Genomic DNA, 261,349 nt, shown 5'->3' with positions numbered 1-261,349 from the left:
TGAGAAAACTGATCAAAAGCACTGACTTTTCCTACGACACGTGCCAGAATGAACCAAGTTTTAACGTGTCAGTTAAGATTTATTCTAAATAAACAGGCTTACATCTAATTGTTTACAAAAGGAAAAGTACGGGTGTAGAGGCCTGCTGCATCAGCATCAAAATGCGCGCCACCCTCATTAATGTCGTTAATTACACCGGCGGGCTAAATGTCTGCTGTCACGGAGGTCAGTGAAGAGTCTTCACGCCTGCGTGGAGGGTTGAGATGGCAGCAGCAGATTCACCAGCAGCTACCGTCAGTTAATTCATGTCAGAGGATGTCATCCAACGAAATGACCCAGTAAATGATGTGCTGCGTTATTCGCTGTTGCAGGTTATTAGTAGTACGAGCAAATGTTGTTTAAAATGATGTCGAACAGAAAAGGCTTGGAGTTTATTTAACATTGGTAATGTAGATTGACTCACATAACACGAAGAAACCTGTCTGTCAAGTATGTGTGATCTAAGTGTTGTTTAGCGCCTCCCAAACCAGACAGTCAGAGAAGTACACTTTGACTGACTTTCTTACTTAACAGATAAGTCAATAGAGCTTTGATCTTAACTGTAAATCATATAAGGACGACTTAAGTCTTAGATGTAGATTTAGTTGGGAACAACTGATTTCACAGCTATAAGAACAACTGTCTAACAAATCTAAATAACAAACAACTGCTTATTTTTTTTAAGTCGAAAAAGATTTGTGGTTCTATTTGCTGCTATCATTTCTCAAAACTGTAAACCACAAACAAAGTCCTGGAGTTTTATAGAAAAGACTTCAACTTCAACTTAGATTGTGATACTGACCAGAGCATTTTAAATACTTTATTTTCCACGTATCATTCGACCCAAAACAGAGCCACTGCATATAGAAGACAGACATGCAGCTAATAACCTGATGATGGACCACACAGCAAACAATACTACAGCAAAGGTTGTAATTGTGAAAATATAAGATAAATGGATTAAATGTGAACCCTCTTTAAACGTGGCCTCTCATAGGCCGGCAGGAAGTTTTCAACATGTTTAAAAACACATGTAGGTTCAAACTTCTTCTCTGCAGACCTGACCGCAAACAGTGACGCTAAGCATTGCCGACTGGATGTAAATGATTGGTCATCATTGTTCTGATCAAATCTTCACTCACGCTGGTGACCAAATATTAGCTCAGTGTCGACATGGTGAACATTATAAGCACATCAGCCGTCGAGGACACTCTGGTCCCAGGAGACCTCTGATTCTTGCAAAGTCAGCCTAAAAGCCTTCGCTGTTGTTTCCCTTCGGGTTCAACATGCTGCAATTTACAGCTCTTTACGTAATCAGGTTGTTTTTGAACTTTGTCCTCGGTGTCGGTCTGTTCTTTACCCACTTTGTGACTGTGTCATTGACTTCAGGTGACTTACAAAGTCTAAATACTTCTGAGAAACTGAGGAAGCTTCCACAATCCCTTAGTTTAAGTTTGAATTGTGCTTTTATCCTTAAAAAAAAAAAAAAAAGCGCTCAGACTTTTACCACGAGGAAGGAGTCTGTCCCAGTCGATGTTGTTGCCGTCATTCAGCAGAGCAACAGTCTCCTCTGCTGCTCCACATATCTGTCCGATATGAACGTTTTCCAAACATCTGCTCTGTCTATTTTAAGGTTTGGTTTCAATCACCGAGTTTATTTAGAAAAAAACAAAAACTGGGAGACACTAGAAGAGGTTTTTTTTTTTTTTTTTTACATTTCTGGTGACTTTTAATGCGACAGTAACTTTAATGTTCATATTTGGTTCAAACCTTTGGCATGTTGCGGACGCTTCACGTTGCACGCTTTCACCTCACGGACTGTATGACAAGAGACGTTGCATGTTTTTACGGTCGTCCAGAACCGAGAGGAAGAACATCGACTCCCTCGAACAAACACTGACGCACAAAACGTATTTAAAGTATCGACCCGTGCTGCAGAAGAACAGCTCCGGTGACAGGAAACATCACACTATTTAGTGATTATTATTATTATTATTACTGAACATGTAAGCAGCATTTTACTTTTGAGCTGAACTGCTCAGTAGTTTAGCCCAGTGGTTTCCAACGTTGGGGTCCGGGCCCTCTCACAGGACTCCAAGATAAATCTTGAGCGGTCATGAGTTGATTCGTGGTGCAGAAAAGAAGAAAATATCACGAAAGTTTGTATTCATTTCATTGACTTTATATACTTAATATTTACTTGTTTAGTTTTGTGAAATATAAAATAATTGTGTGTCTTCAGGCCCAATTTAGTTAGTCCGTTGTCTTTCGTGGAACTTGTAGACATCTGAAACATTATAAGCTTTAGACACAGCTTTTGTCTAAATGTGTGCGTGTTTAAAATATAAGATTTTTTATTTTATTTTTTAAAGCAAAATTTCCCACTGGAGTTGGAATCATAGATTTTTGGCATTTAGGGCATGAAAAAAAGGACAATTAATCAATTACATTTCTGACAATTTACTTCACTGATGCTTACATGATTTTTCATCCGATGTTCCCAAAAATAATCCTCAATTTAATATTAAACTGAAGGAGACAGGACTGTATTTCTGACATTAGACATGACTAAGTAGCATCTCTGCAATATTCTCCTTTTCTAGAGTAGTCTTCATGTGAGGAACAGCAGGTTTTGCTGGCGAAACTCTGCTCTTATGACAAATCAAATTTTCCTTTTCAGTTTGTAATAACATTTATTAAAACTATTTCAAGGAATACATAGAAAGTCATTTATAATCTTTCCACAGCATACCTTATTAACTTGATATAAAACATTTTAAAATATAAAAAAGACAACAAAAAAAAACCACATTGAAATCCAAACTCATACTGATCACCGAGGGGGACGACCAGACTTTACCTGGAAGAAGAACGACGACTTTCCACCTGAAAATAATTCTCACAGATGCAAAAGAAACACTCAAAGAGGTCTTTAACTAAACACTTTATTCGAGGCCGTTTATTTCGAGCGACGGTGAGCCGACTTTAAAATCTGAGCGCTCTAAGTACTCTGAGGGTGTTTTTACTTTGGCTTTATGCTTCAGTTTGGGATGAGAATAAGATCACGGTTATCAAAATATAAGGTTTTCAGACAGGTAGGTTTACTCCAAACTAGCAGGCGAGTCAATGCAACGCTGTTGCTGTTGAAGTGAGTGTTGTTCCTGATGGGACGGGTCATAACAGAGTGGGTTCTTCTCGAGTGCGACACGAGAAGGTCAATACTTCTGGGATCAAATCTCATCTAACTCACCCCAAGAAAGCAGATAAGTGTATTTCCAAAATATCAGACTATCTCCTTAACAATAACACTAAATACAAACACACTGCCAGCAACTACGAAGGCAACGGTTCTACATCATGTAAACGTCATACACTGCATTAAAGGCACTATTTGACAGGCTCACTGAAATAAATCAGTTCCCAGCTCGTGTCCTCGCGTCGGCCCTTCCTTCGTCATTTCTGTTGGTAGAACGGGCTGTCAAAGCCGCTGTCCTGTTGGCGCTGTCTCAGCTCAGAGAACAGAGGCCTGGAACAAACTCCCTGCCGCTCCTCACATTCAGAGCCGGGCGTGGGCTCCCTGCGCGTGTTCGTGTGAGGGGTCTTCTTGGTAATCTCATTGTAGATCGTCAGGTCGGAAACGGCCGGGGTGAGGCTGCAAAACTCTCCTACGTAGCTTCCTGACGCACCAGACACAGAAAAAGGCTTCACCGGTTCTACTTTCCGGCCTAAGTAGGAGAGCCTGGGGGCTCGGAAACCCGTGTCCGAGTCACCGCTGGTCATGCTCCAGTCGCTCGGTCTCTCTTCTCGGACAGGAGCCTCCTGGATGAGGAAAGGTTTGCCCTGTCGCTCTGACTCCAGGCGGGCGTCTGCTTTGCCGACGTAACCTCCCTGCAGGTACAGCTCCCTGCTTTGACTCCTCACGGACGCACTGAGGAAATCCACATGGGTCGGAGGAGCCATCTGATGAGAGGATTCGTAAGAGGGGAGGTTTGTGTGAGCGGCGTGGGGCTTCGTCCCCGCGGCCACTGAGGCCTCCTCATCCCCGGATGCAGGGATGTCCCGGTGGCTCAAAAGTTTAGTCCTCACTGCAGCGGCTGCTTTCTGCTCCGAGTCAGCAGAAGCCTTTTCCCTGTGGGATCTCTCTTCTGGCCTGACGTCAGGGAGCTCGGTTAAGGTTGACAGGTTCTCACTGAAACCTGCGTTTCTGCCTGGAGGGCAGCCAGCGGAGGACACAGCCGTCGAACAACCTGCCAATGCAAAAAAAACACAGATGCAAACCACTTTGATATTGAGGAAACCTCGGCGGGAAAGCAGTTCCGTACAACAGGACTCACCCGGCAAACTGGAGTTCTTTCCAGATTTACTTTTGATCGGCGTCTCCAGCACTTTAGCCATGGCCGCCAGCTTGCTTGCAGCATTCATTATTTTCTTTTCTGCACTGCAGAGGACAAGAAGATCAATACAATTAGCCCGAGGAGCAATGATGAAGCAAGCAAACAAGTTGAGGACAATTATGGCCTCTTGCCCTGTAGGCTTTCCTCCGTCCTGCAGTAACTCCTGCAGACAGGTCAGATAATAGTGCCGCATCGTTCTGGCAGTGTTCTGCCTCTCCCTCTGCACCTCCACGCAGATCATCTGTGCTGCTCGCTCCCGGCTGTCCTGGAGGTAACGCAACATGTCGCCTGACATCAAGAAAGAAAAAAAAAACACACACAAGCCGTTTTATTTACCAGGAACACGGGAGGAAGAAGCAACATGGTGAGGTTTGATTCTCAGAATTAAAATAAATCCGATTCAGATTCATAAGAGGACAAACACAGTTTGGCATAGGACATCACACACAGTGCTATACGGCGTGGACTCTTTCAACAATCCCTCTAGCACCAACCTCTGATCTTTTCTACAGTCATCAGGTACTGCTGCTTCATCTCCTCCAGGCCTTGCTGAAGACTTTGATGATCAGAACTTCTGTAACCGAGAACAATTAATTAGTTGTGGTTGAGATGAATTAATACAAATACTGTTTTTCAGTATGAAAACTACAATCACTTAAGTCAGGTTTTGGAAAAACCAAATGTTTGTCAAACTAAGATCTGACCGGATCATTACATTTTTTTTTTTTTGTACCAACAATAAGAGTATCAATAAGTATTGGTACAGACGAGCTGCATTGGTATTGATCGCCCCCCCCCCCCACCACCTACTGAAATCTATTTTTTTGGTATTTTTGCAAGCAAGTTTAAAATTGTTCCAATAGAAACCACTAATGAATATAAACAAGAACATTTGAATGCAGACATAGGTTGCAGGGACGACTAGTCATTATACCGGTGTGATTTTATTACATTAAAGGGTTAAATTAAGCATTTCTGAAGTGCTTTAGAGGATATTTCTAAATATCGAGATATACCGACAAATATCGCAATATTATCAGCCAGACCTAACGGGAACGTCTCCCCATATAAAAGGTGGTTCAGTTCATTTATTAGTTAAGTTTCTCAATTACACAATTCATATTTTACATGCAGCAATGCAACAGAGTAACAATGACGTCGTTTCATTTTATTGGACTAAAAACTAAACGATAAGAAACAACAAACAAACAAACAAAAACAAAAAACCACAAACCCTGAGGATTCTTTGGCTTTCTTCACTTCCTGTAACTGCTGCAGATGTTCCTCCTTTGCCTTCTGTAAGCTGCTTTCATGCTCATCTACAACAAACGGTGGCGATTCCCATCAACACAGATAAAAGTGTCAAGCTGAGTAAATCTATGATATTTAGGGAAACGTGTTCAAAATCAATAAATAAATCCACCTCTGAGACGCTGCGTGGCAGTTTTGTGCTCTCGAATGTTGTGCTGGAGTTGACGGCAGGCTTTCTCTAAATGTCTCTGGAGCTCCTGGTTCTTCTTCTGCAGCTTACCGAACGTCTCGGTGCACTCCTTCCTGCAATGAGGCCGCTCCTTCCTCTGGGACAAAGAGCCTGCAGATAGTGGAATAATCATTTCACCTCCATAAAATGTGCCATACTGATTTAAATAAAGAGTATTCGCAACGCATTGCTCAGTGAAGAGACGTTTCATACTTTGCATGTTGTTGATTTCTCTCTCGTGGTGTTCTTGTGTTTCTTCCAGCACGCGGCTCAGCCTCTCTTCACTAATCTGTAAGAGCATAAATGAAACCTTTTAGGAACAAAAAAAAAGCAATTCAACGTAGCTCCACATAAAATACGCAATCTAAGAAAAACGCACATTGAAGCATTTAATGATGGCGGTACTTGTGATAACAGAAACGAGAGGCTGTCCGCACACTGGAATTTGCAAGCTCCTTAGTTCTTAATAATGAATAATTGTTGGCTTCTTTTCCTTTTGTTTATGTTGCTGTTTGTCCTGCCCCTGGAAGTGGTTTATACAGCTTTTGTCTCTCTTGCCACTCTAGCACTCAATAAATGAATCGTTGAGCAGTTCTCCTAAATTTCACAGATAAAATTGCTGATTTCATCTTCAGACAAGAGATAATCTAACAACAACTCACTTTCTTCCACTCCTTCTTAGTCTGGGTTACTGCTCTGTTGACTATGTCTCTGCATGAAGTTTGGATGATGTGTGTTATCGTGGCCTCTGATGTGTCCCCGCTGGTCCTCCCGGTGTCTCCTGTCCCCTGCTGATCCGTTCTGGGATCCTTCATAAATTGTGCCTGGACCTCGGCCAGTCCAGCCTGAAGCTCTGCGAGGAACTCGCGTCTCATCTGCTGTCTCTGGGTCAGCTTCTTCTCCGCATGCTGGCATCGCCACTCCTCCTCTCGGGCCTTCACAGTCTGCTGAAGCTTTGCCTCCATGTGCAGCAGCAGCTTCTTGTTCTGGACGTCCGCGTCCTCTCTGACTTGCTGCACGGTCTGCTCCAGCTTTTTGCACTGCTCGTGCAGTTTGGTCTGGTACAGTTGTTCGTCGCGGACCTGGATGATGGAGATCTCCTGCTGTTTGTCTCTGTTCCACGCTGCTCTGGCTCCGGCCAGCTCGGCCTTCAACAGGGCGGACTGCTCTCTGTTCACCTGCTCCAGCTGGCTGTGGAGAGCTGCCAGCTCCTCTTGAAGCTCCTCCAGCCGCTGTGCTCCAGAGCTGCGCTCCTCCAGGTGGGTCTTGTGCTCCTCGTGCCGTAGCTCCTCTGCCTCCGTCAGAGCCTGAGACACCTGAAACATAAAAAAAAAAAAAAAGATACATAATCAGAAAAGAAAATCCACTTGACAGCAGTGACGCTTCTTAAATCGTAAAGATAAAGCATGTCTCTAACCCGTTGCTCTATACGTGTTTGTTGTTGTTCTTCCCATCTCTCCCTCTCTGTTCGGAGAGAGGCTTGGTACTCTGGTAATGAGGTCAGATCATCAATCCAGCGGTTATATGCCCTGGTTACCGCCCCTTCCACCTGAAACACCGACATATTAATGTTCCATTTCAAATAATGGTGCGATGATGTCGAAGGATCATCATTGAGCTGTGAAAGGGTGCGGGGAGAAAACAAATCTAAACAATGTAAATAAATAGCATTCCAAGTGGTGCAGTCATAAACAAGAATCAACCAAACCTAATATATATGGAACCATGTCGGAAATGATCGAGGACTTTTAATTAGAAACCTCAGTGACGCAGCATTTGGCTGACCAGTGGCGTAGCTTCATCACTCAGTCAGCGACAGACATTCGGGTTTCTGGGTCTGGCCCCGTCGCTCCAGTAAAGCTCATTTGCTGACTGGTATGAGTATTGTAAAAAACCCACTGACCTGCTTGGCCATGTCCTCCAGGTGTTTGTTTTGTAATTCTCTTTGAGCTTGTTTCCTGGCGTCCTCCACAGCCTTGCGTCGGAGTCTGTCAGCTTCCAGTTGAAGCTGCTGTTTCTGGGCACCAAGCCTGGAGTCCAGCTCCTCAGCAGTAATCGTTGGACTGCTGGCCTCAGTCTCATCTGTCTGACAGGTCACCTCAGCAGTCTCTCTGTGTTTCTCTCTTCTGGCCTCCTCCAGCTTCTGGACCCAAGTCTTCTCCATCTGCAAAGAAGTAGAAAAAAAAAACCATTCAATTCTGGCATGAAAACTCCATGAGCCACATGAGGGAGCTGGAAAGTTATTTTGAGAGCTCACACCTTTTGCAGTTCCTCCTTCCCTGTGGCTTTGGCTGAGGCTACATGTGAATTCACCTGCTGCTGGATCTCAGTCTCCTTCTCTTTGGACCAGAGAGATTTGAGCTGCATAACGGAGGCCTCATGCTGAGCCTCAAGCTCAGTTCTCAGCTTGTCCAGAGCTGTGCCACTCTCCTCCCCCTTCTCTCTGTTGTGTGTTCTTACTTCAAGCAAGTCCTTCTCCTTGCAGACAGATATGTAACATTCTTGCACGGCCAGCATCTTGTCATTGGCTTCAGACAGCTGGGTTCTATGAAGGAAGTCAAAAGAAGTGTAAATGAGCTGAAAAGGTTTCCAGATGACTGAAACTGTCAGCGTCAGGTGCAGAAGACTTACTGTAGCTGCTGAACCTGCTGCTGATGCTGTGCTGTCAGCTGTTCAACCTGAGTATCGTGTTCTACCATGAGCTCTGTTCTGACCCGTGTCACTACGTCGTCCCTGTACTGCTGATGAATCCGTTCAGATCTGAAAAAAACAAAACAAATAAAACCACATGTATAAGTACACCCAACTCAAAATGAGGTAGAGAAACGCTGAATGCAGTCTATATCCATATCTATATGATATATCTATATCACTGTGTCTTACCTCTGAGCAGATTCCTGCTTTTCTTGGTCCAGCTCCTGGATCATCTCCCTCATTTTGGTGCACAGCTCAGAGTTGGCCAACTTCACCTTTTCCTCGCTCTGTTTCAGCTCCAAATTCTTCTTTTCTAACCGCTAAAATTTTGAGAGAATAACAGTTTGATAACAATTTAGTCTACAAAACAAAGGCCATGACTAATTCCACGATAAACTACAACCAACCTCCACTTGTTCCTGCAGCTGATGTTTGTCTTCCTGTAGTCTCATCAACTCTTTCTGAGAGTGTTCAGTTGTGTCCAGAAGTTTCATCTGGCTGGTCTCTCTGGCCTGTGGACATGCAGGAGAGATGCAGTTTTCTAGTATCACTGTCTGTATCAGAACCATTTAATCTCTTATGTTCTACTTCTTTATTCGTTATTTAAACAACACATCTGAATAATACGTTGAAAAAACTCGTAAAAATATTATATTTTATTCCTTTCAGATCCTTCTGACAGATGTGTTATCTCAGCTGAACCGTTTGCATTCCCCCCCCCCCTTATTGTGTTTCTATCAACAAGAAATTAAATGAAAAAAATCTGCTTAATAGCCATCAGGGGGAGTCCTCACCGAAGAGCTGAGCTGGGCTTCGTTCAACTCGGTCTGCAGCTCGTTCACTCGAGCCTGACAGTGGTGGAGCTCCTCCTGCAGCTGACCGATCTTCTGCCGCTTCCCCTTCAAACTGCCCAGACAGCGTTGCATCTCCACTCGCAGCAGCTTTAAAGCTTCATCTTTGGGCAGCTTGGAGTCTGACAGGTGAGTCAGAGCAATACTGACAGAGCAACAGGAAAATGTAACTCTGGTGGTTATTACAGTGGTGATATTAAAATTCTAAATATTGCCAGTTGACAAAGTTTCACAGTTTATACCAACACTTCATGCCACAAAGGGAAAAGGATGCAGACTCAGAATCCCTGTTACCTATGAAGCGTGCCATTTTTCCTGTTTGTTTTCTTTAATCCTAGTTCGACACAGGATTCAGACAGCTGCTGCTCCCAGTCGGTGTTTTGGTCGAAGGCAACAACACCGTGTTTCACAGCAGATTCATACAGAGTGATCTGCTCCTTCAGATCAGCCATGTCCTCCTTTAGGATCAAAATAAAAAGATGAAAAGTTTGAGCAGTTTTTTCTTCAGTAATAACATTTTCAGAGCGGTCTTATAGTGGAGCAGAAAACAAATCATAGAACAAACCTGTAACGCTTTGTTCATGCTTTCACTCAGTGTCTTAGCTGATTGAGCCTGCAGTAGTTTGATTTGCAGTTGACTCATCTCTTGCACGGAATCTGAAAAAGATGACAGATAAAAGTCATTTGGATGTGAGCAAAGTAAGAATAAGTGCTAACACGTGCATAAAGGCTGCTTAATACCGTGCTGTGATTTCAAAATAAAAGACAAGAGTGTGGTGTCCTTCACTCACTTGTCTGCAGCAGCTTGGCACATTGTTGTTGACTCTCCTCCAGACGCTGAGTGAGGCCGTTGACAACTCGGGCTCTCTCCAGTTGCTCTTCTTCTCTCTGGCGCTCCAACAGCTTCGCATGTTCTCGTAACCTCTGATCAACATCAGTCTGGAAGCAGCAGAGCAACACAGGAGCTGACTAAGTCTGCGGGGGACTTGGACTGTCGTGAATAGCTTGTTGATAACTTAAATAAGTACAACTACCCACCTGCTCATCCAAAGCCTGCGAGGTGGAGTCTATCTTCTGCTGCAAGGCTAACAGTGCAGCCTCATGCTGCTCCTTTATGACACGGAGGTCTCTGTCATGCTGCCCCCGTGCTCTGGACAGGGTGTCCGAGCGACAAAGCTCCAACATCTGCTGCTTCATGCAGTCCACCGCAGCATCTGCCACCTGCTGCTTCTTCGTGTTCTGCAAACAAATATAAAACTACTGACTACACTAAAAAAAACAAAAAGTAAGCATACATATCAAAGGTTTTCAATGAGGCCATAAAGCATGTTTCAATGAGTGACAGAAGCAGAATTGCTTAATTCATTATTTCATATCAGATTCTGTAAAGCTGACACTGCTTTTGAATGCATTTAATGCATGTTGGCACAGTGTAACTGTTTACTGAGATTATTTCTCTAAAAAATAATTGTTCATTGATTAAAAATCTCTGATGCATTGCAGACCGTCTTGTATTTAGCTTGAAATAATGAACAGGATACAAGGAAAACAGCGGTGCGTGTCAGAAGAGAAATTACCTCTTGGTCTCTCTCATTGAGGATCTGCACTTGCTGCTCCATTGCCTTCAGCTTGTTTTGCATTTGGACCTCTCTCTCCTTGACCTCTTCAATCAATCGGCTTGATTCTTTTAAACTTACTGCGAGGCCATCCTTTTCATCTATTGACAATTTTGAAAAGTGGCATTATTTATCCATGAGCAGCACATCCAGCAAGAAAACAGGAGCACACAATGCCAGCACTCTTAACAGCCACAAGAGGGCAGATATATAACTGAGAGAAGATTCATTCCATTTCATTTCCTTCTCTAGTAATATTTCAAAATAGACTGACAGACAACCATCCCTTGGGCTCTTAACGGTGCACTGGCCAAAACATGCAATATATAATATCAAGTGTCAAAGGTGAAACACTACTCTTAAAGAGACTCCTACTCTGATTTGCCTAATTTCTACAATTTCCATTCTGGTTTTGAAATGCATTCAATTTTAACACTTAAAACGGAGACAAAATTATTATAACCACATAACTTTGCATAGTACTGCAAGAAAGTGAGACACCCCTCATTTTGTAGGTAAAAAATGGGTGAAACTTACCTTTAACAATAGCAAACTGATGCTCAAGGTATCTCATATTACGCCGCGAGTCCTCCAGTTTTCGCTCCAAGTCTTCAATTTGCCTCTGTTGAGCTTTGTTCAAAATCTGCAGCTGAGCAAGCTGCTCCTTGTCAGCATTTTCTGAAACAGATACATATTTTTTTTTTATTCAACACACGAGTCACTTACCCTTCATTTAATATTTTAACATCCTGGATGGACAGTAAAATCTCCCAAAGGTCAGTTATTAAAGCTTCTTACCAATAGCAAGTCAAATTTCTTTAGCATGGCTGATTAGATCTCTTTATGGCACAGACACATAATAGGGATAATCTTCCACAAATGTAAAGCTAATTATTAGAAAAAAATGTAATCAACAATGCATTTTAGAAACAAAATACTCAGTCCAGTGTTTACCAGCACAATACTGTGCAGGAGCTCAGGTGATTAACCTCAAATGACAAACTAATACTTTCATGATCTGAAGAAACTATATTACTGTATTACTCAATGACCCTTTTGCGGGAACTGTTGTAAACAATAACATAGATCAAATTTAGATCATTCACTTGCACAGATTTAAAGATTTTCTAAAATGTAATAACACCACTTTTAAGACATCGTAGCGTTGTGATTCACATCTCATGGTTGTTCTGCACTAATACTGTAAGACTCACGTTGTGTTGAGTCCAGGAACTCTCTTTGCAGATTGTCAAATTGACCTTCTTGCTGAACGGCCTGAGAGTTGAACATCTTTGGCTGATGGGCAGGATGGTGAGGATTGTAGCTGGCCTTGTACTGATTTACACCTCTGTCTCCCGCTGCAGACTTTAAATTGTGAAGATCAAAAACACAAAAACAATATATCTGAAGTAAAATGTTATTGTGTTCAACACCACAACAATAAACCTGCTTAAAATCTAAACATCTTTTCTTTCTCCTGCTAGTTTGGAGTAAACCTACCTGTCGGTCTTTCTGACACACACTATAAAACTGCATAAAATATGGCCTGCCAGATAGCAAGATGTAAATGGCCTGCGCATATATATATATATATATATATATAGCTATCACCTTAGTGGTCTCAACACACACACACACACACACACACACACACACACACACACACACACACACACACACACACACACACACACTCACACACTAATGGAGCTGAGCTGCAATGTTAGGTGCTCGCCATCAGAATTACATAACATTTTTAAAAAAGGCCAGTATTGTATGAATTGCGTACACAGGGAAGGTAAGAGTGTTTCATGTCAAATGTTCAAATATAAAAGGTAAAACTTTAGATTTTTAAGGGTAATAAAGCAATGTTATAATTTTGTATTCAAATTATTATGGGGCATAATAGTTTACAGCAGCTGGACGAGAGATTGTGTCAGGACAGCAATGACTTCAACTCACCATCAAATGATCTGAAATCTCTATTCCTGAAAAAGCTCCTCAGACCAGAAACAGAAACCTCTATTTTGGTGCTTTGTGCCGATGAAACAGTCAACTCACCTGAAAATGGCTTCTGGTGTTATGGTCCCCATTGCTTTGCATGTCCCTGTATCCTCCCTCTCCATTATATTCCACATGGTTATTGGTGCCTTGTGGGAACGAGTTCGCCTCAAACTCAGTGGACAAATCACTGGTCTCTGTAGACTTTTCTGTGCCCATGCTCGTGCATGTATACTCTCCCTGTGTGAACGGATGATCCTGGTTCCATGTGTGAGGCTGAGGTTGACTTTGAGGGTGACTCCGATGTCCATTAGTATGAACAGCTCCATCCTCATAAGCGTACTCATCTTGAGAGCCTTGATCATAGTCAACTTCATAGTTCTTAAGAGAGACATTAACAGAAAGAGTGTTTTTTTGTTGTTGTTTTTTTTTTACCTTCAGAAGTTCAGAGAGCAAAAACCTATTAGGAACACAAACTAACACTCTACCTGTGCATGAGAGGTTGGCTTTGGATGATCAGACCACTTCTGAGTCCACTTGGACTGTGGGCTGAGTAGAAAGGGCAAAAACACATGATTATACTACAGTGCCGTCGTGGTGTATCTGCTTGTCTCAAACCACACCCAGAGCTCTCTAAATCTGAAATTGCTCATGTCAACAGAAACATGCGTTACCTGCTGCCAGATTTTTTATTGCTGCAGGTAGAGCACTCCAGCTCTGGGGAGGAGTCTCTGCTGTCCTCCAGCATGTCATCAGGCAGGTCTGTGAGCAGTTTGTGCAGCTGAAGAAAAATAGCACATGGAAATGAGTCACCAAGGTTGCTCCGCAACCGAGTTATAAAGTAACACAGATAGAAAAAACACACAACACAGAAAAGCAATCACTGCCAGCCCGGGAGGCAGCAAAAGCATCAGAGGGTGCATTTGTAGAGTTTAGAGCAAAAGTAATCTAAAACATCGGTTTTGAGAAACAGCCAATACATTGAAATTCATCCCAAAACATTTTTTTTTAAAAAAGGTTGAACAATAATTCTCATGTTTTGAGAGGAATATGGATCAATATTTCTGATAAAAGAAAGTTCATAATCCTTTTTTATTTGACATTTTTAAGCTTAAATTTAAAAAATGGCTGATTTATTCCTTTAACTAACAACAATTCCAAACATTGTCTGGTTCAGGCTTCTCAAAAGTAAAGATTCTACCTTTACATTAATCATTGATGAAGGTAATAATTCTTGTTTAAATTAAGTTCTATTTGACAATGACAAACAATAACTTCTTGATAAAAAAACAACAACATGTTAACTATTAACGACACAACATGGCAAATTCTCCTCCGTGTCAATAACAGACTGACCAGAGGTGCTTTACAACCAGCCCTGTGAGATGGAACAAGCAGAGCCAGCTGGACTTACTTCCCACAAGGACCGCTGAATATTCCTCAAATCCTCCACCGTGTCCCCAACCGAAGGACCCATATTATCCCAATTACACATTTAACAAAGAGTCAAGAGGCACTTCTGCTTCAGCCGTGAAGCCGCATGATAACCTCCTAGCTCAATCTGTCTGCAGAGAAGAGACCTTCTGTGTGAGGCATCCAAAACGTGCCCGGCATGCTGTCGGCTCCCTGTGGTATTTCCGTGTTTTGTTCCCAAAGACCTCTATTGTTTCAACAAAACATATAGCAAGGTTAACTGGAGCAGAAACATTCCAATTACTGGTGACAAACATTTTCCACTTGACCAGCTTGTCCATGATAAATAGGCTACACCAAAGAAAAAAAAATCAACTTGAGGATAAATATCCCGAGTCCCATTCTGCTAAGAATACAAGCAGCAGCCCGCTGGGAAGATGTTCAGCAACTCCTCATTCTTAGTAGACTAAATTGGGGTCCAGTGCAGAAGCAAAGTAACCTAAATAGAGAGAAAGTAGGGAAACCACAGGGCAGAGCCAGTTTCAGTGACGCACCTGGAAGGAGGCCTCTTCCTTGAGCCAATAATAGCTCAGGCTCAAGGCACAACTGATTGTAGGCGTGAGTAATAACACAACATGCATGTGTGGCTGTGAAGCTGGTGGTGGTTGTGAAATTCAAACAATGCACACCTCACAGCTTCCCCAGACAAGACTCGGGACTCAATCAAGAACCTGACCGGATTTAAGGTCCTCTAAAGGAGTCAATGCAATTTGGTAGATATCAAACCTCACATACATAATCAGTCAGTAATGGTGACAGTACGTAATACAGGTCGAGACAAGTAATGCCTTGAGAAGTGAACATAGCACAGGTTATCTTTTTGTAATTTTGATGTGCTTTTATCATCTGACGTGTTCGTTAATGGATGTTTGACAATATTCACGATTAAGAACAAAACCTCAGGCCACCAGAATACCTTTAACAAAGTCACAAGGGCACACAACACATCCCAAGAACTGAAGACAAACGGTGAAACAAATGTTATCCCGACAATGTTACAATGCAGTAGCTGCATGTGCTGCACCTCTTGCTCTCTTGCGTAGTCCTCTTGGTCGTATTCCTCTTCATCGTGCTGCGTTTCAAGAGCAGCGCTGTCAAAATCAATCGACATGATGCACAGCCTACCGGTGCGGGGAGCCCTAGGAAATAGGTGCAACAAACATAATGAGGGACGTTTTACAAACACCCAGGAGTAGTATTTGTTACGTTTGACGTTGACGGTGGTGGAATGTAACCAAGTACATTTACTCAAGTATTGTATTTAAATATGTTGAGGTATTTGTACTTTACTTGAGTATTTACACTCATATCAAATTGTTATACTTTTCACTCCACTACATTTGTCTGATCGCCTTAGTTACTAGTTACTTTTAATAACAGCTTTTCGTACCCTTTATGTTCTGTGAAAACCACGTCTCTCCAAATTTGGTGATTTTGAATTTAGCTTTTTCTGATAAACTGAATGATTCAAAGTTCCTTAATGGTTTGAGAAAATTCTCCAGCTTTTTTTTTTTTTAAGCTCAATTAAGTATTTCAAAACCCACTTTGATCGGCTGGAAAAGTGCATTGTTTTTCTGAGCTTGTTGACTTTTTTTTTTTTTTTTTTTTTTTTAGAAATATGTGTTTTTTTTTACAGAACAGAAATGACAAACTTATAATGATCTTACAGAATATGATGCATTGCTACAGACTAAACGAACAAACAGGGCATGAAGTAGTTAAAACAGGCACAACTTTAAATAACTAATCCAAAAAACATCATATATAAAAGTAAAAACCCTTACAGGACGTATTTACTTGCACATTTAAGTACATTTCCCCCCGATGATACTTACATACTTTTACTTAATCAAAGTTTTGAATGTAGGACTTGTACTTGCAGTGAAGTACTTCCACAGTGTGGTATTAGTACTTTTACTCAGTACCTGACTACTTCTCCCATCACTGGACGTAGCGAACAGTAAGTTGTGTAAACTTTCTCCGCCTCCCTCCTGATAACGAGCTGTCACACATGCGTGTCTCTTACCTGCTGGTGGAAACAGGACAGAAGATTCCCGTGTTGAGTCGCTTTGTTTTTATTTATTTATTTGTTTTTATTGGAGTAACGTCGACGCACATTAGCTCCAGCTGCTAACTACGTTGTTGTTGTTGTTGTTGTTTACGTTACAAAGCAGCAGGAAACGAGCTAATTCGCGATAACCACACCAAGTAGGACGGCCATGCTTTAAAAAAAAAAAAAAAGACGTCCAAATACGTTTGATCAGACAATAAAAGGACAATAAAAGAGTTTTAACGCCAGTTGACGTCCATTTAACGGAGCTAGCCACCTTTGAAAACTCGCGCGCATTAGCAGCGCCAAATCGCTGCGGATCTAAGTGGCAAAATACCTTCAAACCCTGCCTGTAGCCCGGTGTCGTACACCGCCGTGACGGATGTTATTTACCCGACATGTATATATATCCGTTTAGAAATCCGCTCCCCTGTAACATAACCAGCATGAGGAAAGCTATTTCAAAAACATTGCTCTCGTTGCCAGCCCCGGAAGTCAGAAGCGAGCTACATTTGTATCCATAGCAACAGCGCGCGCTGAATTTTGGGTAATGTCGTCATCATGTTTTCTTGATCCAAACCTGAGATGGCGCAGAGACGATCAAGCGTCAAAGAACATGTCCAGAGGTGTAAATTATAGTTTTAATCGAACATTAAAAAAAACTAAGACTACTTCTTTAAAGATCAGATAAGAGAAGTGCATAAACATTACCAAAAAAAAGTCGTGTCTGGTATAAGGGACCATAGATATAGGCTTATATATGGTCTTTGAGAGGGACATCTATGACATTGTTTTTTGGTTTTCCTCTCAAACACAGGGTACGCAGCCGTTTTCTCCATTTGTCTTGGAAAAAACTAATGAACACCAGGAAAACCTAAGATTTCTGGAAAAAATAAATTCTGGTACAGTGGGTACGGAAAGTATTCAGACCCCTTTAAATGTTTCACTCTTTGTTTCATTGCAGCCATTTGCTAAAATCAAAAAAGTTCATTTTATTTCTCATTAATGTACACTAAGCACCCCATCTTGACAGAAAAAAAAACAAATGTAGAAATTTGTGCAAATTTATTAAAAAAGAAAAACTGAAATATCACATGGTCATAAGTATTCAGACCCTTTGCTCAGTATTGAGTAGAAGCACCCTTTTGAGCTAGTACAGCCATGAGTCTTCTTGGGAATGATGCAACAAGCTTTTCACACCTGGATTTGGGGATCCTCTGCCATTCTTCCTTGCAGATCCTCTCCAGTTCCGTCAGGTTGGATGGTGAACGTTGGTGGACAGCCATTTTCAGGTCTCTCCAGAGATGCTCAATTGGGTTTAGGTCAGGGCTCTGGCTGGGCCAGTCAAGAATGGTCACAGAGTTGTTCCGAAGCCACTCCTTTGTTATTTTAGCTGTGTGCTTAGGGTCATTGTCTTGTTGGAAGGTGAACCTTCGGCCCAGTCTGAGGTCCAGAGCACTCTGGAAGAGGTTTTCTTCCAGGATATCGCTGTACTTGGCCGCATTCATCTTTCCTTCAATTGCAACCAGTCGTCCTGTCCCTGCAGCTGAAAAACACCCCCATAGCATGATGCTGCCACCACCATGTTTCACTGTTGGGATTGTATTGGGCAGGTGATGAGCAGTGCCTGGTTTTCTCCACACATACCGCTTAGAATTAACGCCAAAAAGTTCAATCTTGGTCTCATCAGACCAGAGAATCTTATTTCTCATAGTCTGGGAGTCCTTCATGTGTTTTTTGGCAAACTCTATGCAGGCTTTCATATGTCTTGCACTGAGGAGAGGCTTCCGTCGGGCCACTCTGCCATAAAGCCCCGACTGGTGGAGGGCTGCAGTGATAGTTGACTTTGTGGAACTTTCTCCCATCTCCCTACTGCATCTCTGGAGCTCAGCCACAGTGATCTTTGGGTTCTTCTTTACCTCTCTCACCAAGGCTCTTCTCCCACGATTGCTCAGTTTGGCTGGACGGCCAGGTCTAGGAAGAGTTCTGGTTGTCCCAAACTTCTTCCATTTAAGGATTATGGAGGCCACTGTGCTCTTAGGAACCTTGAGTGCTGCAGAAATTATTTTGTAACCTTGGTCAGATCTGTGCCTTGCCACAATTCTGTCTCTGAGCTCCTTGGACAGTTCCTTCGACCTCATGATTCTCATTTGCTCCGACATGCACTGTGAGCTGTAAGGTCTTATATAGACAGGTGTGTGCCTTTCCTAATCAAGTCCAATCAGTTTAATTAAACACAGCTGGACTCCAATGAAGGAGTAGAACCATCTCAAGGAGGATCAGAAGAAATGGACAGCATGTGATTTAAATATGAGTGTCACAGCAAAGGGTCTGAATACTTATGACCATGTGATATTTCAGTTTTTCTTTTTTAATAAATTTGCACAAATTTCTACATTTCGGTTTTTTTCTGTCAAGATGGGGTGCTGAGTGTACATTAATGAGAAATAAAATGAACTTTTTTGATTTTAGCAAATGGCTGCAATGAAACAAAGAGTGAAAAATGTAAAGGGGTCTGAATACTTTCCGTACCCACTGTATGTGCCCACAATGTCCTTCAGTGAAGCACTATGTACTGTACTTAAGTACAATCAAGAGATACTTGTACTTACTTGAATATTTCCATTTTGTGCTACTCTATACTTCCACTCCACTACATCTCAGAGAAAAATCATACTTTCACTCTTTTACTCCACTTACACAGTTGTAGTTATTATTATACTTCTGAGGCTAATATTTTGCACATAAAATGGATAATTAGTTTGTTTATATGTGCAGTTATACATACATAGATTCGAATATTCAACAGTATCATAATAATGGATACGCGACAACATTAAATGCTGCACAGATGCAGATGTCAATGAAGAATTCCTTATGAGAAATAGAACAGCCTGGATCGGCCAATTCTGCATAATGAATAGGTTTTTGACAATTGAAGTACATTGAGCTGACTTTTACTAAAGTAAGATTTGAAGATTTCATTATTTTTTTTTAATTATTGTTTGAGGGGAGTGGTCAGTCAATTCAGATCAAAAACGGTATATATACGCATACGGCAGCCCGTGCAGACTTATGCTGACTCCGCTCCCTGTTCGACGGTTACTTCCGCATTTTGCCTCGGTCGCTGTTTCAGAGTCAGCTCCTCCTGTGTTCACTCACTTAACTCAGCCGAGCTCCTATTTTAGGGCTGACCGGAGTGCAGCGGTTTGGCATCCGGCTCCTTCTTGTGACTGTCAGCTGACCGTGACCAGGATATTTGGAAACTTTGAGCTCTCCTGTCTGACAACGCGGAATAATTCTCACAATTATTATCAAAACGGGTAGAAATGGCAAATCCACCCAAGCTGAAGACCGCGGTGACCGCGAGTGAAAGGTGAGAAGCAACGAGATGTTTCTGCTTGTAGCGGAGGCAAAGCCAACGTGTCATCTGTCCTACTTCATGATTTGTTGTTTTTGTGGATCATTTTCAGGCTAAAAAACTTGAGAAACACTTTTGGAACGAGATTTGGAGAAGCTCCTGTCTTCTACGCATGTGCACCTGGAAGAGTAAATCTAATAGGTATTTTAATTTGATATGCTTCGGTTTAAGTAGGTTTAGACTGTCGACAGCATTGTTTGTTTCTTTATTTTTATAACACGTTGTGCGTCCTGGTGGTGTTTAGTGTGTCTGAGCTTTTAAAAATACAATAGCAGTGGAAATATTGTCGTCAAATCAAATTGACTGCCTCTCACGTGTCTCTTCTTCCCATTTCTCACATGTTACAGGCGAGCACATTGATTACTGTGGCTACGCTGTGCTCCCAATGGCCATCGAACAGAATATCCTCACAGCTGTGTCAATGAACAATACAAACACAATCCGTCTGGCCAACACGAATCCTAATTACAAGTGAGACGTGAACACTCCTTGTGATCATTGCTGCACTTCGATTCATGCTCGCTTTGAAAAATTCAGTAGTTTAAGATGCCAACATATCAAAATGTTTTCTGAAAACTTGTCGTTCGTCATTTTGCAGGGATTTCGCATTGTCTTGTTCTGGGGATATTGCCATAGACAGAGACAATCCACAGTGGCATAATTATTTTCTCTGTGGGCTTAAAGGCATTAAGGTAAGGTGTGTAACACATGCCGTGGCTAAAATACGTAGTCTGGCATGTACAACTGTGTGTGTGTGTGTGTATATATATATATATATATATAGTGGTTAAAAAACCCTGCTATATTTATATTTTCAGGAGACGTTTGGGATCACTCGTTTAACAGGGATGACGTGTATAGTAGATGGAACCATTCCTCCAAACGCTGGTCTGTCCAGCTCCAGTGCCTTAGTTTGTTGTGCTGGCCTTTTGGCAATGGAGGCAAATAAAAAGTCCCTCTCCAAGGTAAAAATCTTCTATAAATTAACCATTTAATTGATCTCTGTTTATTAACTTTTGGGTAAAAATAATGTAAATTTCTTCAGGCAGTATTTGAAAAAAAAAAAAAATGATCGAGTCAGCAGAATGTAAAGCATTCATGACTCTCGACGTTAAAACAAACTTGTATTGTTTTTCACTTTAAAGAGAGAAAGTCTTCATTTGGAGTAAAAGTCTTAAATGCTCTGTTTTTCTGTTCAACCCTTTTCTGAGAAGACTTTGTGATCCTGCAGGTGGAACTTGCTGAGATATGTGCCAAGAGTGAGCGCTACATTGGTACAGAGGGAGGAGGCATGGACCACTCCATATCCTTCCTGGCAGAGAGAGGAACTGTATGTACTTGTGGATCACTTTGTTTGTCAAAAGGGATCCATGTAACTCTTTAATTCACAAAATAGAGGTCTAAGCATGCAAGAATAAATGCATGTTTGATGATTGCCTGATTAAAATTAAAATGTTGTTTTGATGAAACCTTTTGAATTGTCTGCCAGGCGAAGCTGATAGAGTTCCAGCCTCTGCAGACCACTAGCGTCAAGCTCCCTGACGCGGCCGCGTTTGTCATTTCCAACTGCTGCGTGGAGATGAACAAAGCTACTTCCTCTCACTTCAACATCCGGGTGGTGGAGTGTCTGATCGCCGCAAAGGTGCCATGATCCCGACTAGCGGTTCTCAAACTGTTGTTTGTTGCAACATTGCACTTAAATAAGTAAATGATCTGCAACTGTATTAAGAAATGAAGTTGTGGACTGCCTATAAAACAACCTTTTTACTATGTGTTTCATAGGCATCAAAACAGGTTTTAACCAAATAACATCACATGACGTAATCACAAACGCCACATAGTTCAAGTTCAAAGAAAGTTAAAAGGCCTCTTGTGTTGTGAATGTTGCATTGCATTAAAGTTAATAGATATCTTGGTGGATGTGAAATCAGATGCTGGCCAGGGCAGTTAATCTGGACTTGAGCAGGGCGCTGACGCTGGCGCAGGTTCAGACGGAGCTGAATGCCTCCCTGGACGAGATGCTGGCTCTGGTGGAAGAGGTGTTGCATTATGAGCCGTACAGCCGGGAGGAGATCTGCAAGGTGCTCGGCATCACCGCAGAGCAGCTTTCAACTGACCTGCTGAGCGCGAACACTCAGCACGGTAAGTGACAGCACACGGTGACATCTGTGTGTTCGTGTTTCAGGACTTAATTAGGGTCGAATGCTGGAACATCTAGTTGAGTCGTCTCTTACTGGATTGTGAAGGACGTTAATCAGTGACAATTCTGATAATTGATTGGAAGTTTATTGGTTATCAGGTAAAATTTCATAACTCATCCTCCCAAATCTTAAATGTGAAGGAAGTTTTGGGCTGTGGGTCAGACTAAATGAGGCCTATCGGCTCTGGTAACTTGTTATAGGCATTTGTCAGTACTTATTTCATTTGATGAACTAAACAAATTTGATTGTTCACAAATAACTGATAATTAAAACAATTGATAGCTGCAGCCCTACTTGCTATTTATCAACATTGAAATGGGTCATGTATATTTATCTTAATATTGTGACACGAGATTATCTTTTAAATGGGATTTTATTTATATTAATGTGAAGTCTGTGTTTTAAGATTTAATGGCTTTACATTTATGGGTCTTGTGTGTCTCAAATTTCCAATCATATTCATCAAGCTGAGTGAAATGAACAGTGACCAGCCATTAACACGTGTTTTCTTTCTCAGATATTTACTTATTAGAAAACATCCTCTAAAAAGTAACCCTCAATAGATCATTTTATTCTATTGATATTGAGAAATTTTGTCAAAGTATGCCATCATATTTTAATTTTTAGTCATGTCCAGTGCATGTCAACATCATCACAACCTGTACTCGTGTTTTCAAACAGATGAATGACACAGTGCTTCTGCCTTTTCCCCTCAGTCACGCACTTCAAGCTCTACCACCGAGCCAAGCATGTGTACAGTGAAGCTGCGCGGGTGCTGCAGTTTAAGAGCGTGTGTGATTCTGATTTTCCAGAATCCATACAGCTACTCGGGGAGCTGATGAACCAGAGCCATGAGAGCTGCAGAGACCTCTATGAGTGCAGCTGCCCTGAGCTGGAGCAACTGGTGGAGATCTGTCTGTGAGTAAAATAGAGTCTCTCCTCACTCACAGCGATCACAGGTCTCCACTCTGGACAGGCCGGGATAAAATGAGATATTAGCTCATGCAGTTTTAGAGATTTGTAACCGATAAAAATGCTTTCTCTAAAGCAACCATTGAGTTAATTTGTAAGTTGTGTGGCGGAATTCCATTTAGCTGCTTCAGTCTCAGAGTCCAGGTGTTGGACATGCAGTAAAGACTCGCATGTTCCATAGACAAGACAAGTTTATTTGTATAGCACATTTCAACAAGACAATTCAAAGTGCTTCACATAAAACAATTAAAAACATAAGGCAAAAGAAAAGGACATTTAAAAACAATTAAACAGTGATTAAAACATTACGCAAGCTAAAAGTAGCATAAAAGTTAAGTGCAGTTTAAGACTGGAATTGAACCTATTCATATTTTAATCCGCTCTGATGTGTAATTAGCGACAGACACAAAGTATTCTCGGTCTTCGAAGCAGGATGCAAACCAGTTTAGTGCTGTGCCAGAGAGTCCCACCCAGTTTTCTAGTCTGTCTAGTAGTATGTCATGGTTGACCGTGTGGAATGCAGCACTGAGATCCAGTAATACTGAGACTGAAATTCTGCCACTGTCTGTGTTTAAGTGGATGTTGTTGAAAACCTTAACAAGAGCAGTTTCAGTACTGTGGTGCGGTTGAAAGCCTGACTGGAAGACATCAAAACAGTTGTTTACAGTCACGAAGTTGTTCAGTTGTTGAAAAACAGCTTTTTTGATTATTTTACTTAAAAATGTGAGGTTTGATAATGGCCTATAATTTGTCATGTATTGCGGCGTCTAAGTTGGCCTTCTTTAGGAGTGGTTTAATAACTGCAGTTTTTAGGGTCTGTGGGAAGACGCCTCAGAAGGGATGTGTTTGCACTCTGTAAAAGATCAGTGGTCATGCAGTTAGAAATATTTTTGAAAAAGTGTGGTAGAATATCCAAGCAGCAGCAGCAGGAGGACTTCAGATGTTGTATAATGGCTTCCATGGTTGATTGAATGAAATCGTGGCATGATATTTGATATTATTGGATATTATTTAGAGATAGGGACAACATACGGTATATCCTGTGGTTGGTGTGGTGACACTGACTGTTCGTCTAATTTTCTGAATCTTGTCAGTGGAAAAAATTAGGCAAATTGATCGCAGGTGCAGGTTGATTGGAGCTCAGCGGTAGCAAATAAGGCATCGTTATTGTTTTTGGTAATGATGTCAGAAGAAGAAGTACTGCCTTGCATTTCTCAGTTCCAAATTGCAAAGTCTTTCTTTATAGATGTCACAGTGAACCCGGAGATTCGTTTTTCGCCACCTGCGTTCAGCTTTTGGACCGCTCCACACTAAATACTAAATGTGCAGTTTATGTACTCTAGACACAATTTTAGATTTTGATCTCTTTATTAGCAGTTGGTGAGCATGTGGAACTTATTTGAATTATAGTGGTAATTGTCAAGTGTTCGCAGGCTGTCACACTAAGCTAAGATGGTCAATGAGGTAAAGAATTATGCCTGCTAAACTGTGTCAGTAGGTCAGAATTGTTATTGTGAACATGCCAGTTGGCTAATGTTAGCATGTAGGTCTATTGTAAACACTTACAGTAAGTACAGTCTCACAGAACCACGAGCATCGCTGTGCACTGTTAAGTCTTTTTTTTTTTTAATTAAACACGTTGGACTGAATAAAGAAGAAACTTGGATTTAACAGACCTTTAATTCTTTGTATATGTAGTCGAACGCCTAATTGGTCCGTATCAGGTGTTTTCTGCTGATTCAGCAACCTTTCCCCAGTAACCTCTATACTTCCGTATTCTCACCTTTTAACACACTTTCACATTCTTCCCAAATTTAAGATCAGGATTAGCCATCGCAAAGGATGGTGTTGAAAAACAGTACTGAAATATTGGCTTTTTGTTGTTTCTCCAGGAGGTCGGGGGCTATGGGTTCCCGGCTGACAGGAGCAGGTTGGGGAGGTTGCGCCGTCTCCCTGATTCCCAGTGACTCGGTGGATTATTTCTTGCAAGCTGTGAGAGGCGCCTACTACCTTCCTGATCCACACAGAGCAGCAATGGAAAAGCAAAGTTTGTTCGTATCAAAGCCGAGTGGCGGAGCTGCTATTTTCCTCGAGGAGTGAAATATGTCATCCACATCTGTTTAAACAATCGTTCAGTTTCAATTTCACGGAGGCAGGGAAATCAATTTAATTTTTCTACATTTTCTTACACGTCACCTTACAAATGAATTATTTTTGTGTTTCATTTGATCTCTTTACTTTTTACAGATTATGCTGGAATATAAGGACCAAAAATCTTACTTTACTGGGGCATTAAAAAATGTTTTTTTTTTTTTATATTGATTTGTTTTTGTTTGACTAACTAGGTATTTCTGTTCACCTCTCACCATGTACTTGTAAATCAAAAAGATGAAAAATAAAATACCCGATATGTATTGTATAAAAATCCATCCATCCTTTATTGACATTTTAGAAACTAACACAAACAGGCAAAAAAAAAAAAAAAAGACTTGGATATGTTGAATATTTTCAGGCTTTTCGCATGTGTCACTGGAAAAGAATTGAAAAAGTTTCAAGTCCTGATAGGATCACACGATGGGCTTCTGCACAGGATCAGTTTTTTTTTTGGTTTTCACTTCTTTAGAGAGCAGTGATAGTGGAGGCTCAGTGGTCTAAGGCACATGGTACGCTACTGTACTGAACGTAAACGCAGCTTATCAATTTGTTCAGGTATATTTATCACATCTTTTCTCAAAAAAAGAAAATGTAATTGTTGTTGATTTGAATCTTTTTAAAATTTAATTTATACAGTCGTTTTTAATTGAAATCATGTTTTGAGTTTGAGCAAAGAGTAAATCATTTTTCCGATATCAGATTCAGGCCACACATTTCATTTTTATATATCTTTGAATAAATTCAGGCCAAACAATCATCAAAGATCATATAAAAAGGAACCATTCAAGGCACAGCACAGGGAAAATAGATGAGTTATTGTTTGTATCAAGAGTTCCATAGTTCCAGTTTGAATGATGGCATATTTACTGGCAAAATGTAGAGAAAGTAAATGGGAAAAAAAAGTTGAAAATCATTGAGTTTACCGTCACATTCAGCAGCTTGACTTCAATATTTACAGCACTTGTATTTTAGCACTTTGAATGTAGGTTGTGAAAAAAGTTTCAGTGCATAGTTTTTACAGATGGATCTTCAGGCGCTTTTTGTCCTGGTGATCCGGGCTACATTTATGTTTTGTAAGTTCTGTAGGATACAAAAGGTTGTTTTGTGACAGCTGAAGGTTACAAAATGTCTCAACCTTTTCATTTGAAAAAGGCCATGCCATTAAAATGATACAAAATTAATGCTTAAAGATGAAACTGCATTATTTGCCTGACAATGATAAATATTTCTTGAACTTTGGCAACTCATGCATAATGTCTTAAAATATACCTGCTACTGTCAAAGTGAGAGTTTGCAAATTTAACAAATGTCTTGCATGGTAAAGATGAAAAAGTTGACCTTTTATTTATTTGAGGACAGCTGTAATTCTTGGAAATGGTTCCTTCAGATAATCATGTTTTGATTGGACTTTTAATATTTAGAGCCCGCATGATTCACACTAATAACAAAAATGATGTACGTCTGTGCTGCTTATTTGAGCATAAATTCACCAAAATGAAGACACTCAGCTTGTGCTTGGTTTGTGGGATCCATGCATATGGTATCCTATACTGTAAACATGATCTAAACTGTCAGTCTGTGTGCTGTTGCGTTAGAGTCTGTGCTGCGCTGGCGTTGCTTTCTGGTGCCCCCGTGCTTTCGTGGGAGATACAGGACACTTCGTTCTTTCTCTTTAGCATACTTTCTATCCAGTTGGAGCTCTGTGGTGTCCTTTCAGGGGAGCGAGCAGAAGAGACTGCGCTCATCCTCATGTTTTTGCCTGAGGTGATCAGCTCCCCGTAGCCCTGCTGGTGGGAGAAGGCATAGGCAGAGCGACGGGAGCTGGTCCTGCGTACTCGCCTTAGGTTCTGTTCCTGAGGTCCTAGCTTCCTTCTGGACTGCTGGAGGTGACGAACCTGTGAAAATATAACAGTGATGGAAGAAATACCCAGATCCTGAGCTCAGGTAATTATACAATACGAGTACGAGCAAAAGTATCCAACTTAAGTATAAGGCGATAAGTATTATCATCCACCCATCCATCCATTATCTATACCGCTTTATCCTGAACAGGGTCACGGGGAGGGGAGGAGAAGAGAGGAGGGAGTGGGGGAGAAGAGAGGAGGGAGTGGGGGGGAGGAGGGGGGAGCATCACGAGGGGACCACTCAAATACAGCCATGGGAGAAGTTCTCATTGTTTCTTTAAATGCTATACTGCATATGCATCAAAGTTGCAGTACCTTGTCTGTTAGAGTTGGGAAGAGGTCTACTCTCAGGAAGCTGACAACTATCCCTGGCATAACACACACCACGGTGGTGAGCAGAATGACCAACCACACACTCTTCTCTGACAGACAGGTACGGGCCGTGCCTGCGGGGACACAAATTGAAATTTCTTTATACTCCATGTATCGATATGATTTTCTCGCGTGTGTCACATTGATCCAAACTCACCAATAAAAGGGAAATCACTCGGAAAAATGCCAAATATGCCATTACTTTGCATTGCAAATAAAATGGCAAAGTACACTGTCAGACTCCCCCATATGAAAAGATGATTGACGGCTGTCCAGTAGTGTGTGTCAAGTCCAATCTAGGAACAGACGCATGACAAACATAATTACAGTGTTAACGTTTTCAATTAACAGGGCTGCTTCAATCTGGTTTGTTCTGTTTATAGTCTCACCTGAACACTTACGACAATGACTAAGGATGTTGCTATGGTGACAGCAAATGCTTGCTGGTCAGAAAAGTGGGAGCCGCCGTCTTTCACCATGTGAGAGAAGGCTCCGTAGGGAATAAAGAAAAGCAGGAATGATGTGGCCACCCCCTGCAGTGTGCACAGGAAAAACTGACGTTTGTTGAAGAGAAGGTTTTGCTGGCCGGGTTTGTACAGGCTCGGGTAGCGAAGGCTGTTCTGCTCATTCATATCCTTTAGGAAACAGAGACAACATAAGTATGATGTGGTACACTGTTATTAAATTAGAAATATATCATATGATAGTAGGGACAGGGCATTAAGAGAAATACTCTGCGGCAGTTGTACGATAGATGGAAAGTTGAAGATAAGAGATGATGTGTACAGTATAGTTGTATTTATATGGTATTAGTAGTTTTAGTCACATACAAGTTAAATTTAGTGTAGTACCTACCGTGGGGTTTTATTTTTTAGCTACATTCGGGAGGTTTATCATCACACAGTAAAAAGGGGGCTACAGTGATAAAATATTCACCTGTATGACGGCAGTATCTTGAAAAGAAAGAAAAAAATAGAAGTATTTATAGCTTAAGAGGTTGCTGTTGGAAACTACTGATATAAATAAATAGAGTTTTTGTGCAAATTAAACATGAAGACATTGCTTGAAATAGGATTTAGGTCATTTTAACCAACTGTATTTCACGCTGAAGTCAGTGGTTTATTATCACATATTTAACATTACCTGATCAAAAAGTCCCATTGCCAGCACTGGTAAAGATGTGTAGACTATATTGAAGAGGGTGATGAACCACTGGTCATACACCGTCTGTGGAAAGAGGACAGTTATACGCACAAGAGAGAAACTTTCAAAAAGCATACAGGCTTCAAATACGATTATAGTTTTCTTACCTGTGCTGAGAAACCGCAGAAGAAACCGTACCAGAAGTGCACCAGGGTGAAGGCAAAGTTTTTGTAGAAGAAGTAGGCCAGGAAATTACACATGCGGAAGTAAGACCAGCGTCCGTGGACCAGCAAGAGTCTCTGCAGGTACCGAAACTGAGCAAAGGAGTAATCCGACGCCAGAACAGCCTGCATCCCCTCCTGCCCGCTGATGCCAACACCGATGTGAGCAGCTGAGAAATACATAACGTGGATCACTGTCAGCAGTTTCACATTTATCATTCAGAGTGAAACATCTTGACAATGATGAATTAACATGAATCTGAATTTAGCAGAGGTATCCAAGGTCCCCAGAGGATGACTTGTAAAAACTTTGTATCACCTGATCTTTCAGTCTTTGGTTCATGACCCAAAACCTGTAAAGCTAAAGAGATTCTCATCAGACTCAACTGTACTTGGTGTTCACTTACTGACAAATATAAGCCTGCTAACATGCTAAACTATGATGTTAAATCTATAACTGCTAAACATCCACATAGCCTACCAGCATTGTCACTGCTAATGCTTAAAAGCTCATAGTAGTGCTGTGATTTAGATGCTAGGAAAGAGTCCTTCATTCCACAATCTCCTAAACATCTGCATGAGAAAAAATGTCATCAGCTACGAAACAGAAGTTGTTTTTTACGTCAGAACTCAGAAATGAAATGATGACACTTTTTTGTAAAACACCCACAATATTCATTTGCTATTTTTATTATATGAAACATAAAATATTGGAAGAAGTCATCAGTATATATCAATAACATTTTATGTTGTGAAAACAAGGATTTCTGACTACAATCGTTAAAGGTGCATCTTTGGAAATAGGTTATGTATTATTGTGCTGTGCTGTGTTTTTAATGACTGAATGAAGACACATAAAATGATGGAGATGGTTGGAAAAGTCTTTGAAAATCCTGGAAATATATTCAGAACGTTGAAGTGATGTTGATAAAAAAAAAAAAAACCTGGGTTTTCAAACATCTTCAGATATTTACAGGGATGCTTACAGTCATGCTTCATGCTGCTGTTCCTGAGACTTACTCTTGATCATGCTGACATCATTGGCTCCGTCTCCGATGGCCAGGGTGACTGCTCTCTTGTGCCTCTTCACCAGATCCACCACCTGAGCTTTCTGCATTGGAGTGACCCTGCAGCAAATGACTGTTTTACACAAGCAGGCCAAATCCAGCAAGATGTGCTCCAGCTGTGGCTCCAGAGCATGAGCCTGCAGAGTAAACACATACATCCCACCTGTTAAGCCTGTCATTACCATCCTATAATGCCAACCCCCTGCAGAGGCAACACCAATGTTACCAATGTAACATTCCCACCAAGCGGTGTACATCATGACCCCTCCCCCCACCCTCCCGCCTCCGCGCGGCACAGCGAGAGAGCAGCTCCTCTGTGAGGAAATGGATGTGAATATAAGCCTGTAATAGAGCTGAGGGCCCTCAGCAGTGCAGCAGCTCTCTGCTCATTACAGACTTTGTTCAGTCAGCAGCAGGCAGAGAGATGCCAGACTCAGCAGACAACAGCACAACCACCATTTAACAAACAGTATAAAACCTGCAGGCATCAGTACCAAAATAAAACAAGCATGTAAAAAAACAAGCACAATAGGGGAGAGAATTAACATTTCATTAAAGACATGATAACACATCTTACCAGACTGTGTCCATTGATGACTAAAGCATACTCTGCAATAATAGTTTCTTCAAACATAGAATCATCTGCAAACATGTCGGTCTTCTCAACATCTCCTGCACTGCCAACTCGACTCAGGCCGAGGATGTGCTCTTTAGCGCTCCTGAGTAGAGAGGGAAGCCGGTACACATGTATTTTCAGGGTATTAGCCAAATTCATTATTATTGAATGACAGAATTCTCTTCAGGTAGACTAAATCTGACTTTAAGTGAATACATTTTGTGACTACTGACTAGCAGTTCTGAGAGTATCAATCTGTTGTGTGAGTGGAGATAAAAAAAAATGAATTGTTTGTCACCTGAGCTGCTGCTGCACCTCCAGCAGTGTGTGTCCAGAGATGACAAATACCTCGTTCATGTCATCTCGCAGCATGTTGCAGGAGTAGCCAATGTTCATTGCTGTCTCTACAATATCACACACAGTTTACAACTGTGGAGCTTTGCAGTGACAGGTAAGCACTTATTAAAGCAGTAGTTTTTCTGATCAAGTTTCTAGTTACCTAGTTTGTCTCCTGTGAGGACCCAGATCTTGATGTCAGCCAGATTCAGACTGGCGATGGTCTCTGGAACTCCTTCCTGAAGTTTGTCTTCAATTGCTGTGGCTCCTAGAAGCTTCAACCAAGTCAGCAGTCAGACTGTGGTCCATTAATGGGATTGATCGCTTCAAGGGTGTTAAAAAAAAAAGGATGTAAATTTTACCTTCATGCCCTGCTCGATCTCCTCGTAGAGAACAGCCAACTGATCTTCGCGGTTCACGATTACTGTGCTCACAAAGACAAGCTTCTTCATCCAAACTTCAAAATAATCTTCATCAAGGTCTTTGTAGGCCAGAGCTAATGTTCGGAGCCCTTTTCCTGCAAATTCCTGCAAGAAAATAAACACCTTAAACAGTATTACAACAAAGAAAATTGTGATGAATCACTCAACCAATTTGACAGTTTTCAGGAGCACAGATAGAAATATAAACGGTTTATTAAATGGCATTCATAGCTGTGACAAAGGACACCACCCTCATTACTTAAACAGTATATTTTTCAGTAGCGATGATGACACAATCTGAATTCATCTGTTTTTAATCTGTATAGTTAACACTGCACTTTTTGTGACTTGGATCTCCCTGTCCTGGATCAACTCTGGATCATTTGAATTTAGGAAACTATATATACAAATGCATAGTTCCCAGTGCACTCAGTTAAAAATTAGTCCTGTTATCCAATCAGGTAACACTTACAGTGAGGTGTTCTGTGGTAGTGTGCATGAGGTTTTCACTGGACGGATCCAGACGGTCAAAGATAATTGTGTCAGCGCCTTTGGAGTATAGTTTAATCTGGCCCTGTGGATTTCTCACTATATCACAAAACAAAAGACAGCAAGAGAACAGCATATTATTATTTTTTTGATAAAATGATATCATCCAATACATAACAAACATATGGATTACAGACTGCAAACAGAGGCATGCATTGTTAGAGATTGTTAAAGGTATTACGAGCTGTCGCTGGCATTTCTAAGAAATAGAAGACAGAATTATCAGACAAAGTTTGTTATTGATCTTGATGCATGTAGTTGTTTTTGAAATTAATGTCTACATAGTGTCATGCTTACTACTTGTGAATTAGTTATTGCATTGCTGTTATAAGTGAAGACCTAACCAATGACACTCATTCTCTTGCGCACGTTGTTGAAGTCCAGTATGGCCAACAGCTGGTAGGTGACAGCTCGTCCCATCTCACACAGTGTGATGGTTTCTGAGGTTCGGGTCCGGAAGACAAAACCAAAGTTTCGTGCTGCGGTGACCAGCGCTTCCTCGTCAGGTGACTGGGCCTGGTACACCAGATTCCCTTCATTGGCACAGAAACATCAATCAGAAAACACTTCAGTAAACTGAATTGTTTCAGTTATTAATGCTACAATTATCGAATCGTGCATCGAGTTTACCTTCACTCTTCTCCTCTGGCATAACAGTGTGACACAAAGCCAGCAGTCTGAAAAACTCCTGCACTGCAGGATCCTCCAGTTTAATGGCTTCAACCAGGCTGCCATCGTAAAACTTAAACCTTCTGTCGCACAGAGGGTTGAAGGAAAAGTCCACACAGGCTGTTTTCTGAGAGAACATGGACCACCAACACAGCGACTGTGTTATAATTGTCTTGCTATAAAGTGAAAGATTTCTGTGTGTTTAGATCTACTTACTTCTGTAATTTCCACCTTTTGGTTAAATTCATCATAGACATCACCTGCAGGAAGAAAAGGTAACATAAATAATCATCTCGTATGACTTTGCACCTTGATATGACCTCATTGATTATCAATATGGTTTAATATGGAAGATTTTCAAGTTCAACCTGACCCCTTTTTTTTTTTATTATTAATAGTAAATGTCTAAAATCCAGTCAATTGAATCTGACCGCTTTCATTCCAAACAATTATAGGACCCATACAGATCTATCATTAACCAACCAGCCAAAACCTGTCCACTAAAACTAAAGCAACACAAATGCAATATGTTTTGGTTGGGTTTGCAGTCATGCAAAACAGCTATTTTCTGGTGGAGCTGGAGATGTATTTATGGATATCACCCCCTCCATGTGGGGCTCCAGTGGTTCACTGAAAGTTCCTGCTGTGTCAAAACCACTGAGGACAATTTTACAAAATGCACAATTGCTTATTTTGTAAATTAATTTGTTTTCTTGTCCATTTTCTTTAACTATCCAATACTGTTTGTCCTAAATTAAACGAGTGGCTGATTAGCCCAGTGCAGAGTTTTCAAAAATCTCCCCACCATATGTGTGTCCATTGATGGAGCACTTGATGAAGACCATGATGTTCTGGGTAAGGGTGCCTGTCTTGTCAGAGAAGATGAACTCCACTTGACCCAGCTCCTCATTCAGGGTGGTGGTGCGAGCTTCAGCTGCAGTGTCCATCTGACTGTAGTACATCTTCCGGTCCCAGTTAATGAAGAAACTGTGACAAAGTCGCAGAACCTCCACACTGAAGGAAGGTTTAACCATTCAGTTTATTGTACAATACATATATAGAGGAACTTGTGAGTAAACTTAAATGCTTTTGATGCTCTTTGTCTTTACCTGACATACAGCGAGATGGGCACAACAGTGTTGAGGATGATGATGTAGGACCAAAAGGTGAGGAAGCCAGAGAAAACAGCGTTGCTCTGAAACTCATCCCACGGCAAAAACACTTCAAAGTTTCTACCAATCCAAATCTCCCAAATAGTGTTTCCAATAGCCAAAACAACTCCCATACATACGAGGAAGGCAAAGATCTGAAATATGAACAAAAAAGTATTTATTAAAGAAGTGTCAATTACAGGGATGGAGTATATCATTTTATGGTTTATCGTTTTCAAGCATCTTTCATTTAAGGATCCTTCACACTCATAATAGACTCTGCACACACTATATCTGATTAGATTTAAGGACCATGTGGAAACATTTGAGTAGCAACACAATGTATTTTCTTAATGTGTAAAGAAAATGTAAAATCGTTTCTGTATTTCCTGTATTGTTAGGTACTGTGAAAATGCAAAACCATCTTACCCACAAAACCAGAGTGTTCATGAGCTTATCAATACTTGTCCTTTTAAATTTAGTCCTTCCACAGTTCTGCATCAGTTTGGTTTGTAATCCTGTTGGATGGAGGCGAAAACAACCATCAGTGTTGAAAGATGATTAACAACAACATGGTTCATAAACTGTTCATAGAAGAGAAGAAGAAAACAAATAAACTGATCTAATAGATGTGGAGAATGAAAGCATTAAGAATGAAAAAACAACTAATACCAGCAAAGATGACAATTCCAAAGCACCACTCAGTGTTTCTGAGTACACAACCTCGTAGAAGCATCTTTTCATTATCCAAAGGGTATTTATTGTCTCTCCAGTAAAGTGTTCCTGTAAATTTATCCAGTTTGTTGTTTGGTGGTTCACAAATGACTTCTCCTGAAAAACAGGAAAAAAAAGGAAAAGATTCACACATCAATCATCACTGTAGCAACAGTGAGAAAAAAAAATGGTTATACAAATGTCACACTGAAAAGTGTCACAAGTCTTCAAATCCACATAACTCAATGTAATGATTTGATACAGAGATGTGAAAATAAACAAGTGCTTGGCATCATCTCACCATCAAAGTCCATCAGTTTTGAAATATCTCCCAAATCTGAGGTGACAGTCAATGCCTGACGAACTTTCAAATTTGTCTCTCTGTTTGGGGGGAAAGAGAAAAGACAAACAATTATAGTTTTGGCAAAAAAGTAAAAAAAATTTTTTTACACTTGCAAAGATTATCAATCAGTTATACAAATCCTCTCCCAATTTCTGTGCTCAAATGTCTTGTTCAACTACAGTTAAAGTTTTCCCCAGTTTTACTTTATAACTACTGCAGCACTTACCCATCCAGCTCTGCAGTCTCAATATAGCACAGTCCATAAGGCTCACTGCTACAGAGAAGGAGGATGTCCGCCTGTGTGTAAATCCAATGTGAATCACTCAGTGGTGAAAAAGACAATAAATAACTCTCTGCATCACAAAACCTGGAACAACACTCAGAATCCCGTGAGTCTCCCAAAAGAAGCTTTTACTTTTAACCCTCATTACCTATATTCTTTATCAAATTTTAATATGAGACAGAAAAAATTAAAAAGAGTACTTCACAATATATTCTGTAGTAGCACAGTTTACTCACAGCAACAAACTGATTATTCTCCAGTTTGATGATATCCCCCACACGAACGTTCATCCATGTCTCACTCTGCAAACTTGGAAACAAGAAACACAACAGCTTATAATTAAACCAGATAAATGCCTGTGAACATAATGTGCCTGTGATTGGGCTTTTCAGTAGTTGTGCACAACATCCCGATGAGAAAGACAAAGGAGAGTGATAAGGTACCTTCCCTTGATGAGAACTTGAGACAGGCGGTTGTTGACTTGTTGGTCGCTCCTATGTCGAAACTGAAATTTTAAAAAAGGGGGAAACATCTCCATTAAATGAGGCAAAAGAGGAAATTTTAGAAGAGTTGATACAAAGTAAATAGTGGAACTAACAAAGTCATCTGTAGCATCCTTGACGGCCGTGATCGTCAGCACCAAAACCAAAGGCACGATGGTTGTGAACCAGGGCAGGGAGGATATTTCTGGAATTAACTGTGGGAAAGAAATCAGCATTAACTTTCTTTGTTTGACTTAAACTTCTTCTGTCTTTCATTAACTAAAGCAGCTTTTACCCACAAACAGCAGCAGTATCTCCTACCTGCAGTATCAGCAGCACTATGAAGTAAGCATTTGCCACCCTCTGGAACTGTTCAAACAAGTTGATGGGCAGGAAGGTGAAGATGTTGTACTTTGAGGTTTTGATGTGATTGTCCTGAAGAACCACACGTTTAGAACAAGGATGGAACATCACTGGTAAATCAAACTTAATGCAATTTTGAGGTCCACTTACAGCATAAGAGAACTTGTCATTATAGTCTCGTGCGTTGGCTTTCACACGCCGTTCCTTTTCTACAATCAGAGAACATTTGATCATAATTAATGGTCAAGATAATAAAATAAACATAATTCTTCAAAACAAGGTTTTTCCAAACTGCATAGCATTTACCTTAAAAGTAGTATCACATGATTTACATAATATTTAAAAAGATTTATACATCCCCAGGTATTAGAACATTTAAACGTCTTTTCATTTGGTTTTGTTGGATCTCACTAACAAATTTTTAAATCTTGTCCCTGCTTTACCTCAAGTGAATACAACTGCAACTTTAAACTCATTTGACTCATTAAACCTTTTAACTCCAATTAAAATCAGACTGATCTCTTTCAAGAAAAAAACACCTTAGAAAATGGCAGAGATCTCTTAGCTAAAGAAACTGTGCAGGTGTGCGGTACAAAAGTAGAGAAAATCTAAACTGGTAGTTAATCTGGCAGTTTAGTCAGCAAATATGACAAGTGATCTATAACAAATGCTGCTCTCCCTGTCCGACAGGAGCCCTCAGTATGTTCCCACCCACCTGCTAATTTCCCCTCATCAGCTCCCACCTACCTGCTGTCATGACTGCAGTAGCCGTCCAACCTTTTGTTGTCTTGTTATAACCCACTGCCTCTCTTTTTGGACTTCTGGCCTGCTTGGTTTGCCCTTTTGGTTTTTTGTCACCTGATCCGGCTCGCTGTCTGTTGCCAAACCTTCTTTGAAAAGCCTTACATGCATTTAGGTCCATTACCATTACACATACACTACTGTTACGATTTGAAACTGATGCTCCTGTTAACCTGCAACGAGACAAGGTTGTTCTCGACTGAAGCCGTATTTTTGCCCATTCCTCTATTCAATTTAAGAGACTCTCTATCAGATGCTTCAGGCTGAGGTAATTAACTCACACTTTCATAAGGGGAAGGGACTCACAAGAGACAGTATCTGTTAACTGGAGCAGTATGAAGCAGATATTCAGACTTTTAGTCACTGGTATGAGCCAAGCTCCAGAAACACTGCATCTTACATCAGTAATACACAACCAGTGTTCACAGGCTGACTCATACTCTACAGTAAACTGACCCTCATATGAAAAACAGTGGAGTGCCCTTTCAAATTGCTGAGAGGAGGGTGAGAGGATTGATGTCACCCTCATATCTGTACAGTAAATATGAAGCCTGGTTAAAGACTGCAAACAGCAGGAAGCAGCTAGTCTGGCTCTGACGTAACAAAATCCACCTACCAGCACCTCTTAACAGTAATTAGCATGTTGGAAGTTGTTTCTTTTATTTGTAAATACCAAAATGTAAACCCAGTTTCCAGAGGCTCTAAATTAACTCAATTTATTGGTAACTGGTAAAATATCATAATTAGTCACCACAAGAACTTTTATTCCACTTCTCCATGCATGTTAAAAGCTGAAATAGCTCTTAAGTTGTAAACATCTTGTTTATTATTGTAGCAGCTGGCATGCTACTGTCACGTTGTTTCTCATTATTGAATTTCCTGTGCTGTGCTTATGGTGGGTGAGTCTTTGTCTAAGTGATATCTGAACATGAATTAACCATAACATCTTCAGCTTGGGAAGTAAGGCTTCAAATGACGCCTCTTTGGGGGAGTTTGATGAAACACAGCTGTGAGGGTGCAGAGAACAAAAGGTAACCAGAGCACACAGATAAATTCACAGCCTTTGACTGTGCAAATGTAACTTCAAGAGTGGTCTCTGTTCTTTTGTTTTCTTTTTGTTTTCAGTGACTTTGGCAACTCATTATCCATATGCTTTAAACCTTGTTCAAACAATTATCCAATGATATTTGTGCATGTGGTCTAAGTTGACGATACATGTTGTTTGCCTCCCCTTTGACTCTGGTGAAGACAGAAGTGTTGAAACATTAGTCTGTTTGCACAACTAAAGACTATAAATTCATCCTCAAAGACAGAGGACAGGGACGTGTTCACTGTCTCATCCTGCCCTTCTTACCCAACAACTGAAAACTTCATCTGCAATTCATCTCATGGCTCACACTTCATGGTGAGGCACTAGAGGGTCATTATCATGATTAATATGATAATCAGTCTAAACATTAAATACATTAATTCACAAACAACACAATACTAGTGATGATGAAACCACTTATCAAAGCGCTTTAACTTTTCACACACAGCGGTGTCTGAGGGAACACAGAGATACTGTAGATCTGTTGTTTCCAAAAGAGGTTAAATCATTGTTGAATTATGCATAACACACCTGCACAGAGCTGCAACAGGATAGATGGGGTCACAACAACTGAAATAATCCTACTATCAGTTACTATGACAATTAATTATTAAGACAGACTACTGTTGTTTAAAGGCTTTGATCTGCTTAAGCATTTCTTTAGAAAAATGGTTAAATGCAATTTTGTTTTTCTAATAAGCACAAAGTGATCTCTTTGATTCAGTCTTTCTTTTTCTGGAGAACATCTGCAGACTCTTGAGTGCGCTGTTTAGGCAGTTTACAGTGAAATCATACAGTGTAATGATTCACAAATGCTTCAGGAAATATCTCAGACAGTATCCCACTGAGTCTTATTTTGATATAGGAAGAATTTACATAATCAAGGATGACAACATACACTGTTGAGGAACTGATATCCCATTCAAAGCACATGGAAACATATTAGTCTGTCCCTGCAAAGCAAAAGGTCACCTCTCGCTGTGTGTGATACTGATTACAGGATGCTACCCATGACAAACACATGCACACATGCACACACACACAACATGTGAAAAACAAACGGGCACACACTCTCAGAGAAAGAGAGACTGTGGTATAAAGATTCATTTCATCGCTCTAAAACAATGCACTGCACCAGGAGGATGAGGAGTGTATCTGCCTCAGAAAGGAAGACAGATAATTGAAAGACAAAATAAGAGACAAATAAGAGCCTGCAGACTTGTACAATTTACATTAAGATTTATGTTTCTTATAGTTTTTAGAAACTTTTGAAAAATCACTTTTAAATGCATTAACAGGATTTTATCTGATCATTCTTACTGTTACTTATTAGTAGTTATTGCTGTAAAAATGCTTTCCAGCTGCTCTCTTTTGAAGAAAGGATTTTATTCTGAGATGCTTGGTTAAATAAAAGAAAACGACTTCAGAATAGATGAAAAATTTGTCTTACCAACATGTGGCTTTCTCCTCCAGAGGGCCATCTTCTCTTGGGACCTCCACAGGGTTTCCCTAACAGATGCAGGAGAATAAATTGCAGAGGTGGACGCCCCAGTGTGGTGGACTGTGTCAGGATGAGCAATACAAAGAGGCAGCACACAAAGCAAAGGGGTGTCATTCCTGTTCAGACCAGCAACTTTACAGCTATTGGTGCAGCAGCAGCAGAAGGAACATCCCCAGTGACTTGTGTCTCCTTAGCAAAAGATCCCAAGTGAGCAGCACAAAGGAAGAGAGTATAACCCCTAATCAAGGTGTATAGTCCCTTGTTTTTCTTTTTTTTTTTAAATACGGCAGCCTACATTAGTTGCCTTCATGTTTGTGTGTAGAATAAGTTATGGTTTCAACAGCCTACAAAATGGGTGCCAATAAACCTGAAGTATGCCTACATCTCCCTTGTTCTGTTCTCACCTTGCACAAGTTTGTCACAGACGCAGTCCTGTGTCGTCTCCATGTATCCCGTCATTCAGTGGCAACCATTTACCTCAAGCGCCGCAATCCGCAGATCATTTCTTCGCAGGAAACGCGGTCCCTTCCGCTGAATGAACATCACCTCTTTCTTTATCTCTGATATATAAAAAGAAAAAAAAAACACATGCGGTGGAAATGGTGCAGGTAGGAAACAACCATCAGTCCCGCTATTACGAGAAAAACCGTGGAGGAACTGAGAGGGAGCAGAAATCAAACAAATGATCACTCACCGAGAGGGACGACAGGCAGCTGAGGCTGCTGGAGCCTTCACCGGGAAGAGAGGTGGGAGTGTGTCTGGAAGGAGGATCGATCTTCCTCCCTCTTCCAAGTGCAAATAAAAAAAAACCGAATATAATCGGACACTTGACTATGTTCTTCCCAGGATCAATTTATTGATTAAAATACTGAACAGGATAAAATATTGAGTACAATTACACAACTCTGAATTATACTTCGGAATAACAAAAACAAAAACTTAGAGCACCATTTATTGGTTTAAAATGATGCCATATCGCCCTCATAAGGACTTCGAGTGTATTTTCATAATCCAAAATACAGTGTCGTCCCTCTTTGATATATTAAAAAAACACTAACAGATGAAAAAAAAATTGATAAACACTTAAACTATTTCATTAAAGCTTACTTTGTTTCAAAACTTTGATCAGTTTTATTCGAATTTTTGATGGCTTTAGCGACTAGGCCTATTCTATGTTAATAATGATGAACATATTTACACTGTTATTAAAGCTTTAAAGAGGCATTGAAGTCATCTTCATATTATTTTCAAAAAATATAAATTTCTTTATCAGTTCTCCCTATTTCACACAATCATTATCATTACAGCGCCCCCGGCTGGTCTATTTGTAAAAGCCAGGGTGCACTGCCGACATGAACTCCTGCATCTCCACTGATCCTTACTCTTTGAGTCAATCTGATATCCAGTATTACATGACAGTGTGTGATTAACAGATTTAAAATTACATAATACTGTGCCAGAAAATGTTGATAAACCACAGAGACATTTGTCATGGCCACTATCAATATGGACATGAAATGCCAACCATTTAATTTAATTAAAAAATTCAAACCGGGGACATCATACTCATTGGTTGATTTGATAAAGTTTCCATGGTACCACAGAAGATCATATTGCTAAGAATAAGACTCAGAAATGCACTACTACAATACAGTACAATAAATATATGTGCGTACGGTTGCAGTGTCAAAGGGGAAAGGAAATGAGATGTTCAATTATTTGTTTGTTTGTTTTTTAGGTACAAATGACCCAATATAATTATGTAAATTGAATTGTTTTCTAAAAAGACGTCAACAAAATAGGAGTAAAATATTAACCAGAAGCTGATAATGCCATTATGTCACCTTAATTTGTTAACACATTGTCATATTAACAGTGATTTGATTTGGTGCCTATTTTTCTGAGTTTTAAAATTTTATCAAGATTCTTCAGAACCAGTGATTTTGTTTCAAGAAAACATGAACAAAAATAATATCAATGTAATTTAACAGACAGGGTTTGGCTCTCTAAAAGTCCTGAAGACACACTTTTGTCAATACAATAGAAATTCCTCAATAAAACATGCATGAGGACCCAAACACCACTCATGTTTACATCAGGTAATAATTCCAAAAGCTGTAAAGTGAATTGTCATTGGGTTCCTTGCCCAACTTTGTTTTTACAGCTGCCCAGTCTCCAAGATAACAGCATCAGCATATGATGGCCACACATCCAGTTTGGTGTTGATAAGCACTGCCATTCAACTTCCTGTAGCCACAGGATCAACCTTTGAAAAGAACAAATGAACTGTTAGGAAGCACGATCTCAACTAAGTCGTAAGTTACTGTTAAAATACTTAATTGTAAAGAAGATTGTTGACATGGACTTGTAAATGTTATACTTCTAATAGTAACCTTTTCCCCTGAAGGTTGAAGAGTGGGGAAGGCCCTACTGTAAATAAATATTATGCATCTTTATTTTTCAGTATAAGGTCATCCTCAGTATGTAATAAACAGGTGTACAGAAGGCGAGGGTGAGCCTGGAGATAATATATAACCACCTGCCGCTCTCATTACTAAAAAATTAAACTGCACCAAAGGACAGGACCGTTTATTCTTTATGGCACATTTTGTGTGGGAAAATAATGCAAGTTAACGCCTTTAAATTCTTTGAATTCTGTAGACTTACCTACTGTAGACCTATACAAAAAATGATCAGAACAATAAAAAACAAATGATATCTAATCCAAGAAAATCAGATGGATGAAGTCAAGCAGAGTGACGGTGATGAAAACATTTTGTTGTAGCTTATGTCGAGTTTTCTAAAAGTGCACCAAATAGCATAAGGACATACAAAACTCACCTTCAACATTTTATCTTATATAGTCTGTAAAATCTGATATAAATCTGTGGGTATGTATACAGGAAACTGACAAGTCATAAACACCACAACAGTGAGATATTATCTGTCAAGCTTTCTGCTTTTAGTTTAATCACAATTATTTATTACTATCATATTCTTCTTGGTTTACAGAAAATGCTTCATTTGCTCATTCACACATTGAAAATGGAAAGAGTTTGTGACAGTCTACAGCGAGTCAAAGGAAGCAGCTAAAGTCCAGGGTTATCCTGTAAACATGCTTTACAGTGGACTCCATAATGACATCATCCGAACACGCTTACCTGTAAGGGGATGTACATATTCGACTTACTTGTGAAGATGACCGACTTCAGCTGCGTTGTTGCACACAATTTAGCAAGGCTGTGAAGTTAAACCAACACCGCACCGGTTGCCAGTACTCGCTTGTGATTGGTCAAACGGCTGATGGGCGGGACGAACGCTCGCCGTCCGGCCTCCTGACGGAGGTAACTGCAAGTTCACGTTGGGTCAGGACAGTCTTATTTTGTTTACCGAGAGGAAAACAGCTCGGACGAAATCCTCCTCTTTAAATTGACGGTAAAACGGGAGCTTAAGAGTTCTGCTGGTGAAGGTGAGTGTTAAGCAAGTCTGTATTTTAGGTGTAACTGTATCTGAACATCACCAGTCTGTCCAGGGAGGTTGTAATGGAGGTAGTTCTCTACGCAGTATGCAGCAGTTCAAACTCGTCTCCACTGATTTCACCCTGATAAAAAGTTTTTATGCTACAGCTGTAAGGGTTTTGTTAAACTAGGCCAGGAACATTGCAGACTCAACATAAAGTAGTGCCTACTTTATGCTACATATTACAAAAAAAGTTGTTTAGAAATGTTACCTTTTTAAACCGGTTGAATGTAGTGAAAATGTATTTTGTGGTGTCTTGATCAGGCCTGGTGCAGTTTCATGTTACATAAGCTGTGGTTGGCAAAGTCCATGACCCTATTCTCAGGAGACTAAACGTGATCTGATGAAAAACTACAGAGAAGTGGTCCAAATGAATGAAATACAGTACTCATTCCTATAAATAGGTTAAACTTGGTACATTCTCCCTCCTGAAAAGCAAAATGAGGGAGTGACTGTTGACAGATTTTGTGGGTTTGTGCCTCAGACAGTGGAGCTGAGATGTTGCAAACCAAACATGTCTTGTCCCCATGTTTCAGACCCAGAATGGCTGCTCTGCGTGGTCTGAGGCCGTGCCGCTCCATAGGCATCGCTGTTTCTCGTCTTCACACCAGCAGCCGTTCCTCTGCTAAACAGCATTACAAAATGCTGGTTCTTGGAGGAGGAAGTGGGGGCATTGCAATGAGTGCACGAATGAAGAGGATGATGGGAGCTGAGAATGTGGCCGTTGTGGAGCCCAGTGAGGCAAGGACCTATACGTTTATGATCATACACTGCTCAAAAAACATAAAGGGAACACTTAAACAACACAATGTAACTCCAAGTCAATCACACTTCTGGGAAATCAACCTGTCCAGTTAGGAAGCTACACTGATTGTGAATCAATTTCACCTGCTGTTGTGCAAACGGAACAGACAACAGGTGGAAATGAGGCAATTATCAAGACAACCCCTATAAAGGAACGGTTCTGCAGGTGGTGACCACAGACCATTTCTCTGTCCTCGTCCTTTCTGGATGATTTTTGGTCACTTTTGCATTTTGCCAGTGCCCTCACAGGTAGCATGAGGCGGTGTCTACAACCCACAGAAGCTGCTCAGGTAGTGCAGCTCATCCAGGATGGCACATCAATGCACGCTGTGGCAAGAGGGTTTGCTGTGTCTGTCCGCACGGTGTCAAGAGCACGGAGGACAGACCAGGAGACAGGCCGGGACACCAGGAGACGTGGAGGGGGCCGTAGGAGGACAACAACCCAGCAGCAGGACCGCTATCTGCTCCTTTGTGCAAGGAGGAACAGGAGGAGCACTGCCAGAGCCCTACAAAATGACCTCCAGCAGGCCACTGATGTGCATGTTTCTGCTCAAAGTGTCAGAAACGGACTCCGTGAGGGTGGTACGAGGGCCCGACGTCCACTAGTGGGGCCTTTGCTTACAGCCCAACACCGTGCAGGGCGATCGGCATTTGCCAGAGAACACCAAGATTGGCAGCTTCTCCATCGGCGCCCTGCGCTCTTCACGGATGAGAGCAGGTTCACACTGAGCACATGTGACAGAGTCCGGAGATGCCGTGGAGAACGTCCTGCTGCCTAAAACATCCTCCAGCGTGACCGGTTTGGTGGTGGGTCAGCGATGGTCTGGGGAGGCATTTCTTTGGAGGGCCGCACAGCCCTCCATGTGCTAGCCAAAGGTACCCTGACTACCATCAGGTCCCGGGATGAGATCCTCAGACCCATTGTAAGACCATATGCTGGTGCAGTGGGCCCTGGGTTCCTTCTGATGCGTGACGATGCTCGGCCTCATGTGGCTGGAGTGTGTCAGCAGTTCCTGCATGATGAAGGCATCGACGCTATGGACCGGCCTGCACGTTCCCCAGACCTGAATCTAGTCGCACCACAGACTGTCCAGGAGTTGACTGATGCTTTGATCCAGGTCTGGGAGGAGATCCCTCAGGAGAACATCTGTGGTCTCATCAGGAGCATGCCCAGGCGTTGTAGGGAGTTTATGCAGGCACGTGGAGGCCACACACACTACTGAGCCTCATTTTGACTCGTCTTGAGGAATTTCCACAGAAGTTGGATCAACCTGTGATCTGATTTTTCCACTTTTATTTTGAGTATGATTCTGAATCCAGACCTCCATGGGATAATGATTTTGATTTCCATTGATCATTCTTATGTTATTTTGTTCTCAACACATTACACTGTGTAATGAATAAAGATTTTCAACTGGAATATTTCATTCATTGAGATCTAGGATGCATTGTTTAAGTGTTCCCTTTAAAAAATTGTGGCTTTCATTTATTTCACTTTTACTTCCTGTTTACATTTTTATAATTTAAATCCATCAGAAACAAGATAGTATTTTTACTGTCCTGCAAAACTCATCTGTAACATCTTTTAATCTTCTCCAGATGCATTACTATCAGCCAATATGGACCCTGGTTGGTGCTGGTGCAAAGACTGTCACCTCATCAGGTCGTCCCACTGTCAGTGTTATGCCGTCGGGAGTGAAGTGGGTGAAATCTAAAGTTCAGGAGATACACCCAGACTCGAATACTGTCCGCACAGACGATGGGACTGAAGTAAGTTTGCTTTGCGAAACTGTTATCTGATAGTGTGTAAACTGCAGTTATAAAGTTGCTTAATGGTGTGTCATCTACTGGCTTATCATTTAATGGCAGTGTGTACATAAAGTTGAATATTTTGAAATGAGATGATGATTGATGTGCATTTAGCCCAAGCTAAACTTTTCTTTCTCTCTACAGATCTCCTATGAATATCTGATTGTGGCTCTTGGTTTACAACTCCATTATGAGAAGGTGGAGTCATGCTTTTGCCTGTCTCCAGTAAAATGTAGTTATTGTCTGTATAATTTTATTACATCCCGAGAAACTTAGACTGTGTTTATATGTAGATCAAAGGACTGCCAGAGGGGTTTGAGCATCCCAAGATTGGTTCAAACTACTCAGTCCAAACTGTGGAGAAAACATGGAAAGCCCTGCAGAACTTCAAAGAGGGCAATGCTGTGTTCAGTTTCCCAAATACTCCTGTGAAATGTGCTGGAGCTCCACAGAAGATCATGTACCTATCGGATGCCTTTCTCAGAAAGGTACTTGAACTGTGGGTGTAATGATAATGGACTAGAGTTTGAAAGATCAACTGAGGTTGTATAAAATCTAATCCTGATATTTCGATGCTCATATTTAAGACAGGAAAAAGGGAAAAGGCCAACATAATATACAACACATCGCTACCTGTGCTCTTTGGGGTCAAGAAATATGCTGACTCACTGTGGGACATTGTGAAACAGCGTGACCTCCAAGTGAACCTTAGGCAGAACCTGATTGAAGTGCGGGCAGACAAGCAAGAAGCTGTGTTTGAAAATCTTGACAAACCAGGTGAAACCAAAGTGTTTGAGGTAACTAACTTTAGCTGTAACTTTCACTGGAATAGTAGTATAGACTTGCTTTGTCTAAGGACATCCTGTTGTGTCATGTGCTGTTTAAGTTCCCTCCACTTTAAAGATTAAAAAACTTTTAATGCAGCGTCATCAACAACATAACAGACTAAACATTTTCCCCTTTTCCACCTAAATATATAAAAGATTAGGAAAGACAATCTGGTTAATAACTCATGTTTGCTTATTTAGTATGAAATGCTTCATGTTACACCACCAATGGGACCCAATTTGACGATTAAAGGCAGTTCACTGGCCGATGAGGTTGGCTGGTTGGATGTCAACAAAGATACCCTGCAGCACAAGACGTATCCAAACGTGTTTGGGATCGGAGACTGTACCAACCTTCCAACAATCAGAACTGCTGCCGCGGTCGGTAAGTGACTGTTGTCACTTGAAAAAAGGGCATCAAGTAAGGGGGTCTGAATTCTTTCTGAAGTGACCATATACCAAGCTAAAAACCCTTTTTCTTTTTCAGTGTGTAGGATGTTGGTGGTTTTAGCCCCACTAGCAGCTCCAAGGTTGACATTGTCCATTTGTCTATTTGTCTGTCTACAGATCAGCTTTGATCCAGAGGCAATTATATAAACAATTGAGTGAATTGTTGTAAAATGTAGCACAGATTAAATGATATGTTAACATTTTATTGTAACCAAATTAATGTGCTAACAAAGAATTATGTGTTAGCGTTGAGCACGAAGCACAGAGGATGATGAAAATGTTGCCAGCGGTACATTCGCTTCAATATAAGCAAATCATCTTTCTTGCACTACGGAGTTTTACTAAAGCACACATCAGCTGCATGCTTGGACTCGGGTGGATGTATTCAGGAAATAGGCAGAGCCGCCCTAATGATGCTTATTAGGTCATTTAGCAGTTTAAAACCAGCAGTGGATATTGTTTTCAATAGCATATTTGTAAAAGAAGAACAACCTGTTCGGCATGTGTCCTTTTTGCTCAGTGCATGCTGGGAAAGGCTGCAGCTTCCAGCAAACAAAAACAGGATTGATCTGTCTGAATGCTTTAACCCAGTGTCTGTGTTGGGTTAATCGCAATAACATCATGTAAGTACTTTGCAAAAAATGTTAACTTAAGTTTTCTCTTTTAGCTGCACAGACTGCGATCCTGAACAATACTATCAGCAAAGTACTGAAAAATGAGAAGCCAGATAAGAAGGTAAGTGACACATGAACGTTGAATATGAGTCATGTTATAACTTCCCCGTTAGAATCACCTGTTGAAAAATATGCAGATGCATAATCAGTCATTTTCTTGTTTATAGTATGATGGCTACACGTCATGTCCGTTGGTCACAAGCTACAACACAGTAATTCTGGCAGAGTTTGACTACAATGCACAACCACTGGAAACATTCCCCATCAACCAAGCCATAGAGAGAAGACTATGGTATTACATGAAAGCTGATTTTATGCCTCCCCTCTATTGGCATGGACTTCTTCGGTACGTATATAGTTAATTAACAAGGTGTTGACAATCGCTCCACAGCAGCTGCTACATGTCTTTATTTCTCTTTCATCAGGGGTCTGTGGGGCGGACCGGGACCTTACAGGAAACTCCTTCATCTTGGGATGAAATGAAATCTCACTATCAGTTTGCTTATTAAAAAAGTTATTTCCTGAAGCTTTCAGGAAAAAATTAGCACATTAATTATTATTAATTAATTATTCATAAATGGTGGACACATGGCTGGAGTGCTCATATTTATGTCTTGAACATAACTCATCATAGTTATGATACAATTAAAGTAAATGGCTCATATAAACCTGCATATACAGAAAGTACTACTTTAATGTTAGCATACATTTAAATTAATCTTATCAGAGAGCTGCTCTCAGCTGCTTATAGGTCAATCTTTCGTTGTTTTGACGACACATTGAATGTCAGATCCTGCTGCTTTTATCAACCTCTCATGCAACCAATTGGATTTTTATTGGTGCAGAGAACAAACTTTTGGAGAGTACTCTTATTCCATATTGATTTACACCCTTCAGTGTTTCAGTGTTATTTTAGAAGCTTATGATATTTCAGATTATATCAGTATTTTTTTGCTTTTCTTCTTAAGTTTTTGGATTTAATCACTATTTAAAGCATGTTGGTAATAATTAAGATGCATAATTTGCTGTCTTTTTATTTAAATTACTAGTAATGCTTTAAAGGGACAAGGAAGTCATATTTATATAATTTCTTTTAAATTATTTTTTATTTTTTTATCAGTTTGTCCTTCTTCAGACAATGTACCCTCTAATATTTATATTACAGCGCCCCCACTTGGTGTATTTGTAAAAGCCAGGATACACTGCAGATACAAACTCATGCATCTGTACTGATCTAACAAACCCATGGTAAATAAAAAGACAAGGACTGATTTCATTTTTGCACTATATTACTGTACCTGTTTCACTATTAATATGAAACATCTAATATAGTGATGCTGGGTCTTTGGTTGGTAATAATAATAATAATAATAATAATAATAATGACCATATTAATGGTTATCTTTTCTGCGAGGAGTTGAGTTTGTTTTCTTTCATCTGACAATAATACACTTACATATCAATTGCCATCATATCTGTAAAATGATTGGAAGATGAAGAAAAACATAAATGCTGGCTCAAATTTAAAAATACAACTTCTACATTAAGACAAATGGGTTGGCCAAAATATTAGGAACGCAGCAGTTTCAACAGAAATGAATCGTAGCTGAAGAATGAGACTATATTAGTTTTACTACTACTTATACTTTTTGGTGTACTGAATGGCTATAAACTGGTAACTAGGCTCATCATGATAGCTTGTGATCCATGGTTTTAAAATGAAAAAATTATACACCAACAAACTTTGATAAGCCACACAGACATGTGTCATGGCCACCGAATATACAGTGCATCCAGAAAGTATTCACAGCGCTTCACTTTTTCCACATTTTGTTATGTTACAGCCTTATTCCAAAATGGATTAAATTCATTTTTTTCCCCTTAAAATTCTACACACAATATCTCATAATGATAATGTGAAAAAAGTTTGTTTAACATTTTTGCAAATCGATTAAAAATAAAGAACAAAAATATAACACGTACATAAGTATTCACAGCCTTTGCTCAATACTTTGTTGAAGCAGCTTTGGCAGAAATTACAGCCTCAAGTCTTTTTGAGTATGATGCTGCAAGCTTGGCACACCTATTTTTGGGCAGTTTCTCCCATTCTCCTTTGCAAGACCTCTCAAGCTCCATCAGGTTGGATGGGGAGCGTCGGTGCACAGCCATTTTCATATCTCTCCAGAGATGTTCAATCAGGTTCAAGTCTGGGCTCTGGCTGGGCCTCTCAAAGACATTCACAGAGTTGTCCTGAAGCCATTCCTTTGTTATCTTGGCTGTGTGCTTCGGGTCGTTGTCCTGTTGGAAGAAGATGAACCTTCGCCCCAGTCTGAGGTCCAGAGCGCTCTGGAACAGGTTTTCATCAAGGATGTCTCTGTACATTGCTGCATTCATCTTTCCCTCCATCCTGACGAGTCTCCCAGTTCCTGCCGCTGAAAAACATCCCCACAGCATGATGCTGCCACCACTGAGCGGTGCCTGGTTTCCTCCAGACATGACGCTTGGCATTCAGGCCAAAGAGTTCAATCTTTGTTTCATCAGACCAGAGAATTTAGTTTCTCATGGTCTGAGAGTCCTTCAAGTGCCTTTTGGTGAACTCCAGGCGGGCTTTTTTTCAGGTAAAAAGATTTTCTTTCAATAGTAGATTGTGGTGGAATTGCTCGGCTGTTTGGTGGCACTAAAGGGACTTTTTGACTTAACGAATATTCAGCTGTATTTAGAAATTATAGCAGTGTCGATGAGGGTGAGAAACAAAATCTTCAGTTATCTGCAGGGTTTTTTTTTCGGCACAAATGGTCCAATATCAATATTGAACTGTTTACGAAAAAGAAAATCTTAAACCCTTTATGTCACCTCAATTATAGTTAACACACTGTCATATTAACATTAGTGTATCATTTGGTTACTAATTTCCAGATTATTTTTTTTTTAAATTTACGCTATTTCTGATTTAAAATAATAATAAAACATAATTAAGATTCGTGATAACCAAGTGATTTTGTTTCTATAAAACTTGAAACACAAATAATATCAACGTAAGACAGGGTTTGGGTTTGACCCTTTAAGGGTCCTGCTGCCACGTGTTTATCAGAAAGTGATCAATAAAACAAGACACGAGGAAACAAACAACACTCGTGTTTAGATCGGGTGACATTTCTAAAAGCTGCAAACTAAATTGTCATCGGCCTCTTTTGCCCAAGGATCTGTGGACATGTCATTAACGTCACAAAAGTGACATAACACCTGTCAGTTTTCTGCCTGTACTGTAATCACAATGATTTATATGTCATTCTTCATTGTTTATAGAAAAAGGCTGCATCCGCTATTTTCAAGCACTTACACGTCCAGAGTTATCCTGTAAACATGCTGTCCAGTGGACTCCAAACACGCCAACCTTTCAAGTGCCTTCGTGCCAACTTATTCGTGATGAGCAGAGCTGTGAACTTTTCGACAACACACAGTAACATAACGAAAACACTACGGAGACATACTTGTGACGAGGACCGGGGTTTGCTCCGTTGTTGTGTGAAGTTCAGCTGACACCGCAGCGGTTGTCAGTTACTGTCAGTCAGAGGAGAACGCTTGTGATTGGTCAAACGGCTGATGGGCGGGACGAACGCTCGAGGCTTCAATTTGATACGCGCTCCATCCGGTCTCCTGACGGAGGTAACCGCAAGTTCACTTTGGGTCAGGACAGTCTTATTTTGTTTACCGAGAGGAAAACAGCTCGGACGAAATCCTCCTCTTTAAATTGACGGTAAAACGGGAGCTTAAGAGTTCTGCTGGTGAAGGTGAGTGTTAAGCAAGTCTGTATTTTAGGTGTAACTGTATCTGAACATTACCAGTCTGTCCAGGGAGGTTGTAATGGAGGTAGTTCTCTACGCAGTATGCAGCAGTTCAAACTCGTCTCCACTGATTTCACCCTGATAAAAAGTTTTTATGCTACAGCTGTAAGGGTTTTGTTAAACTAGGCCAGGAACATTGCAGACTCAACATATTACAAAAAAAGTTGTTTAGAAATGTTACCTTTTTAAACCGGTTGAATGTAGTGAAAATGTATTTTGTGCTGTTTTTGTCAGACCTGGTGCAGTTTCATGTTACAATATTTGTATTATGTCAGCAGACTAAAAATGTGATCTGATGAAAAACTACAGAAAAATGGTCCAAATGAGTGAAATACAGTACTCATTCCTATAAATAGGTTAAACTTGGTACATTCTCCCTCCTGAAAAGCAAAATGAGGGAGTGACTGTTGACAGATTTTGTGGGTTTGTGCCTCAGACAGTGGAGCTGAGATGTTGCAAACCAAACATGTCTTGTCCCCATGTTTCAGACCCAGAATGGCTGCTCTGCGTGGTCTGAGGCCGTGCCGCTCCATAGGCATCGCTGTTTCTCGTCTTCACACCAGCAGCCGTTCCTCTGCTAAACAGCATTACAAAATGCTGGTTCTTGGAGGAGGAAGTGGGGGCATTGCAATGAGTGCACGAATGAAGAGGATGATGGGAGCTGAGAATGTGGCCGTTGTGGAGCCCAGTGAGGCAAGGACCTATACGTTAATGATCATATATTTGCGATACTGTATCGCTGTAACAAACTACATTTCAAATGATGAAAAATTGTGGCTTTCATTTATTTCACTTTTACTTCCTGTTTACATTTTTATACTTAAATCCATCAGAAACAAGATGCAAAACTCATCTGTAACATCTTTTAATCTCCAGATGCATTACTATCAGCCAATATGGACCCTGGTTGGTGCTGGTGCAAAGACTGTCACCTCATCAGGTCGTCCCACTGTCAGTGTTATGCCGTCGGGAGTGAAGTGGGTGAAATCTAAAGTTCAGGAGATACACCCAGACTCGAATACTGTCCGCACAGACGATGGGACTGAAGTAAGTTTGCTTTGCGAAACTGTTATCTGATAGTGTGTAAACTGCAGTTATAAAGTTGCTTAATGGTGTGTCATCTACTGGCTTATCATTTAATGGCAGTGTGTACATAAAGTTGAATATTTTGAAATGAGATGATGATTGATGTGCATTTAGCCCAAGCTAAACTTTTCTTTCTCTCTACAGATCTCCTATGAATATCTGATTGTGGCTCTTGGTTTACAACTCCATTATGAGAAGGTGGAGTCATGCTTTTGCCTTTCTCCAGTAAAATGTAGTTATTGTCTGTATAATTTTATTACATCCCGAGAAACTTAGACTGTGTTTATATGTAGATCAAAGGACTGCCAGAGGGGTTTGAGCATCCCAAGATTGGTTCAAACTACTCAGTCCAAACTGTGGAGAAAACATGGAAAGCCCTGCAGAACTTCAAAGAGGGCAATGCTGTGTTCAGTTTCCCAAATACTCCTGTGAAATGTGCTGGAGCTCCACAGAAGATCATGTACCTATCGGATGCCTTTCTCAGAAAGGTACTTGAACTGTGGGTGTAATGATAATGGACTAGAGTTTGAAAGATCAACTGAGGTTGTATAAAATCTAATCCTGATATTTTGATGCTCATATTTAAGACAGGAAAAAGGGAAAAGGCCAACATAATATACAACACATCGCTACCTGTGCTCTTTGGGATCAAGAAATATGCTGACTCACTGTGGGACATTGTGAAACAGCGTGACCTCCAAGTGAACCTTAGGCAGAACCTGATTGAAGTGCGGGCAGACAAGCAAGAAGCTGTGTTTGAAAATCTTGACAAACCAGGTGAAACCAAAGTTTTTGAGGTAACTAACTTTAACTGTAACTTTCACTGGAATAGTAGTATAGACTTGCTTTGTCTAAGGACATCCTGTTGTGTCATGTGCTGTTTAAGTTCCCTCCACTTTAAAGACAAAAACAAATTAATGCAGCGTAATCAACAACATAACAGACTAAACATTTTCCCCTTTTCCACCTAAATATATAAAAGATTAGGAAAGACAATCTGGTTAATAACTCATGTTTGCTTATTTAGTATGAAATGCTTCATGTTACACCACCAATGGGACCCAATTTGACGATTAAAGGCAGTTCACTGGCCGATGAGGTTGGCTGGTTGGATGTCAACAAAGATACCCTGCAGCACAAGACGTATCCAAACGTGTTTGGGATCGGAGACTGTACCAACCTTCCAACAGCCAAAACTGCTGCCGCTGTCGGTAAGTGACTGTTGTGTCATGAGTTTGAACATTGTTTCACCACAACGCTGTAAAGTACGCAGTTGGCACACAGCTCATAATTTGATATCGTGCTAACTGCTTGTTCTTTTTGTGATTTTAAAGCCACTGTCCTCAATAACTTTATTGCACAATCACCTTTTTACACAGTACCATAAAACATAGACCGCACCCTTTAAATTTGGTAATGTCAGGACACTTCTTAGAGTATCTGACAAGTTTTGTCATTACCTTAGTTAGGTTAGGTAGGTTAGGTTAGGTAGTTACTTTATTAATCCCCGAGGGGAATTTTTTTTCGCTACAGCAGCCTACAGAAGCAATAAGATAATAATAGAATAATAGAAAAGCAATAAAATAGCAGTAAAATAGCAGCAAAAAAATATTAAATGCACTGTATATACAGTATATACAGTACAGTATATATCTATATATATTATATACAAACAACCAAGAAACACAGTCAACAGTGTTATTGTTGTGTGATGGATTTTGCCAGAGGTGAGTTATTGTACAGTCTTATTGCGGTCGGCAGGAATGATCTCCTGTATCTGTCCTTGTGACAACAGAGCTGGAGGAATCTTTTGGAGAAAGTGCCCCGCTGTCCCTGCAGCAGGTGGTGGAGAGGGTGGTCAGGATTATCCAATATGGATAATAGTTTGTTCAGCGTCCTCCTCTCCACCACCTTTTCCAGACTATCCAGTTTGTAGCCGATGATGGAGCCGGCCTTCTTAACCAGTTTGTTAAGTCTGTTGGTGTCGCCGGCTCCAATGCTGCTCCCCCAGCAGACCACAGCAAAGTACAATGCACTGGCCACAACAGACTGGTAGAACATCTCCAACATCTTGCTGCACACATTGAAGGATCGAAGTTTCCTCAAGAAAAAGAGTCAACTCATCCCCTTCTTGTAGACAGCGTTGATGTTGGTCTTCCAGTTCAGTCTGTTGTCGATGGACACACCAGGTACTTGTACTCCTCCACTATGTCCACCTCCTCTCCCAGAACTCTCAGCGGTTGTGGAGCCGTTGTCTTCCTCCTGAAGTCGACCACCATCTCTCTGGTCTTGGCCACGTTCAGGAGCAGGTGATTTCTTCCCGCCCACTCCACAAAGTCCTTCACTACTGCCCTGTACTCGTCCTCCCGTCCATCCCTTATACACCCGACCACTGCAGAGTCATCAGAGAACTTCTGCAGATGGCAGGACTCTGAGTTGTACTGGAAGTCAGTTGTGTATAAGGTGAACAGGAAGGAGACAGAACAGTCCCCTGTGGAGCTCCAGTACCACTGACCACCGTATCAGACAGCACACTGCCCAGACGGACAAACTGTGGTCTGCCTGTCAGGTAGTCAGTGATCCAGGAGACGGTGGACGCGTCCACCCCCACCACCCGCAGCTTCTCACTCAGCAGCAGTGGTTGGATGGTGTTAAATGCACTGGAGAAATCAAAGAAAGTGATTCTCACAGAGTCACCGGTCCCATCCAGGTGAGACTGAGCTCGTTGCAGCAGGTAGATGATGGCATCGTCCACTCCCACATGAGGCTGGTCCGTAAATTGCAGCGGGTCCAGTGAAGATTTCACCAGCGGCCTGAGGTGGGCCAAGACCAGCCTCTCCAGCACCTTCATCACATGAGATGTGAGGGCAACCGGTCGGTAGTCGTTGAGGCCAGATGGAGTCGTCTTTTTAGGGACTGGAACCAGGCAGGACGTCTTCCACAGCACCGGGACTTCCTCCTGCTTCAGGCTCAGGTTGAAGAGGTGTTGTAGGACCTCAGCCAGCTGGACGGCGCAGGTCTTCAGGACCCCGGGGCTGATGCCGTCAGGCCCTGCAGCCTTGTGCTGGTGGAGTCTCTCCAGTTGTCTCCTAACCTGGCCAGTCGTCACAGAGAGGGGGGTGGGAGAGGGGGTCAAAGGTGTCGATGGAGGAAGAGCCCTTTGAGATTGAGGGCTCTATGCAGTTCACCAGAGGGGGAGGGGGGAGGCAGCAGAGGTGTTTGGGAGATGTAAGGTGTGGAGGAGACAGATGAGGGTGGTGAACTAAACCTGTTGAAGAAACAGTTTAGCTCATTGGACCTCTCCAGGGAGCCCCCTGGTTGTCTCTCTCTCCCCTTGAACCCAGTAATCTCCTTCATCCCGGTCCACACCTCCCTCACGTTGTTCTGCTGGAGTTTTGCCTCCAGCTTCCTCCTGTAGGAGTCCTTGCACTCCCTCATCTTCTCCTTCAGGTGGCGCTGCACTCTCCTGAGCTCGTCCCTGTCCCCAGACCTGAAGGCTGCTTTCTTCTTATTAAGAAGAACTTTCAGGTCACTGGTGATCCACGGCTTATTGTTGGGGAACACAATAAGTTATTATTATGTTTAATTTTAAATGTACCATTACATTTCACAAAGAATTTTTTTTGCATTTGACACAAACACATGGAGAAAAGTTGTATAACTACATTCCCAGCTAATGTGTAGTTCCTGTGTTTGTGCAATTTCCTCAGCAACCAATTTTGCAGCAGTCAAGCTTCGAGTCTTCTTCAGTAAATCTCTTAATGCTTTGGACACCTCTTTTTAGACAGTTTATCTCATTCTTCCTTGCAGACTGTCTCAAGCTTGCATCTTCAGGTCCCTCCACAGATGTTCTGGGTTTAAGTCTGGGCATTGGCTAGGCTACTCAAGGAAAGAGACTTTACTGGAGTGGCACTAGTCTCTTCAGCTTGGCTGTAGGCTTCAGGTCATTGTCATTGTAAACGATGAACCTTAAATAAGTCTCAGGCTGCTGCATTCAGGACCAGGTTTTCTTCAAGGACCTCTCTGTATTTGACTGCAGTCATTCTCCCCCAATTTTGACCAGTCTTCTTGTCCCTGCTGCTGAGAAACCGATAGCGTGACACTGCCACCACATGCTTTACCATAGGGGACGGTACAGTCCTGGGACACGCTGCCTTCATGGCATGCGTACCTCGCTGTCCTGCTGCGGCTCACTCGCTTTTGTGTATGCCGACCCTGGCAGGGTGTGTGCTGTGGCGCTGATAGTGCCAGCCCTGTCTCTGTACATTTGAGTTTTCCTTTTCTTGGCCGTCAGGGATTAAATGTTTGAGGTCCACAGAGTGAAGAGTTCTAACCAAAAACCATTCACTTGATTTTTGTTCACCCTCGTTCAGAGAAAGACACACAAACATGAGACAGAGACAGAGAGATAGCGAGAGGTAGAGCACACTGGAAAAACACTGGTCTTCACCTGTTAAATTAATTACATATTATAACAAGTCTATGTTGGCTTTCTGCTATGATTAAATAGTTCACATGTGATCACAGAACTTTTCCTTGTCTATTTTTGCTGGTAAACACGTGTCCTACGTGAAAAAGAGGTGTCTCGCCTGTTCTCTAGACGATGTGCATATCAGGCAGGCTGTGTGGTTGCTCTTCCCTGTAAACGTGGGTGCTGAAATAAAATGTCAGACTTTCCTTGACTACCACACACAGGCAGTGTGTCCCGGGACTTAACCAGGTGATGAGTAAAGCGATGATGATCATGAACTTTAGTAGAATACACAGACCATTAAACCCCTAGTTATGTCTCAAAGATTATTAAAGCAACATATTCAGGAAATAGGCAGAGCCGCCATAATGATGCTTATTGGGTCATTTAGCAGTTTAAAACCAGCAGTGGATATTGTTTTCAATAGTATATTTGTAAAAGAAGAACAACCTGTTCGGCATGTGTCCTTTTTGCTCAGTGAATGCTGGGAAAGGCTGCAGCTTCCAGCAAACAAAAACAGGATTGATCTGTCTGAATGCTTTAACCCAGTGTCTGTCAAACAGTACAATAGTGTCTGTGTTGGGTTAATCGCAATAACATCATGTAAGTACTTTGCAAAAAATGTTAACTTAAGTTTTCTCTTTTAGCTGCACAGACTGCGATCCTGAACAATACTATCAGCAAAGTACTGAAAAATGAGAAGCCAGATAAGAAGGTAAGTGACACAGGAACGTTGAATATGAGTCATGTTATAACTTCCCCGTTAGAATCACCTGTTGAAAAATATGCAGATGCATAATCAGTCATTTTCTTGTTTATAGTATGATGGCTACACGTCATGTCCGTTGGTCACAAGCTACAACACAGTAATTCTGGCAGAGTTTGACTACAATGCACAACCACTGGAAACATTCCCCATCAACCAAGCCATAGAGAGAAGACTATGGTATTACATGAAAGCTGATTTTATGCCTCACCTCTATTGGCATGGACTTCTTCGGTACGTATATAGTTGATTAACAAGGTGTTGACAATCGCTCCACAGCAGCTGCTACATCTGTCTTTATTTCTCTTTCATCAGGGGTCTGTGGGGCGGACCGGGACCTTACAGGAAACTCCTTCATCTTGGGATGAAATGAAATCTCACTATCAGTTTGCTTGTTAAACTTTCTTTTCTAAAGCTTTTGGAAAAAGTAGCACATAATAATTCATCATGAGGTAAAACATAGATGGCTAAAGTGGTAATAATAATGATATCTTGAACATAACTAAGTGTCGTAAGTTTGATCAAGTTATAGTAAATTTTAAATATTAAAATCTAATTTAAACCTGCATATACAGTCAGTGCTACTTTAATATTAGCATAAAGTTAAACGAATCTGATCAGTTGCTCTGTTATTTATAGGTAAATCTTTTTTTTGTTTTGACGACACATTGAATGTCAGATACTGCTGCTTTCATCAACCCCGCTCTCTCATACGAGCAATTCGATTATTATTGGAGCCGAGAACAAACTTTTGTTCAATATTTTTATTCCATATTGATTTAGCGAACTTTTAGAAGCCACTTCATTTGAAGAGGGACTCTCGCAAACTTTAGTCAGCTTCTCTGCTGAGTACAGGCTACAGCACATGTCCACATGGTCCAGATTCATGCAACAAATTGAGCCCATATTGTTTTCTTTAAACTCATAACTGCCATGTGTTTTATGTGCAAATTGCAGTGTAAATAAGCAAAGCAAAATCTTGATACACGCCTCTGTTTTGTTCGGTCGTCTCTGCAGAATGTTGTAGGAGCGCCTGACTCCACAGCTGTAAGCAGTTTACCGGTCATTAAGAATGTCATGTTGACAGTAGTCATTAATCAAAGTGTACAAATATACTCTGTTCAAGATCGCTACACTTGGACACTACAAATTGTGTGTATTGGTTTAAAAATGTCATTATATTAGAACAAAGATTCAGCTGTCTTTAGCTTAAAAGCTAAAGTGTCCACTCTGTGAAAGCGTCTTTTTACCAGCACCATCATTCATTCTACCAAACGTTCTGTGAGTTGTGTTTGGGGTTGCTTGACCTTTAACACAAACTACCAAAAGGGTTTTTTCATATATTTAAACATCAGAGTAAGAGATAGTTTTGTACATGGTGATTATTTTTCTTTGTGCTAAACTGAGTTTTAACCATCTTGGTGACTATACAGTCAATGTTATATTGAAAAAAAGTATCATCGTTATATTATAAAATGACTGTAAACGTATAAACTGAAAATACTGGTGAAAAATCAATGTTAATCTTGTTGGACTTTATTTTATTTTTCATCAAATGTCACAGCTACAATATTGAATATTATATGGAGCTTTTTATGCTTTGATTTGTATACAGTTGTATTTACTAATTAATATTACTGTATAGGATCTTAAGTCACATTCTGAAATTGGTAGATACTAGTCTGTCTGTGCTGGTGTCATTGTCCACATTCAAATGTCAAACATGTTGACTTTGATATAGTGTAAATGTAAAGTTCCACTGCATCACGATAATGTAGTAGAAAGGCTTATTTAGAAGTGTCCACGTGTTTTTCCATGTTAACTACACGATTGTCTTCCTTTCCAAGTTTTATCAAACTATTTTCAGGTTGAAGGTTGCATTTATGCTGCTATCTAAGCATCAAAATTCATCACCAGGACAGCACTTGTTAATGCGAACTGGCAGCCCTTGTTGTCAGTGTAAGAATATATAATTTGAGTGTTTGTCTTGTTGATGTCTCCCTTTTAGGGAGCCAGTTTATTCGATGTTAAAATGTGTTTAAATGAACCTCCTAAAGGATCAGAAACTGGCTTGACAGTTTGTTTAAATGACTGATTTTCACCATAATGAATTTGAAAGTCTATTTCCAGGACTATTAACACGGTGCAAAGTTTGGACAGCGGGGACTAGATCCCAGGCTTTTTTTTTTTTAAACAAGACAACCAAATTCCCTGTAAAATTGTCTGTCCCCCATCCATCCCACACCGTATTAATGGCGTCTGCTAAAACGTGTTTTTTTTTTTTTTTTTTTTTATGTTAAAAAAAACTTCTGAGACTCTAGTTAAAAAAAATGCTGTTAAAAGATGGCACATCTCAAATCTCAAATCTGACCATTCAACGTAACAAGAAATAAGATCAACGTGTTTGTGCCTTTTTTTTTTTTTTTTTTTTTTAAATGTTTTTTTTTTAATTTTTTTTTAGCTGCTTTCTTGTAGTCACACAACAGCACCAGCAGGGATTAAATGTGGTAGAGAGCTTCAGCCCCAGCTGCGCACCACCATAGCCATTTTCCTGTCGCCTCCGCTCTCCGCCACGTTGGTTCTCCCTGCGCGAGTGTCGCATTCTCCTGCGCACCGCCAGCGTTGCGTTCGTGCCGAGGCGGGAAATGGCGTCCGGCGGACACGGTTGATCCGTGACGAGCTACCGAGCGACGGACGCAGCTGTTGCAAAAAGGCAACAACCGCGACCCTCCACCTCCACCACCACTTCCACCTCCACTTCCACCACCACCCCCCCCACCCCCTCGACCTCCTATCGGTTGGCCGCCACGGTCGCGTCCGAGAGAGCTGACAACACTGCGGCAAGTTTTGAAGAGCTTCCTCGATCGTCGGTAAGTAGCGAACAACGTCAACATGTAAACAATAACAACAACAACAACAACAAAAATGGTTTGTCCCCCGTGAAACCGCTGCTTAGCTTAGCGGCTAATGTTAGTCGGCGGAGGGGGCGTAGTCTAATGGCTGAACACTATTCAGGCGACGGGAGCGGAGCGACCTGCTATTTGCTTTATTTATTTATTTTTTTACCGAGGGATTAATAAATGACAATCCACGTGTCGGAGCACTAAACATGTTGCCGCGCTGGGGGGGGATGGTGGGGGAGGGGGGGACGTGCGACGTGCCGGGGAGAAGCGGAGCGGGAAAACGTCCCGGTTTTGCTTTCGCTGCCTTTTGGCGTTTTTTTTTGTTGTTGTTGTTGTTTGTTTTGTGTGTGTGTGTGTGTGTGTGTGTGTGTGTGTTAGCCTGGGAGCTAACTGTTAGCTTGTTAGCCGCACAACACGCTTTAGACAGCATCTGGTTTAAATTGGGATTCATTGTATTGAACCAGCGGGTGCGAAGAGGTACGACGAGGGGGTCCGGCTGTGACCGCACACAAACCGCTAAAAACAAACAACAACAAAAACCCGGACGTGGGACGCCCCGCGTCGGACCGGTGCGGTGTCCGGGTGCTACGTACCCGCACTCGGCTAACGTTAGCGGGAGCTGACGTCGTCGGTGTTGAAGCAGCTCGACTGTCCGATGTTACGTAACGACACTCGGCGGTGATGATGACTGACTGCTGGTCGGATCCCGTTTAATAACACACTATTATTACAAACACGCGCCGAGCTCCGGATAGATCATTTGAAGGCTTCGTATGTCCCGATTATCGCCATTGTTTTCCACCTCCACCTACACCTCCACCTACACCGCCCACTCTGCTGCCATACATTTTGTTTGGGTAACAACTTTTGCTCCTAACTTTTTTGTTGTTGTTGTTGTTGTTGTTATAACTTCATTGAGTTGATCTGAACTGACTTGCTGAGCCTCACATTCAGACTGCAGTTATTATTCGCTTGTCTTTTTTGCTCACGTCGGACTGAGTTGATGTAAATAGTACAATACAGAGAGAGTTGTAGTCATTATAATGAATATTTACTTGAACTAGACTTGCCTGCTCAGGAGATAATGGTAATCCTCTTCGCAGACAAAGGTTTTAATGATTTCTTTTGCCGTGTGCTGTAAAAGAAGAGTCCTAAGATTTGAGATTACAAAACTTATAATTGTCCTTTGATCAAATAAAAACATGAATGTGATAGATTTAGATAGATTCAAATCTTTTTGATTGTTGATTTCTAATTTAGATGCCCAATTTTTTCGATCTACTTCTTAAATTGAGTTTCAAGACGGCAAAAGTTCTCCAAAACTGAAAGTTACATGATTTAAAAAGGCCAGTGCACTGACAATGTTATAGTGTAATGTAGAAAACTTGGTATTGAATCTCTGTGACTTTTGTTCTGCAGTTTGTTCAACACGGTCTCAAACCAAAACCTGCATTTAATGCTTTATTAGATTAAATCCAAATTTCTCCACTTCTATTTTCTCCTGTTAGATTTTTCTATGTGACGTCGGAGCATGATGAGGCTGAGAGTGCGTAAAGCTCCTCAGCAGTCGAACATAGGCCGTCGAACCCACCCGTCCCAGGCCAAACGGAGACACAGTGAGGTGGAGCCATCACCGGTGAGAGGGCGAGGCAAAATGCAGAAGAATGAAACAGGCCTGTTCTCCACTATCAAGAAATTCATCCGGGGAAATGCTGTCAAGGTGAGCACAGATCGAGAGTCTTAAAACAACAGTCTGATGCACAAATGAACACTTGTTTTCTGCTGGAGGTTGAGTTTCAGCGGAGGGAGAGTTACGCAAAAGTTGCAAGTCTGGACTAAAGCATCTGTTACATCAGAAGACACTTACTGGATGTGCGTCTTAAGACAACTGAAGCCTCCTGTTAACTTCACATCAACTTTTAGAAAAACACTTTGCAAGGAATGCAAATTTTGTTCACCAACACCTCCGCTGAAGGTGTGTAAGGAAGGAATCTCTTAAACCCAGTAAGAACATGAGGAATGATCGCAGCAGACAAAACGTGTGTCGGTGTTCATAAGGGCACCAGGCTGCTGTTTTAAGACTTCAACTGTGAACATATTTCAACACGCCACCGTTGTCGAACTTTCTCTGTTTTTTTCTTTCTTTCTGGCAGTTGCTGTGAATATTAATTCTAAATAATCAGTTAATGACCACATGTGAAACTACATGATGTGTATATTTTATGGATGACCAGCAAAAAGTTGTGCAGGTTATATGCAATCCTATAAAAATGTTTTCACAGCTTGATAATTTGCTGTTCTTTGTCCACAACCCCTTTCAAACATGCACCACAAGATGTTGATGTTGTGCTTATTTTACACGAGAGTCTCCTGTTGGAATAAGAACCACGTTATCTTTACGTAAAAGTCACATGGACAATTTAACCTTTTCAAAACATTTCACACGTTTGAAGGAACACCACCCCATGCAGGTAAAACATACACAATGAGAAATGAAACGTTCATCTTGTTTGAAGCATTTGTGACTCAATTATATACGTATTTAGTTTAGCATTATTTTGTCAATAGGACATTTTAAAGCTTTGGCGATTGAAAGAGTAAAAATGTATGAAGAAGCGATGTGAATAGTTTGCAACTGTGACTTTGTTTTTCTGTTTTTCAGGTGGAGCAGGATATCCCGGCCAAGAGGAGTCGTATTGATTGTAATTCTGACAGTGATCTAATTACTTCAACACCACAGACTAGAGGTCTTTCCAACAAATCGGTCTCCAGGGTGTGTCGAAAAACTCCAAATAAAGGTATTGTGATAAATAAATAAGCTTGTGTCGAGCCCTTTGACAGCCCTAAAGTCGCATATAGAAAACTGTACCGATATGTTGTTTGTCTGTTGATATTAAAGAGTTGCGTGTGGTTTTTTTATTTGTGTTTCTTTTTAGACACAATGACCTGCAACAGTAAACCCATGAAACCAAACGGTAAACTCGAGGTCCCTGTCGACTCACCGAGCAGCCCGCCGCGCACCACCCTGCTTGGAACTATCTTCTCCCCAGTCTTTAACTTTTTCTCACCAGCAACTAAGACTGGTAAAAAAAAAAATAAACATTTAAAGGCATTAAAAAACACGGATCATTTAGGATTCATACAATTCAAATGAGATCGGAGCCTCGTGAACTGGAGATGTCCTCGTTGACGTAGTTTGTGATGTGTGACTGAAGCTCTTCACTGATGTGTCTGTTCATGTGTGTTCCCTCTTTGAAGCCACTCCGGGCTCCGACTCTCCGGGCCAAGCGATGGAGGCAGAGGAAATCATGAAGCAGCTGGACATCGAGCAGGCGGAGGAAATGCCGAGCAGCACTCTCACCTCCACGGAGGGCATCACCGCGTGTCACATCGGCCCGATGTTACCGCCGAGGCTTCAGATGACCTCCGACACACCCGTAGAAGAAGGACAGATTGTGACTGAAACTGACATGCCCCCTTTAACAGGTGCGACTACTCTCACATCAAGCCTCAGCCCCACTCTGTAATTCAGGATGTCTTGTTGACGTCAGCATCGATAAACAAGGGCAGGTCTATGAGTTGTACCGTAACAAAAATGGCTCTTTGTTTGTCAAGAGCATTACATTCTGATTCTATCTTTGTGTCTCCAGCAGCTCCGGGGTGTATGCCAGACGGCAGCTACCCGCACACGTTACCCTCAGCTCCTGCAGAAACCTCCTACGATGAGGAATGGGAAGTTTTCGACCCGTGAGTTCATCAAAATTAGAGCTTTTTTTTAAAGCAACTTTTAAAGCTCAAAGCCATTTATTTATGAAAAGCTTTGAAAAGGAGTTCAGTAAAAAATTAGAAAACCTAAATGAAGCACTTTTATTGCTCCGATTTTTTAAAATTGAACTTCCAATTCTGCACTAGCGACAGCTCACTGTGATACAACGTGTGGTCCGATTCCACTTGATATCACATCCAAGGTGACATTGCATTTTGGTGTGAGCAGAGCTGGCTGTAGAGGGAAACTTTCAACCAGCAGATGGCAGCAAAAACAGCCTTTGAGCATGTGACGGATCACTCTGTGATGACATGTGACGACTTGTTTACACCACGACTGCACTTCATTGGACGATTTATTTCACTCTTCTGTTGATTCATTCATGGTTTTAACTGCTGGCACTCACATGAAGATAATCTTTGAGCTTTATGGATCCTTTCAGACACAGTAGTGTCTGAATTATTTTGTTTTATTAAGGGGTCAACTTGACATGCAACGTACTGTAGGTGTCCTCACTGACGCCAACACTACTTTTAATTAACTTCTTTTTTTTTTCTTCTTTTTTTCCCAGAATCGTTGCTTATTTTCAGAATAATCACTGTGATTTTTATTAAATCAAAGTTTTTGTTGTGGTTTCTCCGCTTGAAGGTACTTCTTCATCAAGCACGTGCCTCCGCTGACAGAAGAGCAGTTAACGCGCAAACCAGCGTTACCTTTGAAAACACGCAGCACGCCAGAGTTTTCTCTCGTCCTGGATCTGGTAAGCAGTGAAATGTCTCTCGTGCAATTATCTCATATTAAAAGTTAACTGACTTTCAGCAGTTTTTCATACAGATTTTTTTTTTTCTCTCTTTCTGCTGCCAGGATGAAACTCTGGTTCACTGTAGTTTGAATGAGTTAGAAGATGCAGCCCTGACGTTCCCTGTGCTCTTTCAGGATGTAATATACCAGGTACTAAATGTTAAAACGTCATTCTCTAAGCGAAGGGTCATACTATCGTTGCCGCTAAAATTCCTTGTGTTCATTTTTAATCTGAAGGTGTATGTTCGGTTGAGGCCCTTTTTCCGAGAGTTTCTCGAGCGCATGTCTCAGATGTATGAGGTGAGCGGCGTCTTCTTTTATAGAGAGAATCCAACCGTATTTATTTAATCTGACCTGCTCTCAGATTAAATGTTACTCATTTGTTGCTGTGCATTAAAATTTCAGATTATTCTCTTCACGGCTTCAAAGAAAGTCTACGCTGACAAGTTGCTCAACATCCTGGATCCGAAAAAGCAGTTAGTAAGGTCAGTGACATGACTTTAAGGCAGCTTTTTAAAAACCTATTTTGATTTATCTGCTTTGTGAAATGTGTGCCTGGAGTTTAGCTGCAGTGATGAGAATTTAAACGTTAAGGGTCAGTCTAGATTTAACAGGACGTGGAGCTGCAGTGAAGTTAGAGGAAATAATCTGTGATCCAACCAGGCAAACTGATGAGCTTTAATATTCACTCGGACGTGGAAAGGAAGCAAAGATAAACATGTGAAGCTGCTTTCTTACCTTTTTAAACTCCTTAATGAATGGTATTGTACCTGACTTTTTATATTACGTGTGGAGGAGCTTTATATTTGCATTATGGCAGTAACTTCCTCTTCCTTCTTGCTAATGAACAAATTTGAAGAAGAACCTGTTTTGCTCGCAAACATCCATCTGTGTAGTTGGGAAGTTTAAATTCTGGTGGCTAAATTTACAGCAGTCAACCAAATGTTGTTGTGCTCTGTAAAAGCAGAGCATCACTATTTTGGGGCATCGTTTGTTAAAACTATGTATTATTGCATGCCTTAAAATGAGGATAATTCTCTTATTGTTTTTTGTTTTTTTGTTATTTTTTTTTTAGACATAGACTATTTCGTGAGCACTGTGTGTGTGTTCAGGGAAATTACATTAAAGACCTAAACATTCTCGGACGGGATCTCTCCAAGACGATAATAATCGACAACTCACCCCAAGCCTTTGCTTATCAGGTAAAACTTTGACACCTGAAAGTTCAAAAAGTTGCATTATTACCCATGTTTCTGTGTCACCACGATACCAGCGCAGATTTTGTGTCTTTTTCAGCTTTCCAATGGAATCCCTATTGAGAGCTGGTTTGTGGATAGAAATGACAACGAGCTTCTGAAGCTTGTTCCTTTCCTTGAGAAACTTGTGGAGCTGGTATGTACTCGTGACTTTTACACATTTGTCTAATTAGACCAAAACAGTGTACGGCTGCTGCAGCAGCGTGTTATGAATATTCCTTCTGCTTTTCCCAGCGGACAATCTTGAGTTCAGTCTATGACAGGACCCGCGCTGCTCGATGATAAATTGTAGGTTCAATTTTCAATGTGTTTGCTAGTTGTGTGAAGTCAAGCCCCCTTGCTGGTGGAAACGCCACCAAAACACCAGAAAATTAAAACGATAATAAACTGGCAACAGAGTGTATTATTTGTTTGTGGAAGCTGATGGATCTGCTGAACTGCTGAGATTCATGATGCGATATGTAACGCAGCCTGTGAAGCTGACTCGCATTGGTAATGTTGGTGTTGACAGCATTGCTGTGCCGCTGCAGAAAGTCGTTTTTTTTTTTAACATCACTCCATCTGTACTCCCTTCTGTATCACAGAATGACGACGTCAGACCGCAGATCAGAGAACGGTTTCGTTTGCATGACCTCCTTCCTCCAGACTGAGGAGCTCTTGTTCCATCTTCCAGTTCAAAATCGAACCAACATTGAAAAAAGAAAAAAAAAATACTGAAAAAAAGAAGGATATATTTGGGGGATTTCTTCTTTGCATAAACAACATTTCCATTATTATTCATATTTTTAAAGTCATGCAAAAAAAAAAAAAATTGAAAGCTGTTTGAGTCTAAAAGTTGTGGATGTTTTCTACATACCCACTCAAAGCAGACTGAGAACAAACAGACCCCGCTCGCTGCAGCCGGTTGTCCCTCTTTGCTCACTTGTTTTTAGTGCGACCTTGAAGACTGCCTCCTGGAAGGTATTTTGTCTTTAACAACCATTTTGGATTGACAAAACTGAATGTGACGCAGTGTTGGATTATATGGACCTTGTTGGTTACAGCTTGACCACGAACGGCCAGTCAAACCTGTATAATATTCACTCTATTTACCTGTAAATATTTGTACATAATTGTTTTTTTTCTTCAAGGTTTTTAAGTCCTTTTATTTTCACTTTGGATTTTAGTATGTATCCTTTGATTCAGTTGCTTTTATAAACCAACAAAACGTCATTGTGTTTTGTTTAAAGTTGCTGACAAACAGCTGCTTTTCTGTTGTATGCCTGCATTATTCCTGTGATGCTTTACTCCATTACATGCAGTTGTCTGTAATAAGGTGCAGTTTTAAAAATGTATCTTTGGGAGGAAAATGTTTCTGAAATGATATTTTGAAGCTATGAAATGTAAGTTAGGATCGGGGTATCGAGTGAATACAAAGCCATAATGGCCGAATAATAACTTTGGAGATTTGTATTTGAGAGTCCATTTCTGATTTTGACACTTTGATCGTCCTCTTTGATGGGGGTGGGGAGGGTGGGTGAGGTCCAGGCATCTTGCACTTTGACATCCTGCCCTTTGTAAGTTGATGTAAAATCTTGTCACTTTTCTACACGGGTGTGTATCACCTCAATTTGTTATGTGGGGGGAGAAAAAAAAAGAAAGAAATTGTAGCACCAGCAAATTGCCAACATGTTTGCTTTGAAATCTTGTTTTCCAAGACGTCTTGTATGTGGGATCTTTGATGATGTAGGAGTCACGAGTTTTATTGACTATTGAATGATCACTCCTGGTGTATTCAGTGTTACTCAATGGTTTCCTTGAAAATAAAATACATTTTTATACGACTCGGAGCTTCCTACTCCTAATTACAACACAAGTCTTTTGTGTGCGTATCGTGCTACTACGGTAGTGTAATGTGACTGCTGTCCAATGGTGAACTGTGCACAAGCTGTTCTAAAAACGTCACGGATGGTCTCTACGGAGAATCGTATCAAATCAATCCGTCAATGAAAGCATGACTAAGTCTCAGAATCTCATCTGAATCTACAACAAATACAGAAATATATTTTTCTCTGCCACATTTGTGGCGCAATCCCCTTTTTCCTTACAATAATTTCCCAATTAAATTAATCAGGAAGGGCTGCCAGTAGCTGCCTTTTAAGCAGCCTCCATTATTTTAAAAGTCACCCGTGATGTGGGAAGAAACACATTGTCTCGGCATTCAAACATTTTTATGTGCAAATTTGACTTTTATTGCATCAGTTTAAATTATTGGAATGAATTATTTTGAAATGAAACGGTCGATCTCTGGTTTTAAGAGGTACATCTCCCTAATACTATAACAAAATAAGTGCAGTTATTTGCTGATTGTGGGCTTTCTTTCGTTAAATAACAAATAAATGTTGAGGTGCAGAGCAGGTCGTTTTAATATTTAGATTCAGTTTCAGCAGAAATTACAATAATAATGAAATGGTCCCCTTTATATTGTAATTGTGACTTAATAAAGCCCCTCAAAAAAGGAAAGTAAAGGGAAATGAAACGGCCTGACGGTGATGAACACTTCTACTCGATACCCAGTGACAGTGGCCATCTTTTATCGTTATGTAGAAAACCTGCCGGAGTATTTATTCAGAGATATGGAACTTACGAGATGCCCTGATCAGATAACCAGCTGGTGTCTTAATCCTTTTGTTCTTTGGAGAAATAGGTCGCTACCTGATTGCAGGTGTGCGCTGAATTACTCCACCCCCTCCCCCCTCTCCCCCCTCCACAGGTCATGTGACTCCAAATACAAAGGGGTCCAGTCTTTCCACCCCCATCACACTTATCTATCAGGGAGGACGAATTGTTTCAAAACAAAATCACAGTGTTGATAGTGTAAAGATAAGACGAGAGGATAATGAACTGTTTATTTACACAAAATCCACCGCGGTGTAAACTCATCGATTGGCTGCTGGTGGGGAGGTGGAGGATGCGGCTCATAAACTACGAAGCCGTGCTGGTGTGATATCCCGGGGGGGGTGGTGGGGGGGGGCCGCGTGTATAAAAGGCGCTGACAGGTGCTCTCACCTCAGGATAACGTCTGGCTGACGAAACATGTGGATGATCTTCTGTCTGGGTGTCTTGCTGGGGACGCTGGGGTCCGAGGAGGCGCCCACTGGAGGCGCTCAGCAGCTGCAGGCTCTCAACTGCCCGCCCTGCGAGCGGATCCACTGCTCCACCCGGCGGGCGCTGAAGCTCCAGTGCAAAGGCGGTGTCACGACGGGCGTCTGCGGCTGCTGCCCCGTGTGCGCCAGAACCGAGGAGGAGACCTGCGGAGGGACGTGGGACTACATGGGAAAGTGCGACGAGGGGCTGGTGTGTGTCAGTCAGGACTCAGATGCTGACAAAGCCGATGCAGAGCGCACAGGGATCTGTAAAGCAGGTGAAATAAACGATTCCATTACATCCTTAGATACTGATATATGAAGAAACAAGGACAATGTCTTGAAAAGAGGCAGCACTGTCTGAATTTTGCATCGCAAAAAAAATATATATATATTACACGGTACAAAAAGTATTATCGGAAATGTACTCAACTTTATAATTTTGTATCATCTTAGATTTATTAACATTTATGGCAATGCAATTATTGTTTTCATGTTATCTGCAAAGAAACTAATAACTTTAGTTGTGAAAAGAACATAGTGGAGTAAAATCATGCAGTATTTCTCTGAAATCTAGTGTGGACTACAGCGTGGCATAAAATGGAAATACTCACCTCAAAATCTTGAATCAGTCATTGAAGTGGGAATGGTGCCACTGCATTCTGTTTATGAGCCGTGAACACTGATAGCGTGGTCAAGGCTCCCTTTGATTCAAAGGTTCCTACTCACAGTTAAGCCATAATTACTCCTCTTATCTGTCCATGGTGAAAGGAAGTGTTACCGTTATTGATAAGGAATCAGACATCCTAAAAGTGTGCAGATTTTTTTTTTTCTTTATTTTTTTCACTGTTTCGGGGGAAAAATGTGAATATAAAATTTGAAATATTCAACGCTTCCATTTTTTTCATTGGGTGTTTGTTTAAACCGTGCAGTGATTGAACTGCTGGATCCGGAGAGCTGTCACCCGGAGTGCACCAAGGAGTACTGTCAGGCCAACCCCTCTGAAATCTGCTCTGCCAGGTGACTGAATTTTAATTCACTTAATAAACCCTCTTAATGCTTTGTATGTTGCCCATTTTCATCAGAGATCTGACCTTCCTGCTCTGTAGGTTTGTGTCTGTGGACAAGAAGACATGCCAGGGCTCCTGCCAGCACACCTCCTGCTCGAGCTGTTTGCTGCTGAAGCGCCCACCGTGCCCTCAGACGTGCACCCCGTCCGATTCTACCTGCCTGCGCCACTTTGGGAAGTGTGTGCACAATCACCTGACAGCGGCTCTCAGTCCTGTGTACCACAACAACTTCCAGGTACGACCAACATCAACAAATATTAAACCCTGTTTTCTTTACCACACTCTGACTCTAACACTGTACACTGTCTTTTTTCCCCCTCTGTAGAATAACAGCGAGGGACATTTTGTGTGTTTGGTCCCAGTCTGTCCAAACTCACGCAAGTAATTTCTTGTGCACGAAGGAGAAACTCAAGAGAAAATCGTCACCGGCTCATGTAGCAAAATGAGAAAAGGCAGCTATCTTTAAACTTTGTGAATAACTTGAACATACTTCATCCAACAATCACATTTTATATGCAATGTAAATCTGAATAACAAACCTGTGAAATGCCCTGTATATTAAATGATGAGAAATAAATTTCCATGTCATACATTGTCATACATGTCTATGGTTGTATTGATCTGGTGCAGATGATCAGGTTGGAGTAAGAGTATTCCAGGTTTTCTTTTATGCTGTCAGTTGATGTGCATCATTTTATGAGCTTACATGGTGAGTTTTGGTATTTGTTTACATATTTAGATTTGTAGAATATATATGTAGCTTCTTTGGGACAATGAAGATGAATTAGTCCTCAGTACCATATTATGAAATCTGCCTGAAATACACAGTAAATGTTGCTGAATTCTCTCCATCACATGTTACTAAATGATAAAAAATACATTCAAAAATATTCTACTTTATGTATTTGGACTCAATTATTCCCACAATGGCCATTAAAACCAGTAAATAGATGATGGTAACTCAAAAAGCATGAACTAACATGACATTAGATGCTGTTTTTGGCCACACTCGAGGCGAGGCGAGGCGAGGCTCTACAGCTGTTGGGTCTATTGATCAGTCTCCACTTTGGTCCACACTGAAGTATCCTGGCAACAACCGGCTGGATTTCTGTTTTAATGCTTTTGATAATTTGGATTATGACAAAATACCTTCAAAACGAGTGAAATTTACATCAAGTCGCAACAGTACTCCATGTTCAGAAGTTCGTTTTGAGAGTTTTGGATTAAATGTCTGCATGCTGCCAACACACTAAATGTTATGCCTGTGTGTAGACTTCAGTTTAGCCTTCAACAAACAACTTCCCTCATGGTGAGTGTTGAATCATGAATGACTGACCCTCGTTGGAAACCTGACATTAAAAGAAAGATGTTAAAAACAAAGTTTGAGGCAAGGAATGAAGTGGAATATTAAAGAGGTGTTAGAATACAGTGAATGTGTCAAATCAGTGTCCTACTGCGTTTCCTCTGATTTAATAGATCCCATTTTGGGAGGTTGTCTGGTTCACGAGTGAGTCCCCTCTACCATCGCTGCCCCCCTCACAGTTGATGGTTATTGAATAACAGACAGTTTATGAGGCAGCAATAATGAAGCTTGTACAGAAAGGGAATAAAGTGTGGACCAACAATGGGCAGTTTGTTCTGCGGCCTTCAAAAGTGAGCCGTTTCTGGAGGAGAGAAGCAGTTTATCTGAAGGATTTCGCAAGGTGGAATTGATTTTTAAAATAAAACAAAGGCCTGCGTTTTCTTTCATCTTCTTATAACTCGTCAGTCATCTGTGACATGCTCTGATAACTAAATAATATCCGGTGTTTAATCAGACTAAATAAACCAGCCTCTACATACAGAAAGACAGAAGAGGATTAGTCGTTACTCGTTGTGAATAAATGAAATCACTGTTTGATAAAAGGTTCAAAAATTGTTTTCTAATCTTTAAAATATGCACTTTGGTTATATGAACCAGAAAATTATACTTCACATTTTTTTCCTATTTGTGTGAAACTCTAAATCAAGCACCTCATCACTTTAGTTCATAATATGTCCTTTTGCATAACGATCCAAACTCTCCTGCTTTTGCAAAAATTTTTAAACGTCTAACTGAACACATCAGCATATCAAGTATTTCTATTAGGACGACGGGATTTGTCACCAAAGCAGGCCGCCTCTTATCAATCCCATATATCTGCCTCACTTTTATTTTTTACTGATAAAAACAGTGGATAACAGAGCACTGTCTGTGTGCCAGCTGTAATAAATGTGCCCCTGTAAGAGTAACCCATGTTAACGTTTGAATGCAACACAAAACCCGACAACAATACAAAAGAACAAGAGATTATCATGAAAGGGCGACCTCATTAAAACCCCTGAAACAGTCATTTTATTAGGTTCAAAATTTTAAGCCGTTTCCTTGAATTGGATCCGCATCTGACTTCCTCTACTGCTGCAAGGATATAAAAGCATATTTGAAATGATTACAAATAAGGTTGCGATTGGCCTTTGTATCATTAGAAATCGGCACTGACAATTATGGAGCACCCTGAAAGCCTTAGGGTGCATAATCTCAACAGCAACGGCCGCTTCCTGTCTGTCTCCAGTGCTGTCATCAAAAAAAAGGTTTAAACACAAAACATCATATTTAAACACCTTAAAGTTACACTTAAATCATGAGATCTTAAATGTCCTGACTTAAAGTAACACCATTAGAATGTAAGCATTTAAAGAAGCACTTTAGTTTGTAATTGATGAAGAGGTCAATTCGTAGTCACTGCAGTTATGTAACATAGTAGAAATTATTAGTTCCTAAATGTTCAGAGGATGTACGGTGAATCTTTTAGCAGAAATCGAATAGAATATTCACAATTATGATTCCATTAATGTATAATTCACCTTAAATTGAGAATTGTTGTGTTTTCTTGACCTGAAAATTAGCTTTTGATATCAACATAGGGAGCGGCCGTTTGCATTTGCACAGTGGATTTATCCTACACACTAGAAGGAGAGTGAGGTGAGGTGTTTAGTTGGTTGAAATACACAACCTCCCCCACTAGGTGCCACTAAATCCTACACACTGCTCCTCTAAAACCTTAAAGATAAAAAAAAAAAATAAACATTGACACTTTGATGCTCATTTCCTGGGGACTCTAAATTGTGCAATTATGTAAATAAGATATCTGTGAATGTGCAGCTTTTTTCTTTCATCCTCTTCAGTTAGTAAAACTGTCTACATAGGATTAAAAGCACACGGCAACAGAGATGAGCTACAAACAGATGTTTTACTGTACCATAAAAATTACAGGTGAAACATTGCATAACATTCGTAAAATGCACAAAGGCCCTATTAAACATTTCATCAAAAATGAATTCATACAAGTATCTGCTATTTGAAAAGATGTTACCTTGAAATAACAGTAATTATAATATATGTACAGAGAACTATAGTAGAGAAAAAAAAAACAGTATAAAGGTGCATAAAACATTTTCTTTGCTCAGGCCTCCAGTCAATCTGTGATCAGGAAGGCACTGCGGATTAAAAACATCCAGGCCGTCTGTCCTGCCATCTTGTCACCTGAACAGTCTGCTCCAAAAGGATATGAAGGTGGTGGAGTTCAAGGCACCGATGAATATAAGCAGCAGAAGGTAGAGACTCATCATGATGGCAAAATGGTGTCTGAGGAGCCACGGGCTGCCGCGGGAATGTCTGACCAAGAAAAACACAAAGAGCCATGTTTACCAGCACAGAAGGACCAAACAAAACTCACTTTATACGGAGACAGGCTCACATTTGAATCATGTTTTATGTATTTATTGGAGCAACATATTATTCAAAGGACAACTATATCAAGTGGGTTTTAATGTTATTTTTTCCAAGTTATTTAAATTCCATAGAAGTCATAGCTGCTTTATTCTCTTAAAGTAATAACCTCCAAGATTTTCATTATAATAAATCTCTGTTTAGTCACTATTTAGGGCCCGAGCACCGATGGTGCGAAAGCCCTATTGTTATTCAAGGAATTTATTATTTTTTTCTTATTCCTTATTATTATTACGTAAAGTGATTTGCCTTTTTGGAGGATTTATCATATTCAAAAACGCATCAAAGTGGATACACGTATGTCTCCCGGCGAAAAATTTCATATTCTAGTGGAGTCGCGAGTGGGCGTGGCCAAATGGCTCGAGAGTGCCCCCGAAAGAGATGCCCCGGCAGCCACGTTTACCTAAATTCACGACAGAGTGCGAGGGCCCGTATATTACTGCTTGCGGTTTTAATTTTATTTGCAATTGAGGTGACACAATGCTGATTGAGTCTGTTGCCCCCTCGTAAAAGCCCCTGCATTTGCTGTATTATAAATTGGATGTATACAATCTAAAATAAAAAATGTTTGTATTTGTGCCAAAAGATGAGCCTCAGTTTTGACAAGAGTATAGTTATGTGTTAGAAACAAAAGCTGCAATTAAAAATTCTAATAATATTCATGTCTACGTTTCACTGCTTGACATCAAGCTACGTGCACAAGTTCTATTAGATGAGTGACGTTGCGTTCACACAGGCGGACACAAATCTGAAGGTCGGGAGTGATTTTGACTTGAGCACATGATTCTTCTACTCTGCTGTTACCGGGAAGTTATTTTCTCGCATCAGCACTGCAGTTTACTGGCAGATGACAAAGTAGGTAATTTCCCGAGAGATGCATTTCCAGCCCCAGCAGCTTGTTACAGCTGTAAACAGCTGGGAAGCTGTTCAACACGACAATCAGCTTTGGCTCCATTTTATTTGTCATCAGGCTCCACCGTATGGATGTTCCCGTAAAGGTGAACTCTTCTCAACTCTCCCATATTTTGTAACTGTATTTCTGGTTTGCCGTCTCCTGTGTTAGTTTGTATAAAAAGTAAAACGATATTTCAACAGCACTTAAAAAAAGATTGATTTCTTTTTTTTTTAAAATCACAGATTGAAACTTAAGACATAACTTTTAACAGTTGATTGTATTTAATCATCATCATTTGCTGATGTTGCTCTGGTTTTCTATGTTTCTGTGGTTTTTCGTTGTTCTTTGTAGGCTTTGATTCTCTTATTGGTTTTCTTGTTGTTATTCCTTATGCTCTTACTTGTTGTGTTTAATTGTATTTCTGTGAAGGACCTTGTGCTGCTCGGTGCAGGATCATATACTATATAAATAAGTTTACCTTACCTAAAGTGGCTTATAAATACTTTGTGGGCTTTTACATCTTACCTGGACAGGTGCCTCCTCTGTGAGTAAACAAGCAGGTACTTGACTCGTAAGAGCTGATTGTTGGTGACTACAAAGTATTTCTGTGGTACATCTCCTCCTTCGCTGTTCTTTGCTCTTGAGCGCTGGCGGTCAATGATTTCAGAATCTAAAATAGAAAATAATTGAGAGGCTACAATCTGCAGTTATTTAAACATCTGTGTTACAGGATTCAAAGTTAAACTCACCTTTTTTCTTCACCTGGCACTTCACATCTGGATGATCAATGATTTCACACAAGGCGACACAGCTGAGTAGAGGGCCGAGGATACTCTCTCTCCAGCCGCTGCTGTGTGGACTGTAGAGGACAGCCATGCTGAGGTCACTGGTGAGGTAGGTCCCCTCTCCAAACACAGAGTTCTGCATATCAAAAATGAAATCAGATCAACGTCCTGTTATTTTCCATGTCACATGAACTCCAGTCTTCCGGCATACAGTAAAACCCATCCTCCGTTAGTAAGAGGAGATGTTAAAACTTCTATTACATAATACGGGGTCTATGAGGAACAATTTCAGTATTTCTCAATTTTGTGAGCTGACCTTGTTGAGGTGACAGTGCAGCCCATTGTGAATGATTGAGTGAAAGTTCTCCAGGCGGCTCCCGTGGAATGCATAGAACATATCTCGTCCTTCTCTTGTCCTCTCAAACCTGGCGTTCATCTGATCAGAGTACTCCAGCTCAAAGAGGAAGTCCGGCACGGGTGCGGAAATCCCTTCATTTTCCGTCAGGTTGCAAAGTTTGGGATACTGGTGGATATCCAAGAAACACAGGAAAGAAAAAGCATGTAGTAAAAGATGCTGTGTTTTATGTATTCATTATTGCAGCAACCTACCTCATCTTTCTGCAGTGTTTTCACAGCAAAGCTCTTTGAAGACAGAATCCAGTGAGTGAGAGCCAGGTGATGATCTCCCTCTCCAGGTCGGAGTCTCACCAACTCTCTCACACCAGGCAACGAGGTCACATCTGCCAACTAGAGAATAGAACCAACTTTTTTAGGATTATGTCAAAGCTCGTCAGAGTGTCTCGTGTTCCCTTTTATTCTTTAAACCGTGCGTCTCTCAAAGTGAGTTATCATTTCTGCGTCCGTCATCAAATTTAAGCGTCGAACATGTCACTGATTCTGTATTATGAATATGCCCAAAGATACAAATCTGTAATATGAAGCACACGTACAATACCAACCAAAAAGTTATCGTCACATTTAGTTTTGTCATTATGAATGCAATGTTGGCATTGGAAACCCACAGGAACCAACAATCAGGCCACTTGAAGTTAATGATGGGGTTTATTGATTGTCAATATAGCTCTTACCAACTCCTCAAAGTCCTTATTGTCACCGCCCATGTACCGAGGGGGGAAGGGTCGAAGCAGAGAGTCCCTCTTGTAGTTCTGCGCAGCAGCAACAAACAGGCTGCAGCGGAGGTCTGCTGCTACCGGGTCTCTGTGCAGACAGGAGCACACCAGCTCTCTGACTGCTTCAGGTGGCAGCGGTGGCTGCATTCCCAGCACTGCATACGGAAATGATAAGATAACGCCGACTGCGGGATTAGTAAAGTCAAATCTAATCTAATCCGAACACACGAGAGAGACCGCAGCCAAAAATGATGTTAACAGTACAATAGAGAAATCATGACATTTATGAGGACAAACAGATATGTGAGGCTACAGCTAACAATTATTTCTATAATTCATTTGTTTGTTTATTCCCAAATTTACATCCACAGGTGTCTCGTTTTGTCAAATTTGCAGCTCAAGATCTAAAGTTGTTCAGTACCATTTCATGTATGACGTCAACAAATTCAAATCCTCATATTTGACAAACTGTAAGCAGAAAATAATTGGCCTTTTTTTTTATTGTTTAAAACATATTACGATGTCAAAATTGTCTCAACCATCGTTCCGTCAGTCACTGAACAACTGATTGCTATAAGGTAGGTAGGTAGGTAGTTACTTTATTAATCCCAGAGGGGAAATTTTTTCGCTACAGCAGCATACAGAAGCAATAAGATAATAATAGAAATAATAGAATAAAATAATACAATAGAATAATAGAAAAGCAATAAAATAGCAGTAAATAGCAGTAAAAAATATAAAAATGCACAGTATATACAGTACATTATATATCTATATATATTATATACAAACAAACCAAGAAACACAGTCAACATATATATATATAAAACTTCACATAAATGGATGAAAAGCCACTTTATTGTGTCAAACTCTGCAATCTGTTTCCCCATGTGTGTGTGTGTGTGGGTTTTTTTCTGTCACTGATTAATTGTCTGTGGTCAAATGTTTTGGTCTTTCAGGCATACGAGAGTGGAAAAAAACTGTCCTTGGACCAAAAGTGTCCTTTTTAAATTGCTTGTCAGGTCCACCCGGTAATCCTAAACATTTAGTTTACAATAATTCATTTCAAACAAATAGATGAACCATTAAACACGAGCCTTTGTGACGCATGTCTGGCAGCATGTACTCCTTCCCCTGCTCCTCTTCTCCTTCATTTGAAGGGGAGACCTTTTCTGACACCTCCCTCCGTCTGTATTTATAAACCAGGTTACACGCTGCAGCTGCTGCAAAGTTAGTGCAAGTTAATTTGATAAAGTCGCCGTTGGCTGTAACTTTTAGTTTTGTGTTGAGATAAGTTGAGTCTCTTCTGTCATTGGATGGTGTGAGGGAGCTAAACTTAGCTAACGCTAGCTGAGCCACTACAAGTGGACATTTGAAACGTCACTAATGACAGATCCAGCTTTACCGCGCTGCTGTGGCTTCCTGTGGGTGTTAGGGACACGTCCCCCGGGACAGCTGGTCTATTCAACCAAACAGGCACTGGTTTATTTTGGAGTGTATTGTCCTTACCTTGAGTCTCGCTCAACTCATAGCACAGCAGGAAGCGCTAACGTCAACGGGTAGCTTCTGGCACTGCTGCGTTCAGGTGCCGCACACACACGTCGCTGTCGGACTTTATACAGTCTGAGGAAGAAGCGCTTTAAAGGGGCAGGCAGATTAGAAAATGGAAAGGCATCGTAGCTGTGTCGGCAGTTTAACGAAAAAAGGCAGAGCCAGAAGATCATTTTGGCAGAAGGTGTTTGGTTTGCTGTTTAAAAAAAAAAAAAAAAAAAAAAAAAATCCTCGTTAAAACAAGGTCCCGGAAGCAGCCGGAAGTTAAATCTTCCGAGGTTACGGGAAGGCAGCACCAGTCGCTTAATGTTTCAGAGCAGAAATAAAACATCACTCCTGCTTCAGCTGCTGCCCAGAGCCCAGGATGGACTTCAGGTATCACAGGTATCTTATCTGTTTGACCATATTGTAACCACGTGGTAGATACAGGCATTGTGTGAGTGAAGATGCATCAAAACACTTATAAATCATGCTTTTCATCAGCCCACTATTATTATAGTCACGTCGAAATTTAATTTGTCATTGTTATTGATCTTGTGGGGGATTTGTGGAAACCTGAAAACTCTTGATCTTGATTTTAGATCTCTTTTTTTTTTTTAGTAAGTAATTCTTCTGCAGCAAAATCAGATATTTTACAGTCAATCAAATCAATCGAAAGCTTTCCCAAGGTTGTTTGTCAGGGAAATACTATAAACCAAACAAATTTTCAGCTGCCATATACCCATTCACAAAAACAAAAACAAAATCGTTGAAATCTTAGTTAAGTAGTAAATAATTGAAGAATCACATTATTAATCCCCTTTCTCATAATGCACCCATTATTAGGGTGTCATATTGGTTGTAACTCACGGCTTCTTTAGTAGTTTAATAATACTTGTAGATCTGATGTAAACAATTGGGACGTATTTGTAGTCAGAATCAGAATCAGAATCACTTTATTGGCCATGTATGTTGACACATACAAGGAATTTGACTCCGGTTTTAGGTTCGCTTTCAGCGTCCAAAAAGCAGACAGACATAAATAGATATATAAAACATAAATAGACATATTTACAGGATAGAAATGAATGAATATATACATATATACACCTAAAACAATGGTGCAATTGCACCGAGTGCAAATTGTGCTGATGAGGTTGGGTGTAGTGCAAAAAGGTCCAGTGATTTAAAATATTTTAATTGTTTAGCAGAGTGTCGGCCTACGGATAAAAACTGTTCTTGCTTCTGGTGGTCTTGGCGCACATTATATAAAACAACTTATCCAGTAAGTCATTAATTCAGATGAGAGGTTTTTCACATCCTGGCATACAACTGATCCACAAAACATCTGTAAATAATCGTAATAAAATAATATTCTATTAATGATAATATTGGGTACTGTAGATCAGATCTGGTACCATTTTAGTTTTATATAGTCCATGGTCTGTTATAAATGAAATGGCATTGATATTAATAATAATAATCATATAATGCTATTTCTTATTTATCGTTTTTTTTATTTTTATAAATTGATATTAGATAATTGGTTTTGTTTATAAAATATCATGTAATTTATATTTGGTCAGAAACACTTCCTATATTGAACAGTATGCTCACAGGCAGCCAACCAGGTCAGGTTGTGTGACGTCTCCTTTGATTTTCAGCACTGTGGACAGCGTTGGCGAGGGGCGGGGCTTCGTGACTTATACCTGCTTTCTGATTGGTATGTTCAGGCCAGCAGCAAATCCCGTGTTTCCTCGGGTCCGCGGCCCTGCTCAGGCGGGTACAACCCACCCAGCGGCGGGGGTACGTGCGTAAAGAAAAGACCTACGTCACGTGACCGCATCTTACTCCCGAACCCATCATTTGAGGAATAACGCCATATATTTGTGTGAACAGCACCAGATCTGCGTGTTCCCAAACAAGCGTGTTTTAATGCAGAGTGAGTCATAGGATGCAATTGAAACGAACAGAGGGACTCTAGCGACATCCTCGGACTAAACGGGAGGTAAGGCGTTTTAATCTCTGCATTTTCATTCATCGCACTCCAGCTACGGGAGGAGGCAAATCAAAGTATTTATTATAAAGCCGATTCTGGCTTCAGTAAAACCTCAAAATCTGTGGCCTTCGATGTTAATTGTGAGGAGTGTGGGCTCGACCCTGCGCGGCGTCCGGATGAAGAAGAATCACCGATGCACCGTGTCGCACGGGCTGAAGGACGCCTCTCCATCGCCTGTGATCACGATGCACTGTGTCCCGCTGCAGCATCACTGCCATCCGCCGAAAGAAATACACATTTAAGACAGCTTGAGAATCATAATGCACAAATTCAACCAAGATCACCCAGGGTTTTTTTTTAGGAGGCAGATATTGCTTCATTTGCGTCCGAAAGATGTCCTTCATACACCACCATACCTCCTCCGTGATATCCACTGCTAATGTGGTTTTCAAACAGATACATAACGTGGAAGGTGGTCGATCATGGCCTTAAACTGCCAATGATAAGGAGTCAAGCAATCAGCAGTGCTATATAGAGTTAAATCTGTGAACTCGTAGGCCGGTAACACGCCTATTTTGCGACCATAGGATGTGCATTTGTTACGGCTCGCGACAAGGCCATACTGTTTCCTCCTGTGCGCATTACACAGCTGTAATATGAGGTCAAGAAAACACCTTCATCTCTCTTGATTTAACGAAGGATGCTCCGTGATGGGTGGATGCACTGAAGAAGCCAGGTACCACCACTTTTCATATCATAAAAGGATGGAAAGTAATTTATTGCAGTGAAGTGTGTGCTGATCCACACTACAGGAAGGCCTGTAGGAGGGTTGTGGCCTGTTGCTTATGAGGAGTGCAGTGTTACTGAGTGATGCTGCACTTAATGAGACTGCTCTTTTCTTTGCAGTTTGGTTTTCAAAGCTGCTGAGATTGAAGTCTGTGTGCCTGTTTGCAAGTGGAGGAAAAAAAAATATTAAGTGGTCATCATGGCAGGTGAGCTTTCCTTAGCATCCAACTGTGGCCTTTCATGCATTTGTAAATTAAAATCCTCCGTGCTGTTTTGACTTGATTTCTTTATGAATTTGTTGTGTGGCATTGAGTTTCGTCTTTGTATCCTAGAAAACAACTTTCCTCCCCTGCCTCGGTTCATCCCCCTTAAGCCGTGTTTTTACCAAGACTTCGAAGAGATCCCGGACCAACGCCGCACCATGTGCAAGAGGCTCTACTACCTCTGGATATGTGAGTGGACCTGCGTGAAAACCTCGTGTGTTTGCAGCACGGTCAATGCTCTTGATCTTCAGTTTTTGTGGGTTGTCAGCATTTGCTTGCACAGTGCTAGGAGCTGTTAAACTTTCCACTCCTCACTTTGTTTTACCCAAAATATGATGTGATCCAAGAACATCAGACACTGCAGTACAGACTGACCGGTTTCACAGCGTGGCACCGAGCCAGATGAATAATTACTCTTTTTTTTTTTTTTTTTTTTTTTTAATATTGTAGTTTGAAGTAAGTTTGGGTGACACATTTGCTGTTCCATTGACAAAATGTTCACAAATCTAAAGGAGGAGATCACATTGATTTTTATTAAGTTGATTGGCAGAAAATGACTGGTAATTATTTTGAATATTATTATTGAACTGTTTTAAGGTATTTTGGAGTAAAATGTTCAAATATTCTCTGACTCCATCTCATTGAGTTTCTGTGATTCTTTGTTTTATGTCACTTAAATCAAATTCAGGCCAGATGATTAAAGATGTCTTGGGTTCTGGGGAAACTGTGATGCCCTTTCTTTTGACATTTTTTACTCTTACTCACTATTTATTGACTCTACATGGACCTAACCGACAATCAATAACAATATAACAATCAAGAACATAATCAACAGATTAATCAGTTGTGGGAAAGAATCATTAGATGCATCCCAAGTTGTAAAAGTAGGTAATAGTAACAAACTGTTACGTTCACATGAGCATCACGGTATCTTTTTTGTTATCACGTAGGTTCTGCCATTTGAAAACAAGAACGTAAGTCTTGATGTTTAGTCGTGTTGAGTGTGTTAAATAAATTGTAGCTCCAGCTTAAGTATTATATTATTGTAGCGTTAACATTGAATTGAAAGTTTGATATTGAGTAGTTGCTGAGATTCATAGTGAATCAAAGTAAATTCTGCCGATGTGGGAGTCATGATATATTTGCCACGGAGGTTTTTGTTCAGTCTTTTGGTCATCCGTTCTCCTTCTTTGTGACGTTGACAGTGAATACTGCCACACTAGCTTTTAATCTGATTGGCTGTCTGGCATGGATGTGTGGAGGTGGTGGAGCAACCAACTTTGGCATGGCCATCCTCTGGCTCATCCTCTTCACTCCTTGTTCCTACGTGTGCTGGTTCAGGCCCATCTACAAGGCCTTCAAGTAAGCGTTTTCCCCTCTGAGCGTAAGCAACATTTCTTTGTGCTGAATCGGATCATTTCTGATGTGGATTACCCTCTCTGTGCAGGACTGACAGCTCTTTCAACTTCATGGCTTTCTTCTTCGTCTTCATGGCCCAGGTGGTGATCAGTATTATCCAGACTGTTGGCATTCCAGGTTGGGGAGTGTGGTAAGTCTAATAAAATAAGTACATATATTTGGTATATTAACTGAGATGCAATTGCAGATGGGGGGAAAATTAAAAGAGAAACAAAACAACCATAAGTGGCCAAGTAAGTTTGGATCTGTGCCTCTTGGCATCGATTGTCAAAGGCTCCACAGGAGCAATGAAGAGCATTCTCCCAAAACAAAATATTGTTTCATTTGGTGTTTTAATGACGGTGTAGAGCACTGTTTAATGTGTCAGTATGAAATCCTCCATCAGTGTTTCATTAGGTTAGAGATCTGGTGACTGCACACGTACAAGCATCTCTATTTTTTGTGTTTCTTCACTCACTTATTACATTTTCAACTTCACATCTGTATTTAAAACAAAACAAGTAGCTTAAAGTACAAATACTGAATATAATTTTTCCTCACCTCAGTGTACTGCAACATATTTAACCTTTATATAACTTCTATATACTCGAGAGACATATCATAATATATAAAAAAAACAGCTATCCAGAACAAGTTTTTTCATTCCAAAATCATTCATCACTATCTTTACATTATTATACTAACATATTATTAATATGCTATAAGAATAAATTATATATTAATAAAGGAATAAATATCTGTGTAATTTGAAAGCAGTTGCTCATAGTTTTTGTTCTGTGGCCTGCAACTTCACTGTTTTGGTTCACTTATCAAAAATGATAAGTAGATAAAATAAAAAATAAAAAAAAACCAATCAATGCTAATGATACTTAATTTGAGCTTTTTTTGTAAATAAGCTTAACTTTGCAAACAAAATTTTCCATATGAAATTAAAAGGTGACGGCACTGTATGTCAGTGTTGCGTTCACAGCTCGTCTATTCCCTAGTGTCCAAAAAACTCTGTCACAAGTTTAAACCAGTGATTAATTATACTGACAAAATAATGTGCGAAATAAGCGGCTGCTGGTAATTTAATGGATTAAACACTGTAAATATGCCTTGTTGTGTGTGATGACTCTTTTGTCTTTTCCCTCAGCGGCTGGCTGGCTACCGTCACTTTCTTCAGCACCAACGTCGGCTCAGCTGTGGTCATGCTGATTCCCACCATCATGTTCACTGCCGTAGCTGTACTCTCCTTCATCGCCCTCACAAAGGTGACTTTCAGACGTCTGCCTCTGTTAATGTTTCAGCTTCTCCTATCCTGAGTGATCTTTTCTAGCAGCAGCACTTCACTATTTCAGTGTATGTCGTATTCCTGTACCCTATATGCTCCGATATAAAACATTTTTCCTTCGTAAACAACAAGTCCATATAGCGTTGGTTACGGACCCATCGTGCTGGGAAGTTGTATCCTAATCAATACTAACTGGCACTGACTTCAAAAGTGGAACTTAGCTAGCTGATATTATATTTTACTATTTGGTTTTTTTGCTTCTTTTCAACGTGCCCTGAATCAATATGATAAAATGCTAGCATGGTCGCCATCGCCATCATTCGTCCCATATGACACATGAAAGTGATATAAAGTACGACGTCACTGGGTTAAGCATGAGGTGCTCATGTCACAGCGAGGCTGCAGTGGCTACAACGTAAGGTCGATTGCCTCTATGGCTGTTGGAGGTTATTTCATATAAGAGACTGTTAGTTGTGACCGCCTATGCAGATATTGCACAAATCAAATTACATTCAAAAGTGTCATTCCACCTGGAGAATATTAATGTTGTAGGTGTAGAAAAATAACAACTTTTATTTCTTCTTCTTATTATTTTTTTTATTTTTTTTACAACTACAACTTTGACTTATTACGCAAGTCAAAACAAACAGCATAGTTATAATTTACTACACTCGTGGCACAGATTTCTGTGCAAATAACTTAAATACTGTTTGTTCTTGAAAGACTCCCAACTCTTACTTTCTGCTTTTTGCAGGTTCATAACTTCTACCGCGGCAGTGGGGGCAGCCTGGGTAAAGCCCAGGAGGAGTGGACCACGGGGGCCTGGAAGAACCCACATGTCCAGGAGGCAGCTCAGCAGGTCGCCGTGGGGGCTGCGCAGGGAGCTATGCAACAGAACCAGTACTCAGCAGCTCCCACCTACAACTATGACGACCCAATGTAGGACAGACGAGGGGGCCAGGCTGCCAGGTGGGGGAGCATAAAAGGGATCAATTAAGAACACAATTCAGAATTAGGTGCCCTTCATTACAACACAAGCTGAATTCAAACAGAACAATGTAGAGAAAAGTCATGTTTTTGGTGAAAATGTATATTTATTGAATTTTGACACACTTTATTCAGTTCACATTTAAATCAACAGACAGTTACTTTAAAGAAAAACTGTTGTTGCCATTGTTTTATGCTGCTCAATTTTAGCTGGTCAATGTGTATGTTGCTTTCCAACGGAGACACATAATATAGCTAAAAACAATCCCCTGAGCTTCATCTGTTTATTCAGGTAGGATCATCTGTGGTGAACACAGAGTGACTTCTCTTTCTCTGCCTGTGTCACACTTTTCATTTTTTATTAACCTTTATTGTGTTCCTTAAGGTACTGTAACAGCTGCATTGTTAAGAGTGTTTACTTTTTTTTTTTTTTTTTGCCTTGAAGGTCACCAAATGCTAAAATGTTTGTTTCTCAGTTAATGTACTGTACTAGTTATTCAGCTTACAGGTCTTACATGAAACATGTAAAGAAAAGTTGAAAGTACTAATCTCTAAGATTTTTTTATTTGTAAAGCTGTCTGTTAAGTCACGATCCAGCAGCAAAAGTGGTACACAATGTTGATTGAGCCTGTTGTCTACTTGCTCTTACATTTGTAGTTTTTCGAATTGAACAAGTCGAGTGTCTGATGTCACACCGGCGACACCGTTTGGATCTGTGGGAAATGAAGTTCATAAACACAGCTTCAATTACTGCTTATCGCCATAGGTGTCGCCAAAGCGAACAAAAGGGACATATTCTAGATTGTATCTTTAAAGAATAGTTTTTGGGAAACATTTTGGGAAATACCCATATTTGCTTTCTTGCCAAGAGTTAGATGAGAATATAATATCATTCTTATGTCCCGACAATAAATGTAACTCTTCCGCTCGCAGCCTGTTTGCTTAGCTCAGCATATAGACTTGAAACATTGAAGTGGCTAGCCATCTCTGGCGAAAAATCCAATTAGCAGCAGCTTCTTTAATTAACATGTAACGTCTCGCTGTAGACGTTCATGGAGGCAGATTTATTTTGACCTTTGGAGAGCCACACTAGCCGTTTCCCCTTATTTTTAATCTCTATGCTAGACTAAGCTAACCAGCTGGAGGTGACAGCTTCATATTATCCAACTCTCAGCAGCAAAGCAAATCATGTCAAACTGCCTATTTCATCATGTTTTGGGTACATTTCATCCTTTATGCATTTATTTATTTATTATCCTTTTATGTTGTGTTTTTCCTTTGTTACTCTTTTGCTGAAAAATAAAAAGTTAGACAAAACTAGAGTCAGCAATGTTAAAATGTAAACTTAGCCTATATATAGTTTTTGGGTGACCTAATTAATTTTGTTTTTATTTTACTGATGATTTAGTCTAAATCAACATTTTTTTACATTCTCAGGAAAGGTGTGATAGCTGTTTTTAAATTCTACCTGTGAAGCCCGGAGAGCGCCAACATGTCGGGCTTTTGTCTCCTTTTACACCCATTTAACCATTTCAGGATGTTTGTTTCTGTTATTCTCTGTGTTGAGCAGGCTGATTTCAGTTAAATGAATTTGTTTCTTTTTTCTATACATGCTAAAGTGAAGCACACTCAGTATTTGAGGATTGCAGTTTATTGGGTAAACATTCCAAATCAATGTTGTACAGGTCAAAAGTGAAAGAAAAACAAAACACTTGCAGATTGGACATACAGTAAATCATAGTAATAATTGTTGTAGATGGTCATAGCATTGTATGAAGTGATGAATGTTTTCCCCCTCTGGCAAATTCTCCCACTTCCCCCTACATGTAAATTGCTTCAATGACTACTTGTTTCTGAAGTTCTGGATTTTGGGCCTTAGTGTGTCATTTTGTGGCTGTTGATGTTATTCCATGAGTCGGTGTAATATGGTATTCATATAAAAAAATAGAATATCAAATTCAAGCCAATTATTTCTTTACAAAGTGAAATTTGATGGGAGAATATTTGTGCGTAGCCCCGGTGAGGCAGTGAAAAAGCTTTTTTTTGCCTCATGTCACTTTTGAGTCTTCTTTGAAAACTTCTTCAACATTCAGTAGATGGTTATTACAGTAATACAGTATTAGATTTGAAACAGATGTGAAGATACATAACTGAATGCTCGTTATTTCAAAAACTGTGAGTCGTCTCGTCTGATTGTTATGACGTGGTAGTCAATAGGCTGTTTGTTGTGTTAAATTTGATTTGTTTTAACCTTCTTTTTTTTTTTTGGTGTATTTTGGATGATGTGTGGATGAAGCACATGTTCGTTGTGTCTTTCCATGGCTGTGGGTAAAGTTTTTTTTTTTTTTTAAATTATGATTTTATTTTGAAAATTTAAAGTAATGTTTGCACTGGGTTAACTGTTCACATCAGTGCAAACAAACTTCACAGTGAATTTACAGTGGAGCAATACTCACATAGATATATTAAAAAGTAGAGTTATTAAGAGAGGAGAAGGGTCCTGTTGTGCAGGCATCAAATATATTAACAGCCTCAACGTAAAGTGTTATGAAATAGAAAAATGGGCTGTTTTCAAGTTGGACACAATTAGTATGATTTTACAGTTGCATAACCTTTTCACCAGCAGATGCACACACAGTAGTGATGAAGTATAACCCTGTAAACGTTACCATACATCGGCTCGTCAAATGCACAGCTGATCATTTCTACGAATTGCGAGTGAAGTTTTGCACAAAGATAAACAAACAAGTTACTTTTCTTTCCCATGGCGATCCTTCTGCCATATGTACTGTACATACAGTGTGACAATGGAGATTACAGCTGTGTAGTTATTGTGTAGCAGGAACTGCAGTGCATTGGACAGCCAATACTTTACATTTCATGTCGCTGTATCAAAGCTTCTGAAAGCCATTTCCCATTGCCTTCCCCGTGTTCCCACACGTACTGTATGTTGTTTGAAATGTATTATTATGTACTATACGTAAGTAGATATGAATATATAAATACTTGAGGTGAGGTAAATATTCGCCATGGATAAACACGTTCAATCGGAACATGCTCAAATTAGGTGAATGAGGGGGCTGTGTCTCCATGAGTGACGTAAACGAGAAATACATTTTGTGTATTACTTTTGTATTATTTGGTCTTACCCTTATAGATATTAAATAGTTCTTGTTGCATCCTGTTTTGTTATTTGATGAGTTTGCACACATATGCCAGCCAGAATTTCTCCTGCATCGTTTTAGATGTAGAAGAACCATCAGTCAGGTGATTTCAAAGCTTTAGGATAACCAAAAGATTAGACTCTATTGAATGAAAAGAAATGTTTAAAAACAATGTTCAATTCTGCAAACAATAGATTGTCACAAAGACTTTGTTTTTCTTTCGTCATGAAATGTTGACTTATGGAGATGCAGTGAATACATGGGCAGCTAACACTCTCCTATCCAAAGAAAAGGTTTCTAAGCCTCATCTCCACTCCAACAAAATTTCAATTATTCATTCGTGCCCTTGGTTAAAACTCACTGAAAATCCAATTTAGTGTGAGCTGCTGAGTCTGAACAGAGAGGTTTCTATTCTTGATGAATACCTATGTGTTTTTTTTAACAAGATGAACCACTTCAAAAACACAAGTCCTTCTATGAATACTTTGAATTTCAAGACAGATTGATGTTCTGCATTTTGAAAATAAGCACTTTTCATGAACCATTTTCCCCCCCCGACATGAATCTGTAACATGTTGTAATTATAGTCTTCCTCTGACGCCTCAATCCAGCATAAGGATTAACTAATCCAGTTACTTCATTTATTTCAGGGATGGACATGGCAATAAACTGCAGGCAAATTTTCTAGGGTTGCAAATAAGAAAATGTTTCTGCTAACAATCAATGTGTGAATTATTTTCTCAATAAAACAAGCTGTTTTTGAAGTATGGAATTTAAAGTGCGGAAAATGTCACCCAGTGTTCCTCTAAAACCCAAATATATTCTATCCCAATCAGCAGTCCACAATCAAAAGATATTCAATTTACCATCGTGGACTGAAGGATCCAGAAAATTTTAAAAGGCTGTAATCAGAAAATGTTTGCATTTTTTCATTAAGAAAATTATCCAGAGCTATTTATTAGAAAAACAGTTTTTGATTAGTTTTCCGTCAGTCAACAAATTGATTAATCAATGCAACTGTGAAGTATTCTTGAACTATGCTTCAAGAGATATTTGCACAAGTGTAATAAATAAGTACAGTTGAGGTCCTTGTACTTGAGGTATTATGCAGATAATATTTACTATGGCTAGCTCTCTTAAGGAGTCATTTTAACCTGAAAGTGAGTTCCCAAAGTTATAGTTGAGTGACTGCGCTGTTGGACTTCACATAGTTTTGACAATATATTTCTGATAGCTTTGAAGCCATGTCAAACAAATACATCGTATACATCATGATGTATTACTTAGTGCTTCCCATAAAATTTGTATTTTGGCTGTTGAACATTTAAACAATGAGACACAAAATTGTGTTAAATTTTGTTTTACAATTTTCAAACTACTTTATCGATTCATCACGATCTATTCATAACGATAATTTACAATAATAAATTAATATTTGCTTTTGTTAAACTTAAGTATTTCGTTCAAGGAAGTTCTTAATGTCCATTGAATTGCTACCAAACATCATAGGTCTTTTCAGGAAAGTCTCTATACATTATTTTATATAAATTGTATACATTTTACTATATTGTAATGAAATTGCAAGTCTTATAGGTGAAACACTGCAATACATTACTCATTAAATGAAGAAGCGACAAATAAGACTGAACGTTGCGTCAGTAATAAATAAAGTGACTGGCTAATATTTGTTATTTTATCAAATTAAAATTAATAAAATCCAAAACTAATAAAATTGACACTAAAGACATTTAGTAGCATCAATGAAAAAAAAAAAAAAAAATCGCTTTTACAACCCAGCTACTCCAATTTACACAGGAAACCCAGCAAAACCGCAATAATCTTAAAATTCTTTATTCATAAACTTGATGCAAGTTTACAAATTTACTGTACATGGTCAAAATTTCTTCAAATGGAAAATGAAAAACAAAAGGAAACCAAAGCGAGCCAACAGAGTCTTACTGTGATCATCTGTTAGTTGGTGCCAGAAAATGAACTGACAACTGAGAAATTAATCTTATCAACACACGTGGAAGTCCAATCATCACAGCATGATTGTCAAACTTGAATCATCTCTCAGTGTGTCTTATGACCAGAGTTTTGGCGTGTTGGAGGGAGGCGTTCAAACAGGTGGAAAAAAGGCTCTGTAGCAGAGGTCGCAGTTAAAACTTTGCTTTTCTGCCTGTCTGAGGTGAGGACATTTCTAGATAATAACTCCTTTCCCCCTCAGATATATCAGACATGCAACAACAGGATATAGAGCAGTGTGCAGAACCCCCCCCCCCCCAAAAACAAAAACAACAGTTTTCCTGATTTGGAAATATTCAGCTCACAACACGTTTTTTGTTGTTGTAACATCTCTCCAGGCACATTGCTGCCAGTTGTGCAAACATTATTGATCAGGAAAATTTAAAGACTCCCTCGATACTACGGTGGGTTCTGTCGAGACATTACAGAGGGTGGTCATCGTGCTACTGCGATTCTGCACTCTTTCTGTAAATATCTCCTGCTTGCATTGCTTGAAATACAAAAACATTTGAGCCATATTGTAAAGCTCACCTCAGTTTCTGTTTTGGACATCAGTTTAGCGGGTGAGTAAGCCAAAACATCAGTGGTTCAGAGCACGAATGAATCCCAGAAAGTGACCCATAACTCAACATGTACAGATCCCCTTCCTAAGTATTGTTTGTTACCTGAGTTGCCATTCAAACATACTTTTGCAGACAGTGTTAACAAATAAACTGCAAAAGCGCCAACAGATTGATAAGATACAGTGTGTGTCCTGTAGTATGGGGAACAGCAGTACTTGTGGTGTACTACAGTATATTGCATGGTCAAAGATGAAATGTACAGTTTCATACAGGCATTCTGGGTTTCAGGTTCAGGTTTTAATCAAATGATCCTTCTCCAAAAGCAACATGGAAACCCATCTGTGGTATATTGTGGTGGCAAAGGAATCCTTAAATGATGGATGCAGAGACGGCATAGAGAGGGGGTGGGGGGCAGTGGGGGTGTCCAGCTGCAAGTTGTGCCAAGTAAGAGGGCATCAGTTTTAAATGAGAAGGGGGGAAAATAGGGAGGTCTGAGTAATTGGCTGTAAGACTGGGGCAGAGAGATAAAAGATGAAACATCCAGACAAACCTCCATTTATTTCCTCTAAAGCTCAGTGCTGGTTAACAAAGTGCCTGCAATCAAATCCAACTAGTTTTTACAACAGCGGTCAAAACGAGGCTCCTGTACAACATGCTGTTAATTCTGCACATAAAGGGCTTCACTGTTGCCATCAAACCTCTACAGCTATAATCAATAGAAAGACCAACAGCACTTGCAGGGCTATGAACAGAAATAAGGCAAAAAAGAGCCCTTCAGCGTCAACGTTAGGCCTGTCAGAACTTCAAAGTAACACTATGGGTCCTCTTCCCACCATTCTGACATGTTTCCTGTCCATTGGCTTTGTTTTCTCAATAGCCGCTGGTTAATTTGATCTTAGTTCAACAACACTAAAGCGCTTTGATTCTGCTTGGCCCAAAATTCTTCACACATTTTAAAAAGTAAGAGCTAAAAGATACCAAGTACAAGGTAATTTTAAAATAGCTTCCACGATACGAAATTGGCTCATTTATTGTCTAGGGTGCTTAAAAAAAAAAAACAATAGCCCAATAATATTTCTAAAACAACATTTGCATTTATGTACCAGTTTATTTCCAAAAGAAAAGAAAAAAAAGAGAAAGAAAATTTAAATAAAAGGTGTTGAAGTGCCACTTTAAGAGCTTCAGTATTGATCTTCTAAAATTCCCATTTGAAGAGGGGGAACTGACTGTGAAGCCCAGTTTGTCCAAGCAGCTAAAGAAAAAGCATTTCTCCTCATTTAAAGGGAGAAAAGTTTTTGTTTTTTTTCCAAAAGACAAATGAGCATACTTAGAAAACCGGACTAGTGATAAACTCACATCCTCCTCCTCACTAAAACACTGAGGGAAGAAGCAGAGTGAGACCAGAGTAAAGTCTTTCCTGGAGCAGGGGCGAAGGAATACTTGTCAGATGAGCCAACGAGATGGTTTCCGCGAGACAGATGATACTTTCCCAGTAAGTCAGAGAGGGGAAGTATTCCAAAGAAAACAAGATGACCCAAAGACATGTTCCTAGTGCATAGTGGTTGTCGCTCCTTATCCGTCCTCTTTAGGTGGTGTGTACCAGCCTGGAAGAACACGAAGAGAAACTCCTTTGCCAATGGATTCATGCCACTGTGTGTTTACAGAGCACTGATCATTCATAAATATTTACTTACCATTCTTTTCATGAATCTGCACCAGGGATTTGTACGACTGTTGTGCTCTGGCAAGATTGTACTGGTTCTGAAAGACAAAAGATATTCTGTGAATTCACAGAAATGTAATGCTCTACAGTGAGAACTACACTATGTACCTTTTTCTACCACTGGAACGAAACAACCTTGTTTTGACCATCGCGAGACAATAACAATAAGTTACCTTATTGGCTCCGAACTGCACCCTGGCTTTTCCTTTAACCAGAGTTGCATTTATCTGCATAATGACAGATTCTATGGAATAGGCACTGCTCCAGCCCTGAAAACACACACACAATGAATCCAGCTCCTCAGCTGTGTGAGAAAATCATGTCTGAAGGCCCATTTCAGACCAAAGTTCGCAACGAGACGAGACGCTGTAACATCTGAACAGCAGCGACTCTGTGCTTCTGTTTAAATTGTCAGCTTCTCAGGCTTTTTGGAGCTGTACTTAGTTTTTAATGTCTTAAGATGCAAAACACATTATAGTGATAGTGATGTCCTTGCAACAGTTACATTTTTACTGGTGATGAAATGGCGAAAGCAGGAGAAAAAAAAACCTCGAACCATGAACTTGAGAACAGGAGGTTTCCCCTGTTTTATAAGTTTTTTTTGGTCATTTGCCTCCTCTTATAATCAGAAAAAAACCCAGAGTATCTGGCCTTATGTTCTAAAACGTCCCACGTGTGTTTTGACAGGTTGATTCGCAGGTGACATCGTCAGTCGGCTTGACTCGAGCCGAGACGGGCCAGTTCACACTGCTGCCACTTTCCCCAAAAACAGTTTGGTCTGGTCGTGAATCTTTGGTCTGAACTGGGCTTAAGATTTACAGAATCAAACTTATTTACACACCTGCTTTGTGAGAAGTTCCATGCACAAGGCTCCTCCTCCGAGAACATAACTGAAGTAAAAAAGATTAACTGCATTAGGGATGAGCATGAAAGATGATGTACTAAAGATATTATAATCTAGAAAGTGTTCCCTTGATTTTTTTTTTTTGGCAAATCTGCTGTACTTCAAACTGAATATCTTTATTTGCCTTGTGAGAGAGAAAGCTTTTGATTTAGGCTAAGAGACAATACAAACTGCTGTGAACGCAAATTTCAAATGTACCCGTGTGTTTAAGCACTTTTTTTTCCCATCCACCTTTTCAAGAATCTGTGTGATTTTAAATGCATGATCGAATGGCATCACAAAATTATAAAGCTTTGAACTAACTGTCAACATCTTGTTCAGATTTATTTTTATAGCCTATTTTCACTTTTATTTTGCTTTTATTTGTTTACGCGTAGTGATGATAATTTGCAGCCAGTCAGAGGCAAACCGCACAGCCTGTCCAATACGAGCGTAACAACACACAAGGTTTGCCCTGCACTTAAAATGAATGCAAAGATTTGCAGGAGGATCTGACAAGCAGAGCGTTCATCCAGTCTGAAGTACCAGAGACAATACTTCAAATTTGTGTTATTTCATTTAACATGAGACAAACTAATATTGTGAGAAAATCTCTAAACCTAAAGTCCAAAGTCAATTTAAAAGTTGTGTGCACAACAACGGTGAACCAAGTCTCTGTGAGCGAAAACTTTCTTCAGAATAGTTCACATGAACTGAGCATGAGGAGACCTCGACACAACTCACCCTCCAGAGAGCACAGGCGAGACAACCCGTACAAAAGGTGGGTCAAAGGGGAAATTATCCTGTCATATAGAGAAGAAGAAAAAAAAAGTAAGTCTTGAGAAAACTCGATACCCCAAAAAACAATGGACAAATATTTGCAGAGGACTCACTTTATAAGAGAAATTGAGCAGAATGTAGTCCACTCCTTCCTTTTCTTTTAAGACCTGCAAGTCACTATGTAAGGGACTATCTGGGTCTACCCTAGAAAGAAGAACGACAAAGTCACGTCTGACTCAACACGCAAGATTTTCAAATTTGTAAAATTGAAAAACAACTCAACATAACAACTTACGTCCTTAACTTGACGTGCCAATCATAAAGGCTGTCATTGACTAGTTCAACTGAATAAATACCTGTGAGATGAGTCACACAAACACAAAGTTTTACTTCAATCTGCTGACGAGATGTTCAAACAAGAAAAAGCCATGACGACAAGAGAAATGTGTCCTTGTGGTCACCTGTCTTGTAACTCTGTGACCTGTAGATCTCCCTGAGTTCCTTCATTAGGCGGTCTGAGGCTTGCACGGAGCCGGAGACTGCACCCTGCAATAGAATTCACACGGCAGGTAAGACACCTGGACAAACAAGGGATGCAGCATACCAGAGGTCTGAAACAGAATTAGATTTCAAACGACAATCCCACACTGCCATAGAAGCAGCTCTGTCACCAAACTCCACAAAGACAACCATGAAATGAGGGAGAACTTACATTCAAGTGATCTTGTCTCTGGTTTTTACGTATTTTCTCCAAGATGGCCAGATTTTCTTTTTCTATCCCGTCATCTTCCGACTTTTTCCCATCTGCCGGCTCCTCTTCTTTCATGTCGTAATGGTCCAGGTCTTGGTCCAAGTCAATGTCCTGCTGCCAAAGGGTATCAATAATGTTTAGAGACAGGATGTAAAACAAACTGCATGAATAAAATACTGATCATCTCAATCTACTCGGCTGTCAGGAAAATGCATTGGCACCTCGCCCATTTCTTCCTCCTCTTCCTCTTCAGATGTCACCTCATCTGATGGCCCGTGCTGTAGAAGGGTGAAACACTGTGAGTGAGGTCGACAAAAAGACAGTTTTACTCTTGTTTACTCTGCTTACCTTTCGCTCTTGGGTGATCGGGCCAGCAGGTAGAGGCTGGTCCAACATTTCTACATCTGGATGTTGTGGCAGGTTGTAAAGCCGACAAAGATCACAAATGAGCCGCTTCAGCTGCTGAAGAAGCTATAAGCAACAGCAAGGAAATAAAATATCAATAGAGGGAAACAAACAAATACTAAATGATGCCACTGTTACAGCACTAAAGATTCTCTGTATGTATTTTATGAGGTGCATAGGTACAATCTAATAAAAACCCAATGCCACTGTTCTGCAGTAAGCTACTTTTGAGATTTTGTTGACACCATCATAGAGGTGGTAATTAAATTGTATGTTTTAGCGCTGAGGTACTGGGCTGCATTTTATTAATGCGTTTCTAATACTCTGCCTCCATCATGTATGTATACAGGAAGGACAACAAATTAACAACATGTTGAGGCAAGACTGTTGTATTGAACTGCAACAGATTGTACACATGTACATAATAAGCGCCCTCTGAGTCCATGTGACATGATATTGGGATCCATATCAGCTAACTCACCAATGTGCTGCCTTTTCTCACATCCTCCAAGCGTTCCAACACCTCAGCCAGACTCGGATCGTCAGAGTCAACAAACCATATTGGTGATGTTGAGGGATACGATTCCTGCAACAGAGACAGCAACAGGACATGGAAATGTAACCGGTCGTGTTTGTGTGTTTTACTGTCTGTATACTTCATTTGAATACGTAATAGAGAACACCACAACGCTTAAGAAACGAAAACGTTGCTCAGGGTTAAAAATCTCATGCATAAAATGTTAAAAGTTTCTTCGAGGGCGACAAATGATTTCAGACCAAATGCCCACACGCCCACTGAGCAAAATGATTTGTCCTCTGCCAGCTGTCGAGCAAGAGCACCTCGAGCGCAAGTGACAAGTGTCTAAGCGCCTTCAACGAGGTCTTCATACAGTTGTTAAATCGTGATTGAACTTCAGTTTACATAACTGAACATGCCAAAAAACGAATATCCATCATGAAGGTCAAAAATAGAAATAAACTAAAATCGAGCTGAATTACTGTGCAGAGCAGCAAGTATTTTCAAATAAAAAGAATCAGTCATTACTATGATGTAATGTGTTGGCAAAGGTATGGATACCATGTCAAATTTCTAAAGAGCAAAACATTGAACACGTTTATGCAGCAGCGATGATGCTGCGTTCATGTTAAACGGTCAGTCACCAGCTGTTAGAAATATTTTGCTGTATGCTGTACACAGCAATAAGATCACAGCTTTAAAAACAATGGACTTTACTAAGCATCATTGCAACTTGAATGTTGACACGGACGCTTGTAATTATGTTCGCTAATATCATCTAACCATAGTGTAGGCCACTGAAATTTGCAGGCCCCTTTCAACATAAAAGTTTTATCCATACTAGATGAGATCTGGTAAATATTTGAGTAACTTTCTTTGCAAAAATGCCACGAGTTCACCGGTTCGTGCTACTCCACAGTGAGTATTTTATTCATGCCTTCACTAACTGAATATCTGCTCTGTAGATGTCACATTGAAGTCCATTCTGCTCTGCTGATTTATTACTGATATTTTACAGACCAAACAGCAAATCAAATAATCAAGATAATATTTATCAGGTGAACTGAAAGCAGCCTCACTCCACATCTCTTTGGGATCCAGAACCGAACGACAAAATGGCAACTACCAAAGCTGGAGGCCGAAGCCAGTGCTGAAATACCTCAAATGGCAGCAGCACCCATAGCTGCTACATGCTGACTACAAGAAAAATCCTCACCTCCTACAGACTCGCATTCAAAAAGCATCAACTTCTCAGTGGAAATATGATGTCAATATTTTTTTCTTTTCGATGGCTCATTACATTTGGGCCCTCAATCAAGTGCAGTGGCGTTCATTTTTGATGATTTCTTTAGTCTATTATTAAGATCTAAAGCCTTATTGAAGACTCTGATATCCTACATGGTCATTTATTGAGAGTTTATTTTTCTGCAGGTTTTCCTGACACCTGAACTTGCAGCTTCGCTGACTTTTTGGAGGCTCCATTTCAGTCTATTTCTAGTTACAAGGAACCTCACCAGATGCTGCCATGGATTATCTTTGGTTTTGTCAGTACCTGATTATGACACCTGCCCCGTTAGCCCGATAAAGCTACTGTGGCAAACACTGTCCCATGCATGAACTGGTCTGGTTGGTGTTTTCTGCAAGCTTACTCTTGTTTGCTCTGGACCTGGCTCCATGTGAGATGGTGGCAACCATAAGCTGAGACTCTGGGCTTCACAACATGGAGGTGTTGGGAGAACTGGAGACAAATCCTTTCCAATGAACGTTGTTCACTGGCGCACAGGCCAAAAAGCGTGATTGGACTCTTTCCTTCTCCAGTGGAGATGACAAAAAGAGCCTCTGCCAGCCTCACTGACAGACTGCATGTTGGCTACCCACACATCCACACATAAGTGGTATAAAATTCCTGATATCAGGATTCGCTGTTTCATAGCTGCTCCTTTTCCAATGCTTGCGGATGTGAAATGTCTCTTCGGGCCGGTGTGCATCACGTGATGAACGCAGCCGTTGTAAAGTAACACGGCTGGATCATTACACTAAAAATCACTACACAACCCGGTGCTGTTCCTGGGGGGGGGGCTTGCTCCAAACCAGTTCATGCAAACCAATCACCACATCCACCTATGTACAGTCTACGGGTGGCACCACCTTCTACTCACTCACTTCTCCTTCTCTAGCAGGACGACGGTAAAAGCGCTCGAGTCCACTCTGGTTTCTTTGAACCGACTCAAAGCTCTCGACATGACACGGGGCAACCAGAATATTATAACAAGCCCGCCTGTGTCCTCCAACCGTGAGCACAAGCGCGGCAGCAGCACCGTCTGTGCATGTTTCTGCAGAGGGGAGGATGTGGTCAGGATGTCAGGAAAGTTGATCATCTGTGCAACCTCAAACCTGAGCCAGCCTCGGCTGGGGAACAACTGCCACCTACCACCGGTGATGGTTGAGATCATTTAAATCACTAATAAAAATGTATAATCACGTAATGATTCAGGCAGTTAGTGAGCTGCATACAAATACCATGTACTTCACCAAATATATATATATATATATATATATATATATATATACACACACATACAGTTCAGATCAGATTATTACTTGGTTAAAAAACAAAAACAACAACAGTAAGTCGAGGTTCTTCTTCATGTGTACATTATATGTGGTTTCGATGTCCTGATAAAGGGGCCATTAAACAGCACCGCTTTTTTTTTTAAATTTAATTTAATTTTTATAATAGGTGCCAGTAAGTTCGCCAGAGGGATCTGACTATTTACTGAAAAGGCAGAAAACAAGAGGGACTACATTTCATTAAACCGCCTCGACGTAACGTTACAGACGTGAACGCGACTTTACAAACGCAGTCACTGAAATGCGGTTTCAAAGCAGCCGTAACGCGACGATAAGCCCTCCTGCGTCTAAACTAACACATTATAAAGTTATCAGCTGCGAACAGTAACGCAGTTATTATTAATTATTATTATTATTATTATTTTTTGAGGGGGGGGGAGGCTACAAGCTGGCGTTGTCGTTACTTTCAGTTAAGAGGCTAGCAGCAGCAGCTACATCCGCAGCGACGTTTTTACTCATCGACCTTTTTTATCGAAACACTTTCTCAAAGTCACTTTAACGCCGGACGTGCGCGCGGTTGTCTTTTAATCCACGAGCGTCATATCAAATCGTCGCGGCTGAACACTAGATTAAAAATTAAAAAAATTAAATTAAATTAAAATTAAAAAAAGCCCAAGACTTTTTATGCGCAGTTGTTTTTTTTTTTTTTTTTTTTTTTTTTTTTTTTTTTGTAAACACGGCGCCGTCCGCGGACGGATTCGGTTTCAGTCGATAGTCGGAGGCTGCGTTAGCTTTGTGCGTAGAGCCGGCCCGGACCCACCGTGATGTTGCAGTGAATGATCAGCAGCTTCTCTCCCGTCACGTTGAATTGGCAGCTGAGTTCGTCGGGTTTCCAGTCTATTATTCTGAATCGTTCGTGGTTCGGGTCAAAAATGGACTCCAAAAACTTCAGTTCGGCCTTCAGCCCCGAAACCGACATCTTCTACTCATCTCAAACCACCGAGGCCGCCTGGCGAGGAGGGGAAGTCGGGGCGGAATGCGACCGCGCAGTCGAGTCGGGTCTACGGATCTCGCATGTTAGCGTGAGAACAACAACAAAGGGCTGCAGATTTAGATTTTTTTTTTTTTTTTTGATATTATTATTTTTTTATATATATATAAATCTGTATACGGTGTTCACTTGTCAGGGAGGCATCTGACAGCCACAGCACTACACTCACTTGATTTAATTTGTATTATTCCTGCGTTTGTTTCTCATTTTAATACAGGTGGAGTCATAGTCGTGACTTTTTTTTTTGCTTCCAGGAACTCTAAAAACAATATGAAAACATTTCATATATATAGATATTACCTTACGTAATATTACTCATAACGTATAAGAAAATAATATAAAATTAAAGTGTGATAAAAAAAAAAAGTAAGACATGGATAAGTAATCAGATCTTTAGGGGCCCCACATGTCAGTTTTGGAAATTTTATATATGGGTCAAAGCCTAATAGCCTATTTGCACCACAACAGTAGCCTCCTTATCAGTGGGTCCTGTGATATTATGTGATGTAAAGTTAAAAAAAACCCAGCAACACCTGAACACATTAATCCAGCTGTGTAAAAAAGTGTGCATAACCAAAATAATATGTTTTTTGTTATAAGAATAGATTAAGCCGTCAATTAAACTGTTTCATTAATAAGAATAAAAGCCCTGCATTAAGCATTCAGAAATTGGTATTTGTCAAGGCGACACAATGAGCCTGCAAGTTTAAGATATTTTTGAAGTTGTGAGAGAGGTGCTGATTCTACTCTATTTCAATGCCTATAATGTAATGTAGTACAAATATATTTTCTATGCAGATATTTATTCCAATGAATGAAATATCAACAATACTATTAACATGGGCAAAATAAAATAAAAAATAATGCCATACATGTTTTGTCAAATTTTCCACTCCAGGTTTTCTGGTGTTTTATTTCTTTGCACATGTTTTCAGTGTGTTAAGCTCTTAGGTCCATTGAACAAAGTCCTGGGTTTTTATATACAGTAGAAATCCAAGTAGACATACATTTACATGTTTACCAGCCAGAAGGAACAGTAAAGTATCATGTAAAAAAAACGTGCACTGAGATTTTATTGAGTTTGCAGTGAAAAAAGATGATAGCTACTGAGTAATCAATAACCTTTATAGTGCTGTATTTTTTTCTACCTATATTTGGCAAGCTATGCAGAGCAAACAGTCTCAAAATAATATTATTATTTGTTGTGTAATTTTATGTTAAAAGCCAAAGGTAGTTATTGGTCCCTGCCTTTTGGGAAATTACTTTACAACATGGTGTGAATGGAGTAAACAACACTGCTCTGTTCAGGTAAACTATCACAAGCCATTCAAAGTTATGCACCAACCTGACACTAAATGGCACAACAGATAAATCTGCTCAGTTTAAAACCAAACATGAACTCTTGTTGGAGCAGTTCAATGTCCAGAACACGTACTTTTAAGAGGATCCTTATCTGATATGCTGTGTAACTGTATGCCATATGCCAGTCATGACTTTGAAGGGCACTAAACAACAAGGGACAAAACCTTATTGAAGAACAGTGACTATCTGAAGTTGAAGAAGGCTTTCCTGGAGGAGTGCGTTCAGGTAAGAATTAATATGACTTAAAACATAAAAATAAAAGTTCTGTTACAGAGTTCAAGTAAAAGTAGCCATGAAATGTGGTGTTAAACATGGTTTAAACAGTCACAGTTTTCTGTGCAGTTCTCAATTTCAGTGTAAATGTAAAGTTTAACAGATTGTGTTAACAGTCAGAGCAATCAACATATGATTTTAAACATTATGTCGTTAATAGGTTTGTACAGTTAGTCCTGTATTGAATGCCCACTGAGTCCATTTGAATACGATAAAAAAAACATTCAGTCTGTTTTGAATTTTGATGTTTCTACTCTCTGTTTACATTTGAATCAATGATTTGTCCTGTACTGTTTACAGTCCACGGCCGTTTGGAAGAAGTATCCAGATATTTACTTTGGCAGAAGTACCAGTAAAACAAAGTAGAAATCTTATTTTAAAGTCCTTTGAATAAACATTTTATTGAAATAAAATAACAGAAGTGTAATCAGCAACATTTGGTGTCAAAAGTACTTATATAATACTTATAATAAAATGTCCCTTATCAGATTGTTGATACCAATGCATTGATGTGTCAGTAGCATTTTACTGTTGTAGCTGGTTAATGTGGAGCTACATTTAGCTAATTTAGATACAGTGAGGTATTTTAGTCCACAGGTTCCCAAACTAGTGCCCACGCCCCTTTAAAGAGTTACAAGATGAGTCTATTTTTTAGCCTCAGCCAATTATTTCTGTGAAATTATCTAAGAAGGTTAGAAGAGAAATCAGTTTATGGAGGAACCACTAACGATATCTGAAACATTTCAAAGGGCCACAATCACTGATACAACACATCAATGTTTTCAACATTTTAATCTGTAACTAACAAGTAACTATTGCATGTCAGGACTCTTGTGTAGTACTTGAATTTTGACAGGTTAGTGTTGTCTCAGATCGAACACTGCTGTTCTGCACCTACCAGAAATAAAGACGAAATAACCTGCCAACATATCATACATATAGCTTTTAGTATTTTACCCAGAAATGAACATGTTCTAGTTCCCTCTGTTTAACACACACAATAAACGCACTGATGGCATCTATCCAACATTATGGTGGTTCTTAGTGAAAAAAAAAACACTTTCGTCCGGTGTACTGCAAAAGCTGCAGCTTCCTCAGGTCCTTCCTTTTCCACAATGTAGCCAAGATGGCAAGCGTTGAGTGGGAAATGTCCAGCTTTTCACACTTGTTTTTTGGACTGTTTTCAGTGCATCATCTAGGTACTTATAGTACACTGCATGTTTCCATACTTGTCGGTCTGAACTCACTTATGCACTTAAAACAGTGAAGGTTTGTACGTAAGTATGCCATTTGGAACAAAGCAATAATGTTGCATTAAGTGGAAATATTGTATCAAAATTGTAATTAGGTAGAGCTTTAGAGTAAATGTACAGTGCTTAGTTAGTTTCCACCACAGCAATTTGCATTGCGTGATTGTACACAAACCATTAAGGCAGCATTCTCTTACCAACTTGTTTTTGTGTGTTTTTAAGGTATCTGAGGGTCAGCATGGCGATGCTTAGTTTGTCTTTGATCACCTTTACTCTTCTGTTGATTCAACTATCCGCTGCATCTGGCGGGAAGATTCTGGTGTTCCCATTAGATGGAAGCCACTGGGTAAACATGAAAGTGCTCATAGAGGAACTGCATGCCAAAGGCCATGAGATCACTGTGATTCGGGCGTCCGATAGCTGGTACATCAGTGAAAAGTCTCCTCTCTATACTTCTGTCACTCTTCCCGGCCTCGGTGGATTTGAGGAAAACTTTGGAAAGTTTTTGTCTCAACAGCTGGCGATCCGGCTTCAGAGTAAGCCTGCATCTTTTTGGTCTCGTATCTGGACTCATATTCAGATGGAGCGGGTGGTTTTAAACCAGTTCTCTCAGTTCCATAAGAAAGTGGCTGATATCATCATTCAGATGTTTGAAGATAAAAACCTAATGCAATCTTTCCATGCTGCCAAATATGACGTGGTTTTGACTGATCCTGGCATCGGTGGAGGGGCAATGCTGGCACGTTGGCTCCAGGTTCCTCTTGTGTTCAACGTCAGATGGACAATTCAGGGCGAAGCTCACTTTCTTATTGCTCCCTCACCTCTGGCATATGTTCCTTTTCCTTCAACCGAGTTAACAGATAAGATGACCTTCCCTCAAAGAGTGAAGAATGTTTTGAGTTATATTGCTGGGATGTACATACTATCATGTGTCACAGAACCTAATTACAAACCAATCGTCAGGCAGTACTTCGGCCCTGATGTAGATTACTCAACTTTTTCCCTGGATGCTGATATATGGTTAATGAGAAATGATTTTATTTTTGAGTTTCCACGTCCAACAATGCCAAATATAATCTACATGGGCGGATTTCAGTGCAAGCCCCCAAAGCCGCTCCCTGCCGACTTGGAGCAGTTTGTTCAGAGTTCTGGAGATCATGGAGTCATTATAATGACCCTGGGAACTTTAGTCAGCAAGCTTCCTCTGGATGTCGCTGAGGAAATTGCTGCAGCCTTTGCTCAGCTGCCTCAAAAGGTTATATGGCGGTATATGGGACAAAGGCCAACACACCTCGGCAACAACACATTACTGGTTGACTGGCTGCCACAAAAAGACCTCTTAGGACATCCCAAAACTAGAGTGTTCGTGGCCCATGGAGGCACCAATGGAGTTCAGGAAGCAATTTACCATGGGGTTCCTATTGTTGGACTTCCCTTATTCTTTGATCAACCCGATAATCTCTCCAGAGTCAGAGCAAAAGGAGCAGCTCTGATTGTGGATATCACCATGCTCGATAGGCATATCTTTGCAGAGGCACTGAGGTTGGTTCTTTACAAACCCACATACAGGGAAAATATGCAGAGGCTCTCGAGGCTGCACCGGGATCAGCCCATGAAACCTCTGGATCAGGCTATATTTTGGATAGAGTATGTTATGAGACATAAAGGTGCCCGTCATCTGCAGACACACTCCTACAAAATCTCCTGGTTTGTTTACAACTCTGTTGATGTCATCGCCACTTTGTTGACAGTCGTTTTGCTCATAACATTCATCTGCATTTCAGTTGTAAGATTCTTATGTAGAAGCATTTTTATTGGAAAAAAAGTGAAACATGAATGACATGATAAATAAAATGTTTGCTTTGTATATGAAATCCAAACATCACCAAATATTAACCTAACATGTCTTTGTGGGATGTTGCGACAGTTAACAACATTAAACATCAAAATACTGACAGAGTTTTTGTATAAACCCATTTTAAAGACTCCTTTCTCCCTGTGTTTCTTGTTTTATTTTGTAAGTCTTGTGCCTGTGACATTACTTCCTGCCCCTGTCCCCCTCCTGTGATTTGCGCCCCTGTCCTGATCGGTTCCACCTGTCACTTGTTTTGTTGCCTGTTTTAATTCTCCGACTGCAGCTTTTTGTGAGCACAATTATTGGCTGTTCATAACTCAGCTCCTGTTTTTGGATATTAAAAAATATTATTTGTTTAGGACCTCCTGCCTATTGTGTGGTGTGTCTGGCTCCTCACTCGTCCAATGACCACTTGTAAAAAACATCCCATAGCAGCAATAACAGTGATGTCTCTTACTACCTCTCCCTGGAAAAACTAAAGACAAGGCACAGTTTATTTCACTAGAATTTCTACCTATTTCAATCTGGTCCAGTTAACATATAAATTAAATGTTTTATTTTGCTGCCTTGTATTTTGCAAACCTGTGATGTCCACTTTTTTGCACTACCTTTTTTGACACTAGTTTATACTGTTAGTCTGACTCCAAACTCAGCTACTACAAACCTGGAGCTTTCTTTCAGTGGTCAGTGCTATAGATCTTAAACTTGTGTCTAAAGTTGATAGAATAAAATGTACGCTGTTGTCTAGAACCAAAGACATCTACAAAACTCTGAAAACTGGTCCTTCAAATGGTTCCTTTATTAAAAGAGTCCCACATCATAAATTATTAGGAATAGATTGATGATTGATGATAAATTCACCTTGAAACAACATATTAATGCAGTAATAAAAAAAAACTTTAAAAAAACACTTTTTTTAAGTGGCGAAAAACCTTTGCTTCCCCATGTCTTGTGGGACGATGGTTTTGGCAGCAATGTTTCTCTGTGCTAGATTATGTAATTTACAGATTTGGGGTACCATTACGCCCAAAATGTTGTCTACCATTTAATCCTGAGATTTATAACTGCAGACAACCTTAAAACGTATCACTGTATACCTAAACAAATGGGATGGACTTCTTTTTTCTTTAGAAGAAATCAGCGTTTGTTTTTATTAATAAATTTATAAAGGGGCTCTCCATAAATTGCCTATATTTCACATCACTTATTGTCTGGGGAGTTGGAACATTTAATCCTCCAAAGGCAGGACTGGCTGGTGCAGTTTTCTATGGATCAGTTACATTTTTTTTGTCAAAACCCTTTTAGGGACCAAATACATTAGTGGAATACCCAGAATTTGGTTTCTAGTCACTGTGTACATTGGGTGTCGCGGTACTAACGACGAAAGCTCAGGTATATGCCTATAGGTGAAGGTCCAGAGTTATATAGACAGAGATGTCATCTCCGTTCACTCCAATGGACCCATTTTTTTACAGCAATGGAGGATCGTGGAGTCTCTCAATGGTTCCTGGAAGTTAGCGTATATACCAGCAATGTAATGGAGTTAAAGCAGTACAGACTGTGAAGCACTTTTAAAGAATCTGATTGCATATTATCCATCTTAATCAAAACATTTTTTTTATGATTTTTACCCTTTAAATGAGTAGATTTAAGAATCTCTGACAGATAACATTAAGATAGACTAGCTACCGAATAAAGTTACTACAACGTTAACAACCAGCTATTAGTTACAGTAATTATAAATGCCATACTCTTGATGTCATTTCATCTAATGTTGTAGAATTTTAAGAATATAAATTCATTATTAGTTCATTATAAAGCTGTGATTGTAGAGTGGAGGATGGAGGTGGGGAAATGAGGATATTATTTTTGTAGTTAGTACAATCAAATTAATGTGACAGTGAGAAGGAAGAGAGCTATTTTTATGGCAGACATTGATACAGATTTACAGTACAAATTAGAGAATTTTAAACAGTAAGTAAAATTGTAGCTTCGAAGTTAAGTGTTTTAGGCTTAGTGATTCTGATTGTTGCAACTCAGCTGATTTTGAATTGGCTTGCTATCAATGCGACAAGCGAACAAAGATATAAAGTAAATACTAATGTTTGGTGTTGACATGTGCATTCTTTTTCTGTACTGATCTGCTAGAGTCTCTGTTTAGTCCATTGTCTGTATTTTTCATTGTATTGCATGCAAACAGGTTTGACACTCAAGCAACAGCAGTCAAATAAATTAAAGTCAATTTCTCTCCAGTCTCCACACAAAACTCGAGTTGAATAGGTTTCTGATTTCCCATCCACTGTACAGTACGTCCATGCTCCTTGTGTAACCCAGTGAGGGGAGTCCTTCTTGGTTCTCTCCGTGAGAACATTCATCACAATATCCCAAACTGAAACTGTGCAAAAAAAATCAAAAGCAGTCAATCTGCACACAAGCAGTTTTTGGATGAGCTCTTCCAACAGTGAGCCCATAATGTGAATATCCGGATCACCAAATATTTGTAATGAGAGGTGAAAGATCCCAAATTTATTTCAAGTTCTTCAGCAGCGCCAATGTTGTTTTGAAGGTGTGTACAGATCTCAAGAGCAGCAATTTTATTTGTATTTATACGACTCTTCCTGGCGTCTCTAAAACCTGTAAAACACCTGCAGGACACGTATCCAGAACATATGGAGATTATTCTGAGTATTACTTCCTTCCCTGCATTTGCATGAACAAAGACGATGAATCAAAGATGACCAGTTTCATTCCATGGAGTCGAAGGTACAGTTAGGGTACACTGCTCTAGAGCTGCTAAATGGACAGTGGCAGACGTTTATGGTTGATCTTGGCAGCTTGCAGGTATAATATGACGTTATAGATTATTGACATTTTCAGCAAACCCTCTTGCAAGCAATAAAAACACAAGAATAACTCTTTTTGACCTTGAGAGCTGACCAAAGCAGTCTAAAACATGTACAGTCAAACGCTTCTTCCACCATCAAAAGGAAAACAGCTAAACAGCTAACGTTTTTCTTTGGCTGTTGCATGTCTTGCCCTTTCCATGGGCTACTTGGTGGCAGATTCCCCATTGGGCCTCATGCTGAAGGGCTCCAGACGCTCGCTCTCGGGCAGCATGTTGTTGAGGCGCTCCATCAGCGGCACCGTCTGGTCAATGCCCATCTGGATGCGTCTCAGGATCATGGACATCTCGTTGACCTTCTGGATCTGCTCGGCGTACTTGGCGTAGCGTTTTTGGCGCTCCTGCATGATGCTGAACAAGGTTTCCACCGACAAGTCCATCTGGGTGGAAACAGACAGAAGGGAGACACAGAGATCGTTTATGACGTCTTTTAATCATCTCAAAACAAAACAGGAAAATTGCTTACAGGGGAAAAATGCACTGCACAAGCACTGTCATACCAACTGATCATCAGAAATACAAAAAAAGAGATTATCATGAAATAAAACTTCAGTTCCGATATATTAGGTGATGAAAGCTCTTGCACATTTGTCAAGGTTTTTGTCTTTTGAAAATAGCTGCAATAATAATTATTTTCATTAGTTATAGATTAAATAATTAGGATATCTTGATATTTGTTCAGTCATGGGATAGTCCAAATTCCAAAGATATTAAGTATACAATGAAGCAGCAGCAGGAGCAGCAAGTTGTCACAAGTGAGAAGCTGGAAGAAGTGAATATTTAGCATTTTTGATTAATCAACAACTTTGAATATTCACTGATAATCCAGACGGACAGTTTTCAGATAATCTATCATTTCTTGCAGCCGGGGTTAGTCCTCCCCTCCCCACTTGGCTGTGCTATGTTTTTGTTTTAGGAAGTCAGAGGGTGGAGCGGAGTCTTTCTGCACGTACCAGTACCCATACAATAGATTTAGTATGTCCCAATACATAGTATGTTAAATGTTATTTTGCAGTACGCTTGTTCCAAATTGCATCCTTTTCTTTTTTTATTTAAAATGCCGCTCTATGGATTGCGACAACTACGACCAAGAGGGTCAAAGTTCAAGGCGCATTTATATGATAAAGTAGTGTGTTCCAAATGTATGCATAGCGTATGCAGCAGTACACACTTTTTAAGGGTAGCTGCAGTACGTACCGAAAGTAAACTACAGCCTACGTGTTGGGACATTTTAAGGCTGCTCAGTTCACCTCAAACATGCCCAATCTACTCATCTGACCTCCCAACTGACCCTTTTCTTTTGTTAATGCTTTGCATTTTACATCCACTCATACACTCCATACCTCTTATTCAGGCAGTGCATAAGCATTTGACTTGCTTAAAGACATATCCCAGTTGTATCTTGTATATCTAATGGCAACATGTGGTCACCTTTGTCACCTACTTCTGAGCGTGATGTGCCAACAGATAACTTTAGGGGAAAAAAAAGTGTGCTACGATATTAGTTTATATATTTCTTAAATAAAACCTTTCACATCTAATGCATATAGTTTGTGTTGTTGTTTTAGGATTTAGTCATTAGACAGTGTTTGCAACCGTAAATGCCTCATTCTGTTGTTGGCAGCTTTTACCTCTTTGATCCTCTTGACGAGGGCGTTCTGGTCGAAAGCTACGGCCTCGGCACACTGGTGCAAGTGGTCCTGGTATCTGATGCAGAGCTGCAGAACCTGAGCAGCATCCAGCCTTTCCAAACACACGCTGCTGGGTGATGTCTGGCCACTCAGCACTCCTGTGGAGAGAAAAAACAACAAAGGACTTACACGAACATGTTGGAACAGAGTAACACAGTGTTAACGCTCTTATAGTGATCCACAGGATCTGATATAACTATCTTGCCATTTCAGTGTGCGCGTGCCAACACAGGAAATTTGGCTCATCCGCCTTCTTACACAGTGGTGATGGGGTGCAGCCACAATCAACTTCATGACACAAAATCTGAAAATGGGCTCGTGGGAACTGGTTGAAAATAAGATGAAACTCTCCACGTGTGAAAACCGAAATGCTGGAAATCAAACAAAAGAATTGCAATTCCATAATTGCTTGTCATTTTTTTTTTTTTAAGAACTCAACATCTGCCAGATAATGAAGAATTTTGACTGTAGGTGAGCACTTGTCGACACAGGTAAATAAACATTATTAAACTGCGTTCAGATTTAGAAAGGTGTACCGAATGAAATGTCTTTTACCTTGAAAAAAAAAAAAAAAAACAGTAAAATCTCGAGAGACAGCAAACCTCCTGCTGGAAACCTCCGACAGCAGCTGGGAGACTTGAACGTTACCTTTCAAAAGCGGCTGAAAGGTAGGTATCTCCTGGAGCTTGATGACATCGGGGTCGTTGTGGATATTTCGCATTGACTGAGTCCCCTGGGCCACAACCACAATATCATCCATCTTTGCTTTCTGCTTGGCTGGAGATGGCACAACTGCAATGACAACAATGCCATTAAAACCATCACGAGGACTCAGTTCACCTCATGTGGGCATCGAATCACAGGTCGTTTTATATTTTCGATACCAAATGCTCAGCACTTACAGGAAGTGATTGCAGGATCTTTGCATTAAACAAATATTATTATTATTATTTCTTTTACATTGTGGAGTATTGCTACTCTTTGTTTAAGTGGGTATTTATTCCTTTACCGCATTTGGGAAATGTGACGTTTTATGAAAATGATTAAAAGGCATGTCAGAGTAGCAACAAGAGAGGGTTTTGGAGGGTTTTGGAGGGTCTTACCCGATGAGCTGTAATCGGAGTGTTTGTGCTCCGCATCTCCACTCTGTTCCGCTCCCATGCTGCTGACGTTTGGTTAGCAAGCTAGCGGTGCGCTTTCGTGGACGTTTTCAGAGATTGCAGCAAAAAAAAATAATAATAATAATAATAACCCGGTTCTTTGAAAAATAACCAGTTTGCAAAGACTTCATACGGTTTTTAAACACGCTTGGACTGACCACGGGACAACCATGTTCGTAGGAGAGATGCTAAAAAAATAAATAAAAAAAAAAGGCTTGTTGGCTATGCGCTTTCCAGCTCGCTAGATATGTCAGCTGAGAGCACACGTGAGTCACTCCTGCAGAAGTTCAGCAGATTACCAGCTTAGAAAATGCTGTTTTTAGAGCTAAGAGAGTCCTTAGCAGACTATCAGAACAATGTTCAGACGACACGATACCACAGAGATGACTGACTGGTGTTCGCGATGAAGATCGACTTCCGTAAATAATGATCACGTGGTCGGAGTCTTGGTTGTTTCCGGACCGTGACGTCAGCGACCTCGCTGCTGCCGTGGACTTCACGAACAAGATATCTGTAGATTTCCTGCTGTGGTAGTTTTGGTAAATGACGAATAAGAACAATACCGATAGCAAATATCTAACGACGTGTTCACTCAGTGTATAAAAGTGGCTGATAATGGATGATTCATTAACTTTGAAACTTTAGAGTCTCACCTCTAAGATGGCCAAAAGGTACACAGCATCTTCAGCATGTGGTTAAAGATGCACATAAGGCTTGTCACACTTGAAATCACAACTTAAATCCAAAACACTTACAAGTTTTATATAGATGCAAACATTCATCAACTTGGAAGAAGACAGTTCTCTAAATGCAGCAATCTGTGTTGCAGTCTTGTTAATAAACAAATATACCAGAACTCTGGTTATAACTTCTCTCTCAATGTGCAAAAAACAAAACAAAAAACAGACATAAATAGGCATATATACAGCTAAGAAGCATAAATACATATAGACTCCTAATCAATGTGATAGTGGAGCGTTTGAAGCAGGACACACAGGAGGGAGACATCCTGGCCCTGGTGCTTTCCTGATCTTCTGTCGTTGAAAGAGCTGACGCACATCTTCTTCACAGATCTGAAGTGCAGGTGAAGAAACGGTGGGCATGATGTTGACTCCTTAATCAATTTACATTTTCGTGTTCAATAACCTTCTAACGAATAAACAGATGTTTATTAATTTAGGAAATACAATTGCAATTGCGGATGAAGATGTAAAAATATCAGTAAAAAAAGAAAAAAGAAAAAAGAAGCAGGGTCAGAGGCTGTAGTAGCTTCCCCCTGATCACGTGCATCTATGAAACAGCTGATCGTGACGACACCAAACAACATGGCGGACTGGAACAGAGGTAGAGTGTTTTTTTGTGACACGTATTCAAGTCTAAACTTTCCTCCGTTCTTTGTCTGTGGCGGTAAAGAGAAGGCGACGTGTGCGTGTGACGTTAACCCACACGACAGATCACATCAGCCACGTGTTTGGTGTTTGGATGTGCGGTTCCTTCACGTACAGTCCTAAAGCAAGCCTTAGAGCTCGGCTAGCAGGCTAACTTAGCTCTGGAGTTTTGTTGACTTGTTTACCCAAAACAATACAAACAATGTTGACAGGACACAGTTGCCTCTCTCGCTGATTTTAATACACTGTGAGGTAACTAATACTCAGTCAGTAACTGATGTTGTGTCGAGGGCTGTTTATCTTATCGATGTGTATTTCTCCTGCATTGTAACATGAGATATGGCGAATTATTATTATTATTATTTTAAATTTTTTTTTTTTTATCTTACAACTATTTTGATCTGTCACCATGACTATTGGCTTACTGGGGTCCGCACAGCAGTATGACATATTACCATCAGATCAGCTCAGTTTACTAGAGATAAGCTCAATATATATTGACAACACAGTATGTCACAAAAGTGGCTAAAAGTATTCAGCTTTGCTTTGTTTGTGTTTAATAGGACAGTTCTGTCTCTTATTTGATGCCATTCACGTTGAGATAGTTAGAAATTCCTATGAAAGAGACCATTATCACGAGTCCTTTTATATGAAGTTTATGGTTTGGTAATATGATTATACACATAGCCCCCACCATAAGCTTTTAGAAAAAAGTGATCACTTTATTTCATTTCCAGGTCATGGCACTGTGGACGACATGCTGGATTCTGAAAACAAAAGGCTGGCTGACAACCTGGCCACCAAAGTCTCCAGACTGAAATCTGTGCGTAACAACCTGCACTTACTCTCTCCATCCACCAGTTTGTTTGGTTTCCAGTGTCAAACTTATTCTATTAATTAAAACTCAAGTTTTTATTTTTATTTTTTTATTTTTTACCAGAAACAGGGCTACTTATTGTCAGACAAACAGAACCACTTGTTTATTAATTCACCAGCACAAGTCTACAGCCTTTAACGAAGTTGTGTCTTTTCATGTAGTGAATTTGGGTCTCGTACCACCAGGTTGGTAATGTACTGCATAAAATGGATAATCACATTGTCAGAAAATTCTCACCGCAGTTTTGTTGAAAGCTAATAATGTAAAAAAAAAAAATCATATTTATTATGTAATGGGTTGAAAGGAAACGTGAATCATTCCTTTCCTAAAATGAATTAATTAGAGCTGTGCAAGATTTGTAATTTTACCTTGTTCATCTGTCCTGTTTCTGTATCTGACAGCTAGCTTATGACATCGACAGAGAGGCCGAGGATCAGAATGAATACCTGGATAATATGGTAAGCATTTCCTGTCTGGTGAATTAGTATAGAGAAATATAATTAACCATTTTTAAAGAAAAAAGAGCTGATATATCCTTTTGATTTCTTGCGACTGTCTTTATAAAGATCTGAAAATTGCTTTTCTTATTTGCATTCAACATCATATCCCTCAATTCTTACCCATAAAAGCACCCACAGAAGTTGTAGTTTAGACTGGCTATAAAATGATAATTGTTTCATCTATCCTAAGGCTGTATGACTTTCAGGTTGTCCTGAGCTAAAGTTTACAACTGTGAGAGAGACAAGCTTAAGTCTTTGGCCATCAGCTCAAAGTGCTCACTGTGGTCTAAAATGCACACCGGCCTTTACGTTCACCAAATGCACATTTAAATAAAGGAGTCTCTGTGTAAAAAAATATAAGCAGTGTTGTTTCTGTTAGAGTCTGTGTGGATGGTTACATTTGATGAAATAGAGGGAGTGTCTGTTTAACTGTAAGACATGAATGAAAATGAACAGGCTGATCAGATGTAGGCCCGCTTCTCGCATGTTTGTCTTCTCTCATTTAATAAGAGTTCCTGCATTATTATGGAATTTTCTTCTCTCCAGGACTCAAATTTCCTGAGTGCGACAGGCCTGCTGACGGGCAGCGTGAAACGTTTCACCACCATGGTCCGATCTGGGAGAGACAACCGACGCATCCTCTGCTACATTTCTGTGGGCTTGGTCCTGGTCTTCTTCTTTTTGTACTACCTGATCTCCAGGATGCAGCGCTGATGGGCAACACTGGTCCTGATGTGGAGCTGAGACTGTAGACTGTGATGTCTTATCTGATACGTTTAAATGACATCTGTTGTACTCGCGCAAAGAAGAAGACTTTTTTTTTTATCCTGCACCAAAGAGAGAAAACAAAAAGGAAATAGACAGAAAACATTTTGCTGAATTGGTCATCTGAGCAGCATGGGACGTCAGCCAGCTCTCCAAGAGAAACTGCAGAGGGTGTGGTCATACCAAAGAAGTCAAAAGAAACAACAAGCCCAGACCGGGGTGTTCCGCTCGTCTCCGGCTCTATCCGGCTCTATCTGGTCCTGCAGCAACCTGAAAGTCCTAAGAGTCCGAAGAGAGTGCGGAGCATGACCGCAGGTCAGGTGAAAATGGCACCAGCCAAACTCAGTGTAAAAGGTTGATGAACCTATCAGATGAGACAAACTTGCCCCAAAACAAATTTCATTACAGAGTAGTTAAATCTCAGTTCCAGACTACAGAATGATTGAAAAGAGCTTTTGATTTGCAGCAATTCTGTGCACACTGCAAAGCTGACAGATTTTTTTTGGAGTGTGCCTCTGATGTCTGCTTTTGTCTCAAAAACTAATGGATAGTGGAAATGAAAGAATGACTGATGAGACAGCAATTAAAACAGCAAAAGCTCTTAATACATATGATTGCCAATCTCTGCTGATGTGTATGTAGTGTGGAATTGGGACACTGCCAGTGACAACATGTAGTGAGAACAGGAAGTGACATGACCATCTGGTTTTGACTGGTCTTGGTGCCAGGTGATGTCACCGTGCGTTAAAAGACAGATTTTTAACACCAATTTTTTGTGTGTTTGTGGATATTTTCATGTTATCATTCAACAGTCAAAACAGTCGATTGACAGGCCAAGCAGATATTTTCATTATATTTCACATGTACAATTCTTGAAAAATGACAAATTTAAACATCAACATTTTAGTTGCGTTTTACTTGAGTTTTTTTTGTGCAGTTCAGGCTCTTTCCTTATAATATTTAATATTAAATGTTGGGTCCTATCCTGTTTATTGTTTATAGGGGCTGTTTATTACGTTGTCTTTTTTTATTCCACAGTCAGTGAAAGAGACTGTTGGAGCTTTAAGAGAGTTAAAAAGAGTTTCCTTTTTCAATGTGTTGACATTCCCACTGTCCAGACCGCTGATCAGCATGACAGAAAATGTATATTATTAATACATATGCAATAAATGGGTTGAATTGTGGATTATGGTGGTGACAATTGCTACTTTCTATTGGATATATTTAACTTATGGGCATCATTCAGGCCCCCTGCTGGCAACACTGACAATTATTTAGTTCTGTTGTATTTCATTAATAGTTTTCTGTATAGAACAAAAGTGTAAATTTATAATTTCATAAGTACAATATCACTGTAAAAACAATATTTTATCATTTACCTTTGTGGCCTTTGAGTATTCAAAATGACATAGAAATACTGGTAAATGTGAAAAATAGTTATGAGGCCCATAAAAAACTGATAAATTCTTGAATAAAAAAAGCAATTTTTCTTATGGTTTTTAATTTATAAGTAAAAGTATAAAGTACAAGTTTCAGATTAATTTTGACTTTCAGCCTGGTGTACAGTATATGTGAAAACCACAGACTGGATTTTTTTTTAACCAATAAGCTGTGCTGTGTTGGCTGCTGGAGTTTTTTTTCTACATCAATACAGAAACAACAAGAGGAAATACATTTGAAGAATGAGAATATGAAAAATTATATGATAAGGAACTGAATAAATAAAAAACTACATTCGATTTGATTTAGTGTGTGTTGGCCATGATGTGTCACTTTGGGTGAACTTGTGTTTTTTTGTTTTTCTCTGGTTTATCTCTTTCCTCAGACTGTGGCTGTGTTCCAAATGACGTACTTCACTTGTTATACTCACATATGGTTTCTAACATGTTTTTACACTTACTTAATTTCGTCAAGTAGTGTTGTCTCAAATTGCACTGTTGTTTTATACATACGGGAAATAACATAGCAATTGAATGCAGTACTTGTACTGTTTCTATTCTTGAGTGTGAACACACTTATACACTCAAAATAGTGTTAATACACAAGTATGCCATTTGGAACTCAGCATGGAAAAACAAATAAGAAATCTGATCTGATTCAATTTAATTGGCAACCTGAGGACCCTACGCCCCTTCCACCCATGAATTCATCACAAGCCTGTCAATCAAACAGACGCCCTCGAAAATACCACTTTTTGAGTTCCAATATGTAATTACTAATGGACATTTTTTTCAGATGGACTGCCAGAAAACTAATGAAAAGTTGTGTCTTTAAGGAATGATCCCAAACTGACTCATGGAAAAAAAATTATTGACTGTATTTCATGACAGAAGTTGAATGTGAATCAAGAGCCAGAACCCTTTTTGGAGCCAACTGCTTTTTAGATTTGTGCACCACACATTTGGGATGAATTGCTCTGTTCTGAAGCGTGATAATCAGGTACCAGTGGGTCAATTCAGATATCTGTATTGTATGTTTTAGGTGTCATGGACTGCTCACATAATGCTCTGTTTAACAATCCTGAGCAATTTAAGGTTGCATGCACCGACATGACACTAGAGGGCAATAGAAGATAGACAGACTGCACCTAAATAGTGTCTATGATACTCTTCTAATGGCAGTGAAGCTGGGCTGAATAAGTTCCTAACAGCAAAGTATCAATTCTGGTTTGCATTAGTACAAGTGTCATTCTTGAGCCATCCCGAACTGCTCTGTACGCAGTTTGTATAGTCTTGTGGCAGAAAGTATTTCTGCAGCAGCTTAATAAATGCTCCTTTTGGTCAATTCTGTCGCTTTTGTGAAGACAAAGATCCTTTAAAAAGCTTCAAGTGGCGATTGGCAAACTGATTGGACTGGACTGAAAATGCGTATTACCCATTTTCAATTTCCGGTAATATACTGTACATCAGTACCGGAGGCCATTATTTAGATACTTAATTTATGTAAAAGCAGCAATGTCACACTAGAAAAATATAGCATGCAATTCCTAAATTCAACATTTGATTTAAGTACAGAACCACAACCAGCAGAACTCAAAATAACAAAATTTAAACTAATCATTTTGAGCAATATCTCCTGAACAGGCTCTTCTGTTATTATTTACTGTATCTAAATAGTATGCATTAACTTGGAAGCCAATTTTAACTATTTAATATCCTGCCTGGTTTATTCTACAGAAATGAATCGTATTGCACAAGATACCAGCCTTATATGGGAAGCCTGTGGAATGAATTGGTGAACAGGTGTAAATTAGCATTACATAGAAAAGTCCATTGGTAACCTGTAGCACTGGTGTAGAAGACATCCCGGCCATGATATCAATCTGTATCCGTGTAGGTGTGTGACCGTGCTGCCATCACAACAGGAGTTCTGCCTTTTCAAAATGTCTGCTCGCTTGACAACCACATTTTGTGGGAGTAATAAGTGTCAGTGTTTAAACATTTAAAATTTGAATGTTCCCAAAGCGTGAAAATAATATTATTTTAATTCAGATTTGAACACATACATACATTAAATTTGACTTTACTAGAATATTTTTAGTGGGTGTCCTCTACAGTAAATAAGCGACTAACCTGTTTTTAAATTAAATGTAAAGTACCTCAGGAAACAGGAATTGTATCGAATTTTAAACATTTAAACATTTATCCTTTTACTTTTTAAGTTTTTTATTTTTTATTTTAATTGTATTGATTATCTAAACAATTGTATACATTGTCATTGTCATGTCTAAAAACATTTGGACAACTGCATTGCAGCACATCTGCAGGTATTGGTAGAAGTTTGTCATAAATAGTTTCTTTTGTATTTACAGGTTAAGTAATTTTTTTTTGCTTCTTTCACGAACTGATCCATGCAACAGATTGGCTGTTATGGGGATGATGGTTTAACCTGCCTCCTGTCCAGATGTTGAAGTGTCTGTAAGGAGGGACCAACCAATGTCCCAGATGAAATGGCCCTGGAGTCTCAACCTCAGGTGTATGCTTGAGTGAAGGTGAGGTATTGTAATGAGTTTTTTTGGTTCTTGGTTAAAAAAAAAAACAACCAATCTGAAGTCTGTTAAATATGTGTTTTAATTGTCTAACTTTCACTAGTTGCAGGCTAATTGTTTATCTGTATTAAATCTAGCTCATGACCAAATTTTTTGAATCCTTGTCAAACACATTTATTTAAATGATAAATTTATGTAAAGGAAAAATACACTGCCCATATATCAATAAATGACTTTTTGAACTCAGCACCAACCTAAAAATGTTCAGCATCATTCAAACTTAAATCAGGATACAAAAATACTGTCGATAAATATTTGGGAAGTGTTTAAAATGCAAGAGACGTGCGTGTGTCCGAGAAACAAAATTGCTTTCTGGAATCATATTTATGAACATAAACCAACAACTGAAAGTAAAATTCAAAGTTAACTATTTTCAGTGTCCACATTCAAGTTTAAATGCTCCTTTTTCAATTGAGCTTTTTTTGTTCTTTTTATTTCAAAACTTTGTCCTGATGCACAATTGCGGAGAAGAGAGACAAACAAAAGGACATAAAAGGAAAAATAAACCAGTTTGTCATCATATATTCCTACATCATACAATTTACAGTGCCCGCTTGAGCTACAGTACGCCTGTATTAAAAGTGGTTAAGCAGTTTAAATATGTCGGACAGCTGACATGGACCAAGAACATAACCAGTGTTGTTGTGAACAGGACATGGATGTGTGGTGAACTGTGGTACTGTGTAGTAGGTGTGAGCCTTCTTTACCCTATTTGTCCAAAAAGAAAGAGGATTAAAAGTCAGCTTAAAGCCTGCAGGTCCTGTTGAGGTCGAGGCTTAGTCAGCCTAAGTGAGAAACTCGCAGCACAATTAATACCCAGCAGTGGAGCGTTAACTTTGAACACTGTTTAAACTAAAGCATTCCCTGTCAATGAGAAATACTCTGATTTCTGATTGGTTGGTAGATGTTCATGTAAAATGTTAAGAATGGCTTGAAATTTTCCAAATCAGTACACTTTTGATAACTGTAGCAACAATAGCAGTTGTGGAAAGTAACCATGTACTCACTCAAACACTGAACTATGAAATTTGGAGGTAGACCTACTGGTAGCCTTCTTCACTTATTTCTGTTATAAAAACACAAAAAGCACTGTTGTTGTTGGAGGTCACATTTCAAATGTCTTTGAGCTGTTAACAGCTCTAAACCTCTCGCATGGTTTAATTTCAATAAATGTTCAAATGGCCCAACATCTCACTAGGAAATCAAAGATTGTAGAAAAAGTTAAAAAAAACGATAACAGACTTATGTATCAGAACTTAGTTTTTTCTTCTTTTCTCTCCAATTAATCATCTGACTACCCTTCACATTTATGGGGTATCCCTGGATATGTAACTGTGTATAACGTAGCTCAAACTAGCTCCACTTGCTGCAGCTACAACAGTAACATGCTTCTTACACACCGATGCTTCAGGATTAATACTCTATTGCTGAGGGGCCAAACCAGTAGGCTACATTTACTGTAATAGGCTACTTTAACTGCATTTTGAAGTTAATACTTTTACTTAATTTTCATGCATAACTATTATTTGTCATTATTAAGTATTTTTATATTGCTGAACTGCTAGGTCTACTTTGCCTCAGGAGGATTTGAGTAGTCTTACTTCTTATTTAGTCAAGAGAAAGCAGCTAAGTAATTAGTTGTTAATTGACCGTGTCTAACAAAAATAATTGCGTCCATCTTGTGAATTATTGGCATATAGCCTAAATGATTTCTGCTCCACTTTGTGACTGGACGCTCGCCTCCTCGCTGCGCTCCTCCAAGATCTCGCGGGATTTAAGATTTAAGGGGTTGTTAAAAAAAAATAAAAAATAAATAAAAGGTGGTTCCCTTACTGCACCGGGCTGACACTGACAGCAGAGCTGCTCAGGTCGCCAGCAGTAGCGCTGTGGACTTCCTCCAGTCTACCCAGCGACACTTCCCTCTTGTGCGTGACACGAGCGGAGCGTCTGGAGGTGCGAGCACCCCCGCATCATCATCATCATCATCATCATAACCCGCTCCGGTCACCTTTAGCGCTCGGCCACCGGCATTTTCCACTCCCCGACGATGATACCTGGCAAACGAGGAGCAGCAGTCATGTCCTTCTCGGTGGCGATATTTGGAGCGCTGATGCTGCAGTCCGTCTCGTCCCAGAACGGTAGGAAATGAGCTCTGCTCATAGAAAATAAATGATGGGAAGTCTCGCATCGTGGCGAGAATGCGGTTTTAAGGGCGGGATGGTCGCCTGCGTTGACTGACTTTGGAGGTGATTATTTTTTTTAATGGTTCGTTTGAAGACTCTGTTCTTAGGAGCGCCTTTATCTCTCCTGCGGACGAGCCTCATTAGATAATCCCCTTAAAAGAAACGAGGCGCACGAAGCGCTGTTTTGTTTCCTGAGCGGTTTGAAATGAAGAGTCAATACATCATGAATAGGTTTACAATCTATTCATTGCAGGCGGAAGTGGGCCACACAGAGGCCTGTGCGATGTCCCTAAAATGTCCTTTGAAGTGTGGAGCTGAATACAGAGTCGAAACATGAGCCGTTCAGTCTTCAAGGGCGAGTTGCGCTCATTAGGAAAATGAAAAGGTGCACTGGGAAATGGTGCCCCACTGAAGTTTAAAATCTGTTGAGCACACACACACACACACACACACACACACACACACACACACACACACACACACACACACACACACACACACACACACACACACACACACACACACACACACACACACACACAATCAACATGCTGTCTCGCATGGGTCGGCTCATATACAGGCTCAGGTATTCAGCATTTACAGCGGCAAGCTCCCATCCGGCAGGGTGAGATAATTCTCTGCATCAATCCAGGTCCTTTCAACAGAGCCCAACGTGTATGTAATTAGATGTAGGACCTGAGGAGTGCAGCTCTAAATAGCACCAGTCCATTTTGCTGCATGCTTCTATTTTTAGAGCTGAGATGCTGCACTGGGAACCATGGCTTTAACGTCCTCTTGCAACAGTGAATCTGTTAACTCTTCGTTGAGATGTGCTGCACTGCAGAATGGCATTGATTTCTCATGTCCACTTGTCCAAATGAGCCTCTGCTCATAAATCTCATTCCCACCAAACAGATTAGGGCAGTGTAACCCTCTCTCAGCTGAGTGAGTGTCTTTTGGTGGGTACACTTGTATGAGAATGTATTCAGCTGTGGCCTTCCCTGGAGTGGACCATGTGTAGGATTGCATTACACATCTCCTCCTATACTGCACACCCACTCATAACATCTCCTCTCCAGTCAGAGCTGTAGCGGATGAAGCTCAGGTGTTTGGTTCAAAGTAATAGCTCCATATCTCTTTTCTTATCTTCTTTACTGGTTTTCCAACATGGCTCAGAGAATGTTATGTTGCACTGTATGAGTATATTTTATATCATCAGTGCATATCTTATTTTCCCGGTTTCTTTATCCATGCCGATCCGGTAATGCAGGATATTAAAGTTGTTTGTATAATGGCTGTTCATATGTGAAGCTGTGAGGTTCCCTGGGGATGTTTGTGTCATCTAAAGCAGAATGGCTTTCAGCAAGGAGTCTGTTTAATAATGGCATTCAAATAATGTGTTGCTTTGATTCATTTCTCATACAGATGCCAGAAAATTTACAAATGGGGGTGTTAGGAGTTTAGTTTTTTTCAACTTAAAGATTGTCAGAAAACTAAAACGATAGTTGCAGAAGAAGGCTTAATATCTGATCCATGGAATATGTAAAAATGGTGGAAAGAATTGAAGTGGAAATCTTAATACTTCATAAAGCTTGAAATGACATATTTGCTGTTGGATATAAATATCAGTTATTTTCACTGTTCAATAATCCAATGAGCCTTTTCTCCGTGTGTTCATTCATTGTTTGGTCAACATGTCAGAAAATAGCAGGAAGAAAGCAACATCCTCATGTTGCTCGTTTTGTCTAAAAACCCAAATAAATTAAGCTGAGTTGTACAAAGGACAAAGAAAAGCACCAAATCCTGGGAATGAGAGGTTGGAAGCAGTCAGTCAAAGTGAAAATGACTTATTGAGCATAAATTGATTATTGATGCTGATTAATGGATAAATGGCTTCAGCTTTAATTTTGCCTATCTGTTACACTTGACATGAAAGGCAGTCCCTCCTGGGTGAATTTTATAAAAGTAGTAATAAATATTGTTTCTAAAGCTCCATGCTGACGTGGATGTAAAATATCAAAATCCAAGAACAGATTAGGTTTAATTCAATTTCTGGAAAAAAAAAATAATTCAGATCTGATTCTAACAGTTGTAATTGCTGTTGTCAGTTCATTTGTGATACATGTTGGCACGTTCACTTTGAAATGTTTGTTGAAATAAGGCCAACGTTTCTGAATATTAAAACCATTTTGAGTATCCAGTAAATATTGACCTCTGCAATGTTGACTTTTTGTACTTGTTCTCCTTTTTCCTGTTCTGATATTATTTAGCATCCAACTAGCTACTCAATATGCGTTGGTACATTAACTGGGACTGAGGCCAGATTGATTTCATATTAAACCAGTTGAAATGGATCCATCAGAAGACGGAAAATATCTGCAAGGAAAAACTCATGACTATTCAAGTCCATCTGTTGTCAGGTTGTGCTGTTAGATGTGCGGTTTGACTAATCAAATTGTAGAGATGCAATGATAAATTGAGTAACTGATTGAAAGAAAATGTAGGGGAAAAAATAATTAATTAATCTTTTAAAAAATAAAAAAAATTGTTATCGGTCCTGTTTCTAAAAAGTTAGAGTTTCCTGCTTTTCTTTGTCCTATAATTAAGAAAATGTAATGTCTTCATGCAAATAGGTCATTAGATGCACCAACTTGTGCTCTATAATATTATAACAGCAATGTTCACTGTTTTATACACCAAATGTTGGATTAGAAAAATATTCATCGCATGAATCACTGATGGAAATAATCTTTACTTCCTGTCCGATCCCACACGTTAGACTCACAGAAGCACTTGCCACTAACGTCAGTTTGATATGAGCGACGTCACTCAGACATGCGCAGTTCAGTGGCATGCGAGGACGGGGACGACTGGCTCAGCATTTTTGACACATCTGCACTATTGGAGGCGGCAGGGTCCGTCTCTCAGCAGTTCTGCGTTGAGAGCTGAGGTGTTGCTTTTATCTTTCTGTCCCGGTCATGTTGTTACCTGGTACTCCTGTGTGCAGGAATCTATACGTGCCCACAGTATATGGGCTGGCCTTAAAGGAACCAGTTGTGGGCTGAACAGCAGGGTTTTATGTTGTCAGCTTGAGACGTGATTGCCTGTCTTGTGATGGTCTACCTGATCTGGTTGGCTGCCTCTGCGTCTTCCTACTTTGTTGCCGTAGAGTGCTTCTATGGAAACGGAGGGGGTCTATCACCGTGCGCCCACACGCTCCCCAGAGACCCAAAGCTGCAGCTTGTATAAATCTCCTCTCAATCTCGTGCTCTGTACGGTGCCTATAGATAACGCTTGTGACTACAGTCCCCATCCTCTACTTCCTCCTCTCTGTGCAGCCATGATCAATTGTTTCACTTTTATTGCATTTACTTCTGAGGGGGAGGAGTTTCAATCCAGTGAAATTAACAAGACAACCTGCCCTGTTTCTGTGTCCCTGTTATTGAGCAATCATGTAAACAAGCTTTTTCCGAGCACGAATGATGTTTTCATGCACACAAGATGTGCTGAAAAGTGACAAGGTCACGGGAGGACTTTTGGATGCGAGTGCCATGCGAGCCTGACACAAATCTTTGATGTCATTAATTGGACAAAACCAGGAGGAGAGCAGCCTCGCAGGGACGTCCTAGCAGAATTGAATTAAAGTTTCCCAGGAATAGCAGCAATAAAGGCTCAGGCAGATCTGAGGCCGTCTTTCTTTGTCTTACCAGAATATGTCGATATGATCAGTCCTGACAGTTCAATGTGGATTCTACCGTTTCCGACATCATCCAACACAAGAGGATTTCATGTTGTATATTAGAGCTGATAGGATCTGTCAGTCATATCCACTTTGGGCCACATTTTTAATTAGACAATTAATTGAGAAAATGATGGGCAGATTGATTAATAATAGAAAATAATAGTTATATGCAACCCTAATTTGAATACATAAACTTAAAATAAGCAACCAGTGAATTGGTTCATCATCTGTTTTAAATTATTTATTTTTTTATTTTGATATTGATTTGTCTGGCTTGCTGATTATTTAACTTTTGTTTTCTTTATGTTTGTCCTTTCTCGTTCCCTTTTTAATTTAACCTCATATTTTCTTGCCTTTCCTTCCTGCACCTGCTTTCCTTTTCTTGTCTTTTTTTTTTTGGTCCTGGACTTGCTGCCCCTCACTAAACCACCACCACCAGCTGGCTTTGTGAAATCACCTCTTTCTGAGACTAAGCTCACGGGCGACACCTTTGAGCTGTACTGCGACGTGGTAGGTAACCCCACCCCAGAAATCCAGTGGTGGTACTCCGAGATCAACCGAGCCGACTCTTTCAGGCAGCTGTGGGATGGCGCCCGTAAGCGGCGGGTGTCCATCAGCACGGCCTATGGCGTCAACGCCGTGAGCGTGTTGGGGGTGTCACATCTCACGCTGGATGATGCTGGGACCTATGAGTGCAGAGCCAGCAATGACCCGCGCCGTAATGACCTCCACCAAAACCCAGCCACCACCTGGATCCGTGCTCAGGCCACTATAACAGTGCTGCAGAGTGAGTGGTCAGAGTAGATCTCCCCTCCCCCGGTTTATGTTTGACTCAGCCTCCCTCAAACCTCTCCAGAGGACCGCTAGCTTCTTCCGTAGGTGCCATCCTCCCCTACAGACCTGGAAAAGGAAGAAAAACACCATCAGCTCATCCTCGTGTCTTTTACAAGTAGAGTTGAGTAATCCTCTGCACTATACCCTTAGTTCAGTACATCCTTCAGACAACAGCCTGCAGACCCCAGTTCTTCTTCATTTCCTCTGGACTTCATTTTTATTTCCCTCTAGATCTGTTCTTCTCACTGCCCTCATTTAATCATTATAATGTTAAACTTTAGTTTTTCTCTCGTTATTGCCATACCCGTGTTTTAATAATCTGTTTTTTGCAGTGTTGAGTTTTGCAGACTGTGTACACTAACACAAAGTTATCAAGTATTAGGTGCAATAAGTTTGAATTCAACAGTCATTTAATGCCACTACATGTTTGGAAATATTTTTTCTCTTGTTTACCAATTCAGATCCAAAATCAAAATTATGCCCATTTAGGATTTGATTCAGTTGTATAGCTAACTGTGTTTATCTCGCATTAGACATTTTAGTTTCACATCTTTTATAAAATAAAGAAGAACAAATTTATCATAATCCTTGAAATACGATATCAGACAAGTATTATTTTGGCACAAGTACAGAATCTTAGGTCTCAATACCGCTGTAGTACTTCAGAAATAGGATACCTAGCTTTTATGTGTGATGAGCAAATAGGTTTTCAGGCTCTGAATACAGATTAGGAAATTCACACATGTTTAAACCAGATGTAGATAATCAGGATTAAGTAGAATACCAACTCCAATTAAGACCTTCAGTGTTTAATAGCTAACTGGAGTGAGGAGTTTTCATAGGTTGGGTTTCAGCTGCATACTAAAATATGTTATTGTAGTGTTTTGGTGTTTTTTTTAAAGGGATTCTTTAATCTCAGCTCTACATTATAAGACACCCAATGGATGAACCTTGACCTAGAAACAGCTAACGTAACTGAATCGGTTGATAGGCTTAGCTGCATAATTACAATTTGATGATTAATCCATATTTTTAGGCTTTGTTGAGTTATTTTAGCATAAATACATTTTATGTGCTTCATGAAATTGTTTTGGAAAGTAATTACTGTAAAGTGAGACCAGCCTGTATTCCAGCGCTGTAATACAAAATCCACATTTCAGTTGTATCCTATACAGGAGCACTACAATTATTAAAAGGAGAATCCTGAGCCTCAAGAAAGAAACACATGTTCTACTTGGGTCATCAGTGTGGCTTGAAAGTGGCTCTAAATAGTACAATATTCATTAAATTTGGCCTATAATGCTGAAATGATACTTCATTGTTGCAGTTGAGACAAAAATACGGCAATATAGTTTGAGAAATCATCTAAAGTTAACCTATAATCCAAAAATAAACTCTTTTAAACTGCAAATTGGGTTATAAAACTTCATCTTGGAATGGATTTGGTCATCTTTTGTATTAATAATTCAACTGAGAGAGTTTCATGCCGGTCTGAGCCAGAAAATGAATGGAGTCCTACTTTAGGAAGCCAGGATGCCTGAAATATTTCCTCCCACTTTGCAACTCTATTCCTGTGCTATATTTTATAAAAAGTGGTTGGCTGAGTGAACACTTTGCGCGTTGCTATTTACATCTTCCAACACACTTTCACCCACGAGTCCTTGTGAGCATTCCTTCTGTTGTGGCTGAGGTGTGTCTCCGTTACAGAGCCGTCGATTTCTGCTTCCGAACACGCCACACTTCCTGTGGAAGGCGACGGTCTCACACTGCAGTGCAACCTGACCAGCGCCCACAGTCTTCACCAGGAAAGCTACTGGATGAAGAATGGGGAGGAGATTTTGGAAACACGCAGCCCAAACAGGAACACTGAGTATAGGTAGGAAGTTTCTGCTAAAACCTTGTAGCTTCTGTGTGAGTGTGAGAGAGAGAGTGTGTGGTAAAGCCAGAGTTCAGCAGCCTGATGTGTTTCTCACCTGCAGGCTGAAGAGGCCAAGAGGAGACGACGCCGCAGTGTACATGTGTGTCTACACTTTCGAGATGGCCCCTCCAGCCAACGCCACCATTGAGGTTAAATGTAGGTGTTTGATTTCTGAGCGCCCGACATCTTTGCTTTTTCAAGGCCACATTAGAGATGTCACCATTAAAAAGGGCCTTCAGCACTAGCAGCCCTGTCATGTGAAGACCTGTGATTTCAAACAGCTCTGCTGGCTGCTCAGGGGCAGCCGGCGCCCTTGACACCTCCATCTCGCCACTGCCCGGCTCAGTGGAAGCAGATGGTGTCTTGTTTGTCTGATGGCAAGGGATTATGTCTCAACGGGGAAATCTGGTCAGCCTTTTCTGCTGTCACACATGCATCGCTATGCAGGGAAATTGGATTTTGGGGCGGTTTACTTATCATTTTATGGGGCATTTCTATTCATCCAGGCAGAAGAAGGATTTACAACCTGGCAGTTTTATTTTCTGCAGAATTCACAGAATAATACATACAGCTTACTGTTATATTGGATCACATGCTCCTCGCAGATTAGATGAAATATTTGACGTCCAAAGAGCACTTCTGTTCACACAGAGGTTAGTCAGGCTTTTTATCGCATATTCTCTGGAACATGAACGACCTAATGGGAATTACCTCTGTTCTCTATATGTTTATTATTTTACTGTAGTATCAATTTAACTCTGAAATGCTGTGTAATTGTTTGCTGCTTGATTTACACCCTGCAGCTGTTTTAATTCAAATCCTTCCTGCATCTCTTGTCCAAACTCTCAAAAGGGTGTTATTGCTTCTTCCTTGAAAAGTACTTCAGAAGAAGAATTATTTATTCATAATTATTCATATGATGTGACCAATACATCAAAGACAGGATTATTATAAATTTCAACATGAAATTGAAAATGAAAAGGTAAAAACCACAAACCATTGTAATTTCTTGAATGTATTTGAACAATGGATCTTTGATATTGTCTTTGTCTTAGCTGCTCCTGAGATTACAGGCCACAAGCGCAGTGAGAATAAGAACGAGGGCCAGCGTGCCATCCTCTACTGTAAGTCTGTGGGCTACCCGTACCCTGTCTGGACCTGGCGCAAGTTTGACAACGGCATTTTTAGGGTACGGAAGAATACAACATTATATTATTTGATTTTTATCAATGTAAATGATTTGCGACATTTGCAGGCGCTACAGTGTGTTTCAGTGTGATACAGTAACGTATAGATAGACTTAGAAGTTCCATGTAGTTTTATGCCACATTTAGAAGCTCAGTCTAATAAAACTGAGTATTTACTGTTATTCTGTCAATACAAACATCTTGAATTGTGTTGATGAATTTCATCCCAGTCCATCTACTAGTTCATCTAGCTAGCAGAAAGGACATGTTGATAGACCTAAAGGTTCAGAGGTTAAAATCCAGTTTGGCTTAAACTAGAGCATATTTTAAACAACTATAGTGTAATGCACTTACTTGTACTGAGTTACTGTAAATATCCAAGCTGAAGAAAATGTCTTTATGACTACCTGATTACATCAAATGGAAAATCGGGCATTTGTTCAGTAAAAATAAAAGTAGAGAATAAAATGTAATAATAAAAAGAGTAAAAGATAAGGGATAAAATAACTAAAAGAATAAAAACTTAGGAGCTGTCGCTTGATGTGCTTTATTGTTAGTTCTTAGCATATTCCTGTAAACGCAGCATGAAATATGTTTAAACCTCATGATCTAAACGAGAATATAAAAGAAACTCTGTCCATATAAACACAGCCGCTGCCAGACCATCAGCATAACCTTTATGGATTTCTCATTCACCCCTCAACAGGAAATCGACAACTCGAGCGGACGCTTCTTCGTCAGCAGCAGAGACAACTACACTGAGCTCCACATTAGCGAGCTGGACATTACTTTGGATCCCGGCGAGTACCACTGCAACGCCACCAACATGATGGGCAGCCGGGACGAGAAGTCTGTGCTGAGGGTTCGCAGCCACTTGGCCCCCTTATGGCCTCTTCTGGGGGTTTTGGCTGAGATTATCATCCTGGTCGTCATCATCGTTGTTTATGAGAAGCGCAAGAAGCCAGACGATTTACAAGACGGTGAGTCACCAGCGGTGGTGTTTTATCAGTCCTCTGTTTCCTAATACATCTTGGTAGAAATGAGTTTTATTCTTTGGTTTTGACAAGGATGTCCGCTGTGAATTTTACGCAAATTCTTGCGTTTTGCATCCAAAAGCCCTGTCAGTGAGTTGTAGGGCGATGAGGGTGAACAGAGACGCACTCCTTTTCTTTGGTGTTTGCTTTTAAGTCCCCCTTTCACCAGAGACAAACAGCAGAGTCAGCTGACACTGTGCGGTGCCTGCATTCAATTATTCAGTCTGGCGAGGGTGACCCAATAGGCAGACACTGTTGCAGGAGATCGCACCTTGTCAGAACAATTTCATGCATTTAATATTCATGAGACATATGATACTGCCGTGTTGTGGAGTTGGACACTTTTAATTATTAATGGCCTTCCAGGGACCTTGTAGTGTCCCCAAGCTTTAACTACTAGACCCATCATTTACCTACATGACCTGAGTATGCCATCCTGCGATTTTCTAATAGTGCACAGTACTTCATTTTAATTTTTTATAATGGACTATATCATAAATTATGCATTAATGGTATTTGGGCGACCTTTTCCTCTCAAGCAGAATTTTGATGTTGTCTCACGCTGATTAGATGCAACATGCAGTGAATGACTGACAGATCAGAGCTGACTCTCTGACACTCATAGTCATTGTACAGGAACTTTTTGTAATTACGGTGTATTACTTTACCAGAGATGCACTGTTGCAGAATTGGGGAGTGATAAAGTCACCTTGAGACCTTGAATGGTTGGAGATTGTGTGATTTATAGAGGAAATTCTTGCGTGCAATGTAAATAATTCAGAATTTACTTGCAGTTCTTTAAATTAGGTTATCTTAGGCTACTGAATATTTTAACAGATTGTTGAAATAACTCCCATCCTCCCCCTTTTTTCCAAATTGCACAACCTAAACCATGTTTGTGGTAAGTGTGAGACTTTGCATGCCTCGTGAATTTCAATAAGCATTCAGCCTCATCTTGCTCCAGTCCCCACACAGTAAACAGTTCTGTCAAGCTTCCTCTGTGTTCATCATCGAGTGAAGAGTTTTCAGTTTTGTAAGGCTTTATTTTTCGAGAACGATACCTCCATGCCTTTGCGTCACACTCAATGATTATTGGAGCAGTGTAAAAGGCATGCGAGTTACTGTAAAGAACATACTGTGTGTATCCATCATTTTTACTGTTAGACGCTGTTTCACTGAATAATTACCTACAGAATAGGGCTGATATTGATGGAGCTGCTTCTCAATAATCTCTGAGTAAACAGGTGTTCTTTGTGAAGGCTGCTTGTCTGTGCATGACCTCAATATTTTTTTTAAATTAGAATTTTTGCTTTTATGTGATTGTTATCACTGGCCCATGTGTTATTGTGCTGTTCAACTGCATTCTGTGTGTTTGTGAGTGATCTCATGAGGTGGTTTTCCTTCGGCATGACAGCCTGTTGTTGGCTCTACCTCGTTTTCATTCCATGACACAGTCTGCAGATACAGTGAAGATGAAGCATAGAAATGCTCAGGGCCGAGTGCACCACGTGTTAGTTAGTCACAACTACAAGCTGAACACTTGTCACCTCATCGTGTGCAACCTCCTTGCGATCATTTTATTATTTTGTCTTCATTTTTCCATATTTTCCCTTGTTGCCTCAGATGATGACCTAGCTGGACCAGTGTAAGTATAAACATTTCCCCTTCACTACCTTATCTCTGTTTAGCTTGGTAAAGTGATGTGTGTTTCGTTGTAGATTACCTCACAAATAATGATTAGCATCATGTGGCAGGGTGTCAAATTAATTTAAAAAAACATATTTTAAATATATGTATATGTATTTTAATGAGAAGTTTCTACATTATGTGGCTTAGGAAAGCCCTGCTCATGATGCTATACCACTTAAATGACAACACTTTAACTCCTCCCTATACATTATTCACATGCAGTATATAATTGTTTATTAAGTGGTTTATAATACACTATAACGTAGCTGTATGCAGATCTAAGATTTTGTTAATCTATATGTCAACAATTGTAACTCTGGTGTAGATAATAATAGTAATAGTATATAAACATTTATACTGTCCTTATATCCGCATATAACTACAACATAGTGTATTGGTTATTTGTATATTGTTTATAAATTCTAAGAAAAAGGGGGCTTAAAGTTAAGTCCTATACTTTTAAAGGGTAAAAACAATACGAAGGGTTGTTGGAAAAGATAACTGAACCAAGGTCTGGTGAACTCCTCCACAGTGAAAAGTTGAATTTGTTTACGTTTAATTAGCTGTTTAAGAAGTATTATTTTTATTACTGGTTAAAGGGATGTTCATCTACATCTACATCCATTTTGAATTTTCATCACAAGTTTGCAGAGCCTAAAAGTAAAAAAAAAAATTCAAATCAGTTTGTTACTGTGATTGGCAACCAGAAGTGTCTAATTTATAATGTCATGAATCAGAAAAGGCAAACTGTTGTTGTTTATTTTTGATAAATGACTACAATAATTTAACAGTTACTTGAGTTGGAATCAGATTATTTTCAATCACTCAACTCAACTAATCTGTGGTTTGAATGCTGTAACTGTTTGATCACATGTGTATACACATTTCTTTTGAGATGGGAACTGATTGTGTCCTTTACTTTCCCCTAAAGGAAAACTAATTCAACCAACAACCACAAAGATAAGAATCTCCGCCAGAGGAATACAAACTGAGCAGCCTGTCTGCTGAGTAAGTGTTAAATTATTAAGAGGAAGCCTGATGATGAATATGTATTACAGGCCTGTGGCCACAAACATAAGATGATGTACCACTGAAAACTCCAATATGATGTTAGATTCCTGTCAGACTGGGATAACAGGTTGAATTTTCTCTTTGTTTGCAGGTCTCATTAAACATGTATTGACCATATGAAGGTAAACAAGAAGGGTCTCCATACTAGTTGTTAATAGGATGTATCTGCCATTAAAAGTATGGTTGTGGAGGAATTAAATGAGGCATGCCTTATGATTTTATTGTGTGCGGGTGTGAGGTGTGGAGGTACTCTAACCATTATGGAATTGTTAACATTATAACCATTGTTGCTGCATGCAGTTGTTGACGTTATGATTTTATCCCTCTTATCCACTAATTTTACATTTTTACTACTTCTAAAGTAATGCATGCAAGATGTTGACCTTCTGTTTGATACAGAAATGGCTTTTTTTTGGTCTTTTCCCTGAGAGTGGCTTCATGTAGAAAATCAGTACTGTGAAAAACAAAAACTCAGCAATGTAAAAGAAGATACCGCCATAATCTGGTATGACAGATGTGTACAGTTTTATCATTCTGCTGCGTACCATCCATTCATTTGATCAGACAGTATATATTGCATTTTTAAGGGCTTTGCAATGTCCCTCTAAATTTGGTTCAGGTTTACTTTACTGTATGTATGTACTGTATGTATTAAATCACTATAACGATGTATCAGATCACCATTAATATAAAGACTATTCATATTATATAATGCACTTAAATGTTGAGAATAATGAAAAACTGTATAGACCTACTTTAGGAAATCTACACTAATCATTCTAACATTGTTTTATAATTATGTGTATTGTACAGCATGGCTATTATCCTATGCAATTATTATCCATATCAATATATTGAAAATTATTGCAGCTTTTGATTTCTGTGACAAAGCTTTAAACTAGTTAGGATCACCGTAGAGCGTTGATGGCATACTACATGGCTGCATGACTTGCTGACGTGGGAGGCGGTGAAAGAAAGCCCACGTCAGAGCTGACACGTATTGAAGCAATTCCAAGATCCTGAGTCATTTTTCAGAATAAAATATCTCAAAACAGATAATGTGCTTGTGGAGTTGGTTTCTTTGAAAAACACATTCAGTTATACCTTTAATGGGTGCACATTGGCAACACAGCAGCAATGCAGAAAAATATAAGCATGTGGAGAACAGCACCATCTAGTGAGGTTTTGAGTGGGTCACAGCAGACGGTGATTTAGTTCACATCGGAGCAACAGGGACCTGGAAATCTAAGACAAAAAGTGGACTCGGTACACAGAAATGTCTTATCTTGTCCAATTAAAACCATCAATTAAGACATTATCTTTTTATGCAGAGAAATGCAGAACTTTTTCTCAAACCACATCCCTCCATTCAAGAGTAGCACTCAAACAGACAAAAGGTGTTTTCTCTTTCCGTACTGTTCACTCCAAGAAATTTGCAAGTTTTAAATAACGTGTGGTGAATTTGTAAACCAGATTCAGGCATTTTTAGAACCCAAATTGTTTAATTAAACTGTTTTCTGACTTGAATATAAATTAAAATCCACTGACCTCATATGACTTCATCAAAATTAAGTTTGTAGCCTTGTGAGGAAGGCTTCGTCACAGCTTTGGACAATTGTGCAGACTATACATTTTGTATTAACAGTTTAACTATGATAATAAAAAACACAAACTGTTGAAAAAAACTTTAATGATATGTGGTCGGACTGTGTGACTTTCTATCTTCTGCCGACAAACATAGTGATAGACGGATATATATATATATATATATATATAACAATAAATTAACAAAACAATTAGAGGATTTATTTTAGTGCATGCATCATTTGTATATGCAGCCCACTTTACTGATTAGAGTATTTTAATTTGCAAGATAGATAGAGTCACTGTGCTGTCTTATAAATGAAGTTTCAATACAGGCAAGAAACCACTTCACTGAGACAAATCTTAAAACAGAGAGGAAGGTATAGTGCAAGAGATTTTTAATCAACAGTCACAGTACAGACAGCATTTGAAAAGAAACCATGCTTTTCCTCTGTGATATTCTAACACCAATTGGCAGCACATTAAACACATGATGTGGGAACTTGCAGAAGCGCACACAGGGGGGCGCTATGTTGTTGTGGCTGCGGGCTGGTAGCAGCTGCGTCCACTTCTTACTAATGGGTTTTCCACAGTATTTTCATAACCACTGCCAGCTGCAGAATAATTGTGTATTGTAATGTTTTTCTTTTTGTTCACCTTTTACAGTGCTCTATTAATTGTCAGGAACTAATTCCCATGATGTAATGCCGTGGCCTGAGTTTATATATGACCAGGATAAAAATTGTTATAAAATCAGTCAGTTTTTAGAGCAAAAAGACATCTGTGATCCTGAACCCTGAAAAAAAGCCACCGGTGGAAAGAACACGACTTTAGTGAAAAATGATTTGCTGTTCTCGCTGTGTGGATTAATCCTTCCCATGTCAGGTGAAGTTTAAATCAGTGGGATGGACCGATTTTTAAAACAGATCAGTGGGTTGTTTTAGTGACAAATCAGGAGAGTCCTTCAAACCTGATGGAGAGATTTGTGGTGCCTCCTTTCAGATTGGTTTTCGACTTGTCAACTGACCAACTTTATGTGTCCCAAATGAAACAGAGTTAGTTGTTAAAATAAACTTTTTGTGATAAGTCGAACAAACCAAATGACACTTAACATTAGAGCAGTAACATCATATAAATTGGCCTGTGACCTGTGTTTAGATATAGAGGACTTAATGGCACTTAGTAAGTCATTTTTATCCATCACGTGATATCTGACTGAAGTTGTTTAAGACTCAATGTTTTTATGTCCTTCCTATTTAATTGTGTGACTAATTATCCCATAATGATTGTACAATTATTCTAATTACAGATTTAGTTCACAATAGCATAAAACATACACGAGATGCCCAATATGATAACCTGAAAACACATGTGATGGATTCAAAATGCCTATTTTTGCATAACGTCCATTACATTTAACATGTAAATCCAACATGAGGTCAAAAGTAAATATTGTCTCACAAATAACACTCAGGTGAAAAAAGGACAACAAACACAAAAGCATTTATTTTGTAGTTTCACAGTTAGTGAAAGTAGAGACACATAACAAGCAAAAAATCTGGATAACCTGAACATTTTTTTAATGTTTGTTTATTTTGTTGTATTCTACTCAATTCACCCTATTTTGAATTCTGAATGCTATGTGGCCACTGATAGGAAAAGTGAAGCAAAATAAAGAAAAGTTGTCTGTTGAATAGAGTACATTTTATTTGTCAGCGTCTCATGAGGAAATACTTTGACAGAAAGAAACTCTTCAGTTTTCCTGGTTATTTGGCCATAAGAAATTGCTCTATGGTTTAAATCAATTTAGTGGCATTTACATGGAATCATACAATGATAATACAACCAGATGTCAACAACCTTTAACCAAATTAATTTGCAATGTGTTTTCTGTTGTATAGGAAAGTATTCCATCACTTTTCTGTGTCACTGGAAACATCTCCTTCAGTTATTGAAATAAAACACTGCATCTGCCAAACAGGTTGAAGCTTGGTATTGTATTTGAGCTTTAAACCATCCAGTAAGTTTCAACAAATTCAACATTAAGGTTGAGTATCATTCACACAGGACTGCCCTCCAGTGTTGAGCAACAGGTTGAAGGCTTAATCAGAAAATGTAAACAATCAGTTCAGTAATCAATATATATTTCAGATATTTCAGCCCCTCTACCCAACTCTCTAGGTGAGGTACAGTCGAGTTACATTAGCTTTGTGGGGTGATGAATTACAGGCATATTTGCTTACATTCATTTTGGGGTTTGTTTATTAATAAAATATTATGCATCTTAATTGATTGCTGTATTATTACACGGACGTTGGTGACTTTTTAAAATCAATTTTGTGTTATAGAAATGTCTTATTTAAAGTTTATTTAATCATTTGAAGATCTCTTTTCTCAGATAAGTGAAAACAAGACAAATTAATAAGAAAAAATAATCTTTATAAAAACCAACTGAATTTCACATGTGCAAAAACTCACGCTATCACATGAAGCACATGTTATGTGATTGTGCACGTGAACCATGTATTTTGCCAATGGGAAATGTGATTTTTGGAACATTTTCATGCTGAAATATGTGAAGCCCATGTAAATTCCCATGTGAAACTTTTCCACATGTTCAAGAAGTTATTATGCAACATGTGGTCATGTACAGTATATGATTACATTTGTCCCCTGTGAAAAACATGGGAAAGTCACAAGAATTAACAAAAAAGCATCACATACCGAAGGTTTAAAACCTGCACGGGGAATGTGAGACTCTAGTTTGATGGCAGTTTGTTGCAATACCTGAAACCAGTTCTGCCAACAATGGTGAGTACCTGAGGGATATCTAAGATTCAGTATATAAATTTAACTGAGAAGAGATGTGAGTTTTTAAGCTGCAACAGTTTTAAAAATGAATAACATCACATGTTTTTCTTGATTGTAAGGAAGCATCTAACCTTGTGATACAGAATACAGAAATGATGAGAATAACATTTGTCGGTGGAGATGTTGCGTAATTATATAAAATGATGCATGCATGCTTATCTATATACAGATATAAAAACTCTCCTTCATGAAGCTATAAATGTAAGTTCAGTTCAGTGCATCATAAACCATGAAGTGGTCGGCACAATATCTGTGTTGTTTGTTCAAGATGAGGCTGAATGCATAAAGACCAGAACACCTCTCTGTCAACTAGTGAACTATCAACTCCAAGGCTAGATCGCATCCTTGAATCATCCTCTCCAGTTGTCCTGCCCGGGCGGGGTAAGCGCATGTGCCATCCTGGCTCCTATGGCAACCCGATAGATCAGCTCCATCAATATTCACGTTATTAGAAAGCGCCAGGCTTATGGATCAGTGATGTCAGCGCTCTTTGAATGCCGGTGCCAGCTGCGTGCATGTGTGTGTTCACCTTGCACTGACAGAGAGCTCAGATATTTAGGGGAGGTGGAGATCATGCTTTGTCATTGAGGAGCTCAGCAGCAGCATTCTCCCACTCCGGCACGTCCGACGCTCAGCATGCTGCATCCTGATGCGCTCCCGTCTGCACTCAGTGAGCTTACCTGGATTTACATGCATTTCTCGTTTACCGCTTTTACATGATTGTCTGATTGAAGTGGACCCGTATTGTTGACGCATCTCAATGTTTGAACCGGAGGAGAGCGGCACGTCCCAAGTGTCAGATAAGATACGACCTGTCCTGCGGATGCGCCGTCACTGTTTTGCCTCCAGTAGCACCCCAAGTGTGAGATTCATGATTCATCCCTCGGTTTTTACGGGCTGTCCTTAGAGCGCACCTCTTCTTCTTCTTCTTCTTCTTCTTCTTCTTTTTCTTCTTCTTCAATATGGAAAGATTTCAGTCTTCCATGCGCAAACGGCTGTACAGCTTGCCGCAAAACATTGGGCAAAAACCCTTTGTGATTGACGAAGGAGACAACAGCGACAAGGACACTAAGAGGAAAAGTATTCGGCTTAAACATTTGTCCTCTCCGTCTCCTGCAAGCAGTTGCAAGAGCATTGAGGAGGCCAGGAGCGAAGATTGGGACAGGAACGTCACTGTGAAAACCAACTTGAACGGGGACTGTCGCTTTTTTAGGGGCAGCATCTCTTCCATCGCCGGGCGGCATGCTCCCGCGTCAGATTTAGCGGAGCAACGGTGTCTCATCCCTGAGGCTGATGCCGGTGTCAGCGAGAGTTTCCCCGGTGAGCACGGCCCCGGGGCCCAGCAGCGGGCAACGGGCGGGCTGATTGGCGCAGTTGGGCAACCGTCAGTGTTTGACCAGTCAAGTTTCATCAAGTTGGAGGGTACCGAGCAGATCATACCAGAAGATGACCGGCTGTACCAAGCCGGCTTCATGCACCGGCAGTTTGGGGCGATGCTCCAGCCGGGAGTCAACAAGTTCTCCCTGCGGATGTTGGGGAGTGAGAGGGCCGTGGAGCATGAGAGGGAACGTGTAAAGTCTGCAGGCTTCTGGATAATCCACCCCTACAGTGATTTTAGGTAATTCATGTGCAGAAAACATTTCTTAAGAGGCAGTGGTGTCTTACAAAGGAGTGCTACAGTGATCCTCTCACACATTTTAGGCTAATTTTCTCATTTTACAGATGTAAAAAAAACCAAAAAAACTCATCATTTTGAAATGCTCTAAACTTGACATAAAATGCCATAACGTGGGGACACTCGGAAGGCACACTATCCCCCCTACATACCAGGAGTGTTTGTCTTCTATTGTATGATTACAATAACATGATAATCAGGTGTGTGAACCGGTGCAGAATAAGTGTATAATAAGCTGATTGTGCTTCAGTTACACACCTTGAATAGATACATGTTTGAACTTCTAAAAATGTTTATTTTCTTAAAAGACTATGCATTAGAAGCCATTCCTCTGGGGAAACATGAGGGACTTGACTGGTATGCAAAATCTTCTTATAATTTTATTGTCATTCTGCTCATATTACAGGAGTATAAGCCTCTTTTTTGTTTGGCCTAGAGATGTGTGCGCGTGTGTGTGTGAGCGCATGTGTGTGCATGGTTTTCATTCTCACAAGGCTATCTAACCAACCAATTTTCTGTACCGGTTTCTATACCCATGAATTAATGTTGTGCACCAAACTAAGCCAACCTGTAATTCCCTAATTTACCATTTCATCGCATGCCGCATGCAAAGCAGAAGTCTGTTTATCATCACCATCAAGGGATTTTCATGACATTTAACCTTGAGGCTCCCTGTCATCATATTTTCACCGGTCAGTCGTACGCCGATGTGTGTCACTGCAGTTTTTTTCCACTCATCTGAATTACACTTTTTTTTTTTTTTTATCATTTAGTGAGGGCAATGGATTACAGAGAGTGCAGCAGGGGCTTGGAAATGGGGTAATCAAAATAGGGTAACATGACCATTCAAGATATTAGAAGCACACATCAGTGGAGATTATTACAACACAATTAGTCTAATGGAGCAGAGATGGTGTGGACGGGGAGGGGACACACCACAAAACACACACACACACACACACACACACACACACACACACACACACACACACACACACACACACACACACACACACACACACACACACACACACACACAAACAAACAAACAGAGAGATTGAAATGAAAATTATGTTTTGAGGATTCAGGACGGCCAGCTGTTAACTCTGTGTATGAGGTGTCATTACTTCATGCTCGGTTTGGGTCACACTCTTAGCAGGAGCAGGGTTTTAGTTCTTGGTGCGGGCCTCCTATGGTGAACGCTTTATTGTGCATATCCCATTTTAAGTTACAAATGTAAACCTTTGCATCACTAAACATTATTCTAGGATTTTGTGGCGATGCTGAATCCAGTTTTGCAGGTTCTGATCCTGCAAACCAGTAACTTCGCTCCCTGATATCAATAGCAATTGTAAGGAATGTGTTTGGACGACTGTGCATCTGCTCTTTACAGTATTAACCCACGTATCGTCTCCTTGTATCTTTTTCTGAACAGAGTCTCTGTATACCATAAGTAACTGCCGTCTCTTATTAAAGCTTTGTGTGGATGCAGCAGCAGACATACTGAACTGGCATGCTGTGTAAATATGGTTAATATGATTGCTGGTGGGCCACAGTACAGGTGTGTGTTAAGCCACTGAGCTGCATGCAGGCTGTTGTGCTTCAGCTGCGCTCTGGCAGCAAGAGATAAGTATCTCTAGTACAAATGTGATCCCTTTTTCAGCTGTCCTGATTGATCTAAGCTCCTTTCACCATTTTAAGCCTTTTTGTGTTCACTTTGTTTGTAACTCCCCTCTCTTTGTGCTCTCATGCTCTTTAACGTGGTTGCACTCTGACCCAAATAGTGCAAGATTCCTCTCTGGACCAGTCGTCGTCCATAGACTCCACAACTGTCAGCTTTATTTTGATGGGAACATCAGATTACACCAGCAAGTTGTCTGATCTTTTGTGGGACAAATGCTGCGTGCACAGTCAGCTGATGAGCCAACAGGATGGTCTGCAGGGGATGGCAGTAATGCACTGTCCCCCGCAGACCTTTGGGAAAAAATAAAAAAATGATCCAGCTGTTCCAGTGCTCTGCAGCATGGTGACGTGTGCAGAGCAGTAATGCTAATTACTCAACATCTGGCTGATGGGAGCTGACTTCTGGAGATGACATGGATTCCATGGAGATAACGGTGGATTTAGCCTGAGAGGGGAAGTGCAATTAGGACCAGTGTGTCACTGCATGAACAATGGGCAGATGTAGAGAGAAATGCAAATGCTGTGTTTGGCAGAGAACAACAGAAAGCTGATTAGAACAAATGGCCACCCCGCCCTCACTGATTCCTGCTTTTTGAGATGTGAAGGTTGAGTGTAACTAGAAGAGGTAGAAACGTAGCATCATCATAACCGCTTAACACGCACCAGCATAAACGGCTGGTGGCATCGGCCTATTTCCGAACCAAATACCACATAGTTTTAAAGCACAAAGCTCACGATCCTAGAACCATAGCAACAATAGACCTTTATACTAGGAGTGCATACAACAGAACAGTAGTTTCTTACCTTTTCTGTCGTCTACAGGCGTGTATATTTGTTGACTCAAATTGTGCTGCTCAATGTTTTCAATTTAAGAGTCCCAGGGAACTAAATTCATCCAAGCTGAATATGAAGGGGCTAACTGCCAGTTGTCACCTTTCCCCATCATGTATCTTCATTCAAGCCCAGCAGGTGTTACCATGTTAGTTACACAGTGCAGCTCACTGTGCCTCCAAGTTGTTTTACTGTGGAATGGTTTGAGACACGCAGACATCACATACTCATCACATACTCCACCTTCCTCTCCCGGACACTCATGACTACAGTTTTGAATCATACCTGTTGGTGAGACAATGAAACTTTCACTTTGATTTTTTTCAAAGGTTTTCCTCTGACTTGCACTCTCATCTCTTGCGTGTGTTTACTGCATGCTTTCCTACATCGCACCAGCAGCCTTAAGTGATGTAATACATGCATCCTCCTGGTCCGTCCCCCCTCCTGGAGTTTGTGCTGACCCTGCAGGTGTGACAGGCCCTTGTTGAATCGATCGATTGTTAATTAGGTCTCTGAAATGGATTGGACGTGCAATCACACACACAGAAACACACGCGTGTATGCTTTCTCACCTTTTATTCACACACACAGATGGTCACTGGTAAACAAACACTCTCCAAAATGGCAGCCTCTTTTTTCCTGTAATTATAGATGAAATTGAACTGCTGTTACTTGTGAAGATCAATATTTCCTCCTGAGCAATTCAGATGAATTCCAATAACCCATTTTTCACCTTGTCCATATGGCCAGAACCCCAATATTGAACTAATTTGGGCCATTGTTAATTTCTGGATTCAACCCGTTTCTTGCTTTCTTACTCTTTATGCTCCATCAGCTTGTTTGCATTGTTTCTGCTCATTTGGGCATACATCTTTTGAGTTACAGTTGGAGACTGCAAGTTGCACAGAGATTAATGCCTATTGGAAGTTTCCACATGAACAGAATTGCTTTGAAATGGCAGCAAACACAGACACAGCTGAATCAGACTTTTGCTTTAAAAATGTTCATGTGAACTAAAAGGCAGCCATTGATAAAACTAGTTTCTTTTCATACTCTGTCCCTGTGAATCTTCTTGTTTTTATTTTTACTACTTTACTCAAAGGCAACAGATCAAAAAGTTCAAGCTGCTGATAACTTTTCAAAGAGGGATCCAAGTATTTTCATTATCTTCTAATCTGCCCTTTATTTTCTCAGTTGATATATAAAATGTCCAAAAATGACATAAGGTACCCATTCAAAAAAAATCCCAGAGCCAAATAAATGACCATTTTAGCTGACCAACTGTCAAAAACCCAGAGATATTTAGTTGACCATCTGACAGAGAAAAGCATAAATTTCTCAAATTTGAGAAGCTAGATCCAGCAAATTTTGGCAGGTTTGCTTAAGAAAACAATTTAATGAAATTATTATTTGACAGTAAAACTAACTGACATAGTGCACCGATGTGGTTTGGGAATTTTGGGGTGCCAACATTGGCCCTCAATTCTTGTTGCATGTTTTTTTTTTTTTTTTTTTTTACCACATCACTCCCCTCATTCCTTGTGATCTCTGCTCTGTCAAACCTCTAATGAAGGCATAAACGTGAAAAAAATAAAATAAATCATCCTTCAAAGGTATGAGTGAAGTTTATGATCCCGTGTTCAATACCAATATGGGTATTTGTTTTTATGTAGATTCTGTTGTAGAAGAAACTGGACAAATTTACAACAATAAGTAACCGCTTTAGTTCAAGGACGTTAGATTGAAGCTTTGTGGGAAATTTAGTTTGTGTACGCTCATAATCTCATGAAATTAGATGTTCTTCTACAGTGCATATAAAATAGAACATTCTTGATCTGTTTTAGAGCGATATTACTGTTGTGTTTTATTGCTAATGATACACATTGTATGTGTTGTTTGGATTTCATGTTAGTGTCATGTCACTTTAGCACCTGGACTCCTGCATCAATGCTGTCATTACAAATTAAGGACCACAGGGGAAATAAGTGTTGGACTTTATTGTGTTATTGACATTTTGCAGGCATGTGAGACCTCTTTTATTGTGTCAGATAAACAAATATATAGATATATCGAGAGCCCGTTTCTGTTTTGTTGTTCACAGTGTGAGTTGTGTCCATTGCTGTGATTCAGGTTCTACTGGGATCTGACTATGTTGCTGCTGATGGTTGGAAACCTCATCATCATCCCCGTGGGCATCACCTTCTTCAAGGACGAGCACACGCCGCCCTGGATCGTCTTCAACGTGGTCTCGGATACTTTCTTCCTCATGGACCTCGTCCTCAACTTCCGCACAGGCATCGTCAAGGAGGACAACACAGAGATCATCCTGGACCCGCATCAGATCAAGATCAAGTACCTGAAGAGCTGGTTCGTGGTGGACTTCATCTCCTCCATACCGGTGGACTACATCTTTCTCATAGTGGAGACACGCATTGACTCAGACTTTTATAAGACTGCCCGAGCCCTGAGGATCGTCCGCTTCACGAAGATCCTCAGTCTGCTGCGACTGCTGCGCCTCTCTAGACTCATTCGCTACATCCACCAGTGGGAAGAGGTGAGGGCCAGCAATTGAGAGCTTCTTTTGTGATCTCCTCATAGCAAACTGCACACAACTGATTGGATATTTCAAGCCTTTTATGATGGTCTGCTCAAAGAACTCTTGATAACCATTTTAGCCATTTTTGTTTAGGAAAAAAGGCCCACATTTTCTGCTGCTATCTTGTCAAATTTAATATGAAATTATGTCTCTTACAGAGGTGGCTCTCAATGTGATAATTTTTATTAAAAAAAAAAAAAAATTCTTACCAGATTAATTGCTAATGAAGGTTGTTTGTTACAGCCCTACTCTCTAATGCTTCTCTTGCCTAAGTGCTGTGCATAAGGGGGTTTATCTTGTTTGCAGATTTCTCGTAACTTTATTACGAGAAACGATTACGATATTACTTTCTGAAGAGAAAACATATAATACGGCTGGATGACTGTTTTTACATATGCAATCAACTTACTTAATAACAGATATTTCCCAGCATTGTCATATTTTATAATTCCATCTGCGGCTCCATCCCTATCTACTCAACACTGAAAAAGCCTCTTGGGGTCTATAGAAGATTAAGTGTGGTCTGGTACAGGAAGCCTGTATCTGTTAGCACATGCAGCACCTACTGTATATTTCAAATCCTTTGATGGCATGAGAGAGAGTTGAAGCTTCATAGATTTATTTACAGAGAGATCTTCGTGTGTGTGTGTGTGTGTGTGTGTGCGTGTGTGTGTGCGTGTGCGTGTGTGTGTGTATGATTGTTCCTTTCCCTTAATTCTGAAAAATCTGTGTCATAGGTTTTCCACATGACGTATGACCTGGCCAGTGCGATGGTGCGGATCATGAACCTGATTGGTATGATGCTGCTGCTGTGTCACTGGGATGGCTGTCTGCAGTTCCTGGTTCCCATGCTGCAAGACTTCCCTCCTGACTGCTGGGTCACTCGGAACAAGATGGTGGTAAGTGGATTATTTCAGAGCATCCAAATGTGTTCCTCACAAAACCATACCATGATCACATAAAGAAATTGATATTTTAGCTTCACAACAGATGTATAAATACCAGCAGAGCTATCAGGTAACACTGTAACCTCCCCTGTTTAGCATGTATGAGCAGTTTGCAGTGACACACACTCATCCTTGCTCATAAACATTTAGCAGATACAAGTTTTCATACATGCAGTTGTCAACAACTTTAACTCTGTGAGAAATCCATAACAAAACCTGGTATACAAACAGATAAGGAATGACAATATATGATATATTGTATGATATAATGTGTCCTGGGAGACATAATTGTTGGAAAAACTGCCCATTAAAAAAAAAAACTAAAATATCCTTATATTTGCTCCTAACTACATTATAATATATATATATATATATATATATATATATTTTTTAACAGTTATCATATGATAAATATACTGTCACTGTCAGTTTTATTGATAGGTAAATCAGAAATTGAAATCGACCTACCAAAAAATATCATAAGAATAAAAGCGAAAAGTAAACATATTAGGTGATGCTTTAGGACAATTGGAGCTCCTCAGCAGGATGCCGACAAACCTGGAGAACGAACGGCCTCATCGTCTGTGTTCGCGTTCCCTCAGACGTGACGCAGCATTAATGTTGTGGATACTGATAAACCTTCTCTTTCCTCCTCCGCGTCCCTCACAGAATGACACCTGGGGTCAGCAGTACTCCTATGCCCTGTTCAAGGCCATGAGTCACATGCTGTGTATCGGCTACGGCCTGTACCCCCCTATCGGCATGGCTGACGTGTGGCTCACTATCCTCAGCATGATTGTGGGCGCTACTTGCTTTGCCATGTTTGTGGGGCATGCGACTGCGCTCATCCAGTCTCTGGACTCCTCGAGGAGGCAGTACCAAGAGAAGGTGGGTGTTTGTTAATGTGTGTCATAGAAAAGCAACATAACTCAGTAGAGTTAAATGTAACTAAGCAATAAACATCCACGTAAGTACTGTACTGTTGTACAGTTTAGTATTTTACTTGAGTATAAAGATTTTATACAACAATTTACTTTTATTTAACATCTTCAACTAGATTATGATTATGCACAAAAAGACATGAAATTTAACCACCAAATATATAAAAGAGTTAAATTAGCTCCACTTTGAAAAACTACACAGGCAAAATGCCACTCGCACATTAAAGCATAGATTTGAATTATCCTATAATATAATACATCATATTCCATAAGAATAACCCTCACATGGGCAACTAAATCTGCATGAGTACTTTTTCCATTTAGTTGATAGTACATTTACTTGAAATGCTCTTGTAATTGTGGGTTTTCCTTTGAGCTATTTTAACTTGGGTAAGAGATCTGACTACTTCCTCCACCACTGGCTGAAATGTTAATACATGACAAAGCATTTTATCCAGGAACGTTGCAAAGACTAAATCCACCTTTTTGATTGTACAAACATATTTTACACACCTGTTTAAAGCGGACATCAAGTGGTCTGCGGGGCATTGAGGTGAAAAACTGCACCCGACTTTGAGACTACGAATGAAGGAATGACGGAAAGGACAGAGGAACAGAGAAAATCACTGACAGATGTCAGAGCTTCTGTAGTTCCTTTCTAACACATTAAAGGAGACAGAGACGTGGCAGAGACGTAGCGCAGGAAATGCCACACCTAGGTTGGGTACACTGCCCATTTACAGTGTTGTGCTGGTAGAGCACACTGCTGAAGGGCACAGTAGTTAATGTCGTTAGCTGTAGCCTGCAGAGCGCAACTGTAATTGTCAGATGGGGCAGAGTCACAACATTGCACTGTGGGCAGGTTTCACAGATGGCCTGACAGTTGACTGTTAACATAATGAGACACATTATAGCCCACCTATAAGCCAACACATCAATCAGTTAAATATATTCATTTTGACATGACTTTGCATTTTGTCTCAGACACAAATGCTGTTACATTACAGTTACATGGATTTCTGTGGAGGCTGTTCACGCACATACTATCATTAATTTGAATATTGTAATAATTGGACTCTTGTTGTCGTTGCAGTATAAGCAAGTGGAGCAGTACATGTCCTTTCACAAGCTCCCTGCCGACATGCGGCAGAGGATCCACGACTACTACGAGCACCGTTATCAAGGCAAGATGTTTGATGAGGAGAGCATTTTGGAGGAGCTGAATGAGCCGCTGCGACAGGTCAGCTATAATCCACATTCATGTTGTTATCCTCTTAAAAATGCTTCTGAATCATCATCATGTGGGCTTCACAACTATCACAGTTAAAAACAAAATACAATTTTAAATACTTCTGTTTAGCATTTAGAAGTACACAAAACATTTTTTTTTAAATGGTTTAAAACACTTTGTAGGGCAGTTTTAAGCAGATATCTGTTCTTATTAATATGTTTGTCATGTAAAATAATCCAGTGGGTACCCATAATGGGAGGCAATGACAATAAAGGAAGTCACAGTTGTATATTGTATATTACTTTTTACAGGAGAATTTTAGATTTTTGACATATACCGTGCACTGATAAACACGTATGGACATCCTGATATTTTATTGGCTTGCAGCTACATTATAGTGTTATAATCCATTTGTTAAATGTTTACATACTGCTTATGAATGCCAAATGCAGTATGGCGGTAAAATGTTGCCAAAACTATTGTATATATATTTTATGTTGTCAGGTTATCTGTGGTAAATATGTGAAAGAATGAAGTGAGCATCCCTGTTCTAAACGTTGTGCAGTTAATTATTTATCTAATCTAATGTAGCCGTCCTACTTTGCATGATAATGTTGATAGTCGTGTAATCTGATTAGTAATGACCAGAGACTGTTTGAGGACAGAGAGCGTCATTAACAGACCACTAAGTTGTTAACCACCCTGCTTTTATAATGATTGAAATGTACACATGTGGCAGCCCAGGAGCTTGCGCTGTGAAGGCCTTGCCTTAGCACGTTTTTCTGTGTCTCCTGCAGGAGATCATCAACTTTAACTGTCGCAAGCTGGTGGCCTCCATGCCCCTGTTCGCCAACGCTGATCCCAACTTTGTCACCTCCATGCTAACTAAACTGCGCTTCGAGGTCTTCCAACCTGGCGACTACATCATCAGAGAAGGAACCATCGGCAAGAAGATGTACTTCATCCAGCATGGTGTCGTCAGCGTCCTGACCAAGAACAGCAATGACACCAAGCTGTCTGACGGTTCTTATTTTGGAGGTAGAGTCCGCACACATCCTTCTGCTAATATATTCAAGCAGTGGAGCTAGTTTGAATGTGTATTACAGAGTGGTGAATGTGTGATTTGTTGTGATATATTTTGCCTAGGCACTCAGCAGATTAACTTCCCATGACTGTTACAGCTCAGAGAAATTGTGCACATCATCTCCTTAAAAGGGCTCGGCACGAAGAGGACAAAGCTCTGTGATCTTTGATTCCATCTGCAGGGTTTTCCCTTTTGTTTAACGCCATGTTTAAAGCTGAAATACAGAACTTTCCTCAGGTCAATTAGGTCGCCTCATTGTATCTCCTGTATCCAGCTGTGAAATTTCATCATCAAATGTCAACTTGGAAACATGAATATATAATTTTGTGTCAGTTGGGTGATCGACAACCTAAAAAGCTTTTCACATCCCAGTATAGAAATAATTTCTAACTACATTTTTATGTTTAGCCGTATTCCTGCAGGACATAGAAAGTCGATCATAAAACATGGCTTGCAGTTAGTTATTCGGCACAGCTTAACACTCACACAGATGTGAGGACAGGAAACCAACCCACAAGATAAATATGACAGAAATCCCATGTTGTCATGTGTAATAAATATATTAAATTGATTAAAAAGTACTGGGAAGAGAGAGAGCGTGCGTGTTTGTGTCTATAGCCTCAATATGTCTGTTCTGAAAAATATGTCTCTCTCTGTTTTTTTATTTTTTCATTTTTTATGGCGCATTATTTTATTTTTCTGATCTGGCAGGGCAACTGAGGTCAGGACACACTGTAAGCTGCAGAAATTGCATTAAGTGCTCCATCTGTGGGGTTCAGAGGCATCGGCCTTTTCATGTTTTATCGTCTCACACTAATAATAACATTTTTTTACTTGTCTTCTGTGAATGGATTTAAAAAGATAGGAATTATTTTGCTGTGTATTAAGAAGGGCGGAATAACTTTATATTTATATAAAAAAAATGTCCTTGGTGTTTGTACCCGTCTTGGACTTTGCAGGAAGTTGTTTAAAGAAATAACTGAGCTTCGTTTTTCCTCCTTGCCTGCAGAGATCTGTCTGCTGACTCGAGGCAGAAGGACAGCCAGCGTGCGAGCAGATAACTACTGCCGGCTGTACTCGCTGTCAGTGGACAACTTCAACGAGGTGTTGGAGGAGTATCCCATGATGAGGAGGGCATTTGAGACCGTGGCCCTCGACCGCCTCGACCGAATCGGTGAGTCGTTTGTCAAGTTTACAAGATCCCATTTCATATTTTACACTTAGTTATTATTTATATTTTATTTATTAATTATGTTCAGTTCTATTCTTTACATATTATATTCAATGCCGTTTTCAATGGCATTTTTTACAGTACATTAAAAATAAATATTACAAAGGGATTATTACAAATAAACGTAAAGTAGATCATCGTTATTTTCACAACATCAATGCATCCATGATGTTATAATATAATCTTTATTTGTGTAGTACTTCAAAATACAGTTACAAAGTGCTTTACAGAGTACCACAAAATAGTATTAGCTATTAAAATATATTTGAATTCAATCTTATGAAATGTGTTGGGGACTTTAAGAATTTGGTCTTTGTCTTTTTTGTTAAACGCAGTCTTCACAGTGGGCAGTGGTTTGTTAACCCTTTTTTGCTTTAATGTTCAAGAGGAGTTGTGGGAGCAGTGTGCAGAATTAGACATATTGTTTTAAAGATTTTGATACCACTGTGTTTGCATTGCACTGTGGTTGCAAATTAATAGGTTTTTGGTATTTGAACCTTCTAATTAAGGCTGTGGTGCTGCTAAATTGCTCTGATAAAATGTAGTCAGCACCTATTTGTGAAAAAAGGGCAGTTTGTTGAAAAAAGCACGGTCCTATTTCTCTTTTCTTAACAGGGAAGAGGAGCTCCGTTCTTCAGCATAAAGTCCAGCATCACCAAAGCTCTGGCACACTGAACCTTCAAGAGAGTGAGATCATCCAAAGAATAGTGCAGCATGACCGTGACATGGCCCAGTGCACACAGCTGATCCAAACCAGCACTGCACCGACTTTAAACCCTCCTCCTTCATCACCCACCCCAGTCATCTGGGCCCCGCTGGTTCAAGCCCCGCTCCAGGCTGCTGCCGCCACCACCCCGCTGGCTCTGGCCTTGGCTCACCACTCCCAGCTGCCTCCCATCCTCTTCCACCATCCTCTGGCATCAGGCGCTGGCTCCGTGAAGGACCCCACCAGCTATCCAAAGAGAGTACATATTGGAGCGAACACCTCCAGTAGCTGTGGTTCAGGGCCTGGGTCTCCGGCCAACTTTGCCAATTTCCGATTTGGGGTCGAGAGTCCCACACTGCCGTTGCCGAGGACACTGCATCTTGCCGCTGGGCCTTTGTCCCCCACACAGACATCCCAGCCCATCTTCACCAGCAGCCTGCAGCCCCTGACCCCTCTGCCCACACACCTGCCTCTGCCCCATCCGCCCCACTCTGGCATCGCCTCTGTGTTCCCCATCAGCCCTGCCACCGTCTCCTACACCTGCTCCGCTCAGCTGCACTCCCAGCCCTTCCATGGTGCCATGACAATGCCGCCATACCCAATGGGTTTACTCCAACAGGGGGCGCCAGGGAGGCTCACCGGGAGATTCCCAGCCCCCTTGACCTCCATCATAAGCCCTCTGATCTCGAGCTCAGTCAGCCCCATACTAAGCCATTTGCAGCAAACCTCTTACGCCACCACACAACAGATAGGGTCCAGTCATGACAGAGCAGATAGGACATCCAGCGGTCTGAACCTCCCCCATTTTCCCTTCATCACCAACACCCACACCTCCACTGGATTTATTCAGCCAGTGTCTGCAGTTGGAGCCGGGGCTGCATCCTCTCTGGCCCAGCACAGCCTGGCAGGACTCCAGTCGGCTTTCCTCCCCCAGGTTCTCCCGGAGCACTCGGCCCTCGCCGCTCTGGCCCAGTATGGCTCCGGCGAGGCCTCGCCTTGTTACACAACTCCAGTCCATAGTCCTAGCATACAGAGCCCTGTGAGGGGAAGAACAGTTTACCACAGTGAGCTCCCCAGCACCCTGGGCTCTCACAGCCCTCTTACCCTTCAGACCTCATGCCCTGCCAGGGTGGCCTGTACCCTCAAAGAGAGGGCCGAGTCGGTGGATCTCTTTACCCAGGAAATAAAGACTATCTCAGGCTCTCACAGCTCTATATACCAGGAAAGGCCTTTGGCCATGAGCAGCTCCTCTGAGGTGGTGGCAGGGGCACGAAGACCCTTCTCCTCTCCCATGGCTGTCAGTAAACCCTACACCCCCATCCCGGGTCAAGCCACTCCTGACATTCGGACGCATTCAGGGCCTGAACGTCAGAACCAGTCCGTCGGTGTTCACTCTCCTCACGCTAGATCCTCTGCTAAAATGTTAGAGAACGAACACAAACAGTCCAAACTTCCCTCCAACTTGTGAGGTTCAGACACACCCTCCTGTAATGCCTGAATAAAAGGAAGATCTGCTCCGTCTTGGCATTGTTTTAACCACTACTTTGTCAAATTATAAAATAGGAGGGTGTGTTATTCAAATCAGACTGGAGATCAGTGGTTTAATTTTTAATCAGAGTGAATGGAAAATGGATGATAATGGACAATGACAGATATTTTTTTCTACAGGATATTGCATCTTTGAATATGGTAATAAAATCCCAAATGTATTGATGGGTATATATATAACACCTCATGAAAATATAAATTGTTCTATGTATTATATTCTAACCACCGTCTGTGATTTGTTCAAAGTATTTGTTTGACACCCGCATTTTTGTGTTACCTTTTAGCTACACCTGTTGAGTTTTTAAAATCGTCCACAACAGTATTGAGTTATGATTGAAACCAAAAATTGCAGTCCTCTGTTTAATATCCTTTCGCATTGCTGAGAGTGTCGTGTGAATGCAGGATTTACCCCTAAAGAGATGTGAGGAGAGACAGACTGTGCACTTTGCTCGTTTCAGAGATCACCTAATGTAGAGATTTGATGATGGCATGTCTTCCAAGATAGCTTTTCAGCAATATTGCACACCCAAATGGGTCACACAGATCAGATCACATTAAAAACTATGTAATGAATGTAATGTAATGTTTGTCTGTCTGAGTGGGATTCATTTTGATTGTGTTGAACATGAAGGTAATGACGGTTTTCTGTGGAATAACCAGGCGAGCCACACAACGGATGCCAACTCATTTCAGTCTGGCAATAACTTTGGTACAGAACATCCATATGAGGCGAGGTTGGTGTGCCATTAGCATAGTATGCAATAATCTATGTTTTTTTTATGGGTATACAAAAGGAACTGTGAATCAAAATGCTTGTGTCAATTAGTGAGATTCTAATTTAATTGGAACTCATTAAAACAAGGGAGCGGAATTTTAAGAAAAAGCAATCGTGGATAATCAAACATCCTGAAACTAGCGATGCACTAAGATTGATGTGAATGTTTCTTGAACCAGTCAAAGGGCTAAAAGCAGTTACTGGGACACATGATTATCAAGAAACCCTGATGGGTCATATTGCTGCATATTTACCTCTTTCATTGTACAATATTTGATTGTAAAATTTGACTTCTGTTGTTGAATAATTGCTGCTTTGTGATGCTATGCTCAATCAATAAGACGTGTATCACTGACAGCTTTTTTTTTTTTTTTTTTTTTTTTTAAAAACAGACTCTAAAGTCCTTCTACTTGTTAATAAGTTCATGTGTTTAGATGATACGTCTCTCCCTTTCTGGACCTGCGGCTGATGACAAACTGTGAGCAGCCGGCCGGCCGGCAGGTCAGACCACCAGAGGATCCTGTTCAGTGGCTTTAGCTGCCTGTTTACTGAACCTGAGGTTTGCTGTGACTCTGAACCCCCCCCCCCCCCCCCAGGGAAGAGAAATACTATCAGTCACTAGCCAGTCACTGCCAATGGCCTCGATCAATCCTTCATTACTACCCTCCTCCTCCTCCTCCCACCTGCCAGGGGCATCCGCTCAGACTGAGTTTGAGGTTATTTTGAGTGCATTCAACTTAAAGGTGTGTGTGTAGGAGACAAGGTGTCAGTCATTCATCTATTTATATATTTATTTCTCATTTTGCTGCCTTTTAACCACCAAATCTGATGATTTCATCACCTGTATGTTAGGCACATTTTATTTTAGCTACTGAATTCAATGCAATAAAATATCATATGGTCAGAGATGCTCGTCCAAGGTGTTGATTTCTTTTCGAGAGCAGAATGGGGCATGAAGGAGAAGAAAAACGGAAGTTTTGCATAGTAAACCGGATTATAAATCAACAACTGCATGGTGGTGCTTGGTGCCAACGTTCAAAATAGCCAGGATTATAATCTGCCAGATATTTGATTTAAAGCAAATTATCTGGTGTGTTCAAAGACTGATAACTGCTGGATTAGTATGTAAACATAGATATCTAATTCAGTGCCACTGCAAAGTTTAATTGACATAAAATGCTTTTTTTCTTTGAGATGAAGCTGACAGGTCCATCCGAAGCAAAACTCACATGTTGTCAAGGACCAAGAGTGGACAGACCTGATTTTTCATGTCCTACAATAATTTGATGAGCTAGTTTTTGGAAGATTATATAATAGTCCATTGAAGTTTTTGCAGCTTTTGCCTAAGTCTAAATTTAAAAAAAAAAAAAAAAACATTTCTCTGCATATCAGCAATTTGCAATGTTCAGGGATTAAAAATGATGAAATAATTATTTTCTGGATGTCTGATAATGATTTGTATTAATTTATTTAATAAGGAATTATGAAAGAAATGATTATCTAACTAAATACAGACAAAACTTGTAATGACCAGGAAAATGTAAAGTAGCACATGTTGGTGTGCAGAAACTTACATTTTTCTTGCCTTTATATAATTTTAACTTCCAGAACTTTTCATCTCAAAATGTCCTTTTTATGAAAAAACAGCTTTGGATTTGGATGTCCGTCCATTCACACCAATGAAACAGCCAATCACATAAATGCTCTGCCATTTTTCTCTTGACAGAGAAAAGAAAGTGTCAAAAATTCTCTGAAATAAAGCAGTCAATAGAAAAATTTTGTGAAGACAGCAAACACTTGAAATAAAAACTGCTGTATTGAAATGAAATGTACCTGCAGTAAACTGTGTTGTTGTTATTGTGTAAAATGGCAAGAAGAGTTTTTAATTGTGAATTTTGTTTCACACTACAATGACTATTTTCTCTGTATGTCACCGCATTGTTCTTTAATAACATCTTATTTAATACTATAGGTTGGGCCTTTTTACTTCTTACGCGTACTTTTATCTTGCACTGATTGTCCCTGGATCTGAGCAGACCTGTCCTGCTCCATAAACTTGCTGTGTTAGTGTCTTGGTTAAGACAGGCAGCCTCACCAACTTTTTTGGTCATTTTACTTAGTTTAGTTTTATCAGTAAATTCAGTTTATGTTGTCATGGTCCATTTTATTTTCATTATATTCATGAAAAACTCAGTGACAGTGATAATGAGACAAACACAGTTGATTTAATAGCTTCTTTTAATGGATGGAAAACCCGTCATGCCATCTCACTTCCCACTGACACACCGTACCAGCTGTCAGCTCAACATAAAACACAGGAGAGGACAACAACAGTATATATTTATGTTTATTCCTGGAAAATTACTAAAACCCAAAGAAATGACAAAACACGTACCTTAAATTTAGTCTACAGTGTGTGTAGAGGAACATAGATCTCCACTTTGTTGACCATGTAGAGTCAGGCAGGCACAGGACAGAGGAGAGGCCACCGAAATGTTTTTAATCAAGCTTAGTCTCCGGCAGTTGGATTTAGACAATAAACTGGACATAATGGTGACGGGAATCATGGAGTGACTGTCTGTGGATGAGATCATCAAAAGTCTTTTGAAATTGTGGGCTGGTTGAAACTTTGTTATGAAAACCGTCAGCAAGTCCATCACGGAGGGAAGGTGGTTACAGAGGAGGGGAGGGAGAATCGTTACCGACGTCCTTCAGTGAAGTTCAAGGCACCAGCACAACCCTCATGGTGTTGGTGTAACCGGAGCCTGGACGCCAGCCGGTTACAACAAGGGCCACATCTCCAGACTTGAAAAATTTGCGGTGCTTGCCTATGAATAGTGAAAAGAGAGGCGTTATCAAAAAATAAATAAAAGGATCAAATTAATTGAAGATGAAGTCTTTTAACTCCTGGCAAAAAAAAATATCTCTTTCTCCTTGAGCCACTTGATTGAACTGTCAAAAATCATTAAAGCATTGCCACTCACCGACTTCAATGGCAAAGTTCACGCGCAGGTCAACGTCCTCAGCCCAGACGTCGTTGGCAGGCTTAGTGTAGAGCACAGGGTAGATACCACGGTACAGGTGAGCCTGGCGAGCAGTCTGGCCACAGCGGGTTACGGCAATGATGGGGGCACGGGGCCTGTACCTCGACAGCATGTGAGCAGACCTGCAGGTAACAAGCAAAAATGATCACAAACTGGGAACAGCGTAATCCAATAATTATTGGCAGTTACAGAACATTGTCATTCATTTGGAGCTGTGTGAGTGTGAGGAATGCAAGTTCAATATTCAGTCTCCTTTTAACTCTTTTAGATTCCTCAATTTCTGATTAAAACATTTGGTTCTTTAGCTGCTCCACTATGTTCACTTGCTTGTTACTAACTGTGTCCGTCTGGTGCTAAGCAGGTAGCGTACTGTGAGCATAGCTCTCTGCTGTGGGCAATAACAGCATCGATAAAAGCGCTAAGTAAACCAAAACAATGAGCTGAAAGAGGTCACAAACCTCCGCAGATCTGAGGTGAACTGCAGAGTAGACTGATAATTTACCACAAAGGCCCATTTTCTCAAGTATTCATGTGATCCATTGTTAACAAGGAGATATTAACTGTATCCACTTTACTGAAACAATTGTCATTATCAGCTGACAGTGGCATGTGTTCTGTATCATGTGATGTGAGGTTGAACTTCAAATGGACGGTAATGTACTGGAAGTTAAAATTAACTTGTAAAATGTCAGGGTTCATAACTCAAAAGGTCACAAGTGGAGCACAGATTGTTAGTGCAGTGAAAGTTGGCACACTTCATTCGAGCTGGGGGCGGCCGGAGAGAGAGATGTTATAATGCACCAGTTTCTTTGCTCGCAGTGGGCGTCCTGGAGGATTAGAAGAGTGTTGCAGAGGAGATTTACACAGTGGGCAGGTTCTCGGAGTCTCACCTGCCAGTCTTGGTGAGCACAATGATGGCGCTGGCGCAGCACTTGAAGGAAGCCTCGACGGCACCAATGGCGATGGACTCTGTGGGGTCACGGGTCAGATGAGAGGTGCGACGGAGCTCCTCAAACATCTGCCTGTGGAACATGGCTGCCTCGGCTTCACGGGCAATCTGAACATGTGAAGACAACAGTTACAGGTTACAGTGGTGTCACGCAGTCGCACAGCTAGTTTTAACTGCAGGAGTTCGTTTGTGTTTCAAAGGACAAACGAAAGAAGCAGTTAAGCTTGGTGCGGAGTTCTTCATACCTGAAAGCACACTGAGGCATGAAGCTAAACAACAGCAGCTGCCGTGGTGTCCAGGGACTGTTGCTGTGCACAGTAGGATCTCAGACACATGCTACTGAGCAATATGATCACACAGTTAAAGCACACTGCAGAAGACAAGAGGAGATGTTTGGTAGCAGATGGATAGAGGGAGGAGTGGTGCCACAGGGATACACAAAGCAAATTGAACAAATACGAGATAAGCCGTTAGTAAAAGCAAGCTGATACCAGCAATGTGCTCACAGCAAGGAAGCTACTTTTCTCTTCATTTTACATGATCTGAAAAATGTAACTCGCATCATGAGGCAAACATCATCCTCAACAGAAGCCTTCATGTTTACTGTTTCAAGTACTTTTTCAGTTTAATATACACGCATGAATATGCATATTCATGTTTGCTTGCCATTCATGACCTTGATAATCACAAAACGGAGGATGCATCATTATAGATCCCGTGATCAGATGACGATAATAAATATTTTAGATTACTGGATACAAGATGCACTTTTATTTTTGCGTATTTTCATGGTCAGTAAATTATGAAATATAAAATCAACTGTTATGACAATTACAAAAGCAAAACATTTCTTACTTGTGCAGGACGTAGCTTCATAATAAAATATATTTCAACAAAAGATTTTCCGTCATGTGAATTTGGTATCTTTTGTCATTAAAAACAAAGCAAAAAAAACTGTCAAGACTGGCATGTGCACAGGTGTTAGTAGGTTTTTGCCGCATCAAACACCACAGAAGCGATTCTCGCATCAAACATGCATCAGACAAAACATGCAAAAACACCAGTGTGGTCTTTTAATGTTGCTCCAAAACACATCTGTATTGTTGATACAGCACTCAGGGAGCAGAAGCAGTCTTACCCTGTGCTGTGTGAGCACAGCGTCCAGGGGGTAGTCTCCCTTGGCAGTCTCACCACTCAGCATGATGCAGTCATTGCCATCCAGCACGGCATTGGCAACGTCACTGGCCTCAGCGCGAGTAGGGCGGGGTTTCTTGGTCATGCTCTCCAGCATCTTAATGTGAACAACGAGACACACTGCATCATTTGATGCCTCCAAAAACCTTACCATTAATCTTTGATCCTACGCTTGGTATCACAGACCTGTGTGGCACAAATGATGGGCTTGCCGATCCTGTTGCACTTGCCGGTCATCATTTTCTGGGCGATGAAGACCTTCTCTGTTGGGATTTCAATTCCCAGGTCTCCACGTGCAACCATGATGCCATCACTAGCCTCTAGGATCTCATCAAATCTAATAGAGCAAAATAAAAAAAAAATATGTTGGACAAAAATAAAAGACTCAGATTTATCTGTGACAGCTGGAAATCCACCCACCTGCGCACACCCTCGTGGTTCTCCAGCTTGCTGATGATCTTGATGTCCTTGCCCTTCTCGCCCAGCACTTTCCTGACAGCCTGAATGTCAGCAGCCTTACGGATGAAAGAGGCGAAGACCATGTCAACACCCTGCTCCACTCCAAACTGCAGGTCCTGAATGTCCTTCTCAGACAAGGCAGGCAGGTCAACGGCAGCTCCGGGCAGGTTGACACCCTTCTTGCTGCCCAGCAGACCGCCATTCTCAATCTCACACATCAGGTAGTCGTTGCCTTTGGACACGCAAAACGCAGAGAATTAATATAATCATTAGGCACGAAGAAAAAGAGATGGACAAGATGGAAGAAACGGTTGATTGTTTGTGTGCTTACCGATTTCTTTGACCTTGAGGGAAATCAGACCATCATCAACGTAGATGTGGCTTCCGGTCTGCACAACCTTGGGGATGTTTTTGTAGTCCAGCCACAGAACTTTCTCATCACATTTCTCCATGTACTGGTCGTCCAGTGTGATCTTGATGGTTTCACCTTTCTTCAGCTCAACCTCAGCGGTGCCACTCTGAACAGGAGAAAAAGACAGTTGCTACGGAAAACTTCTACACAGTTATTTATTCTCCATAAAAGAACAATGGCCTCATCTCAGCCTCTGGGATTTGGCAAGAACTTACGCCCTTGATAAGTCCGGTCCTGATTTCAGGTCCCTTGGTGTCCAGAGCGATGGCCACTGGTCTGTATTCAGCGGATCCTTGCCCAAAGCTCTCAGCTGCGTCGCGGACATTCTTGATGGTCTCAGCATGGTACTGTGTCATAAACAAATGTTATCACACTGAAAACCTTTCAGTAAATCTTAACATAGCATAAAAGGTGAAAGTAGTAATATTAGTGAATTACACTAGTTTATTTTAATTTACTCAAATAACTTTAGTTTTTACTGAAGTAGACAAAAGATTATCTCTAACTATTTTCAATTCTTCAAATTAAAATGAAGTCAGTACAACAACAGGGGGACAAACTTGGTCACAAAGTCAGAGAACTGGTTACATAACTATATAGACTCATAACTGCGACATATTTTTAGCACAGGACATAAATAGCCAACATAGGCTATCAGGCAATGCATGAATACTTTCCAAATAATTTGTGAGCTATGTTACATATATGCTGCCTGCTATTTACATGCAAGAAAAAAAACAAAAAACAAAAAAACTTAGAAATTAAAACTCTTAACGCGAGTACTGACTGATGTCCTCTCTCAATAATGACACCACACTGTGGCTTCACCACATGCCCGCTGCTCATACTGTTGCTGTGAGGGTGACTACTATTTATGGCTGTACTGACAACTGACACACCAATGAGACAGAGGTCAAGTTTATTTTTCCTTTCTCATAACAAAATCAAATATTCACTTTGTTGTCATTTTCTGGAGTAATGATTATCAACTGCACTAAATCTTTTTCTATCAGTGCCAAGCTACCTCATGCTTTCACATAAAGTCAAAAGCCCCTAAGTTGAGTTACAATGAGAAAAAAAAAACACTGCCCATAACATTTTGAGATCTAAATGCTAACTATGGGTGTTCATACTGCAGCTGATGATAGATTTCATGGCTCCTCCACTCAGGTGACAGCGGAAAAGGAAAAGGGGCATGACTTTTAAAGGCAAGAGGTCAGTAGTAGAAGGTCGGCCTAAGAATTGGCTGTGATACAGTTGGCTCACAAGCTACAACACAGACCCGGCACTGAAGGGGCAAGTATAAACTCATAGATCACATTACAGACCGTTACCAAGCCACAAGAGTAATGTCCCACAGACCGCTGCAACTGTAAAGGGTAAAACCTCACTGAGCCGCTCGCAGAGGGCAAAAGAACTGCTGCTGCGCTGCTCTATCTGGACTCCAACTGATGTGTGGCATCATTGGAGTCAGTGATAATCAGTGATGTTTAAGCAGGTGCCTTTAATAGCTGTTGGTGAGGCACCTGCTTTGACAAAAATCATTTAGGACTATGGGATTGCATCATGTTAGAAAGTTTAAAGTGAGGCGAAAACGGATATGCAAATAGGAACTCAAAGGCAGGCACATATTTCCAACCGTTCACTCACTTCATGCGTGCCATGAGAGAAGTTCATTCTTGCAATGTTCATCCCAGCCTTGATCATTTCCTTGGACATGTCCACAGATCGGGAGGCAGGTCCTGCAGTGTAGAAGTGAATGAGTGCAGAAAGACATGGGGATGAATGTAACATCTGCAAGGCCAAACCGTGATACATTTAGATCATCTTTGGATTGTAATGAGAGGAGATCAATGGGCCTTGGCCATGTGTCTGACCAATTGTGCAGATGATGCCGGTGTTGCGAGACATGGCAGGTTCAGAGTCGATGTCCAGCAGACACATGTGCTCAATAAATGTGTCCGCCATGGCAGCCTGTAGCTGCTGGGTGTGGATGATGGAAGAGCTGGCATCCTTTGACTTCGACATGACTGGATCTACGTCTGCAGGGAAAGTCCTACAGACAAAGAAACAAGAGAGATGATTGATTAGTGCCTGATAACTCTACCTGTGACATATCTTATAGGTTACAGAGGAAATATTATTTTTGTTCATGGGACAGGAAGTTAGATAAGACAGCAACAATACATCACAAAAAGAGGAAATCAAATTAGACTCTATGTTGAAAGAGAAAATATAAACCTTTTAATTATGTACACTCATAATAAAGATGTGACCTTTCTATGGATTACTTTGAAGTCTTTTACAGTGCAGAGTGTCTGTGTAAGCTGACCCAACAGCCGGCGCAAAAAGCAACAACGACAGTATGACCCTGCCTGACTGCACTCTCCCACATTCCAGCAGGAGTTCATGTGCAACTGAAGAAGAGGAGCTGGCCACTTCTGACAGAGGCTAAAAGTGATTCACACACACACATACACAAGGCTGAAAAACATAATTCATGTGGCCTGAAGTTCAATGCTGGTTGAGAATCCAACCAATGCACATTAAAGGGACACGGCCCAGTAATTGGGATTCAGCCTGCACTTGGTTGGAATCGAGGAATTCAACATGTTTGACAAACGTGTGTTGTTAGTCAGCCCATGGATATATCATGCGTGTTTGCTCGGACTTATGCCTCCAGTATTCACCTAAAATAACAGTCAGCTGAGAGTATTCATGGACATATTTGATAAAAGGAAATCAAACAGTTTTCATTTTGTCTATTGTTTGTTCATCAAGGTCACGCTAAGCCATCTTGGAATCTGTAAAAACTCAGCATTTTAAAAATGAATATATGAAACGGCTACAATGCTAAATTGCTGCAATGCAATAAATTACTCAGAACACAGATTAAAGGGTGACGGGTATAAATTAAAGTGTTATTTACTTTGCGAAGAGAGATAAGTTTCTTAAAACATACAATTAATTGGAAAATGCCTCGTTTTGTCTAAATATCAAGCTGTTTAGGACACCTATTTGCCAGATATTTATATGGTATTATTTATATAAGAAAGTACATCCAAGTAACGCAGTAACGCTGCAGAAGTGCGGAGATGTAGTATTACAAAAGGAAAAGTAGATCAAATATACACAAATAAAAAAGATCAATTAAAGTTGAGCTCTAATGGGACTTTACTCTTGTCCAGTGTTCACAAAGGAACTGCGTATGAAAAACCAAACAGCAGATACAACATGTCAGAAGACTTTAAATGTCATAAAGTTAAGTCTACTTGCGCCTACTTACCTACTGGGTGAACTTTGCAGGGTCCAAACCGCCACTAGCTGCTGCGGAGCGACAGTTTTTATCCCCGTAACTAGCCGGGACTACTTTCCAGTGGGAGAGACACCCTGTGACACACGATATAGGGCGCGACACTGAGACTTAAACATGAGCCTTCATCAGTTTGGACTTCTTATTCACCTCATTTGGCCTTTTAATGTTTATCTTTGACATACATTGTTATTAATACTGTACCATATTCAACATTCATTAGGAATTTTAGAGAGATCAGCAAAAACATTATTTCCCTTTACTTTCATTGTATATATCATTTTCCACCTTCTTTGTGGAGGTACATTCATATGTTATTTTGAAGCTGACAAGTCATCCCCTTTTTTTTTCCTTTATTGAAATATTTATGAGCTCATCAGGGATCAGCGTTCCTGCTGCACAGCGACAGTCTAAATGCATTCATTTGTGATCTTCATGTACTGTGAAGGAGATTGAACAGTATATGAAAAGTGATACCAAACTGAAAACTGCAGTGTGAAGATCATGACAGTTGATGAGTGAAAAGTAACATAAAATGTCTGCAGATATGCAAACCAGGGTCTAATTTAATAGGGGGTTAAAGGGACCCCAGAACCGCAAATAGAGCAAAGAGACCCTCGCGGCATAAAAGACAAAACCTTTAATTGGGGTGGTTCCCTGCTATGTTTCTCATTAAACTTTTCAATCTCACAGATCACAGCTTTGTTTCTGGAAGCTCCACATGTGTTGTTGTAGGATTTGGCCAAGAAATAAAAAATGTAAGTGAAAAAATATATTGCCTTGACTGAAATTATGGATGTCAGTGTGTATGATCACATGACCAGAACAATTTACTTCCTGCTTTCATCTCTGGAAGAGGATGCCTTCCTCAGAAAGTCAATAAAACAACTTTATTAACAGATAGAACTATTATATTTTGTCCATAAATTCTTTAGAGTCTACCACTGATATATTTTAAGAATTATGCTCCTGCATGTAAACAGTATTTTGCTCATAAGAGGTATAAATTTGTTAGCAGCCACTGTTGTGAGAGTCTTAAATGAATGTAAGCAATGTGAAATCAAGAAAGGCATAAAGTTTGTGTGATGGGGAGATCTAAGGACTAAAATCTATATGCTAAAATTGCAAGGAAAAACACAAAGTGACACCCCCAGTCTGAACATACAAGACAACATCCATCTGAGTGTGAATACAATTCTCATTTCTCTTAAGTTTGTAAAGCATTTTAATTGCTGTGTATTTTGCTGTTTTTGTAGAAAACTAGTCTGCTAGTGTGCTTGCCAACATTAACTATTATCATTTTAGGTCAAACACTGATGCAAACTAAATATCAACCTGCTTACAAATTATACAAATACACAAATGCATGCATCACACATGACGCAACTTTACCAAAATAGTGTACGGTAGATAAACTGTAGGTGTCATCTGGTTGTCATTCTGACAGGTTAAGTTATGTTAAACATATACACTTTTAGATGTAGATGACCCATGCTGGGCTCACCGTGTGAGGAACATACCGTACCATAAGATAAAACCAGATCCACCCAACACTGTGTGTTTTGCAGATATGTGCACTCTCCTAAAGGTTATTTACTATAATCAAGATGTGCTGTCTCAGCCCTGCTCAGTAATCCAATCATTTGTATCCACTGGTAGGGGTACCCCCTTTTTTACTTTGTGTGTGTGTGTGTGTGTGTGTGTGTGTGTGTGTGTGTGTGTGTGTGTGTGTGTGTGTGTGTGTGTGTGTGTGTGTGTGTGTGTGTGTGTGTGTGTGTGTGTGTGTGTGTGTGTGTGTGTATGTAATTCCCTCTCAGATTCACACTTTTTTTACATTCTTCAATTAGCAGGCTTGAAGCAAGTGGAGCACAGGCTGCAGAGAAGTGAGTCACAGTTTGAAGATGGATTTAAAAAATAAAATACAATAATGTCTTAATGGTTCTTAGGTCTTCATTAGCTGCCTGTATGCAGTTTTGTAATTGTGTTGATTAGGCATCAAATGTATAAACCACCTGAGCTTGGATATAACATTGTAAAACGTAACGCAGCAGGTTTTGATATTATTGTAGTAAGTAATTTATCTAACTTGTATTTGTTTGGCTACATTTAAAGGGATTTATATGTGTGTTAAGGCCAGCTGTCATTTAAAATAGTCAGCATGAAAAAAAAAAAAGGAAGTGTGCTGTAAATGCACACTATTCTCCCAAAATGCATTGCACAAAGGAAAGGAAGAGCCGCTCACAGCTGCAAAGCGAGCAAATAAATTGAGAAAGGTGAAAATAAAAGTTTTTTTTTTTTTTAATTACTCCAGAATTCAGCATATACATCTACAGACAAAATGTGTACAATACAGTGACATGTCAAAGTTCGAGTTAGATTTTTGCACACTAACTGCAAAAACAGTCTCCTCACATTATGTAAAGTATGGATCTGGGACACAAGGCCTTTCTATGGGTCTCTCTCTCTCTCTCTCTCTCTCTCTCTCTCTCTCTCTCTCTCTCACTCTCTCTCAACAACTCAACAGCAGCTCTCTCTTGTGGATGACCGGCTGAATTGTCTCAAGCGTTTTTTCCCCACAGGTCAGCTGGACAGAGTCAACCTGATATATACAAATATATATATAATATATATATATATATGTGTGTGTATATAAGAATGGTGTGAAACCTATTTAAATTTTTTGTTTAAAAAGGAAAAAACAAGAAGAAAACAAAAGACATTTTAAAAGTAAAATACCCTATTCAATTGAATGATTTTTAAAATAGATTTAGATGTTCTAAGAGTCACTTTCTTATCACAGGTATTTTACTATTCTCACATTGTCTGTCGGTCTCATTGTCATGAACGCAATGTCTCAGGAATGTTTTGTACATCAGTACATTTGCAACAAACGTTCACTTGTACTCAGATTAACTGATCAAATTTTAGTGGTCAAAGGTCAAAGGTTAATATGACCTCACAAAGCATGTTTGTGGCCACAACTCAAGATGTCATAAACTAATTCCAACAAAATGTCACATAAATGACTAATACAATAAAAATGACATCATCATATTTTACAACAAAGGTTTTTTGGAAGGTAATTTGAAAGTTGTATGCCAATTGTAGATTTTTGTATTATTTGTTGAGGGTTTTATGTATATATAGGAATACGCCACCACAGTGGTGCAATGGTTAGCATTGTCGCCTCGCAGCGATAAGGTTAGCGGTTCGAATCCTGGCCTGGGGCTTTCTGTGTGGAGTTTGCATGTTCTGCCTGTGCCTGCATGGGTTCTCTCTCTACCCCGGGTACTCTGGCTTCCTCCCACCATCCAAAAACCCTGACCCTGTTCAGAATAAAGTGGGTATAGATAATGGATGGATATGGGGAAAAAGCTCTCTGAGAAGTTGTGGTGGTGATGATGCACATCATATATCTGCAGTGTCCCTGATTCAGACATACCTTGTGTCATACACACATTTTTCTCTCTCACCACCTGATTTGTTAATACAAACTCAAAAAGGAAATATCTAGAACAAGAGAGAGAGAATTAATAGACCAATTTATGTATTTCAATGTATTTCCTGATGAAGTTTTGATGTTAAATTATTGGTCTCTACAACAGATGCAATAGATATTGAATAGTGGTTGCTGTGGGAATCTGATCTTCACGGTGAACCTGTTGTTCATTTATCTTGCCTAAAAAATTTTTTAAATGAGATGGCAACACAAAAACTGCACAGTGTAGTACAACATAAACCGATAACCCTCCAGGAAATAATATATTTGTGAAGCTTGAGATGTTCTGCAGACGCTGTTTGAGAATATTGACTTAGCTGAGCAGGAATGTCACTCACGCTGTCTGTGACTGCTTTTTATTCTTAGTTGTGTACAGACAGCCTTGAAAATGGCCTTATACTGTGTAATATAAAGAAAAAGGAGTCGTGATATTGTGCCCACCCCCCTATAGATATACAAACACCCACTTATCTCTAAGTGGATTACCTTAAGAAAAGCCCTTGTTGAGAGACCTGCACAGATGACTGCAGCCCTAGAGGTGTCGAATCTGTCCAGACTGCAGAGCAGCAGGTGACTGCTAACAAGGGTAACTACCAATTAAGGTCAGGCTGCAACAGAGAAAACAAACAGGAAGACCAATAAAAGCCAAACATCACCCACATCGCCGTCCTGCCACGAAGGGTCTTTGTTCTCATCAGAGTCTTTAAAGCGGATTCATGAGCCTGATATTTCAAGAGTCTGAAGGAGAGTATGAATCATAGAGTTGTGTTGCTTTTTCTTTAAACTCTCCTCTTTCATGAAGGACAAGATGACAAAGGAGGAGCATTGCAATAGATGGCACTTGTGTCACACAAATAGGACAGAGATACTTAATGTTACTTTCAGGTTTTGTCCTCAGCCTCTTCTCTCTCTGGACCAGGTTCAGCTGCTCATGCTGCCAGTATCTGCAGCCAGTCATGTGACCCAGAAGTCAGGCTAAACATGTGTGACTTCCTGCTGTTCAAAACAGAGGGGGAGGACGACCAAACTCAGACAGCTAGCAGAGCCATCTAACAGGACTATTCTTTTGTTCTGCTGGTGTCAAGGTCACATATGTGGAGATTCTTGTGATTTTTGTGATTACATTTTTTCTTTTTTTCTATGTTGCCTTGAAACGTGGAGTAACTCTGTGACAAGGTAAGAACACATTTTTGTGCCTGGCATATTAATATTACCTGACACATGCTCTGATCTTGTGAGGCATTTTAATATTTAAAATTATTTACTTTTCCATTGTTTACATATGGGAAAAAACAGAGGCAAACAACATTAATCATGATAGTAAAAATATAGTCTAAATTGTAAAGTAAATGACAGCAATCTGTTTATATTGCAGAGGTAGCTGAACTAATTAAGTTGCATATGTTTTCCCAGCATTGTGTTTGAATCTTTCAGTCACAGTGGAGTAAACACTTTGTCTGTTGTTGCTGAAGAAAAGCCCAAAAACTGAACACATGGTGAGTCTGTAAGCTCCAAATATACATCTCTATTTCTATGTAAAGCCCTTAACATCAGAGAGTTTGGATATCTCTGAAAAGGACCGTTTGTTTTTACAGCAGTAAATTGTTCTGCCTTGTACTCTGGGTAATTCTGATGGAAATTTTTCACTATTTTTTGTCTTTTTACAGACCAAACACGTCATGAAGAACAGAATGAATTATTTATTTATAATGACAGCAATCATTAGTTAAAACCCTATCTTGTTTTGCAACCACCAGCATGCCAAGAAGGTTATATTATAATATATACTGTGTGTATTAAATATCCTGTTTTGAAATGTTTATTCTCTATTGTACATTTACTATTATATCCCTGCAAATGTGTTGACATCGGTGAAAGTCTCAGCAGCATTGTTAGCTGACTTTGTTTGGGTGGACAGAAGGAAAAAATTAACTGTGTATCTAAGATGATCTTTTGATTGACAGCTTTTCCCATTAACTCGACAGGACACTGTGTGCCAGCAGTGGACAGAGAGTCCCAGTGATGAGGACAGCGACATGGACGACATCCTGTTTGGAGTACAAGTAAACATCAATTACATTGTCTTTCTTTTGAGATTTTTTTAATAACATTTTCACATAGTAAACACTACTACAGCAATAAGCACAGATTACAGTTCATGTTCATAAATGTCTTCTGAATATGTTTAATTCAATTAACTTTATATAATTATAACTGTGTTACAGCAATTTATTATGCTTCACAGGAGATTTTATACAAATAGAGTTGATAAATTAATTGATAAACACTTAAGAAAGGCCGTGTTTATGTTTACAGCAGATCATGTCATAGTAGGGTGTTATGCATCCATTAATTGTTTGTATACTGCTTATAAATGCTAAACAGAGGTTGATAAACTAAAATGTTACCTGTATTCTATATCTTTCAACCTTCTTGTCATGATAGGAAAAAAAAACCAATCCTTAGCTGTAGAAATGTGTGACTTGTTTAATCCTTCAGCCCCCTGTTGTGCTGAGCTGTTTAGGCCGTGAGGTAAGTGTCTTAGTGTTTGTCTTGGCAGGAGGGCTGTGCCACTGACCTGTATCACCACCCCCAGCTGGATGCAGACATCGAGGCAGTGAGGACTTTGTATTCAGACTCTGCAGTCTCTGTCTGGTGATTGTCTGAACATCTTTTCTCATTCACAGCCTTGAAATGAAGCGATCTCCGCTTCTTTTCTGCGTTTTCTAATTTCCCCTTCCTTTTCTTCTATCAGGGACTATGGGGCGATTGATGATGTGGATGTTGACTTGAACATTAATGCCAACTTTCTGGATGTAAGTTCAAATTTACTCACAAATGATTTGGGTTGTGGTCAACTTGTAATGGGCTTATATTATGGCGGTATTAGTGTAATTTTTTCTTTAAAAAAAAAAACTATATTGAACAATTTGGTTTATTTAAATAATCAATTGTACATCTTTTTAGAATATAACAATATCTAGTGGATCCAAACTATCATACAGTACAACTAGTATTTAGTTGCATATCTCTTAGCATTCTTTGACAGCAGTTATTGGCAGGCTTGGTTTATCTTGAATGGACACATCTTCTCAGGGCAGTCCACTTAATTTATTTAAACCTGAGGTCTCAACAACAACAACAACAACAAAAGTTTAATTGATTTTGACATCGCACACCCTTTTATGAAGTGTATTTATGGGTTGATGTCCTGCTGGAACACGTGGTTGCATCTGAGATTTAACTTTCTGGCTGATAGTTTTATGATGTCCTGAGGTAATCCTCTCTCTTTGAGGTGAGACTAGCATCGCCAGGCTTGACAGTACGTACAGTGTTCTTTGTAATTGAAAGCCTCACCTTTCCTCCTACAAACATACTTCTTGTTATTGTGGCCGAGTGAGTTCATCATGTGCAGTCAAGCCTGCCCTATTAATACAGGTACAGAAAAGTTACCTGCTGTAGTAAATCCTACTCAGCTGAGAGGACGTTAAAGGGCAATCTCATAAAGTTAAGACATTTTCGTTGTTCCCAAGATGTATAATATGCAATACAGCTTTTATGCCTTTGTGCTGGAGCCAAGATTAGGTTTGGGTCATCAGAGATCAAAGGTCAAGGTCACTCTGTCTTTGTGTCCGTCTGTGCTGTCAGGTTGAAGATGTGTGTGAATAATCCATGTTTTCGAATTTTATTTATTACTGTCATGGCGAGAACTTTGTGTTCAATTAGAGTCAGCTTTATTGATCAAGCATGAGGATTTTTCTTCATTTACTTGAATCTGAACAGACATGGATGTAAACTTCAACTTGACTGGTTGGCAGAGTCATACAAATAAGAGGCTGTAATTCTCAATAATTCAATAAATGTGTTGGGGCACAAACAGACACAAAATTTTGAAAAGAAACCATACCTTTTTTTTGTTGAAAAGTACAGTGTCTCAGACAAGTGGGTAAACCTCTGACCACAACCAACACATTTGCTGTCATGGCATCTGTTGAAAATGATGACAGTGTTTTGTGTCCACAGGAGGAAGCAGCCAAAGCCTGGAGGGTTGATCCATCGGAGCCCATCGTTATCCGCCTGCACTTTTCTGTGTCTCAGTATCTGGACGGACCTGGTGAGCACTAACACAACTTCTGCAAAAAGATTTCACCGTGAATAAATGTGACACCTAATAAAGTGATTTTTCTCATCACAGCACCTTCAGTTGAGGTCTTTCAGCAATCTAACACTGATCATTTCAGTCTAGGGAAACAACTGCAGAAGTGAGTGCTCATACTTTACTTGAACTTTTATGGGCCTAATAATTACTTTGCTCACTGCATGCTTTGATAAGATCCATCCACATTGTTTCACATGATTCATGGTCCATCTCCTGATTATAAACAGACAAAACTATTTATTTCTGTTCCCCAGTATTCTCACAGTCTTCATATCTCGAGAGTGGAGGCACCTGACAAATGACAACATCGTGGTCCGACAGAAGAGCCAACGCAAATGGTTCAGGCCAAGTGGAACCATCAAGAAATTTCGTGCGAGATTTAGCATCTGGCTGCCACTATCAAAGTATGAGGGAATTTGATATCACCGCTGTTTTACTGATGGCTCAATCTGCTCTTGGATGTGTCTATTCACTTCTTACTTACTGCGAGCAGGTCCGATGGCTACCAGGAACCGGCTGTGAAGGACAGGATCATTTTACCTGCAATGAAACTGAATCGTTTCACAAATCAGACAACTTCCTACGCCATCAAGAATCCAACCGGAGAGCTTTTCACATACACGCCTAGTGGAAAGGTGAGGACCCACTCTAATTTAAATGAAGGATATTCTTCTAAATAAAAAAAAAATTGTAGCTATTTTATGACTGCTGCTATGTTTGCAAAAATCGCTTTTTTAGGTCTGAAAGTGTTTAATAGTAATAGAGTGTGTGTATCTGTTCTTCCACAGAGGGTGATGGTCTCAGCGGTCAAATCCTCAGCACAACTTAGCACCAAACAGCTGATAGAGCTGCTCTTCACCTCCCAGCCCATCGGCCACTGTAAGACCACGCCAACTCTGCATCACGGCTTCTTGGTTCAGGTAAAGCCCTATCCTGATATGATAGTGTGGTAATCCAAAATGTTTTTATGCCTCTGCGCTGGCGACGGCTGTGGAAGGAGGCATCATGTCCGTACATATGTAGGTCCACTCCGGGCTTATGGACGCAATATTTTAGGAACGCCTTGAGCGAATTTCTTCAAATTTAGCACAAACATTCACTTGGTCCCAATGATGACCTGATCAGGTTTGGGGATCAAAGGTCACAATCACTGTGACCTTACACCTTCCCTATTGTTTTGAATGTGAATGAGAATTTCTTCATATTTAGCATAATTGTTCACATGGACTCAAGAAACAAACCAAACATAATTTTCTTTACAAAATGCTGTTAGATGGTTTATGTCAAGCAAATTTAAATTTAACATTTTAATTTCATCAGACTGTGAGCCAGAATGTAAACAGTTTTCATAATTAGTTTTTCATTGTGTACACAGGTGATGAAGTACGCTGAGCAGAGAATCCCAACACTGAATGAATACTGTGTCGTTTGTGATGAGCGACATGTGTTTCAAAATGGCCTTATGCTTAAGGTACGAGCTCTTACAAATAAATTAGTTGGATGGTTTAGGGGTTGATCAATGGATTTAAAACAAAAAAATGCAGATGTCTGTTAATGCATTGTCAGCATTCTGCTTTGTGTGTTTGTAGCCCGCAGCTTGCACCAGGGAGCTGTGTGTGTTTTCCTTTTACATGCTGGGAGTTATGTCTGGAGCTACAGAAGAGGTGGCCACCGGTGCAGAGGTTGGTAACACTTTCACATACTGTATAGTATGAGTGATCAGAGTGTAAGAGTTCGGTATCCCAGTAATCTCTGCTCTTGCAGGTGGTTGACCTGTTGATTGCCATGTGCAGAGCAGCCCTTCAGTCTTCACGCAAGAGCATCATATTTGAACCGTACCCTTCTGTTGTTGATCCGTGCAATCCCAAAACTCTGGCCTTTAGTCCGAAGGTATCAGCTGAACCAAAGTAATTACTGACCTTATTTGTAATGGATTATTCAGTATGTAATTTTGTTAAACTGAAGCAATCATACATTATTTTGTGGTGACAGAGGAAGAGCTACAGCAGGCTGCAGAAAGCTCTGGACAATGTCTTGTTGATCAGGAGGATGGCACAGGTAACTCATCTCAATATACTGTGAACCCTTCACTCTCAATCCCGTTTCCAAGATTCACATCTGATTCTTCTCCGTGAGAAAAACCTCAAATCTGGTGAATGGTTCCCTGACAGTTGCATTAATTAATTGTATTTCGTTGTATCCAGGGTCCATATTCTGAGATAAAGAAGCAGATGGACAAGATAGACCCTCTCGCTCATCCCTTGCTACAGTGGTGAGAGACACAATCTAATCTATCATTTGACTTATATTTTTGTTCTGTATTATAAATGTCAAATATCATTAAAATCCAAGTGTGTTTAGACTTATATCCAGGTGTGTGTTTGTATTTAACAACAGGATTTTAGCGAGCAACAGATCATACATTGTCAAGCTTCCACTGAACAAGGTATGCTAGCAGTTAATCATTTATTAACACTGTAGTTTCAAGTTCTAAAGCAGCTGTAGTTAATAATTAGCATTCAATTATTACATTCCATACCGAGTTTTATTGAATTCAATCTCCCATTTAATCTTGTATCACTTGGTGCACAATAGCGACTGAAGTTTATGCACACGCCACATCAGTTCCTGTTGATCAGCAGCCCTCCATCCAAAGAGGCTCGCTTTCAAACTGCTAGGAAACTTTATGGCAGCACCTTTGCTTTCCAGTGAGTAAAACCGCGGCTAGATTTTTTATGAAACGTTTCTATTAATACTTAGATATAACTTTATCCCTGCTTCATGCAAAGACCTTTTTTTTCACTACTTTCAGTGGTTCCCACATTGAAAACTGGCACTCCATTTTGAGAAACGGACTGGTCAACGCCTCATATACTAAATTACAGGTAGAATATGAGAATACCAAAGCCTTCCCAAATGTTTACTTTCTTTGATCTCCTTGATGTAAGCCTATAGTTTTTAAAGTAGGAATTTCAATGAAAAACAACAAATGTTATGTGTACATTTAGACCACTGACATCTATTTTGAGACATTTTTTATGCACTTTTCTATTCAAGCTTCACGGAGCTGCATATGGAAAAGGCATCTATTTGAGTCCTATTTCGAGTATATCTTTTGGATATTCTGGTAAGAACAAACACTTTATCATCATTTCTGATCATCTGTGTAAAACTACATAATCCCCAGTGTTTATCTAGAATATCTTTAAAACATGTTCTTTCTCTTTGTTCAGAGATGGGTAAAGGTCAACACCAAATATCAACCAAAGAAGAACTTTTACAGAAATACAACCGCATAAACAAAATCAAACAGGTCAGATTATCATTTGTAGATGCAGTCTGCACAAAAAGATCCGCTCTATTTTTTGTATCTCACTCTGTATTCTCTGCTTTTTTCAGGAACAGCTGGGGGACTCCAGGTTTCTGCAAAGCAGTAACCTAAACTGCATTGCACTCTGTGAAGGTAAATTAGGGGTAGTCTCACCGAGAGGCTCGATTTAAAAGATGTGATTTTGTGACATCAATATCTAACAGGTGTCTGTACGTCTTAACAGTGATAACTTCAAAAGACCTTCAAAAACACGGGAACATTTGGGTGTGTCCAGTGTCCGACCATGTCTGCACACGTTTCCTCTTTGTGTGAGTAAAGCAGAGCGCAGCAGACAAAGGCACTGCTGAAACATCTTTCTGCTTCTCAGAGCAGTCAGAAATTTTCAGACTATCTTTCAGTTTCCTACAACCGTCTGCTTTTGTCTTTCACAGGTATGAAAATGGTCAGGTGGGAGATGTTCACATCAACACTCAGCAAGCCAGAATCCAGAGGGAAATTTTACAAGTAATTGCTTCAAATCCATGCTGAGAAAACCAATGTACACACACACATACCCATGGTCTTCTTCTACTATTTCATATATATAAAAAAAAAATGGACTGACTGAGAATAGGTTGTTGTTCTTGGTGGTGAAAAATATTAAGTTAGACTTTTACTGGTTTGAAAAATGAAACAAGGAGCTGCTGGACATTAAACGTATCAGGTTTAGCGTGAATAAAAAAAACAGCAACTTGAAGGAAAGAAACCACAAAACCTGAACTGAGTTTCTTTCTATCATCAGTATCACAACACTGTTTTGCTGTGTCATCTGAAAGCTTTTGTGCCTTATGTTCTATTTTACACTTTACTGTGAGCATGTGTTTTTGTAAATATGTCATAACCATACATTTCTGAATAAAATTTTATAATATTTGCAAATTTTGTTCAATTGATTTCAGTGTTTTTGTTTTACCTGCTAATGCAGTTTTTCAACAACTCAAAGATCTATTTGTTTCGTCCTTTGTGTAATGTGTGTGTTACACCACCAGATGAGGGTGTAACCAATAACTACTCTAAGGGGCTTTCTCATTACTTACAAAAGGGCAAATAAAACCATAATCTTTATGACAATCAGGAAATAAATGTCTGGAAATTGAAACTACTAAATAATCAAGTTTTATAATATTGTGAGTGCAGTATATTCACTGATGGACAGTTAATTGACATTCATGGACAGTGGATAATCCTCAAGGCAACTAATTGTAATTTACTCTGACCTAACACCACTGGGAACCACATGTTTTTGCTCATTGTCTGAGTCAGTGAACAAGATGGGGTGCATACGATCCTGTGAGGCAGAAACGCACCATTATAACAGTGTACTGGTTCCACATGAGCCCCGCAGCTGCCTCCTGACCTCCTCTCTCAGATCGGCTTCTCTGAAGTGAGCGACTACAAAAACATCTCTGTTGCCATCTGGATACAGATTTGTTTCACAAGTTCTATTTTCATGTGGGTTTAGAAAAAAAAAGTGGCAGCTCCGAGGTATAATTGTCCTCATATATGTCATTTATTAAAAGGAGGCACAATTTGTACAGCAAGCATTTTCTGGGTCAGCCCAGCAGGCTAGACCGAAGGGAGAACTGTGAAGTAGCTGCAATAGCCCAGAGAAAGACATTTCTCTCGGATCATATGGCTCTCTGATGATAGTGCAAAGGGAAAGCAGCCTTGAAAACCATGATCTTACACGTTACAATATTGTTAATATTTCTCTTTATCTTTAATCTGGTGAGATTGTAGCTTGGTGCTGTATCTGAAAAAAACCCACATTAACAATGTAAATAAAATGGGACAACTAAGTCCTATTCAGTTAAAAAAAAAAAAAGAAGAAATGTTTCAAATATGTGCCTTGTTAAATCTCATTAAGTAGTGTTTATTAAAGCAACCGCAGACAAATAACATCTCTTAGCCCTTAAGCCTTGAACAAAAATCCCAACTAGCTCCAATCTGACAGACATTATTAAATGAGGCAAAATGTTGCATGTGCCTTTAAGAGCACTTTGTCTCACTCTACATGTCTCTCTCTGAGCCTCATATGTGTTTGTTGGCATCAGCTGTCCTCAGTGCTGAATAGAGGAAGGACATCTTTTCCTTCATGTCAATGGGATTAGAGGAAGAAATGCCCTCTTCATTCTGCTGGCTGTCATCTTAGTGCCTAGAAGACAAAATGGAAATGCAGCATGGACAGAAGACAGAGAGAAGATCAAGATAAGTGACAAGTTTGCATTACTAAACTGATCAGCTTTTACTTTCTTTGACTAAATGAACAAGAAATGTGCTTCAGATCTCGAGGGAGATGTAAATAATCCGAGGCTGCAGGCTTAGAAACAGCATCCAGCACAGTTGTTTTGTTTCTCTCCAAGCAATCACTTAACCCAGGGGTCAGATGAAGAGTTCAAATGCTGCACACAGCATTAAAATGGAACAACAGTCCATTTCATTCAGTCCTTCATTCCCATTCTTATCTTCTACTCCAAAACCTGGCCAGAGCAACTTTAGGAGAATCAGCCGCACAGAGGACAGAAGTCCCTGTCCGATCCCAGGTCTCGCAGCCGACATCCTGCACATGCGAGTAAAAGAAGGAAGCAAGATCCGCAATCTACTGCGGTTTGCAACAGCTCGCATGCAAGGGGATGGAGGAGACGGCAATGGGACATCACTGAGACAAGTGGTCTTCACTGGATCAGGCAGGGGAGTCACCAAGACTATCACCTGTGTGGAGATCCTGAAACGTAAAGTAGGGGGGCTGCACCAGGTGTCCAAACTCTACTACAAGACAGTGAATGAAGTTTGGGAGACACAGCAGGGAGCACCAGGTATAACCATGGAGAGGACCGTCCCTGCCATCTGCATCCTGCTCTCTAAAGACCCTCTGGATCCCCAGGAGTCCGGATACCAACCCCCACAAAACCCCAGTGGTCCCACTGAGGACGCAGAGCGATGCAGAGGTCCGCTCAGGACGGATCACAGTCCCTCCTTGCAGCACACAGCCAAGAGACTCTGTCTGGACAGTTGGAGTTTAGGTCCTCCCTAAACATCCAATGTCTGACTGCATCATGTGATCAAAAATATTTCCATTCTCGTGAGGTTTGATGAGGTTATTTTATCATTGAGTTTATCAGCATCAAGTTTTCCAAAAGGAGGTAACACCTCAGCATTTAAATTTGGAAGGATTTTTGCAACTAAAGTAAATAATTGTGTCTGCCTCCAAGGTCTAAAATGAATGATATAATTCAACGTCTACAAATATTGTTTTAGTAGCTCCACTGGGAATAAAACAGTGATGATAATTTGTAGCAATACAGTTGCATGTAGAAATGTATACAACACTTATTTTGCATTACTTTCTTATAAAAAGTAACACATGAAAAGGTGTTTGAAATATTAATCATATTAGCTTTTATTAGTAATATCAGAACCTATTCTAATGCAATAGGTTCAACAAACCACCAAAATGTAATCAAAGTTGGTCACAGTCATTGTCAATATAAACACTGGGTTCTGCATCAATTATCTTTTTTCTGTTTTCTACTTTAGAAAATAATTCTCATCGTAATGGATGGTGAGACCATAACATTCTGGTCATTTGTTAACTTTCATAATGAATTTTTTTTGTGTGGATATAACAGGACTTAAATAAAGAAAGTATCTTGGAAATGCATCTCAATTTTTATGTTTTAGGGTATGGTGAGGAATGCACATGTGTCATCAACATTAATAAAAGCAGACATAACCTTTTAGAATAGAGACATTTTAAACATCTGAACCTAAAATTTTGCAGAGATACAAGCCTTAATTTTTTTACGTGCATTAAGTAAAATCATTTCGATCCAAGTTGGTTTGTTTTTGTGGGAATTTGTTCTCCAAAATAATCTACAATACAGTGAAATGGAAAAAGTGGTTGGGACCATTAACTCTCATCCTTATAGAAAATAGCCGATGAGAAATCCTGATAAAACTTCTGATCCTGATTAGGGAGCGTGTGTGGTCCTTATTAGTGAGCCTTGGTGAGCGAAGGCTCTATTTGTGCAGCATATAATCTCACATGGGACAATTGACATTGATGTCATCATGATATTAACTGACTTTTAGCATTTTTGCATTTTACAGTGGTGGAAAGTAAATCAGAAGGCTACATTTACTCCCTTACTGTACAATTTTGACTTACTTATACTTTACTTGAGTATTTTCATTTTATGCTACTTAATAGTTCTAGTCCACTCCATTTCAGAGGGTAATATTCTCCACTACAGTTATTTGACAGCTTTAGTAACTTGTAAGATGAAGATTTGAGAGTGGACAGGCTTACCATGAAAAGCTTTTAAAATACACACATTGTTAAATATAAAACAGTGGCTTCCAACCTGTTTGTCTTCTCACGTCTTACAAAAAGCCTGTTGCAGCAGCTCCCCCCCGAGACGCTGCTGTAGCGAAAGAATTTCCCCTCGGGGATTAATAGAGTACAATAAAAAAATAAAAAATAAATAAAAAATAAAAAAAAAAAAAAAGCAGTGTGTGTCTATGAGTTGTTAAAATTTCAACCAAACTGATTTTGTTTTCATTATACACTTCTCACATGATTTCATTTCAATAAATGTTCACATGATCCAATATCTAAGATTTGCGAAAAAGTTCAAAAACGTAAAAGTTTTTATGTTGTTTTTTTTGTGTGTTTTTTTCTTCATATCATCCGACAACCCCTCACATTTATCAGCTGTCCCGGAATATGAAACTGTATATAAAACAATTTAAACTTGCTCTGCCTGCAGCAGCTACAACAGTAACACGCTGCTGACACGCTGATGCTTCACTATCAATAATCTAATGATGTCATATATATAGCCTAATAATAGCAGTACTTTTACTTTGATACCTTAATCATATTTTGCTGCAAATGCTTTTTTTTTAATTATTATTATTTATTTAAATTTTTCAAACAGGACTTTTACTGTCGATAGAGTATTTAGTTTTTAGACAGATTGCTCTATTGGTACATGTGGGCCTACACGCCCAAACATGCATTGCGGAAACAGTAAATCAAGGAGAGCGGATAATCCTGCGGTTTTGCGCATGCGCAGCAGCAGATGGCGTACGTGACGAGCTAACCCAGTTAGCACTAGCTCACTCCTGCCAAACCTCACCGGTTCGTGTCACCGGCCGTCCCGCATCATGTTCAGAGCCGCCGTCCGACTCTCGGTCTCCGGCGTCCGGAGTTTAACCCGCACGCAGCCGCCGAGGTGCCAAGGTAATTGCTCATTCTTCTGTCACGTCGTGTTATTATCACCAATGTGTGAGTTTGTGAAAGTAGCGGTGCCCCGCACGGCTAATAGAGCTAGCCGAGATGAGGTTAGCCCGCGTGACTGTCACTCATTAAGTCTTTTAATCAAAACGCATTTACGTCTCGCTGAAGTTATAAAGCCTTTTTTTATTTTTTTATTTTGCTCAACATGACCCATCTGTCCTGCTTCGTAAATGTCCCGGTGTTCAGCTCGGCGGTGTCCGTGCCCTTGCCGTGACCCTGTCGCAAGGCTTGGCAGGAGGCCCTGTCGGTTGTGTTGACTGTGAGAGGACTTGTTGTCTGGACAGACATCAGACAGACATCAGACAGACATCAGACAGACATCAGACATCAAAGACAATCACAACCCAAGAAACACGTTACCACTCTCGTGTCGACGTGAGGGGTTTTTTAAGTTAAAACGCTGCAGCGTCAGCTCGGGTCTGTCTGCAGGGTTAATTAATGAGACGGATGGATATTTACAAATTATAATCTGATCTGTAATCTGAGGATCACGTGACCGACGGTGTCCTGTGTGTGTTATCAGCCCCAGTTACGTGCAGGATCACCTGTCACTGATCCAACTGCATTACTTGACAGCGTTTGTTTCTTTTTCTGCTTCACCCATTGTAGATTTGTCCTTGACTGGGTTTTACCCTTCAACACTAGATGCCACTGTTTGTGCTTTATTATTATTATTTTTTTATTATTATTGGTACTAGATTGCTGAAATGAATGTGTTTTTTTGTTTTTTTAATTTTTTTTGTGATGCAGCTCTTTTGGCCTCCCGGTGTTACTCACACGGGAAACAGGAGACGGATGAGGAGTTTGATGCCCGCTGGGTCACTTATTTCAACAAACCAGAAATTGACGCGTGGGAGCTGAGAAAAGGTACGTCTGTGGATGTTGGTGAGAATTAATCACTGGAAGTTACCAGTGTTTTGAACATTTAAACATATTGCAGACATCACTGGCTCACTGGAGACGTGACTGGTGTTTCCATGACGGCTTCGGTGTGTCTAATTTTGAAATAAAGTCCCCGTGTACATATAATGCCTTGGCCAGGTTTTTAATAGTAGTGCTGATTTGTTTCCTGAGATTATCCGAGTTTCAATGCAGACAACAAAATAATAGTTTTTTAATACCTTATTTTGAGGAATGTACACATTTTTCTACAACACAACAAATTAATCCAGTCTTTAAAATATTAAAAGTCACAAAAAGTCACACTCTAAAATAAGCAAAATTAAAATAAAAAACGTTGAACCAAAGAATAAAGTACAAGTATATATATATGTGTGTGTGTGTGTGTGTGTGTGTGTGTGTGTGTGTGTGTGTGTGTGTCTCAGTACACTCCATAGGGAATCGTTCCCAGTGTTGCTTCCTACTGGGTGTAGACATCTGATTTTTTTTTTTAAACTATTGGAGCAGCCTTTAACCAATCAGTTTTGTCCAACATATCCATTGAAACTCTACCACCGCTACAACAACATCAACAAAGAAACACACTTGATTTCAACGTCATCATCCTAAGCCACCCTCCCTGGTCACTGGTTGGTCCGCTCATCAGAGTGGCATGGCAAATGTTAATGCTAACAGGGTTTCCGGTCTATAACACATATTTGATGCACTAGTGAGTATCTTTGGCCTCCGGGTGGTGTGTGTGGGACTACTGTGCCCGCAGTCATTGTAACAAAGGGGACATGTCTCTTACTAACTGTGTGCCTCATTTATGTAGAAAATATGTTTCAGTGGAATCGGTTCAGGTTTGTTTTGGTCTTTTCATGGAATATATTCAAAGAACAGATTAAATGAGGCTTATTGTAGACTGTTGATTTCTGTCTTTGTTCTCCATAAATTTTTTTTAAAAAAAGTGTTGAATTTCACTTTTCAGGGATGAACACATTGATCGGGTACGATCTGGTACCTGAGCCAAAGATTATCGAGGCTGCACTGAGAGCCTGTCGGAGATTAAATGATTTGGCCAGCGCCATCCGAATTTTGGAAGCTGTGAAGGTGAGAAAAACTCATCAGGGAATATTTTCTCCCAGCGTTTTTGTAGTTGATAGTCCTAAATTAATGGGTTTTCCTCTTTTATTTCCTCAGGACAAAGCCGGCCCCCATAAAGATATCTACCCGTACCTGATCCAGGAGCTGGGGCCAATATTAGAAGAGCTCGGCATCTCTACTCCTGAAGAACTTGGCATTGACAAAGTGTAGCTGAGCAGGTATTAAATTACACTCATCAGTCGTGCTTTTCTCCCCCAGGAGTTTAATAAGATGTCAGTCTAATAGAAATGTTGTTTCTTTTTTTCTAAGGACGGTGGATATACACAGGACGGAGAACCTTTGTATTTAAATGTTTGCTTCATCTAATGTGTGTGATGATATTTAATTAGGCCTTTATTAAGTTTTTTTGCCAGTAAAATATTGATGAACATAATAAAGGACAGTTTATCTTTAAGTGCCACAAGTACTTATTGAAGCAAAACGTCATTGCAAGTTGCTTTGATGGAGAGCAGGGCATCACCAAACTGCACATGTTGTCAGGGTCACATTTTGCCACCAGGGAGCAGCATTTTCACATGAATGTTAAAATTATTTTACTGTATTCAATCTGTATGACATCTGTTTTCATTTCAGGGAAAAGAGAGAGAGAGAGAGAGAGAGAGAGAGAGAGAGAGAGAGAGAGAGAGAGAGAGAGAGAGAGAGAGAGAGAGAGAGAGAGAGAGAGAGAGAGAGAGAGAGAGAGAGAGAGAGAGAGAGAGAGAGAGAGAGAGAGAGAGAGAGAGAGAGAGAGAGAGAGAGAGAGAGAGGAGAGAGAGAGAGAGAGAGAGAAATGTACATGCTGGTCAAATAAACTTTTTCAAATGACAAATGGTGTAATGTTATAATACAGATGCTTGGATTAATTAGTTATATTTCTAACAATATCAAAGCTATTTTTAGGTATAGGATGTTATTACAGTTCATTGACATTTTCAGTCTTACAGTCAGAGTAACTGAGTATAAAGTGGTAATTTTCAGTTTATCCAAGACCTGTTTGTATTCTGGCATTTGCAGTGAACATAACTTTATTAATAATATGAGCAGAAATTGTCTTCTGTGTGTAATGAACCACTGTGGTCTCACCATTTTGCACAAATGGGTTTTCTTTGATTTAAAACAACATTTTCTTTAATAGAAAGATGATTATGACCTATAGCCAGAGGCTAGGGATTTATTTCAAAGCTCTTTTTAATTTCAAATGTCTGTCAGATTACTGCAGTCCAGTAGTCACATGTGTCAGCAAATACATTGTATATCATGGCACTTCTTCAGATGTAAAAGGTGTTAAAAGTGATGTAGCTCTGTTTTATTATTTTCAGTGACTTGACAGTGATAACCTGGTCTGCAAAGACATCATAGAATGGGAGCATTCAAACATGTAAAATACTTGATAAAACAAACTACTGCTTAATTTGATGCTTTCTACAACTCTAAAAGTGCAGAAAATACAAACAGTTCTGCATCTGCTTTTTTCCTTTGTAAGGGTTCAGTTGTATCTATGAGAAAAAAATTATTTTAAAGAAAACGTTTATAATATTTCACTAATAAAGGTTCACTAGAGGGCAGTTTTGTCATTTTTACTGGCACGAGAAATTAGGTTATGCATTGCTGTCTCTGCAATATTAGTGGTCCCATTGTGGCCTTTTGACACCAACAAGACCATCCTGCAAAGCATTTTAACTTGAATCCATGAATGCTCCATTTGACTGCTGGACTGCGAGAATGAATTATGATTCCCCTCTTAACATAAACATATGCCCGGAGCACTCTCAGAAGAAAATTGGAGCTTAATGAGAAAAAAATTATTGACTGATCTTTGCTGGTATCCTGTAATCAATCAGCTCATGTCAGCAACATCTGCCTTGGGGTTTTCTTAGACTGGTGGGAGGAGCTACAACTACAAGCAAGCAAAGTTCTCACATGCACGTTGCTTCTCAGAGTAGAGGCACGTCAGATGGTTACCAAGGTGCCGAGATCTTAACATCAGGCAAGAAATCAAAATAAACCTATTTCTCCTGTTTTCATGAGAGTTTCTTTAATTCACTCTTCACAAATAAATATGTTGAATGAAATCAGTTTGTACTGACTTTTGCAAAATGCCAAGTTAGTCAGACTACTGCACATACTGCACATTGCCAGTACTGTATATAAATCTTGACGGTATTAGATCAGATTAAATAGATAATTTGCTTTTCAACTGGACCCTCCCCCTCTCAGATTATTTATTTAGGGCCCAAAGAATATAAAAATGAAGCATGAATTAGCCTACTGCCAGATTTAATCGCCATTTCAATTTCTGCTGTGAAATATAGTTAAACTACAATGGGTGCAATTACATTTATTTTTACGGTAAAGGTCATTTTATCTTCGTAAAAGCACAGGATAATCGCCGTGGATTCTGTTTTGGGGTGGGATTTCCAAGTGAAGTGGGTGGGAAATTCCGCAGAGCTGCAAGCAAAAAAACCAAACGTTTTACGGTCTTTACGCACGGGGCGGGCCTTTCATTCATCCAAGTTGGGGGGTGTGGGCCACTCAGTCAAAGACAATCAAAGATATTTGAGTTTCCATGCGCAGTGACAAGGGAGGTAAAACACAGAGCAGTCTCACCCCTCCTCCAACTCCGATCACCCCGGCCTCCACACTGCGGGGGTTTTTTAAAATCACATTTGATCAAAAGAAGATTCTTCTCCGTTCAAAAAGAGACACTGGTCATGCGATGCGATTTAATTCTGCCAGAGGGAAGAAGGACAAACTAGACGAGACCTGTTGGCGATGATGAATTACTCGAAGGCGCAAATGGTGAGTCCCGACGACTCTCGTGGTCGTTACAATAACAAAGCAAATGATCATTAAATTAGACGTTTCTGAGGCCGTTTGCAGGTTTTCGATGAAGTTTTCTGAAAGCAAAACATTTCCATCGGTTGATTCAGGCTTCGCATGTGCATTTACTTGTTCCGTGTAATAAAATAAATTGTACCTGTATAAAACCGAGGACTCCATTAGCGAAATAACCCAATTGTTTTTTCATACTTAAGTAGCCTTTAAGAAAGTGAGACCACAGTAAGTCTTAATTAGAGACATTTGTATCCCGCTTCTAGTTTATCCGCATAAATCTGCTATCAATTGTCTCAGGTCATCAAACTTTGTTTCACTTCAATCCACCGTAAATGCGCTCTCTGAGGCCGACACAGCCATTTGAGACCACGTTAACTAGAAGATTTGTTTGGATTCATAAACAAATATGTGCCTCCTTTAGTCAGACGATAGCTGACATTTGTTTTAGAAAAAGTTTACTTGGCGTTTTTTATTTTTTGACTTTTTGAAATGCAAAATTTTTCTGATCGAGTGAGTGATTTCTGTTTTACTGTCCATAGTCAAACTTATCAGAGGAGGGAAGTTTAGCTGTCTGTCCACAGTCCAGTCCTGCTCGGGTGAAGCTGGATGCTGTTATGGAGCAGCTGCATAGACACCAAGAAGCCAAACTGGAGATGAACCTGCAAGAGAAACATCTTCCTCAAACTCAGCTCCTGTTTGCTCAACAAGCCACTGCAGCCAGAGCCTCTGGCTCCAGGCAAGACCATCATCTGAGCAGAATGGATTCAGAAGAGGAGGATGAAGACTCAGATGAGGAGGAAAGGGACATATTGGAGCCTGAAGATAATGAAGAAGAAGAAGAAGAAGAGGAGGAGAACGGGCCTTATGAACAGGCAAAGAGGTCTCAACTTCAGCAGGCTTCACCTTATTCTACATCTCCGTCAGCTGCTGCGGAGCAAATGCCTCAATCTCCATCTTCGGCAATAAAACAAGAGGATGAGAAGAGCCTCACGGCCCCTGCAGGTCAGCACACATTCACATCACCCAAAGGCTTTGCTGACTGGGGCTACGATGAACCAATGAAACGGGCAAGTCATTTTTAATTTCAGTACCAAAATCAAGGGTTGTGTTGTGTTTCTTGAATGTCTTTTAGAGTGAACTTTAGAATGTTTTTCCGTTGACTGTGATTCAATCTAAGCTTGTCAGAGCGATAATTCATCTTCACAGAGAGTAAATTGACATCTGTGACTGTCGTTTCTAGTTTGTGTGTGTGCTCTGCCACTTATTATTAATTGCTGACTTCTTCCTGCTGAGAGTCAGGCTCACTGCCTCCTCATCTGCCTCTGGTTTTCTCACATGGGGAGGAGGGAGTGTGTCTCTTTTGGCAGGATGCCCAAACTACAGTGTTTAATTACAGTGCCAGCCAGAAGATCTCTTCCTCTGCATACTTCACCTCATGTCTCACACTTTTGAAAAAAAAACCCTCCTTTGCAGTGGCCGGGCTGATTGGTCTTGGCTGTGGTCCAAATCTAACTGTTCAACTGGGCCAGTCCAAACCTGAGAGATGGAGTGGAAATGAGGGCAGAGGATTAATGAAATGGCCTCAAGTGTGTATTTCTGGACAAGGTTGGCTTCAAGGGTTAGCTTCTATAAGCCCCTATCAGCCAGACTTCCTTTAAACCTGGAAACTGATTGTATCAAATACAACTTACAAACCCAGTATTTATGTTTTGCAGCAGATGTCTTTGACTGCTTCTAAGAAATAAGGCTCTCCTCATGGATTTTCTTCTTTCTTTATGGTGGCCGATCTGACTGGTTCTTCTGTGTGTATGTCTCCCTCAGAAAGGCCCCATGTCAATACAATACATTCTGATTAATGAGGCCTGTGGGTGGAGGGACAGCTGTGTTACTGCCTCACAGCATGTAAACAGCTACCCATAAAGTTTACTTACAGTAGTTTCATTGGAGTAGAACAGGCTTTTGGTATGGTTATCAGGGGTTTTATAATCCCCTTGTTCATTATTTACCAAGATTTTTATTTTTTATTTTCTTGTGCTTTCTTTCCCCTGTTTGCTTGATTTTTGGTAAAAGTTAAACATGCATGTTTCTCTTTATATCTTATAGATCCCTGACCATTTAAACACCTAAATACTGATTTAATATCTCAACAAGCCCAGAACATCTCAGCGCTGAGGGTACTGTAGCTCTGTGGATAGCTTTGCATAATTTAACCGTCGCTTGGCAACACTAAATGGCAGCTTAATGCCACTGCAAGTAATCAATACATTATATGGCCACACTGCTGTGAGAATGTGCTTTCTTTTCTCAGACCATCTCACTGAATCTGCAGCAATGAAGAGCGTTTCTCTGTTATAATGTAATTGCATGTGTTTGGTATCCATTTTTCTTTTACTTAATGCACAAGAAATATCTCAGATGTAGTTTATCAGTAGAACAAATGATTGTAAGGCCCTTTTCAAGAGTGTTAACTCCTTCATGTGTGGTCAGATTAACTGCTGGAGGTATTTTTTATGATGTTTCATTTCATCCAGTTTATCTTGATAAAAAGTTAAACTAATCCCAGTTCTGAGTTTTTTTGTGAGGAATATATTTGATTTTTGACAGGAATGCAGCCTATGACCATATACACCCTAAACTGAAAGTAATTTCCACTTCCACGTGTTTTTTGAGACTGAAACTCAAAACCAACTTCTTTTCAGTCATTGACTGTTATATTTTCTTATCTAACATCCATGTAAATAAGTTTGAGTTTGAAATGGGGTCTTTTGAAAGTTATTTGGCTATTTTATTTTCATCCTTCTCTGCAACATCTTCAGCCAATTCATTAGTGAACCATCATTGAAAATCTTGACGTGCTCTTCAAGCGGGCTATACTGCACAGCCATTGCTCAATCCTCGTATGAGGTCTCACTTTACATTTAAATGTAACATGGCAGGGGATAAAGAGCCCCTGTTCGTCCAAAGTCCCAAAGCAGCAAGGGGCTAGATAAATGATCTTGACCTGCTGGGGTAATTAAAGGCCCAATAATTAGATGTGGATAAAAATTTGTTGTCTCCCCTACAGTTACATTGAAATTTGATGGGGGTTAAGTTTTCACTTTTGCCTTGCTGAAGGTCATTATGACAGGAGGTATTTTTTTTTTTTTAATCATGAATTGGGTGAAGAGGCAGACTTTACTGGTTTCTAGTAATACGCATTTACCAAATAATGTGTAATTTAAGGACATAAAATCACATAAAAACCATGCAAAGAGGAGCTCTTTAAAAAGAAAAAAAAAAAGAAATCTTTTCCTGACCTACATACTGAATACTATCAGGACTCCCAGGCCTGGATGTGTGAAAGCTCTGTGAGCAATTAACTGAAAGCTCTTTGTTAATAGAGCCACAGTGGGTCTCACTTGCTCATCAATAAGGGGGGAAGGGTTTTATTTCGATTTGATGGTAAAAAGACTGGGATGTTTATCTACCTTCAATGGGCTTTCAGCAGGAAGGTGTTCTTTGTTAGAAATTCTGAGCTTGAAGCTACTACAGGTGTCAACAGCTCTGCTACTTCGGGAGTTTTGTGTGTAAAGTGGTTACATTCAGTGACCAGTTTAACCACTTAAAACTGAGAAATATGAAATACATGGTCAATGGAAAAGTCAGTGTTTATAAGAGGGCATTGCTTCGATTCTCAACCAAGTCACCTGCAGTTAGATGTACATGAAAAGATCCTGCAGTGATTTTTTTTTTTAAATTTTAAGAAAAAAAAGAAATTACAATTAGATTTTATAATTAAATATCCTCATATTGAATTAACTGTAACACCTGTATTGCCATTTAAAGTGTGTGAATAAATGATCAAAATAGTTACATTATTGCATAAATAGTTAAAGCAATTAGCGAAAAGCAAATAAAGAATGGTTGAAATAGTTCACTGCTAGATTTTGATAAAGTGGTAGATAAAAACTGAAACGGAAAATGTGATAGATGAGCAGTTAAGTATTGAGCTAGAATGGATAATGGTTCAAATGTCAAACTTACAATTCACTTTCATGCAGCTGGTAATTGTGTGTCAGCATTCGCAGTTTGAATTGTGTTTTTACTATAAACACAAGTAGAAACAGTTGGACCAGAAGCCATCTGATTATCGGTTCCCAAGATGTCAAATGCTGTGGGTCCCAAGTAGAATCATGTTGACATGGCAAACACAAGTATCAAGTAAAGTCATGATAACAAAGGACAAAGCCTAAAACAGTCCATTATTTTGTTCAACCGCAAGCATAAGAATTTAAGCATTTGATCCTGTCGGACACAAAAATATGTCTATTGTAATCTAAAGCGTGTTAATATAAAACATGAGCAGAAACTGAGAGGCACTGACCTGCAAAAGTTTGCAGAAAGCAAGCATGTAATGGCATTTCATAAGCCTTAACTCGATCAGCAATAGTCCTAAAATAATTGAGTTGTAATGTCAGAAGGGCTAATAGGAAGAAAAAAAAATATGATCATATTAATGTAATTATATAGAGACCATTATAAAGACTATTACTATTTATTATCAACCTTTAAAAATGCTTAATCATGCAGCGTTCGGTGTGCGTTAGAGACAATAACCTCTCAGCAGGCGTTTCCACACAGTCGCACACTCACTGCCCTCCACTCACATTTTTAACCTTTAATTGTCATGTTAAGGAGGTGATGGAGGAATAACATGTCACATTAAACCACTCAAAGATCACGGTTCATTTCCTTTATCTCCTCTTGCTGTGCTCAGCTTGAAAAAATATATATATGTGAACTGCTGCATTGTGTATATATTAAAACATATTTAAAAATATGTATTAAGGTATAACCAAATGCCAGATGTTTACAGTGACCAGGTGTTCACTGCAGCAATGTCTGATGGTGAACCAGAGGTAAAAAGCATGTTTAAAAACAGAAAGTGGGATTCACAAAGTCCAGAGTCTTTGAGGGAAATGTAACAAAAAAAAAGAGCAGATTTAGAGAATGGTATCTCACCAAGGACACAACACCCCAGTGTTTATTTGTTTTTAATTATATCACTGTTTATGAATCAGTTCTCTCAAGAGAAGTTATATTATCCATAGTAAAGTACGATGAGAATAACCGATTTTATTCTGCAGCAACCAGATGGAAATGAAAGTGGTGTTGTTTTTAGCTAACAAACTCTTCACTGATTTCTCTCTTTATGTACAGAGAGGAAGTGCCATCTGGGCCGAGGAGAATGACGGTGGAAAAGTAAGAGGAGAACCATCGAGGGACTTTGCTAAGGTCAGTAGATTCGGTAGAAGTAAAAATAAAAATTGCCCGAAATCCCCATAGAGTAATGGTTAGTTTCTGGTCTGTTTCAACTTGCAGCTTTATGAACTGAATAACGACCCAAAGAGGAAGGAGTTTCTTGATGAACTCTTCGTCTTTATGCAGAAACGAGGTAAGATTCTTCTGGTTTTATCCTTTGTTTTTTTCATTCCCTTTTTATGTTCAGACTATGGATTCCTCTTGAGGCATTGTTGATACAATGCTTTCTATATCAATGTTATTTTCAAAATATTTATCACCTAATAAAGGCAGGAGTGGTATTGCAGCTTATATTGAAATTCTGATGCAAGCAAATGCATCAACATAAACTATGAATTGTCGGTCAAAGTTGAATATTGAGTGATCTTTAGATGAGCTGAGATCTGCCAAAAAAACAGGGAATCCAGTGACTAAATTATATCACTGATTGATTGATACCAAAATCTATTCAGTATTATAGTGTTAGAAAAATATGTATGTTGATCCATAAAGAAATAAAGGGTTGACAGGAATTTTTTTTAAATCCTCTTCTGGAAATCAGTGATTTTCTCAGAAGCTAATTAACACTGACCCATGGGCATCTGGTTTAAATAGCTTGAATCTTTAACTGTATATTTCTGTCTGCGATGTCAATCCTGCAGTTGTCTAATTGTTGTTGGTACTGTTTGTTGAGACACTAATGCAGATTACTTTGGTCCAATGAAAACAAATCCTAATCCAAGTTAAGGAGATGGAGTAGGACATCCCCACCAATCTCTACTTGTCTGTAATTGTCATGGCCATTGAAAATGTGCATGTGTGTTTTCATTCTAAGCACACAGTAATCTTATTTCTAGAACTGCGTTTCAGCTCCCTCATTAATTGACTTTTCTCCAGATCTGGATTCGGGGGGTTAGCTGTCACTAGCAAATACTGCTGTGTCTGAAATCCTCCCTCCCCTGCATTCAAATCAATGCAGAGGCAAATCTACTGTTGTGGAATTATACCCTCCCTCATCCATTTGAGATGAGCTTCATTGAACTAATCTATCCACACAGATTTTACATGCTCATCAAATTTACCTGAAGTTAACCTTAGGCCTTCAAGTGTGTTAATCAGAATGAATCCTTCTCCTGCCCTTCCTCCTTGTGCCGCTCCTTTAATTGGACCACTCTTGGTTTGTACCAACTTTTCAGAAGTAAAAATGAAAAGAAATCATTTACTGTTATTTATCCAGGAACTCCTGTGAACCGCATCCCCATCATGGCAAAACAGGTGTTGGACCTGTACATGCTTTATAAGCTGGTGACAGAGAAGGGAGGCCTGGTGGAGGTTATTAACAAGAAGATCTGGAGGGAGATAACCAAAGGTCTCAATCTTCCCACGTCCATCACCAGCGCAGCCTTCACCCTCCGCACCCAGTAGGTGCCTCTCAGATTTCTTATAAAGAAGCTCAAAAAAATAATATGAGCTCTAGTATGGAACAACTGTTTGATAATAGCTAATATCTAAATGGGTTAAAATGTAAAGTACTGGAGTGACTTTTGATACTGTTATTTTAGGTATTCATAGTTTGTACATCTTAAATAAAGCTATGCAATTCTCCAAATGATGAAATGTTTATTATTCTACGAATTAATGCATTTCAGCTCTCCACCATTTACCAAAATGCTGCAATAACATGACAAAATAATTCGAAAAAGTTGTATGTAAATTAGATTAGTCGATTTAGAATGTCACGTTGTGCAAGTCTACAATTTAACAAACCTACAGTCTACAGAGTATGACTGCAGGTGTACTCGTGGCTACGTAAGGCATTTTAGAAACTGCTATGTTTTGAGCTAAATGCTAATGCAACTACACTAACATACCCATAATGATTACCCTCAAGTCTTTTTACTATCTTATTACTAGCATATTACCTTACTAACATTTGTTACTTTGCAATAAGCACAAAAAAACAGATCTGCTTGATACAATTTCATTTTGGCAGAAATCAGTCCAGCAGTCATTTCACTCAAAACCACGAAAGAAAAAACCTAATCACAAAATCACTAAATTTGTAAGTGTTGTGAGTTTGTAGATGTGTTGTTAAGATGGAAGCTCTTTTAATAGGTGTATAAACTTTCAACCTTTTACACTGTTTTACAAATTTTCTAGTAATTTAGTGACTGATCATATGAAACTTGTCCTCCCAGGTATATGAAGTACCTGTATCCATTTGAGTGTCACAAAAAGGGTCTGAGTTCTCCAGGTGAGCTTCAGGCTGCCATTGACAGTAATCGCAGAGAAGGTCGACGTCCCAGCTACACCAACAGCCTGTATCGCTACTCTCCCTCCCTGAGCTCTGCTTCACACCCACTCCTGTCTTCACCCAAGAACCTGACCACACACAACGGCCTGAATTCATCTGCTAGTCCGACTTTAAAGAGAATCACCGGTATGGCAGAAGGAGAAACTGCTCTCCCTCATTAGATATTTGTGATGCTTGTGTCAAAGAAAGCCTGTACAGTTACTATATTGTTTTATACCAATCCAGCAGAGTTTGGACTTCAACAATTTTACTATGACAAATTTTACTATTAAACTTTTTGAGTCATGCTGAGTCATTTATCAGGTTTATAATTAAATGGATTGTTTCAGTATCTTTAGTTCAGGCAACACAGGAAAGATTATTTTTCAGGCATATTGTGATCATCTACTATTTTATCTCAATTCTTAAACTATCTTTCTCTGTGTGCTATTCTAATTTCATAATAATTTGAAAAATGTTCCCTCTTTTTTTTTTTTCTTCTTCTTAATCAGATGAGACCTCCACCCCTATGATACCCAGGCTTCCCATGGCTCTGGCCCTGGAGCAGCATCAGAAGCAGCAGCAGCAGTTGGCACAAGCTGCCACATTGGAGCATCTCCGAGAGCAGCTGGAGCGAGGTGCAACTGACGGCCCAGAGAAGAAAATGATGCGGTTTGCAGAGGAGCAGCAGCGCCTCATGCAGCAGGCCCTCCAACAAAACCTCCTGGCTATGGCCTCTCACTTCAACCCGATGAACCTCAAACTTAACAATGGGCATGGTGAGTTGCTTCTGCTGCTGTGATATCGTATCATGAAAGAACATTACAGGAATCTAATCATATGCTAATTTTAGGAGAGTCCACTGATAGTTTGCCTCTCACCGAAAGCAAACAGGACTTGTCATTGAGTATCTCGACTAATGGACCAGCCCGTATCAGTGTATCTGTGGAGGTCAACGGCACCCTTTATACAGGTGAGTTTTGACGTTTCGAAAGAAAAACCTGCTTTTGACATTTTTTGCACATAGCAGTGCACTAAGTTAATAGTAATATTTAGAGCAGGGGTGTCAAACATACGGATCCGGCCCGCCAGGGGGTCCGGCTCGGCCCGCCGGATGACTTTGCTAAGTGTGAAAATTACAGAAAGACATACATTGCATTTCTATGAGAATATGGAGGTTTATGAGTACAAACGTTTTGTAATTGTTTTTTTTAATCGATCCAGTAATTGCTTCAGAAACAGCGTAAATGCGACATCTGCTCCGGAGGGAGAAGCTGCTGCTCGCTTTGTGACCCGTTAAATCTGCAGAGGAGAGTCCAGGCAGATAAACAGTGGGCTGATGTCTGAGTTTTTGCTCTTTATGTTTCTAGTTTATTGTAGAAAGACCTTTAAAATAGGGTTTATCATCCAAAAACCTTCACCAATGATTTAAACATAGAGAAATATTGTCGTTATGTATGCGTTATTATGCTATGATTTTACTGGTCTGGCCCACTTGAGATGAAAGTGGGCAGTATGTGGCCCCTTAACTAAAGTGAGTTTGACACCCCTGATTTAGAGTGACCTCAGCTTGTACAGAAGTAAAGAATTCAGCTACTTTAAAGTAACAAAGGAAAAACATTAGTCAGTTGGAAATCACTGCATTGGCTCAGGAACAAAGTTCATTGCTGCATGGACAAATGTTGATTAAAACTCAGCCTTGCAAAGAAAAAAACATATATGAACATGATCCAGAAACGCTGCTGCCTTCTCTGGACCTAAACTGGCCTGCCTGCAGTCCAGACCTGTTTTCCATTGAAAACATTTGCTGCATCATGAAACGAAAAATAAGACAAAGAAGACCCTGAACTGTTGAGCAGCTGAAATCCTGTCAGGAAAGAATGGGATAGCATTTCACTTCCAAAACTCCAGAAACTGGTCTCCTCAGTTCCCAAACCTTTGCAGAGTGTTTTAAAAAGAAGTGATGCAAAACAGTGGTAAACATGCCCCTGTCCCAACTTTTTTGAGATGTGTTGCTGGCATCAAATCAAAAATCAGCAAATATCTTTTATGAAACCATAATTATTCATGTTCAACAACTGATATGTTGTTTTTGGTCTGTTTTCAATAAATACGGGTTTACACGATTGGCAAATCATTGCACTCTGTTTTTATTTACATTTTACACAGCGTCCCAACTTTTTTGAAAATGGGGTTATACTTAATACTTTCTTAGCATCAGACTTATTTTGTTTAACACTTTTAACTTTTGATACTGTCTTTTGTACGTGCTTTTATGTGCATTCCTCTTTTAATATTTATGTACATAGTAGCACTAAAGGAACGCAGTTTTTGTTCATGTATACTGGATAATGAATACGAAGAGAATGACAATAAACTCTACCGTGGCTATGAACTTTCATAATTTCTGCTGACATAAGTAACTAATTGTGCAATACCGTCTTTCTAATGGACCAGTTTTTATTGCGAGTTTCACTCTATATAATCTTCTTGTCTGGTTTCTGTTTTTTAGGAACACTGTTTGCGCAGAAGTCAGCTGCTCCCATGTCGTCACAGATTGTAACTATGGCAGGAACAAGTGGTTTCAGTGCCCTTTCCTCTTCACACAGTCCCTCCTCTTCATCTTCTACTTCCTCAAAGGGACCAAATTAAGGCTCACTGGCTTTAACATCTGTTCTGACCAAAATTATACACAGTTTGTTTCTCTTGTCAGACAAGAAATGTAAAAACTCCAGGGAAAATATGCTGCAACACAAGAAGCTGTACCATTATTTGAGCATAGTCTTTTTGTTACTTTAAAGCATTGCAGTGTTCTGGAAATGTTTCTGAGGTCATTGATGTTTGACCTCAAAGTTTCCATTCTGACTATAATGTAGATTAAGATTAGTTTACTTTAGTGCCTGTTAGAAGACCTTTTTTTTTTTTTTTTTTTTTTTTTTTTTTTTTTTAAGTAGTGGACTCCTGTCTGAGGAACTTTACAAGGTTTCTTCAGAAGTATCGTTAGAGCTGAAAATTGCAAAGTGGGAATCAGTGCTGCTGCTTCTTCTTTCAGTGTCAGCAACATTTATAGCTAACTATATATAAATTCTTTAGCTGCCTTTCCATAGTTGTCAGGAGAACTGTTTGGTTGCCGAAGTGCAGTAATAAGACGAAAAAGTCTTCGCTCAGTGTCGAGGCTCCTGTAATTGATAAGAAACTGGATGAAGGTTAGTTGGATTATTTTATGTTGTACTTTCTTTTACTTAAAAAACAAAACAAAATTTAATCATGTGGCTTACCCTGGAACCTTTATGTCAGCTTTGAATCAAAGGCAGGACAGGACATGAAAGGCAAGCTTTCTGCTGGGGGCTATGAAAAATTGAAGTGATACAACATTTACCTCAATCAATTTCCTTTGTTGGTAAATTCCTCAGACCAATTTCTTTTGGACTCAGGAATGTCTTCAGGAGTCACTGTTACACTATATCTCATAATATATTCCTGTGTTATGTTTGTATAAATGCGAAGAATGTATCGTAATGACCTCAGGCTTTGGACAAATGAACACTGAAACGGTTCTACCTCATTTTTCTAGAGATATATGCAATGCTTAATGCGGCATGTGTTCATTTGGCAATCTGCTGAAATATACTGTATGTGGACAATCAATTAGACATATTGCAAACGAATGCCACGGTGAACTTGAACACTAAGACGTCCAACTCGGTTCTGGTCTTTGATTATCATATTTCTTGGAAATGCAGCCATGAGGAATAAAACAATCTTGTGTACTGTTGGAAGACTGTTTTTTTTTTTTTCTTTCAGTGTTATGTTGGTGAACTCCTCAAATTTTATTTCAACTATCAACTGCAGAATCATCATGTAACACTGTCCCAATACATATTACAATTACAAAGAACTCCAGCAATTAAGATACTAAAGAACCACATTAAACATCAATGTGTAAAACGATTTTCAATAGTGGCATACAAATACGTACTACTGATGCATGGAGAGCCAAAGAGAGGTGAAGTAGAGGTGCTCCGTGCATTGAGAGATCCCCCAGCAACCAAAGCCTGTATAAGTAATGGATGTTCAGCGTCCTCTGTGCCAGCCCTCACTATAAAATTTCTTCAAGAGGACAGTTTTAAGACTAATCTTAAAAGTAGAGAGGTTGTCTGCATCCCAAACTGGGAGCTGTTTCACAGGAGAGGGGCCTGAAAGCTTAACAGGCTGCCTCCCTTTCTACATTACATTACATTTCATTTAGCTGATGCTTTTATCCAAAGCGACTTACAATAAGTGCATTTCAACCATGAGGGTACACAACCCAGAACAACAGGAATCAAGAAAATACAATTTCTTCAAGAAAGCCAAACTTTCTACCTTTGGAAACTTTAAACAGGCCTGTAGTGTGAGAGTGAAGCGCTCTATTGGGATGATATGGTACATTGAGATCTTTACAATAGGATGGGGCTAGGTCACTAAGTTTTGTATGTAAGGAGGAGGATTATAAATTCTATTCTTGATTTCACAGGGAGCCAACGAAGAGAAGCTGATATGGGAGGAATATGACCTCCTTTATTAACGTACTTGTTTAGAAGTAGAAAATTACAGGTCGACCTGGCCTAAATGTTATTTACACATGCTTGATGTACAATTAACTGATTTGTTTCATCTGGTTTCATTGATGGATATATCTGGGTGTCGTCTGCATTGCAGTGGAACTTTATGCAGTACTTCCTAAAAATATTGACTAAGGGAAGCATGTATAACGTGAAAAGAAATGGACCGAGCGCAGAACCCTGTGGAACTCCATGATGCTTTTTTGTTTGCATGGAAAAGTCATCACTGACAAGAACAAATTGAAATCTGTCTGATAAATGTGTTTTCAAGCAGCCCAGTGCAGTTGATTTACTTGTAAAACTAATTACATGTTGCAGTCTCTCTATTAAAATATGGTGATCAATAGATTAAAATACAGCACTAGAATCTAGCAGGACAAGTCTCTTTAGATGAGTCCTATGTATAAGGCAATGAGAAGATAATTGTAACTTTCACTAGTGCTGTTTCTGTCCTACAATGAACTGTAAATCCCGACTGAAAATCTTCAAACTAACCCATTCCTGTGCAGATTGATTTTTGACAGCTGTTTTTTAATAAGTAAAATGATCATAATATTTATCAAACTGTTGGTATTAAAGCTATTCTAATATTTCACAATTATTTGCATTTTGTATTGTCAGTTTCAGCCTTCCAAATGGCCATGTTAACATAGGTGGTGACAATATGTCACCCCCTAATTTAGTGTCAGTTGTCTCAAGCTGTCTTTTGACAGTTACAAATGAGATTGTCAGTGGTGCAAAGCAGCTAGTATTTCCATCGAATTCTACTTTGTAATTCTACTCCTCTACAGTTCAGAAAGAAATTTTGCACATTTTAGTACATTACATGACTTCTTTACTAGTTCAACTTTTACAAAGGAAACATGGGATCATGTCATGACTGTTCCGTGATATAATAATCAATAGTGTGAAATGCACAAGGCACATTTTCCTGATCCATGAGTACCTTTACTTTTGATAATTTATCTAAATGTTGGAAAATATGAACCAAAAAGAAAAGAATTACATACGTGAGTGGCCAGATGGGGGTAGCATTGCCTTCCCTGTACAAAACACAAACGCACATGCACCATATTAAGTTCAGAGATATAATACACACAATAACATGCACATTTTTATATTTCTAAAGTTAATCATCATTTTGACATTTCTGTTTTTGATATATTTGGCCTGGAACATGCACCGAGGAAAAATTAAGAAATCAGTTTTCAAACAATCCCTCAATTTTATCCTTTTGTTTCTAATTGCTGTGTTGACAAACCAAATTTTATTGTATACAAAATGTAGCACATCGGGTTAAGATCATCAAGTCAAAATCTGCACATCGTGCATACGGAGACGAACGCACAGAGAGAGTCTCTATGGAGCATTAACTCCTTAACTTTACAGCAGATATGACCGCAATACTAATGGAGATAAGAGCTCATGGGTCACGGGATGAGGGTGGGGGATGGGCTGCAGGATTAACTGTTAGGATAGTTATCCAATGGTGACAATGCTGGACTTGGCATCTGGACCAGAGAAGAAGAAAGATGCTACAGAGGTATTACGAACTGGATATCTCCGCCCACAGTCCCCTCCCTCCAGGGAGGAATAATACTGATAAAGTCACTCTGCAGATGAGGGGATCATGGTCCCGGGACAAAGACTGGAATACACTATGTAGAGTTTGGATATCAGGACGACGTTTCCGGCTTTGAACAGGGACAAATATCTTCAGCCACCGAGAACCTATATGAGAAAAACTTTTTATGTAATCTGGCAACATGATGTAATCAGCATTTTTTTTTTTTACTTTTTACATCTTTTATGGCTCACACCAAAATCTTGTAATTCTGAATAACCAAGATGTTTTAATGGTGTTCAATGCAAAGATTTTTGTGCCTTTTTGGGTTTTGTGCTCCAAAACAATGGCTTTGTTTGATCCTCCAAAGCAGACATATGCAGGTAGATATCTTCAAGACTGAACACCAAAATGCTTTTTCATAAGTCAAGCAAATTATCTTCTTTAGAGGGGCCTCTGGGCTTCTACTTGTGGATGTTTTAAAATAGGCTTTGACGAACCTTCAGCACACTGTTGGCACCATGCCTTACCACGATGAGGAGTACCCAGGCCAGCCTCTCTGGCAGTCTGTGCTGCTCTTCTGCTGCAAGGGCATGATTGAGGGCATCATGGTTATTCTCTTCTTCTGGCTGCTGGTGCAGGTCCTCTTCACCAAACAATTAGAAGGTATGGTCTTCAAGGATAGGATTTTTTTTTCAAGTCTAAAACAATTCACACATGCCCAAACGTATATTAAGAGTTACTGTTCCCCTTGTTATGTCTAACTCTGACTTCTGAAGCCCTTTTAAACAGATCATATGTGGTGTTTGTAACCCATTTTTGAATCTCTTCTTGGCTGTTACAGACAGTTGGAATGATTTCAGCTGCCAATTTTTTTTTCTAATTATACATTATGTCAGTATTGTTTTAAGACAGACTTGAAGTGTGAACCAGTCATTTAATAACAATATGAAAACATAGGGCCTATACTTTTGGCATTTCGGTCGAAATAGTATGTGAATCATGTTATGTAATACAGGAGTTGCCTGAAGCTGTATTTCAACAATTGTCTGATATCTGACTTCTGATTGCTCATATTTTTCTTTCTTGTGTCTACAGTTCATCTGCAAATTCTTCTTTTGGTTGGACTGATCGTCTTCTGTCTGTGTTTGGTCTTGGGATGTATTCTGTGCTGGATGAAAAGTGACATTTGTCCAGTGACCGACAAAGCTCCTGTGATGTCAGCGCCAGCGCCAGCTCCAGCTCCTCCTGCTGAACCTGTGACCTTTGCTCAGGCCCCGCCTCCCTCAGCATCAACAACAGCATCCAGGCAGCAATACGAGGAGCTAGACGGAGATATACTGGAGTACCCCTCCACATTCACCAGCCCCGCCCCTTCAGAGGGTGAATTTAGCTCTCTGCCATTTTTTAAACGAGATCAAACAGACTCTGAGGTGAAGCATCAGCCAAAGTCATATTATTCCCTGCGTCGGCTCAGCACACCACTGTTGACATCACCCCTTTATAAACCCATAGACTCCAGTCATTCTTCCCTGCCTTCGTTTCCCAAACTGGGGCTCCTGACCAAAACATGCAAGGCTCTACAGAGACGCGGCACAATGACTGGGGATCGAATACCGTATAATGAGCACAGCAGACTCCCCATCCGCAGTGCTGTTTCTCCTTCTATTAATGAAAATCCAATCCCACTGGCAACACTGAGCTATGGATCCAGTGCAAGCAGCAAAAAGCCAATATCACCAAAACCCTGCCTACATTTCACTATGGCCTTCTCTCCAGAGCAGCAAACCCTGGCAGTCACTGTTCTCAACCTCACTGGGGGGCCTCACAGACTGGAGGATGTGTCTGTGCTGGGCAGCCTGCCACCTCTGTACCCCTGTCCCATGCAAGCCTCCTTCCAGAACAGTTTCAGCCCTGAGGCCCATAGCCTGGTGCTGCTTTTGAAGGTGAGCTCTGTGAAGGAGCTCCAAAAGTGTCTACTGAGAATATCTGTGTATGCACGGGAACCACAGAGCCTGAGAGGCACCGGTCTGGGAGAGCTGGAGGCCGAGTGTGCAGGAAGAGACTGGATAACGGAGAATCTGTTTCACTTCACAAAAGAGCTTCACCCAAGCAGATGGAAAATAAAAAAGGTAGTGGAGTCTATTTATGACTAGGTGTTGGTGTTTAAAATACAGAGAGGTATGACCGGATTGATTGGGGCAAAAATCTATTGCTGGGCCCTTTTTTAGCAATTTGACCTTTGAAACTGTAATTGACAGTCAATACTGAACATCTGAGCTCTACATATAACACAATGACACACAGTAAAACCCTGTTAGTTTGGGCCCAATCAATTGAAATTATCTGCTGAAATAAGCAAACCAGAGAAATGTTCATAGTTTTTTTTTTGTACAATGTTTTATTTTTGTTTTGCTGTGTAGTGTGAAGCAAAATCTTCATGTTGCATTTCTTGCTGATTGAAAATGTTACTCTCTAGTCTTTGAACTTTTGCCCTCTGACCGCAGAGTCTGATCTCCCAGGATGCACTGATGTGTAAGGGGCTTAGCTGCCCTGCACAGATCTTCCTTTTGCTCCAGTATCAGACTCTGGCCCACCGCGTCAAAGCCACGGTCCTCAGAGCTGATAACCTAGACAGCCTCGCTCCCACGTCAGCGGCAGCAGGTAAAACCAGAGTTTGGTGTCAATTGAGTTTGACAAAGTGTGTATCTGATTTCAGAATCATTTAAGGACATTGTAAATTATGTAAGTACGTGTGGGTAGAAGTAACTTTTAACCTTTCAGTGGCAGAGGTAAGATAATTCCCTATGTTTGCTTTTAATGTTTAGGGGATTAAATGATGTCTTACTGAACCCGAGTGCAGCAGGAGATCATCCCCTTTTTTTTAATGACATTGTGGTTTAATCCTTCACTATTCACAATCCTCAGGAAAATGTTCCAATCTCACTGCAACTCAGATCTGACAGATCTAATCTTTGTTTGCATTAGCATGTCTAGGCATTATTTTTCTACTGGAGACAAGCACATCCTGCATACAGAGCCATTCGATTTTATGATGTCTGTTTCATGTACGGTATGTCACATAAGCGTGGCTAGGATAATCTCTTTTACTTACATGTCTGATTCTAAAAGCATTTGTTCAGGAATATTGAGAAGTCCTATGTTGGCAGGACTGAAATGTGACAGATAAAGACTGAGCTCTAGCATACTATATCTTATTTTGTATATGCAGGAGAAAATGTTGTGCAATGACTGTTAAATTTCTTTGATTTAATTAAATTTTTGAATCTGTAAGCAGTTTTTTTTTTTAATGAATAATGTGTAATAAAATGTATTAACAATTACAACCTTTGTTTTTTTTAGTTTTTTTTTTTTATATCTAATTCATTACAAGATAAATAAATTTGTATCCACAACTGTGAGGTTGGCAGTACTTGAACAGACAGAAAAGACAGATTTGACACAAAAAACCCAACCAAAGTGTATTTTTTGTCTCTGTAGTATGTAAACACAAGTACAGTTTTAAACTGTTATATGGTCATTTAGTGTTGTCCTGCCATTTACTTTTTCTAACTTTGTTTATTTATAAGCTTTAAGATTTTCTTTCCAGTTTGCATAATCTTTGACTTCATGTGTAATTCTACAAAAGACTTTTTCCACACTCCATCATGTTTGTGTATCTGTGTACAGATTACCAGGTGGTGATTAATCTGCTGCATGAGGGAGTTTTGATCAGCAGCAGAGAAACTAAAGGAGGGTCCTGCACTGTGTGGAATACATCTTTCCTGTTTGACCTGCCTCCAGGAGACGTCGGCCAGCTGCATCTCACCCTTGAGTTCATTATCATGCAGGTGAAGATTTGCTTTGGCACAATTTTATTTCATTATTACTTATCATGAAAACAGACATTAGTAACTACATTTATTTGTACTTAAAGAAAATATAAAATAATTCAACTCCTCTTTTTTGATGTGACAGAATCAGGTCCTGTCTGAAGGTAAAGTTGTTGGTCGTGTCCTCATCGGAGCAGAGGCTTCAGATGCAGGACTTGCTCACTGGAGGGACATGTGCAGCCTGCAAGTGGAGCAGGCACGCTGGCACACTGTTCAACCAGAACCACTATAGAGCTCTGACACAAGAAAACTGTTTCATGACCAGTGGACCAGATGTACTGTGGAACTCGGGGGCATCAAAAAAGAATAGGTTTGACATGAAGTCCACACTCAGCTGATGTTTGAAATGTGTAATGATTGTGTTTACTGACAATGCAGCTATGATGAGTGGATATCTGAGCAATCAAATATTTAAACATGGCCTTTTGTCAATCTATAAGCCACAAAATTCATCTACATGCAAAGTGCAAAAAATTACTTTCAGAACAACAAGATGTAAGTTCAGAGCTACAGGGCTTCTAATACCTAGAACAGACTTTCTAAATAGATTTTGTAAAATTTTGGAGAATTTACTGGTAATCTCTTGTAACAATTTGATGTCTATAAGAGGAAAAACTTGAAAGTACCTGAACTAAAAAAGAGAGTTATTCAAGTATTCAGTCCCTGCAGCTACAATATACTTTGCCATTCATTTCAGGAGTTAGTAAGATACAATACAAACAAATGCACTTTTCATGTAGGCCTATGTTCTTTAAAGATACATTTAAAGTATCTTTCTGGCTGTAGGACTTTCTGTATATATATATAAATGATGCAGGGAACTGCATCGTGTAGCTAAATGAATTGTATAAATAAAACACAATTTTGCCTGAGGTATCTTGGTGGCATACTGCTGTTACAGTAAATGGTGAAACAGTTGCTGTTGTGTTTTACTTTTTCTCCCTCAATGTTTTTTCAATGTCAGATTAAAAACACAATCTTTGTACCTTATGTTACATGCATACACCAGTAAAGTAGTCATTACATTCATTTGAATAGTAATAGTAACAGGCACATAGCTGGGTGCTGCAGCTCTCTGTAATAACCAGTTTACCTATTGATTTGTATGTAGCCAATTTTGCCCAATTCACAAGACTTCACAAAACACATAATTTAACCTCCTCTCCATCTTCATCAGGGCTACAGATATCAACAAGCTCAGCCAGAAATATTCCATCAGGATAAAGGGGAGGTGTCTGCCTCCACTGCAGGTCACCCTCATCCAAACAGGGAGAAGGCTTGTGTGATACTTTTCCTGCAGCGTGAGGGTCCTGGATTGGCTGCTTCAACCTTAAAGCTTAATCAGAAGAATAAAAGGGAAACAGAATTAGCACAAACTTCACGTTCACAAAAGTCAAATCTGTCACATTTTTTACACATGCAGAAGATAAGAAGCAAATGTAGATGAATATGGCAAATTATATTAAACCAGGGACTTATCCACCAATGGCAGTTATTGGTGTTAATAAAGTGGCCTGTTATTTTCATATTCATATTTGTCTGTTTAGGCAACCATTTGTGGAAAAGTCACTGTTTGACATAAACACATCAATCCAGAAGTCTTCTCAATGGGTCTAAACTTCAAACAACACGTCTTCCAGCACACATTTCTACACTACAACACTGATTCGAGCACAACTTCACCTTGCAGCCGACTCTTATTTTTTGCCTTCAGATTGCTGATTTGTGCAGTCAAAGCTGACATCTGGCAGAGGAGAGAACAGTTTCAGATCCCTGCTCAGAGCCCCGTATTCAACAACCATGCTGTTTGGACTCTTGTCAGTGTGTGATGTCACAAAGACCAAGCAGTCATTTTGTTGCAGGGCTAACAAGCTACAAGACTGAAGAAAAACCTGTGGTTGGTCTGGGTATGTGTCTGTCAGAAGAGAGTCAGCCTGATGCAATTAAAACCTCAGAAAAGTGTAAAATATGGGGCCTTTAATTGGCACTTCACATGACTTTAAATTTACTCTTTCATACTATGTCTGGATGTTACTGACTACTGGCTGCTGGTTTTCTGTCATCATACCATAGTAGTGGTACAATACAATCACATGCTTTGGTACTAAATCATTGTATCCTCTTATGGTTGAGTCAGATGTGTGCCAGCTGAGCGCTTCACTCCTCAGCTACATATTAAATCAGAAGCAGGGATTAGTGCTGCCCACACATATGTTTGTGTATATGTGAAAAAAGTGGGGGAAGTTCTCTCCAGTTCACAATATAATCTGTGTTCCACGAGTATGTCACTAATAATATTAAAATTATATCAATTGCTGTTAACGGATGTTAATACATAATGTATTGAATATCCAAGCATGCAGACAAACAACTGTAGATGGATGTTTAAGTTGTGTGTTGACTCAAGAGTTTATGTTGATGTTTGTGTCATTAGTTAGTGTTGTAGACAGAACAAGTGAGAGAGAACAGGACATGTCGACCTGTTTGGGGAAATCTTTTAGGGATTTTCAATCTGGTCATGCTTTCTACAAATGTAAGCATTTATAACCTGGTGTTCCTGGTCGGGGAGGTTTTCCTCAGCATAAGTCTCTTCTGATGGCTCTCCCTCCTCCTCTCCTGGAAACTCGTTGTTCTCCTCATCCTCCTCAAACACTGGCATCAAACCTGAGCACTGCTGCCAGTTTCTCCTGTCCACCGCAGCCTGAAAGAAAATCTAAATTTAATAGTTTCTGCATGTTTTAATGGATGTTAGTGTAAACCATAGTATAGCTATCATTGTCTGTTTGTCGTGATTCTCTTTTTATTTCAGTTTTAAATTGCTGAGGCTCCTTACCCGAACAACTTTAGAGGTGGGAGTCCAGTACTGAGGTGAGGTGGACTCTGTTTGAGCTGCTGTGTTATCAACGTTTGCAGCCTCCTGTTCTTCTCGCTCCTTAAACAAACTCTTTAACTACAGATATAATAAGATATAGTATAACTAATTGTTGTCGCTGTTAGCACGTAATGATTACTTTGTCAGCCTCTCAGTTTAATGTGTTAGCATTTCCTTAATAGCACAAAACACAAAGAGACTGATGGAGATGTTGTAGTTGGCCATAAAATAAAATGTAAAAAATTTGACCTGATATGTGGCAAGATGCTGTGGGCCATGTATTGAAATATTTCAATGAGAACTAAAGAAGTGGACTAACAGACTGACATCAGTGCCATGCTGTTGGCATGGATAAAAAAACATAAACTGAATCCTGTTGGCATCATACAGTACCTGCTCAGTGACCATTCTCCTCTGCTGGTCCGTCTCTAGATTTACTGGACAGACAGTTTTATCCCTCCTGCCTTCAACAGATGCTTCTTCATCTTTAACCTGTGGATAAGGTGTGTGTCATTTGTTACATTCGCCAGGCAAATGGAGTAGGCTTTGCAGGCATAACTTTTATAAACTTTACTAGGTGAAGCTGCCTCAGTGTTTGAAGCCTCTGGACTGCCAGCATTTTCTCCTGCTGCAGCTGGTTCGCCCTGCGCCTGCTTTCTGAAGATATGCAGAGATAATAGTCTCAGTTAGGAAAATCAAGGCAGCATCCCCAGTAACTTTTTCAAAGGCAAGGTCATACCATCTAACTGGACTCTCAGTGAGTCAGATGTCAAAACATCGGCTTGCAGTCTTCGGTCATCTTCAGAGAATCTTTTCATGAGCTTTAATGAAAAACAGAGACATTAAAGAGAGAAGAACATACTTTCTGTGTCACGTGGTTAATTCTGTGTTGACTCATAGTGGGAGTACATTTTAGTGCCTGTACATTGAGCTCCAGAGCAGAAATCTTGATTTGAGCCTCAGCTTTTTCCATCTCTTTGAGCCTTTCTAGAGTCTTCAAAGCATGTTCTCTGACATAGTAAGGATGAAAACCTGTTATACGCTCAGTTCACAGCCTTTAATTAGTTATTCATAAATTTATTAAGAAAGACAGATACTTTTCACTCAGTTCCTCCTCTCTTTCTGTGAGTTTTTGCGTCAGCCTTTGAGTCTCTCTGCTTTGCATACACATCTATCAAGCATAAAAGATAACTGTTATTATTTTATAAACAAAATGTTTACTTGACATAGACATTTACATAAAAACATAATTTCATGACATAACCTTCACAACATAATCTCTGCACACTTTCCCCTGGTGTAGATAATTCACTTCAGTCATCAAGGCATCATGTTACCTGGTGATTGTTTTGGCGGCTCTGGGAGTCTGATGGTGGCTCCCAAAGCAAAGAGGATTCTGATAAGCTGATAAACAGATAGCACAATGAAGATCACAGAATGTCATTTAGAGCATTTGCTGACATTTTGAAAACGGAAATCTCATCAAAATCCACCCACTCTGTCACTGTCTGTTTGTCCTGAGTCTGCACAGCTTCACCACCTGCAAACACAAAGTCAATGCATTTTAACGCCCCCTTGTGTTTATAGAATAAAATAACACAGTAAAGCTGCATAACTGTTCTTTAACAGTGACCATGCTGAGAATATTTTCAGTAGCCTCAAAGTATGGCCACCTTTACCTTTGTCCTCATATTTGTGAAGCAGCGCCTGGATCCTGCTCCTTTCCACCTCCAGCTCCTGTTTGCATGCATCAAGCTCAGCCCTCAGTATTGAGTCAGATTCCCCCTGTATGATGTAAGTGTTCAGTTATATAACCAATTTATATATACTACACTTTAATAACTATATCATCTCAGTTTCCTAATAATGAGACAAAATTAGGAAAATTCATAGAATCAAAACAAAATGTGTGTGACTGGTTAAACTAATTGACAACGGTTGCCTGTACTGCATATTGACTGAATTGTGTGAAGTTTCTCAAACTCAGTAGCCAGTTGTATTTGCTTTTGCTGAAATACATTTTTTATTTTTAAAATGTATAAGCATCCAAATACACAGATTGAAAATGATCTTTTAAAGCATGCCTTCCCTAAAATGTATTTTGTTTACTGTAATTTCACTTGCATGTTTAAATTTCACTGTGCAGAATGAGGCTGTTTCCATATTCATCTGCTGAAGAGGGAAAGTTTGTCTGTGCTCAGTCTGAGTTGAGGACGTGCATGTACAAGCATCGTGGTCCAATAAGCAATTTACACAAGTGCGGTGGGAAGACTTGAAACCTCCAGTGCACATACTTTATATTGAGAATAAACTTTTCAGTAAAGTAGAAGTTGAGTCAAGACTTTTGTCAAGTAATTTTGAAATAAAATATATTTGTATATTCATAGATTCAGGATTTTTCAGTGAAGAAGAGGTAATAGATATACTTAAAAAAAAAAAAAAAACTTTTTTTTTTTATCAAACAAAACCTTTGTGTAAAAAAACAACAACATACCAGACCAATTATCTTATATATTTAAACAGGTCTAGTGGTGAATTTAAAGGGATAGTCTTACTTCATTTTTGGAGTTGTTCTTGAATTCTTCTAACTCCTTTTGTGTGGACTGGAGGGTCAAAGCCACCTTTTGCCATTTCTCGGTCCAGTGAGAAGCCATGGCTTTCATTTCCTCGATGCTCTGGACTCTGACTGTATCTTGTTTAAGGTACTCTTCCTCCTGCAGGTGTAGCATCTTCTCCTTCTCAAGGACCTCAGCCTCCAAACACAGATACTGATCGTGCAGTTTCTGGTTTTCTAATTGCAAAATCTCCACAGATTCGCTGGAGAAATTATTTAAGGGTTTGAGTAAAGAAAGCATAATTGTACCACATTCCATAACAACAACAATAAAATCATCGACAGATACTGAAGAACTTGTCCTGATCATCATCTCACCTGTGCTGGCAGCACTTTTCCTTCATCTCTGTTAGGTCTTTGTGTCCACCTTCCTTAATTTTACTCAACAGCTCCACTTTCTCTCTGACCAGCTGAAAGCGCTGTGTCTCCAGATCTATGATTTGCTTGTTATTCAGGATTTTCTCATCTGTGAGCTCCTGTAGCTGATGTTGTGATATCTCCAGACTCCGCTTGATCATTTCAAGCTCTACCTGCAACTTTTCAGTTTCCTGGACAGATGAAGGACAGAATTACTTTAATTAAAACCTCACCAAAAAAGCCTAACAGAAGGGTATGTGCTTTAACCTTCCAACCTTTCTGAGAACTGTTGAGTCTTCTTTCATCAGGACAGTGTCCTGGTTTTCTTTGTTATTGTGACACTTCGCATTTGACAGATGGTCTTGGAGCGCACAAACCTCTGAGGCATGCTGGGTGTTTCCCAGCTGCATGTCCAGGCCCTGAGCCCCCTGAAGAAGATCTGCTTTCTCCTGTACAAGAACACAAGGAAACAAAAACTCATCATAATTCTAAAAGGAAATGTCATTGATGCCTCAGACATTGTATATTACAGTATATATGATACCTTGATCAGGTGATCTTTGTCAGACAGAGCTCTTGTTAGCTTGGCCTTCAGTTCTTTTATATTGTCCTCCAACTTTAGCATTTGAGTTGACAAGATGGCTTTTTCCTGTGCAGTATTGGGAAGACAATGTTCATGGTGAAGAGTAGTCATTTGTATTGTGAAAATTCATCACATATGATGATGAAATATAACCCAACTAACACTGGATTTTTTAGGCTTATACCAATATTTGTGCTTAAAAGATGTTTTGTTTTTTCTAAATCTAAAAACAATATATCAGCCAACATTACCTGTCTTTAAACAAACTAAATTACACCTTTCGGTTGGGCTGTATACTGGAATAAGGAATCCAAGAAAGGAAACTGACCAGGCATGCTTGGCTGATCTTGTTGTTAGCTTCTCTTAGTTGTTCTTGCACTTCAGAGTGATTCTGCACGGTGTGGCTGAAACTCTTGTTCATCTCCTCTATTTGATTTAACACTGTCCTCTAGGTATACAGAAACAGAACACACACTAAAGTCATATAGTTGAAAGAAATTAAAACAGCAGCACAACATGAAACTGTGGTGTAACTTACACTTTGATTTCCCCTATGTATTTTTAAACTCACCTCTGTAGAGGTCTGGAGATGCTGGAGTGCCTTGTTTCGCTCTTCTTCTTGTGTCTTTGCCTTTTCCTCAGCTTTTCTCAGAGGCTCTCTCAGCTTGCACAGCTCTGCGTCAACCTTCTGTTTCTTCTGAATTAAAACCATGTGTAAAAAAACAAACAATATTTGACAAGCAGAAATACAGACTAATACATTATTTAGAACTCCAAATATTTTTTTTAATAATACAAATACTCACACACCTGCCTGTTAACGTCTTCTGGACTCACTGGTAATGTCCTGCTGAGGTAGCCAGGAGCTCTTTCGATTGGCTTCTCATTGCTTCCTTTGTCCAAATTAGACTTCATTTGCAGCAGGTCCTTCTCCAGCTTTAGGACCCTCATGGGTGAATTTCACACGAGGAATTTCAGTCTGATCTTAAATCATTCAAATTTGCCTATATATGAATTTTGCCGCACTTACTTTTCATGAAGCTCTTCACGAGGCTGGCTCTTTTCAAATTGGGGTAATTCAACTGCCTCCTTCTCTTTCTTAAGAGTGCTCATCGCTTCTGATAACTGCTGTGAACACATTAGTACACAGTGAGAGGATACTGTGTGCAACCAAAAGACATAAAAATACTTATCCGCTGCATGAAAAGAAACCAAACAACCAAGAAGACGAACAAATGGAAAACCAACAAATTAAAAATAGCAGATTATTTAGTTTCAGACATTCTCTAAAATCTCTTACCTTATGTTTCATGTCAAACAGCTGTGCAGTATTTATGTTGTAGCCCAGCTGCATGTCTCTCATCTTCAGCCGGTCCAGCTGAGAGTCCAGTCGCTCATGAGCATCCTGCAGCCACTGCACTACTTCCCCTTTCCTAAAGCAACTTTCCCCTTGGGCAGCCCTTAATTCAGTCCTTGATCGAGGAAAGGATTGTGTAGCACTGTCAGGCGCCAGATGGTACAGTGACTGCCACCTCCTTAGACCTGGGTCAGTCTGTCTGAGGCCACCACTGCTGCCAGATGTGCAGAAACACAGACATCAGCCAGGAAATTTCACACTGACTTTAAAATGAATATTACTATGTTTCTGTCATGTAAAAACTATATACATTACCCCCCTTACCTTGTGCTGACTTCAGACAGAAACCCTGATCCAGAGACAGTTGCCATACCACACCATGCTGAGGTCTAAAAAGAGAAACACACATTTTTTAAATGATTAATCCTCATGATTAACCAAGATCATAAAATAATGATATCTGGACCATACCTGCGCTGCAAAGCGAGATTTGGTATCCCACATGTCGAGGTCCGTGAGAGAAAATGGGCTTGAACTTCTGCTGTTTTTGCTAAACATCCTGGAGTGTCTTCCGAGATTCACTTCCCTCTGTATGGGAGAGGCTACAGTCCTCCTCTGCCTCCACGTCTACCCAAGTGTCGAAGATAGATTTTCACACAAATGTGGCAACTGGAGATGTGTTGCTATTCTTGGATCATGTGTCTTGATATTTCCACTGTTTCCTTTGTGGTCAACAACTAGTTTTAACACTGCATGATTATTAGAGAGTGTTTATGATCTATAAATCTAGGGAATTTCATCTTTATTCTATTTATAACATCATATCTAGATACATGTATGCCTGGTCAAAAATATATAGTGAGAGATAAGAGAAAATATGCACGTCAACATAAAACTGATTTCTGTAGTTAGCACTTTCTCTTACAGTACCTTGCTGCAGAAACCCTCTCCTGTCCACTGACAATGTCCACCTGCACCGCTTGTAAGCCTCACACAGTTTGCAATCATTTTATCCTACAGCCTTTGAGTTGAGTAACCATGGTAACTTATGTACACAAGACGCAGTTGGGTGAATGTGTCACGGCCAACACTCCTGGGATAGTCTCCACATGATCTCATGCAGCCTGGTGACTGGCTTGTTTGTTGACACGAGTTGTTAAACTCCCATACAGTGATCATAATACACATAGTTTCCCTAAGATTAATTATTTAAGGCAGTAAATGTGTCATCATCAATTATGACTGCCTTAAGTAGAGAGAAAGTAGAGAGAAAAAAATGCTTGATGTGAATATCTTTTTAAAAGGTGGTTTATTTTAGGCCCCATATTAGGAAACATGATGAATAGCTTATAAGCATGCTAATATTCTACAGATCAGTGTGAACTATTGCATGCTACTGACTAAATCCAAAGGTGAAAATATGTATCAGTAAGTCTGACCGTTATTCAGAAGCAGTGCTCTATTGGCCAAAAATATTGTAATAGTGAAAATAATTTAACAGATGGAACACACACACACACACACACACACACACACACACACACACACACACACACACACACACACACACACACACACACACACACACACACACACACACACACACACACACACACACACCTTTCTGCCATTTTGTCTTTATTCACTTTATCTTGTTGTTTATTTAACTTCTTCTTCTTTTATCATTTAACGAATTGTATTTCTCTTTTTTTTTCTCATTTTATTATTGAACTGGACCGTTATCCTTTATCTCTTTAGAGAGATTAACATCTGTGTAATAATGATAATAGTGTTATTATTTAGTTTATTGCTATTGATATAACAGGGATATGTGTATATCATTGTAGTGATGATGCCGTATGTCATGATATATTTGTTATTATTGTTGTCATGATAGTGTATATTATCTTTACCGAACATTGATGCCAAAAAAGAATTGAAACTGCAAACTACAAAACAAAACAGAGGCTAAAGCCTCATAATGTAGACTGTAGAAATCAGTTTCCCATTTGCAAGTAGGTATAATTGCTCAGCCAAAAATCTTATTTTGAAAAGTGCCATCCCCCGGAAACAGGAAGTGGTCATGCAGAAGCTAGCAGCATAGGGTTTAGTGCCATTCAAAAAGATTAAAAAAAAAAAAAAAAGAAGCTAATAGTTGAAGAGAAGACCGTATTTCTTATCAGCACTTAATATTGCAATTGTTCCCGTGGTCTCGAAAGGCGTCTGCGTCGTATCGATTCCGAAAAGGTACAAACACGTCCAGGTTTCTACTTGAAGCGTTTGTTGTCTTGAAATGAACGCGAGGTAGCAACTTAGTTTGAAAACAGGCCGAGGCTAACGCTAGTCAGTGTTGGCCAACGTTGACACCGAACAGCTAATGTTGTTGTTGTTGTTGTTGTTGTTGTCAGAAAATGAGCTCGTCGGTTTAACAGAACATTTGTGGTCGCTACAAGTCGCCTTTGAGCTAAATAAAGACTCTGCTCTTTCACTTAACAGTGTGCAGGTATGGCCGCAGATTGGTTGGGTAGTTTGGTGTCCATTAACTGCGGGCCCACGCTGGGAGTGTATCAAGGAGAAGTTTCATCCGTGGACCAGTCCACCCAAACCATCTCCTTAAGACAACCTTTCCACAACGGAGTCAAGTGTCCCGTTCCCGAAGTCACATTCAGGTAAAACAAGGGGTAAAACGCATGATTTGCTCTCCCGTCTACTTTTCTTTTCGATAATTAAAGTCATGTTGACCTTTTTAAATACCTGCAGCGCCATTGACATAAAGGAGCTAAAGATTTTGGATATCAGAAATGGCAATGTTTGGGCCGGTTCCACCGCATCTGCAAAAGTCAGCAGTGTGCCAGCTGCTGTCCCGAAGGGTGACCCCAGATCTGTGGAGAAACTGAACTCGCCACAGCACTGCTCTAAAAGTTATGGAGACCGTCATCTGGATGTGCCCGGCCAGCCGAAAGGGTTTCGCCGGAGACACAACTCCTGTAAGTGCAACGCTGTGTGAATCTGTGAGAATAAAATAACGTCACTGCTGAACATTGTACTTTATTAATAATGAACTTACTGCCCCGTCAGGGTCCTCCAGTAGCCGAGGGGCAAACCAAGTGACGCCAAAGAAGAACGGGGTGAAGAACGGTCAGATGAAACTCCGAGACGACGAGTGTTTTGGTGACGGCGTGGAGGACGGCCTCGATACAGACTTTGATTTTGAAGGGAACCTGGCTCTCTTTGACAAGGCAGCAGTTTTCTCAGAAATCGACATATCGGAGCGCCGTAACGGTGCAAGGTCACGTGGGACGCCGCAGGAGCAGACGCCCTCGCGCTATCGCCACGACGAGAACATCCTGGAGGCCAAACCTATCGTGTACAGACAGATTACTGTTCCACAGCCGGGGACCAAAGAATACTGCACGGGTAAGTGTTTCGCAATGTAATGAGTGAAGCCGTCGTGCGAGCAGGTGGTTTGAAGTAGGGTGGTTGACACGGGTTTCCTTTCCTCTGTACAGACTCTGGACTTGTTGTGCCGAGTGTGTCCTACGAACTGCACAAGCGTCTGTTGTGTATTGCTGAGCGTCATGGTCTCTCACTGGAGCGAAGACTTGAGATGACAGGTGTATGTGCAAGTCAGATGGCACTTACATTGCTTGGAGGGCCCAACAGGTAAATATGTAGTGATCATTTAGCCACAGGTCGCCTAATGCGCTCCATTATTTTACGATTCTGTCATTATATTACATACTTTCTATATTTATTCATATGATTATTTCGCAATGTTTCTTTTATTACTGCAGACAACACTCCATACTGATTAAGCTAAGCCATTTGGTACTGAAGAGAACAAAATGTAAAAAAATAAATTATATTTCTTCTAGGTTCACTCCAAAGAATTTACACCAGCGTCCCACAGTGGCGCTGCTGTGCGGCCCTCATGTTCAGGGAGCTCAGGGCATCAGCTGTGGTCGTCACCTGGCCAATCATGAAGTGGAAGTCATCTTGTTTCTGCCGAATTTCGTCAAGATGCTTGACTCCGTGACCAGCGAGCTCACACTCTTTAACAAGACTGGTGGCAAGCAGGTGTCCAATATCAAAGGTGGGCTTGTTTTGGGACTTTAATGATTTTGACTTTTGTGTTCTTTGTGGTAATTTTACAGTCGGTCACACAGCGCCTTCATTTTTTTTTCTCTGACTCCGCAGACCTTCCAGACACCCCGGTAGATCTGATCATTAACTGTCTGGACTGCCATGAGAACACCTTCCTGATGGATCAGCCTTGGTACCGGGCAGCTGCAGACTGGGCCAACCAGAACAGAGCACCAGTGCTCAGCTTAGACCCTCCTGTCAGTGGACAGGGGCAGGCAGTGGAGGCCAAATGGTCCCTTTCACTTTGCCTCCCGCTTCCCCTGGCCGAGGGGGCTGGCAGAGTTTACCTGTGTGACATAGGTATTCCTCTCCAGGTGTTCCAGGAAGTGGGAATCAAATACCTCTCCCCCTTTGGCTGCAAATTTGTCATCCCCTTGCACTCTGCATGATGGGTCGAATGGTCGACAAGACGGATTGAATCTCTCACCTTCCTTGACCATTTGGGTTTTGGCGCCTTATATTCCACAGCTTCAGCTGATTTTCAGTTCATCCATGAAGTTTCCATCGCAACATGTGACTTTTCCCTCATACTGAAGGACCACTGTTAGTTGTTCTACAAGATTAAGTGTATATGGACAGAGAGGGAAAAAGCTTTCAAATCTTTACCGTAAAATAGACGTCTCATCCATTGGAGGAAATAGCAGATAATGTAGAAACATTAAAATAGATTAGGATAATGCGACATCAAGTTTTGAATTGAGTAGGACAATCTCTGACTTAAAACAGAAAAACCATGAATGTCATTGTAACCGAACCGTTATATGGCCATCTGGTGAATAAACAGGCATTCTCCATATAATACGTGCAGACACAATGTAATGACAGTTATCATGATCTGACAACTGAAATCCTACTAACACTGGTGTTTCCACTGCTAATGGCCTTGCTTATAGCCTGCCATGCTGTTGTCTAATGATTTAGTAAAATATTTTTCATTTATATATGCTGCGTTTTCAAAGTACAGCAGTGTTAAATGGGGCAGCTACTGGACAGAGTGCAGATAACGGCAGCTCTGTTTGTCCGTGGTGGATCAAGCTGTGATGCCAAGGGCTCAGATAACATGACACAGCATTCAAATCCAATTACCATTTAGTGATATTTTGTGGGGAAATACATTTGACTTAATTTTGGTTCAGTTATATTAGACGAAGGGCTATCCCAGTGTGTTTGAGAGCTCCAACGACAATTCATGGCTGTTCGAATGGATCGTTAAAAATATGGAGCCTCATCGAACGCAGGCTATAAAATGTATGTTTTATCTTGCAGTTCCACGCAGAAATTGTTTCCTGTTCATTACTGCATGATAATGAATTATCAGACCGTAAAACACAGTTGAAATGTCTTTGTTGGTTTTTGTCAGCGTAGCTTTGTTGTCGCTCGAATTCAAAAGCCTGCATCTCATGACGCTGACAAAAAATGACGCAGACTTGAAGTTGAGAAATGTCGAGAGCACAATGTGAGCGTGTTTCACGGTATGCATATTTCATGTGCAAAAGTCAATAGGAAGTCAATGGGCGCCTGGAACTGAAGATAAAGTGAACCCAAAAGTGACGTAATGCGTGAAAGATGGATTTAAACACCGTCATGATTCTTATGGTTTCAAACCATGTAAACGAGTTTCAGTCGTGCAGATTAGAATGTCTTTTTTTTTTTTTTTTTTTTTTTTTCTGAAAGTTCTCATTTGACAGAACAGGATGAATTCTTCCTATGTGTGGGATTCAGATGCATTTTGAGTGATTTGTGCTGATCTACACACGAGATGCAGCATCCTGCACCGAGTACCATCCGTGAGCCAGTGACGGGCCTTTCAAGAAATTGTCGATAATGATCCTGAAATGAAGTATGCCTGTTCATGCATTTAGACATACTTCATACTTTCAGGTTGTTGAGTTTGTATTAAACGTTATACTGAAGCACAGACTGTGAAATATACCTCAAGATAAGCTGCTTATACTGTGCTGCTTTGAGAAAGGGGATGTAGTCATATCTGTTGGCAGATCTTTTTGACAATGACATTCAAAAAGCTGTCAAACATTAACTGGTTCTGTAAAACCACGTTAATTTGAAATTTGTCCAGAAGTGGGCACATAGTTTTCAGTTCACAAATCTTTATTGGACATGCACAACTCTGCTCATCAACGTGTTCTTAATTTGGAGTCGAGTTGTGTATTATTTGAGATCAATGCAGTCTAGAAAAGGCCAGATTTAGGCAGTCCACACTTGCAGATGTTAGAAAAACAGCACTCTTTGGAGCCTGGTGTTTGTGTTCTTAAGTCCAAATGTTAACATCTAAAGAGGATTGTAAATTGTCATTATATATTTGTTTTCTCTGTGCACATTAATCTGCAAAGGATTCATGCACTGATTCAGTGTAAATTGCTTTAATGCGCAATGTTTTTTCGTCCTTTCTCCAACATTCCTCTGGCCTGATGTGTCGTGTCACATCTGTTGAGACAAGTCTGGTCTGGAAACATCCGCTAGTGTTATTGAATGCGACTAAAATACTGGTTTTGTTCCTCTTTGTTCCACCAGGGGGCGATGAAAGCAAACCTTTTGGTGGCTCTTCCTTATCCTGCAGTAATGGCAGCTTTGCGTACTTATTTTCTCAAGTGTTTTCTCTGCGAAATGTGAACAGCCCGGTGATTCTGACTTTTGACCGGAAAGCTCCTGTTTTGGAAGTCGGATTCTTAAAAAAGCGGGTAAAGCTTTTTTGAGATGGAATAAATTAGTTTACATGTTTCACATGATCAGAATTGCAGCGGGTGTTTTAAGTCCACGCAAGATCACAAGTTCAGAAAAAAAAAAAAATGCCTTGAATAAGCAGTGGGAGGTTTGGTCTACACAGAACAACTTTTATTTGTACTCTCAAGGTTCTTGTACAAAAATACTGTGCAGTCCTCATGCGTCATGTCTGCAGATCGAACCAATAATAAACTCTCACCACTGATATTTTTGTGGACTTTTTGTAAACATCGCCTCATTGATGATGAGATTCCTTCACCAACTTGGCTGAAATTGCTCCTTTGATAAACTATTTTTAGCTGGCTATCATTAACGCGCATGCGCGATGCAGAATCAAGGTGGGGCAAAAAAAAACTTGAATGTTTCTGACGGGGAAAAGGAGTCGGGCAGCCCGATGCCAAATCAGTCTGCCTCGGTTTGAAATATTCACCGCGATTTTAGCCAGAACTTCCTGTCGCTGCAGTCTTGTTACATTTTACCTTTTTTTTTTCTTCCTTTTTTTTTTTTTTTTTTTTTTTTTTACAGAAACATGCTGAAAAGTTTTTTTGTTTTTATAAGTCTGCTTTGTAAATAAAGTTGACAAAAGACGCAGCAGAAACCGTCTTGACTGGTTTTGTTTTGGACTGCTGCGGTCACCTGAAAAAGATTTCACTTCTTCCTCATCGGGACTTTTTGTGCTTCATCATCGACTGTCGGTTATTTATTGGCTGAATGGGAACTTGTGTGCTGTCGTTCCCATGAAAACGGACTTCGGGAAGTAGCTGAATTACCTGTTGTCACCACAAACCACTTGGTTTTACCTGCAACCAGGTGAGGAGTGAATACTAACGAATAAACATGAGGTTAATTTATGTAATGATGTGACCTTCAGGCTTGCCAGCGTGCGAACTTTACTTTATTTTAATGTACACTGAGTGTCAGCACCGATATCAGGATACATCGGGGTGTGAACTTATCTTGAGTTTACTTGCAATGATCGCATCTCATCTCTTCACAGGAAAAACGAGAAAGGCATTTACAAAGGGATACCATGATAGACGTGGCTTTATTAACGTCCTCCTTTACATTTCAGTCACTTCCTCTGACTTCCTGTAGAGAAGAAGTGCTCCACAGTTCTCTGTCACAACTTGTCAGTGACAGATAACGTTGCTGATCATATTGATGATATTCTGCTTGATGAGCTTTCACAACAGTCATGGTGTGTGGGGACATTTCGCAGTTATTATTTGAAGCTGTTACTGTGTGCACCCAGAAATGTAGAAGTTGTGTTCATGTTTCACGTTGCTTCTCCTTATTTTTGTCTGTCATTCTGAAACACGGATTCAGAAATTTGCAAAAGCAGACAATGCACTAAAAGCAAGTTCCATAAAGAAAACAAGTTCCCTAAAGCTGTTTGTCAGAGAGAAGCTCTGAGGACCTCATGAGTCTGGTTCATGGTGATCCCCCTCCAGGGCTTTCCTGCTTTCTGAAAAGGTCTGGGAGTCTGTACTTGCACTCCAACCAATGATTCTTCTTTAAGAGTGTGAAGAAGACGGCTTGAACTTGTGCAATAAAATGAAGAGAGCTGGTGAAAACACAGCAGAGAGTTGCTACCCTGTGATGTGTCATGCGTGGCTACATCCGCGGAGCAGCGTTGCACTGCATGCTGTGCACAGCACTGCAGCAAGGAAGTGTCTATCAGCTGCTGCTCAGGCATGGCAGCTTTGACTTCATGTGGTGCATTTTGATATGTTTACTGGGTAAAATCAACATGAACAAACATGTCATGAGCATGGAGAGGCTGTGTGTGTCATTTGAACTTTGGATCGCAGTAAAATGCAAAGTTCACTGGGATGGCTGGATGCCAAATTTAAGGAGATTGCCCATCACTGGCAATCATTGATTTTTTTTTTCCCTTCCTGTTACTCTGAACAATGTTTTGCAGTTGTATGTTTTGTGTTTATTTATGATAAACAGGATCCTATATTAGGTCTATGTAATGTATTATAGAGCCTCACAGAAAAAAACTCGGTCAGTCATTAAAGTGATACAATGATGGCTTGTACTGCAGGGCCAGCCGCTGGACTTGTACTTCCGCTATTGGATCCCACAGACAGTTTCATAGTGAGGTGTGCTGCTGCACCAGAGTCCAGCTGTTGCCCCGGAGGCTGAGATGATTTCCTTCTCTGAGGAAAACATCTGCCGGCTGTTGGCATGCACTACTTCTCATTTCTCGATACGCAGTGTGTCTGTTTGTGTACCTGCCAGATGAAAGCTCAGTGGATATGGACAGAAATCATTGTTTCCTTCTCTCTACTTGCCCTGCCACCCTGCTGCTGTAATAGTAATGATAACAGGGCAGCAGCGTCAAAGCAGCCGCGGCGCATCCTGAGGGTGGAGGGTCAGGATGAGGGCCGGAACACCCCGGCCCTCTGCTGCACATAGAGAAGGGAGAGGTGCTAATGACACAGACACGGTGCTCATTGTAATGTTTATTACTGGAAGAAGTTCTCATATCCTTTACCTGGGTAAAAGTAATCGTGAATCAATGTTAAAATACGTTCTAGGAATCGGTTACAGCCCAAAAACCTCAAGTACAACCACCTCAGAGCTCTGCTAAAGTGCATAGCTCGGTAAATGTGCTGTCCACCACTGAGGATATCTATTTGAAGGTTTATTTGTTGTTTTTTAAAGTAACAAGAGTCATTCATAACAATGTTTTTGAGTGAAAAACTTGCAAATCCGTCCACCGGACCTCCTCACTTGATTGTATTACATTTTCAACTCCTACGATCAGCATTTTCACTTCAGATTGCGTCTGCAGGTAGACAAGGGAGTGGCAGATTTAAACAAGGCCAAAGAAGATATTTCTACATTCCTGTCCTGTCTTGCTTTGTTCAGCCAGGCTGCCGCTGATTTGTACTATTCAAACTACAACTCACAGAGTTGACTAATGATCAGCAGGTTTTGTTTGAACAGTAGGATCGTCTTGCATGGCAAGAATTAGCAAATTTTTACTGTCATCGCCGTATGAGATTTGTTTGAAGTGATACATCATATCACTATTAGTTACTTTTTTAAGTTTGAGCTAATGGATTGTAGTCTTTGTGATCTTTCCTGACTCCATTTAAGTTCATTCTGTGTGTGAGTTTGTTGGTTTCCTGTTGCTTTCAGGAGTTCATAAGAGAGCAACGTCAAGCATACTGACTGTTACAATGTCATGCATTGGTTCCCGAACATATCTGTCAGATGTACAAATTCATGGATTGCATGTGCTGCATCATGTCATTGTTGGGTATTTGAGGTTTTTGTTGTTGTCTATAATTAAACTGGAATTCACATGATGAAATCGGAGCATTTGATTGTAAAGTACATACAGAGTGAAATATGAAGAACAATTCATATTTTCAGATCGGAACTAAACCATTGCTGCCCTTAAAGCTGCTCACTGGACAGATTGATAATGATGGACGTCTCAATAAGACAGGGGTCAGTAGAAACTTGACCGACTCACAATGACAGCCTTGTGCGCTCCCTGAAAAGAGCAATCTGTGGTTCCATGTCGAGCTCTCTGGAAATGGCAGTGTGACTCAATGACAGGCTGAGTTCTGTCCCATTCACTTCACTGCTGGTGGCCTGCTGCTGAGGCACATTCTGTGTCCCCGAGGAGATGAATTAAAAAGTGCTGTTGTGTGGCAGCTCTGGTCCCGTTGCTCTCTTGGCAAGATCTTTTACCAGGGACGTTGCCCGCACATATTCTGTTCCACTGCAGGGGTGGCAGAGTTGGTTCTTAGTTCACTACTTTCGTCCAGACTGAAATCGTGTTCTGACCTTAAGTGTGTGGACAGTCGACAGTTCAGGTGTTCAAGAGTAATTTTGGATCAGTGAAATGCCCTGTGGATGCTGGACATGCAGTTCGATGCAAACATTATTGGTTTTTATGAACTCTGTGCTTTTTTTGCACACTGATTCAACATGAGCATGGGGATTTGTGCTTTGAGCTAAAAGCTAATTTGAACGTGCTGACTTGCTCACCAAGGCATACTGATGTTAAGTGGTTATAACAGTAACAGTCTGTTTTGTAAAGCTACGTCACTTTTGTGAAGCTTAAGTAACTCTGAGCTCCATGGTTTTCTAAGTTCAATAAATAAATAAACAAAGATAATAACTAAAATATGTCTATTATGTGCAGCATGCTTATTATCATAAGAAGTAATCACATATTACTCTTTCAGGTAGTTGTTAAAAATGTAAAAAAAAAAAAAAAAAAAAAATTTCTTGACATTTTTTTGAATTCTCAAGCTTTCCCAACAATTTTACAGCAAAAAATGTACTTAAATCTCTGCAAATTACATCGCAATTGTTTATAGAAAATCAGCTGCAAAAAGAAGCATTTTTAATTGCAACAATCACAAAAACACTCCGCGAAATCCTGGAGAGACTGTATAATGTGCACCATCTTCACAGTAATAATAATTATTTTTTTATTTTTTTAGAATGCTGTCATTTAGTCTATAGCGTTGAACTAAGCATTATGGGTATTTAGTCATTACCCAAAGAAATGGACTAAAGGAATGTTTTTCCAGAAGGTGGCGCTACAGGGAAAGTCAGGGCATCACCAAAATTACACAGATTTCATCCTCGGGGGTCCATGAATACATTTCATAGCAACCCATGCAATGTTAGTAAAGATACCTTAGTCTGGATCTGCTGTGCCTCTAGCAATTTGAGAAGGCAAAGTCATTTTGTCTGAGCATTAGTCAAAAATGCATGTTAATCCTGTTAGGAGGGGTCTGCAAGTTGAAGCCAAAATCATGTTGGTCCATCTTAACCGTTTGGTTTTCTGTACACTTTGTTAGAGGCTCACAGAGCTGCTGGTGTGGCTCTTATTCTTGTTTTCTTCTTGACCTTGTGCACAGTGTAAAATGGCAAAATGTAGCATAGACGAAGGCTGGGATGAGCAGAGTGGGAGGTGTTCATGGTGGGTTGATGGGTGTGGGAAATGCGTCCAGATAGTTTTGTCTCTCGATATAGAAGACAGCTGCAGTACTCCATAGGGGACAACATCTGCCACATCCCCATCAGACTGAGTGATGACAGTCCTCTCTGGGACACATGAGAGTCTTTAGACTCACATTTCATTTAAATGTGTACATGTTGTGTCTTTTTTGTTTCGAAGCACCAACACCCTCATATTGGAGTATTGTACATCTGTTCTGGGAACAGATAAAGGAAGCGAGGAAGTGGGTTTTTGGGGGATGATGTTGAGCATGACTTCATCCACAGGTCATCATTTAGCTATGACGTCTCTGCTTTGATTTGTTGTGTATGTACTGTATCATGGAAACACAGGCCCCAGGACGACTCAGGCCTAAGGTTACTGTCGCAGTGGCTGCTTTATTGACATGGAGAAACGCTGGGCTGGATGAGTCCCTCAGGTCTGGTCAGATCTCACCACAAGCTTGCATTCCAACGTTGGAAGAGAGTTGGAGAGCTATCTTGATTCTTAGGCCAAGGCCAAGATGGAGAACCAGTGTGTCTATTTTATGTCAAAATAAACCAGGTTTCTGTATAAAATACAAATTGGATTACGTTTTCTTCATTTTCTTCATCATATATTTCCAAAATGTTTGTTGCAATCTATTTCTAACTTGGGTTGTTATTATCATCATCATCCCACTTGAAAGCAGCACTTTATGTTCGTACTGTTGTCTTGCATCATGGAAACTCTGCAGCAGTTGTGAAAGTGTGATTTAAAAAAAGAAGACTTGTTAGTTCTGCTTTCTGCGTAAGAGAGTTATTAATACTGGCATTATCTGATCCGACACTGGTCTCGTGTATTCTGACAATGGCTGACCTGTTTGCTTTGAATTACCATGTAAACTTGCACAGCAAAGCCACAATTTCATCCTCTTTATGAAAATGATCTTTGTGATGAAGTGAATATATCTGAAGCGGGCACATCCCACTCACTCCTCTGTTTCTTTGCTTAGGTGCTGTGTGTGTGAGCATTTTCACCAGCTCTAATGGTCGCAGCTAGAAAACCTCACCTGTGAGAGGATCGAACCACGTCACCATGACAGAGGTCCAGGTGAGATGAGCCAAACAGTGTCTGAACTCAGATACACCAGCAAAAATGAAATGATTTTACTCATACATTATCTGTCCTCATTGTTGTAGATTCCATGGCCGCAGGGCACAGAGTGTGTGGCCAAGTACAACTTCAAAGGCACATCAGAGCAGGACCTGCCGTTTAACAAAGGAGATTTGTTGACTATCATTGTTGTCACAAAGGTAACGTTTAATAGCTGCATTTCTTGCCTGGCCGATGTTCCTATGAGGACAGAGTTTTGTGTTTGAGCCCCATGAATTTGACGATACTCCATATTGTCTTTAGATATTAATATACATGGAATGACCGAATTATTTTGTGACTTATTTATCTATTTATCTTAGCCATTGCTGACATTTTGTGTTTCAGGATCCAAACTGGTACAAAGCTAAAAATGGTGCGGGTCGCGAGGGAACAATTCCAGCCAACTATGTTCAGAAAAGGGAAGGTGTGAAATCTGGAGGCAAGCTGAGTCTAATGCCGTGAGTGCACTAATTATAATGACTTATTTATTTCTGATGCCCAATTTTATTCTTCACTTTCAAAGCAGGATTAGGTTAAAGTATCTACTGTCAAGATATCTTGCCACCATCTCAGCTTTGAGTGGTGTTTGCAGCAATTGCTAAAATAGCTCGACTTCACCCTCTTCCTTTGGGCCTGTGGTTGCAGAGGGCCAATGGCTTATTTGTTGTGCCAGTGACGCTGTAGCTGTTTGAATGGAGACCACAGTTTAGTCGGGGTGTGTTGTAATTGCAGTGCAATTGTGTCTACTTCCACCTCAGCTTTGCATAAACTCTGCACAGTTTCCTGTTGTTTCTTTTCTATTTCAGACTGATGTATGCTCAAAAATGTCCCTGTTTGCCCACGTGATAGGTTTCTGTGTGCACACATGCATATGAATGACAAATTTATTTATAGTGCAGTTGATTGCAAAATTGCATCTTAAATGACTTCATAAAAAAAAAACTACTGACAAAAATACACACACAGAGAGTGGTAACATAGAAAATATGACAATAAATATGAGCTACCTTTTGTCTAATTTACCCAGCACTGACCTTAAATCATCAGTTTATGTGTATCTATCTTTATGGACATATGACATCTTATACATACAGAATAATGTGGCTGACGCAGTGCAGTAACACTTTTGTTTTAACAATAATAATGTTAAAAGGAATTATTGAAAGCTAACACATAACACAAGTTTTCAAAATAGTTAAAATCAACATAAATTATAATGTGAGAGCAGAACAGTAAAAGGATCTTAGGGCCTCAGTGAGCAGACAGCATTACATCTATAAAATCACATCCCATAATACAGAACTGAAAGGAAAACTGCTTCAACAAAACTCTTTGTACAACTCTGAGGGAAGCTGAATAAAAGCCTTTGTCTCAACTTTACCACGAGGTTTTGGGTGTGATATTTAAATCTCACTTTCTTATAGAACCCGATGCAAATGCTTTTACTGTACACTCTGAGAGCTGCATTTAAATATGTGACCACCTCAGAAATATACCATTATGCAAATTGCTATAATCTACATATGTGGATGCGGGAAACAGTATTTGTTAAATTGCCATTAAATGTCCATTTAAGGTTCGTGCTAACATCCTCAGGTTGATTAAACAAGGACAGATGAAAATTTCTCAAAGACAGACAGACACACAGTCCCAAAACAGCAACATCCTTTTATGAAATAGATAGATAGATAGATAGATAGATAGATAGATAGATAGATAGATAGATAGATAGATAGATAGATAGATAGATAGATAGATAGATAGATAGATAGATAGATAGATAGATAGATAGTTAGTTAGTTAGTTAGTTAGTTAGTTACTTTATTAATCCCCAAGGGGAAATTTTGTAAATAAATAGCAGGAACTGACTTGGACACATTGATGTTGGTTTGATTTAGAGCTCTGAAGCAGCTACGGACATCCCTTCCAATGTTGACAGGGTTAAAAATATGAAAAAGGACAGCTCTATCAAGGATATAGTCTCTCACTGTCACTATATATATATGTATCACTTTATGGTCAGTTTATGTTTTAGTTTTTTTGGGTGCACTAACTCCTCGCTGGCTCTTTTGTTTCCAGATGGTTTCATGGGAAGATAACTCGGGATCAGGCGGAGGAGTTGCTTAACCCTCCTGAGACAGGCCTGTTCTTGGTGCGAGAGAGCACCAACTTCCCTGGCGATTACACTCTGTGTGTGAGCTGCGACGGCAAAGTGGAGCACTACCGCATCATCTACAAAAACGGCAAGCTCACTATCGATGACGAGGGCTATTTTGAAAACCTCATGCAGCTGGTAGAGGTAACGCATTAAAATTAGCTTTCGCTTTATAAATACAACAATGTGGTCCCAGTATTTTCTCTGGATCTGTATTGAGCATTAGTCTACTCTCTGTATGTCATCGAGCCCCCGTTTAACTGTGCAACTTCAGAAACGGCCTGCGGTTCCTGGAACATATAATGAACAGGAAGTGTCAAAGAGGAAGTGAACAGTATGATGAGGTACAGAACTGTAACCTCAAAAAGACACCCGGCCTTTATTCTCAAAATGACTCCTTTTCCTGTGAGAAACGCTTACGTTCAACTGAAACTTACGTATTCTACAGAAGGAAATAGATGTGTCTGAATAAGTTCAGTACGACCTCCTGCAGTTTTTCAATCACCCTTTATGTATTTTGATCATTTGACCAGACAGCCCTCTATTGGTGATTGACATGCACTGCTCACTGAGATTTACTGCCTCTGAACTGTAATGCTGGTGTGCCTGCGTATGTATTTTTTACTAAAACTTTTAGTTTTCACAAACTTAGAGCTAGAGCACCAAATATATGAACTCACAAGAACACAAGAAGAGTGACAGAACCAGCAGAAAATCAAAAGAGGAGACAAAAACCCACAGACATCTTCACATTTAAAAGATAAAGAATATCAATTAATATTTGGATTGGTATAGGCATCTTTCCAAAAAGCAATGAAGGGGCACCAATTTCCCTGAAATCTTTAAATTTGTTTTACAGATTAAACCTTATTCTGGTCGAGGGTATCTGAGAAGCTATTTAGCCATTTATTCTCTGACGGTAGTTTCTGTGGTTTCTGACACTAATTCACTTTATGGTCAGTTTATGTTTTATTTATTTTGGGTGCACTAACTCCTCGCTGGCTCTTCTGTTTCCAGATGGTTTCATGGGAACACCATGAACCATCAAAGTGGTGTAAAGCTGATATTTACACTTTGTTCTCATGCATGTTGTTTCTTTTATTGTATCCAGCACTACACCAAAGATGCTGATGGCCTGTGTACCGCTCTAATCAAGCCAAAGGTGGAGGAGGGGACGGTGGCCGCTCAAGATGAGTTTTCCAGGAGTAAGTCTCTATTTATCGGTTCTCTATGATCTATGCAACGATAACATTATACCTTTTTGTTTATTAGAAGCATGTATGTTTCCCAACTGCATCTGTTTGCTCTTTAAATGACTTAACAGGTGGCTGGTCAATGAGCAGAAAGGACCTCAAGCTGCAGCAGGTTATTGGAAAAGGAGAATTTGGAGGCAAGTACCTTCAGCTTTACATTTTCTTAGACTAAATTCACTCTGCATTGTAAAGATGACCACCAATCTTTTTTATTGCGTGCATGTGGCAGAAATCAGATCCAGTGTGTGTTATGAATTTGCAAACCGAGGAAAAGCTTGAGTTTTATGAAATTACACACAAAGAGGTAACAGAAAAGTCAAGAACAGAAAAACACATTTTGTCTGGAAAACCTTCATAGGCACAGAGACTTTATATTTAGTGAAAAAGCTTGCCGGAAGTGCATTTTAATACCGTTTTAATGGGACAAATATTTTTTATTGTTCCCTATTGTTCAAATACAGATTCTTTCTATTCTTGTATCAGCGCATAAAGTTGAATAACTGTTGATATTTAATAATCCCCGCTGTGTTTTTTCATATGAATACAGCTTCACTTTCAGCTGATTATTGTTTTTGATCATGCCAGATGTGATGGTGGGAGACTACAGAGGGACAAAAGTAGCTGTGAAGTGCATAAAAAATGATGCTACAGCACAGGCCTTTATTGCAGAGGCTTCTGTCATGACGTAAGGAAATAAAATATATTGTTTGTTGTTTTTTAGAAACAGAATTACACACATGATCAAATAAAGTGACATGACAGCACGCTCTTCTCCCTCTTCAGGCAACTACGGCACAATAACCTGGTACAACTGCTTGGAGTGATTGTAGAGGAGAACGGGAGTCTGTTTATAGTTACTGAGTATATGGCCAAGGTAGGCAGCTGACAGTTTGTCAACATCCAGAATACTTTTATGAATGTTGTGAATATATAACATGTTTTTTTTTGTTTTGTTATTAGGGCTGTTTGGTTGACTACTTGCGTTCCAGAGGCCGAACAGTACTTGGTGGAGATGCTCTTCTAAATTTTGGATTGTGCGTATTTGAGCGGTGGTATTTAATATCTACTGTCATACTGTGTGTTAACTGTAGTGATGTTGTGGAGCAGTGTTTTGATGAGCACGCCCCTGATCGGTTTGTATTTTGTGTTAGATAAGCATGCTCATTAGCATGGGGGTGACGCGATACTCTAATAACTGTAGAAAGAGTATATTCAGCGGTCACGTGGGGTGTATCATGCAGCAGAATGAGCAGAGAAGACCTACAACATGGTTACTCTGAACACTTCTGAGTTGTCTCATGGATCTACAGGTCAACAGCTAAAATTGCAACAAATTTGTCAGCTTTTTCATGCATTTAGATCTTAAAATCCTTATTTGTTAATTTTGCTAAAAAGAGTCCTTTAGCCTTTTAACAAGTGATGTTTTATCAAGTGAATGAGCTGTGTAATGTTTCTCAGTTTATTGTAATTTTACATATCTAAAGTTTGTGGTAATCATGTACGTGTAAATTAGAAGTTAAAAGGAAAACCAGCTTACAAATGTTTAAAGAAGCTTAAAATGCATTCAGCCAATTTGTAAGAATGAACAAATTTCTCCACGTGAACCACTGAGCATCATGTTTGTTTACATGAAAACATCACAGCATGCCCTTACAAATGTCCATGTTTTCTGGTGTCTTCAGAGAATTTGTTTAACTCATACCTAAACCAAGCCCATAATACCTCTCTCTCTCTTACTTTTATAGAGATGTCTGTGAAGCCATGGCATATCTGGAGGCCAATAACTTTGTGCACCGAGACTTAGCAGCTCGAAACGTTCTCGTGTCAGAGGACAACATCGCCAAAGTCAGTGACTTTGGTTTGACCAAAGAGGCTTCCTCCACTCAGGATACTGCAAAGCTGCCTGTGAAGTGGACATCACCTGAGGCCCTCAGAGAAAAGGTACACTTTTACATTTTTGCCGTGTACACCCATCACACAGTGAAATTATATCTTTCATGTTTTTCTCTTAATAGAAATTTTCCACCAAATCAGACGTTTGGAGCTATGGTATTTTGCTTTGGGAGATTTACTCTTTTGGTCGAGTTCCTTACCCAAGAATTGTAAGTATCATTTGATTTTTGGACAATATCTCTAATGTTCTCTAATACATTTTTAACTACTTTATTGCTAACCTGAGATTACAGATTGTGTGACACAGAATACAAATTGCACAACACTTAATCAAAATTAGTTCTGTTGTCTGATGTGACTCTGTGACACACTTTCCACCAACAACTTTGCCCATTTCTGCAGCCTTTAAAAGACGTAGTGCCCCGGGTGGAGAAGGGGTACAAAATGGACTGTCCTGATGGCTGTCCTGAAGTTGTGTATAACATCATGAAACAGTGCTGGAACCTGGACCCTGCTGCTCGACCAAGCTTTCAAATGTTGAAGGAGTGGCAGCAGCATATCAGCCAAGGGATGGGAAAGAGACAATGAGAGCTCTGACAGAGCAGATGCACAGAGTGATTTTTCTCTTCCTTCATCTTGACCACTTCGACCATAATCTGGGACAAAAAGATGTACCTCAAGGACTGTGTTATTTGGTAAGGTTCAATACAATTATCAAAATGTGTGCTTCTTAATGATGTCCCTCACATCATGCTGGTCAAACTGCAGCGCAAAGTTGAGTCGTGTCTTCCAGCACTCTGTTATCAAGAGTGAACGATTAACTGCCATATCATCAAGTCTTTCCTGAGAACACAGTGCTGTCTCAGAGCCATGGTGCCTTGATATGTTTTCTTATCTTTTATGTCCTTCACACTGATATCTTTTGTCATATTGGTGGCATCCTTTATTTTTATGAACTTGTAAACAGTAACATCATTTGACTCAGATGGCTGAAGCCACGTTTAAAGAGGAATACAATTTTGAGACATCATGACTTGCTGTATTTTTGTTCTTTTTTTTACACTTTCCAGGTACACTTTTTTACATGAATGTCGGATTATTTCGATTAAAAGACTAAATTAAAATAACTAGAATTATGCAGCTTTATATTTCTTTGTTATATGATTTTTAAATGTTAGGCCTATTTTTCATCCCTTTGTAAGTCAAAAAGGAAGCACAAATGCAGATACAACGGCACCATCCTGTTCAGTTTTGTAGACCGCATTTTTGTGTTCAGGATCTTCCACCTGACAAAAACATTTTTTTGTGAATTTTTTGATTTAACTAAACTGTCTGGATTTTGTATGCAAGAGAAAAATACAATGTCAATAAATGTACTGTGCTGCCATTTTCCACAATAAACGATGCATTTTGAAAATGGGTTCTATTTAAATAATTCAACATCCTTTTTAAATACAAACTTTCTAAGTTAACATATTTACTATTAAATTAAACAAATTGTTTTTTAATAAAAAGTCTTAAATAGTAGATCAGACTGTATCAGTGTTTATAAAGCAGTACTATATGTACTTAACTTTTTACAGTATGTACTTTTTTATTTGACTGGATGTATTCAAAGAGTATATAATTATGTACCAGTAATTAAAAATACAGATACATATGTACTTTTCCATTATTAAGTGGATACTTCATACTTTTTGTGTATTTTGCTGGTCCTGTATCTTGGCAGTTCGAAATTGTTACTCTTAGGATGCGAGTACTAAGCAACTAGGCTTATCGGCTTGTGCATAAAACTGGTTTCAAACACTGCATCTACTACAAAACCGATTAAGGGAAAGGTGGATGTATATTGCTGAAGATGTTTGACTGGTCCTGATGGGTTTTTAGAAAGCTCAAGTCGTGCAGTTTCCGGGGATATCCGCTTTATCGCTCAATGATGAACTCGCTGCGCTGTTGTTGTGTTCATCGGGTTCTAGGGTTAACCTGTGCCACAATGCGCAATTCAGGGGACACAGCAGCCTCAGGAACCTCGTCTTTTCTTTTTTTTTTAACCATTGCTACTCCTGAGCATACACTTTTGCAAAGTGTTCCCTTTCTTCCACCTCAGACACAATTTTTCTTTAGAATTTGTGGCGCCATCTCTGTCGACTTCTCTTCTCTCTCTCTCTCTCCACCGCTTTCTTCACCATACAGCTCGGGACCAAAAAAGTGTCCTTATATGGAGAAATGGGGGCGTGTCCGTATGCTATTTGCCAATTTAGAGTGATTCTGACTCGCTGAGATACGGAAGGTGGTGAGAACCTTATTTTCATGAATCCCACGTTGATTTTTGCGTGCGCGTTTACTTTGTGCGCAAAGTAAGAACATTTCTACGCACATATTAGTGAATGAGGCCCAGTGGAAGTCCAACTAGCGGAACCTTTGACGCGTGAACCCGCAGCGGGAGGGGCGGGGGAATTGTTTCTCTGTTGCGCTTGGTGGTGCTCCGGGAAAATGCACTGAATGCAAAGATTAGGTTGAAGGCAGAAAACAACCCGGGGCTTGCAGGCCAACTCCGCTTTGGTTTTTACTTTTCTGATGGATAACGAGGGTGTTTTTTATCGGCAGCTGCCGAAAGTGGTAAGTCAACAGTGTAAAGTGAGAAATGTTGAGAGCGCTCGGGATTTAAAGGTGTTTCTGAAGAAGAAATGTTCATGTTTTGACTGTGACCAGGAGCTTCATGCTCACCTGAACGGCTCCGTGAGCTCCCAAACCATCGAGAAGCTCATCAGACAAAAGCCGCATCTCGACATTGATCACAGCGCGACTGCGATCGGCAAAGGCCAGCAGAGGACGCTGGATGAGTGCGTATACATGTCTGCACGTCACTCTGAAGTTCATTTGAAATCCCATTTATCATATCTTAAACTAAGTTATGTAAACACGAATGAGTAAACTTTGAGTGGGTATTTTTTTTTTTTTTTCCACATGAAAAGAAGAAAATCAACTAAGTAGACAAGAGAAGCAGCCGAAGAGCGATAAAAGTGTTAATATTAAAACCACACGACTCGTGTGTCCGCAGGTGTTTTGAAGTCTTCAAGGTCATCCATAAATTGGTGGACACGGAGGAGGATATCCTGATGGTGAGGATTGGCGTACACGTTTTATTTTTTATTTTTATTTTTTTTGCATCTTAACGTTTCTCAGAATATCAACAACAGCTGTTTGGTTTTTTTCTATAGGTGACTACAGATGTTATCAAGGAGTTTGCAGCTGATGGTGTCAAATATTTAGAACTAAGAAGTACTCCAAGGGAGGTGAAAGACACGGGTAAGGATGCCTGATGATTTGATGGCACGGTTTTACTGTCAGGTTTGTTTCACCAGCTCATCAGGGTCACCAGGTTTATTCTTTTTTTCCTAGGACTGACAAAGAAGAGTTATATTGAAACCGTCATCAAAGCCATCCAGCAGTGTAAAAATGAGGGCGTGGACATTGACGTCAGGTTGGCTCACTCGATATTATAAGATCCGGCACTCGTGGTCCCACGGTCTTATCATTTTCCTAAACAGAACTCTTGCAATAAGCAACTCGGTTTTGCAAAAACACTTTACCACCCGGGCCTCTGACTTTTTACTTCATGTTCCACACAGACACATGTTGAGCTGACCCAGACTGAATCGCTTTACTATGGCTTTAAAAATACTGTGATACACACTTTAGTCCTCAAGCTTCCAGAGGCAAGTTATCACTAAGAAATAAATGTAATGATTATGAATATATGAGCATAGGAATAATGACAAACCTTCAGCTTCTTACCGAGTTTACGTTTGCAGGCTGTGTTGGACACGTCGTCATTGGCTCGTGTTAAAACCACCAAAATTGTGCATAAAGTTTTACTCTAGTGAACGCTGGCCACAGTGGTGCATGATACTAAATCTTATTCATCTTGAAGGTTTCTGGTGGCGATTGACCGTAGGAATGGAACTGAAGTTGCCATGGAGACAGTGAAGCTGGCTGAGGAGTTCATGCTGTCATCTGATGGTTTGGTTGTGGGACTTGACCTCAGTGGAGATCCATCGGTTAGTCACACAGTTTGGCCTGAGGTGGAAATGCCAAATAATATTTGACTACACATTGCACTGAGTTAATCTTTCAAGCCACTGGCACATTACTTGAGTACTTTTACAGGAGTTTTTTGCACAACTTAGTTTGTGTACTTGTTTATTAATGTAACAATTAAAAACGTTTTGTTTTTTTTTGTTTTCAAAGTAGCTAAAAAGAAAAGGCCCAATGTAATGTCACTTACCCATGATCATTTACATAACATGTTAGCTGTTGAATTTACTTCAGTAAAAACTTCTCATTACCTTGAATAATGGTAGTGAGGGACGTAATTAAAAGTGTAGTGTCATATTTGGAAAAATCCATTACTGGTTTTTTTTTTATTTTGCCAGAAAAATCAAAGAATTATTGTAAAGTTTATACCTCCAAACATCAATTACTCAATCGACAGAAATATCATCGAGGACAATTCTATTGTGTCATTATTATTATAATATTATGCCTTAATATTTCACATAGTAAAAAGAAAAATCATTTTAAGGTGGGCCATGGCAAAGACCTTCTTCCTGCTCTACAGAGGGCCAAAAACTGTGGACTGAAGTTGTCACTGCACCTCTCAGAAGTATGACCATTGTTTTTTTTACAATTTTAGACACATTATGTGCAAGAGGGGGATCATTAAGATAAAAAAATTGTTGCAGGTCCCGTCGCAGCTGGAGGAGTCTGATTTGCTGTTGAATCTTCCTCCAGATAGAATTGGTCACGGCACCTTCTTACATCCTGAAGTGGGCGGATCTCAAAGCCTCGTTGACAAAGTGGTGAAGAACAACATCCCACTGGGTAAGACTCGGGTGAAATCATTAGTTTTGTGTGACCAGTACTAAGTTGACATGGATCTTACTTCCTCGTCTTTACTTTCTTGTAGAGCTCTGCCTGACATCAAATGTCAAAGGACAAACTGTGCCATGCTACGTCAAACATCACTTCAAGTACTGGTACCAGTTGGGACACCCAAGTGTAATTTGTGTAAGTTTCCTCTTCCTCTTATTGCTCCTCACAATCAGTAAAGCTTTTTTTAAAGGTAAACACATTATTAATTGGGTATGGGTAATATTTAAAATAATTAAATACAAATATGATAACCAGAGTTTGAGCATTGATGCCAAAATTGGACTTCATTTGGTACCTTACTTTAGTTGGCAGAATCCCCCATCTAAAACCCTTTCATTTTAACAAACTTCTGTGTTAATGTTGTCTTAATATAGTCATAAAACTGCCTCAACTCAGTACAGAGATTATTTTAACTAATTAAAATTTGTAATTCAATTTTTGCTAAGGTTTAATACTCAGTTATAACTTTTATCATTTGTTTACTTTGTGAAGTAGTAGTAGTAGTAGTGGTCTTCCAGCAATGTGGCAGTGCACTCTCATTTGCTTGTGGGACTTTGAAGTGATTAAAAACAAAAACAAGAATGATGCCGCAGAAGCTGAAATACTCAATACTTTTAGATTAAGTTAAGCTTCAAAAACACTGGAATCCTACAACTGCCATAATGCAACCCAGTACCTGTCATTGCACCCTACCTGCCTGTTAAATGCAAATTTATAACTCAAGTTTTCCTGGCAAAGAACTAAAGTCTCAAAAATGTCACTAATGCTTTGAAAGCCTGAGCAGTGCCCCTTGTGATGAGTAAACATTCATGTGTAAAATCAGTGTCCCTTTTTTAAAGAAAAACTTATGGGAGACCTGTGAGAAAAATCAAAGATCAACCTTGAATAATTTCTTGTTCTTGTTCACGTTACAGACTGATGATAAAGGAGTCTTTAGTACGGACTTGTCTCAGGAATATCAGCTGGCTGCTTCCACATTTGGTCTCAGTCGTAAAGATGTATGGAAGCTCTCCCAGCAGGCCATAGACTGTATCTTCGCACCAGAGGACGTGAAACGGCAGCTCAAACAGAAGTGGAACGATTTACACACTCAGGTGTTCAAGTGACCGATTCAGTGGAGCCAAAGGCCAATCACATACCTCAGGTTTTATACAAGTATTGAGAGAAATCATGACATTAACTGAAAGAGAACTGTAAAAATACAGTAACTTGTTTGACATGAGTGAAAGTAAATGATACTTTACTACATCAGGCTGAAGTGTGTTATTTTCTGCTGATTTGTTACACACAGGTCAGAGGAACAAACTGGTTGTGGCATCCAGAAATGCCGGTATACTTGGGGAACACAATAAAAAAAATAAAAAAAATCGTAATAAAATAGGATATTCAGTCTTGAAGGTAAACCGAAGTGTCTGCAAGTCAATCCAAGGTGTCCAAATTCTCTAAATTACACATGCAGTCCTGCAAATGCAGCTGCACTATTTAATCTCTACTCTTTATTCACGCCTTCTTTCCAAATTTCCCATGCTTGTCCTTGTTGTTCTTGAATTTTCCACGTTGCATTTCTTTCTTTTTTAGTTTCCCATGTTGAGGAGCCCCATTGCTCGCTGTGGCGTTTCCTCCTTCCCATTTCCTCTTCTTATCACTGTTGGTAGTATCACATGATTAGAAACATGTTTCTACAAACAAACACTTGATTCCCCCCCCCTCCCTCAATATCCTGGAAGCCACTGTACCTTTTGATGCTGACCATAGCTGTGTTCCCTGCTTTCTTCAGCACCTGGTCCCACTCTTCATCATTTCCACGAATCCTGTACCTGAAAATACAAAGAAAACCATGGCAACGACAGTAAATACTGCTCGGATTTAAAATTGTATAGACAAGTGATGACCGAGGCGTCCTCTGAACCTCATACTCACTCCTCCAGGTCCATTTCCTTTACTCTCTCTACATCCTGCTTGTGCTTTTCCTCAAACTCCTTCGCTGCTTCATTCTGTGGACAGAAAAATATGATCTTTTTAGTTTTAAACAAATACAGTATTACCCTGCGTCTAGACAGAAAGGATTTCAGCTGCGTTTTTGAGTTGTCCATTTCGCACGCATTTGACGGAACAACAGGCTCTTTTGGAAACACATACACCCGTCTACACTGTTGACGTGACGGGCTCGTATGATATACACGCTACACGCATGTAGCTGCAACCCTGAAGGGTATCCTTTAGGCTTGAAATCTATTTTACACGTGTAACTAAAACAACTAGTGTTTTGGGCTCTGAGCTCCTCTGACCTATGCTCAACGCTACCTGAACGCCTCTAGTGTAGAAACAGAATGACCACTTGCAGCTGCTGGTGCTCTGCTAATGTGCTGCTTCAGCACAGCTTTAGGCACAAGGCTGCAACACAATTTCTTGTTCTGGTAAACAATGTGTTGATCATTTTAGAGAAATGTTTAGTTTGTCGATGTCTGAAAACGGTGAAAAAAGGCCCATCACACTGCCATGGAACTTACATTTTATATTTTTAAATTAAACATTGTATTTGACCAACAGTCCTAAAGACAAACATATTAAATGCATTATATAAAACTAAAAGGATGAGCAGGGTTTCAAATTTGACAGCCAAAAGTTTGGTGTTTTTGCTTTATTATTATCAAAACTGCACATACCAGATCTTCATTAAGGCTTCTGACAGTTGGCTCCATGGTGACGTCTTTAGTGGCGGCCATTTGTGCCTCTATCGCTTTTTCTTGGATGCTGGTGAACACCTGGTACAGAAAGGGGGAATACAATAGTAAGTTATACTATTGCAGCTGTTTTAATAATAAGCTGCATGACATCTTTGTAGTAGGTTTTACAATATGACTTTTAATGTTGGTGTCAACTCACTTGCACAATCTTGCGGATGAGACGGTTGAAGAGGCCCATGAGCTGCGAACTTGGGAGAGCAATCTCCTTTTCTAGCTGGTTCACAGACTTGTGCTGCAGTCCGATTCCCAGCAGTAACGCCTGGAGAACAACGGGCATCAGCACATCAACATTTACAACGGAACGGCTACAACACGGCAACATCTGGGAAGCAGAACTTTTTTTTTGGGGGGGGGAGGGACATACACACTGTGCTGCCGAGAAGGAGGTGTCACCGAGCTGCTTGAGGCAGAACATGCGCGCCACGGTTGGGATCAGGTCCATGATGAGGTGGTAGTCCACCATGCTCCTCGAATACAACTCAAGACGTTTGAGGTCGTAGGGGCTGAGGTGGGCTGCCAGCTCGGAGCTGCTGAGAACTGTTGAGATCAGAGACGAGTCAGATTCATTTTTGTAATACGCTGAAGAAATCTGATTTGTGTATACGGTAGGCAGAAGAGTCTTACTGCTCGACTCCTCCTTGGACTTCTTATTCTGCAACACGTTGAGTGCCAGGCTTGGGTGGAAGCTGCTGAACTGGTAGGAGAGCAGGGACAGGAAGCGCCGGCGGAAATCTACAGTGCAGAAAATCAACACTGTTCAGGAGGACTTTGATGGGATCAAACAAACCAGTTCTCCTGACGTAGCGCAGTGAAAGTTCACCTTTCCAGAAGGCAGAGAGCCACCGGCTCTGCTCCGGGGCTTCGTCTGCATTCAGCTCCTTCAGCATCACACAAGAGTGCTCCCCCGTCAGGTCATTCTAGACACAACCACACACACCAGGAATGAGAGAATCTGCCAGCAGCACAGTGCACAGAAACAAGCAAAAAGGATTAAATGGTTGAACTTACAGGGGTTTGTCTTAAGTAGACCGGAGTGTAACCTGCTTTCTTCCAGAACCTGTCAGGTTGAAAACAGTTTTGACACTTTAAATGCTGCAAAAATGTTTTTAAAAAAAACACCGCCCTTCCTTCCCCACGTTTAACTCACTTGAGCAGTTGTGCAGTAAGACCGTAGGAAACTCCTAAATAGTCCAGCCTCTCCGCTCTCCTCTCACTCAGCTTCAGCAGCAGAGGTGGCAGCTCTTTTCGTGGCGTGATCACCTCCTCCAGTAGACTGACCGCCTGGACAACAACAAAGATTCTGTCACAGCCGTGTGTGTTTAACCTGCAGCACGTCTTTCAGGCATTCTTGATTCACGCCTTACCTCACTGCTGACGGAGGTGATTTCATTGTGGTTTGACTGTGCGCTCTCATCCATGGTGGGAAACTTGCCCTCGTAGTACATCTGCAGCAGCTGGAGAGCTCTGGAGCCGTAGCCCATCTGGTGGACAGGTTGATACTTAAGTTACAGAAGGTGTTATATTCTAACAAAAGTACAAAAGGACTAATGTTCAGACACTTCCCTCGGGTAAAGGTTCCTCAGCCTCAGTGTGATTTGCAGGGCCAAAGCTCTCAGAAAGACTAAGCTAATTACTCACCCAATATACCAAAAATCATAAACATATCATATTCCCACTGAATGCTGTACTGTACTTTATGTTTGATGTTGCAGGTTTTTAAAAATGCAGTGTACAACAATGCCGCAGAAAATGCTACTTGACCAGTTAGCATCAAAGCCCTGCATGACCTGCCCTGAAAGTCCCCAAAACAGTAAAGACTGCCCACCGATCAGTCTTTCAGCAGGTAAAACTTTCTCCCCAAAACTTAATTTAGACTGTGCTGGAAATATAAACAGGGGAACAGAGTTAAAAAATAAAAATAAAAAAAGGCTCCTGTTTCTGGGGAAAAGGGCCTGCTGTGGAAACACCGTACAGTGCATTACCTTTCTTGAATCAGTATTCCAAGTTGCGTCGCTTGATTAAAATCAGCACCTGCGTTAAATGCATTTTTGTGACGTGTGTATTTACGATTTCACTGCAGTCCTAAAATTTGAGCATCGAAATTTTTGTCAAACTCTTAAAGTCGGCAACAGACGCCCTCGAAATGCTTCAGAAAGACCACAGCAATGAATCAACGGGCGGGTCGAGGTGTTTTGAGTGTCATTGGGGTTTGAAGAGGGGCAAAATGTCACCGTCCAAGACTGTAGAAGGCACGTCGGGTCAGGAGCACAAGCAAAGTGGGTGTCTTTGACCCTGGGGGACGAATTCACGGAGCAAAACCCCACAAATGGCAGACTGTCATTACCGAGTTCTACTGTGACGATCGGAGGTGTCTTGAGGGAAAGATTTGGTGCAAACAACTTGAACTGTGGCGTGATGGCAGCGGAGTTCTCCAACATGAGAACACACCTGCTCACAGCACGATGAGAAAGTCTACTCATCGGATTTGTCTTCCTGCAACTTCTTTCTGTTCCTCCAAAATACGGCACAGAATTTGAGGTGTGCTCTCTGCTCCCGTTTCAGGTCGATGGTGAAAAAGCAGACGTGTCACAAATATGTAACACAGGTACTGATCTTGGTCTTGGGAACTTTTTGATCACACCTCGTACATCCGGATATCATAATAATAATAATAATAATAATAATAATAATAATAATAAAAACAGGGAGCAAACACTCTGAGGCCTTTGCAAGTTCTTACCCCTTGGTAGTCTGGATTGACAGCTATTCGCACCACTCTGCCTCCAGACAGGCTGCCAAACTCCGGGTCTTGGAACTGCGGCGAGAAGAGAAGAGGATTCATCATTACACGGCAGAAACGTGAGCTGTGACGGTTTTGTCGAAAGCTTTGTGACCGGTGTGTACCTGTTCAGATACAGTCCAGGGAATGAGGTCGCCTGACGCCTTCTTCCCTCTGGAGAGACTGTTGAGGATAGACTGCTTTGATATTTCCCCCTCGAGACACACCTGAAGGAGTAGAGGGACACATGCCGGTATGAATCAAAACCAAAAGCTGGTTTGTCACAAACAAATGCATTGTCCGGGGCTCAAGCTTGTGATTCAGGTGTCTTTTTTTTTTTTTTTTTTTAAATCCATGGCAGCCATTAAAAACAGCAAGAATTGAATAAGGGATCCAGAGTGTCTCCTATTACCTGCACCACAGCGAGGACCTCAGGCAGTGAGTTCTGTGTGGGAGGAACCGGTGGCAGGAGGCAGAAGAGGTGATGGGCCGGAGCGTCAGACAACATCTGCAAGTCGTTGGGGGAATTCTGGAGACACAGATAAACAATGAGTCAGCAAACAGACACACAAATGACACAGCATTGTGTGCTAGACATTATGCACCCCGTGGATAAGAAAGTTAAAACTATTATCACCTTGTAGTGCGATGCCACATAGAGAGCCATCAACCTCTGCAAGAAAGCCTCAGACGCTCTGTGGTAACAGAACAGTGTGTCTCTGTTCACATAATATCTGGACAGTGAGAGTTAAAGACGTGATGACAGTCCACAGTGCTGGTGGTCTACAGTGTGACAGGAAAAGAATCAACAGATTTATGACGAGATTTCTGAGATGCTGCAGTCAAAACATGTTTTGATTTACTAGAATTCACCTGAGAGTCTATTCGGCTCAGATGAATACATTTGATAGTTTAGATGGTTCATCAATTTATAAATCAATTGACACTCATTACCCCGTTTGGAAAGTGTGAACGTTGTGTACTGTACTGTACTCGGGCACAGTCTGACCCTCTGTGCCCGGATCCATTTGGAGAGGCGGACTCGGGTCCAGATTAGTGAAACATCTACTGTGGTACGCATCAGGTGGGAAAGCTGGCTGAACTAAAATCAGGATGTGTAACGCTGGTGAGGATTAAGCATCAACATTACATCATCCACTTTCCTTCATGACAGATGATGCTTGTAGACAGGCGGGTGTGTTGAGTGTCATCCTTATTTGTGTACCCAAAACAAGAGTAGCTCCGTGCAGTAGTATTCCATTGTAAACTTTGCTGTAGGACCCGCATCAATTGGATTTGGCACAATTTTTATTGTGTACAAGTGTCATGTGGATGATGACATAGGCCTACTCGGCTGTTCATCATCATATCACAATACAGATTAATCGTACCCGTTGTGGATGTAGATGTGATTGGCAGCGTCAAAATAAATTAAAAAAAATAGGGTTTTTTTAGACAATCCCAGAGGTTAGTAATATCCTAAATATTCACTTGGTTTTTGAAAACTACTTTGATTTTAGTCCATTTTCAACAGGGTTTGAATACATGATTTTGAATTGACGTAGCTGTATCTCTGACTTTAATGTTTTCAATCAATTGCAGCTGGTTGACATTAAACGGCAGATAATATTCAATCATGCGTGTTTACTTTGAAGCAAAAATGCCAGACTTTCGTCAGTTTCAGCGATATGTGACGATTTGTTGATTTCCTTTGTAAAACGATGTTTAGGTTTTGCATGTCCTGTTGGTTTTTAGAAATTTGTAGAAGGCAAAATTATTACGATATATTCAGAGATTTTATATATCAAGCCTCTATATAAGAAAATATTCAGCAGGTTAATTGATAATGAAAATCATCATGCGTTGCAGTCCTTCTCTGAACGGGTTGTGCACAGAAATGTACAAAAACACTTTGTACAGGAGTAATCCTCGCCCAACACCTAAATCACACATGTAGCATTGGAGCCTCAGTTACTATAAGTCTGAAAGATTTTTTTTTTAAAAAGGTTTGAAGACAATGAAGGATACAGGTCACAGGTCTGTGGGAGCGGGCAGCCAGAAATGAGCCTGGGAATGCTGAGACAGTCGAGACAGAGCAGCTCGTTCAGCCACTTCTCAACGGCGTCTCCTGGAGCGTACCGAATGGACTCGTGCAGAGAGACCTCGTGGAGAGAGCGCGCTGTGGAGGCAGAGAGGAAAACGGCGATCAGTTAAGACGACAGAGGCACACTGAACACGCACATGATAAAAGGATGAGGCACCAACCTGCCGCTAGTCTCTCTGTGCTGGTGGTCCTGTTCTCCGCCGACATGCTCTGCTGGCTGTCTGCACTCTGCTGCCTCAACTGCTGAAGCAGTTTGAGGGAAAGAGAGCGGCCAGTGCCTTCGTACCTGCACACATGAAGAACATCAGTGATCAAACATAAAAAAAAGAATTCACAGTGAAAGGAGTGAACAAGATACATGTAATAAGCAGCCACTTCTGCCAACTATTGTGATGACAGATTAGTCGTTCAAGTCATTCTTAAAGCAAAAGGTTAAAGATTCACTGGTTACAACTTCTCTAGAGTATTTTACATTTTTCGAAGTAACAACTGGTTGAACAAAAACATTTCAGTCCCCCTTCTGGATTTTTATTAAATCCATATTACGCTAAACTCTAAAAATCATGGTGTGTGACAGTATTAAATCAAAATTAATGTGGTATTTGCTTGTCACTCAGCCTCATGACTGACCCGTTGATGGTGGAGGCCATGAAAACCAGATAAGGCCCCAGCAGTTTCTTCACCAGAGGAAGAGGAATAGCCGCGGCCTCGTCGATGACCAGCAGCTCCGCCTGGCCCAGTTTCACTGCATCACCTGGGTGGATGTACTGTTGGTCACAGTGACAGGAAGGTTAGATGTGCATATTTCATCTATATTTCAGGAAATAAAGAAAAGCGTTCTGGTCTGGTTTACCTGAATCGTCTGCCGATGCTCTTTGAAGATGTTTACCCGCACCACTGCTTTGTTGAACTCTGGATTCAGAGACTGGATGATTTCATAGTCGAGATGCTCCTACAAACGCAAACAGGAATATTAAGTTGCACATGCTCACAGCATGGTCATACCAGCACTGATACGGAGCAGATGGTCACACAGTCTACCTGATACTGCAGGGCATCGAAGCCTTTGAAGATGAATTCAAACATGGTGTGAAGGTTGTCCGGGCTCGGTGAGGTCACAAAGATATTGGAGTAGCTGTAAAAAAATGTCAGATAATGATTGGCGACAACTGACGACTATGTAACCAACAAAAGTGATACTTTTATGACATTATAAAACTGATCCGTACCCGAAAGCCACAGCTCCCGCAACAGCCAGCCCGAGAGCAGCAGACTTTCCTCGACCACGGGCAGCAGTCATAGCCACGGTGCTCCTCAGGGTCTTCTCGGATATTCCTTCAATAAACTTCAGCACTGCCTTCGCCTGCGGGACAAGCATTCAAACTGACAACTGGGACACCTACTGATGTGGCGTTCGTTAGACACCATCATGATCATTGAACTAAAAAAATTCACGTTACTTGAAACGGCTCAAGTTATGTCAAATTTTGAATTTTACAGGTGCATTCATAAGAAATCGAAACTGGTGAATATACAGTGCATCCGGAATGTATTTACAGCATTCAGGCCAAAGAGTTCAATCTTTGTTTCATCAGACCGGAGATTTTAGTTTCTCATGGTCAGAGAGTCCTTCAGGTGCCTTTTGGTAAACTCCAGGTGGGCTGTCATGACCCTTTTACTGAGGAGTGGCTTCCGTCTGGCCACTCTACCATACAGGCCTGCTTGGTGGAGTGCTGCAGAGATGGTTGTCCTTCTGGAAGGTTCTCCTCTCTCCACAGAGCAACGTTGGAGCTCTGTCAGTGACCATCGGGTTCTTGGTCACCTCCCTGACTAAGGCCCTTCTCCCCCGATTGCTCAGTTTGGCCGGGCGGCCGACTCTAGGAAGAGTCCTGGTGGTTCCAAACTTCTTCCATTTATGGATGATGGAGGCCACTGTGCTCATTGGGACCTTCAATGCTGCAGACATTTTTCTGTACCCTTCCCCAGATCTGTGCCTCGATACAATCCCGTCTCAGAGGTCTACAGACAATTCTTTGGACTTCATGGCTTGGTTTGTGCTCTGACATGCACTGTCAACTGTGGGACCTTATATAGACGGTGTGTGTCTTTCCAAATCATGTCCAATCAACTGAATTTACTACAGGTGGACTCCAATCAAGTTGTAGAAACATCTCAGGGATGATCAGTGGAAACAGGATGCACCTGAGATCAATTTTGAATGTCATGGTAAATGCTGTGAATACTTATGTACATTTTTAATAGATTTGCAAAAATTTCAAAAAAAATGTTTTTCACGTTATCATTATGGGGTATTGTGTGTAGAATTTTGAGGAAAAAAATAATTGAATCCATTTTGGAATAAGGCTGTAACATAACAAAATGTGGAAAAAGTGAAGCGCTGTGAATACTTTCCGGATGCACTGTATCTTAAAAAAAAGGCTCTGACCTGGTCCATGGTCCTGCAGGCATCCACCAACACACCGACAGGCTGAGTGTCCTGAAGAGACTCCTTCAGATCCTTTAGCTCCTGTTCACGAGGGGACAGACCTTCCTCCTGAGGGGGAAGTGACAGACGGTCAGAGGAGAACATAGCGCCAAAAAGGTAGCAAACTTATACACCACTGCAAAAGCCAAATCTGTCCATGAATATTACAAATAAGTTTGTGATTTGTTGATTTCTACTTAAACATCAGAGTTCTATTGTTATGATAATTCTGTTTATTTTTGGTAGAACAAATACTACAATTTTATTTTGGTTACAGTTATTGTTATGTGTAAATTCATTCCTGCAGTTATTGAGATCATGTGACATGTATAAGTAACAAGTTTAGATGTTTTGAATAGTGATTCAGCTTAAAACAAGTAGTGGACAAAAATAGGTTTTTGACCCTACGATGTACAACTTAAGACAACCAGAACCATTTGGATATTTTCAATATTATCCTAAGAGAGAAGCTCAGATGGAATGGAAATTTAAAAATGTATTTTTGGATATACGGAATAATAAATGGAAAACCCAGAACATTTGAAACAGGCCTTAATACGTCAAGGTTTGCATGATAAGAGCACATTTTTAAATGAACCCTAAAGAAACAGAAAGCCAGTGAGCAGAACACTGAAACCAGTTAGTATGAGATTTATATTTTATACAAACAAGCAGATAATTGTGCTTTTTACTTTTATCAAAGTGGATTGTGTGCACAGATGAAGGCTGCAAGTAACAATTGTTGTTTTTTATCATGAATCTATCAGTTACTTTTGGTTAATTGTTTAGGTTACAAAATGACAGGAAATAGTGAAAATGTCTCAGAGCATGTTTCCTACAATCCAAAACGATATCTTCATATTGCAATTTTTGTTGAACCAAAAGCCAATCAGGTTGTGACATTTGATTTAATGTGATATAAAACACGGTACATATTCACCTCACTTTTCCTTGATACATGATTTCAACGTATAATCCATTGTAAAACTCGCTGCCAATTCATTTTCTGTCGATAAGCTAATCCATTAAACGACTAATCGTTTCTACTCTGATAAACGTACCTGAGTCTTTGGAGGCACTGGCCTGATGTTTGCCACGTGGCTGGAGATTGGCAGGATGTTGAGCTGGTCGTCAATGGCAACACAGTTTTTGCAGGACGCCAGAGACAGAATGAACCTAAAAATACCAAATTTGATAACATTGTTAGATTTTCATTGCGTTGACCAAATATGCGGCATAAGAGTAAGAAGCAGCTACCTCTCATTGAACCTTCCAATCACATCCTGGTGAGCCTCTGTCCGGTATCGGGAGTGCACGTCCTGCAGGAAAACAAGCCACAACGGTCCCACATCATCTGACAAGCAAACGGAGTCTGACGCGAGGAGATAAATCAAGTTAAAGACTTACCATAGTCATCGTGTACAGCTGCTTGAGAGAGTTCATTGTCCTCAGCAGTATGACCACGATACCGCCTCCTTCTACAGTCTCAACTGTTCTTGCCAAGAGGTTGGGGGTGAGCGCTTCAAAGTCCTGCATGACAAGTGGAATAAGAAATATAGCTTGAAAACACCGGATTCATTGATATCAGCTTCATGTTGACCTACAGCAGCAGTTCCCTCTTTTGTGACCCCATTAAATTGACTCGTGTTTCTCGTGAACCCTCTTCTCAGACTGCACCTACGATCAACTCCACCGCAGACTGACATCTCAGAGGGGAAAAAGGGGCAAAGATATCAGGAGCATTTAGAAACGTTAACAGCACTTTGTGCAGAAGAACTTTACTTTCATTATGCATCTTCAATCCCTCCCAGGTTCTGACCACAAAGTTGGGAGCTACTTGTCTAGAGGAAGAGGTAAAACGGAAGCTATTGTGCCGACAGCACCGAATTTCATAAGCACACGCTCTTCACTCTGTTCAACCCCTGACGAACGGGCGGAGGAGAAAGATTTACCTGTAAGACGCACATCCCGAAGGTGTTCCCCAGGATCTTGTGCGTCTCGTTGTAGTAACAGTAGCGGATGTTGGTTGCAGCGATGAAGAGTTCAAACGGGTCGTCCTGATTCAGATTCAATGTGCCAGTTTTGATCTTCTTCTGCAGCTGTCTCATGCGCTTTTTCCGATTGCTGTTTCAGACACACGTGACAAAAATCACATGCCGGCCTGTTTCCGATACAACACACTGAAAACAACTAAATCTCTGTGAGGAGTTTACAACTCACCTGCTGAAACCCAGGTCTTTTTTGTAGCACCAGAGCACAGAGGGTCGGGCTCTGACCGCAGCTTTAGACAGCATGTGATGTAGGATGACGACCTGGATCAGAGACGGGTTTGATTGTTTTTAAGCTGAATGACTGAAAATGAATCCCAACTCAAACCACGGTCATGGCTACTGACACAGGTTATATGTGCCTTGCTTGAACGGGGAGTGATAGATACCTGATCTCTCCCACGATCCCCCACCACCACGAACATGGTCCGGTGCTGCAAGGCGACTCCATTCTCAATCTGGACCCGAATCCGGTTGTCTACCTTCTTGCGGACTGTTGCCATCGTCTTCCTGCTACTGAGAGAATACAAAAACAAAAAAATACACACACACACACACACACACACACACACAAAAAAATCACCTTCACGATATCAGTTATACAGTGCGACGTAAACGGCGCAGTTATGACCATACAGGAACTATTCAATGGAGCTAATTTTGCAGGAGACGAGCACAACACGAGAAGCAAAGACTTTACAGTCAGATTGCAAATACCTTATGTTACAGACGAAGTGGTTGGGATTCAATCTTTTGTAAAAGTCCAACAAGTTAGCGGCTGAATTCACACGCCGGCCATCACGCTGTTGATATACTCACGTGGAGACTGCGGTTCATGGAGGACCCCGGTGTGACGTCGAAACGGCGCGACGTTCCTCCACAATGTAAATATCCAAAAGCCATTTTTTTTTTTTTTTTTTTTTTTTTTTTTACATTGTGGAGGATTTAATAGTTTATCGAGGCCAGAAAGTTTTTTTCTTTTTTGCATGAATGGGTATGCAGCTGTTGTTGCGTGCAGAATATCCACTTGTCCACTACTTAGTGCAGCAGAGTGAACAAAACCCACTCGGATTGGCCACCGCACTACTATGTAGTGTGCTACCTGTGTACTACTAGTGTGCTACGAGCTTCTTCTTTTTTTTTAAACTTTATTGACAAACAAGCGAGTTTGTCAATAACGGAGTGATTTAAGTCAATTACAGGGTAATTTAACAAATTATGTCATGAGTCTTTTAAGCGATCAAATAACATGTAGCTCTTTTAAAACACTGAAACTCTTTGTGATTTTTTTTTTTTTTTTTGCACTTTTCATGAAAAATTTAATTGCATTTGAGTTCAACAGCAAGTCGATTGAAGTTTACATCCAGTCCACTTGTGAATGTAGGATTTTCCAGCAATGATAAGGAGCTGCACAAGTATCCAATCCATGTAAGACTAAATATAACATTACTTCAAATACATTAATCTGTACATTATCCGTTTTCTGTTTACAACGTTTTCCATATCTTTACAAAACACATTGAAATGTTCACAATGGAAAAAAAACAAGTGAAATATGTTTCCTCTGACAACGTTGCAAAAACGACAGGTTTCCTCAAAGCTCAGTCTAAATCTTTCCAAGACTTCTTTAACAGGATGAATTTAGTATAAATTTGGTATAAAATCTTGACGCATATTTCTTTTACTTTATTATCAATATGATATTTATTAAGAAAACAACAAGATTTTTTCCACTACAAATCACTCACGACAGAAGAAACTGCAGCAAGTGAAGCAGTTCAAATCACTTCTGATGTCATTTACAGAATACATAGAAAGAAGCATCCGAACAAGAAGAGAACAAATGATTTGTACAGACTGAATTTAACCTTTTTCTGTAATCTACAGGAATCTTGCTGAATATATAGTCATGTGTTAATAATTACACAGCACATCTACATTTATGTCATTCACTGCTGTAACTTATGAGGGTCCAACAGTATCTGAAACCTAATGAACTGAGATAAAACTTATCATAATCACGTCTAAGATGTTTCACCTTCACAATTATAAACCTCTTTATCGTTAATTAATGCCCTGAGCCCCCTGAAGTCGTCAGTCTTTCCCTTCTTCCCGGCTTTCTCCGCTGCTGGTCACAGATGAGTCCTTGCTGCTTTGTCACTGGTGGCGATATTCTTCTTACCACATACTTATTGCAGATATATCGATATTGCAGTATATGCTGCAAGTTCACTGACCATGACATTGTTCTATCACTTGACTATCACCATCATTGAGAGTCACCTGTCAGTCTCCTGTCCTATAAATCATGCCTGAATTCATTAAGAGTACTTGGATCCTCAGTTACCATTGGATTACTGAGACCACTGGGAATTAAAGAAATGCAAAAAAATGTATCTGAATTTTGAAACATCCCTTCCCTTCCCTCTAAGTATATAAACATTAGGATGGGATTGCCTTTGACTATAAAATAAATAAATAATTAAAACCAAAAGCAAATGCAACACACTCTTTAAACAAGGAACCATTTAGATTGTTGTCACCAACTGGAGCTAATGTATTACTGTGAGCATTAATGAGGTGAGATATCTCATGTTGAATGTGTTGCTTTGGATCTTGTCTAAATTATAATACAATTTAATTTGCTTGAAAGCAAGAGGTTAGTATTTGGAAAAGTGTCCTTACACACTAAAAACACTTTAGTGTTACCTGTGAATATGGCTTTGGCATCCTGTACCGAAGAATAACTAAATCAAATAAACAAAACATGCAGTGACATTCAAAAAACTTAAAAAAACTAAACTTAACTCAATTTCAAAACGGAATGAAAATTAAATACAACAAAAAACTGTACCGCTGCAAATCAGAGCTGCAATATTTTGCTTTGCGAGTGACATGATTTAACGGTACAGAAACTAAAGGCTGAAGCATGTGTATGCAACACAACTTTATTGAAACTCCTGAAGCAACATCAATTTACAAACAAGGAAACGGGAGCTCTTGAACATAAAATGCTTTTAAGAACCAAAATGACAGAAAGGAACTGAGAACGGGGGAAAAAAACTCCCAAGGATTGGACCAGCAGTGGCAGGTGCATTATTTTATACAAAAAATAACTTATGAAATCTTTCAAGTTTACAGGAATATTGAAACACATGGCTTGTGCAAATCAATGATTGGATTTACAACCTAGCTTGTGTTTTGAATTTTAAATGATTCAATATTACTGAATATCAAAGCAGGCATTACTTTGATTGAAGAAACAGGAAAAATACCACTGATGAAGAACAAACAAAAGAGCTGAGTGAGCTGGGGCAAATGCATTCTTGAATTTTTGAATTTTCAGTGTGGTGCAAGTTAAATCAGTCACAGTCATTATGAAAGGCCTTTTCAGGATCGCATTGCTTGAGTGCTGCCTCTTGAAACTCCTCTGGGTCCCTGGCCAGCTCCACGCTTGTAGTTCTGTTGGTAACCGTCCTGAGGCATCAGGGAAAAAACAGACACGTTTTAGAAACTATTTCAACTTTCCAACGTACAGTAAAGATGATTTCAACAAGGCCAGGCTGGAGTCTGAATAGTTCTTTCATACCCTCTGGTAATTCCCGTTTGAGTAATCTCGAGGTGTGTTGAACTGAGTCTGTCCATACCCAGAGTTTGGAGTGTTGGTGAAAGGAGGACGATAACCATCATAGCCACCTGGAAATACAAAGACCAAAACTTAAGAGGGCTCGTCTTGAGATGAACAATAAAACGAACGCAAACTTTTAGATCCCTTTGAGACAACTCCGCCAAGGAGGTTATGTTTTCGGTGCACTTTGTTTATCTGTATGATGAGAGTGTAGCATAGGCCATGGAAGATCCCCATTTTTCACTCTCATTAACACTGTAAAAGAGGTCATGTGGCCCACTGAAAGCCTTTAAAATCCAGTAGATGGTAGTAAACTCCAATAGTGAAGAAAGATAGATAATTCTAGAAATATGATGACTCCATATCACAAATCAACATTCATTGGTACCAGTAATCCTCTGGGATACACAAGTACTTGCTCAAAGTTAATATTCAGCATTATGACACACTCGAGCCCAGTGGTCTCAAGGTGTAAAACCACAACTTGTGTAATTGTAAATATATCAAAACATATCAAACAGTGTTTGAAGTTACAGATTTGCATATCATAGAGGAGTGGACTATTGGCTGTGGTGGAGGTGTGCGCTCTCTGAGTGCCGCTGTAGTTTGCAAACATGATGATAATTTTATATGTCGACAAGCACCCACAGCACTTTTAACAACGAAGCTACAAGCTAGAGCCGAGTAACATTTCCAAAACACTTCCACAGCAATATAAATCTAAGTTCTGGTTAAATGCACAAGTGATTAATTATAAGATCATCTTTTACAGTACAATAGAGAGATAGATAGATAGATAGACAGATACTTTATTAATCCCTCAAAGGGATTTTTTGTTTTTTACATTACAGCAGCATATACAGGGCAAAGCAATACAAATGACAATAAAAAAAATGGAGGTAGTAAAAAATACTGTATTCTGCAATTATCATCTTTAATACAAAAAAAATCTATTCCATAAATAAAGCTGAAGAGATTCATCTCAGTCAAAACTTGTACATCTACAATATGGATATCAGCCCTCCCTCTCTATTTAAGTTTGTGTCATGCGAACCGAAAATAAAAATTGCTTTACATGCAGCATATGAGCAAAAAGAAACCGAGTCTCATCACATCATTTTGTTATTTCATTAAAAGAAAAAAAGGTTCTTCTTTGATATCAAACACTTTGAAAACTCTTCCCCACTACCGCTCATGTATGGCAAATATTACATAAGAATTACAGCTGCCTCTGTAAAAAGCTCCCGTCTAACCTCGAGTTCTTGAAGTGATAGATGAATCCAGCAATGATACATCTTCCATGAGTGAAAAGGGCTGAGGTGAAAATAATTGGCTTGTGGCTGCAGGTGTGAGCTCACCTCTGAATCCATTTGGTGAGCCTCTGTAGCCATTGATCATGCCCCTGGCGTTGCGAGGTCCACCACGGGACATGCCTCTGCTGTTGTAGAAGGACTGAGTCTGCCTGGCAAAGCCTGGGCCCTGCTGGGAAGGCTGCTGATGGCCTCCTGACTGGTCTTGGGAATGGAAGGCACCAACTACTAAAGAAGACCAGGTTAGGTGCCCCAAAATAAACACAAGTCAATCTCCAGTTACAGTCGAACATGATGTATTTCAACAGATGGAGTTCAACTGGAACGTAGCCTCAGGGAGGCAAAGTTGAAACTAGAGTTGCAGCGGTATTCACGGTATCTCGTGGTATGAAAATTTATGGTTATCATACCATGCACAAGAGCTTATTATCGGTGTTGAAATAATAATAAAAAAAAGAAAAGATAATGAGCGGCGAAGCTAGCCTGCGCAATGCGTCTCTCCTTTCCTCCTCCACTGCCTGTCAGACTCAGCAATGGGTGCCCGACACACAGATCCAGCAGGGAAAGGAAACTGATCATATCATCATCTCCAACCCAGAGCAAGTAATTACAAAGGGCGTGGGATAACTTTGGACTTACAGATGAACGTGAGGTTGTCATCGAGGACGGATATCCAGTTTGCAAAAAGTATAGACGCCATAGGAAGAAACACATCAAACATCTTTCGCCACGCAGTTCATAGTGCGTGTCCTTGTTTATGACTTTAACGCCGAACAAAAAACACGAGATTTTTTCAAAAGGTCAATTATTAAATCCTGACTCCCACCTCCATCTTTTCCAGCTCAGGGTACTGACATCAACGTGTGTGGGTTTAATGTAAAAACAGCTCTGGCTGAGCTGTCACACCTCCAGTAAATTGTCACACCTCCAGTAAATTGTCAACTGTTTTAATAATCTACACGAGCACTTCAAACAATGTTACTGATGATGATAATGATAACAATAATAATAAAAATACAGTATACAGGGATACCGTCATACCGTGATATTTTCTGAGACAGTTATCATACAGTGAAAAGCTCATACCGTTGCAACCCTAGTTGATACGGTCAATCCAGTCAGTAATTAATGGAAGAAATACTGAAAATTGTCCCACCAGACTGCAGTTGTTCTGACTGCATCTCCGTCTGCTCCACAGGATGCTGTGACTGGCTGTTGAAGGCCTGGTTGTAGTTGTTCTGGTATTGACTGGCCTGGTTCAAAGCCTCGGTCTCATTAGCTGGCGGGACCGGGGCATTAAGGTTGAACACCTGAGGGACAAACAAAGGCCACATTGTGGTGAGGCCAAAACCAGATGAAAGGTCACAGGCTCATTAAGACTGAAATCCATTTCTCACTATTTCCTGGATATAGCTGCTCCACTACACATCCACACAACTGTAATGTGAGGGAACTTAAAGACTCAACAAGAGAGTCCTAATCGAAGTCTTTAATTCCATTCTGTTCCGACTCTGCAGACGGTGATGGACACCGTGTGCTGCAAACAGCTGCTTAATCTACGAGAGGCCCGATACTTCCATTTAAGCTTGGCTCACACTCCAGGACAGACGGGAACAGCTGCGGAGTTGCACAATGACTGTGAAATACTAAAATACTACATGTATGTATGCCCACACATGCACGCCTGGGGCTCAGATGATGAAGTTTATGTCATGCAGACTCATACAGCCACACGGAGGAGGAGGCCACAAATTGCCTCAATCATGAATTGGTTTTAATACAGATATAATTTTGTAACACGAGTCACTGTTCAGTTGTTTTCATGAAAAATAGGGAGTCTTACTGTCTGCATGGACTGGAATGGTGCTGCGTTGACGTTGATGCCACTGCTGTGAGGAGCTTTGGAAACGGGCTGGAAAACCTGCGTCTGAGAGGCAGGGGGGAGAGCTGTGGACGAGGAAGGCTGCTCTGACGACAAGGACATGGAGGTCTGTCGAAAAGGGGAGACACAGTGCACGTTGCATTAACACAACTGTACTAGTTCTCTCGGCCGGATTTAAAGTTACTCCTCCTCAATAACTAGGATGTCTACGGGTAGTCATTTGATGGCTGCCTGCAGAGGTTGAGTTCAAGAACACGGTTTGCAATAGTGTAATAACATCAAAACATTTGAGCTGGAAACCAGAGAACACAACTGTGATCACACATTACACATCAGGTCACAACACTAAATATTTTCAGTTTGATGAAAATTGTAAAAAAGTGCAGCATGGTTAACCTGGATGGGGTCAATGGATTCTGTTGAGGGTCGAGGATCTGGTGTGTGTGAGGTCTGATACATGGGGGGTGGCGTTGGGGAAACGATGGGGACCTGCAAATGAAAAGCGCTAAAATGGAACTCATTCTGGTGTCTACAATGTTAGTATTGTCTGTTCATATTGAAATACTCACTTGCGTGGGCTCAGGTTGGACTGGAACAGAGTTGGGTTGCGATAGCCGGGACTCGGTGTGAACTAAAACAATTTGAACATTACATGTCAGTCAACCAGAATCCTCACTGAAGACTTTCAACCTTTTCTCCTGGTAAAACATACCTGGAGGACACACCATTTGTGGTACGTCCATGTTCTGAGTGGGTTTCATGGGCTGCGCTGATACAATGGCTGGATCGATGGGCTGTCCATCAAACTCCAACATGGAGTCCTGACAACATAAGTAATTAGTACCAATGCTGCAACACGTACAGACAAACAGTTGTGCCCAGCACTAACACCTCACCTGCATGAAGTTGTATGTTCCTTGCATCTGTGCCATTAAGTCCTGCACCACCTGCTTCCTGACCATGGGGTCAGTAGGCGGCCCAGGAGACGTTAAGTTCATGGGGTGGGTCTCCAGGCCAACGGGGGGAGCTGCAGGCTGCACGGGCTGCTGCTGCACAGCGCTGGCTGCCTGACAGTGGAAGAAGAACAGAAGACGTGAATGAGAGACATACAGAAGGAAGAATTATTGTAAACTGTTTAAATTCAGATCAAGTGCTACCTGTGGGTTTATTTTCACATCAGAGATTGGAAACTGAAACAATTGAGCTGAGAAGTTAAAACTTATTCTGAGCAGTCCGGGATGGAAATCAATTCACCGACTCACTCCTCAGTAGAGAAAGAGCCGGTAACGTGCCTGTAATAGATCTTCACCACTCCCTTAAGGAATTAATTTTTTTTTTTTTTTATGGTTTCTAGTTTCCCTACTTACCATAGTAGGTTAAATAATAATTTTTCACAATTAGCAACAGTACACCACTTAATGATGACTCTAATCACAACAGGGAGCTGGAAGAAGTGAATTACAGGCTCCACGATGAGCACACAGAAGCCTGAGTTCGTGATAATATATGCATTTAAATGTTGGCATCAAATTACTGTTTGCAGTGTAAAACAGGGTAAACAACATTTCATTGCTTTAGCAGTTTGCCAATCATGTGGCTGCTGCAATCACAACCACCCACTCCAGGATTGTGCCAAAACGACATTCGGCAACTTGATGACTTGATAAAACATCTGAAAATATTTGTCTTGTTTGCATCTCTACTGTAACCATAAAAAATAAAATGCAATGATGTACTGACAGATATTACCCAAGTGTAGGACAACTGGTGGACACATGACAGAGAGAAGATGCAGGTGTCATATGAAGACAATTGCAGCCACTCAGCAACATGCTGCTTCTTTTAGCAAAGTGCATTCACAGTTCATTGTTTGATGATGCTGTTGTTGTGGCAACGTTTACAGATGCAAAAATATTTCACACACACACACACACACACACACACACACACACACACACACACACACACACACACACACACACACACACACACACACACACACAGACAGAGAATCATCTGCTTGCACTCACGTTCCAAATGGTTTGATTCAATATATCCTGTAATAATTTGTTAGCGTTGCTTTCTGATGCTGCAATGCTAAAGGGGATTTGATTGAACATTTTGCATAGTATTTAAGTATATAATCTGAATTCATTTCGTGTTAGATTAAGGTAAACTTTCTCTAAAAATAATATGGCTTCATGTCCCAGCCAGCTATTTCCAGACTCCAGACTTAAAAGGCCAGATAGCCCTCGGGATGGAATAAACAAAATAAAATTTGAAAAACTAGGCAAATACTCTGCAACATAAAAAAAGAGTTAATTTGAACATCTCTGCAGCATACCTCTGTTTCCCTGGTCCACTCATCCCCCTGCTCCTTCTCACTGCCGCTGTATGTGCCGTCTGGAATGAACTGTCTGTTTACAAACTGGAAGGAACAAAGCACACATCAGCACTACAAGTAAAAAAAAAACAAAAAAACAATCAGACTGGAGAATTTCCTGGCAAGAGAAACATTCCTCTCACCTCTGTTGTTTCCACTGCAATTGGCTCTGTGAAGTCTTCGATTATTTCCGTTTCTGTAAAGTGAAAAGACAATTCAGAGAATGCTTGTGCTGATTCCTTTATTGGTTGATTGCATTAGCATTTTAAAAATAGCAAGTTTCATGCAGCATGACTTGAGAAAACGGTCAGAACCTGGATCAACAGTCTGCTCTTCTGCTTCTGATGATTCAGCAACTACGACCACTACTGCTGATGCTGATGCTGATGCTGCTGCTGCTGCTCTGCTTCTGCTGCTTCTGCTGCTGCTTCTGTTGCCGCTGCTGCTGCTGCCGCCGCTGCTGCTGCTGCTGCCGGCTCTTCCTCATCTTCTTCCTCACACACTCCATTTTGGTGAGATGGAATCCGGTCAAAGTACCCGCTCAGCAGAACCTGGTCCAAAGTCTCTCTCAGTGCCTTGTCTAAGAGAGGAACAACATACACAGCAGTTTAATGGAAAGTCAAGCCATGAAAGCACACATCCAACTGTCATATTGACAAGGTCACAATTATCAAACCATGTATTTAACAGCTTTAAAATGTTACAGATCACTTCATGTGGAGCAAAGATTTTTCTAGTCGACTTTAAAAACTCCCAAAACGTATCAGCCATAATCCCGTTCTGTTTGCTTCCATCACACTCTCAGCTGGTGTTTTTTTAGACTGCTGTTAAATGGGATGAAGGTGCTGGCAAATGTCAGCAAACACAATTTTAATAATCCATTGTTTAAGAAAACTTGAGAAAGAAACAGCATAAATATATTGATTACAGCCTTTTCTCCATCTTTTGCAGCAATTGAACTAAATAAATACAGTGCCCTTATTTGGTCCCAAACGCAACACAATGCCCGAGACATAACAAAATCAAATATCCACCTTAAAGTCCTGAAAAACTTTGAATTCTTCATATTTGACTGAAACTTTCAACGTGTAAAACGGAATCAGCAACAATTTGAAAGAGCAATTTAGGGCCTTAGATTAGATTTGACTTTATTACTTAAATGTGACTGTTACAGGATGAACATCAAACTACATCATTGTGAGCATTATTAATGCATGGTTTCAAAAAGCACTGACAGGGGTTAAAAGTTTCTTTAAGTGGAGACTGATTGGATTGGAAATATGCTGCTATAACAATCATGAAGAGGAATTGACTAGAAGAGAAAAGCCCTCAAGGGGCTCATGCACAGCATCAGTGTCATTTCCTCCACTGCCTTGAGCCTCAGGCCAAGAAGTCTGTCGCTCCCTGAATAAATATCACCCCGACTCTCGGTTCAGACCTCCTTACTGGAGGTGAAAGGATTGCCTGGTGCCACAACCGTGAACTGGGTCACCAGTATCCTAATGTGGCTACAGGGATCTGACCAGTGGAACCAGAGGCGACAGGGCCACTGGCACCCTGCCCTGCTGCTGAGTCAGGACAAGCCCGCAGCTCTCAGCCCCCGAGCAAAATGCAGCAGTGCGAAGCCCGAGGCCAGACCGCTGAGAATGCAGTACGCCAATATCCCCAAGCCCTGATTATTCACATCACAGCACTGCACACATGCTGCATTAACAAAATACAATGCACATGCTACATTAACATAGTAAGACTGGTTAATAGCTGCAGTAGCTTTTGACAAGAAGGTATTGTTTAGAGATTGTCCCATCTCTATCTACCTTGCTTTTGGAAGAGTCAGAGGTATGAGACAGATTACTTATTGCCAGCTTCAACGTGACAAAAAGATCACTGACAACTGCTGTGTCACCAATCATCTGATAAAAATGTCCTGCCAACAGTTTTCACCACCAGCTGGGCAACTAAATAAAGCCAGTTCATCTAGGATAATGAATTGCCTTTTACATAAACTTTATTTTGTTAAAAAAAAAAAAATGGAGTAGAGCTGCAAATAACAATTATTTAAAATTCTTATTATTCAGACAGTTCTTATAATATTATATATATTATATTCAGTTTACTATCAACAAACACTACAAAAAACAACAAGTTTTCATATTTGTCAAATCAGAACCAGAAAATAATGAATCAAAGGAAGACAAACTGTAGAAAACACACAATAACCTAATGTTGATTTCTAGTTACATTTGACTTACATGTTGTTCCGACCACAGCCTTGTCTTTCCCTTCCAACAGGTCCCAGAGGTGCACAGATGCGTCATCATACTGGTCAACCAACCTGCAAGTGTAAAGTTAAGTTGTGAGGATCCCGTTGTTAAAAAGAAGTAGAGGGTGTTTTGCGTCTCTAATTGATCAAGATATCAACAGATTCAACCCACCTGACGTTTTGGTCTCGGTCTTGCCCCACTAACTTGTAGAACTCATCAAAAGCTGCGAGGTCTCCGTCTGTCAGCAGCGGTGAGCCGCCAACTCCCTGCTTCAGGTCCTGCCGCACAGTGTCGTCGCCCAGCCGGTCCAGGAGGAACTGCAGCTCCAGAACTGTCTTCAGCCTCCTCTGCTCTGCCTCCTCCCGCTGCAGCTGCTCCCGCCGTGCAGACTTCTTCACCACCTTCTGGATCTGATGAGGATGACCAGCAGCCACATCAAGTTACTACAAGCCAGGATGGATACAACTGTGAGGGATAATCTTCAGAAAACCAGAGTCATCCTTACATCTTGTCCCAAAGCAATAAACGTCTTCTGCAATTCTCGGGCAAATTCCAAGTTATGCGTGATTTCCTGGTATTTGGAGAGGGCTTCCTAAAAATATGAAGGAGAAAAGGTGTTTCACATATTGATAGGTTGTAAAAGTTTTGTAAGAGTTACAGAATTACTGGGTTTTATGTGCAGAATGATGAAGGCTTCTGTGTACCCACCAGCTGGTCCTGGTTAAGACCCTCCCCTTTGTTCTTCCTGCCTTGATAGTCATCCAGTTTGCTCTGTAATAAAACATCAAATATGAAGCAAACGGTTCTAGTTTTAACACACTAGGTAGAGAAATTCTTGCTGTTAGAATTGTAGTTTACTTTGGACACTTCAGCTTTCAATTGCCACATAATGAGATTTAGCTGTATGTTGTTAACAGGAAGGGGACCTGGAACAAACGACTGTATGAGGTCCTCACCTTTTTCTTCTCCATGTTGCGGACCTTCTTGTCGATGACACACAGCACTTGTTTCAAGACTTCGGACTGTCCACCAAGTGCAAAATTGCACATTGACCCTGGAGCGGATCCCACATCTGGGCTGGCAGATTGTACTGTCCTGTTTGCGTTCATGGCTGAGGGCATCTGGAAATAAAAGAATCAGAATTAAGTTTATTGCAAAGTAAGATTTCATTAATAAAGAAATTGGTTGTAATGTATTGATGAATGACAATCAATAAATAAAAGGTGCAAAAACTAGTCACTGCACAAGTTAGAAAAACACAAACCGCCTCAAAAGAGAGGTTGTACACAATATAAGTGTACAAACAAGTACAGAAATGTATGCTATAATACATGTAGCTTTTGGTGACCACAAAGAGAGATAATCAGCAATGAAAAATAACACAAATTCATAATCAAAAAGATTAACTGAAAATGATCCATTAACACCTGCTGATATTTGTCAGACACATGTGTGGACAGACTGAGTTAAAAGCCAATAAATTCTACATACTGACCACTGGGGACAGTGTCATGACATTTGTGCTACAGTTAATGATTACTTTTAATATGTACAAGTTATCATGCTAATTATTTCATTATTAATTTGTTGTATGAGCTGTGGGCAAAAGGACTGAATCGGTCATAAATCAGTATCAGTGCAGATGAAGTTTCTGTGTACAAATCATGGTATATTACATGAATTCAGCCACAGCAGGCCCCTGACTCAGCTTTTAGCAACACAGCAATCCCTGGCCTCATGTTACCTCCTGGGAAAGCTATTCAAAAGGAAGTTCTAGCAGCAAAGTGCCCAGATTTAAAATTTGGAAATAATCCAAAAGGTTTGCTTTCAGTTTCCTGTTCAAAGAAACCTAAAGCAACCAGCAAAAATGTCCATCTGAGAAGTGGGAACTTATGCAGTTTCTACATTTTGCTTCAACATTGACCCTAACAATTATAATAGTTTATCAAAACTGCTGTTGTTTCACAGTCGACCATGAAACTACTGTAATAATCACGTCACCTCTACATGGGACATCCCCAGATGACATGATACAGCGGGACAGGATCTACTAACTACTGGATGGGTGCATCAGAGAGATGAAAGTTGTTGTTTTGTGTGTGTGTGTGTGTGGGGTGAGGATCGAGGTTGTCGGGACACATGCTGCACAGACCGTAAAGTGAAAACCATTTCATAAAGTGTTAAAGGAGTTGGTTGACGTGGGATGTAATAGTAACAGCAACACCTATGCATCACAGGTGTACTATCCGTGTAAGCGAGGTGTGGATGATTTTACAAACAGGAGCAACGACACAAAGTGTTACCGGTTACCGACGACAACACTGAGCCCCTTAAACTCTTCTTTCATAGCAACCTGCTAACTTTCGTGCAGACTTGTGTGGACGCTGGAGGGAGGACGGGGTTTCTGAACCCTGCATTTTCTCTTCCGTCTACATATTGTTCTTCGCTACACAGGCTATACATCTGTAACTCCTGCCCCCCCCCCCCCCCCGGTAATGCAGCCGAGCGTCCCGGTGTGATCTCCTGAGGTTTTGATTAAAATGGCCCTGGCCGCACCGCCGTTAGCACAGACCACTCACTTAGCATCCTAGCTCGCCCGTCTGAAGGCTACAACCGACGCGTGCTCGCCGCCAGCCGGCCGGGAGAGACTCGTTACCTTTTGACAGCACGACTCCCGATTCACCCACCTTGATGTTATATATCCACAGGGGAGCTCGCTAGCGAAATGTGCGAAAAGGCCAAGTTGTTATTATTGTTGTGTTGCTTTATTTTCTCTTTCACTCTAGTGTGGGATCCGCCCCGCCGGCCTCACCGACAACTGAGACGGTTCGCTAGACGGAGAAACTCTTTATAAAGGCGAAGGTCCGGTTTTTTTTATATTTTTTTATAGCTATCTGAGGTATGCCTGAACAAATAAACTACAAAAACTAAACGTTCATAAACAATTATGTCATTATGACAAGAGTCCCATTTAGCACACGCAGGTATTAATTTATCTATTCAAAAGACGAACCGCACTACGCAATTAAACGTTTTTGAATTAGTATTTGTAATCAGGCAAAGTTGTCCACAGTCTCTTGGCAGGAAATCTGCACAATCATTAGCTTTGATTAAGCTCTTCTATCTCTATCCCTATGCCTTATACAGTATTTTTCTGCAGCTGCTGTACCATCCCGCTGTGGACGCTGGCTCGCGTTTGTCCACACCTGTGTCACTACACAACCTGCCACGCATTACTATTCATAACTATGCAGTCTTTATGAAGTTCAAGTTCATTATTGAAGTAGACATAAATATCTGAGATGACTGTTATCATAAAACTTTTTGAATATGGATTTAAATTGAACTTACGTTTATATTTTATTTGCAAAATGGAAGATATAACACAACAATAACAATACCTACGTAAAAACTAAATTATTATGCCATTTGACAAATACAACTTGTAAATAAAATCATGACTCAAGGTCCTGCTTTTTTTTTTTTTTTACAGCTTTCAACCACCCCGCATGGTCTTGATCTGAGCAAACTTTTGCTCGGCTATTTCAGGTTACTTTTTTATTTCAGTTATTATTTTTTTATAAACACGTATTGTTCTGTGTTGCCCATGTGATTCAACCTGACTGCCGAAATGCTTTTATTCTCCAAATCCTAAAAAAAAAAAGAAGGAAGTGAGACTATTGCCAGGAGGCAAATTTGAACCTCAATGTCAGTTGGGAAAATAATAGCCCCACTTAGTAGGCTGAATCTGTGAAAGAGGCACAAAAGTGAGCACTTTACTACACAGCCCGTGTACCTCTGATACACAGACAGCATCTATAATGACTGCAGTAAAATATACATGGACGAGCATGTTGGAAATGTATGATGTACAAGGATGGCTTCTTTCCTGGAAATACACAGTAATACAAACTTTCACCACCTTTCTGGCCTATGGTCCTGTTTTGAAGGCCTAAGGTTACAACTCCAGCAAGTCGAAAGCTGAGACGTCATGGAAATATGCAGTATTCAAATGCATTGTATTCGGAAGAACATAGGAGCTAGATAATAAAAGTCATCTGCATCTTATGCAACCGATTTCACGACTCCAAGCTTGACAAACTGCAACACAATTTTTATACAAGATGAATGTAAATTTAAAGTTGCTTTTGTAATATTTTAAGATTGCATTAAATAATGATATTACATAATTAGCCCTACAAGATTTTGAGTAAATGGAAAATCTCACACATGCCAGAACAACAGGCTCCAGTGATGCTGTCAGCTTCAGTCCAAAATTGTTTTTATTTCTTACATCAGTAGGTGGCAGTAAAGCTCAGCAGTATGACCAACAAAACACAAACTAAAAGAGAATGTTCGGTTTCTGGGTCTCTCCTGACTTGGAAATGTGTCGACCTATTTCCAACAAATTTACTGACCAAATTTGAAAACTTATTAAAGTTACATATTTGTACAAATAAATGGCACAAAAGGAGAGACTGGACTATTTGATTAGCAGACTGTTTTGATAACCAAAAACTGCTCATTTATGTTGTCCTGTTTTTACTTTGACCACAGTTTACATCAGTATCTAAAGGAGAACAATCTGACCAGAAGACTGTTCAAAATAATATCTTACCAGCTTTCTTTTGTTTTGCTAAATACAGGAAGCAGTTAACATGGCTGCACAGCTTTTTGATTGTACTGTTCCACTGAAGGTGTTTTCTTTTAGGGATAATACTGATTATGGGAGGATCCCAAGGGTAAATGAAGCTCCCTTTCAATGAGTGACTCATTTCCCACAGCCTGCTGTATTTGAATCAAGTAGTGGACGAGCCAGAAGAATTCAAGGGTGGGTCCTCCTCTGACCTCTGACCATTACAATAAGATATTTAGGGTTAAAAGCACAGCTCTTCAGCTAGTAAGTTTGTGGCGGTACCAGTGAACAATAAAACATGTCTAGACCTTTTGCAATTCAGGAGGAGGGTTCTGAAACAGCAGCCAGTTATCATTTCACTTCAGATTTGGCAGGAAGTGGTCAGTTTTGCTGTTCCACAGTTCGTGCTATCAGAGAGTCAACTTTATACCCAGAGTCCTTTATTTCAGGAAATGTGCCTGCAAGCATCTTTGTTCCAATGCAAACTAGCAGAGTTTGGGAGATGAGGTTTAACTGACAGGATATTGAGTTCATGTCCTGCAACAGACTTGAAGTATTTTGCTATTTGTTGGGGGAAGTTGTACCATGTAATAAATTCACATTGTTTGCTGAATGACTAGCTACTATATAATTTTACTGTTTGCTTAGTGCTGACAATGATTTTTCCAGCTGCCCTCAAATTCCACACTGCTTTCAACTCCATAATGCTCTCAGTACCAAAAAGGCAAAACAGGAAGCTGGACATGAGTGACACCACTTCCCCGAAGGTTGTCCACAGTCTTAACTGTTTGCTTCCCAAATTCGACCTCACACGGGAACAAAAGCTGAAAAAGCAGACCGCAGTGTGACGATAAAGAGTAACATTAATCTTATTTAATAAAGTTTGAAACCCCTCCATCAGACATTTCCATTGAAGAGGCAGCGTAACACATTATCACAAATCCACATTAAAGGTCATCTTATTCCTGGTGATATTTAGGAAACATTAAAACACCACCTCATGATAGCAAGCTGAACTTTTTATGTTTCGTTTGTGAGCCTTGTTTCTCCTATCATGCTGAACCATCTGGAGTCGACCTGTCTATCTGGGAAGCCATAAGTGGGGTGCCATCATGTAGGAGGGGGAGTAGGAAGAGAACTCAATGTGCACCAAGCCCCCCAGGAAAGCTTCATCTCTGCCTGCCCGTTGCACATCCTCTGGGCTTTTTTAGTCACAGGAAGTTGTAAATGACTCGTGTCCTATCAGTACTGACTTTCTCTTCTCCTGTTTCTCGTCTGTCAAGACTTTATTCTTGAGTCTTAGTAATCGTGCAACATGACATTTTGAGGGGGGTCATTGTGTCAATGCACTGATTAAGATATTTAAAACCTTCAATTCTTTTGTTTTGGTTGATCCATTATCATAAAGACTGTTATTGGGCAAACAAACGCTATCAGAATGGTATTTTTTCTGTTTTGTTTTTCTGTTATTCCTGAAGAGACCAAAGAATTTTAATTTACCAAATTGTGTGATACAACCAAAAGCTTAATAGCAGCTATTGAGTGGAACAAATGTGGGGATCATCTGGTATGAACTTTAAAATTAAAATTATAAGGCTATATGGATGTGAAGTCCTTAAAGAAAATGGAAATTTGAACATCTGGTTTCAACTCATTCGATATGCTGTGATGCTCCAGATCAGCTGTGGCAGGGTGCTGAGATTTTTTTAAATTTTTTTTTTAAATTTTTTTTTTTACCAATTACCTTAGCAACCTTAGGGAGATATCTGTTTTTCAGATTGTGACATTTTTATTTGATGAAAAATAACAAAGACGTACAGTGCTGTACATGTTTGTTGTGTGAGACACAGTAGGCATAAATCTCAAGCTGCAAATGTTTTCCATTTGAAGGATTTGTAGTTTGAGTATTTATCTCTGTGAAACCGCTCTGCTTTCTGTGTAGTTGGCACACAACGGTGCCATGCTCACCTAGCTCCTGGGCCTTCGCAGCTTGGTATCTATCCAGTGAGCCCACGCAGTCCAACAAATGTGCAGCCCAGGGATGCTTTCAGGCTACATCGAGAGTTTGCCTGCGATCTTCTTCTGTTACATCTGGCTGAGGAGTTGACTCTGGCGGCTGGAGTTGAGGTGCTTTATCTCCCTGCCCAGTCCAACTGCTGTCTGTGTCCCTCCCTCCTGCAGGCAGCCCTGCAGCACTGGCAGTAGATAAGAGAAGGGCCCACAGCAGCTAAGGTTTGAAAAGGAAAGGCTGTGAGGACACCAACTATGTAGAAATATTACTGCATTCATTTCTCAGAGAGACAAGCTTCAAAAGATCTTATTTTGGGATGTGTCTTTGTATAGCTTCATCCTCTCCTCCTCCCCCAGTTTACAAGTAAGCAGGTCGGTCCTCTAATCCAAGAGTCGTGTAGCGAAAACAAACCTGTTTGCAAGAAAAAACTGAATAAACACGATGAGTATTTCCTTTTTAAAATTAACCTTACACCACTAAATCTCAGAACAACTTCACTATGTATATCTGTAGGCTGTTGCAAAACAGATTAATTAAAAAAAACCAAAAAAAAAAACCCATCAATTTAGAAAA

General features: G+C 40.2%; 26 protein-coding genes and 1 pseudogene across 35 annotated transcripts; 18 read left to right on the top strand and 9 right to left on the bottom strand.

Annotated features, from left to right (window-relative positions):
* Positions 1–2,398: 2,398 nt before the first annotated feature.
* Positions 2,399–16,768, bottom strand: cep152 (centrosomal protein 152). Its single transcript, XM_069708161.1, has 27 exons — positions 16,575–16,768; positions 15,573–15,687; positions 13,750–13,856; positions 13,564–13,624; positions 13,136–13,456; positions 12,289–12,439; positions 11,612–11,752; positions 11,036–11,175; positions 10,497–10,697; positions 10,250–10,397; positions 10,024–10,115; positions 9,753–9,916; positions 9,402–9,603; positions 9,015–9,119; positions 8,797–8,927; positions 8,545–8,673; positions 8,173–8,458; positions 7,817–8,077; positions 7,331–7,462; positions 6,576–7,229; positions 6,127–6,202; positions 5,857–6,024; positions 5,668–5,752; positions 4,928–5,007; positions 4,565–4,721; positions 4,374–4,477; positions 2,399–4,286 (listed from the first exon to the last, which is right to left on the bottom strand). Exons 2-27 carry the CDS (start codon positions 15,657–15,659, stop codon positions 3,493–3,495), a joined length of 4,977 nt encoding a protein of 1,658 aa, XP_069564262.1. The 5' UTR covers positions 15,660–15,687; positions 16,575–16,768; the 3' UTR covers positions 2,399–3,492.
* A 2,956-nt stretch (positions 16,769–19,724) lies between these two features.
* Positions 19,725–25,601, top strand: galk2 (galactokinase 2). Its single transcript, XM_069708155.1, has 10 exons — positions 19,725–19,974; positions 20,072–20,160; positions 20,367–20,490; positions 20,618–20,711; positions 20,838–20,984; positions 21,251–21,349; positions 21,509–21,661; positions 21,951–22,161; positions 22,937–23,138; positions 25,085–25,601. Exons 1-10 carry the CDS (start codon positions 19,928–19,930, stop codon positions 25,290–25,292), a joined length of 1,374 nt encoding a protein of 457 aa, XP_069564256.1. The 5' UTR covers positions 19,725–19,927; the 3' UTR covers positions 25,293–25,601.
* On the bottom strand, positions 25,441–40,125 carry atp8b4 (ATPase phospholipid transporting 8B4). The gene is made up of 28 exons (XM_069708154.1): positions 40,068–40,125; positions 39,778–39,933; positions 39,323–39,381; positions 35,940–36,053; positions 35,735–35,833; positions 35,580–35,641; positions 35,373–35,445; positions 35,080–35,150; positions 34,812–34,891; positions 34,469–34,627; positions 34,226–34,314; positions 33,755–33,951; positions 33,451–33,659; positions 32,862–32,905; positions 32,607–32,772; positions 32,321–32,509; positions 31,900–32,015; positions 31,368–31,532; positions 31,169–31,280; positions 30,968–31,073; positions 30,631–30,772; positions 30,007–30,190; positions 28,933–29,156; positions 28,766–28,849; positions 28,012–28,257; positions 27,780–27,918; positions 27,566–27,696; positions 25,441–27,241 (listed from the first exon to the last, which is right to left on the bottom strand). Exons 2-28 carry the CDS (start codon positions 39,830–39,832, stop codon positions 26,918–26,920), a joined length of 3,639 nt encoding a protein of 1,212 aa, XP_069564255.1. The 5' UTR covers positions 39,833–39,933; positions 40,068–40,125; the 3' UTR covers positions 25,441–26,917.
* A 2,600-nt stretch (positions 40,126–42,725) lies between these two features.
* On the top strand, positions 42,726–48,732 carry LOC138626489 (sulfide:quinone oxidoreductase, mitochondrial-like). Its single transcript, XM_069708153.1, has 10 exons — positions 42,726–42,842; positions 43,429–43,633; positions 45,296–45,466; positions 45,650–45,703; positions 45,799–45,993; positions 46,093–46,302; positions 46,534–46,717; positions 47,450–47,517; positions 47,624–47,802; positions 47,882–48,732. Exons 2-10 carry the CDS (start codon positions 43,436–43,438, stop codon positions 47,937–47,939), a joined length of 1,317 nt encoding a protein of 438 aa, XP_069564254.1. The 5' UTR covers positions 42,726–42,842; positions 43,429–43,435; the 3' UTR covers positions 47,940–48,732.
* Positions 48,733–51,118: 2,386 nt separating this feature from the next.
* LOC138626488 (sulfide:quinone oxidoreductase, mitochondrial-like) lies at positions 51,119–59,811 on the top strand. Its single transcript, XM_069708152.1, has 10 exons — positions 51,119–51,247; positions 51,790–51,994; positions 52,178–52,348; positions 52,532–52,585; positions 52,681–52,875; positions 52,975–53,184; positions 53,415–53,598; positions 57,506–57,573; positions 57,680–57,858; positions 57,940–59,811. Exons 2-10 carry the CDS (start codon positions 51,797–51,799, stop codon positions 57,995–57,997), a joined length of 1,317 nt encoding a protein of 438 aa, XP_069564253.1. The 5' UTR covers positions 51,119–51,247; positions 51,790–51,796; the 3' UTR covers positions 57,998–59,811.
* Positions 59,812–60,135: 324 nt separating this feature from the next.
* On the top strand, positions 60,136–68,173 carry ctdspl2a (CTD (carboxy-terminal domain, RNA polymerase II, polypeptide A) small phosphatase like 2a). Of its 3 annotated transcripts, none has more exons than XM_069708148.1 (13): positions 60,136–60,494; positions 62,036–62,247; positions 63,190–63,325; positions 63,464–63,610; positions 63,786–64,013; positions 64,178–64,274; positions 64,942–65,053; positions 65,158–65,244; positions 65,332–65,394; positions 65,500–65,579; positions 66,170–66,296; positions 66,391–66,486; positions 66,935–68,173. In XM_069708148.1, the coding sequence occupies exons 2-13, from the start codon at positions 62,059–62,061 to the stop codon at positions 66,998–67,000; spliced, it is 1,428 nt and encodes a 475-aa protein (XP_069564249.1). In that variant the 5' UTR covers positions 60,136–60,494; positions 62,036–62,058; the 3' UTR covers positions 67,001–68,173. The 3 variants fall into 3 exon arrangements, with proteins under 3 accessions (XP_069564249.1, XP_069564252.1, XP_069564250.1); XM_069708151.1 differs by having other exon boundaries at positions 60,137–60,494; positions 64,181–64,274; XM_069708149.1 differs by lacking the exon at positions 60,136–60,494 and adding an exon at positions 60,872–61,384.
* A 1,243-nt stretch (positions 68,174–69,416) lies between these two features.
* On the top strand, positions 69,417–71,386 carry LOC138626462 (cysteine-rich motor neuron 1 protein). Its single transcript, XM_069708110.1, has 4 exons — positions 69,417–69,753; positions 70,408–70,495; positions 70,585–70,780; positions 70,871–71,386. Exons 1-4 carry the CDS (start codon positions 69,426–69,428, stop codon positions 70,928–70,930), a joined length of 672 nt encoding a protein of 223 aa, XP_069564211.1. The 5' UTR covers positions 69,417–69,425; the 3' UTR covers positions 70,931–71,386.
* A 2,409-nt stretch (positions 71,387–73,795) lies between these two features.
* parp16 (poly (ADP-ribose) polymerase family, member 16) lies at positions 73,796–78,796 on the bottom strand. The gene is made up of 7 exons (XM_069708147.1): positions 78,673–78,796; positions 77,122–77,318; positions 76,643–76,780; positions 76,350–76,556; positions 75,998–76,169; positions 75,774–75,918; positions 73,796–74,239 (listed from the first exon to the last, which is right to left on the bottom strand). The coding sequence occupies exons 2-7, from the start codon at positions 77,308–77,310 to the stop codon at positions 74,104–74,106; spliced, it is 987 nt and encodes a 328-aa protein (XP_069564248.1). The 5' UTR covers positions 77,311–77,318; positions 78,673–78,796; the 3' UTR covers positions 73,796–74,103.
* Positions 78,797–80,497: 1,701 nt separating this feature from the next.
* Positions 80,498–88,599, top strand: scamp5a (secretory carrier membrane protein 5a). Of its 2 annotated transcripts, XM_069708160.1 has the most exons (7): positions 80,498–80,701; positions 81,599–81,684; positions 81,811–81,930; positions 82,947–83,103; positions 83,189–83,290; positions 84,296–84,413; positions 85,188–88,599. In XM_069708160.1, exons 2-7 carry the CDS (start codon positions 81,678–81,680, stop codon positions 85,374–85,376), a joined length of 693 nt encoding a protein of 230 aa, XP_069564261.1. In that variant the 5' UTR covers positions 80,498–80,701; positions 81,599–81,677; the 3' UTR covers positions 85,377–88,599. The 2 variants fall into 2 exon arrangements, with proteins under 2 accessions (XP_069564261.1, XP_069564260.1); XM_069708159.1 differs by lacking the exons at positions 80,498–80,701; positions 81,599–81,684 and having other exon boundaries at positions 81,753–81,930.
* A 3,112-nt stretch (positions 88,600–91,711) lies between these two features.
* LOC138626493 (ubiquitin-conjugating enzyme E2 Q2-like) lies at positions 91,712–99,870 on the bottom strand. 2 transcript variants are annotated; one of them, XM_069708156.1, is made up of 13 exons: positions 99,623–99,870; positions 96,196–96,300; positions 95,658–95,780; positions 95,531–95,587; positions 95,271–95,423; positions 95,020–95,104; positions 94,854–94,914; positions 94,672–94,762; positions 94,523–94,581; positions 93,737–93,785; positions 93,069–93,164; positions 92,867–92,933; positions 91,712–92,776 (listed from the first exon to the last, which is right to left on the bottom strand). In XM_069708156.1, exons 1-13 carry the CDS (start codon positions 99,779–99,781, stop codon positions 92,745–92,747), a joined length of 1,137 nt encoding a protein of 378 aa, XP_069564257.1. In that variant the 5' UTR covers positions 99,782–99,870; the 3' UTR covers positions 91,712–92,744. The 2 variants fall into 2 exon arrangements, with proteins under 2 accessions (XP_069564257.1, XP_069564259.1); XM_069708158.1 differs by having other exon boundaries at positions 95,271–95,420.
* A 114-nt stretch (positions 99,871–99,984) lies between these two features.
* Positions 99,985–104,710, top strand: LOC138626491 (UDP-glucuronosyltransferase 2C1 pseudogene; annotated as a pseudogene).
* A 664-nt stretch (positions 104,711–105,374) lies between these two features.
* On the bottom strand, positions 105,375–110,753 carry LOC138626485 (BLOC-1-related complex subunit 5). Its single transcript, XM_069708146.1, has 4 exons — positions 110,290–110,753; positions 109,835–109,978; positions 109,127–109,284; positions 105,375–107,875 (listed from the first exon to the last, which is right to left on the bottom strand). The coding sequence occupies exons 1-4, from the start codon at positions 110,345–110,347 to the stop codon at positions 107,642–107,644; spliced, it is 594 nt and encodes a 197-aa protein (XP_069564247.1). The 5' UTR covers positions 110,348–110,753; the 3' UTR covers positions 105,375–107,641.
* Positions 110,754–111,660: 907 nt separating this feature from the next.
* On the top strand, positions 111,661–115,060 carry bet1l (Bet1 golgi vesicular membrane trafficking protein-like). The gene is made up of 4 exons (XM_069708145.1): positions 111,661–111,690; positions 112,472–112,557; positions 113,013–113,069; positions 113,658–115,060. Exons 1-4 carry the CDS (start codon positions 111,672–111,674, stop codon positions 113,823–113,825), a joined length of 330 nt encoding a protein of 109 aa, XP_069564246.1. The 5' UTR covers positions 111,661–111,671; the 3' UTR covers positions 113,826–115,060.
* A 4,698-nt stretch (positions 115,061–119,758) lies between these two features.
* LOC138626483 (neuroplastin-like) lies at positions 119,759–132,641 on the top strand. 2 transcript variants are annotated; one of them, XM_069708144.1, is made up of 8 exons: positions 119,759–120,062; positions 126,391–126,559; positions 126,663–126,757; positions 127,657–127,790; positions 128,495–128,768; positions 130,458–130,467; positions 131,443–131,519; positions 131,674–132,641. In XM_069708144.1, the coding sequence occupies exons 1-7, from the start codon at positions 119,972–119,974 to the stop codon at positions 131,501–131,503; spliced, it is 834 nt and encodes a 277-aa protein (XP_069564245.1). In that variant the 5' UTR covers positions 119,759–119,971; the 3' UTR covers positions 131,504–131,519; positions 131,674–132,641. The 2 variants fall into 2 exon arrangements, with proteins under 2 accessions (XP_069564245.1, XP_069564244.1); XM_069708143.1 differs by having other exon boundaries at positions 130,446–130,467.
* A 3,581-nt stretch (positions 132,642–136,222) lies between these two features.
* LOC138626482 (potassium/sodium hyperpolarization-activated cyclic nucleotide-gated channel 3-like) lies at positions 136,223–151,642 on the top strand. 2 transcript variants are annotated; one of them, XM_069708140.1, is made up of 8 exons: positions 136,223–137,655; positions 142,357–142,780; positions 143,560–143,721; positions 144,439–144,657; positions 145,804–145,950; positions 146,739–146,979; positions 148,035–148,199; positions 148,872–151,642. In XM_069708140.1, exons 1-8 carry the CDS (start codon positions 137,000–137,002, stop codon positions 150,428–150,430), a joined length of 3,573 nt encoding a protein of 1,190 aa, XP_069564241.1. In that variant the 5' UTR covers positions 136,223–136,999; the 3' UTR covers positions 150,431–151,642. The 2 variants fall into 2 exon arrangements, with proteins under 2 accessions (XP_069564241.1, XP_069564242.1); XM_069708141.1 differs by lacking the exon at positions 136,223–137,655 and adding an exon at positions 137,986–138,069.
* A 1,863-nt stretch (positions 151,643–153,505) lies between these two features.
* pkmb (pyruvate kinase M1/2b) lies at positions 153,506–160,704 on the bottom strand. 2 transcript variants are annotated; one of them, XM_069708138.1, is made up of 11 exons: positions 160,630–160,704; positions 159,221–159,399; positions 158,994–159,085; positions 157,559–157,690; positions 157,263–157,449; positions 156,893–157,163; positions 156,659–156,809; positions 156,417–156,569; positions 155,220–155,386; positions 154,270–154,451; positions 153,506–154,113 (listed from the first exon to the last, which is right to left on the bottom strand). In XM_069708138.1, the coding sequence occupies exons 2-11, from the start codon at positions 159,369–159,371 to the stop codon at positions 154,007–154,009; spliced, it is 1,593 nt and encodes a 530-aa protein (XP_069564239.1). In that variant the 5' UTR covers positions 159,372–159,399; positions 160,630–160,704; the 3' UTR covers positions 153,506–154,006. The 2 variants fall into 2 exon arrangements, with proteins under 2 accessions (XP_069564239.1, XP_069564240.1); XM_069708139.1 differs by having other exon boundaries at positions 160,634–160,689.
* Positions 160,705–166,182: 5,478 nt separating this feature from the next.
* Positions 166,183–172,173, top strand: LOC138626456 (protein mono-ADP-ribosyltransferase PARP6-like). The gene is made up of 21 exons (XM_069708105.1): positions 166,183–166,218; positions 166,716–166,810; positions 166,911–166,971; positions 168,179–168,269; positions 168,351–168,417; positions 168,569–168,718; positions 168,805–168,949; positions 169,103–169,260; positions 169,671–169,785; positions 169,904–169,996; positions 170,079–170,204; positions 170,307–170,372; positions 170,519–170,586; positions 170,712–170,760; positions 170,910–171,022; positions 171,127–171,199; positions 171,372–171,441; positions 171,548–171,627; positions 171,714–171,777; positions 171,869–171,953; positions 172,077–172,173. Exons 1-21 carry the CDS (start codon positions 166,192–166,194, stop codon positions 172,171–172,173), a joined length of 1,893 nt encoding a protein of 630 aa, XP_069564206.1. The 5' UTR covers positions 166,183–166,191.
* Positions 172,174–174,103: 1,930 nt separating this feature from the next.
* Positions 174,104–174,718, top strand: rpp25a (ribonuclease P and MRP subunit p25, a). Its single transcript, XM_069708090.1, has one exon. The coding sequence runs from the start codon at positions 174,104–174,106 to the stop codon at positions 174,716–174,718; it is 615 nt and encodes a 204-aa protein (XP_069564191.1).
* Positions 174,719–176,774: 2,056 nt separating this feature from the next.
* Positions 176,775–179,427, top strand: LOC138626479 (cytochrome c oxidase subunit 5A, mitochondrial-like). Its single transcript, XM_069708137.1, has 5 exons — positions 176,775–176,929; positions 177,737–177,853; positions 178,857–178,978; positions 179,069–179,190; positions 179,282–179,427. The coding sequence occupies exons 1-4, from the start codon at positions 176,854–176,856 to the stop codon at positions 179,180–179,182; spliced, it is 429 nt and encodes a 142-aa protein (XP_069564238.1). The 5' UTR covers positions 176,775–176,853; the 3' UTR covers positions 179,183–179,190; positions 179,282–179,427.
* A 2,208-nt stretch (positions 179,428–181,635) lies between these two features.
* LOC138626453 (AT-rich interactive domain-containing protein 3A-like) lies at positions 181,636–192,345 on the top strand. Of its 2 annotated transcripts, none has more exons than XR_011311293.1 (9): positions 181,636–181,810; positions 182,386–182,917; positions 187,050–187,120; positions 187,208–187,280; positions 188,364–188,547; positions 189,325–189,566; positions 189,932–190,198; positions 190,307–190,392; positions 191,932–192,017. XR_011311293.1 is itself a non-coding variant. In XM_069708102.1 (9 exons), exons 1-9 carry the CDS (start codon positions 181,784–181,786, stop codon positions 192,069–192,071), a joined length of 1,656 nt encoding a protein of 551 aa, XP_069564203.1. In that variant the 5' UTR covers positions 181,636–181,783; the 3' UTR covers positions 192,072–192,345. The 2 variants fall into 2 exon arrangements, 1 of the variants encoding a protein (XP_069564203.1); XM_069708102.1 differs by having other exon boundaries at positions 190,273–190,392; positions 191,932–192,345.
* A 3,763-nt stretch (positions 192,346–196,108) lies between these two features.
* On the top strand, positions 196,109–199,712 carry LOC138626441 (synaptotagmin-11-like). The gene is made up of 5 exons (XM_069708089.1): positions 196,109–196,253; positions 196,686–197,719; positions 198,095–198,251; positions 199,278–199,438; positions 199,566–199,712. The coding sequence occupies exons 1-5, from the start codon at positions 196,109–196,111 to the stop codon at positions 199,710–199,712; spliced, it is 1,644 nt and encodes a 547-aa protein (XP_069564190.1).
* LOC138626451 (early endosome antigen 1) lies at positions 199,456–207,837 on the bottom strand. Its single transcript, XM_069708099.1, has 23 exons — positions 207,735–207,837; positions 207,588–207,652; positions 207,207–207,477; positions 206,937–207,034; positions 206,717–206,852; positions 206,478–206,603; positions 206,235–206,354; positions 205,868–205,972; positions 205,599–205,772; positions 205,285–205,514; positions 204,908–205,169; positions 204,032–204,137; positions 203,850–203,892; positions 203,690–203,756; positions 203,450–203,523; positions 203,278–203,362; positions 203,092–203,173; positions 202,927–203,009; positions 202,746–202,844; positions 202,314–202,430; positions 202,029–202,181; positions 201,164–201,224; positions 199,456–200,816 (listed from the first exon to the last, which is right to left on the bottom strand). The coding sequence occupies exons 1-23, from the start codon at positions 207,819–207,821 to the stop codon at positions 200,617–200,619; spliced, it is 2,844 nt and encodes a 947-aa protein (XP_069564200.1). The 5' UTR covers positions 207,822–207,837; the 3' UTR covers positions 199,456–200,616.
* A 1,506-nt stretch (positions 207,838–209,343) lies between these two features.
* Positions 209,344–214,355, top strand: edc3 (enhancer of mRNA decapping 3 homolog (S. cerevisiae)). The gene is made up of 7 exons (XM_069708134.1): positions 209,344–209,510; positions 209,760–209,932; positions 210,024–210,250; positions 210,342–210,680; positions 210,773–210,926; positions 211,139–211,356; positions 211,461–214,355. Exons 2-7 carry the CDS (start codon positions 209,769–209,771, stop codon positions 211,793–211,795), a joined length of 1,437 nt encoding a protein of 478 aa, XP_069564235.1. The 5' UTR covers positions 209,344–209,510; positions 209,760–209,768; the 3' UTR covers positions 211,796–214,355.
* Positions 214,356–214,645: 290 nt separating this feature from the next.
* LOC138626477 (tyrosine-protein kinase CSK-like) lies at positions 214,646–226,981 on the top strand. Its single transcript, XM_069708135.1, has 13 exons — positions 214,646–214,958; positions 220,121–220,218; positions 220,308–220,421; positions 220,609–220,721; positions 222,343–222,562; positions 223,530–223,623; positions 223,743–223,808; positions 224,257–224,356; positions 224,455–224,545; positions 224,632–224,705; positions 225,417–225,612; positions 225,687–225,773; positions 225,967–226,981. The coding sequence occupies exons 2-13, from the start codon at positions 220,204–220,206 to the stop codon at positions 226,150–226,152; spliced, it is 1,356 nt and encodes a 451-aa protein (XP_069564236.1). The 5' UTR covers positions 214,646–214,958; positions 220,121–220,203; the 3' UTR covers positions 226,153–226,981.
* Positions 226,982–227,848: 867 nt separating this feature from the next.
* mapda (N6-Methyl-AMP deaminase) lies at positions 227,849–231,649 on the top strand. The gene is made up of 10 exons (XM_069708136.1): positions 227,849–228,183; positions 228,277–228,407; positions 228,626–228,686; positions 228,786–228,873; positions 228,967–229,048; positions 229,499–229,625; positions 230,150–230,230; positions 230,310–230,448; positions 230,534–230,634; positions 231,414–231,649. The coding sequence occupies exons 1-10, from the start codon at positions 228,142–228,144 to the stop codon at positions 231,603–231,605; spliced, it is 1,044 nt and encodes a 347-aa protein (XP_069564237.1). The 5' UTR covers positions 227,849–228,141; the 3' UTR covers positions 231,606–231,649.
* On the bottom strand, positions 231,631–243,516 carry nat10 (N-acetyltransferase 10). Of its 2 annotated transcripts, none has more exons than XM_069708133.1 (29): positions 243,380–243,516; positions 243,052–243,178; positions 242,835–242,926; positions 242,567–242,738; positions 242,022–242,144; positions 241,872–241,933; positions 241,676–241,790; positions 240,576–240,683; positions 239,359–239,492; positions 239,171–239,264; positions 238,983–239,081; positions 238,760–238,896; positions 238,291–238,415; positions 238,054–238,204; positions 236,663–236,759; positions 236,438–236,554; positions 236,151–236,252; positions 235,987–236,061; positions 234,611–234,727; positions 234,394–234,527; positions 234,255–234,303; positions 234,067–234,163; positions 233,871–233,978; positions 233,611–233,783; positions 233,386–233,505; positions 233,166–233,264; positions 232,420–232,493; positions 232,236–232,316; positions 231,631–232,144 (listed from the first exon to the last, which is right to left on the bottom strand). In XM_069708133.1, exons 2-29 carry the CDS (start codon positions 243,163–243,165, stop codon positions 232,000–232,002), a joined length of 3,114 nt encoding a protein of 1,037 aa, XP_069564234.1. In that variant the 5' UTR covers positions 243,166–243,178; positions 243,380–243,516; the 3' UTR covers positions 231,631–231,999. The 2 variants fall into 2 exon arrangements, with proteins under 2 accessions (XP_069564234.1, XP_069564233.1); XM_069708132.1 differs by having other exon boundaries at positions 243,052–243,175.
* Positions 243,517–245,596: 2,080 nt separating this feature from the next.
* caprin1b (cell cycle associated protein 1b) lies at positions 245,597–256,963 on the bottom strand. Its single transcript, XM_069708131.1, is given in 19 exon segments — positions 245,597–246,139; positions 246,252–246,358; positions 247,649–247,828; positions 248,757–248,910; positions 249,444–249,590; positions 249,879–249,971; positions 250,052–250,113; positions 250,195–250,303; positions 250,379–250,549; positions 251,827–251,910; positions 252,009–252,061; positions 252,180–252,266; positions 252,269–252,445; positions 254,118–254,200; positions 254,301–254,539; positions 254,635–254,721; positions 254,838–254,900; positions 255,086–255,250; positions 256,817–256,963. Coding segments are annotated over 18 exon segments (2,148 nt in total). The 5' UTR covers positions 256,817–256,963; the 3' UTR covers positions 245,597–246,052.
* Between the last annotated feature and the right edge of the window lie 4,386 nt (positions 256,964–261,349).

The sequence above is a fragment of the Brachyistius frenatus genome, unplaced genomic scaffold, assembly GCF_029030835.1.
Source record: "Brachyistius frenatus isolate BFR_SWC_R1_liver_20210118 unplaced genomic scaffold, ASM2903083v1 Contig_74, whole genome shotgun sequence".
Lineage (NCBI taxonomy): Eukaryota > Metazoa > Chordata > Actinopteri > Embiotocidae > Brachyistius > Brachyistius frenatus.
This window is presented reverse-complemented; position numbering and strand designations above follow the sequence as displayed.

Excerpts from the sequence above, each read along its gene's own strand:
- cep152 (XM_069708161.1), bottom strand. The coding sequence starts at position 15,659 with ATGTCGATTGATTTTGACAGCGCTGCTCTTGAAACGCAGCACGATGAA. Across the intron at positions 9,120-9,401 it reads AAGCCCAGCTCAGCTCTTCG|GCCAGAGAGACCAGCCAGAT; the intron begins GTGAGGACTCCC and ends GCATGTCCACAG. Across the intron at positions 8,928-9,014 it reads AGCTGCAGGAACAAGTGGAG|CGGTTAGAAAAGAAGAATTT; the intron begins GTTGGTTGTAGT and ends TCAAAATTTTAG.
- galk2 (XM_069708155.1), top strand. The coding sequence starts at position 19,928 with ATGGCAAATCCACCCAAGCTGAAGACCGCGGTGACCGCGAGTGAAAG. Across the intron at positions 20,985-21,250 it reads ATAAAAAGTCCCTCTCCAAG|GTGGAACTTGCTGAGATATG; the intron begins GTAAAAATCTTC and ends GTGATCCTGCAG. Across the intron at positions 23,139-25,084 it reads CAACTGGTGGAGATCTGTCT|GAGGTCGGGGGCTATGGGTT; the intron begins GTGAGTAAAATA and ends TTGTTTCTCCAG.
- atp8b4 (XM_069708154.1), bottom strand. The coding sequence starts at position 39,832 with ATGACGGGATACATGGAGACGACACAGGACTGCGTCTGTGACAAACTT. Across the intron at positions 35,642-35,734 it reads AGGATGCTACAGATGACTTT|TTTCGACATAGGAGCGACCA; the intron begins GTTAGTTCCACT and ends TTAAAATTTCAG. Across the intron at positions 31,533-31,899 it reads CTACCACAGAACACCTCACT|GAATTTGCAGGAAAAGGGCT; the intron begins GTAAGTGTTACC and ends ATTTTCTTGCAG.
- LOC138626489 (XM_069708153.1), top strand. The coding sequence starts at position 43,436 with ATGGCTGCTCTGCGTGGTCTGAGGCCGTGCCGCTCCATAGGCATCGCT. Across the intron at positions 43,634-45,295 it reads CCGTTGTGGAGCCCAGTGAG|ATGCATTACTATCAGCCAAT; the intron begins GCAAGGACCTAT and ends AATCTTCTCCAG. Across the intron at positions 45,994-46,092 it reads CGGATGCCTTTCTCAGAAAG|ACAGGAAAAAGGGAAAAGGC; the intron begins GTACTTGAACTG and ends CTCATATTTAAG.
- LOC138626488 (XM_069708152.1), top strand. The coding sequence starts at position 51,797 with ATGGCTGCTCTGCGTGGTCTGAGGCCGTGCCGCTCCATAGGCATCGCT. Across the intron at positions 51,995-52,177 it reads CCGTTGTGGAGCCCAGTGAG|ATGCATTACTATCAGCCAAT; the intron begins GCAAGGACCTAT and ends TTTAATCTCCAG. Across the intron at positions 53,185-53,414 it reads GTGAAACCAAAGTTTTTGAG|TATGAAATGCTTCATGTTAC; the intron begins GTAACTAACTTT and ends TTGCTTATTTAG.
- ctdspl2a (XM_069708148.1), top strand. The coding sequence starts at position 62,059 with ATGATGAGGCTGAGAGTGCGTAAAGCTCCTCAGCAGTCGAACATAGGC. Across the intron at positions 62,248-63,189 it reads TCCGGGGAAATGCTGTCAAG|GTGGAGCAGGATATCCCGGC; the intron begins GTGAGCACAGAT and ends TCTGTTTTTCAG. Across the intron at positions 65,580-66,169 it reads CCGAAAAAGCAGTTAGTAAG|ACATAGACTATTTCGTGAGC; the intron begins GTCAGTGACATG and ends TTTTTTTTTTAG.
- LOC138626462 (XM_069708110.1), top strand. The coding sequence starts at position 69,426 with ATGTGGATGATCTTCTGTCTGGGTGTCTTGCTGGGGACGCTGGGGTCC. Across the intron at positions 69,754-70,407 it reads CACAGGGATCTGTAAAGCAG|TGATTGAACTGCTGGATCCG; the intron begins GTGAAATAAACG and ends TAAACCGTGCAG. Across the intron at positions 70,781-70,870 it reads TGTACCACAACAACTTCCAG|AATAACAGCGAGGGACATTT; the intron begins GTACGACCAACA and ends CCCCCTCTGTAG.
- parp16 (XM_069708147.1), bottom strand. The coding sequence starts at position 77,310 with ATGCAGCCACCGCTGCCACCTGAAGCAGTCAGAGAGCTGGTGTGCTCC. Across the intron at positions 76,170-76,349 it reads TGCACTGTCACCTCAACAAG|AACTCTGTGTTTGGAGAGGG; the intron begins GTCAGCTCACAA and ends TTTGATATGCAG. Across the intron at positions 75,919-75,997 it reads GTGCCAGGTGAAGAAAAAAG|ATTCTGAAATCATTGACCGC; the intron begins GTGAGTTTAACT and ends TTTCTATTTTAG.
- scamp5a (XM_069708159.1), top strand. The coding sequence starts at position 81,768 with ATGAATTTGTTGTGTGGCATTGAGTTTCGTCTTTGTATCCTAGAAAAC. Across the intron at positions 83,104-83,188 it reads CCCATCTACAAGGCCTTCAA|GACTGACAGCTCTTTCAACT; the intron begins GTAAGCGTTTTC and ends CTCTCTGTGCAG. Across the intron at positions 83,291-84,295 it reads ATTCCAGGTTGGGGAGTGTG|CGGCTGGCTGGCTACCGTCA; the intron begins GTAAGTCTAATA and ends CTTTTCCCTCAG.
- LOC138626493 (XM_069708156.1), bottom strand. The coding sequence starts at position 99,781 with ATGTCGGTTTCGGGGCTGAAGGCCGAACTGAAGTTTTTGGAGTCCATT. Across the intron at positions 96,301-99,622 it reads TCATTCACTGCAACATCACG|GAATCGTATCCCTCAACATC; the intron begins GTGGGTCCGGGC and ends TCTCTGTTGCAG. Across the intron at positions 95,424-95,530 it reads AGGAGGAAGAAATGGGCGAG|CAGGACATTGACTTGGACCA; the intron begins GTGCCAATGCAT and ends ACCCTTTGGCAG.
- LOC138626485 (XM_069708146.1), bottom strand. The coding sequence starts at position 110,347 with ATGGGAGCGGAACAGAGTGGAGATGCGGAGCACAAACACTCCGATTAC. Across the intron at positions 109,979-110,289 it reads CTCCGATTACAGCTCATCGG|TTGTGCCATCTCCAGCCAAG; the intron begins GTAAGACCCTCC and ends TTGTCATTGCAG. Across the intron at positions 109,285-109,834 it reads CTTTCAGCCGCTTTTGAAAG|GAGTGCTGAGTGGCCAGACA; the intron begins GTAACGTTCAAG and ends TTCTCTCCACAG.
- bet1l (XM_069708145.1), top strand. Across the intron at positions 112,558-113,012 it reads AAGTCTCCAGACTGAAATCT|CTAGCTTATGACATCGACAG; the intron begins GTGCGTAACAAC and ends TGTATCTGACAG. Across the intron at positions 113,070-113,657 it reads ATGAATACCTGGATAATATG|GACTCAAATTTCCTGAGTGC; the intron begins GTAAGCATTTCC and ends TCTTCTCTCCAG.
- LOC138626483 (XM_069708143.1), top strand. The coding sequence starts at position 119,972 with ATGATACCTGGCAAACGAGGAGCAGCAGTCATGTCCTTCTCGGTGGCG. Across the intron at positions 126,758-127,656 it reads CGCCACCATTGAGGTTAAAT|CTGCTCCTGAGATTACAGGC; the intron begins GTAGGTGTTTGA and ends TCTTTGTCTTAG. Across the intron at positions 128,769-130,445 it reads GCCAGACGATTTACAAGACG|ATGATGACCTAGCTGGACCA; the intron begins GTGAGTCACCAG and ends TTGTTGCCTCAG.
- LOC138626482 (XM_069708140.1), top strand. The coding sequence starts at position 137,000 with ATGGAAAGATTTCAGTCTTCCATGCGCAAACGGCTGTACAGCTTGCCG. Across the intron at positions 137,656-142,356 it reads CACCCCTACAGTGATTTTAG|GTTCTACTGGGATCTGACTA; the intron begins GTAATTCATGTG and ends GCTGTGATTCAG. Across the intron at positions 145,951-146,738 it reads TGAATGAGCCGCTGCGACAG|GAGATCATCAACTTTAACTG; the intron begins GTCAGCTATAAT and ends TGTCTCCTGCAG.
- pkmb (XM_069708138.1), bottom strand. The coding sequence starts at position 159,371 with ATGTCGAAGTCAAAGGATGCCAGCTCTTCCATCATCCACACCCAGCAG. Across the intron at positions 159,086-159,220 it reads CGGCATCATCTGCACAATTG|GACCTGCCTCCCGATCTGTG; the intron begins GTCAGACACATG and ends TCTACACTGCAG. Across the intron at positions 155,387-156,416 it reads CTGTGCTCACACAGCACAGG|ATTGCCCGTGAAGCCGAGGC; the intron begins GTAAGACTGCTT and ends TCACATGTTCAG.
- LOC138626456 (XM_069708105.1), top strand. The coding sequence starts at position 166,192 with ATGGACGACATCCTGTTTGGAGTACAA. Across the intron at positions 171,200-171,371 it reads CCTCATATACTAAATTACAG|CTTCACGGAGCTGCATATGG; the intron begins GTAGAATATGAG and ends TTTCTATTCAAG. Across the intron at positions 171,628-171,713 it reads GCATAAACAAAATCAAACAG|GAACAGCTGGGGGACTCCAG; the intron begins GTCAGATTATCA and ends TGCTTTTTTCAG.
- rpp25a (XM_069708090.1), top strand. The coding sequence starts at position 174,104 with ATGGAACAACAGTCCATTTCATTCAGTCCTTCATTCCCATTCTTATCT.
- LOC138626479 (XM_069708137.1), top strand. The coding sequence starts at position 176,854 with ATGTTCAGAGCCGCCGTCCGACTCTCGGTCTCCGGCGTCCGGAGTTTA. Across the intron at positions 176,930-177,736 it reads GCAGCCGCCGAGGTGCCAAG|CTCTTTTGGCCTCCCGGTGT; the intron begins GTAATTGCTCAT and ends TTTGTGATGCAG. Across the intron at positions 178,979-179,068 it reads GAATTTTGGAAGCTGTGAAG|GACAAAGCCGGCCCCCATAA; the intron begins GTGAGAAAAACT and ends TTATTTCCTCAG.
- LOC138626453 (XM_069708102.1), top strand. The coding sequence starts at position 181,784 with ATGATGAATTACTCGAAGGCGCAAATG. Across the intron at positions 181,811-182,385 it reads ATTACTCGAAGGCGCAAATG|TCAAACTTATCAGAGGAGGG; the intron begins GTGAGTCCCGAC and ends TACTGTCCATAG. Across the intron at positions 182,918-187,049 it reads TGAACCAATGAAACGGGCAA|GAAGTGCCATCTGGGCCGAG; the intron begins GTCATTTTTAAT and ends ATGTACAGAGAG.
- LOC138626441 (XM_069708089.1), top strand. The coding sequence starts at position 196,109 with ATGCCTTACCACGATGAGGAGTACCCAGGCCAGCCTCTCTGGCAGTCT. Across the intron at positions 196,254-196,685 it reads CTTCACCAAACAATTAGAAG|TTCATCTGCAAATTCTTCTT; the intron begins GTATGGTCTTCA and ends TTGTGTCTACAG. Across the intron at positions 198,252-199,277 it reads TCCCACGTCAGCGGCAGCAG|ATTACCAGGTGGTGATTAAT; the intron begins GTAAAACCAGAG and ends ATCTGTGTACAG.
- LOC138626451 (XM_069708099.1), bottom strand. The coding sequence starts at position 207,821 with ATGTTTAGCAAAAACAGCAGAAGTTCAAGCCCATTTTCTCTCACGGAC. Across the intron at positions 204,138-204,907 it reads AGAACAACTCCAAAAATGAA|GGGGAATCTGACTCAATACT; the intron begins GTAAGACTATCC and ends TACATCATACAG. Across the intron at positions 202,431-202,745 it reads GGAGAATGGTCACTGAGCAG|TTAAAGAGTTTGTTTAAGGA; the intron begins GTACTGTATGAT and ends TTATATCTGTAG.
- edc3 (XM_069708134.1), top strand. The coding sequence starts at position 209,769 with ATGGCCGCAGATTGGTTGGGTAGTTTGGTGTCCATTAACTGCGGGCCC. Across the intron at positions 209,933-210,023 it reads GTTCCCGAAGTCACATTCAG|CGCCATTGACATAAAGGAGC; the intron begins GTAAAACAAGGG and ends AAATACCTGCAG. Across the intron at positions 210,251-210,341 it reads TCGCCGGAGACACAACTCCT|GGTCCTCCAGTAGCCGAGGG; the intron begins GTAAGTGCAACG and ends CTGCCCCGTCAG.
- LOC138626477 (XM_069708135.1), top strand. Across the intron at positions 224,546-224,631 it reads TTACTGAGTATATGGCCAAG|GGCTGTTTGGTTGACTACTT; the intron begins GTAGGCAGCTGA and ends TTTTGTTATTAG. Across the intron at positions 224,706-225,416 it reads GCTCTTCTAAATTTTGGATT|AGATGTCTGTGAAGCCATGG; the intron begins GTGCGTATTTGA and ends TTACTTTTATAG.
- mapda (XM_069708136.1), top strand. The coding sequence starts at position 228,142 with ATGGATAACGAGGGTGTTTTTTATCGGCAGCTGCCGAAAGTG. Across the intron at positions 228,408-228,625 it reads CAGCAGAGGACGCTGGATGA|GTGTTTTGAAGTCTTCAAGG; the intron begins GTGCGTATACAT and ends GTGTGTCCGCAG. Across the intron at positions 229,626-230,149 it reads ACCTCAGTGGAGATCCATCG|GTGGGCCATGGCAAAGACCT; the intron begins GTTAGTCACACA and ends AATCATTTTAAG.
- nat10 (XM_069708133.1), bottom strand. The coding sequence starts at position 243,165 with ATGGCAACAGTCCGCAAGAAGGTAGACAACCGGATTCGGGTCCAGATT. Across the intron at positions 239,493-240,575 it reads CCTGCAGGACCATGGACCAG|GCGAAGGCAGTGCTGAAGTT; the intron begins GTCAGAGCCTTT and ends CTTGTCCCGCAG. Across the intron at positions 232,317-232,419 it reads AAGGAAATGGACCTGGAGGA|GTACAGGATTCGTGGAAATG; the intron begins GTGAGTATGAGG and ends TTGTATTTTCAG.